The following is a 288,358-nucleotide window of genomic DNA, read 5'->3' as shown; positions in this document are numbered from 1 at the left end:
ATAGTTGCTAAGCTATTTAAATTTTTATGAAGGTTTGTTCCACATCTTTATAGAGAAAATGCCATATCCAGTATTAATGCATGTTACCTAATGGATTATGATTACTATAAATTGAGTCCATTTTTAGAATGTCTGACAGTGATGTCCTGGAGCTGAACGGTGATTACAGTTCAAACTCCATATTTTTACTTTTTTATTTTTGTAATTTATGCACACACGCCTACCTTTTATATGAAGTACTTTTTATACCTCCAGTGTTATTTCGGTAGGTAGTTTCCAGCTAATTTCAGTATATGAAGATGTGCAAAAATCACCATGATTTTTGTAATATTTAGTTTTGCATTACTTAGGCACTTAATATTTTATTGTAGAGCTCAGTTTACTAAAGTACAGTATAAAGTGGAGTCCTGTAGCTTAGTGGTTAGAGCACTCGCCTCGCAAGCTAGAGGATCTGGGTTCGATTCCCGGGAAGGGAGAAACGTTAGGCAAGTTTCCTTACTCCACACGCCCCTGTCTATCTAGTAGTAAGTAGGAACCCAGTTGTTAATCGATTGGCGGATCGCTTTTCCAGGGGTCATGATCCCATCAAAAAAATAATAATAATACTTTGGTCACTCAATCCATGACTGTTTGTAGGACACTACTGTGTGCAATTGGTTGCCACGTTTCGCTCACAAAATATACAGTCAATTCACTTTACAATATATTCTATGAAGCGCTTTGAGATGTCTCGAAGATGTGATAAGGCGCTATATCAAATCCAAGGATTATTATTATTGTTTTCCTTGAAATATATTAGTATTTAAGTTTAGAATGGTATCCATGTAAATTTTATTAAAGGAATATTTTAAAATTCTGAGGAGTGAATTGATTCATTTTTTTTTTTAATTTTCTTAATTGAAAAATTGGATTCTAATTTATATAATCTCTTGTATATCTTCGGTCCATTACAATATGCAGCATGGTGCTTTTACTAGATTGAGGTTACTGCAAAGTATTACATTTTCCCCTCTCTGTTGTATATTCAGAATCATGTTGCTTGCTCTTCTTCCTCTAACAGTTATCATATTTATTAGTATTATTGTTTGTGAAACACCGCTGTGCGTAATTGGCTGCTGCATTTCGCCCACAAAATAAACAGTTAATTCAGTTTACAGTATATTCTGTGAAGAGCTTTGAGAAGTCTCGAAGACATGATAAGGCGCTATATCAAATGCAAAGATTATTTTTGTAATGAAAGTTTTGTCTTCAACAAACTCTTACCAAGTCCAAAGTGGCAACTTTGAAAGAAATATTTTAATAGTACACTACCTCACAACATGGAACCCAACATTGATGATGAGCTGAAACCCCAGTTCAATATTTGGCTGTACACCACACACCAAGGTTAGTGTGTATAATTTGTGGGTTATCCTGGTCGGTTGATAGCACCCTTTTTTACGGGTCAGAAAGTTGTAGGTTCAAGCCCTATGTCAGGACTTTGAACTCAGATGGTTTAGGGTAACGTTCCAGTGCATATGTGCTGATGGGGAGGGACGGGGGCTGTATTATTGGAGGTCTCCCCTGCCTGTTCAGGTGGATGATAAATGCCCCATTGCACTTTTCGAAAAAAGAAGGGAGTTTGTTCCGCTGTGCTGGCCAACAATCTCCCCGATAAAATTGGTCATTCGCTTCATGGCTGTTGTGAGACATTGTATTGTGCAAATGGGCTGCCGCATTTGCTTACAAATGCGTCACTACACTTTACATAGATCCTATGAAGCACTTTGAGACATTTTCCTGACATGATGGGTGTTTTATCCAATATTAAAACTAGAAACATTGTAGCTTTCCAGGCAAGAAATCCTTCATCCTTCCATCCTTCATGGAAGGAACTCTAATCAAACTCTGACTTCATAGAAATAGATATAGCTGCCCGAGTGGAGTTCCAGAGAGTTGACACCAACACATCTGGGATTTGCTAGTTATCTATCTTTTTGCTACTCCACAATTTAAATCCCATTTAAAGGCTACGAACGTGTAAAAAATATACACTGGGAAATTGTTGAACGAAAGCTGTTTGTGGCAGTAAATCTATTAATTGGTGGTATTCAAAAGTGTTTCTGGCCCCTGTGCAGTATACTAAAAATATTGGGAATGTCTCAAAGGAGCTGGAAAGCTAGGATATGAAATTTCCTCCGGGTGGAGTAGGTGGGGGCAGAATCTATCAGCTTTCAGGAGGTAACCGGACAGTTATCTTGAAATGAATAATTTACAGTGGGGGTGAGGGAAGGTAAGTAAATTGGAATTCGGATTGCACTTTCAAAGAAATAGGACAGACACAATGGGTGGTATGGCTATCCTCTTAAGATTTTCATCCCATATACGGCATTGAGCATCCTCGTCTCTGCCCCTTCCTTATGACGTGTTCCAGTATTAATTATCCTGCAAATGGAAGAAATACTTCCTCATAATCTGTGCCCTCTAGTATTGTGCTGACGAGCGAGAGGACCAGTTTGATTCCCGGACGGGGCGAAACTTGGAGTCTCCTTACTCCGTACGCATCTGTTTACATAGCAATTGTTGGCAGATTGCTTTCCAGGGATAATAATCCCTCCAAACAAAAATGGTTACTCAAATGCACAACTGTTTTGCGCACAAGATATATAGGCGATTCAATTTGCAGTATATTCTGTGAAGCACTTTGGGACTGTTCAACAACGTGCTAAGGCGCTATATCAAATGAAAGGATTTCTGGGGACAGTCCCTGGACAAGGTATTGTGTCCCTGGGGCCACTTTTGCCCTGTCCTGAGGTCAGCCACAAACTTGAGGAAGAACAAGAACATCCTAAAACCAATACACTCATCAGGGAATTGCGGCCATTAATCCAACGAGCTTCTCTGTTGCTGCCAATTACAATTTATCTCTGACCTATTAACCCGGGGCGAGATAACCTGCACAGAGGTCCCAGTGTGCACGTGTGTGTGTGTGCGCGCCGCACGTGTGTGTGTGTGTGTGCGCGCGCGCGTGCGGTTCTGGCAGAATACACAGCAACAATGCACTGGAATGCGCTGTCTGAAGCGGATCCCATAACAACTTTCAAAAGAGAATTGGGTATATATTTTGGAAAGAAAAAAAATGACAAGGGCTTTGACGGGGATGGGGGGGTGGTGGTGGGGGGACTAGTGGGATGGCTCCCCCCGGAGAGCCGGCACAGGCACAATGGGGCCGAATGGGCTGCAAGTCCACGGTGACCAACCGCAGTAGTGCCTTTCGGGCCGGGAGGCCGTCCCCGAGGCGCGGAAACCCCAGTGGGGAAACTTGCCCTACGCCCAAAGGAGACTCGTGGCCCAAACTGAGCAAAGTCCCAAAACGCGCCCATTTTGCACGGGGTAAGTCTACCCCCAGGGGCGGGGCCTGTCTGCCCCCCCCCAGGGGGCGGGGCCTGTCTGCCCCCCCAGGGGGCGGGGCCTGTCTGCCCCCGGGGGCGGGGCCTGTCTGCCCCCAGGGGGCGGGGCCTGTCTGCCCCCCCCCCAGGGGGCGGGGCCTGTCTGCCCCCCCCAGGGGGCGGGGCCTGTCTGCCCCCGGGGGCGGGGCCTGTCTGCCCCCAGGGGCGGGGCCTGAGACACACACCGCGCCCCGGGGGGGGGAGGGGGGTGGTCAGGTGCGCGGGTCGCTCTGGGCAGTCGGAGCTGCGCGTTGGATGGCGCGATGACGTCAGCGCGCGGCGGCGTGGCGCGATGACGTCACGGCTGGCTGTCTGGCTGCCGGAGACGCACAAAGTTTTTTTTTTCGCGCGGAGCCGCAGAGACGGGGCTGCGGGAGGGGAGCGGAGCGGAGCGGCCGAGAGCAGCCGCCCGGACACCAGGTGAGTGTCACCCCGGGGCCGAGCAGCGGAGCGGAGGGGAGGGGGAGGGGAGTGCAGCCGACACACAGCTCAGCCGCCCCGGAGTGAGCGGCTGCCGCACGGCGCGGCTCCTCACTGGCCGCTCTGAGGCCTACAGCCCCGGGGAGGGGGAGGGGGGGGAGGGACGCGGTGTCTGTGTCTGTCTGTGACCCCCCCCACACACACACACACATACACACACCGGGGGTGGCGGGGTGGGGGCTCCCGGGAATGCGAACGATCCCGGGGCCGCTGTGCAGCCCGAGGAGGAGGGGGGGAGGCACTGACCTCTGAGGGGGGGAGGCGGGGGGGGGGGGGAGGGAGGGAGCACCGCCCGCTCGGGGCTGCGAGAGCATCAGATACCCCCCCACTCCCCCAGAGGGTGGAATCCCAGCACCTCTCCCCTCTCCCCTCCCTCTCCCCCCCCCTCCCCCTCTCCCCTCTCCCCCTCCCCCCCCTCTGACAGCCCAGGTCCTCGGTTACATCGAGAATGTGCAGAAAAATACTCCCCAAACCAGAGGAGGTTCATTGTTTCATCAACCAAACAAACTCTCATCTCTGACCTATTAACCTGGAGGGGGAGTGGGGAGAGGGGTGGTGGGGAGTGGGGAGAGGGGGGGGGCAGATAACCTGCGCAGATGAACAAAGACATGTTCACAAGGCACCAAATTGTGTCAGATGCCCCACATCATTGTCAGGAAAGCCCCGAGCGAGCGAGATTCTTGCTTCCGAGCCTCCGGTGGGGGCTGCAAAGCCAACTTGCTTGGTCTCGGTTGGCAAGACGTGATCTTGTACTTGACAGCAGTGGTGGGATCCGGCAGTGACACCCCGCTCCCTTTTGTGTAAGGTAATATCGCCAACAAGATGGAGAAAAATATGCTTCTGGTGGGGGGAAAGGGAAAGAAATTGGAGCAATGTACGAGCAATCTGTACATTGTAATAAAAGCACGTCAGCCAACCAGCCACTCCACATGGTCAGTGTAGCGCTGGCTGATTGCTGTGTGGTCAGCGATTCCCACTTTTCGGTTGAGACTTTAAACCAATGGATCCAACTGCCCATTCTTCACATGGACATTAAAGATCCCCATGACGAAAAGGGAGTTTATCTTGATGTCCTGGCCAACAAATCCTCCAGATAAATTGGGCATTTACTTCATGGCTGGATCTAGAGTCTTGTTGGCAAAAAGACTTCGGACTTTGCCAACAAAAACATTCAACGCACTTGACAGTAATTACCTATGAATTTTCTGGATACCTTATAAGGCTGTTCTGGCAAAGGATCGGATGTGGGAGTTGAAATTCAACTCTACAGAATGCAATTAGGGTGGTAATAAAGAAGCTTAGTTCATTTTTGTGCATTTCACTGACAATTTAAGTTTCCTGACTCCACACTCCTCTGTTTGCCTTGCGGTCAGTGGGAACCAGGTTGTTGGTCGATCGGCAAATCGCTTTCCAAGGGTAATAATCCCTCCAAAAAAGAAAAATAAATAATGATAATAATTTGATCACTCAAGCCACGCCTGTTTGTGGGACACTGTTGTGCGCAATTGGCTATGGCGTTTCGCCCATAAAATACACCGTCGCTCCACTTTACAATATATTTTTTGAAGTGCTTTTATATGTCTCAATGACATGATAAGGTGCTATATCAAATGCAAGGATTATTATAATTTTTACAGGGTATACTATAAAGTGGTGACTGTATGTGGTGGGCAAATGTCATCAAGTTAAATGACACATTTTTGTCTGGGGGATTGTTGGCTGGGAGAAATTCCCTTCTCTTTTTAAAAAGTGCTATGGGATTTTTAATGCAGGGTAGGAATGGGGTCGATGCAGCAGGTGGGGGTTTCATATGGGTTATAATAGTGACTCACTCCGCCTCTCTGTCTACATGTCTTTTTGTTTGTCTGTCTGGCTTGCTCTGCCTGTCTGTCTGGCTCGCTCCATCTGTACTCCTATCAGTCTGGTTTGCTCCGCCTGTCTGTCTTTGCCTGTCTTGTCTGATTGACTCGCTCCACCTGTCTTTCTGTCTGGCTGGCTCTCTGCCTGTTTGTATCACGTTCTGATCTTTTTCTTTAACCTTTTCTCATTGGCATTCCTTTAACATTTGCAGATATTAATGTTGCTTATTCCATTATGCAGGGTGTTAGCACTTTAACCCGTTGGTCAATAGATTGTGGATTTGAGCCCCATGTTGCTGGTGATGTATTTCTGATCAGCTATTAAACAAAGGTCCGGTCTGCTTGTAATTAGAGGGCATTGTTTTAGTAAACTTTTGTGCTGATCTGTATCAAGCATTTAGTTTTCTACTTTGTGCACCAATGTAATTATCGGGTTAGGGATAGACTGAACAGATATGGAGAAAAGTTCCTTTTACCTTTGTCCTGACAATGTAATTATTAATAATAATACGAATACACCTTGCATTTGATATAACGCCTTATCACATCTTTGAGACATTTCAAAGCGCTTCACAGAATTTCTGTAATGTGGATTGACTGTATTTTGTGGGCAAAATGTATCAAATGTACCCATTTGGCCCAATTTGGCTGCGCTCTTATGTTTGCCCCATCCAACTTCATCCCCTCTCCTGAACCTCTATTTTCCTCTCCCTCCTGTATGCATCAAGATGTCTCTGTAATAATAAGAATGAATTGTATTTTCAAAGTAAATTGAAATAGTGAATTAGTTCTTGATTTTTGCAGTGAGCCACACTGAACAGCTGGGTTGGAGTCAAGGAGAGAATCCCTGCTCCGTCCATCCCATCTAACCTCAGCCAAATGGAATGGATGGAGAGAGCAGGGATGAGCACTGGTGGAAAGAGAGATTCAGGCTCAGGAGCTTAAACAATCTGAACGAACAAGCAATCAGATCAGTCTCCACATTGCACCGTATGTTCTCAGCTAAACATAGCAATGGGGTGGAAGTGGGAGAACAATGATTGTTGAAAGCATAGTTTGATATTTTTCTGCACATGTGGGTGTCAATGCAGGGCTGAGCCTAGATACAGCAGACAATGAATCAAATATTCCCTTTCCAACCACAGGAACATTTGCCTCTGCAAGATTACAAACCAAACAACATTTGGAGAGTACCGATAATTTATTTGACCAGTTTTTTTAAAGATTTGTTTGGGTTTGAATGACCCGATAAGCCTTATTCTGTGCTGTAAATTTCTGTGGTCAATTTCTATGGGTTTTATTGCGTTTACATCAAAAAATACTGAGGCTTAAATATGGATATAATTTAAATCATTGTTTAGTTACCTGTTTTTCATTTGAGTTTTTCTGTGTAATGAAATTCCACTGTCCTGAATGTAATTACAAATTTACATCTGACATATTTATTAAGACTTCAAGTTGCCCCCATTTTGGAAGAACTGAAAGTTTCAACTTGATTGTAGAACAAACTGTATCTGCGAAGCTCTGCATTAGAACCTCCTTTTAACGTGCAAATATTACCAAAATTGGGATTAACCACCTTATTCGGTTTCTTTTGAATAGTTCTTAAATACTTGGGCCTTAGTGATGACTAAATTGGTATCTAGTTTGATAGTGACTGAAGCTAATTGAAGTAAAGGAGCTAAGTATTTGTCCATGGTTGGCTAGTCATTAACTCATCAAACTGCTAGATTAATTAATAGGTATATTTATTTCCTAGACAGTTCTGTCATTATATATTGATTTAGAGAAGCTGTAACTATTATCAGTGATTACTTCCATAATCCGTTCAGCTGCCTCCGCCCTCCCAACCGCCACTCCCTCCCCATCTCTTCCCCCCCACACTTCCCTCCACATCTTCAAACCTGTCTCCCCCTCCACTCTCATCACCACCATATCCAGCATGAAACACACTCCCTGCTCCCTTGACCCCATCCCCACCCCTCTCAGTACCTCCCAGCTCCACCTCCCCGCCCCTCTACTCCGATACCATCAATCTCTCCCTATCATCTGGCACTATTCCCATCCCCCTAAAAGCAGCTGTAATTACCCCATCCTTAAAAAACCTTCCCTGGACCCATCCCTGTTTCCTAACTACCGGCCCATCTCCAATCTCCTTTATCTTGCCAATGTCCTTGGAAAAAGTCCATTGCTTCCCAGCTTCACTTCTTCCTCTTCTACCACTCCCTTCATGCGTCCCGTGCTGCAAAGTCGCCCGGCTCCGCCACTGTCTCACACCGCAGGCCGCCGAAAACCTCATACACGCATTCATAACATCCAGGCTTGACTATGCAAACTCACTGCTTGTCGGCCTCCCCAACTCCTCCCTCCATAGGCTGCAGGTCATCCAGAACTCTGCAGCCCGTGTCCTTTCCCGCACCAGGCTCCGTGACCCTATCACCCCCATCCTCGCCCGACTCCACTGGCTTCCCATCACATAGAGGATACAGTTCAAGATCCTGGTCATCACCTTCAAAGTCCTCCATGGCTTTGCTCCCCCCTACCTCTGCAACCTCCTAACCCCCTACCAACCTGCCCACTCCCTCCATTCACCGGGCTTCACGTTCCGCTGCCTTGTGATTTAGGTCTTATCTCTCACACCGTCTCCAATTTGTCTCTGCCATCGGTTTCTCTTCCAGCCCCCACACAGTCTCGTGTAGTATTCCTCAGGGTCTGCCCTCGGTCCCCTCCTCTTCAACCCCTATACGCTCCCTCTTGGTGACATCATCCGCAGACATGGGGTCAACTTCCACATGTATGCGGATGACACCCAACTGTACCTCTCTGCCTCCACCCTTGATTCTAGGATGACTAACATCCTGACAGACTGTCTGTCAGACACCAAATCCTGGATAAGAGCCAACTTTCTACAGCTAAATGTCAGCAAGACCGAGGCCCTCCTGATTGGCTCGCCTTCGCCTCCGCACCTCAGACACTGGCAGCATCAGTATCCACGGTTGCACTTTCCACCTCACCAAACCAGTCAGGAACCTGGACGTCTTGTTCGACCCTCAATTGTCATTTCTCCCCCATATCCGTGCCATGACCCACTCTGCCTTTCCCCACCTCCGCAACATTGCCCGATTCTGCCGCTGCCATCACCCTTCAGGCTGCCGAAACCCTCATCCACGCATTCGTCCCCTCAGCTCTCGACTATGGAAACTCCCTTCTTGTCGTCCTCCCCAACGCTTCCCTTCACAAGAACTCTGCAGCTCGAGTCCTCTCCTGCACCAGGCTCCGTGACCCCATCACTCCCCACCCTCGCCCGGCTCCACTGGCTCCCCCATCCATCAGAGGATAGAATTCAAAATCCTCAACAGTCTTGCCCCCTCCTACACCTCTGACCTGCTAAACCCCTATCAAATGTAATTTTGTTGTTGTACTTTGTCTGAATAATCTTGATTTTTAATGCATTACATTGGTTCTCTACCATCTTACGAAGTCCTGGAACGCATTGTTGCAAGTCAACTTCAGTCACACCTACTCACTTCTCGAGCCCCTGCAGCTTGATTTTTGCCCTGTCCACAGCACACTTGTCAAAGTCACAAATGACATTCTCTATATCTGTGACCAGGGATCCCTTTGCCTCCTCGTCCTCCTGGAAATCTCTCTCGTGTTCGCTCTAAGACGCCGTCTGGCATGGAGGGCGCTATATAAATCCAAGTTGTTGTTGTTGACACAGTCGACCACGCAATCCTCCTCCACCGCCTCTCCCCCCTCATCCACCTTAGTGGGACCGCACTCACATGGTTCGAGTTCTACTTAACCAACTGCTTCCATTTCATCTCGGCAAATGGTTTCTCCTCCAGCCCCCGCCTGGTCAACTGCACCCACCTGCTCCATCCTTGGCCTTCTTCTTTTCCTTATCTAAATGCTCACTCTGGGCGACTTCATCCACAGGTACGGTGTAAACTTCCACATGTATTTGGATGACACACAAATCTACTTTGCCTCCTCCAGTACCAACTCCAGGTCTCCTGATGATCTATCAGCTTGTCTGGCAGACATCAGGGCTTGGATACTGCAAACTTCCTGTAGCTGAATGTGGACAAGATGGAAGCCATACTCCTTTGCTCCCGTCAACGTCTTCACTCCTGCAGATCTAAACTCCTCGACCTCACTGGGCTCTCCCTCAGAGTCACGAACTAGCGCGCAATCTAGGCATCCGGTTTGACCCCCCAACTGTCCCTCCTCCCCCACATCCAGTCCCTGACCAGGACCACCTTCTTCCATCTCTGCCACATTGCCCGCCTCCGACCGTACCTCACCCCAAATGCAGCCGAAACCCTCATGCATCCACTTGTGACCTCCTGCCTGGATTACTCCAATGCACTCCTCGACGGTCTCCCCAGCTCCACTATTCAAAAAATCCAGTTCATTCAGTACTCTGCCACCCGCATACTGACCCAGGCCAAACTCTACCCACATCTTACCAGTTCTGGCCAGGCTCCACTGGCTCCCCGTCACCGAACGAATCGACATCAAGATCCTCACACTCATGTGCAAATCCATTCACTCTCTAGGACCTTCCTACCTCTCCGACCTCCTCACTCCCCATCCACCACTCAGCGCCAGTGCTCGACTGGCACCAGCCTCCTGCTTGTCCCTCGCAACCTCCACCCCATCATCGGAGGTCGCACTTTCAGCCACTACGCCCGAAACTCTGGAACTTTCTCAATCCATCCGCCTCGCCCTCTCTCTCCTCTTTTTGAAGTTGTTGTTGTTACATAATCTTATTATATAAGATTTTTTAGAACAGGAAAAGGTTTGCCTGGCTTCCTTTCATACTCCTTGTTTCCTCATTCCTATCTTGTGCCCCTAGTGTTTCAAACCTATTGGATTGCATGGATCACAGCCTTATCACAATCTTCATCTTGAAAATATTGATCTGGTCACAATTGTCTCCTCTTTTACAAAGAGAACACATTCTTTAACCCTTCTTTCATAGTTGAGATTTCTAATAGCTTCTATCATCTTGGTTGCATGCCCCTGTAGCTGCTCAAGGCCAGTAGTATGATTGCTAAGGTGAGTCGGCCAAAACTGCATTCTGTATTCCAGATAGTCTGTCCATCCACATATCCACGTGCTGTACACCTCAGCAAAGGCATGAGTTTGATTAGTACATCTCTAGTTGTCTTTTCACCTGCCATAAATCACTGAACTTAATTTTTGCACTTTACCACAATGTTTGATAAGTGCGTTTTTAAATCACAACTCATTTAATGTTTCATTTAATAGACTTTCTTTTGGTTCCTTTCTCTCAAGCTTAATTATTTTACTTTTGTTTTAAGAGTTTCCAACCTTTTATATTAACTAACATGTCAGAACCAAAAGAAATCTAGGGTACCTGTCCCATCGTGCATTTAAACTGTCACCTCATAGACTAACTTTACCTGTAAAATCCTGACGTCTCTTCATTGCAACCTACATAACATTTTCTTGTTTTGTACCCTGATGGTGACAATTACAAACAATTGTGCCTTTCTATTTTGTAGTTATAAAGTGCATTAATTTGTTTCATTAAAAAAAATCATGGTATTAGTTCCACACAATGACACCCAAATCTATTTCTCTGAAATAGGCAAATGGTAGTGTGTTCTATATGCATTGAATACAAAAATAGGGGCCCATGTAGCCACAGCACAAGAAAATATGAGCACACTATTTATCTTAAAATCAATATCCTGCTGTTTAGCACAGGCGTTGCCCAACTCAACACCAAACACAGGCCATCTACTTGTTTCAGCTCATGAACACCAAACATGGTCCTAATACTCTATAGGCTTAGTCCATAGGAAAGTGTGTTTTGATTATAATAATAATAATAATAATCCTTGCATTTGATATAGCGCTTTTCACGTCGGGAGGACGTCCCAAAGCGCTTCACAGAATATACTGTAAAGTGAGTTGACTGTATATTTGTGGGCGAACGCGGCAGCCAATTGCGCACAGCAATGTCCCACAAACAGCCATAGATTGAAAATGACCAATTTAATTATTGTTTTTGTTTTTTGGAGGGATTATTATTAGGCTCTGTGTGGAGTAAGGAAACTTGCCCAAGGTTTCGCCCTGACCTGCCTGGAATTGAACTCAGGTCTCTCACTTGCAAAGCGAGTGCTCTAACCACTGAGCTACAGGACTCAACATTAATAAAATGATGAGGCATTTTAAACATGTTCAGATCAGTAGACACCTTTAAATCATCATATGCTTTAAGGTTGGACTTTTTTTTAAGAAGGCTGTGATTTCCGGTGGAAATAATTGAGGCTTGACCGTCTTAAATTTAGGTTGGAAAATATTTTAATAGTGCATAGCGATAAGGATGCACAGTATTTCTTGGAGAACATATTAACCAAGATCAGTGAGACAACTGAGCCTAACTGGAAAGTTGCCAGGTTCAAACCCTGGCTATGCTGTCTGGTTGACTGATATCAGCGGAGATGCTGGAATTGATGTCTGTGGCCTGTTTCAGGAAGGGAATAAGAATCAGTAATTCTTAACATGATTCGGTTACGCACGCTAGATGCATGAATGTGGAAGTTGGACAAAAGCATCAAGGAGCTATGGTGCATGTTATTTTTCCTCTGTGATCCGCTACTGTCTCAGCTCACACCTCAATGATAGTCACTTGGGTTAGGAGCCCAGAGGTAAAATCATGGAAGAGAAAAGCCTGCAAATAAAATTGTAATAAAGTATAATTATCCAACACTAGGGGGAGCTGTTGTCTTTCCATAGCTTATTTGAGCTCTGTTTGTGTAATTGAATCATAATAATAATATTTGCATTTGATGCAGTGCCTTATCACGTCTTCGGGATGTCTCAAAGCGCTTCACAGAATATACTGGTAAAATAATTTGACTATATTTTGTGGGTGAAACGCAGCAGCCAATTGCACACAGCAGTGTCCCACAAACAGTCGTGGATTGAAGTGATCAATTTTTTTTTAAGGAATTATTACCTGTGGAAAAGCGATCCACCAATCAACGTAACAACTGGGTTCCTACTTACTGCTAGGTAAACAGAGGCGTGTGGAGTAAGGAAACTTGCCCAACATTTTGCCCTGCCAGGAATCAAACCCACGTCTCTCGCTTGCGAGGTGAGTGCTCTAACCACTGAGCTACAGGACTCCTACCACGTCAAGGTGCTGTATCAGGCATACACTTAACAAAATGCCTGAGGGCTTTGGTATTAAACACATTTTCTCCATTCTGCATGGCAGTTATTTGATGTACATAGTAACTTGTGTGAAAATCAGTGTAAAATTATTTTAATTGTACAGAAGTAATATTGATTTTATTCCCTCCCAGTAAGATATTGACTGATTCAAATGAATTTGAATTTAGATTCCATAGCATTCAAATAGTTTATTTAGTTTGTTTCCCAACCAATGAAGCTTGTGCCAAATCACATTGAAGCTCCGAGGCTTGCGGCAGAAAGATTCCCTGCAGCTAATGTGTGAAACGTAGGTCCACATTTATGTGGTAGATTTGCAGTAAAAAGAGAGGGTTACTAGTTTGGTCTTATGAAGGCTTGTCTCTGCAAACACCTTTGTACATGAAGATAAACAGGCAACTGGAAGCTTATGATTGTCCTGTACAAGTAAGGGCAGGAATTTCTCTGATTGAATTGTAGCAATAGCCCAACGCCAATGACTAAAGGCTTAATTTCTGTCAATCAACATGTATGTTTCCCAAACATAGGGAGGGTATTATGCCTATGGGAGGGATATTGTACAGTTCAGATCTGACAAACACAAATTCCATTTTTATTAATTCTCTGAGTGGGGACTTCAGTGTAGCAAGGGATATCCAGATCCCAGAGTGGCCAAAACAAAACCAAATTGTTGTGCAATCCCTTTAGGAAATGATTGAATGATAAATGTTTGGAATAATTCAGCAAGCAAGGAAATAGAGGGAAATGCATTGAATGTTTAAAGCCAGCCAATGAAATTATATCTAATTGGGATGTCTTCCTAACGTGAAAGGTGCTATATAAATACAGTTTGTTGTTGTGTGGGAGGATAGTTCATGTACTAAGCTTTCAAACTTTTTCTGTTATGCTTTTTTATGCTATGTAAGCATATGATATCATAACCACCTCTTCCTGTTCACTCGTTGGACAGGAGACTTTTTAGTGCTCTCTAATAACATTTAAAACCAGAAGCAGGCTGCACTTATCGCCTCAGTGTCTTTTATACTTACGATTTGTTAGGCTTTACCATTTGTTTGAAATCAACTGCATTGAAAACAGCTTTGACACAGTAATCACATTCTGAAATTGTTTCCTCAAAGTTGTTTTAGAAGTGGGCTCAAAATCAAATTTATACCATCAAAACTAGATTTATCCAACACCTTTAGTGTTCATTCAGTGCAAAAGTCCCATCTAATTAACGCTGGGTACACAGTATATAAAGAACAATGTTTTTTGATTTTGATTTCAAAGCCTCTATTTAGATGGCATTTAGTTATTTTTAAAAAGAACTTATCATGTGCTCAAGCACACTCCTCCCTCCACAGGCTGCAGATAATCCAGAACTCTGCAGCCCGTGCCCTCTCCCGCCCCAAACTCCGTGACCCCATCTCCCCCATTCTCGCCCGACTCCATTGGCTCCTTATCCTTCAGAGGATACAGTTCAAAATCCTGGTCCTCACCTACAAAGCCCACAATGGCCTCACCCCACCCTACCTCTGCGACCTCCTAACCCCCTACCAACCCGCCCGCTCCCTCCGCTCAGCCGGCTCTGGCCTGGTCCACGTCCCCCGACCCACCCGCCCCACCATTGGTGGAAGAGCCTTCAGCCACTCTGCCCCCAACCTCTGGAATTTGAAATTCCATCCCCCAGTCACTCCGCATCACCCCCTCCTTAGCCTCCTTCATCTCCTGCCTCAAGACCTTCCTCTTCGACCATGCCATCGGCCACCCCCCTTCCCCTCCCCTCCCTTCTCCTGCCCTGACCCCAGCTTGGGTCTGAAATGCTGTACACTGTTCAGCGCCTTGGGACATCCTCCCGACGTGAAAGGCGCTATACAAATGTAATTTTGTTGTTGTTGTTGAACAACTTGAATTTATATAGCTCCCCTCACACGGGCTAGCTTCTCGGAATGCTTTTCGCTGGCAGAGCCTGATGCCAAGATTGGGGGAAAGAGGCAATGACCATAATAATAATATCACATCTCCGAGGCGTCTAAAGTGCTTCACAGAATATACTGTAACGTGAATTGACTATTATATATTTTGTGAGCGAAACGCAGCAGACAATTACGCACAACAATGTCTCACAAACAGTCATGGATTGGGTGAACACATTATTATTTGTTAAATTGTTAATTTTTTTTGGAAGGATTTATTACCACCGGAAAAGCAATTCGCCAATTGACTAACAACCCGGGTTCCTACTGAATGCTAGGTAAACAGAGGGTTGGTCTGGTTAGATAACTTTTTAAAACTAGGACTGAGAAAATATCACATAACGAGATGCTGCATTAATTCACATCTCAGAGGAGAGCTATCGAGCACTGGACAGAACACTGTTCAATGTACTACCGTTATATTAATTAACCACCACTGTGCCCATTAAAATTACAAAGATCATCAATCAAAGGAACAAACTCAGAATTCTAATTGCACAGTAAAGCGGTGTTCATTTTTTTTGCAACTTAACATGATGTAGACACATTCAGAATTGCAGTAGCAGAATAGTTTTATGTTTTCGGTTAGTTGTAATAACAGGTTAGTTTCAGTATTGGTCATAGTGTAATTGGCTGCCTGGGTTCAACTTAGCATAGTGTTTAAATTGTGAGCAAGTTGTATAAGTACTGGCCATTTTGATTTCAGGATTATGGTATCTGTTTGGCTTAGTTAGCTTATATAGCCTTTACAGCAAGGTAGCAATGATGTTCTTCAGCATTAAGTCCAAAATGTGAACCGAAGTAAAAAGCCATTAAATCAGGTGACACGTCCTGATGCAGGGAGAGTTTCCTCTGCCAATCTTTGCAGGTCTCTAGAGTCGGCTGTTTTCTTGGTTCATTGACTGAGTACATGGAATAAAAAATGGTCAATTAAGCAGTTTGCTCCTCCCTTTTTCTTCTTTAAAAAACATGAATCACTGCATCTTTAATGAACCTTCGTTTCTATTGGTGACAAATAGAAAGTCTTAATCTAAATAAAATTGTCTTTAACAGAAAATTTGTGGAGAACGCTGTAGTGTTGAGCTCAATGCTCAGTGTGTCTATGGGAATAATATCCATTGCAATCACTAATTCAGCAGAATAGTTGTTAAATTTATAGATCAACAGGGATTGCTGCTCTGTCGGATTTTCGGGTCCCTTGAATATTCCAGGACAGTACACAGAGAAGGGGTTTGCTTTGTGTATTTAAATTAGAAGTGTTATACTCTAAATCATGCTAAACTGCAACTGCTGTAAACAAGTTCCATAGATGTTTACTAACTTGCCTGGAATGCATATAGCAGAGTCTACTGAATAATACAATTCATGATCAATTGCTCTCCAGTGAATGGTCAATGAAGTGTTTACTGCAGGAAGATTTACAGCAATTCTGCATTGTGCCCTACTGTTGTTTTGAAAGTTAAATTAATACTCTCACTTTCCACTACTTTTAAGGTATTAGTGTATTTAATGCTGACGTCCTAGAAAAGTTTCATTTTAAACTTAGAACAGTTACGAAGGAGACTAAAAATACTTATGACTAAAAGGCAAATATACAGACATAATAAATATTTTTTTAAAAAATGTAATCTCTGGAGGAGTAGAATGAGTTGATGTTCAGCGCCTTGGGATGTCCTCCTGACATGAAAGGTGCTATACAAATGTAATCTTGTTGTTGTTGACTTTGAAAGGGTAACGGTGTGGTACAAAAGGTAGATGGAGCTACATCCATCTTATTTCAAATTAATTTTAGGGGATAATTATCATCCAAATCTTTTTTTGACTATGGTAATATGGAGACTGTTCATTTTTTTAAAAAAAACGTACAGATACTTTAATCAAAACAGTTCCAGTGAGCATATTTCAGAAGCCAATGTCCTTGAGCTAATGGTTAGTACAGGTAACTAACTAAGTGCTCCGGGACCCTCCCCTGCGTGAGGGGCGCTATATAAATGCAAATTGTTGTTGTTACGGGTAATGCATGAATATTTTACCCACAATTAGTCACTGCACTTTACAATGTGTCCCATGAAGATGCCTCCCAACATGAAAGGGTCTATACCAAATGTAAGGATGATGATTATGTTTTTATTATGTGTCCTTGTTTTGCAGTAACTGTTTCCTGATGGCCCAAAGCACCATCCTTGTTGTACTACTATTTTTGGTCCCAAAGATTTTCAGATGCGGAGCTGAAGGTATGTTGTGCTTCTCTGAGTGCTCATTGGATTCAGCGTGTTATTGGGTTCATACTCATGTTGTGCTCATGAAGTGACTGATACAATTTGTTAAGCATTGTTGGAATATTTGAAAACTAAGACTCTGGGAGAGGAACAGTTTATCTGACAATGAATATGACGAGGAGCTTGATGACTTTAATGAGAAGTATTTTTAAAATTAAGTCAGTCCTATGAAATTGCTGATTAGCAAGAATCTACAACTAAAATCTGAGCTCATTGTTGTGGGGGGTGGAATTACAGTATCTTTTAATTAGCTGCTCAATGCTTTTTTGTTTTAAATATTATGTGCCAGCATCACTAAGCATAAATATGCTTTTACATTTTTTTCAGTAGAGTCTAGTATCGAGTGTTGTTTTCTTAGAATTGTATATCCTAATTACTTTTCCTATACATTGGAATACATTGTTTGCAATGTTAGTCATCATTCTTTGACTCTTCCTCCTCAACAGATGACGACACCAAAGGCAGTCAAGGCCATTATCAATGTATCTGTGAGGGGAAATCCTGTGGGAGACGGGATCACTGCTTTGGTCAGCAGTGTTTTGCTTCGGTGATACTAAATGGAGATGTACGGGAATTCCAGAAAGGTTGCTTTATTCTCGAGCAGGGGGAAATGACATGCAAAACTCCACCCTCGGCAAGTCATGTGGTGCAGTGCTGCTATGAAAATCTGTGCAACAGGAATATTACAGCTGGCCCGCTTCTTTCACAAGGTAAAAATCCTGATGTATTTGGCCTTTTATAAGTAGAGATTTATGGAGTTCTGATTATCAGCACAAATTGGGATTGGCCCCTTTGTGGATAACCGGACATCATGCAAAATATAAATTGTCTACCACGCAAACAAAATAATTGTTTCATCGGTTTACCAGCATTCTCTTCTACTTTCTCTCCAACCTCTCCTTTTTCTCTCTCTCTCTCTCTGACTGTCTTTTCCTCTATAACTTTCTCTCGCTCTCTGGCTTTTTTAGCTATAAATCTTTCTCTATCCCTAAACTGTATGATACAAGGTTACTTTTTTATGTGTGGCATTATTTTAACTTCTTCAGCGATGTCGCTGTTATTCGATGATGATGATGCACTTCCTACAAAAGTTGGGGTTGATGATGCACAGAATGTACTGTTCTTTGAGACGGTGAATTGCTAAGAAATTCAGTGCTTGCTGGACAAGTTATAGTCAGATTCCAGTTCTCCATTATATGTTATGATAAAGGTCACATGTCACCTTGTATGTTGTGGGAAATAATTATAGTAAGTTTAGGCCCACTTAAGCTACTGCCAGAAGAGATCAGTCCGATTGACAATACTACTACACACAATGTAGTAACAATGAGAAAACATTCCTCATGTCACAAAGTATAGAGACACTTGACTGATGTGCACTCACTGTCAGAATGACTGATATTATAAATCATTCTCAATGTCCTTTTCAGTGCTTTTGGGAACTTTTCGTCCAATGTATCCAATGTCTTTTTTTTCTTCCAGTATTGTGTAGAGGTTCTCTGGAATAAAAAGGAAAGAAAAGCCTGCTTTTAGGTTCTTCATTCTTTGGATGCTGACATATCCTCATGTACCCACCCAGCTGTCCTGTCCATTCAATTTTTTTTTTGAGGGGAAGGAGAGAAATATTTTCCCTTTGTTAAATATTCAAGAAGGTGAATTCAGAGCAAAGCTACTCTTTAAACAGTGGCAGTTGATCTACCACCTATAAAGTCAAAATATCTCAAAGCAGTCGATAGGCATTTTCTGTTAAATGTAGTGACTATCTATTTGTAGTACCACGTACCCCCTGGCTTCGGGGGTTGGGGGGTGACCGTGCAATATAAATGCAAGAAGTTGTTGTTGTGACAGTATGTCCCTTCTCCTGCTCCCTCTTTCTCCATTGACTTGCAAAACCACAGGTCCCAAGTTTTCTTACAGCAGAACATGTTGTCTTAGGCTCTGATGCCAGCAAAAAAGGATTTGTTTTAGTTACGCGGCAAAGTTACCCACAAACTGACCCAACAACACAAGATACATGTTTGTTAAGCAGTTTGTTGCAGGTATTTGGATTCAATGGACATTGGATTCAATATCATTGGATACAGGTCTGAGAGAGAGTAGGGATGGCTCAGTGTGGAACTCTAGTGACAGAACAATCCTCTTGGAAAAAGTTTTTTGCTTAGTCAATTTGTATTTTGCATGAAACCTATGATTCACACTGTTTCCATATCCACAGTGGGGCTGGTCCCAATTTATACCGTTAACAGGTTTTAACAGGTTCTGTTACAGCTGAATTCTTTCTCTCTAATAGATGCAGAGTTTCCCATGATAGAGGCATTATTCTTCCCTTGTCGGTAAATGTAGCACTAACCTTTTATGGTATGGGCTTTAATGGGATTTAACCAATCAGTTCATAATAATAAATAAAAATATTGCATTTGATGTAAAGCCTTATCACTTCTTCGAGACTTCTCAAAGCGCTTCACAGAATATGACTGTATATTTCGTGGGTTAAACTCAGCAGCTAATTGCGCACAGAAGTGTCCCACAAACAGACCAAATTATTATTATTCATTTATTTTTATTTTTTTGAAGGGATTATTACCCCCGGAAAAATGATCCGCTAATAAAACCAATGCTCACTTATCAATAAGTCAGTAAATTTAGTGATAATTAGGCCTCCATATACGTCAACCTAACAAGCACACAGTTCCCAGGGCTACATTTGCATTCTAGTGCTTTCTTTGCCACATAAATAGTAAGCATTAATTTATTAATCCCTTCAAGGTAGCAATTATGAGTAACAAAATTCATGAGCATGCTTTTCTTTAAAAGCTTAATGAGCATGATTAAATTAATTATAAAACCTCAGCCATCTTCCTGTGGATTTTTGGAAATGGCATATAATATGAGGCATTTTCCAATTGAAATCCTTTTAAGGAGTCCAACTAAAGACTCCTTCCTTCCAGTGACTTGGAAGTATGTGGTGCTGAATTGTGACACCGCTCTGAAAGATCTCATCAGTGATCATTTGGATTCCTTATTAACAAGATTATAAATCGCTGTGTAGAAATTAAACTGATTTCTCCCCTTTCTCATATGTCGTCTTCCTTCTTCCCTCGCCCAACTTGTGTCTTTCTTCCCTTCGTAACTCAATTGTGCTTCTCTCCCTTGGGTACTCCTGCCTTTCTACCCCCAAATTAAATCTGTTGCCTTTCCCTCTGGTCCCTTTTTACTCCTGTATCTTAAATCTTCGACTTTTAAGTTAGTGAATATCTTCTGTTTCAGTTATGCGCATTTGTGCCCAGCCTTTTCATTCATTGGCATAAATTGCTCCAAATTATAATCTGAATTTTGGAAGGAGCTAAATTCCTGCATATGGCAGTGGGTCACTCTTGTGAATACACACAGTTCACTGGAGCACAGACTCTTTCAACCTCTGCCACCTTCCTAATTTAAACAAGCTACTCAGCTCAACTAAGCAGTGCCAGTGTTCATACACCACTTGAGACTCTACCTTTCCTTACTCCATCCCATACTCTTCTATTCCCTTCCCCTCAAATAACCTATTCACAGATAATTAAAAATGCTTTAATATAATATGGAGTCCTGTATTTTAGAGGTTAGAGCACTCGACTCGCAATCAAGAGGATTCCCAGCAGTGCGAAACGTTAGGCAAGTTTCCTTACTCCACACACCTCTGTTTACCTAGCAATAAGTAAAATAAAATAAAAATAATTTTAGTCACTCAATCCATGACTGTTTGTGGGACACTGCTGTTCATAATTGGCTGTTTTGCCCACAAAATATACAGTCAACTCACTTTACAGTATATCCTGTGAAGTGCTTTGAAATGTCTCAAAGACGTGATAAGGCGCTATATCAAGTGCAAGGTTTATTATTATTATTATAATGGATATGTACCAGTATGCCGAAGGCCATAGTTATAGAATGATCCGTCAGTAATCCTGCATCAGTTGGAGTTGGTTTAGAAAATAAATATTTGTAAATTCTCCTTTCATCTGAAAATGTTAGATGTGTAATGTTTTGTATTTTTTTTTACAGTGCCAGAAGGAGAACCGATAGATTATAGTGTGGAAACATTGATTATCTTCATAGTTAACCCAGTTGTGGTGCTGATAGTTTTGTCAGTGGTCGCTGTACTGATTTGTCGCAAAATTCATCATAATCGAATGGAAAGATTACAACCTCATGATGCTGAAAATGGAGCAATTGATGGTCTTATAGCTTCCAACGTGGGAGACAGTACACTTGCGGTAATCTATCCTCATTATTGTGATCTTTTAGAAATGCTGTTTCATATAAACAAATGGTTGACTGATGACACGTTTCCTTCAAAAAAATAATAAATTGGTGACTAAATCCACGACTGTTTGTGGGACCCTGCTGTGCGCAAATGGCTGCTGCGTTTTGCCCACAAAATATAGTCAGTTCACTTTACAGTATATTCTGTGAAGTGCTTTGAGACGTCTTGAAGACTTGATAAGGCGTTATATCAAATGCAAGGATTATTAAGTTCATGTAAGTTTGTAATGCCTAGAAATGCCTTTAGTCATCATCAAAATTCTGCAAAATGTGATTAATGTGGCATAAGATCATGAAGCTTCAAATAATGCTGCAAAATGGTAAGATCATTTGTCATGAGATCAAAGGGCGATCTCTTAAGATGCACTGTAATAAATATTTCAGATTTAAATGAAACTACACAACACACTTAGTTCATAATAATACAAGATTTCAATAAATCTAGTTTACCTCAGTTTAACTTGATTTTCTATTTTTACTTAAAATACTCTGTATTTAGACTAAATAGCATCTGTCAGCATTATACTTTCGCTGAATTGAGAATTGCTGCAGTGATAAGACACCTGTGAAAACGATCAGTGCTTTTTTTTTTGTTCTGCAGCACCATGCACCTCTTTGATAAGCCCTCGTCACCATTGGTCATCACCGTTTCAAGGCCTTTTTCAACTTAGATGCTCTGTCACCCTCTGCTGCTTGGACCACCCTACCCGTTAGGGCTTTGGCTTGGCAGGTTAACTGGAGCTGAGTGGGATGACTCCCTCCCCCAGTGACTGGTCTTCCCTTTCAGGTCCTGCTGATGAGCCAGGCTGGCTGTGCTGACATCAGCAATGCCCTGAAATGCTGTGGACCCGACTGGGTCAGGAACCGAACTGTCGAGACCGCCCAGAGGGCTCGACTTAGATAGCACTTCGCCCATTCGCACAGCCATAGCTTTCCCACATTGGTCAAAAGTGTTCAATGATTTTGAGCTCCACTTAATGCCACAGCATATAATGGATCTAAAAATGTCAAAGTGGGTTGATGCAGCTCTTGTACAATCAAGTGTCCCCAGTTTATTATATTAATGTAATGATCTTTCCCTTCATTTCTAGGATTTGCTTGACCACTCTTGTACGTCAGGAAGTGGTTCAGGTTTGCCATTTTTGGTACAGCGAACTGTTGCCAGACAGATCACCTTGATGGAATGTGTAGGTGGGTAAAACCAGAATTGTGCGCCACTTTTACTCTAAATGAGTGTTGGTTTAAACAGGTGGGTATGAAATAATCCTGGATGGATTTTGGTTTATTTAGTAGAATTGAGGTTTACAGAATGGATTGCCAGATCTGAAGCTGTTCGTACCAAACTTTTGAAACATTTGAATAAAAATGTTAAATTCTCTGAATCAAAATGTATAGCTTATTTAGGAAATGGAAGGCGAACATGTATCTACTCTTGGTTAAAACAACAACAACAAGATTACATTTGTATAGCGCCTTTCACATCGGGAGGACGTCCCAAGGGGCTGGAGTACAGCATTTCAGACTCGAGCTGGGGTCGGGGGGGAGGGGAAGGGGGGTGACCGATGGCATGGTCGAAGAGGAGGGTCTTGAGGCGGGACTTGAAGGAGGCTAAGGAGGGGGGGCGAGGCAGAGTGACTGGGGGATGGAATTCCAGAGATTGGGGGCAGAGTGGCTGAAGGCTCTCCCACCAATAGTGGGGCGGGTGGGTCGGGGGGACGTAGAGCAGACCAGAGCCGGCTGAGCGGAAGGAACGGGCGGGTTGGTAGGGGGTTAGGAGGTCGCAGAGGTAGGGTGGGGCGAGTCCATGGAGGGCTTTGTATGTGAGGACCACTGGATCCTCTGAAGGATAGGGAGCCAATGGAGTCAGGCAAGAATGGAGGAGATGGGGTCACGAAGTTTGGTGCAGGAGAGGACACGGGCTGCAGAGTTCTGGATTATCTGCAGTCTGTGGAGGGAGGAGTTGGGAAGGCCAACAAGCAGAGAGTTTGCATAGTCGAGCCTGGAGCTGATGAAGGCATGAACAAGAGTTTCAGCGGCCTGAGGGGTGAGGTAGTGGTGGAGTCGGGCGATGTTACGGAGGTGAGGGAAGGCAGAGTGGGTCATGGCTTGAATGTGGGGAAGAAAAGACAGTTGAGGGTCGAACAAGACACCCAGGTTCCTGACTGGCGGTGAGTTGTAGTGAGTTGTAGTGAGCAACCATGGAGGTTGATGTTGCCTGAGGTGCTGCTGCGAGCCAGCAACACCTCAAATATATAAGCTATATTTATATATATAAATATATTAAATATAAAGAATATATTTTAGGAAGAATATCAATGAGAATTTATTTGTAAGAACTAATTTTAAAAATTGTTTAAGCAGGCTAGGAAAAGCAACAACAAATTGTATTTACACAGTGCTCTTCACTTGGGAGTGATCAACAATGGCGTAGTTCCTGGTGGTCCTACCTTTTGGCTGCTGAGGGCCGGGTGCCCTATTTGAGAAATGTAGGCGGGTCGCATATATTTTTGTATTTCCCTTCCAGAAACATAACAACGCTTAAGGGTTACGGAGGGAGCGGGTGGACCAGAAAGAGGGAGGGGGAGGAGAGTGGATGAAACTGGCCCACGGGCCGGCAGTTGGATCACCCTGCTTTGGTTTGCTGCTGAGCTGGGGAGAAAGGGAGGTGACTATGGGCACAGTCGAAGAGGATAGTCTTCAGGTGCAACCTGAAGACACTTAGAGGGGCAAGGCCGAGGGTTGGGCTGTGGTTGCTGAAAACATAACCATAGTCAAAGAGGAAGGTGACTAGGGGTGATCATAGATCTCAAGCTAGTCTAGTGAAGGGAACGGGTAAAGGATTGGGGTGTATCAGTCAGGACCATAACATTTAATATGACTTACTGGGTTGCAGGCAAACTGTATAAATTGTAGAAAATCCGATTTAATTCAAAATCTATATGCTTATGCATAATTTAATGCAGGTGGTAAGTGCGCATATGGAAGTTTGTCACTGCAGCCAGTAAGTTTGCATGTGGTGACTGGTCAAGACTACATTTCCTGCGATTCAATGCATCTTGAACCATCACTGCATGCTCACTTACTGGCAACCATTGGAATCGCATTGAATCGCGGGAAATGGGAGTTATTCTGTGCATGAATCGAATGATCAAGACTACGTTTCCCACGATTCAACGCAGCCGGTCAGGGTGTGAGTAATGGAGGGTAAGGGAGTGGTGTTATGAGTTAGAAGGTGATTTAATACAACTAGCGCAAATCTAAGTGGTTTTGATAGGAAACTGAACGGGACTTGGGTGAATGTACAGCTTAGACGATTATATGATTTATAAAGATAAGACTTATGCGAGTTATCCTGCATTTGTTTTGGCCATGTCAAAACTTTCCTGAATAGAGGGACTCTTCAGGGAGTTCAGTTCTATAGATATGTACTGAGTTCAAGGGTCCATTCTTCATATATGGGAAAAGAAGGGGTTGAAATGCATGATGAAAAGTGGTACCCGGAAATCAGAGTTATCCGAAAGAGATGAGTAGTTCAGCATGACGGGGTTTTCCATACTAAAAGGTGTTGCACTCACAGTTTTTTTAAAATCTTCTATTATCTTGCATTGACATTCACCTTGGAGTGCTTAGTTCAATCAAGGCTTTTCAACAAAGTAGGGGGGACATTAACTTTTAATGATCCTAAAAATATTCCTCAAATAATTAATAAAATACAATTTAATTATTTTTCCCTCAAACAGGAAAGGGTCGTTATGGAGAAGTTTGGCGAGGTCAGTGGCAAGGGGAAAATGTTGCTGTGAAAATTTTCTCATCCAGAGATGAGAAATCATGGTTTCGAGAGACTGAAATATACAACACTGTTCTCCTCCGGCATGAGAATATATTAGGTAAGTCATTTATTTGCTCTTTAATTTTGATGATGATGATGGTAGTCCACTAAACGCAAGTTGTCAGCCAGACAAATGAGAGCTACCTGTCCCTTTAGGATATCTTTAATTTAGAAACCTGACTTGTTATTTTGAGAATACTGTGCTGGATAGGTACCTGAGCTGGGGGTGGTGGTTCAGGTGGGTGAAGAGGGGAAAGCTGATCAAAAGCACAGGCAAAGCGATAGGACTTGAGACGTACCTTAAAAGAGGTGAGGGAGCGAGTCAGAAGGATTCCGGGATTGAAATCCAGAGAATGGGGCAGAATGAGAGAGAGCCTTTCTGCCGGTGGTGAGGCAGATAGGACCTTTCTTCAAATAGGAAGAAATATTGTACTTGTTCGTGAGTAGGTATAGTGACTGAGTAATTTGCAATTGTTCCAGTCATAATGTCTTTCCTCTTTCTCCTTCAGGTTTTATTGCTTCAGACATGACATCGAGGAATTCCAGCACCCAGCTCTGGCTCATCACTCATTTTCATGAGAACGGTTCACTCTATGACTATCTACAGCGAAATACAGTGGATACTGTAGTTTGTCTGAATTTTGCCTTATCTGTAGCTAATGGTCTTGTACACCTGCACAATGAAATTTTTGGGACTGAAGGAAAACCTGCTATTGCACACAGAGATCTGAAAAGTAAAAATATCTTAGTAAGAAAGAATCTGCATTGTTGCATTGCTGATCTTGGTGAGTACATTACATTTGTGACAAATGTTTGTTTTGTGGAGCAATGCTTTTTGCAGCAACAGTGCAAGTGTTTATCAACATATCTGCTTCTGTAGGGTTGGCAGTGATGCATTCTCAAACCAACAACCAGCTAGATGTTGGAAACAATCCTAAAGTTGGCACTAAGCGATATATGGCACCCGAAGTACTTGACGAATCTATTCAAATTGACTGTTTTGATGCCTACAAGCGTGTAGACATTTGGGCATTTGGACTTGTTTTGTGGGAAATAACTAGAAGAACATTCAGTAATGGTAAGTAAAAGTTATAAACTGTGTCATGTTGGAGATTATTATTTTCTGTTGCAAAAACATATGGTCAAGTTAAATGCAGAAAAAAATATTATTTGAAATTGTGCATTTTCTCTCTTCAAATCAAATAAACTAAATTGGAGTTTTGAGAAGTTGTTCAATACTTTTTTCTCTTTTTCTCTCACCCTCTCTCAACAGCAACTTGCATTTATATTGTGCCCTTCACACAGGGTAGAGTCTCAGCATGCTTGAAGAGAGAAAATGCACCATTTCAAATAATTGTTTATTATTCCCCTTTCAGTGAGATATTTGATTGTTTCAAAATGAGCTATCTTAATTCAGCACAAAATCTTTCAGGTTGTATATATTTGGGACACTTAGTCTTGTGTGATTCACGTGACATGTTTACAAGTTCAGTGTTTTACTTTCACAGGTATTGCAGAGGAATATAAACCTCCATTTTATGATCTGGTGCCAAATGACCCCAGTTTTGAAGATATGCGAAAGGTTGTATGTGTGGAACAGCAAAGACCAAATATTCCCAACAGATGGTTCTCAGACCCTGTGAGTTCAATGTCCTTTAAAGCTACTATGTTTTTTTTCTAATTTCTTTAGTACTGTATTCAATTGCCATTTCACCCTGTTCCCACACAATGTATTAAGCTTTGTTATTTTAGCAAGAAGGCAGCGTTCATTTTTTAAATCTTGGTTCAACAATACAATACAATACAATAGTGTAACGTGCTATCTGGAGCACTGCAAATAAGCACTGTAATCCATAGTACATGTGGTGTTTATTTTTGAAGAGAAGAAACTTTGTTGTGTTATATGAGCTTATTCTCATACCCCACTGTTCATTTGTTCCAGACCCTGTCGGCTCTTGCCAAACTGATGAAGGAATGCTGGTACCAAAATCCCTCTGCAAGGCTCACTGCATTACGCATCAAAAAGACTTTAGGGAAAATAAGCAACTCATTAGAAAAAATAAAACTGGACTGCTGAGAGGAAAATCAGATAACATCAATTTCACTGTTCAATAAATATCTTAAAGCTAAGATCTGCTGGACAAGATTAAAAACGCAGATCTCAAACTGTCCATTATTCTGCTTCTGCAGTTCACATATGGGCAGTGTCAAGAAGTGACAGCAGGGGCCGCATGGATTGCAGTGGCAGATGGATGGTTGTGAAAAGCTTGCCTTTTATCAGACTAATCACTGAACCATGGTTATTCCTCTTGACACAGATTAAACAAGGCAGGCAGATTTAATGTTCACTGGGTGCTCCCTCATATGAATTCTATCTGAAAGGGGAAGAATTGCACTAAATATTTTCTAGGGTTTATTTGCTCATACTGTTCATTGCTGTACAATTTTTAAGTAGACTGCAATAACCCTGATCGTATTTACTTTCAGCCTGTAATATAAGCATGCATTTTTTTTTATTCAGAACAGATGCAACCTATTTGTAGCTTGTAAGTTTTTGTTACTAAAAACCTTAAGTCATCGAATGGTTAATTGAATTTGATGACAGCTGCAGTATACGTGTCTTTCGTGTGAAAGAACGATGTATTCACTGCCTAGCAAAGCTGATGGCTTGGCACCTATGGGATAAATGGTTAACCTGATTAAGAATTTTTAAGACAGATGCAATTTTTATCTTCAGAAACTTAAATGAACGAAGGAGTACTTTCCACATTAGCATGTCTATCTATTTATCACTAAGTGTGGGCTTTGAGTTTGTCGTTGTGCCTAAGGTTTAAAAGCATTTTTACAGTGGTTTATCAAGGTTGAGAGGAACAATCTCATCCACTTGATTTGCTCTTTAGAACTTGATATTTCCAAAAACAAATAACATAGGAAATAAAAAAGACAAAGACTTAATTAAAAAGTTAATCTGTGATTTATAATTGTATTTAACTGCAGTCGACAAAATATACTGTTTGTCTTAATATGTAAGTGCCCAATTACCTTACTTGATGGTCAAAACACTACTTTTCAGTGATTTGAATTGTGTCTTCCTGAAAATTTGTTCTTGGTTTATTATGGGACTAAATATGTGTAGAGGTCAAAACACAGGAATGGACACCAAGAAGGGTATTACACTACAGAAGACGAGCAAAAAAAGTTAAGTGTTTGTTCATTTAAGATGAGAAAATTGGTCACAGGTGTTTAAATGAAAATTTGATCTATATTGATGAGAATATTGGCAAGACATGGTTCCTTCAAATATTGTTGTGGTAGAATACTAAGTGAAATTCTGTAAACCCTGCTGTATTGCCTTGTTTTTGTTGGGTTTTTTCATTTGTGCAATGGGCCTCACAGAAACACTCGATTTATATAGTAAATTCATGGCTTAATGGGTTATTTTAATACGTGAATTCCATTGTGTTGTAGTTAAGGAACGAATCATTTCATATGGGACATCTAAACGTACACTATCTTAAATCACATAGTGGTTAACCGCACCATTTCTTACTCTTTAATTTTCCAAAGCTTCATACACTATTCCAATTATGAACTAGCAATAATTCAATATTTAAAATTTAGTATTGTAACAGGAAAGACATAGTTTTGATCTTTAACTGTAGCAACTCAGAAATTAACTTCATTTTTACAGTTCATTAACTAGGTCACAGTATCTATTATAGCAGTAAACATAATCTTTGAAACAACAAATGTTTACAAATGAGCAATAGTAAAGAACATACACTATATCACACATTTATTTAGCCATGCTGCATTAAAGATGTCAACTAACATTGTTTGAGTCTCATGGTTTGGTAAAACTTTGCTTTAGCCTTAATCGTTAGAGGACTAGTGCAATTTTTTCACTGTTTTAAAAATAAAAGTACACAAATGTCAATGTTTCATTTAATCCAGAAAACACTATTAATAAAAAGATGTCCTGTGTGTTCTCCAATTTAATCTTTGTTTGCATTTGGTCAACAACAAATTGCCTTTATATAGCGCCTTGGGAGGACATCCCAAACACTGGACAGTCAAGTGTTTGCCCCTGAGCTGGAGGTTGGATTTCGGGGCGGGGGGGACAGAATAAGATGACCAAAGGCGCGGCCAAAGAAGAAGGTCTTCAGACAGACCTTGAAGGAGGCATGGAAGGGCCAGGCGAAGGGACTCTGGGATGGTGTTCCAGAGATAGGCTGAAAGCCCAACCACCGATGGTGGGGCACTTCAGTCAGTATTAGAAACAGTATCATTGTTTGCAAAGCAGCAGTTTAATATGTTTTACTTCCAACTACTGTAAAAAGGTTTGATCTTTGTGCTGCTTTTTTTAATAGCTTACTTCCTGAGGCGAGCCCGTCTCTGGTTGCAACTCGTGATGTGAAACGGGATTTTTCCTGGTGCCTAATTGTACTCTTGAGTTTCACTTGCTGTTGCTCCCGGGGAGAGGAAATTCAACTTTGTGAATGAAGAGTCAGACTGGGTTTCCGCAAGTTGTTATACCTTTACTCATCGCCAAATGGCACATTTATTTTCATGATTTCCAGCTGCCTTAACAGAACTAGAAGACTGCGCAAAGTTGTCTGATATTCAGGTGCATCTCCTGACTTCTGCTACACTGTATTTACACGCGTAAAATATCATTCTGTCACAAGTAGCTCAGGAAATCTGGCAACAATGGAAAAAGTGATGGAGACTCTAAATATATTATAATCCTTGCATTTGATATAGCACCTTATGTCATTAATGTCTCAAAAGTGCTTCATAGGATATACTGTAAAGTGATGTGACTATATTTTGTGGGCGAACGCTGCACCCAATTTGCGCACAGCAATGTCCCAACAGCTATGGAGCAGTGACCAATTTTATTTGGAGGATTGTTAACCTGGGCACCTGTTCCAATTCGGCATTGCATTACAATCCCCCCCGCATCATTAACTCCTCTTTAACCCATCATCCCCTGACCTCAACCCCATTTTCTCCTTTGTCTTTCTTGCCCTGTCCCCCCCCACCCTCTGTTTAGCCCTTAAAAGCCTCTCCCTCCCAACCAGCCCCAGTTCTGACGAAGGGTCGTGGACCTGAAACATTGACTCACTTTCCCTTCTCCATAGATGCTGCCCGACCTGCTGAGTGTTCCCAGCGACTTCTGTTTTTGTTTCCGATTTCCAGCATCTGCAGTATTTTGCGTCCTGTTCCCTGGTAAGACCATTTTAAAAGGTGTTTTAAAAGACACAGGGGAGTATGCCTGGTCCCAAAACCAGGCAATTTAGGAAGAAGATCCTGTCATGTACAGATGGAATGTCTAATAAGAGCCTCTTGTCTAATAAGAGCATTACGAGCGTCAAGTGTACAATAAGTACCAGAGCAGGTTGAGTAGCCCCAGCAGCAGGCTGTTCAGTAATTGCATATGCCTAATTGAATTTGAGTTATGCTGAAGCTAATCCTGGGGTGGGGCTTTCCGCAGACTCAATTGGCCAATCCTCGTAAATACTTTTCACGCCATGGCCACATATTTATGCTACAAATACATCAGCATTAAACAGCTCGGATTGATTGTGTGATTTATTTTTGCTGCTTTTACATCATGCGTTTGATTCCTGAAATAGTGTAAATACACTCGTTTTTCTAGCAGGATCAGACTAAAACAGATTTTCCATTACTTCAGCATGCAGGAGATCAAGCCAGATAACATGATGGTAGTTTGTTTCACTTGCTTTTCACCCAAAAAGATTCTCCTTCACTTCCTACTTCCTTTTGTTCATATGTTGTCCTGTCCTCTCCCTCTGCTCAGCAGGCTCCAGCCTGTTCCATGTTCCCTGTACAGCCCACCTCACCATCAGCAGCCAGGCCTTTAGCCTCTCTGCCCCACCCTTTGGAACTCCATCACTTTGCCTTGCTCCCTCTCTTGCCTTCTTCAAGGCCCATCTTATGACCCTCCTTTTCGACCGCAGCTTTGGTCACCCTCCTACCCCTGCCCTCCACCCCTCTTGTTCCCAACTCCCAGCTCGGGTTCTAACCCCTGACACTGGCCAGTGCATTAGGGTGTTCCCCCGAAGTAAAAGGTGACATACAAATGTAATTTGTTCCATATTGAAGCTGTAACAACATGTTCTTGAACATTTTTTCACTTCACTACTATCAGTATTGCATCTGGCGCATATAGCTCTAAGGTCCACCCTAAAATATGCCTTTTGTAATTAAGCTGGAGCTGAAAAAGTACTCCTTGATAAGGGCCATTAAAGTCTTTTTTATCCACAATATAAAAACTGAGAAATTCTTTGGGGACGAGGGAATTTTTTTGCAGGAAGGAGATTAAAAACTTTGTCCCACCTGCAACACAACACAATGAGCTTCAGGGCTGACTTGGACTTTAGTGAGGTTCTGGAATAGATTCAAAGCTGAAAACCAACACATTTAAGGCAGATGAATTATTTATAATAATCCTTACATTTGACCTTTCAACATCCAGTAGATGTCTCAAAGGATAATGTTATAGAGTGGAGTGACTGTTTTTGTGGGCAAACATGATAGCCAATTTGTGCACAGCAATGCCCCACACAGAGTTGTTACGTCTGGAATGCACTGTCTGAAAGGGTGGTGGAAACAGATTTGATAACAACTTTCAAATGGGAATTGGATAGGTACTTGAAAAGGAAAATTTTGCCAGGATATGGGTTAAGAGCCGGGGAGTGGTACTGATTGGATACCTCTTCCAAAGAGCCAGCACAAGCACGATGGGTCAAGTGGCCTTCTGTTCTGTAATCTATGATTCTATGAATGACCAATTTTATTCAGAGGATTGTTGGTCAGGTTATCAGGAATAGGTGGCCGAGAGATAAGATCTGAACAGGCAGACAGGACCTCAGTTTAACTTCTCATCTGAAGGACTTCACCTCTCACAATGCAAGACTCCCCCAGCAATGTACTGGATTGACTGCCTCGACTATATGAGTTCCAAGTTCCAACGATGGGCTTGAACCACAACCTTCTGGTTCAAGGGTGAGAGTGTTAGGAACTGAGCCATGTTGACACACAGAAATGTACCCTTGGGTAAAGAGACAAGGCAGCTGATTTGTGAAGCACTGACAGACATGGTGAAGGGAATCAATTATCACTGGTGAGATTCTGACGGACTAAACAAGCAAATAGGGTTCCTACATTCAGGAAAAGTATGAGAACCATACGTGGTAACTACAGACTCATTAGCCTGACCTCATTAGCCAGGTGCCTGACATGAATGGAAACCCATCACCACACTTAAGAGTATCCAAACCAAGCTGAGATTTCCATGCATCCCACCTACACATGGAAATCCCAGAGATAGTTATTATTATCTATAAATAATAAAGGAAGTATAGAGACAGAGATTGTTGGAATGGAATATGCACTCTCTCCCTGGAGGGACATATCCTGATTACCTAATTCTGGAAAGTATTAGACACAGGTTGGCAAGAGCCAAGGCTTGGGGACCCCAAAGTGTGTGTTGGGGTACTGCTGGATTCTAACCAGCTAAAACCGCATAGCTTGCCATTGGTATCGCTGTCCAGCAAGCTTTCCCACTGCTTGTCCAGCTAGGACTACCCTATCCATTAGGGCTTTGGATTGCAGGGTTAACAGGAGCTGAGTGGGATGACTCCCTGCCCCCAGTGACTGGCTGTGTTGTCATCAGCAGTGGCCTGAAATACTGCATACCCACCTGGCTCAGGAACCGAACTACTGAGACCATCACAGAGGGCTGGCTCAATTCTGACATTCCATTGCCACCTTGGAGCTAGTTTGCTTCCAGGAGGTAGTTGTCAGGGCAACTAGTTTGAAATGAGGTAATATGAGGTGCCTTAGGTCTGTCTTTGGTACTCTCCTGTTCTTTGCATTAATGACTTAAAATGCAGATTCACAGACTTGTATTACATACTCAGACGATACTATGTTAGGTTGGGAACTGAAACCATAAGAGGAAGTCATGAGTTTGACAAAGTATGGACATAGGCTGATGACTGATAAATGAAGTTCACTACAGATAAATGCTTAGTTCTGCATCAAGGAAGTAAAAATAAGAGGCACAGCGTTACAAGGTTGAGATATTAGGAATGATTTGACAATTTAGGTCTTTACAGCCTTGAAAAGAGATGTCTCAAAGAGGACCTTCCAGAGGTATATGAAATACAATACAAAATTACATTTGTGTAGCCCCTTTCACATTGGAAGGACATCCCAAGGCGCTGGACAGTCAGGGATTTGAACCCAAGCTGGGGGTCCGGATTGGGGAGGGTGGAGCACAGGGAAGATAGGAGAGGATGGCTGAAGGCTCGGTCGAAGAGGAGGGTGTTGAGACGTGCCCTGAAGGAAGCAAGGGAGGGAGCGAGGCGAAGGCAATGTGGGATGGAGTTCCAAAGAGTGAGGGCAAAAAGGCTGAAGGCCCATCCACCGATCGTGGGTGGAGGGACCAGACTGATTGATATGGGGTCAGCAGGTCACAGAGGTAGTGAAGGCGGTGGAGAGCCTTGAAGGCGAGGACGAGGATATTGAACTCTATCCTCTGGGGGATGGGGAACCAGTGGAGCCATGCAATGGTGGAGGTGATGGGGGGATGAGGTTACAGAGACTGGTGCGGGAGAGGATACAAGCTACAAAGTTCTGGATGATCTGCAGCTTGTGGTGGGAAGAGTTGGGAAGGCCGACAAGCAGGGAGTGTCATTTGTATACATGTGGAACTTGACCCCATGTCTGCGGATGATGTCACCAAGAGGGGGCATGTGGATATTGAAGAGGAGGGGACCAGAGGAATGTCGCACGAGACAGCACAGGGGCTAGAGGAGAAGCCGTTTGTGGAGAAGAATTGGAGACGGTGTAAGAGGTAAGTATTCAAATGCAAAATGTGATAGAAAACATAAACCCAAAATGATACTTAAATGCACATCAAGGCAGCAGACCAAGAGGGCACAGGTTCAGGGTTGTAAATGGCAATTTTATGACAGACACACGGAAGTGTCCAGTTGGTAGCACTGTCATTTCTGAGTCAGAAGGTTGTATGTTCATATCCCATGTCAGGGGTTGAATTCACATAGTCTAAGCTAACACTCCAACATTCCAATGCAATGCTGGAGGTGTGCCGCATTGTCGGAGGGACCATCCTTCGGATGAGATGTTAAACTGAGGTCCCATCTGCCTAGGTTTACCAACCCTCCCGAATTGTCCTGGAGTCTCCAGGAATTAAAGATTAATCTGCTGTGAGCAACATGGGAGAAAACTCTTAGGGAATTCTCGGGACCTAGCGACATCATAAAGCCAGTGCTGTTTCACTTTATGATGGCAACCATTCCTCATGGATTACATCCAACCTGAGTTGACAGCCCTATGTCTGCCTGTTCAGATGGACGTTAAAGATCCAATGGCACTTTTCAAAAAGAGAAGGGAGTTTCTCCCGGAGTCCTGGTAAACAATCTCCCAAAGTAAAATTGGTTATTCATTTCATGACTGTTTGTGGGACATTGCTGTGTGCAATTGTGCTGCCGCATTTGCCTACAAACCCACAGTCACTTCATCCACAGTAATTCCTGTGAAGCACTTTGAGATGTCCTTCTGACATGATAAGGCACTATACCAAATTCAAGGATTATTATTGTTTATTATAAAGCCAGATTCATGCTTCAAAGGACAGTGGAGTGGGTTCTGGAGTGATAGGATCAGATAGGCCAAAGAGTCTGAAACTACAAAGTTTTAGCAGACGGTTTTGAAACAATGCCACAGTAATACAGATGCCAAGCTTCAAGGTCATGCTTTCAGGCATAATCTGTACTGCTGTACATTCCTACAGATAAGACCTGTAAAATCCCTTTGTTATTTCCAATGTGGGAGAACACTGCCACTTCACAAATCGCAGCATCTAACGCTGCTATCCAAGTTAAGTTTGCTCGGGGTGGGCGGGGTGGGTGTTGAGCAGGTTCTCCTTTGAGCTGAATTGGCTTTGCAATTGAAAGTCAGAATCAAGTCAATCCTTTGTGGTGGTCTTGGTGATCCAGTTCCTGAACAGGCAGGTCTGCAGCCAGACTGGCTCATCAGTAGGTCTTGAATGGGCACATCAATCACGGGATTCTTCTCTGTGAGCTGCTGGTAGCCCTGCAAACAAATGGCCTAACAGCTAGGATGGTCCTCGCTGGACCAGCTAGACCAGACCGTACTTTCAATGGCAAGCTATTCCAGATCTAACACATTCTGGGCTTTTCAAGACTTGACTCTTGCCAAACTGCGCCTAATACGTTTTGGAATTAGGTAACCGGGATGTGTACCTCAAGGGAGAGAGTCTACATTCCATTCCAAATAGGAGTTTCCATGTTTAGGTGTGATGCATAGAAATCTCAGTTTGGTGTGGATACTCTTATTCATAGTGACGGGTTTTCCGCATGTGTCAAACACCCATCTGACCCACATTTTTAAAAAAATGTTCCATCGTGTATTACTAGCTTTTCTACCCAATTCATCTTGCCACCTCCCTTCTTATCTCCTTGAAATTAATCTTTTTAGGTTGAATTCCTTAATCCTTAACTGTTCTCTGGCTACTAGCAGTCATATTCCCCCAAAGATCGCATTTTAGTCATTGCTGAAAAAGACTGTGTGAAAAATTGTGATGTTTCTTAACAGATTCATCGAAAGTCCGAAATTTTTTGGGGGGTCCGCCAGGTGTCTGACACATGTAGAAACTCATCACCATTCTTAATGGCACCACACTACCCATTACAGCTTTGGCTTGCACAGTTAACAGGAGCTGAGGGGGAAAATCTCTGTTCCCAGACTGGCCCTGCAATTCCTGACGCTGAGCCAAGATCAGTAGTTCTCTAGAGCAGCATGTTCAACAGATGGAATCGATCGGCGGTTGATTTTGTTCAGCCGCAAACCATTTCTGACTTCACTGCTTTACTTCCTGGCGTGGAGAGTGACAGGAAGAGGAGCAGAGCTGGTGGTATCTGGCCCTGCCCCTCCCTGGCACGTTTCGTGTTGCTTTGTGCAACCTGGAGAGACACAGCAGCAGCAGGAGTATTTTGTAATTCTGAAACTACAGAACCATGGGTCTCAGTAGGAAACACAAGGTAGATCTGGAAAATAGAGGATTTCAGTATATGTGGGAAGTGGATCACTTGCTATAGGGCTAGAGTGCTGTGGACACACCTGGCTCAGGAACCAGACTATCAAGACCACCACAGAGTGTGGACTCGATTCAGAAATTCTGTTGCCAATCATGTCCATGGAGACGTCATTAACCCTCCCCCCCCCCCCCCCCCCCACACACACACACACGCACACACACACCCAATCTGAGGATTATCCCAAATCCCCTCTATTTAGCTGGTAATACCATCTTGGTCTTAAAATTTAAGATGGCTCAGAATTGTGAAAATGATTACATTTCAGCATTAATTTGAAAGCCCCGGTGATTGAGAAACAAAATCTCAAATTAAGACTAAATGTAAGAATTTTCCATAATTCTGTACAATCTTAAATTTTCATTTCATTTTTAGTAAAATAATTTCTCCTCCTGCCATGAAAGGCGCTACACAAATGTAATTTGTTGGTGGTGTTGTTTCAGACAACATCATCTCACAGGCTGGAAGTAGGGAGGGTGGAGGGTAGGAGTGTGGCTAAAGGCACGCTTGAAGAGGAGGGTCTTGAGGTGTGCATTGAAGGAGACGAGAGAGGGAGTGAGGCAACGGGATTGTGGGATGGAATTCCAGAGGGTGGTGCGCTGGGTGGGGGACATGGAGCAGGTCAGAGCCTGCTGAGCGGAGAGGTTGATAAGGGGTTCACAGGTGGGAGAGGTAGGAGGGGGCAAAGCCATGGAGGGCCTTGAAGGTGAGGATGCGAATTTTGAACTCGATCTCTGAGAGATGTAGAGCTGGCGAGGGTGGTGTGATGGGGTCACGGACCCTGTTGCGGGAGAGGACATGAGCTACAGAGTTCTGGATGACCTGCAACTTGTGAAGAACATCCCTCATTGGCCCTGAGAAAACTTGGTGCCCTGCTGTGTGTGAGGGGAGGAGAGCCATTCTCTCCTTGAGCTATCACTCAGCAGAGACTGTGTCTGTTCTTTCACTGATCCTTCCATTTGCTGCAAATCCAGACACAGATCACCACGAGGTCTCCAGCACTCAATCAACAGAGCCACGAGGAATAATGAGCAGCAGTTCAAACACAATCCTGAGGGGCTTTCTGACCTTTTGACTTGGTCTTTATCCAACCCACAGACCTTCTGTAACAAGCACTGCTTAAAGCATTTTAAAGCATAAAGAGCGAAGATGTATCTCCCATCAACAAGAGTTAAAATAAAATTGGAATTAAAACATATAGGGAGAGCGCATTGTTTATGGTTGCCAGTTTATAATTAGCTTGTAAAACCATATCTTAGAAGTTAAGATTGCACAGAATTCCAAAAAGTTCTTAAGTCCAGTCTTAATTTGGAAACCGATTTTTCGCAATGCTTGAGAAGAACTTGTTTTCAAATTAAGGCTGATTTTAAGAACTTTCCACAATTCAGCACAATGCTAAATTTTAGGCCAAAATGGACTTGTGGGCTAAAACTAGCTGTCTTTTTTTGGACTCCTAAACTGACCCTGCCATAAAAATCAATGGGTTTGAATAGTGCTGTGTCGCAGGTGCCCTAATTATTCCACAACGCAGCTGTGCCCTGTGCAGATTCAGTAAATAGAGCACACGCGAATCTTAGTTATCATTGAGTATACATTACTCTGCCACAACTTTGTTTTGCTATTGTAATATTAATGATAATGCTTGCGTTTGATATAGCGCCTGACGTCTCAAAGCGCTTCACAGAATATACTGTAAAATTCATTGACTGTATATTTAGTGGGCAAAACGCGGCTGCCAATTGCGCACAGCAGTGTCTCACAAACAGTCGTGTGGATTGAGTGACCAAATTATCATAAATTTTTTTGAAGGGATTATTACTCCTGGAAGGCGATCCTCCAATTGACTAACGACTGGGTTCCTATTTACTGCTAGGTAGACAGAGGCATGTGAAACAAGGAAACTTGCCTCAGGTTTTGCCCCACAATATAGTTAGTTTGAACACAAGGTCAAACAGAACCCAAAATCTTAGTGGTTGCAGGCTGAAGGAAACATTAGATAGAACAAAAGAAACAATATATTTGGAGGCCCGACACCCAGGCTGCCAATCAGAGCACACATTTCATTGATCAATGACTGGTCCCAGTGACCCTGCAGATCAGAGGTCACTTTTCACTCTCCACTGAGGGGCCCAGTGCCGAGCTGTAAGTGGTAATCTCGCTGAGGTCGATTCCACACTGGCCGAGCGGGAAGGTGAATGTGCTGAAATGATTGAGCTTGATTCCACACAGAACTGCATGTGGTGAACTGTCTGAAGTCACTTCCAGCAGTACAGAGTAGCATGTACTGAACTGGCCAAGCTTGATTTTAAGATATTTGGCAAAAGAACCAGGGACGGAGATGAGATTTTCTTTTACGCAGCGAGTTGTTAGGATCTGGAATGCACTGCCTGAAAGGATGGTGGAAGCAGATTCAGTAATAACTTTCAAAAGAGAATTGGATAGATACTTGAAAAGCAAAAATTTGCAGGGCTATGGAAAAAGACTGGAGGAGTGGGACAAATTGTTTACCTCTTTCAAAGAGCTGGCACAGGCACCATAGGCGTAATGGCCTCCTTTTGTGCTGTAGGAATCTATGATTCCACACAGGACCTGGTATAGAGCTGCATATGGTGAACTGACTAAGCTCAATCATTACTAAAGCAACTCTATCTTTTTTTGATCATGGAGAGGGTTATTTTCATCACTGTCACCATATACATCTAAAGCAATACCCCCTCTGCTGGACCTCGTAATGAGATGAGGCAATTAATACTGTTTTACATTGTAGTTGTAGAGCCCTGAATTTCGGCATGAAAATGGAGTCAGTGCTTTTACATGACCTCCAGATACCATCTGGAACAATGATGTTGGTGTTATTCTGTAAGTATCGCAATGGCATCAAGATGTTCATGCTGAAGCAAACCACTCTATTTTTGGGGGGCTTATCTTTGCTAATGTTACCAAACATTATTAAGGGGAGTCTTCACTTGAGGGCTTACTATGATTCCGATACCCCTGTTTGGCTCGCGGACACCACCAATAGTTTGTGTGTGTGCAAAAGTCTTGAAAAACGTTACGATGATGTTAAGATGTCCCTGTAGGTACAAACACTTGCAGGTCACTTGCTAACTTGGCCCAAATATTTGATATATGTGGAAACCCATTACTGTGTTTAAGAGTATTCAAACCAATCTAAGAGTTCTATGCATTCCACCTACATGTGAAAATTCTGAGATATTTATTGGAACGGAGTGCCCACTCTCTCCCTGGAGGAATGAATCCCAGGGGATTGATCTTCATCCTCACTTCCTTCCATTGTCTTGTCTGTGACCTTCTTAAACCCTACCACCGGTCCGCTCTCTCTGCTCCCTTGCCCCACTTGCAATCTAAATGCCCTCACTCTTTGGAACTCCATTGTGGAGTCCCTTTGCCAAATGCTTCCTTAACCTCCTTCAAGATCTGTCTCAGGACCTTCTTCTTTGACTGCATCTTTGGTCAGGCTCCACCGCCCACCACCCCCACCACGAGCAAGCGTTAACTGTCCACCACCTTGAGACATCCTCCCAATTTGTTGTTGTTGATTCCTGTAACAGTAGAATGGGGAGACTTTCATACTAGTCTTGATTCAAAACATATCCAGTCACGGAGGTGAAATTGCAATATGCTAACCTACTGCATAATAGATAACAATCCTTGCTCTTGATATATAATGTTTAGAACATCTCAAAGCACTTCATACATTTTCTGTTAGGTGTAGTGAGTGAATTTTGTAAGTTAACACGGAAGCTAATTTGCACACTAAAATGACCCACAAACATGAAGTGGTCGATCAACTTTTCTGGTGGATCCTTGGCCAGGACACCAGGAGAAACTCCTTTTTCATTTTCCCTTTTTGAATAGTGCTCTGGGATCTTTAATTGCTCTCAGAACAGGCAGAGGGTACCTGGGTTTAATATTTCATCCAAAGGGCTGCACCTCCAACAATGTAGGGCTTTCCCGGCACTGTTTTTGTTGTGTCAGCCTAGATTGCGAGTTCAGGGACCTGAGATAGGGGCTTGAACCCAGAACCTTCTGACAAGAGGCGAGTGTGCTGCCAACTAAGACAGGCTGACACCTATGACACTATTTGCTAAAAATAAAATTGGTTGTAAATGTTATTTTAAAAATGTTAGATTATAATTTGTCAGGAACTTTGATAAACCAATCTGGGCTAAGGGCAGGAGCGTTGTGGCCTCACACGTTTCATGCTGAGTTGTGCTGCTCACCAAAAGTCGGGTGTCGAGTAGCTCCTGATACCCTTAGTCTCTTTGGGGCTGAGTTGGCTCCAAGATGACGTACGTGTTTGGAAGTAGAATATCATGAACTGAGTCGATAAAGGCAGCAGAACTCAGGCAGGGATGCCTCGGTACCCCCATTTCAATGGAGGTGCAGAGAACACTCCCGTCACAATGTATTTATTGTATCTTGCATAGATTCTGTTGCGATGTCTTTACGTGTTTTGTTGGTAAACATCTGCGTGGTGCACACTGTGATCAATGTTTATTGTGCCAGCCGTAATCGGCAAGAACTGTTTTGGCGCGCATACTTGTATGCACACTTTAGATAGAGTCGGGAACAGGGGTGTTCCCGACTGTATCTAAGAGGGAGCGTCCCAAAAATGTTTGTACATCACAGCGCCTTAGGACATTTTCTGGATGTGGAAGATGCTATACAAATGTAATTGTTGTTGTGGTTGTATTTTATTAATTTGTGCGCACTCCCTGTAAAGGAGGAGGGTGACAGGGAGGGGGTACAAGATCCACCTTGTAACCGTGGCCTGCAAAGGGTGCCAGAGCCCCAAGGCGGGGAAGCCTTGGTCCCTCCACTACAATACGAAATTACATTTGTGAAGCGCCTTTCAGGAGGACTTCCCAAGGCGCTGAACAGTCAGGGATTAGGACCCTAGCGGGGGGTGGAATCAGGAGGGAGGATGGAGGGCAGAGAGGGAAGGTGGCCGAAGGCACGGTCGAAGAGGAGGGTCTTGAGGCGTGCCTTAAAGGAGGGAACGAGGTGAAGGGAATATGGAGTTCCAGAGGGTGGGGGCAGAGAGGCTGTCTAAAGTGGAGTGTGCAAAGGCAGCCCCCGTCACAACGGCCGGGTCTGTCGAGTCCTGTAACGGATAATAATGCGCTGTTCTCTTTGACCGAGCCTTCAGCTCCCCTCTCGACTCTCTTCCCCCTCCTCGCTCCCTCCCTTCCCTCCCCTCACCCTGACCATTTCCCCCTCCTCGCTCCCTCCCTTCCCTCCCCTCACCATTTCCCCCCTCCTCGCTCCCTCCCTTCCCTCCCCTCACCCTGACCATTTCCCCCCTGCTCGGGTCATGACCCAACTGTGCAGCGCCTTGGGACGTCCTCCTGACGTGAAAGGCGCTTTATAAATGGAATCTTGTTGTTGCTGTTGTTGTTGTTACGGGAATCCTTTCTTTGACTTCGGTGTAAATATCTAATTCAGTCAATCAATAAATATTTTTAAAAATTCGGAATCGAGTCGAGGCCTCTGTGGCGCTTTTGGCGGCGGTCAACGGCTTGAGACGTTCTCCTGAAGGTGAAAGGCACCATACAAATATTTGTTGTTGTTGTTGTTGTTGTTGTACTGCAGCGTCAGAGAGGTCCACAGTTAATGATGGAGGGACCACCCTGACCCCAACAAGAGGGGCGCAGGTCTCATGGGGCGGTGGGGACATCAGCCAATGGGATCAAGTGTCCAAGTGGTGAGGATTCAGCCAATAGGAACTCGCATCTCGTGCGGCGTTGACAGTGATGGGAACGACTTAGCCAATGAAAGCTCGTGTCCCCATGCGGCGTTGACAGTGGGCGGGGCGGGGAGGGAACGATTCAGCCAATGAGAGCTCGCGTCTCGTGTTGCAATGGAGGCGGGGAAGACTTTAGCCAATGGAAGCTCGCCTCTCGCGCGGCGGCAGCGGGGAGACTTCAGCCAATGGGCTGTTGTGTCTCATGCGGTGGCGGTGCGCGGCAGCCCAGGCGCGGACTCGGACGGACTGTGGCAGCTGTGTGGGTGGCGATGGCTGGAGAGCGGAGACCCGCGAGGCTGGTGCTGGCCTCGCTGCTCGTGGTGATCGCGCCGCTTCATGTTCTGGGTGAGTGAGAGGGACCCTGTGAGGGGGAGAAGGAGAGGGGAGACCCGGAGCCTCAGAGCCCACTCCTCGCCGCTTGTTTTGTTGTTTGCCGACAACTGGAGCCGCTTCAAAACATGGCGAGGAGCAGCGGCGAGAGGAGCTCATTGTTCACAGCGAGAGCAGGAGAGCGGGGGCCGCCCGGGGGGGGGGAGCGGGGGCCGCCCGGGGGGGGGGGGGAGCGGGGGGCCGCCCGGGGGGGGGGAGCGGGGGCCGCCCGGGGGGGGGGGAGCGGGGGCCGCCCGGGGGGGGGGGCCCGGGGGGGGGAGCGGGGGCCGCCCGGGGGGGGAGCGGGGGGCCGGGGGGGGGAGCGGGGGCCGCCCGGGGGGGGGGGAGAGCGGGGGCCCGGGGGGGGGGGGCGCCCGGGGGGGGAGCGGGGGCGGCCCGGGGGGGGGAGCGGGGGCGGGGGGGGGGGCCGCCCGGGGGGGAGCGGGGGCCGCCGGGGGGGGGGGGAGCGGGGCCGCCCGGGGGGGGGGGAGCGGGGGCCGCCCGGGGGGGCGGGGGGAGAGCGGGGGCCGCCCGGGGGGGGGGGAGCGGGGCCGCCCGGGGGAGCGGGGGCCGGGGGGGGAGCGGGGCCGCCGGGGGGAGGGGGGGGGGGGGGAGAGGGGGGGCGGGGGGGGGGGAGCGGGGGCCGCCGGGGGGGGGGGGGGCGGGGCCGCCCGGGGGGGAGAGCGGGGGGGGGCAGGAGGGAGAGAGAGAAGGGGGTGCGGGGGGAGAGGAAGACCCGGTGAGAGAGAGGGCACAGGGGGCGGTGGGGGAGAGGCTCGGGTTAAGGGAGGAGTGGAGGGGGGAACGCGGTAAGTGAGGGCGCGGGCGGCGGCCCCACCACTCGCTGCCTGGCGGTGGCCCCCGGACTGTTGCTGCCTCTTGGGAGGCTCTTGAGTCAGGAACCTCCCCCCCCCCCACTCCGGCCCCCACTCTGCCTCTCCTCACACACACACACACACACACACACTCCTCCAGCCCCCGACTGTCTCCTCCCCCTCGGCCATCACTCCCCCCCCTCCCCCTCGGCCATCACTCCCCCCCTCCCCCTCGGCCATCACTCCCCCCTCCCCCCGCCATCACCCCCCCCCCCCCCCCCCCCCTCGGCCATCACTCCCCCCCCTCCTCGGCCATCACTCCCCCCCTCCTCCCATCACCCCCCCTCCCCTCGGCCATCACTCCCCCCCCCTCCCCCTCGGCCATCACTCCCCCCCCCCCCCCCCCCCCCCTCCCCTCGGCCATCACTCCCCCCCCCCCCCCCCCCCCCCTCCCCTCGGCCATCACTCCCCCCCTCCCCCTCGGCCATCACTCCCCCCCCTCGGCCATCACTCCCACTCCCCCCTCCCCCCCATCACTCCCACTCCCCCCCACTCCTCGGCCATCACTCCCACCCCCACTCCCCCTCGGCCATCACTCCCACTCCCCCCACTCCCCCTCGGCCATCACTCCCACTCCCCCCCACTCCCCCTCGGCCATCACTCCCACTCCCCCCCACTCCCCCTCGGCCATCACTCCCACTCCCCCCCACTCCCCCTCGGCCATCACTCCCACTCCCCTTTTGCCGTCTCCCTGACGGGATGACCCCGCGGCCCAGGCCAGGCTGAAGCTTCGCCTGTTGGCCGCTGTTGCTCGGGGGGGGGGGAGCGGGCGATGGGCAGTAACAAAGGGCAGTGCGGGGCCCGGGCTTTTGTCTGAGGAATGTGAGGTTAAACAGCCTCACGAAGTGGAACCTTTTATCCACGGAGCCGCGTTCAGGAGAGAGACTTCGTGAAGCTGCAGCTCTGTGCGGAGGACGTTAAATCCAGTTGCCAGTGTAGTGTAAAAAGAACCAAACTGTTGCTTTTCCTGATGCTAAACAGCTCCCAAGGAAGTAGTTTTGCAAGTTTGCAGTCCACCACTGTTTTTTTAGAAAAAAATATAGTGGTAATAGTCCAAAACCTGGAGGCTTTCTTGCAGTTTTCCTGGTTTATAATCCCTCAATTCAACTTGACCCTCAATTCAAACTGTCTACATTGGTGTTTATGTGATGGTGCAGGCGCAGATTAGCTGCCTCGTTTGTCTACGTAACAGAATTTTATTTTGTAAAATGCTTTTGAGGGGTTTCTCCTATGAAAAGGGTCATATGGAAGTTACTTTAACAGTTACCTACGTAAATTCAATCACTATAAATAAACGTATTTGCAGTTTGGAGGCAAAGTGGAGGCTGGAGCCAGGAGAACAGAGGTCTGACAGAGGCGGATAAGGGAAGGAAGATCAAGTAGGGTGGAATGGTCCACAATGTCAAAAGCAGCAGAGATATCAAAGAGGCATAGGAAGCCCTACGCAGAGAGAGAGAGAGAGAGAGAACATCATTAGTAGCTTTGAGGCTAAGGGCTGTCTCAGTGCTGTGGACAGGATGGAAACCAGGCTGGATGGGTTTGAACGGGGTGAAGGACTTTGGATAGGTAGACAAAATGCAAAATACTATAGATGCTGGAAATCTGAAACAATAACAGAAGTCGCTGGAAACACTCAGCAGGTCGGGCAGCATCTATAGAGAAAGGAAAGTGAGTCACCGGTTCAGGTCCACGACCCTTCGTCAGAACCGGAGCATGTTGGGAGGGAGAGGCTTTTAAGACTAACGGGGAGTGGGGAGGCAGGGCAAGGAAAACGAAGGAGAAAATGGGGTAGAGGGCAGGGGATGATGGGTTAAAGAGGTGTTAATGAAGCAAAACAAGGATGGGGGGGGATTTGCATCAAAACAGAAGGAAACTGTTAATAATGCAAAACAAAGTGGGGGACAATTGCTGCAGACAAGGGGGAGGGGGACGGGGTGAGCTGTTGTGCTCTGAGATTATTGAAATGAGGTAGGGTAAGTTGGAGATGGAGCTTCAGTTAGTGATAGCTGGCAATTGAGTGTAGTGTTTCGAGGGATATTGATATATCTCCATTATAGATAAAAACATTTTTGGTAACCCTGAGTAAATCATTCATGGTGTCAGCCTTTGTTGAAGAACTAGGAGGAGAGAGAGTACTCTTTGATTAGATGCACATCTTTACATTCAGGAAGTGTAGGCCTGGTCGCATGACCCCTTGTGCGGTAGTGCATCTTATGAGACTGAAAGGTTGTTATGGATCAGCACTGGGATTTGACCTAAAGGAGTATGTATTACTTTGAAATGCACAGGACCTTTTCTTTAAATTGAGCAATTAGTGAGAAGCGGTGGTTTAATCCATATCATCAATAAACCGGTAGCAAAGGTGACTAGAATGCTGAAGGCACAATTGCTGAATTGTCATACGCTGCTTTAAGTCCTAGAATAATGCAGCTTACAATTGCTTTGTGCTATTTCAGTTTGTAACCTGTTTTCTCCTGGTATACAAGTAAACATGCCATTGGATAGCAAAGACTTGTAGGATTGATGAGGAAAGCCTTACTGAGCAGTGCCAGAATAGATTACTAGTGACAGTGCAGTTTACGCAAGCTGGATTTAATTCTACATTGTTGGTTGATGTTTAACGTGTTTAGCATTGCTTTTGAATCTGCACTTTCGTAGGGAGACTTTGATGTCAGTATGTACTGAAAGGTCTTGACATCTTATTATAGTGGCTGCTCTTGCAGAATTTTTATTTAAACAAATGATTACTTCCTTCAAAGCACTTTGTAAAATACTAGATATAATTACATCTTTGGCTTGTTGGATGGGGATATTTGAATGTACAATAATGTCTTGAGCGGATGAGTTAGTTTTATCATAAAAGTGTAACTATGAAAGGCTGTTGATTGCTAGTCTTTTTAGCACATGTCTACCCATCCAAAATATGTATTTGAGATGCATAACTGACACATGAGAGATTTGAGCCTGTGTGCAGCATGAATAGTTCAGAGGGGCTTGATTTTTTTTTTACACATGTACCCTGGATTAACCAGTTGTCCTTTGGCAATATACCACACTAACATATGGTTGTGATGAGACTCAATATATCTTGTCAAACTAGAGGAAACAAATGGGTTTGTATTTGGTGAACTGCACAACCCAAGTTTTGTGGGCAGTTGATTCATTTGACTTTTAACAACACACTTCAAAGGTGTCTTTCAATTAAAATAAATATCACAAATGTGCGTTACAGAATGGAATTAATTAGAACTCAAATGACTGTTGTAATGGAGGCAAATCTGAAAGATGATTAGCTGTTGAATGGGGGGATAATTAAATTACTCAAGTATACTTTGTTTGCACATTGTGCCTAGTTGTGTTGTGTCTTATTCTATTTACTATCTGTGCGTGCGAACTCAGCTCTAGTTTAAATGTTGTGCAGGAAAGTCATGGGGAAATTTGTGTAGTTTGTGAGAGGTAAAAGAAGTTGCCAGAATGTAGGAGAAAAGTGTCAAGAAGGATATGGAATAGTCATAATTTGTAAAATGGGTGAAAGGAGTTGAGAAGAGAACTTTTAACCGAGAGGCTGGAATAAAAATATACATATTATATTTATATAAGCGAGAGGGAGTTAAACTACTAGCAGGAAATAAGTAGATTGATATGTGTAGAGAAATAAGTCAGTGTCTGTTTACGTACATCATTTCCTTGGATAGACTTGAGCATCTCCAATGTTTTATCAGAGATGGAAATGAGGCTAATATGGGATATGTTGTTTAAATTTTTTAAGGCAGTTTAGTTTTGAGTGGGTGAGTGGAGAAGGCACGATGATGGTTCTGCTTGTAGAAACAGAGGGTTGGAGAGGGTTTGCATTTGTAGACACTAATGATTGTTTCCAGTTTGCAAATGAACGATTTGATATCAAATTCACTTTTTAAAAATTCTGAATGCCAGCAGAATGTTTTCTGTCTCTAGCCAGTTGTTTGCTTTCTGACTTTGGTTGGGCAACTTCTCCTGCCCATGCTCTTCCCCCCTCTTGACTATTGGTGGGTGAGCCTTCAGCCTGCAACTCTTCCAAAATCCCTTCACCTAGCATCTTCTACCCCTGCCTTTAAATCCCTCTTAAAATGTCTCTCTTTGACCCTGACTTTTTGATACCCTCAAATTTAACCTTTCCCCTCTGCTTGTTAATCTCTGTTGTCCTTGTGGAGTATTTTGAGACATTCATCCTATGTAAATATGCAATATAATTGGTAGTTTTTTAGCTCTTAACTTTAGGTATTGCATCCACTTTGAATATTACATTTTTACAAATATGTGTAGAATGTTGTATGTATTGAATTGCAATGTTTTAAAATTGGTTAGAGTTTAGATTTGTGGTGATGTACACCTCTTTGTCAGGACCTGGGCTTCACTTCAGCAGTTTTTCTATTTGTGTTGTTAAAGACTCTGAATTTAGCATTTGTTGTTCTGAAGGTGCAGTTTCTTTACATTTTATTTTTTATGAGAAATGAGTGATTCCAGCTGTTCTCTCCTCCCTGCATGTATGGGTTAGGTACTGTAACCAGATGTTACTGCATCACGTGCTGGCCAGGGAATTGGATCAGCTGGAGGTGTGTGGATCTGCTGTGGACAGCTGGATCTGCCCGGCTCGTCCAAGTTTGAAATAGTAACTAACTGGATAGCAGGAGCAATATTTATTTTATCTCAATATTAACTGAACTATAGCAAATCAATCAAAACATTCATAATTTTAAGATAAAGGTCCTTTAAAGTTTCTTTTAAACCAAATTTGGCTTTTGTTAAAAAAAATTAAAATTTAATATTTTGGTTGTTGTTAAATGGGTGTTTGTGAAATGGCTCCAGTTTCCAAAAGGTGAAGTGCTGAGGGATTCAGGGAATGTGGGGTTAAAGTGCAAAGGTACATTTTTGGTACTTACTAGTTGGCTAAGCTACTTTCTGCGATTGGAACTACATTGAAATTCAAAGATCTTAGCCGTATTGTACTGTCAAATTCAAGTGGTGAACTCATTAAGCTGCAGTGATGTATCAGTTCCATATACAGATGTAAGTTGGTAATGTTTTACCAATATTGCTTGATAGTTGGCAGACTTCCTTTTTGTTTTTGAATACGTATCCAGATGGTAGCTTTCTCATTGGAACAAATTAAAACAAGCTGACAGTGAAAAGTGTGGCATGGTCTATGTCTACCTAGCCTCTCAATACGGAATTGTTTCAATTACAATTTCTGGAGACATCTACAATAAATATTCTGACATTTAAGTGGAAATGTTGACCAATGTTCTCATTAAGTTAAGAATTTTAACTCGGTTTGTGAGCAGTGTTTAACCTAGTTTAATGCAGCAGTTGGCAATGCTGCTTACAATTGATGGTTCACTCACTGACCCTTTCCATTAATTCAGTGGTTCCCCAAGGCCCTATTGTCTCCCATTTTGTTCCTTCGATGACCCCCTCCACTCTTAATGCAACTCTTGTCAGTTTTGCTGATGATTCTGCTTTTAATCCATCAGCTTCCTTCAGGCTACCTTTCCTCAATGTGTATAGCCTTCATTTCTCTCCCAGTACATTGCTTGAATTTTTAACTCTTCACCTCTGGGATAGTGATTGTTTCTTTTTGGTTTCTCAAAGTTTCTTGATGTCTCTTGAATGTCTAATTAGCATATGCATCACTTCCTGGCTTTGGTGGTTGTGCTCTAAATCAAAGGCTGTACTTTAAATTTTTCTTCACCTATTAACATTCCTGGCTTTGGTAATTCTCAGATCGCCAGTGCTAAAGAACCATCAAAAAGCTTAATTTCTTCAGTACTCAATATTTCTTGCTATAGACTTGAGTACACCTCCTGTTTGGGGAAGATTTTCTTGTGCCCCTCTTGCTCGCCTAGATATGAAACCCCATTCATACGTCCACGGCTTGGCACCTACCTCGATTGGGATGAAAAGAATTAAGAGGTGGGGTGGGTGCGGGGTGGTCTTTGGCGGCTGATCTGGTTCCAAGGTTGTACCACTGGCAATGGAATAGTGCAATTGTTGATTCTATGTGGAGCTCTCATTTCTCAGATACCAGAGCCGGGCAGATTTTCATTAGCCCAGAGCACTGTTGAAGTTGGACCAGTCATTCTAGATCATCAGCAGGACTTTGAAGGGACAAGGGATTTTTCCCACTCTATTAATCATGGAACCAAAACCGCAATGGATGGTTCTAGCTGGACAAGCAGAAGATAACAACAACTTGTATTTATATAGCACTCTTCACCGCAGGACAGCGTCCTGGAGTACTTGACAGTGGTGGAACCTGACGCCAAGCCAGGGAGAGGGGGAAATGATTGTAAGCATGATTAAGAAGGAAATTGGAGCAGATTGGACAGGCAGGGAGTTGCGAGGGCATGAAGGGGTTTGAAAACAAATGAGAAGATCTTGGAATTGTTCCGTTGGGTAACTGGGAGCCAGTGGAGTTTATGGAATTTTGTGTGGGTGAGTATCTGGGCGGCGGAGTTTCGGATTAATTGAATTTTGGGTATGGTAAACTAGGCAGACCAGCGAGGAGGGCATTGCAATAGTCCAGCTGGGAAGTGATGAAGGCATGGACGAGGGTTTCAGCTGCGTTGGTTGTGAGGTTCGGGTGGAGGTGTGCAATGCGACGGAGGTGGAAAAAAGCGGTCATGCTCAGGGAACACAAAAATGGGTATTGAATCTGACGCCTAAATTGTGCACGGTTCGGTGAGTCTGAGGGAGCCCGGGGAGGTTGAGGAGTTCAGACCCGCAGGAGAGAAGATGTTGAAGGGAGCCAAAGAGTATGGCTTCCGTCTTGCCAATATTAAGCTGCAGGAAAATTTGCGCTCATCCAGGCCTTGATGTCTGTCAAACCAGCTGACAGGACATTAGTGGTCTGGGAGTCGCAGCTGAAGGAGGAGAAGTAGATTTGGGTGTCATCTGCATACATGTGGAAGTTGATCCCATGTCTGTGAATGACATCGCCGAGAGGGAGCACGGGGATGAGGAGAAGCGGGCCAAGGATGGAGTCCCAGGTGACTGGGTGGGGGCGGTTGCAAAAAACATTTGTTGAGAACTTGCTTGACAACATTAGCAGTGACAAGTTGTTTAGTTTTAGCTGGTTAAACGCCAGTTGTATTCCAGATGTACATTCTCGGGTCCCAAAGCCTTGGATCTTGAAGACCTGTGTCTGCAACTTTGCAGGATTAAATGGGTGTGCCCTTCTGGGGAAAGATTGAGCACTTCATTCCAGAAGCAGGGAAATTTCTATGAATATGCAAGTAGTTTGATTTGGATACTTTTAAGCATGGTAATGGGGGTCTGTATGATATACGGAAATACTGGTATGGTATAAGGAAATACTCAGTATACTTTCAAGTCTGGATCAAACAACTGTGGGTTCTCGCCCCACGTTAGGGACTTTGAGCTCATGGCTGATACTCTTGTGCAGTACTGAGAGAATGCTGCTTTGTTCAAGGTGCTGTTCATTAGATGAGAAGTCAGGATCTCAGTGCACAGAAAGGTACAGGGCTAAATGCGAGGAGATGCTCTGTGAAGCAAACATCTTTCAATATAGACAGGTTGATGTGACACTGGGCACCTCTTAACTCTAAGCTTCCAATATCGTTTGGTCATTTCCAGTCTGGTCCTCGAAGTTAACTTCCATGGGGATTGTTGTTTTTCGCTTCTATTCTTGTTTGCTTTAGAAAACCTACCATTTGGCAGAGGGCGGGTTATAATCATTGTTAGATTAGACGCCAAATGGAAGTTTCAAATGTTTCGCTTTTTGCAAACTACTGGGGAAGCTACTTTGTCAGTGTGAAAGGCATCAATCTCTGCGTCAATGATTGTTACTTGCCAATGAGCTAACCTCAAGGCAGTGGTGCTTACAGGATGTCTTCAAAAAACATTTTTCACTACCAATTGACCCCACAGTGGTCACACTTATTTGGGTCCAGTGGATTTACCCATGCAGTATAGTGTGGTGATTCACTGTAAGACTGTAAACCATTTAAAAGAATTAATCAGTATGCATTCACTAATGATGTGGATTTTGACAGCTTGTCTCACCTAACTAACCTCATGTCAAACTGAACCATGATTAGCTTTCCTGTTTCACAAGTGCAGTCTTAAAGCGGTTAAAGGAACATCGGCTTGTTTGATGCCTTTCATTCGGTGTGTTTCTGTTGAGGTGTGTAGGGCATATGGGGAAGTTATCGTTGGTCTGTTCCAGTTGTTCTTCTTGTCCTCCTCCTCTTGTTCTCCTCTGTCTTCAACACGGTAACCTCCATGAAATCCACCACCTGCTCCCTCGACCCCATCCCTACCCCTCTCCTTAAATCCCAGCTCCACCTCCCCGCCCCACTACTCACCGACATCATTAACCTCTCCCTGTCATCTGGCACTGTTCCTTTCCCCCCTCAAAACAGCCACTATCACCCCCACCTTGAAGAAACCTTCCCTCGACCTATCAGAGCTATCTAGCTACCAGCCCATCTCAAATCTCCCCTTCCTATCCAAGATCCTTGAGAGAGCCATTGCCTCCCAGCTTCACTCTTTCCTCTCCTCTCCCTCCCTCTATGAACCCCTCCAATCTGTTTTCCGTGCTACCCACAGCTCACAAACGACATCCTGACCATGTGTGACCAGGGCTCCCTCTGCCTCCTTGTCCTCCTTGATCTCTCCGCCGCCTTTGACACCGTGGACCACTTAATCCTCCTCCACCGCCTCTCCTCCCACCTCAACCTTCAAGGTTCTGTCATTGACTGATAGAGGTCCTACCTTTCACATCGCCTCCACTTCATTGCGGCAAACGGCTTCTCCTCCAGCCCCCGCACTGTCTCGTGCGGTGTTTCTCAGGTTCTGTCCTCGGTTCCCTCCTCTTCACCCTCTACATGCTCCCCCTCGGTGACATCACCCGCAGACTTGGGGTAAATTTCCACATGTATGCGGATGACACCAACTCTATCTCTCTGCTTCCACCCTGAACTCCAGGACTATTGGCGTCCTGACTGACTGCCTGTCCTACATCAAGTCGTGGACGAGGACAACGTTCTCCAACTCAACGTTGACAAGACCGAGGTCCTCCTGATTGGCTCGTGCCAGTGCCTCCGCACCTCAGGCACTGGCAGCATCAGCCTCCACAGCTGCACACTCAACCTCACTAAGCCAGTCAGGAATCTGGGTGTCTTGTTTGACCCTGAACTGTCCTTTCTCCCCCACATCCGCGCCATGACCGGCACTGCCTACCACTACCTCCGCAACATTGCCAGACTCCGCCACTGCCTCACCCTTCAGGCTGCCGAAACCCTCACCCACGCATTTGTCACATCAAGACTCGATTACGGGAACTCCGTCCTCATCGGTCTTCCCAGCTCCTCCCTTCACAAGCTGCAGATCATCCAAAACTCTGCAGCTCGTGTACTTTCACGCACCAGGCTCTGTGACCCCATCACTTCCACTGGCTCCCCATCCCCCAGAGGATCAAGTTCAAGATCCTCGTCCTCACCTTTTAAGTCCATCCATGGCCTTGCCCCTCCTACCTCTCTGACCTGCTGACTCCCTACCAACCTGCCCGCTCCCTCCGTTCATCGAGCTCCGGTCTGCTCCATGTCTCCCGCCCGACCTGCCCTACCATCGGTGGCCGAGCTTTCAGCCTCTCTGCCCCCACACTCTGGAACTCCATCCCACGGTCCCTTCGCCTCGCTTCCTCCCTTGCCTCCTTCAAGGCCGATCTCAAGACCCTTCTCTTCGACCGTGCCTTTGGTCTCCCTCCCACCTCTCTGCCTTCCCTCACCCCTACACCACCTCTCCCCCATGCTCGGGCCCCGACACCTGACTGTTCAACGCTTTGGGACATCCTCCCGATGTGAAAGGCGCTCTATAAATGTAATTTTGTTGTTGTCAGTTGGAACTGTTGTGTAGAGTGCTCTTTCATTCATTTACTTAATTAGTTTTGTGAGTACAGTATTTCACAAACCAGCCATGCTAGTTATCCCAGGAATCTTTATCATGGTAATCTGCATAGCGACGGTTTGTCTGCCAGTGGTGCTGTGGTTAGTTGATGGGAAAAATGTTCAATTTAGACCTGAAGTTGTATTTCTGCCAACTTTGCTTCTGCCCTGACAGCTTGATACCTTTCTCTGGACTGGGCTTGTGCCCAGCAGCTCAATTGATACTTAGTTGGTAAGCCTGTGTTTCAATGCTAGCCTTTGCTGATGTTTGAACTTGACTTCTCCCATATGTGGCACAGTATCCAAGCTGCATGTCTGTATGAAACAGTGGGTTTAGAGAGGACAGGTTCTACTTATATCAATGAAGACCTTGCTGAAAATGCTTAGCTTTTGTCACAAACAGAAAAATAACCCCTCAAAATTGTGATTCTACAACTATAGAGTACAAATAACCTGTCATGAAAATGCAATCTTGGCGCAGAGATAATACACCACAGACAGATAAAAGCTTCTAACTCGACTTTAAGCACATCAGTAACCAGCCACATCTGATTACATTATTAACAATCCGATTTATTACAGTCTTGAGAGGCTTAAATGATAGATGCTGATTAATTATTTAAATGGTTCAAATGGTGAACCACAGTAATGTGCTCTGGGTTCAATACATGATGGTGGTTTCATAAAGAATACACTTCTGGTCATGCCAAAGTACAGCTCTCTGAAAGTTCCTGCTGGGTAAATTGTTGCTCCCATACATTTGTCTGTTGTATCCAAGAGCCTGAATCACCCGGAGGTTTGGTTATTTGTGAACTGGTAAATACCGATGATCCACGCTGTTGCACTGCAGAGCTGCTGCTGGCAGCAGGGTAATTAAAAAAATTGAAATGGACGTACAGCCAAGTGATCCACTGCATTGAGATGGCTAACATCTATGCTTCTGAGGTGAGGGAAACGGGAGAGAGTGACAATAAAAACACAATTCACATATTAGAGATAGTCGATTTATCATTTCACTTGACCAAACGTCAATGACCCTGAGGTTTAATGACTGCCTAGATTACCTCTTCCCACCCCCTGTCCCAATTCTATCTGTTAATTTTCACTCCTTGAAATAGTGTTTTTTTTAAAAAGTCATCATAAATAATTCACTGCAAGAGGTACTTATGTTTCAATTGTAGGACTCCTGTGCCCTGTTCTTGGATTATAAATGCTAGTGGTTATATACCATTTTGGAGGTCGGAAAGTTACTACTCTTCTGGCTCTGCATGGATGGATTGTATTGATCCCCATGTGTTTCACCTGCCAATTCCAACATATCAACTGACTTCAGCCTCCTTTGCTTGCCACTAGGTCCTCTCCTATTCCTATCATTGCCTCCATAACGTAACCACCATGTGTTCTTGTTCCTAATGGACCTGATGCATGTTATTTTTCTGATTGTGATCAGCTTTGTCACTGCTCTTTGTCAGTTCTATTTCAAGGGCCTGCGTTAACAGCAGTAATTCATGACCAAATCATTTTCAATGCACTTCCAAAGCACTCTACTGTTCAAGGGCCAGTTTTCACATCTGTAGCAGGCTGATTCTTCTTTTAACTGAAAATTTTTGTTATAGCAAGACTATAAATGGTTAGACTAAAATATTGGTGTAGCTTCTATTTGACGTTGAATCGGTTTGCACACCTATGCAAATGTGACTTTTGTGTTGCAGCTGTGTAACACTTTAGCACTTAACTTAATGCTTCTAACACTCCAGCAAAGCAGTAGCACAGGTTTCAGTCTCTGAGACACTGTCATCTAAAGTTGTTTCTATGTCCTCAGAGACTGGTTTATGTTTTGTGGTAATCTAATATTTGAAACATCCAGCTGGATCCAAAAGAGTCCCCATACAGTAAACTTTCATTTTGAATTTTCCGCTTTAGGAAGGTTTAATTCCATTAGCATCTCCATGGGGTTAAAGCAGTTCCCTTTACAATTTCTTTATGTAAATAGCATAAATCAATATAACCAAATTTTTTTAAAATCCAACTTTGCCTTTTTGTGCCCAGTGCACAGAGGAAAAATTGTATAATAACTATTTCAATCAGTCTAATAAGCCCCAATTAAGATCACTCACTAAGTTTATTGATTTGATTTAAAGATCCTGACTTCATATGGAAATGCGTGTTAAATTCTATGCTTAGCACTTCAAGCTTTTGAAGAAATACCAAGCAGCTAGGATTTTCCCATTTTGTATTTGGTGTAGAAGTGCAGTAGCATTTATTCTGCATTTAACATGGTTGCTAAAAAGTGCTGAGGATAAGCATTCCAATGATTCATTCCATCCCAAAGACCTTAGGCAGCATTAGCTTCTGCTCTGGTGTTATACTTCCAAAAGGCCTAGTGTCACTAGCTAAAGTGGGTTAGTCAAGGAGAAAACTGAACAACTGTAGTACTTTAAATTGATCAAGTGATAATCCAGCCTCAAAAGCTTAGTTTTTTTAAAATGATATTAAATATTGTTCATAAAATTATTGGGAGTTCATTTAATAAATCTACAGTTTAGGAAACCTTTAAGGAGGGGCATTCTTAAAGCTGTTTTAACTTTATAATCACACAAGTGATTCTGAAGTGTTGCCGGAGGCAGGAAATTGTTTTTCAAAAGTACAGGGTTCAAAATTCCTGTTTGGTTTTTCAAAGCTATTTATGTCTACAAATACATACCTTAAAAAGCCTGCCCTGGAGCGAAGTACACTAGAAGTGCTGATTAATTTCAACACAGGCCAAAAGTTGAATCGGAGGAATATATATTAATACATATATTGGAATTACTGTCTGGTCTTACGATGACTCAATTGACTGTTATGTAATGCCAGATACGGAATGGGTACTGCATTTGAACTTCTGAGTTCCTCCCCCTCAGTTCATAGAAATATTGTTTAAGGTTCCCTCTCCTGATCGCTGTTCAGTGGAAAATGCATGTGTTGTCAAATGATAAAGACTTGGGCTCAACTGAAGTAATCTCTATGACTGGCCAGCCTACCAACCAACATGTGCTGCCTAGGCTTGTGTGTGAATAGATGGCACATACTTTATGGGCTTTTTCTTCCACCTCTTCCGTGTGGCTATCTATTCATGTGCCAGTCTCTTTTCTCAGTCCATGCCCCACCATTGGTGGGAGAGCTTTCAAATATTCTGCCCCCACTCTCTGGAACTCCACCCCAGAATCCCTCTACCTCCCCCACTCCCCCGTTTCAAAGCATGCCCCAAGACGTAGCTCTTTAACATTGCTTTCGGTCATCTTAACACCCCCCCCCCAAAAAAAAAGCACAGGTGTCAAGCCAGCAAATTGTGTAAAGTGATTTGTGACATCCTCCTGACATGAAAGGGGCTATGTAAATTTGTATTCATATTCTAGTTAAGAGGCCACTTTACCATATTTATTGGTATTCCCAGTTTGTTGAGGGCTCTGGCTGACCCTTACCTTGTAGCCAAGTAGTGTGCAGAGAGGCGCCAAGGGGAGAGCAGAAGTATGTTTTCGCCCTCCCCAACTTGAAGTTACTAATATTTCAGTTTCACTCTGAAACAAACTAACACGGAGCCTGTGTACAGTTGATCAAGGGATGTCATTTGTTTTTCTCTCTTACAAAGCTGTCAACCACACCAAGGTCAGTCCTGACCCCAAGGCTATCCGATTATTGGGTAACGTCAGAAATGGGGAGTCCTATTGGTCCTCTTCCACGCTTGGAGCTGAATCCTATTTAAAGGGATGGCGACAGCCTTTTTTTTTTTGCATTGATATCAAGAGAGCTCAGAATGGTTTAGCTTACCCTGTCCGAGTGCAATTTTCACTTAAAGGATAAATCTGGACAGGTTGAATAGGTTTGTGAGTGGTGAAGGAAAGGGATGCTAAATTTTGGCTTCATACCCCTCCCTCTATTGTAAATACTTCTGCTGCCTTTGCATGCAAGTAATGAGAATGTAGGTGGGACCTGGTGACATTTGAGTCCATGTGCATCCACAATGGAAAGTGGCACTTTGGTAAGTGAAGTGTGGAGTGGTAAGAGGGTGATCCATTTTCAGTGTCTTCACTTGGTTGGCGTTCTCTTTGCCATTTCTCTCACAGCCCATGAGAATTGGCAACCACAGTTTCCTACAACTGAATCCATGGGAAAAGACCAATTGTAATGTGGGTTACACATTTGCAAAAGTGAATGACTTGAGTCTTTTTTTCAATGCTGTAAAAAAAGTAGTGTGCAGAAAGGCATTGGAGGCTGTGTTCTGTAAAACTCTATTTGAGTATTCAATACTAATATTCTGTAGACTTTATTGCAATCTTTTTTAACCTACAAATAATATGTAGCTGCGTTGTTACTGACAGCTTGTCTCAATTACAATTGTATACCTTGTCAACCCCCACCCCCCCCATCTTAAAATGTCTATGATTGTGTGCATACAGCTGTGCACACAGGGGCACTGCACAAAATGGCTGCTGCTGTTGCAGACCTCAGTGGGTGGTTTACATGTGGGTACATTGCAAAAAATGCTGCAAGTTAGAAACTTTTAGAACAGTGAAATAAATGCTTGTTGGGTCATATCAAAGGGTTGTGTTACACTCCTGTGGGGTTGATTGGATTGTAGGTAATCTAGTAGCTTCAATCAATGTTTCCTGAATTTCTCTGATTCAGACTATTTTACTTGATCGTAGAATGTGCTTTTAAAAATTATTCAAGATATCTTTATATATACATACAATTTTTTGGTGGGCCATAGGTTTCAGCATTGAGTATAATTTTACAAACCATCATTAAAACTAATGAGATGGATGGAGTGGTGGTCTGTTGTTTACTGAGGCTGTGCACTATTTCAGTAACTTGCCCCAGTGGTAATAATGGATAAGAGCATAGGTAGGATGGATAAGTATATTGGAAACAGCAACTCCATTTTTTCAAAAAGAGAGGGACTCCATCATTTTTCAAAAAGAGAGGGGAGTTTCTCCTGGACAACAGCCCCCCTCCCCTCAAAAACAATAATTTTAAGTGAAAGCTCTGCTACTTTGGAACACATAATTGTTTTGCTGATCATTTCTACTATTGTTTTACAGTCTGTAAATTTCCTCTGGGATGTAGAGATTTTATTTATATGGGTTGTTTAATTTGTGGTATTCCCAACCAGATCTATTGCAATAATTGCAACTTCCAGCATGTGAAATTCTTGACCAGGAATCTCAAATTAGCAAATTCTAAAGAACCCACTTCTAAAGAAAAGAGATGCCTGGTTGGTTAAGTGTAAATATTGCTTTGTAAGTATTGTAAATTGAGCTCCCAACTGATCCGACGTTGTCACTGATGCCAAATGAGAAACATCTTTTTCTCTGAGGGGCTGTTTTGAAATTGAGAAACCAGGATTGGGTGAATAATGTACGAGTGGGACATATCAGATGTGCATATCTGCGCACTCCTCATGTTTGAGCTGCCTTTTGTATGCTTAGGGGGAGGGGTGGTCAGCATTCACAGACTTGCATCCACTTAACACTGCCTTGTGCTACTTAGAATTCCACAAATAGAAGTGGGTTGAAGTGCGGCCCAGTATTGCTGATTGACTTGGGTGCTTTGGGGAATGTTAAGTGTAACAAATACTTACCAGATTGGACAACTTAAAATACCTGCTAAATCGGGGCGTTCGACTTGGTCTGTGCGGAAGCTCTCCTCATACAGCTCATTGCTAGGTGGCTCCGTCAAGATTGTAAATTTGCGACTAATGGTTAAACTCAGATTTGAGAAGAGAGAGGAAGAAGAGAATGTGGGGTGGGGGGGGGAGGGGGAAGCAAAGCAAAGTTTTTTTTTGAAAATAATCCATTTGTATTGGACCTGTGTTCTGGTGTATGAATTTAGGAAGACATTTTTAGGAGTAATGGTGTTGCTAGTGTTAATAGTGACTAAAATAATGTTTTAATAAAGTGACTACATTTGTTATGTAAATCCTTACATTTAGTTTAGCACCTTTCATGGCAGGAGGATGTCCCAAAGCGTTTCACAGGATGTACTGCAAAGTATTTTAAAGGCTTTGGTTTTTAGGTGAATGTGACAGCCAAGTTGTGCACAATGTCCCACAAATGGCCGTGAAGGGGGATTGTTGATCAGGACACCAGAAGAAATTCCCTTCTCTTTTCCATAGTGCTGTTAACCTGAATTTACAGGTGGGGCCTTAGATTAACATCTCATCTGAAGGTCGGCACCTCCAACAGTGCAGCACACCCCAGCATTGCGTTGGCCTGTGAGGTTAGACTGTATGAGTTCCAACAACAACTTGCATTTATATAGCGCCCTTATGGTATCTTGGAGTGCTTAACATTGGCAGAGCCCGATGCCGATCCGGGGGAAGTTGACCGTAAGCACGGTTGAAGAGGAAGGTCTTCAAGTGCAACCTGAAAATGGGGAGAGAGGGAGCAAGGCAATGGGATTGAGGGAGTGAGTTCCACAGCTTCGGGGTGTAGTCCTAACGGGGGACTTGAACTCACAACCTTCTCACGTAGAGGGGAGTACTACCAGCTGATCCAGGCTGACACTCAAAATTATTTTGTTTTTTTAAAAAAAAGTGACTTTTTGAGATGTTCCTTGAACATATTCAAGACTGAGATAGATTTCTTATTGCAAAAGGGATTAAGGGATATGTGGATAAGGCAGGGTCAGGTTATTAGCTGGAGTTAGATTGGAAGATCAGCCATGATTGAATGGCGGGGCAGGCTCGAAGGGCCGAATGGCCTACTCCTGCTCCTATATGTTATGTTCAGTATCCTATCATTTTGGTAGTAGTAATAGAAACCTGCAAGAGGAAAGTAATATAATGTTTCACAGGATGTATAAAGAACGTTGGATGCTATAAAACTAGATGGTTAGAGACAGACCATTTGTCCCATCAGGTCTTCAATGGTGTTCTTCTCGATATGAGCCACCTGGTCCAATCCCTTCCTCCATATATGCGTTAACCTTCTTTGCTAATGGAGTTCCAATGAAGATCTAGATTTAACACAAATCCGAACAACGCTTGCACTTGGGAATCTGTGCTAAATGTAGTGGAATGCATGAGGCACGTGGTATTTTCCCTTGGTGGAATCAGTATGGATATAGATCAACCAGCATTAAGGGTGGGAGGGGGGACCAGTGCAAACAAGTGTTTATTTGTTTTTAATGCAACTGACTAATGGATCCATTTTGATTGCACACATCAGAAAAGATGATTCATAGTTACAGTGTACCAGTATGGGAATAATTTAATTGACATTGTCAGCAGATTAGAAGTTTAGTGTTTGTTTTTCTTAATTTCTTCAGGCGTTTTTTTCTTAGTTTATGATTTTTAACTTCTCTTGCACTTTACATCTTTCAGCTTTCAAGTTGCAATGAACATATAAGCAGAATATACATATTTGTTCTTCCGGTTATAGCTCGTTGAGAATTAGGCCAAGTTATGGGACATCTGGCAGTTCACTAGAGACTAGGGAGGTTGATGGATTTGCATCCTATCGATTGTCATTGCGCAAGTGAATGCAGATCCCAAAGCGAATGTTCAATCGGTGAAAACGCAATAGATTTCTTATACAACAGTAGCTGCTCGGATGGAGAAGTGTTGCATAGTTTGTAAGGGATTGAGGGAATTAGTATGCTTCTTATTTCTTCTATCCTAATTAAGTGATATCTCAATGAAACCGATCACTGAACAATATAAAGATTAATGTAAAATGTGACTTTTACCTAATTTATACATTGCTAGTGTTAATGTAACATTAGCAGCAGTAGAACAATTGATGCTTTCTGCTAACACATGGATAGACGCAGCTTTAGCTGCAAATGAATTTAAATTTTGTCCTTTAAATAGGACATTTTAAATTACTGGGTAGATGTTAGCAATGCTAATATAATAATATATTAATTATGATATAATAATAGCAATAATAAGTCATCCTTCATTTTACTTAACAAATGATTTATTGGATAAGCTGCCTTATTCAATCGTGTTCTCTGACGTCAGCGTCTTGTGACAACCTCCTGACTTGAAAGGTGCTATACAAATGAAATTTGTTGTTGTTGTAACTACTAAGTTTTAATGTTGTCCCTGAGAATGCACACAGTATTTTCAGTGTTATTATTGGAGGAGGAAAAGAGATTGAGAAAGAAAGATTACTTTAAGAATGTTTCTTTGAGATTAAGAAACTTGTCACTTGGCTGACCTCTGTATCCCAGTAAATATTCTGTCCAGTGTAGGCTTCCCTGTAGCAGTCTCATTTATCAATGGATTCTTGAAATTTCATTGATGTTTCCAGAAAAATCATATTCTGTGAATATAAACATTTGGATTTTAGCACAGTTCCAAATGTTAACAGCAATCTCATTATTGTAGGAATATAGAAGCCAGAGGAGGCTATTCAGTTCATTGAGTTTAATCTGCCAATTTATTCGATTATGTCAGATTTTTTTATCCCAGTTCCCAACACCCCATTTAATGTTCTTAATTCCTAAGTATCCATCCCCTTTTTAACCTGTACATTGTATGGAGATGTAAAATTCCCTCAATCTATTATCCAGTTTGGATATTTGTGTAGTTTTGCTTTAACTTATTGCAGTATTAGAGGATCAACTGATAGATATGGACATAATAGATATCATAGGCTCAAATTGCTGGTGATTCCCAGTTCACCATTGTACCTACAGTAGGTACTGAGGTCTGGCGGCACCAAACGGATCTCTGTTGTGCTGTTTTTACCGAGTTCCTTTATTTGTAGCTTTATGTTCCGGTCACATAATTGCTCACTTAACCTTGAGATACGAGTCTCGGAATATCTCCCAACTGCTACTGTGAGCCAACTTGGCTCAGCGGTAGCCCTCTTGTCTCTAGTTGGAAGGTTGTGGGTTCAAATCCTACATCAGGACTTGAACTCACATAGTCTAAAACTGACAATCCAATCCAGCACTGTGCGGTGTTGTAGGTGCCGACCTTTGGATGAGATGTTAAATTGAGGTCCCGTCTGCCTGTTCAGGTGGATGATGTATGATTTGAAAAGTGAAGCGAGTTTCTCTTGGTGTCCTGGCCAACAATCCCCCAAATGTGACTATCCTCCTTGGGTGGGAGGTAAGCAGGGTCTCCTTGGATCTGGCAACCGAACGTGGGAGCCAGCCCTCTGTGGCGGTAGTCCGGTTCCTGGTACGGCGGGTTGGCAGTATTCCATGGCACTGCTGATGACCGCACAGCCAACCTGACTCATCGGCATGCTCAAACAGCAGACCAGTCTCTGGGGTCAGGGAATCATCCCACTCAGCTCTTGCTGATCCTGCAAGCCAAAACCTTAATGGGGAGGGTAGTCCTAGCTGGACAAGCAACGGAAAAGTTTGGTGGACAGCAATATCAATGATAAGCAATGCGGTTTTAGCTGGTTAGACTCCAAAGTACCCCAACACACACTCTGGGATCCCCAAGCCTTGGCTCTTGCCAACCTGCACCTAATACTTTCTGGACTTAGCTAATCAGGATGTGTCTCTCCAGGGAGAGAGTTCACATTCCATTCCAACAATCTGTCTCTGGGATTTCCATGTGTAGGTGGGATGCCTGGAAACCTCAGCTTGGTTTGGATACTCTTAAGCATGGTGATGGGTTACCACGTGTGTCAGACACCTGGTTAACCAAAAAACAATTCCCCTGAATAAAATTGGTGACTCAATTCATGACTGTTTGGGGGACATTGCTGTCTGTAATTATGCCTATGAATACACAGTCATCCATTTCACAGTAATTCCTTTAATGTGCTTTGAGACATCCTTCGGATGTGATACGCGCTATATATCAAATGCAAGTATTATTACTGAATGAAGCTGTGAAAGCAAAGTTCATGCTTCTTCACAAGGCACCTTCAGTCTTCCACATCCTGTTATTGAAACTTCCTCACCTTCTGCCTTATGAGAGGTTGCAAAAAAAGTTATCCCAACAGGGCCGATTTCATTGCTGACATGGGACATTTTACCCACCAGCTCATAAACCCTTGTATTCAGCCATAACAAACGTGTGACCTTAAAACTGTCTGTTTGATAAACCGCATTTCATATTACTAGTGATTACGTGCTCAGTGATGATGAAACCAGTCTGTAACAATATAATTTCATGGCTGTTGAGTGTAGGTAAATGACTCCTCCATTACCTTGAAGCTGGAGCTAATCCTGTTTGGTATAGTCTTTTTAAAAAGGCAGAACCCACTCAAGTTTTTGATTTCAAATAATGCTCCTTTCAAAATGTTAACATTCTGTGAATAAAATTCCTGGTGTTTGTGATTTTTGTAGTGATTTTAAATCAGTACCTTTGGCCCATGAAGACTGAAATGAGTATTTGTCATTCATGGGAGAATGATGACATCATTTCATTTACTTGTTAACCATAGTTCTTTTTATGTATTTGATAAAAACCTGTTTAATATTTCACATAATAATATTTCACATGGTTAATTAATGCCCCAGTTATACTAAGTTTGTTTTGACTCGATGTATCAATTCAACAGTATGTGGTTTGACCATTTCACCACATCTTAAATTGGGTAACTCAGCACAGACTGTTATTCACAGAGCTTAGACTTGTTCAGAGCTTACACTGCAACTCGTCTGCCTGAACCCCTTCATTGCATCCGCTCCATGAATCTGTGCTGTCAGTATAACTCATCTAAATTTGTAGAATAAATGCAGTACTTGAGGATGTGCACATTTTAAAATTTCTCATCCCCACTACAAAACATGATAAAGCTGAAGGCTGCTTACCTCATCTACATTTCAGCTTCAAATTAAGTCGGCGGGTAACTGAACAGCTTGGTACATGGACTGACTTTGGACAAGATCTCCACATAAACCTTTGGGGGTAGTTTTCCATATACTATGAGCCATCTTGGATTGTCATTTTGGGGTGGGAGGTAGGGGGAGTGTGAATATTGTACTGTGAGCCAAATGACTACTTGTTTTACTTCTCTCTGATTCCTCCAACAAAAACTAGCTAGAATGCTTCTTACTGGATATGAGAATAACCTAAAGGATGGCTCATTGTTTTATTGATTAAACTCTTCATTTGGTTTCCCCTTTTTTTTTCTCTTGCAGGATTAAAGTGTGTGTGCTCCCAGTGTGTGAATGACAACCTCACATGTGAGACTGATGGACTCTGCTTGGCAACAGTGACCCGAACAGGAGATCGAATAGTGCACAACAAAATTTGCGTTTCAAGTTCTGAGCTGATTCCACCAGATCGGCCTTTCGTATGTGCTCCATCTGCAAGGCAAGCTGTCTCAGCTGTTTGCTGTAATTCAGATATGTGCAACAATCCTGATCTACCTGTACCGACCGAAGGTAAGCCTACCATTCTGGGTGGGAGCATACTTTTTGAGAGTAGAAAAGACAAATTTACATTTCAAAAGTGCCAAGTGTATCTGGAAACTAATTTGTTTGCATAGTAGACCTATTGAAATAGAATCATAGAATGTTAAAGACTCAGAAACAGACCATGCAGTGCATCAAATCTACTTGCTGTTTTTCATATGAGTTACCTAATCCTGTTTTTCTGCTCCTTCCTCTTAACCTTTAATATTCTACTTTTGCTTGGGCCTCAGCTATTTACAATTTACATCAATGATCTAGACGAGGACATTGAATGTAACGTATCTAAATTCGCGGATGACACTAAACTAGGTGGGAGAGTAAGCTCTGAGGCTGATGCAAAAAGATTGCAATGAGATATAGATAGACTAGGGGAGTGGGCGAGAAGGTGGCAGATGGAATTTAATATGGGGAAGTGTGAAGTTATTCACCTAGGTAGCAAAAATAGAAAAACAGATTATTTTCTAGAGGGAGAAAGATTAGATAGTGTTAATGTTCAGCAGGATTTGGGTGTCCTTGTACACCAGTCTCAAAACGTTAGTTTGCAGGTGCAGCAAGCAAGTAAGAAGGCGAACGGCATGTTAGCGTTCATTGCAAAAGGTTTAGAGTACAAGAATAGGGAAGTCTTGCTGCAACTGTATAGGGCCTTGGTGAGACCGTACCTAGAGTATTGTGTGCAGTTTTGGTCTCCTTATTTAAAAAAGGACATACTTGCCCTAGAGGGGGTGCAGCGTAGATTCACTCGGTTAGTTCCTGGGATGAAGGGACTGACCTATGAGGATAGGCTGAATAAACTAGGGCTATATTCTCTAGAGTACAGAAGAATTAGGGAAGATCTTATTGAAACATATAAGATTCTTAAAGGGCTGGATAAAGTAGACACTGAGGGTCTGTTTCCCCTGGTAGGAGAATCTATAACCAGGGGTCACAGTCTTAAAATTAAAGGTCAGCCTTTTAGAACAGAGTTGAGGAAACATTTCTTCACTCAGAGAATGTAGATGCTCAGTCCTTGAACATCTTCAAGGCTGAGACTGATAGATTTTTAAAATATAGAGGGATTAGGGCATATGGGGATAGGGCAGGTAATTATAGTTAGTTCAGAAGATCAGCCATGATCTTATCGAATGGCGGGACAGGCTCGAAGGGCCGAATGGCCTACTCCTGCTCCTAATTCTTATGTTCTTAAATAATTTATACATGTTTAAATAACTGGCCCAAATTGATACATCAACTATGTTAACACTGTTTCAGGCAGTAATTTAGAAATACAAATATGATTAACCAATAAAATCCAGAAGAAATAATTTTCTTGCTTTAAAATGGATTCCAGTCTCCATTCATCACTTAATCATTTGTGGAGTCCTGTAGCTCAGTGGTTATAGAGCATTCGCCTCGCATGCGAGAGACCTGGGTTCTATTCCCGGCAGGATAAAATGTTGGGCAAGTTTCCTTACTCCACGCCCTCTGTTTACCTAGCAGTAAGTAGGAACCCGGTTGTTGGTTGATTGGTAGATCGCTTTTCCGGGGATGATAATCCCTAAATAAAAAAATATTAATTTGGTCACTCAATCCACGACTGTTTATAGGACACTGCTGTGCGCCATGTTTTGCCCACAGATTATACAGTCAATTCACTTTACAGTATATTCTGTGAAGAGCTTTGAGACTTTAGAAGATGTGAAAAGCGCTATATCAAATGCAAGGATTATTATTATTTTATTATTTGTAATTAAAGGATATCACTGTGCTGTACTACACTCATTTTGTCCTGTTCATAGACCCACTATTTCAGTAATCTAGCGTCAGTGTTCTGAAACGCCTTTCTGTTATTTGTACAGGTTGAAGGGAACAGCACACTGCTGTTTATTTCTGTGGGTGTTTGTGAGAGGGCAACTAGATTGTGAATTTGGGTATTCCTATGTCATCTTTTTGTGGTGCTGGCAAATTAAACTTAGTACTACCTTTATTCTTTAACGGTAATGTTCCTGACCCAAAACCTGTCTTTGGCGACTTTGGTTGTTTATCTGCATAAATGAAGAGATCTTAAAATCAATTTTCTTTTAAGTTCTCTCTTAGTTTCTCTCTTCAAATGTCTACATGTGGATTTAATACTATTTGTCTCCATTTCATTGACCTCCCTACCCAGTGTTTGCTAACTGTATCTCTGAGTTTAAATGCAACTTAATCCATATTTCACAGATTTGTGTGAGGGAAGATCACACCAAAGCCAGAGAATGTCGCTTTCTGACTGTATCTTTTAAGCTGAAGATGTCCTAATGATTAACAGAAAAGCAAACAAAAGCATGACTTGCAAAGTAAAAATATAATGAATGAACGATCCACTGACGATTCTCAATACTAATAAAGCACTTTGTGGTCACCTAGATTTCAATTGGCCTGAAGTCACTGCACTGGTTTAAATCATGTTGAATCATCAATTACTGCATACTTGCAAAGATTGATGGCCACTGTAGGATTCATTCTCTGGTAGTGGGGAGTGGGAAGAATGGGGTGCAGGCAGAACGTTTCTTTTTTTAGACTTAACTATTCAGTAATTGATTGTCACCGTAAAACAATAAATACAATTGAAACAGTCATATGAATGAAACCATGGTTGAACTATTAACAACCCCAGAAAAGAATGCTTTGGAAATTCTGTTGGGTAACATAAGGACAAGCAATTGATACTGTTGTCTGTAGATTGAACCCACCTGGACCCACAAAGAAAACAAGTCAAATTACTTGACACACCAGTATAGCTAAATAAGCAGACACATCTGCAAGGGGGCAGGGAGAACGCAGGAATACTTCTGTGTAGCTCTGTATAATCCCCTACTCAGTGTCTCTGTTGAGCTGCCTGTGATGATGATTAAAAAGTAATCCTTGCAAATGAGAAAGCGTCTTTTCACATCATCATGACTCTATGTACTAACGTACATACAGTACTCAAAGTACTGACGTGGGGCTTGGACCCACAGTCTTCTGACCTGAGAGATGAAAAGGCTACCAATTGAGACGGGCTTTAAGACTTTTAGAACTGAGGTCAGCAAAGATTTCTTCAGGGTTGTGAAAATGTGGAGTGCTCTGCTCCACAAAGCTGCAGAGATGGAATCAATAGGAATGTTTAAAAGAGAGGTCTCTGTGGTAGAGTATTGAGGAGTATAGCTAAAGGACAGATATCAGGATTAAAAGAGCTGCGGACACCTTATGCACTGTTGGACCAGGCTCGATAGGTTGAATCGGATTCTTTTGCTCCTTTGTTCCATCTTCTGACAAATAACGTAGAGAAGGGGTGACTCCCATGTAAGCCAATGAAAAAAAAGGTGTGCAATTAAATATTAGCTTGGAATAAAGCACAACTCCCCACCCAAGGGGATATTTGAAGAGTGATGTGGATTAGGTAATGTGACAATATTAGAATGAGATGATCCTTTCAATCACAGGTCCACGTACAACACAGGGCTCCAGGCCTGTAGATAGTCGAAAGCAGTTGTGTACAGAAAAAGCAGTTATGTAGCCTCCAAAGGAAACTGCAACAGAGAGAAAGCACAGCTGACAACAGCTCAGAAGAGACCACTGTGATCACTGAGTGTGGGTGAAAACAAGGGTAAAAATTCAAAGTATTACCTAAAATGTCCCGGTCTCCAAGGCATTTCTAAAGTAGGAATAATCCATACCAATAACTTTTTCTGAAGAAAAAAAACCCAAGCTTAATTTATGCAAATAGAATAATGAACAAAGGTGGTTGCCATAGGACTCACTCCCACAATCTAGTTGTATTTTGACCAATTTGTGCCTCAGATTGTTTGGTTGAGCGACGGTGCGATCATAATTCAGTAGTGGATTGGGTTAGTAGAAGGTATCCTGATGTAGATTGTTACATTAATCCAATGAGAGCTGGAGGCATTCTATATGTCGAGTTATATTGTTCATTATGATCTGCAGGAGCAAAGAATGAGAGGAAACAGGAAATAGTTTCTTAGAAAAATCAGTCGAGGTGGCTGGCTGTGTCTGACTTTGAGGAAGTTTCCTGCAAGACCTTATCTATCATGCATTTTAACATGCAGTCGCTGTTTTCAAAATGCTCAGTCAGGAAGAACCCAGGTTTGTGCTGAGTTAACTAATCTCACTTAGGGAACCAGGTGCCTCAATTTCTGCCCCATGTTAGAAAGGGAAAATCAGTTTGGATTCATTCTGATTTACTTGAGGATCCATGCCTTATCTTGGGGATTGCAGTAGCCCTACTTCAACTTATCCTTGTGGATAACAATAGCCCACCCCCTCCTTCCCACACACCCTGACAGATTCCCACACTCCCTCCAAAAGTCAGTCTCCTGTATTGTTGACATCCAACATCCAAGCAACAAATACACATTACTGCGTAGTTCATATGTTGATTGTTGCATTTTATGTTAATGTCGGAAAATGTCGTCTTAAGATATGGACGTTTGGCATGAAATGCCCTTATTCTCTTTATTTCTAACCCACACTTTCAATGTTGGAAATGTTTTGGTTATCAAGGATATCCCTTAATGCAGCATGAAATTTGCTGAAATTTGTTGTATGTGTCACAAATCCTTCACTGTTGTGTCAGAAATCAACTTGTCTTTATGCTAAAATGTATATTAGAAAGTGATTGCTTTTTGGGCACAAAGGGGAAAAACGGTCATTCACTTTGTGTCTGTTTGTGGGCTGTTGCTGCATGTTAATTGGCTGCCTCTTTGCCTATAAATACAGACAATATACTTCACAGTAATGTCCTGTGAAGCGCTTTGAGACATCTCAACAACACAGGGGACTATATTAAGCATTGGTTTTAAAATTGACCATTTTAACTTGCTAACAGCTGAAGTAAGGAAGCTGTCTGTCTTGGTGTCAGTTGAAAGTCTGAAGTATGTGAAAAACAAACATTAAGGGTTTTAAAGTAAGCCAATATTAGTCATAAGCTCCCAGACAGGTTTGTTACCACACATCCTGCTGTCTCAAAAAGAAACCGATTTGAGGAACTGAATTCAACATGAAATAAACAAGTTGTTTAAGAGCCAGTTTCTTTTGTCTGAAGTGCTTTTATTTCTTTTGTTTGCTACTGAAAAAGTATTAGAATTTTGTTTTTCTCTTGAAAACAGACATGTTTGAAAACAGTTCTCCACTTTGCAATGCCTGTCTTGCTATTAGTCTGGCTGGTGTTCTCATGATGCTTGGAAAGGCTATGAGAGAAAATAAACAAACTTGGAAAAATAATTGCCTGTCATTATTGATGGGGCTGTGTAAGTCTCAGCGATAATGGAAGAAGGTGACAATTAACAACATCTGGTCCATTGCTCTCCATTTTCTATCTGCATTTTATTTTCTCCATTTATTACTTGCATTTTTTTCTATTCTTCAATCCTTTCGTTCTCTTGCTCAGTTTTTGAATTATCTGCTAATTTGAATGTACCAAACTCAACTCCCAATAACATTAACTTGACTTGCTTGGAACTTTGCAGGGGCAGATCCATTTTGTTTCCAAAACATCCACTGTATTTTATAAAACACTTTAGAGATGTCTTTTTCATGAAAGGTGCTATGTAGATGCAAGTTATTAATAATCCTAACTGGCTTTTTGGTAGGTTGATGTAAAATAAATCAGTGTTAGAATTAGTGAATAACAAAGTTTTTGTTTTATGTTTTGATAAACAGTTTTTCTCACTTTATTTTGTTCATGTATAGGGCTGACTCAGTTAGTAGCACACTCACCTCTAATTCAGAGGTCGTAGGCTCAAAGCCCATGTTGGGATTTGTAACTCATTTTCTAAGATGACATTCCAATACAGTGGTGGGGTGGGGTGCATTGCTGGAGGCGCTGTGTTGAACTGAGGACCGTCTGCCTGTTCAAGAGGATATTAAAAGATCTCATGGAACTATTTTAAAAAAGAAAGTTTCCCCGATGTCTTGACCAGCATTACCCCAAATAAACAGTCCCATCACTTCATGGTTTGTGGGGCGTTGCCACATGCAAATTGGTTGCACAGTATATCCCACAAAGTGCTTTGGGATGCCCTTCTGACATGAAAGGCCGTATACCAAATGCAAGGATTATTATTTAACTGCACAGTAACTGTCAGCTAATAATCCAATCTGGATTTGTATGGTCTGTTTATTAATGCAATGTAAAGAAACAGTGCTGAGTAGATATCAAGTTAAAACATTTATTATGATCTATATTTGGTTTATTGTAGTGCTCTACCTAATTCTAGTTGGATCTTTGCGTAGCTGTGACTGAGGATCCCGAAGGGAGCTAGAGAAGAAATAGTGGAGGGTCTTAAGTATATTTGTGCAAATTTTGTGGAATATGATTGCACCTTAAATGGGAGTACAAAAAGCAAAAGGATCTTGGTGTGCAAACTGAGGTCGTTACTAGTTTTGCAAAATAAATTGATTTGACCCAGCCCAGTGTAAATTTACAAAAGCTCTTAGCAGCAGTGACATTTACATTAATAAAGGTAACAAATTATATTCTAGTGCTATAAACTAGATTGCAAAAAAATGCTTTGCCACAGTTGAGATTCTTTTCAAAGTTGCAGAACAGAACCCAAAATGTTATTGTGATTGAGCAGTGTAAACAAGGTAATTAAACATTACCTTGAACTTTTTGCAGGGGTGTTTATGATGCAATGTTTAAACGCAGGTATCTTTTGTATAATGTACAGATTTCAAAAAACAGCTTCAAACTAAGGGCAATGAAAGAATAGAAAATGCAGGGCAGATGGTAGAACAAATAATATAATTCTTGTACAGTATTTGATAATCGCATCTATAATCTCAAAGACCTTAACAGGGATTTTCTGTCAACCTTGGTAACTATTTGTAGGTAAATGAAGTAGCCAATTTTCACACAGTTGGCCCACAAACCACTATAAAGTGAAATCAAAAGAAAGACATGATTTGTGAAAGACTAATCAATTTGTCTGGAGGATTGTTGTTCAGGACATCAGAAGAATCTACCTTCTCTTTTTGAATAGTGTCATGGGATTTTTCATGTTCATCTAGACTGACTGAATCTCATTCTCATACGAATGGCATGCTTTTCCAGTATTGGTCTGGAGTGTTACCTATATGTAGGTCTTGAACCCACAACCATTTACTTCAGAGATAAGAGTACTGCAAACCAAACTGAGCTAAACTCTCAAGGAATTAAAGTATTTGAATTAATAACTAGATGAGTACCTGGAAGAGGATTCTATATTAAAATGAAGAGCTGGAGTGTCAACAGAATCTTTTGGGAAGCTGGATAGGACAATAATCTATTGCCTAAAACTATTGTTATTTACTATGCAAAGTTTATTTTCAACTTATTTGTTTCCCCTGAAGGTTTGGGTTCACAAGAGTGTTCGCTGCCCCATAGTACCACATCAAAAAGTATGAGCTTCAGGTGTGAATGTAGACATTGCATGTGGATAGCAGCACAGGAGATTCAGCCAATCACTCTTGTACAGAGTTCAGGATGGAAAATCATGGCTGATTTGATTTTCTTCCCTCTCACTAGCCCAGTGTTGTTGAGGCTAGTTGTGGTACAAACAGTTGCTCTTTTTAACTCCGATTCTGAACCTTTACAGGCCTGTATGTTTTAGTACTTTGTCACAAGATGCTTTTACCTATAACCATCATTGGAACTACTTGTTAAAGCTGTGTATGTTCAGAAAATGCATTCATGTGTACTTCCGTTCTGACTTATAATAAGATCTTACAGCAACCCATTCAATAGAGGATATTCACATTCTGGTGATTATTTTCAACTCATTTATTTTAACACTGCAAGTCTTTTATTGAACATTGTAGTTGAAGCAATGAATTCAATTAAAATATTTCAAAGTTGTCAGAGTGAATATTAACTTAGTGCTAAGATTCCAGCATTTCAAAATACTGTTTGAAATAGAAGATAATGTTGACTCATTTTACTTCAAACCTCATGGTTGGCAAAAAGATGTGGGAGAAAAGCTAAATCTGGTAGTTCTGTGAAGTGGCAAACCTGGTGCCTTTCTGGCAACTTATTGATTATAAATAAGAGTTGTTGTTGCTTAACTCTGTAATTGTGTTTGTGATTGTTTCTAGAGATCATAGTACATCCTTCACTAAACCTGGGTCCTGTGGAATTAGCAGCTGTCATCGCTGGACCAGTATGTGTGGTTTGCATTTTATTGATGGTGACCCTCTACTTTTTTCATAATCGTAATGTCATTCACCACCGAGTTCCACATGAGGAAGATCCCTCCATAGATCATCCTTTCATTTCTGAGGGCACCACTCTCAAAGATTTAATATATGACATGACCACCTCAGGATCTGGTTCAGGTAAGCTGGTGTTTTTATTTAGTGACTATGCTTCTGTACAAGTTTTAGATATTTATCTTGTATCTTCGATCGGTATTTTTGAAGCTCAAATCTGTTAATTTTAGGAAATGTTTCTGTAGTATATTTGAGATCAGATATAATTGGTGAACGTATTGCATCTTGTCTTAAGCCTTATACCTAGTTACTATTGTTTATGATCAGCTGGGTATCTATATCTGCCATAAATAGAAACCCAGTATCATGCTTAAGAATATCTAAATCAGACTGAAAGTTCTATACATGTATGCCACCTACACCTGTCTGAAATAGAATGTGCGCTCTCTCGTTGAAGGAACCCTGCTTATCTAATTCTGGAGAGTATCAGGGTTAGCACGAACCTAGGCTTGGGGACCCCATGGTGTATGTTGGGGTACTGCTGGAGTCTTAACAAGCTAAAACTTCATAGCTTACAATTGAAAGTGCTGTCTGGTAAGCTTACTGGTGCTTGTCCAGCGAGGGCCACACTGTCCGTTGGGGCTTTGGCTTGCAGGGTTAACACGAGTTGAGTGGGAAGAATCCCTGCTCCCAGTGATTGGTTTGCCCCAGTTAGGATAGGGGACTCTTTCAGAGATTTGATTCTGGCAAAACTGGACCCAACTGACTGACATTTAGATTCTCAGCGAGCCATAAAGAAACGAATGCCAGCTGACTGTTTGACAGGAACAGCTGACCTAATTTTCTCTGCTTAGAGGAAAGTGGTAAGCACTGTCAATTCACAATCAGATTTATGGATTAGAATGCTTGGTAATCATGGGCAAACGCACAGCAGCCAGAGTGAATGTAAAATGAAGGTTCACTCACAACCGCATGTTATCTGATCACCATTTGGATTCAAAGCACATTGGTTGACTGGAACTACTAGCCTCGAGATCCAATAAAAAAAAAGGTGGTTCGCTTAGATGTACTTTTTGCCTTGCGGGGTTTCTTGTCTTCATTAATGATCTGGTAGACGTTATCAAAAGCAGTGATTAGGCAGGCTTTTACCATCTAAATCACTGCAGATCAGTATTGACTATTTTGAACAGTAAGAAGCTAACCAGACTGATATGCAAGCTTAGCACTGATAAGCCATTTCTGCTATTTATTCTGACTCATAACAGCCACTATAGTCCAATTTGAGCCTTGTCCATTTTACATTCGACTCTGGCTTGATCGTGTTTTGTATACAACAATGGTCAACCCACCACTTAAACAGCATATGCAATGGTTTTGATTTTTTAAAATTTGAGCAGCAGATTAAAACTAATAGAATCCCTAACACAAGCTGTTAGCGATGGTTTCCTTTTCCACCTCTTGCTCTGGCTGAAGTTATTATCATTTTCTGGGAAAGTGCAGTATTGTTGTAGATGAGGAGTTAGACCAAGACCTCCATCTACCTGCTCTTCGGATGGACATAAAGAATCCCAGAAGGAAGCTTCTCCTGGTATCTTGGCCAACAATCCTTTAGTTTAATTAGACATTCACCTTATAGCTATTTGCAGGACCTTGCCGGGTGCAAAATCACTGTAATGTTTGCTTACAAAGTAATACTTGATAGAATTTTTGTAAATACAATACAAATTTACATTTATATAGTGCTTTTTACGTCAGGAAGACAAACCAAGGCGTTTAATAATCTGGGCTTGGCACCCAAGCTAGGGTTGGGAGCTGCCGGAGATGGGGAGGGGAAAGATGACCGAAAGTGTGGCCAGAGAGATTGGTCTTTAGATGAACTTTGAAACGGGTGAGGAAGGGAGGGAATCGGGTGGAGTTCCACAGAATGGAGGCAGATAAGCTGAAAGCCTGACAGCTGATGATAGCATGTCTGGGTATTTGAAGCAGGCTTTGTGAAGAGCTTGAGATGTATTGCTGTGATAATAATAATAATAATCATCCTTGCATTTGGTGAAAGTACTATAAACTGGAAGTTTCTCCTCTTCCTTAAATCATCCTATGAAAATATGTTGGGATCCAAACTGGAAACGTAGGAGAGCATTTGAACTTTCAATGAAACATGGCATGGGTTCATTATGGTTGCGCTATTTTCCTATTTTCCTCCTAATATGTATGTGCATGGGGACCTTTTCTCATTTTTTTTTCTCTTTCCTGCTGGCAGATGTTCTGTTAAGCAAACAGGAAATGTTTGTTTTAAACATTCTCATTGGTTTCTTCAGAGTCGTCCTTATCTTTTTGAGACTCTTGCAAAGTCTTTGCGAAAGTTGAAATTAAATTGTCACTTCAGTCAAATTTCAGTATACCGTATTACAGAATTTTTCCAGACTGGTATCCACAGGGAGTATTTGCAATCTTTGCTGATCTTGCATGGTTTCCGGACCTGTGTAGACCTCTCATGAATGCAAACGACTGGAAGGAAGTCTCACATTTGCTTAGTGAAGAAATCTGGTGTTCCATCTTGAAACTTTGGTCTGCATCCAAGTTAAAAAGAATGGAAAATGTATTAAGAATAGTTGGAAACTACTAACTATTACCTGAATATTCCATGTAAATGTAGGAGATGTTAGGGTCTCGTAGATTTTGTCAGCTCAATCTGTACAGATTTGTTTTGCTGTTAGTCTGTCACAGGAGTAAAAGCCACTAAGTTATTGAAAATTGTTCAAGCTTCTGTTGGGATAACATTTGCCAGTGACCAATTTCAACAGTATAATAATGCTGTGTGTAGAGTTTCTTTGGAACAGTTTTACTTTCTCCTCATCCACCTTTTTGTCTTCCCCTGCTCCAAAGTGAGATTTTGCTATGTTTTTGGAATGTAATTGTCCTCTAATATTGGTTTTAATATTTCAGGGTTGCCTTTACTCGTGCAGCGGACAATAGCAAGAACAATTGTACTACAAGAAAGTATTGGCAAAGGACGCTTCGGAGAAGTCTGGCGCGGGAAATGGCGAGGTGAAGAAGTTGCAGTTAAGATTTTCTCTTCTCGTGAAGAACGTTCCTGGTTTCGTGAAGCAGAGATTTACCAAACTGTGATGTTGCGTCACGAAAATATTCTTGGGTTTATTGCAGCCGATAATAAAGGTAAAACACACTCGTTATAACCTTTCTTACTGTTCTTGGGCAAAGTGTGAATGTCACTGGGTCTCCACTCTTGAACTCACCTGGAGGGCATGATTCAGCAACAGTACAACTTACATCCATCAAATCAATGAATGGGAATTGCACTGGGCTGGTTGCCTCATTGTCCATTAACAGATCTCAGATTACATATGTTCATATTTTTATGGATCCCAATGTAATGTAGAGAAATTATTCTAAATCTGACCTGTTTACCATCCCTTTATTGCTGGCAATGGTGGCCTCAGTCCACAAGAGCAATATGAGGTCCAATGGATATGGATTGATGAAAGATACTTCTGGATCCTTTTCAATCTCAGACTAGCTTGTATTGCTGCTTTACCTATTCACAGCAGCTTAGTCATCCTTGCAAAACACATGGGATATGTGGCCTGTGTGGCCAGCACCAGATTGACATCTGTATTCTTTATGGAAGAAAGGATCTGCATTCTAAACCAAATGTTAAGTTGCGGTTGCTCTTTCAGCTGCTTTGCACACAATGATTTAGCTTTAGTTTGCTTGATTTTTGAATTCCTTGTCTTCTTGTTAAGGGTTTGAGGCAGATATATTAAGGTGAACGATTTCTGTTATAGATGCCTTCAATGGATGTCATGAATATTTAGTGCATCAGTTTCTGCTCCATCCTGCCTCCAAATATTTTTAAATTAACCCGACTGTCGTCATGGGTATTCTTTTCAGAGACAGGGCAAGGGTAAGAGGCAGGTTAATGGTATGCTATTATGCAGAGCTACACTATAGTGGAAGTGAAACGGGTCCAATCAAAATATTGATTGTATAATTTAATAGAGAATTTGTTTATATTGTGGATATTGGTGTAATTTCACGTCCTAATCTCTTTTTCTGTTGGTAAATCCTGGCATTAGTAATAGAAGCATCGAAAGGGCTAGCAAGCTGTTTTCTTTCTCTCAACTGGTCCAGTAATAATTTTTCTCCCTATTTCTGTCGCTGCCTTCATGAAAATTGGACGTACAGAATAATTCTTTAGGGTTGGGTGTTTAGGATTTATGGTTTGACCTAAATTAAATGTTCTCCCTTTCTACCCCAATCTCCACAAAAGCAGCTTAAACTATTGAATTTTAGAAATATCAGAGTAAAATCCTAGTGTTGAAGGTATTGCTAAAGTGAAATATTTGATTGATAGGCCAGCATTCTAAATGTTTTTAAACCTTTGCACAAGCTATAGTAAGTACAATGCTTCTTTCTTGCTCCCAGAATAGCTTTGCTTTTGTTTTGCTGGTTGATCTGTTCTTTGTATGAATGTGCACAACGCTGTAGGTTGTTTTAAAATGTCCCTCTATCAGGGCAAATCCCATAAATTATCATTAAAATTTTGACCTGAACAGATTGGACCAAATAGACCTAAACAGCAATTAAAACATGACCTGATCAATTTTGTATCATCTGTGTAGTTTACCAGCTAAGCAGAATCATTTTTTGAACTCGGTTATGACTCCCCTGCCCCACACCCCCCCCCCCCCAGCTGCTATTTGCCCATCATGTATAAATTGCAGGTTAAGTAAATGTTTTGCACGTGACTTGGGTAGTATGCCATGTCGGTCAGTGTTGGGATGTACTAACTATTCTTTCTTTCCTCAGACAATGGGACCTGGACCCAGCTATGGCTGGTATCAGATTATCATGAGCATGGCTCCCTGTTTGATTACTTAAACAGGTACACGGTCACTGTGGAAGGGATGATTAAACTGGCACTTTCCACAGCAAGTGGCCTTGCGCACCTCCATATGGAGATAGTTGGTACCCAAGGTAAGGAAGATATGAATTTGCATTATTTGCATTAAATAATGAGGTTACATTATTTCTACATGGTAGGATGAAGATTTCCAATCTTCAAAAACTCACCATTTTTTGGGGTCAGCTGGGTATCTGACACATGTGCAAACCCATCACCTTGCTTAGGAGTATCCAAACCAAATTGAGAATTCCATGCATCCCACCTACACATGAAAATTCAAGAGATAGATTGTTGGAATGGAATGCACACTCTCTGGGAAGTAATAGGTTGGCAAGAGCCAAGGCTTGGGGACCCCAGAGTGTGCCATGGGGTATTGCTGGAATCTTGACTAGCTAAAAATGCATTAATTTTGCTGCCTGGCAAGCTTTTCTGCTCTTTGTCCAACTAGGACCACCCTACCTGTTTGGGCTTTGGCTTGCAGGGTTAACAGGAGCTGAGGGGCAGGATTCACTGCCCCCAGTGACTGGTCTGCGCTTCCAGGTCCTGCCGATGAGCGAGGCTGGCCTGTGCCCTGGAGTCCTGTGGCCTGCCTGGCTTAGATACCAGACCAACACCACAGAGGTTGATTCCTTTGCCAAGCATGTCACCTTGGAACCAGTTAAACTTAATCCTGCCCCCCCATACTCTGGCATATTGAAATATATAAAGTTGTGGCATATATTCAGAATCTCTAGGTTCCTCGAGAGCAGTAATTGCAGTAGAACAACAAGTTGTATAGTGCTCTTAATGTGGCGTAACTTCTACAAAGATTTACAAAAGCTGCAGCATATAAATGGGCCACAGCCCAACTAGTCTTGTGCTGGTGTTTATACTCCCTTCCATAGCCTTTTATTCCCCTCTCGTGTGTGAAAGTATAGCTTCCTCTTGAATGCAGCTACACTATCTGCTTCATGTCTTGGAAGAGTTTGATCAATTATCCATGCAATAAAATTTTAAATTCACAATGTGTAGATTTTTCTTTGATCACAAGGCATTGCTGTGCAATGCAGCAAGAATCCTCTGGTGGCATAGCAGTATTTGGATAGCCAATCCTAGTAATGATATGTATACATCTAGTCCAATCCCCAGAAGAAGCTTCAAGCTGAATTGTTTAGTTCTGCTCTTGTTTCAACGTGAAAACTAACCAAAAAAAACCCTCTCTTGTCAGGAAAACCTGCCATCGCTCACAGAGATCTGAAATCTAAAAACATTCTGGTAAAGAAGAACGGAACCTGCTGCATTGCAGATTTAGGGTTGGCAGTAAGGCACGATTCCGCCACAGACACAATTGATATTGCTCCAAACCACAGAGTGGGAACAAAAAGGTAACGTATGCACACTCTTTCCTGCACAGTTAGTTTGGGGAACGTATTATTCCCCAGAGATTGTTTGAGAACACCCCATCGGGCATCAATCCTGAATTGATTGTGCAGTAAGGAGGCTGTCGGTAATTTTTTCTGATGTAGTTTCATTTATCTTTTCTCAGCTCTTAACAATCCGTCAAATGGCTCAAAAATTGTTCCTGTTAAATGTCGTCATGGGTTTTTCATTGTTGCTCTGCTGTTTTATTTTACTGACATAAAAATGACTGCTAATTTCAAGATATAAAATAATAAATAAACCTTACATTTGGTGTAGTGTTTCAGGAGAACAAAATACTTCACCGAGTATACTGTAAAGTGTAGTAACTGTATTTATAGGCAAACAGGGCAGTCATTTGGCACACTGCAATGTCCCCAGTCATAAAGTGAATGATCAAATTTATTTGGAATTTGTTGCTTTTCACTATAAAATAATGATTCAATTAACAAAACCCCACTACTGACACAATTGCCTGAAAGGTCTGCTTTTGGGCTGAAATTAATGTTTCTGCACAGAATCATACACTTTTAAATCACAAGATTTAAAAGTCATCACAAATATTTATCCATCCCATCACAGAGGATGTCATCCAACTATCATGTGGGTAATAAGGAAAATCACAGTGTTAAATCATGTACACTGGATGCATTGTTTCATCTCATCAAAAGCCTCCCCAATCTTATTGCATATTCAATAGAGGTAGAGCTATTCACCAGTTTGAAGTTGTGATTTTACTTGAGTTTACAAAAGTAATTTGTATACTTAGAAATATTAAATAGTCTCAGTAGATTCAATAGTAGAGGGATAAAACTATTGAAACGAATGTCAGCCGCTTAGCAATATTGTGCTGTATTTAGCCAAATATACAACATCTTAAATGAAAATGGATGCAACTAACTAAACTCCAAATTCATCACTGAAACTATAATTTTATCAACAACAACAAATTACATTTGTATAGCAACTTTCACATCAGGAGGAAGTCTCAAGGCACTGGACAGTCAGGGATTTGGGCCTGAGCTGGTGGTTGGGATCAATAGGGGTGGAGGCCAGAAGTGTAATTTATAATAAATGAACATGATGTATCTTTTGCATACTTGAGCTATGGTATGCAGAGTAAATCACAAGCATGCTTATCTCTGTATTTTTAGTTTGTGCATTGATTTCCTTTTTATAGATGCCCATTTTAGTTCTTTCCTTCATTGACAGAGCAGTGAGTGAATACTTTTCATTAGTTGCACCATGTCTCTATTTTGACCTGGGCTCTCGTGTTTCTTTTCCTCCAGTTTGATCTTTAGTCACAAACACCAGTTTCCTTTCACAAACCTTTCAATATTTTAATTGCCTGCCCAAAGCCCGTTGTGTACTGTGTGCTCAATGAGCAATTTCTCTGTTTGTATGAATTCTATCACGTTCCAAAATAGTTGCTAGAAAAGGAGAAGAGGCAAAACTTTGAGGTATCCGAGGTAATCTATTTCCCCGACTACATACTTTTTCATTAAAAAATTAAATTATGTCTTCAAAGTAATCTCAGATATTTTGCTCTCATAGCAGACATACTTAATTCTGCATGTTGTCAGTGAATCAAGCATCATAGTAGGCTGACCAAAAATTCTTTCTCTCGGACTATTGTAGCACATCAGGCATTTTCACCTAAAATAATTTAATTTTAAGAGATTAATGTACCTGCATTCTTGCATTCCTTTTAGATAAAATACACCTTTCATAGCAACGATATTGGTGGAGGGCATACTCCATCATAATAATAATTCTTGACTTTCATATTGCACTTACAACATCAAAACATCTGTTTTACTAAGTTTTTCTGTAAACTTGTAGTGTTATTTGTGGATAGATGCAGCAGATGGTGCATCCAGTGAGGCTTAGCATAGATCTATCTGTTAGCTACGCTTCCCTTCTGTTGGACTTGACCTCACAGTCTTGTCTCAAGTGAGGTAGTCTCATGCTTTGTTGGAGGTAAGACTTCAGATAAGACATTACATCTAGGTCTTGCTTGTCTGTTCTTCACATGGATGTGAAGATCTGATTACGCTATTTGAAAAGTAAAAGGAGTTTGTCCCTATGTCCTAGGTAACATTCTTTCAGAAAAATTGGTCATTCTCCTTGTTTTGTGGGATGTTACTATCGTGCCAACAGAGTCCTGCCTGTTCAGGTGGATATTAAACATACCATGACACTATAATAATAATAATAATAATACTTGCATTTGATATAGCGCTTTTCACGTCGGGAGGACGTCCCAAAGCGCTTCACAGAACACACTGTAAAGTGAATTGACTGTATATTTGTGGGCGAATGCGGCAGCCAATTGCGCACAGCAATGTCCCACAAACAGTCGTAGATTGAAAATGACCAATTTATTATTGTTTTTTTTTTTTTGGAGGGATTATTATTAGACGTGTGGAGTAAGGAAACTTGCCCAAGGTTTCGCCCTGCCTGGAATTGAACACAGGTCTCTCGCTTGCAAAGTGAGTGCTCTAACCACTGAGCCACAGGACTCCACGAAAAGGACACTCTTTGAAAAGAGAAGGGAGTTTCTCTCCATGTCCTGGCCAACAATCTCCTCTTTCTCTCCCCCCACACCCCCCCACCCTCCATAAAAAATAGTAGTCATTCATTCAATGGCTGTTCGTGGATGCTGCTGTGTGCAACTGGCTGCCACGTTTCACCCACAAAATAGTCAAATCAACTTTACAGTATATCCTTGAAGTGCTTTGACTCGTCTCAACGGCATGACCAAATGCAAGGATTATTATTGCTTCAGAGTTGAGTTTCTGTAGGTCTGTATGATTTACCTTCAGATTACATACTGAATTGATGCTTATTAAATCTCTATTAGATTTAAGATTGCTAGAAATTGCCAGGTTTCACCTGAAACCTAATCGTCATCTGCTGTGAAGTTCTTGCAATTTGAGACAGCACCACTGGGGATGTTACATTTTTGGGGCGCAGAGAATTTCAGAAATTCAAAGGATATTTAAGGAAACAAAATACTGGAGAAAAATGTAGCAAAGTTCTCAGATAATCAACATGCAGAGAGAGAGAGAGAGTGAGTACATCTAACTCGATTTTGCTTTATAATTGAAGAGTTTAAAGCAAATAGTGCAGTGGGCTGATGCACCAATGCCATTCATTGTGGAGTAATTGGATGCCAATTACAGGTTGTATGTGATGACTAAAGAAATTTAGTCTTTCTGTAAGTGTAATACAGAAAAATAGCCTCACAATTTACAATTACAGCATGTTCTGCTTTTGACTTATAGAGTTAGTGCAAATGAATTCCAAACAAACTGTCAAGGGTCGAAAAAACCTGCTTGATTTTTAAATTTAAACGGAAATACTCTTGAACTGTGTTTAGCCTTAATGTTTCATACTTTCCTGCAGAGAGTCAATTTATTTAATCCTGGTTCTTTCTCTCAGATATATGGCTCCAGAAGTCCTCGATGATTCCATAAACATGAAACATTTCGAATCTTTTAAAAGAGCAGATATCTATGCTATGGGTTTGGTATTCTGGGAAATCGGACGGAGGTGTTCAATAGGTGGTAAGTAGAATTTCTCTCGACACTGCTTGAAAATAACATTTGAAAAGGAAATTTTTCAATGTCCCTCCTTCACAATCTATATACATAATACCCTAGTTTTCTATTTGTGGTTCTCATGTAGTAAATAGCCCCCCAATTGGAGACGGTATGTAGTGATAGAATTGAACAGAATTTCAAAATTGTGCGTGCATTTTTAACAATTCCAATTGTATTTGAATGATTTTTGTAGGTATTCATGAAGATTATCAGCTGCCTTACTATGACTTAGTACCTTCAGATCCTTCGATTGAGGAAATGAGAAAAGTGGTGTGTGAACAGAAGCTGCGGCCAAACATTCCTAATCGGTGGCAGAGTTGTGAGGTCAGTACTTTGTGAAAGGTAGTTGATGGTTTGGTGTGTTCCATTAAAGTATATTAGAATATACAGCACAAAAACAGGCCATTCGACCCAACTGGCCAATGCCCGTGTTTATGCTCCACATGAGCCTCCTCCTGCCCTTCAAGCATAACCTTCTATTCCTTTCTCCCTCATGTACCCTATTTAGCTTCCCCTTAAATACATCTATGCTATTTGCCTCAAGAACTCCTTGTGGTAGAATGTTCCACATTCCCACTACTCTCTGTGGGAAGAAGTTTCTTCTAGCTTCCCTATTTGATTTATTTGTGACTATTTTATATTGATGGCCTCTGGTTTTGGTCTCCCCCACAAGTGGAAACATCTTCCCTAAGTCTACCCTATCAAAACCTTTCATAATTTTAAAGACCTCTCAGGTCATCCCTTACCCTTTTTTCAAGAGAAAAGAGTATGTTCAGCCTTTCCTGATAGGTATAACCTGTCAGTTCTGGGATCATCCTTTTGAATCTCCTTTGCACCCTCTCCAGTGCCTCTATATCCCTTCTATAATGTGGGGACCAGAACTGCACACAGTATTCTAAGTGTGGTCTAACCACGGTTATATAGAAATTTACCATAAGTTCCCTGCTTTTCATTTATATCCCTCTAGAAATGAACCCCAATGCCTGGTTTGCATTTTTTTATGGCCTTATTAACCTGTGTTGCTACTTTTAGTGAATTGTGTATGTGTAACCCTAGGTCCCTTTGTTCCTCTACCCATTTGGATTTTTATTTTCCAGGATGTATGTGACTTCCTTATTCCTTCTACCAAAATGTACCATCTCACACTTTTCTACATTGAAATGCATTTGGCATTTAAATGCCCATTCAGCAAGTTTATTAATGTCTTGCTGTAATTTGTGGCAGGCCTCCTCTGTATTAACTACTCTCCCCAATTTGGTGTCATCTGCAAATTTTGAACTTGTACTGCTGATTCCCGAATCAAAATCATTAATGTATATTGTGAACAATAGTGGTCCCAATACCGATCCTTGTGGAACACCACTGCCCACCCCCTGCCAGTCTTAGCTACCCTTTACCCCTACTCTGTTTTCTGTTTTGTAGCCAGCTTGCTATCCATTCTGCTATTTTTACCCTGACTCCACATGCTCTGACCTTATTCATTAGTCTATTATGTGGTACATTATCGAACGCCTTTTGGAAATCTAAATATATTCCATCTCCTGTGTTGTGTGCTTGGATTCAAAACAGCATTTTTTTAATATAAAAAAAACAAAAAGTTGGAGGGCAGAGAGAGAAAGTAAGGAAATGAGAGGAATCCTCACAAATACAATAAATTAACCTCACTGTGCTGCTATTTTGGTCAGTTAAGTTTTCATTTCCTCTTGCATGAAGATTTTGTTTTGAACTACAATATCATTTCTGTTTTATAATTGAAATAACTATCGCATTGTTGAATCGTTTCACGGTGCTTCACAGAATATTGTAAAAAGTGAAGAAACAATATTTCTAAGCAAATGTGGCATCTAATTTGCACACAACAATATTTTGGGCTTTGGTATTTTCTAACATACTAGAAAGTAGAAATTAGGCTTTCTTCATTGTAAACTGTTAATGTCTATTATTGACTTTGGAAGGCTATCCTGTTGAAAGGAATGTCCAAGCTTCACTTGTCCAAACGCGGAGACACCTAGGGATTCAGTTATTAGGATAAAATCACAGAGCTGCTGGACAGAAATGAAATCATAAATGATACCTCAATGGCATTGAGTAAAGAAAACCAGATGTTGGGATGTATAAAAGATCAATAGCAAGCTGAAATAGTGAGCTAATCCTACCACTGTATAAATCATTGGTGAGACCATACTTAGAGTACTGTGTACAGTTCTGGTCACCACAGGACAAAAAGGATGTGGGAGAAATTGAGAAGTTATAGAGGAGGGCAACCAGAATGATTGATGGAATGGAGGGACTGGATTATGAGGAGTGACTAAGTAAATTGGGCATGTTCACGCTGGAAAAGTGAAGATTGATGATATGATTGCTGTCTTAAGATTCTAAAAGGACTAGACCATGTAGATCATGACAGGCTGTTTCAACTAGTCCAGAATAGTAAAACCAGAGGACATGGCCTGAGATTGAAGGGGAGTAAATTCAGAACAATCTATGGAAGCATTATTTCAGTGAGCGAATAGTGAACCTGTGGAACAGGCTCCCGAGTTGAAGCAGAAAGTGTTCATTCCTTCAAACACAGATTAGATAGTATTCTTTTAGGAAATAACATTCTGGAATTCTGGGATATAGTACATAGGAGGTTCGGGGCGTGTGCATGCGACTGCCGGGAAGATGGAAGGCAAACCAGATGGAGTCCTGTAGTTCAATGGTTAGAACACTAGTCTCACAAGCGAGAGACCTGGGTTCAATTCCCGGTAGGGCGAACCCTTATCAAGTTTCCTTACTCTACACGCCTGATAATAATCCCTCAAGAAAAAACAACAATAAATTGGTCACTTAAATCCATGACTGTATGTGGGACGCTGCTGTGCGTAATTGGCTGCTGCGTATCGCCCACAAATATACAGTCATTTCTCTTTACAGTATATTTTGTGAAGTGCTTTGAGACGTCCCGAAGATGTGAAAAGCGCTATAACAAATGCAAGGATTATTAATCATCTCTTGGCTGTTTCTGAAATATTGTTCTGTAAATTGGGTGCTGCATTCACCAACAAATAGTCATGATTGTAAGTAATAGCACTTGACTTAATAATAGTGCTTTGAGAAGTCTCAACGACATGACAAGGCACTATACCAAATGCAAGGATTATTATTCTTTTTACAAAGTGCTTTGCAAAGCTATGTTAAATGCAAGGATTATTATTATTGCTCACTTTGATAACATTCGCCTCCACAACACACAATTGCTATACTTTACAGTATGTCCTGTGAAGTGCTTTGACATGTCCTCCTGACACGAAAGCTGCTATATTAAATGCAACAATTATTTTTTTTGTAAAATGAGCAATTTGACTTATCCAGCTCACTTATGTCAGTCAGTAGTTGATGGGAATGTTAGGAGTAGCATCTTGTTGGTCTTGCCATGAATTGCAGCGTGAAGCTAGAATGTGTTCTCTTAATATAATCCTGTATGTCTTCTCTGTAGGCTCTACGTGTAATGGCCAAAATCATGCGTGAGTGTTGGTACGCCAATGGAGCAGCCAGATTAACAGCTTTACGGATCAAGAAAACACTGTCTCAACTCAGCCAACAGGAAGGCATAAAAATGTAGAGCCAGATACAGAACTGAGTGAATTGACCAGATGACATTGCACCTGGATTGCAGTTTTATTTGGAAGGGATTCTTGTTCTACCTCATCGAGGGAGCAGAAGATGGATCACACTGGCTGTACTGCCTGATGAAAACTGCACCATATTTTATACACTACATAGGAAATGTTCACTATGCGGGCTCCATAATGGACATAATGCTGAGATGGGCTGTGTGCTCCACTCTGTGCACTGAACACCTCCTTCCCAGGACGTTGGCAAGATATGATGTAGCTTAGTTTTTTTTAACATTTAACTTGATAAAGAGAGTTTTATTATTGGTCTTAACATTAGAAAAGCTGGAACATTTAAGCCTTTACTATCACCAACCCAGTATGTTGGAGATATCGAATGGGTGACATTTTAGTGCAAGGTACAGTATTACACAATTAAAGGGACTGTTTATCCAAAGGGTTGGTACTAGTTTTACTGCTTGGAAATTCAACTTCGTCAGGTTTTAATTTTGATGCCTCTGTTTTCACTTTGTGTGTTATGACCTGGCTTTGAGTCTTAAGCATTTTACTCCAATTGGTCTGAAGAATATCTGCAAATTAGCCATCTTAACTTGTGGCACGGCAACAAAAATAACACTTGTGAGCAAACTCCTGAGGCACAGTTGCATATTGGGGTGTAAATTACAGAGATCGCAGCAGTATTCTTTAAGGAAACCGGATGTACATCACACCAATCCATGGGAGCTCCCTGTGACGGTGTACTTTCAGAGCACCGTTCCCATAGGTCAGTCTGATATACTTCCAATTACCAGACGGAGCTCCCTATTTAGAATTCCTAATTTAAGGAATTGTTTTTAAAATTGCTGCACTTTAGACTCCATTGCTGCTGATTTCTGGTTTTGTTCAAAAGGTAATTCTTGTTGTCGCAGACTAGAACACACGGCTACCAGTAACAGTTTCGCAGACTAGAACACACGGCTACCAGTAAGTGTCAGCACCTCTTTAAGGATACATGAGTGAGCTCTACCTTAGAAATTAGATGAGGGCCAGGGATTTGAGTTGATTGCTAGGTACGACTTCAGTTTTCAGTATTATTCAGATAATGTTTGCACTCACCTTATTTGCAGTTGTCAGGNTTTTTGTACATCAAATCTCACAATTGGGTTATGCTAAGGAACTACAACATTATTTTTGCTTACAAGCCACTGTAAATATTTTCCTCCGCATAATACAACATATAATTTTTGCCAGAATAATGAATGTGATGCTGTTAAGTAGTCCTGATGTCCAGAAATAATATTATATGTTGCACACTGGGAGCAATTTCAACACAAGCCATTTTCTTCTTAGTTTTATGTGTAATGTAATATTAATATCCTGATGCATTAATATGGTTCGTGTATTCTGCTAGATCATCTTTCAGCTAAATCAAAATATTTCAGTTCCTAAGCCCGTTATAAGGCTATGAATTTAGATTTGGAACAGTAGTTACTGAAACACTTGTGTTTTGAGTCATTAGTTAATTCATTTTAATAGCTTTGAAAAAGATGAGCTAAAAGTTGCCTTCAGAAAAATGTTTTATGGGATCAAAATCTCCTAACTATAAATTTCACGTGTCTTGCGACATTTTTAAAATTATTTATCTGGTTCAGATGATTGCTGTTCAATTTTTATTCAGCAAAAGTTTCCATGTTTTTTTTTCATTGGCTCTCAGAACCTTAGTGTTTTGTTGAGTTTTTTTGTGTGTTTGTTTGTGGGTGGGGAGAAGATCACTTCAGATAAAACTTGTCAATATTTTCAAAGTGACTATCTGAGTTGAAGGTTTTTATAGCTAACTTATTCTGAATTTAATGTTGTAGCTCATTATTGAATCCCAATAGCTTTGTACACTGCAATATTGAACGGAGCTCTTGTTTTTTCCCCCCAAATTCTGCAGTATAGACTATTGTCTCGTTTTAATTTGCACAAAAACCTTGTATTGCGAATGCTAATACAAATGTTTTTTTGTGGACCACAAATTTAAAACTGAGGCTTATATGCTGTCCTTCACTTGATGCTAGCTTGAATTCTGCATCTTGATTTGTGACTTGGGAAGCAGATTTTCACTTATATGTAATTAAATTCTGTATTAACGTGTTGTAGCTTTCTTAATTTGTATGTGTGCTTTAAAAGGAAAACCTTGCAGGTGTGCCGATTAACTGGTGTAATTTTTCAAACACGCATAATGCAAATCATGGACGCAGCACCTCTTAAAATAAACCCAACGCAAATGTTTCTAAGGAGGGACTTTAGCAAAACCCAGCATTGTAATTAAATTGTAATTTGACAATTCCTGTTTTCTGTGAATTTTGGCAAGTGGTATTTCTTTGACAACCGATTCAGTTGTGCCAAGTTTATTTTATTACATTAAAATTAAATGTAAAAACAAATTGGATTCACTTTATAACTAGTTCATTACAAAGGATAGTCTTGCTTTGTAGATCAAATAAATTTTGGGTTATTTTTTAAAAAGAAAGTATAGGACAGTTTTTTGTTGCTAGTATGAATTAGGTTGAAGCGTACTACTACAAAGGCATACTTAGTGTAGAAATAATTATGGGCAGATAGCAGTGTAGAAAATGTTGGATTTACCTTTGTACTGGTATAAATCCATGTTTTTTCATGTGCATATAATCCAAATGTGTATAGTTTCCTTGTTGAAAAACAGTATTATAATGCAAGTGGTGAAGGCACTTGAAACAAGTGGCAAAACTAAATCATTAGCATTTTATGCTTTTAAGGTTACTGAGAATTATCATTCCTGAACATATTATAGGTGTAGTATATAACTCAAAGCACATCCTATGGATTAAGTCCCATGTGGCAGGCTAATGCGGAGGTGAATAAATGCATTTCCCCCTAAAATAATCCCTTTGTAATCTGTAAGCTGTTTAAATGTGCATATTGAAAGTTAGTTTACTATTATGATGAATTTGTCCAGGAAGACTGTAGAAATCTGCGTAACACTACTGCATACATTATGTTGATGTTCATATTTTGAAATAAAATTGTTCAAGGTTTTGGGGTTGAGTGCCATGACCTGCTCCTTTTAGGACAGTCCCTCTTATACTGTGTTTTGCCATGCAGTCCTTATGGGAATCTGGGATTAAATTGTTCTGCAATTGAAGCATACAGATGAACTTTTAATGCAATTTGCTTTAAAGATACCTCCTGAATGACCAAGTTCTGTTTACCTCATTATGTATATACTGATAGTTTTCAATAACTCAGCAGGTTTGCAGACGCGTGTTGATTTATATAAAATGTGGATACTGTAATGATTTTTTTTTAAAAACCTGCATCTGTCCATGGTACTGAACAGTGTATTGTGTATGTATTATGTGCCCAGCTTATTGTATGCTAGCTATATTCCTTTTTGCAGTGTGTATAAAATTCCTCCCTGCTCTAGGAACAATGAAAGCCTGCTCTTGTGATTATTTTCGTCTTTGGGCATAGCTGTGTAGTTAAAGTATGTATTTTATTTGGGGTGAGGGGAGGGGGTCAGGAGAGAGAAGAATATACTCAAGCAAGTAAATACAGGGATACTGAATATGAGTTTTCTTCCTAAGATTGCATTATCAAATTATGTATTTTCTCCCCAAGTCTTCTAAAAATCATGTATAGTCTTTTGTACAATATACATAGCAAAGATGGATGATGCTAGGTATTGAAATGAAGCTGACTTGCTGAAAGTCATTATACCCAATTGACGATACACATAACAGAATCAGAAAATAAAGTGGTGTTCATCTTCATATTAATGGGTGAATTCTGAATGCATGAGTTATCCTTTTCTCACTTTCTCCAAAAGCAAAGTGCTTGATTTTACAGTTCCTAATATATACGTTCTAAAAAAATCAGTAAATGTTTCAAACCAAAGTCTTTTGAATAATACACTACCTCCAGCCTAGGAAAATCCAACTTGGAAAATCCTTCACAAAAATCCTTAAAATTATTTTTGAGCACTGTTTCCAAATCTACACACCATTATCATAATTTCATATCCAGTACAGAACACTCTCAGTAAATGAGCCATTTACAATGCGATTTGTAATTGCATCTCCTGAAAGTCCTTGGGCTTTCACTCTTTCAGTGCACCCTCCTCAATCCTTCCCATTTCTTCTTCATTCTCTTTTACTTCTACTAAGACCACCCTAGTGGAATTTAAGGAATTTGTTTCTGATAGATTTCTTATGTATTCAGTCATTTTGCTCAGGTGGTGAGACATTTTACCATCTGCTCTGTCTGCACGTTTAGCTTGGGTCTGTCATTGAATTTTTTTAATGGGACATTTTGACATTCAGGGTTCTTGTGTTATGTACCAGACCATACTACAACAACTTGCCTTCATGTTGCGCCCTTCATGTGGGGTAGCATATCGGAGCTGTCTCATTCTTTCAGGACACGATTAGATAACAACAACTTGCATTTACATAGCACCCTTCACGTGAGGTAGTGGCCCGGAGTGCTTGATAATCAAACGTTGGGACTCGCATGTTAGAGGAACATGTTTAAAGCTGACCAAACTTAACAAAAATCTGAAATAATACAACTATAGCTTTCAAAAATATTTTAGTAATAATTCTTGCATTTGGCATAGAGCCTTAACAGTCAGGATGTTTCAAAGTGCTTCACAGGAATTACTGTGACATGGAGTGACTAATTCTGGAAAGTGCAGTAACACAATTGTGTAGTAACACAATTGCGCACAGCAATGTCCCACAAACTCAAAAACCTCACATTTGTGTTCAAATCCATTTACTCCCTGGCATCTCCCTACCTCTCCAACCTCCTCACTCCCCAGTTCACCACCCTGCTCCTCCGCTCGCTGACACCGGCCTCCAGCTTCTCCCTCGCATCCTCTGCTCCGTTATTGGAGGTTGTGCTTTCAGCCACTATGCCCCGAAACTGGAACACTACCCTCACCGCAGGCCGCCAAAACCCTCCATACGTTCATTACATCGAGATTTGACTGCACACTCATTGCTTGTCGGCCTCCCCAACTCCTCCCTCCACAGGCTGTAGATCATCCAGAACTCTGCAGCCCGTGTCCTCTCCCGCACTTGGCTCCGCGAGCCTATCACCCCCATCCTTGCCCAACTCCACTGGCTTCCCATCATGCAGAGGATACAGTTCAAAATCCTGGTCCTCACCTTCAAAGCCCTCTACGGTCTTGCTCCCCTTTACTACTGCGATCTCCTAACCCCCCTATCATCCTGCTCGTCTATCAAGAGCAGGGAGAATGTTGCAGGATAATTGTGTCACATCTTCCAATACTTTAATGCGAGGAGTTCGCAGAAGTGCTGGTTCCAGCACTTCTGATGATTTCATCCCAGGGTCTGAATCTGGTATTGCAGAAGCCATCCTGATGGCCCAATTATTAGCTTTAGTCAGTTAGTGAATATTTTGGTTTCCTGACTCGGCTCACATCACAATTTTGCTTCCTACTTTGTCTCTTCACATGGCTTCTCTTGCCCCCATACTGTCATGTTTGGCATTCTCTCAAAAATGTCTTGTGGCTTTTTTCGTGCAAGACCCAAGGCAATACAGCCTCCAAATAGTGGAGAACTGAAGGAATCCTTCACTGATAATCAAGAAGGTAAATCACTCATGGATCAGTTATGAAAATTTCATACACTAATTTTTTTTAGTATTTTTTGGTCAGCCTGGTGTCTGATCGTGCTTACAAGCATCCAAACCAGAGACATCTATACCACTGGTACATGGAAATTTCAGTGTGTCTGGAATGAAATCCCTCTCCCTGGAGGGATGTACTCCGCTTCTCTGATTCCAGAGAGTATTACATGGCTGTTGGCAACAGTCAAGGCTGCGGGACCCCAGAGTGTACATTCAGATACACCTGGAATAAAAACAGAAGTCGCTGGGAACACTCAGTAGATCAGGCAGCATCTATGGAGAGAAGGAAGTAAGTTAACGTTTCAGGTTGATGACCTTTCGGCAGATGAGAGGTCATTGACCTGAAACTTTAACTCACTTTCCTCACTCCGTAGATGCTGCCTGATCTGCTGAGTGTTCCCAGCGATTTCTGTTTTTATTTCAGATTTCCAGCATCTGAAGTATTTTGCCTTTTGTTAAATACTTTGGAGTTTAACATGCTAAAACCATGTAGCTTACCATTGAGCACAGTGTCTGACAAGCTACCTGCTGCTTGTCCAGCTGGGACCTCTATTGCTTGTTCTAGCTTGGAGGGTTAACAGGAGCTGAGTGGGAAGAATCCCTTCAGCCATCTTAGAACAAAATTTACATCAACAGGGTTTACTAGGCTGCAGTCTGGATCAATTAAACATTTGCTAAATATTCTATCCTGGATCTTGCCTTATCAAGCACTTCTAGAGTTTCCATTCTTCCTTCTCTGAATTTTAAAGCTTACAACTTATCTAATTTCCTCTGGTGGGTGAAGGATTATTTGCTTACAGAGTCAACTAAGCAGTACCAAGTCACAGAATGGATTGGAGCTGGAACTGCAGGTGCTGAGGCCCTGTGGAACCTACATAAATGGCATAACTGTCAATGATTTAAACTACTTAGCAAACAATCAAAGGGCAGGAGACATTTTTTCACGCAGGGTATTTAGGATATGGAATGTCCTGGCGGGAGCAGTGGTTAAGGCATAATCCATATTAGCTTTCAAAAGGACACTACATAGATATCTAAACAGGAGTAATGTAGGGTGAGGGGAAGGACAGGTAAATACGACTGAAATTATTGTTCTTTTAAAAGCCAGCACGGACCATTTGGGCTGAATGGCCTTCTTCTGTGCTGTACATTTCTATGGTTTTATGGACACTTCTGCTGTTTGAAGCAAGTTGAGCTCCCAGCAATTCAATTAGATACACATATAGAGTGTGTTTCCCTGAGGCTCCGCTATGTACAATAGCCCACAGAGCCAAGTGACTGAAGCCTTGCTCCTGAGTCAGTGACTGGAGGAGTGGAACAGAGCTCACCAAGTGTGGTTCACTGCTCTGACTTAGTTTGTGAGGTTATGGGTCAGCCCCTGGGGTGGCCCCAGTGATGCAGAAATATCTTCAAAGGTTAGTGACCCTCCAGATCAGAATTTACCTAATCTTATGGTGTATGGAGGATGGTAATGTATTTGGAGAAGTCCTTAACTATTTCTACAGTTTAAGTGTATATTGTTATAGTTCTACTTCATACCCTTTAATACATATCTTCAGGTGACTATTGGCTATCCATGGCTGTGAGATATTATTCACCTATGTACTGAAGATCAGCAGATCCCTATCTTTAAAGGCCAAAGTGAGAAAGATGATTGAGAACAAGAACAAACAGAATATTCCAGCTGGAGCATTTACTTCAGCTTTAGGGTAAGTGTGGTCAGGTCAGCTCATTAAATGAAATTTGAGACTAAGATTGCTTGTCAGCTTGGTGCTGCCTTCCACGCAGCTGACAGCAAAGAGTTTCCAGGAGAGTTTGTCCCAGCTGGTGTTGGACCGGAAAAGCTTCAGCTCTGATCAGTTTCTATACAACCAACCAGGTTGTCAATTGCCCTGAGACCCTGTAATAGCTGACTGCAAATACCCAGCCACTTCACTTTACAGCAATTATCTGTGAAGCGATCTATAACAACTACAATAATACTTGCATTTGATATAGCATCTAATCACGTTGTTGAGACATCTCAACATGCTTCACAGAATATACTCTAAGATTAATCGACTTTATGTATATTTTATCGGTGAAACCCGGCAGCGAATTGAGGGGATTATTACTCCCAGAAAGCGATCTTCCAACCAACCTACAACTGGGTTCTTACTTACTGTTAGATAAACAGAGGCGTGTGGAGTAAGGAAACTTGCTTAAGGTTTCCCCCAGCCTGGGAATCAAACCTGGGTCCTCTCATTTGCGAGGCGAGTGGTCTAACAAATATGCTACAGAACTCGAGGATTTGAGATGTTTTGACGATGTAGGTAGGTGCTATACCAAACGCAAGGTTTATTTAAAAAAAACTATTCCAGAAATTGACCAGCAGGAAAAAAATTACGACAGACATTTCCTTTCAAGATGTTTGCTGTATAAGTTCAACCTCAGTCTAAGACTTGCACTCAGGGAGAAACCACATGACACCAGAGAAATGGTGAGTCACAGAAACCTGAAAGAAGCAATATAAAGACTTGCTTGACAAATTGAATAGTGTTCTTTGATGAAATAACTGAGTGTATTGATCAAGGGCATGTTGTGTATATATATATATTGATTGGAGCACAGTTGAGGTATTGTGTCCAGTTCTGGTTGCTCCGCTTCATGAAGGATATTAAGGCCATAGAGAGGAGATTCATTAGGGTGATACTGAGGGTCAGAGTCTTTACCTTTGAGGAGAGTCTAGTGAAACTGGGGCCATTTTTATCAAAGAAGGTTGGGAGGAGACCTTGTAAAGATGCTTGAAATTATAAAAAGGTGATAAGGTGATGAAGGAAAAAATATTTCCATTTGTTGGTGAGTCATTAACTAGGGTGACCATATGTCCCTGATTTCCAGGGACAGTCTCCGGATGAGGTATTGTGTCCGTGGCCAAATTTGCCCCGTCTTGAGTTCATCCACAAACTAAGCAAGAACAATAACATTCTAAAACACTCATCAGAGAAATACAGCCATTAATCCAACAAGCTTCTCCAGTACTGCCAGCATCAGGAATTGTGGTGAGTTCAATTTTTTTTATATGTATCCCTGGATTTAGTTCACGAAATATGACCACCTTACCCAGAGACCAAACATTTAAGATCATTATTAAAGGAACAAAGCGCTTTTATTTTTCATTGAGGATGTACCAAAAACAGTAGTTAATGAAGAATCCACAACTGCACTTAAAAGGGAATGAGATATATTTGAAAAGGAAAAATATGAAAGGAGAGTGAGGCTAACAGCTGGATGGGGCTAACAGATGTGCTGGGCCTCCTAATGTGCTGTAAGACTCTATGATTATGACGAATTCCAAGTTCTTGGGAGCAAGTAACTGTAATTTTACAAGAGACTTATATCTATCACCAGTTATGTGGAGCTCAAATTTATGCATTGGTGGACAGCTTAATGTAATCTAGCTTTTGGTTATAATAATACTAATAATCCTTGAATCTGATATAATGCCTTATCAAGTCTTCGAGACACCTCAAAGCGCTTCGCAGAATATACTGCAAAATGAATTGACGGTATATTTTTGTGGGAGAAACGACTATTTTTAAAGTCTTTTGCATATAAATTCAGTGGTTTCATTTTGTTTATAATATAATAATAATCCTTGCATTTGGTATAGCGCTTTTCATATCTTCTCGACGTCTCAAAGTGCTTCACAGAATAGACTATAAAGTGAATTGACTGTATATTTGTGGGCGAAACGCGGCAGCCAATTGCACACAGTAGTATCCCACAAACAGTCGTGGATTGAAAATGACCAATTTATTATTGTTTTTGGAGGGATTATCTTTGTATTATATTTGTGGGTTTGGCACTGGAGAAAATTAGCTGCTGTATCCGTGACAATTCACTTTACAGTAAATATTCTGTGAAACGCTTTGAGAAATTTTGAAGACGTGATAAGACGCTGTATCAAATGCAAGGATTATTATTAGTATTATCTATTCCAGTGGACGTTTTTTAGTTCTGAATTCTCCTAAGTTTTATGAAGAATGTGGTGTGGTTGACGTATCTCAGTCATCTTGACTTACATCCTCTAGGATAATAGGTTACTATTGTCAAGAGCCAGCTGCAGCTGAGTAATAATAATGCTTGCACTTGATGTAGTGCTTACAACACTGAATGTCTCAAAGTGTTTCTCTGTTAAGTGGAGTTGAGTTTAGTGACTGTGTAATTTGTGGGGAAATGCAGCTGCCAGTTTGCTCACAGCAAACAGCCATGAAGTGATTGAACAATTTATTCAGAGGATTGATTGCCATCGGTTACCCCCCTTCCCCACCCCTCCCTTCTAGAAGACGTGAAAAGCGCTATATCAAATGTAAGGATTATTATTATTATTCTCCCCCCCTGACCCCAGCTCAGGTCTGAAATGCTGTACACTGACCAGTGCTTTGGGACGTCCTTCCGACATGAAAGGCGCTATACAAATGTAAGCTTGTTGTTGTTGTTGTTGTTGTTGCTTACCAGGCCTGAAGTTACCACCTAAAATACAGAGAAAGAAGACAGATGTGAACTGTGTTTCCGTCTGGTCTTTATTTCAGTGGGTATAATAGTGGTTCTGATTAATTACAATCTCATCTCAGTTTTTTAGTTCAGTATAGCCCAAGATGATCAGGTTTGGAACTGGTTGCACGAGTAAAGATAGGTGTTGACGTGTTTTCCTGGCACCCACTATCCAAACCTGCACTTGCCAATGTCAAATGACCAACTAAGAACAACCCTCCTTAGGGAAAGGTAAGAGGGTCCTCCTTGGAGCTGAATTGGCTCCAAAGTGTCTTGCTTGCTAATGTAATGTTGGAATCGAGTCAGTCCTCTATGGTAGTCTCAGGAGTCTCGATCCTGAGCCAGGCAGGTCCATAATATTCCAGGGCACTGTTGATGACAGCCCAGTTCATTGGCAGGATGTGAAGTGGAACTGGGGCAAAGGATCCTTTCCACTCAGCTCCTGGTAACTCTGCCAAATCCACAATGGGTAGGATAGTCTTTGTTAAAAAGTAGTGGGATGCTTGTCAGGCAGTGCTCACGAAGTACCACAACACACCTTCTGGGATGCCTAAGCCTTGGTTGTTGCTAACCTGCTCCCAATACTCTCTGAGATTGGGCAAGTGTGGTGTGTCCCTTTAGGGAGTGACTGCACATTTTATTCAAGATACAGGGAAATTTCAATGGATACTGCATAGGTGGCATAGCTGGAACTCAATCTGGGATTTGGATACTCTTAAGCATGATGATGGGTTTCTCCATGTGTCAAGACACCCAGCTGACCAAAAAAAAGTACATTGCTTATATGTTTACACATGACTTGATTTGAGGGAAAGTCTCCATTCAGATTATTTAATGTCTATAAAAGTCCAGTCAGTTTAGAGCAGTGCAGGGTAGCAAGGAGTCTGAAATAATGGATATTACCAGTTAAACACTGAGATTCTCTGAGCTGTATCAATGCACATCTGTGTGTTATTTGTTGACCTACTGAATCAATCCCACAGTGTTACAAAGTGATAACAGAGGTTCTTTAATGTCCCCTTAGCTGGCCTGCAGGGCTTTTACAGTGGAGTGATTTTCAGGGATCACATTCATCATGTGTGTGTAAACGTGTGTGTAAATTTTCTTTGCTACTAAATTCTATTCTGCTTACCTAGGGCTATCTACAGATTGTCAGAGAATCTTGCCATTGCTCTTTCAATGGTATCAGTTTAAACAAAACTTCTAATAATAATAATCCTTGCATTTGAGATGGCGCCTTGTCACATCGTCGAGACATCTCAAAGCTCTTCACAAGATATATATATGCAAAGTAGATTGAGTGTGCATTTTGTGTGGGAAACCCTGCAGCCAGTTTGTGCACAGCAATGCCCCACAAACAACCAGGGAGTGAGTGACCAATTTTATTTGGGGGATTGTTGGCAAGGACACCGGGAGAAACTCCCTTCTCTTTTTGAATAATGCCATGGGATCTTTAATATCCCCCTGAATAGGCAGACGGAACCTCAGTTTAAAGTCTCAACCAAAGAACAATGCGAACGCCCCCGCCCCTGCCCCCACGCGCCCCCCACCCACACACACACAGCACTGTATTGGGAGTACCAATTATGTAAAGTTCTTTTGAAACACAAATCTGTAATGAATTATTGGTCTAAACGAGTGGGGGATTAAAATCAATAATAGGGCAAATTGAATAACTGGCCAAATTGTTGCCATAGAAGTGGTTACGTATATGCAGTTTGCAGACTCAGTGCTATAAATGGTACTGACCTGCAGGATAGTGGCTGAGTTTGACTACCTGGCTCAAAGGGCATTGTAGCAACCAATTTTGCTTAAATGCTTATTTTACCTACCAAGGTTGCGTAAGCGCTGAAAGGTTTAGTTTGTGCCTTAATGTGTCACATTTGTTTTCATCCTGCATTCAGTAAGTTCATTTTCTGTCAAATCTCAATGCTGCAAGTTGAACAAAGTTGGTTGCTAACTACTGTAGCATGCATCAGTGAATACTTTTGCACTTTGGGGATGCCACTGAACAATGCAAAACTGTACTGGTGCGAGATATCTGCAGGCATTGGCTGAACGATTTTAGTAAAGGCCTAAATGTCTAGCTCGTCCATCACACACTATGGGCAAACAATGAGATTTTATTTAAAATTACAGAGGCTCTCTGGCCATGACAGTACAGTATCTTTTATGTCAGGAGAATATCTCAAACTGCTTCACATGATATACTGTGAAGTGTAGTGACTTTCTATTTTGTAGGCAAATGCAGAAGTCAATTTTGTTCACAGCAATGTGCTGCAAACAGCCGTGAAGTGAGTGACCAATTTTATTTGGGAAATTCTTGACCAGGATACCAGAAGACCCTTCTCTTTTCAGATAGTGCCAAGGGATCATTAACGTCCATCTGAACAGGCAGACAGGATCTTGGTTTTAATGCCTCAACTGAAGGATGGCACCACTACAATGCAACATACCCCCAGCACTGCATTGGAGTGTCATCTTAGACTATGTGAGTTCTTGTCTCGAGGTAGGGTTGGAGCCCACAACCTTATGATTCGGAGGTGAGATTACTATCAACTGAGCCAGGCTGACACATAGCAAAAATATCTGGAGCGGAAGAGACAAAGGCTTCAGTCGTTGGAGAGACAAAAAAAATAAAAGGTGGAATCTAATAAGGTCATCATCATTACTCAGAGGCAAGAGTGCTACAGGTCAATCAGGCTGACACTTTAAAGGCAGCAAATGTTTCTCAGTAGAGCGGGTTGTTTAAGAGTGTGATGTTGCATGTTGAGAAAGATTTAAAGGAACAAGATAATGCTCTTTGTGTCTGTTTTCAAGGCTGAAATGTCCTGGATTATCTAGCTGTTCCTCATAGCACACACTGCAGATCATTCTCATTGCTCTCTGCATTGCCTTTCAAGCCTGGATGGTTTCCTTATGTTACAGTGATCAGAACTGTACACAGTACGTCAAGCGCGGCCTGACAAAAGCACAGCACAGGGTGAATGTGAAATTCAAGGTCAAATCTTTCCGTTTGGCAATAACAATATTCATATAAAACCTCTGACGTTAGTAACATTGAAGTCAATTCGCAAACTCATTTCAACAATTCATTTTCGCCCACAAAGTATACAGTCAATTCACTTTACTGAAAAGGACTTTTCAGCATCTTATGAAAGGCGTATAGAGATGTAATTTGTTCTTTACAGTATATTCTGTGAAGCACTTTAAGATGTCTTGAAGACATGATCAGGTGCTATATCACATGCAAGGATTATTATTATAAGAAGCTCTGACACCATACCAAATGTAATGATTATTATAATTATTGTTAATAATATAAAGTGATCCTATTTAAATGTGAATTGATGAATGCTGAATTTCAAAATGAGACACAGAGAAAAAAAATCTGTAAAAAAAAGTATTATGTTTATTCAGAGTGTGAAACATCCTTCATTTCAAAACAATCTGATTCAGACGTTTGTCTCATATATTAAAAAGGTTGCTGATTTATGCAAAAAATTATTTTTCTAGTGTGATAGTGGAGCCTATGGAATGTACTATAATCTGCGTGGTAAAATGATTATGCTGGAAAAGAAAAATGCCTTTTCTAAAATTTATACTAATCGGATATAAATTCACTGTGAAATAATTTTACTGTTCTATAGTCTACTGCCCCTTTTTTCTTCTACAAAATACTGTAAGGGAAAATGGTTAAGCTTATTGATTTGTAGTAGTATAACTGCATTGTAAAAATAGGTTAAACTCAAGAATACAATACAGAAGTGTAGAAGCAATAAATACAATGTAGGTACTTTTGCTTAATACTGCTTTCAGAAACATTTGAAGATGTTAAAGAAAAGTCCCAGTTAATGTGGAAAACAGCATTGTTAAAAACACCTATATGTGCATTAAAATACTTTATAAGGTACCATTATACAGTTTAGTAGTAAGAATCAATGATTAGTTTTACAATGTACATTAGAACCAATCATAAAGCATTTGCACACTGAACACAGCCCAGTAAATGACAGCACATTTACAACAAACCTACAGCTTGTATTTTTCGCAGTGTTTGCACAAAGTTCCTTCATGATTGAGGCTGGGATGAAAGATGAGTGAGTATTAACACTGAAGTATTTTTGCAGTGCATGTGCATGACTGTATGAGCTCAACTTGGCTTTGTAGAAGTTGAGTAAAACGCTCTGATAAATAGTCATTTTTAACAGCAACCCCATGATTGATTTATTAGCACCGAAGCATCAATGAAGGTGGTTGGGGAAACTGTGCAAAACTGGAGTCTTTATTAGTACAAATCAGGCTTACGTTTGAAATCGGCCAATGCAGAGTTTGAGGTATGTCATCTTTGGCTTCTATTTCCATGTAACTTTCTGTAAACTTACAATCTCATCAGAAAGCAATATTTACATCATCCAGGCATTCACATATTTATAGAAAATAACAGTGTATTATCCATTTTCTGATTTTCTGATGAAATTGTAGACTTGATATAACCCAAATCGTTCACATCTAGCTGTTGACTTATTTTCTCCTCCTCTGGTCATGCATGTAACTGTTTTCAATGCACAGAACAACAAAGTTATTGGCACAGTTGTACAGATGCTGAACCAGTAGTTTCCCACTTGACAGTGGTGAGGCCTTCCCGGTAATCACCATGTCTGCTCTCCGCCAAGCTTGACAGTAGTTCGTTGGGACACCGGCTCCGTTTTCGTTTGACCCATGCCATATTATTTTGTGAGGCCTGGAAAAATTGGTGTTGGATATTTCTTTTAGTTTATAACAATGGAGAGGTTCGAGAAGACAACAACAACATCTTACATTTATATAGCTCCTCTCACACTGGGTAGCATTCCAGAGTGCGTGACCGTGGTGGTGCACGACTCCGAGCCAGGGGGTGAGGGGTGATCGTAGGTACGTTCGAATAGGTGCAACCTGAAAATGGGGAAGGAAGGTGCAAGATGGAGAGATAGAGGAAGAGTGTTCCAGAGTTTCGGGGCGTAGTGGCCACCAATGGTGGAACGAAGGTCACGAGGGACATGCAAAAGGCCTGAGCCAGTCGAGCAGAGGCATAAAGACTTACCAGGATGGATCTTTCATGATATTTCTACCATCGAAGGAATAAATAGGAATGTTTGTGTCGAACGCGGCACGGCTTTTAAATATGGCCTCCCAGTTGGCGAAGAGCACTTCCCCCTTTTGAAAATAATGTGTAAAAGTGAAAAACGGTGGAGATATTTTGGGCTAACGTTCGAGGAGCTAACAGACTGATTGAGGTATAAATGGGCAAAATGCATGTACTTACACTTATACAGTTCTAAACTCACACACACACGAAAGACAAAGTGTGTTGTCACCCACCTCTCCCTCCTCCCACCCCACCAATACACAAACACACAGTTTTTTCATTGGGGTTTAAAATGCATCAATTTCAAATGGATTTCCCCTTTCATGGAATCTGAGTGGGAACTCCTTGGAATTGGAAATCTATCGCACATAGAAACTCCACTGCGAACACATCATCTGTCCTTAATCAGGTATCTCTAATAAAGACCCCATTGTCTCAGGCTCCCAGTTCCTATATCCAAAACAGCTAATGAATATTGATCTGAAATATGGGGGTAAATTTGTGACGTTTCTTTACATAGAAACCAAGCGTCGAGAACTTAGTAATTGATTGTAAAAAGCCTTTGTAATTTCACTTTTTTCATTTTCTAGCCTCTGGATTCAGTGAAAGCTGACGTCCAAAACCCTTTACCTTTAGGTTGACAATTGGCATCTTTACTCTGTCAGCCTTCCTCACAATGGTGTACAGGTCTTGTAGATGAGAGGATAAGAAAGCCCGATAAGTTGCCATTGAGCCCATTGCTCGAGCTTGCTGGAAGCAATGAAAATCAGCTCCACGGATGCCTTGCATGTTACCAGAGAGAGGTGTATTCAATGCAACCAGGTGCAACTACCAGAGAAAACAGAATAAAAGCTTTGTTGTAAAATAAAAATACAAAACGAATCAATCATACAAAAAAATGACCAGCATTCAATCCTTCAAATCAACACCAGAGCCTCAAAATTCTTCACAGGCTTAGCCTTAAGACCATTGTCATTAACATTTAAGATCGTGCAGCATTTTCAATTGCAGTATTCAATTCTCCCTTAATTTGAAAGCTGTTTTACTGCAGCGACATTTAATTCACACTAACTTCATTTCAAACAAAAGTTACTCAAAACTACTTCAGAAAGATGGATGGAGGCAACTTAGTTGAAAGTCCTTCCAGGCTTCACTGGAATTACAAGAGCAAACTGAAGCTGTCAGTCGTGAGAGGCCTATCAATGAGATAGAATGCAAACAGATCCAAGCTGGTCAGATCAGGCTCTACAATGTACTAACTCATTGAATAAATTCAATATTGTATACTTGCAAATTATACTGAAAAGCATCGCCATTTTCTAGACCTTGAATTTGATATTAACCGTGATGTGATAAATAATGCACTTACTGCTGGCTTTTCGTTATTTATCTTGGGGAAGGAATTTGGTGCCTGGAGCAAAAGGGGAAAAAAAGGATAAAGGTTTGAAAATATTCACTTCTTCAAATTTCTGGTTAAAATTATGAGCAGGTTCAAAAATTCTTACATACTGGGAGATAGTTAAGGGCATTAAATGGATCATCAGCAGGGGCAGGAACCAAATCGCCAAGCTGCCAAGAAATAAAAAGGAAATGTTTAGCACATGTGGCAGACATCATAAAGTCCACATTGAACCAAGAAATTGTAAGGTACCTGAAGCTTCCTCCAACCATTGTAAACTCGGATGTAAAGATCACCTCTCTCCGAGACATAGCCTAGAGAACCTTCAGACACAATATAAGTTGTCTTGTGCATAAGATCCACATTCTTGAATATGGTCACCTATTCAGAATGCATGAAACAAAACCAGTTTAGACATAGCCACAGATAGCAAACTCAGAAATTTTGCAACAGAGAATGTCATGGTGACCCTTCACTTTATAATTTCACTAAAAATCCTTGGTGACAATAATGGAGATTCAGATATTTTATGCAGTCTGTGCGTTGTGATAGTATTCACGTCATAACTATGTCAAGCTCAACATATAGGAATTCAGGACAGGAGCAGGTTCTTTGAACTCGCTCCATGTGACTTAATCTGTGAGGAATTCCGAATTAATTCTCATTCAGTTTATATTTGAATCCAAACAAAGATTCTCTGAAGCCTGGGGCCACTGAGTAGGTTATAATAATAATAATCCTTGCATTTAATATAGCGTCTTATCACGTCTTCAAGACATCTCAAAGTGCTTCACAGAATATACTGTAAAGTGAATTGACTGTGTTTTGTGAGTGAAACTCGGCAGCCAATCGCGCACAGCAGAGTCCCACAAGCAGTTATGGATTGAGTGACCAATTTATTATTATTATATTTTAAAATATATTTTTGAAGGGATTATCACCCCCGGAATAGCGATCTGTCAATCGACTAACAACCGGGTTCCTAGTTACTGCTAGGTAAACAGAGATGTGTGGGGTAAGGGAACTTGCCCTGTCTGGAAATCGAACCCAGGTCCTCTCGCTTGCGAGACGAGTGCTCTAATCATTAAGCTAAAAATTTGTAAAAATATCTTACACGATAAAGAATATCTCAAAGAACTTCACAAACTGAGTGCAATTAGAAATGTCATGGATTGGCAGTGGAATGCTCAGTTTGGATACTCTTAAACATGGTGATGGGTTTCCACTTGTGTCTGACATCCAGCTGACAACTCCACCCAAAAAAAATCACTAACTTTTATTGATTTCCCAAGTTGCCACCTCCTGTACAGAGCATGGCACTGAACAGATAATAAGAATCAATGCATACTTCATCCAAGAGTTAACATATTTAGAATCTGTGATCGCATGCAGCAGTTCAGAAATAGCCACGTAAATCATCACTCTGAAGTCAAGGGGATATTTCCCAGGTGCTCGGCTCCAAGCACAATATGTTTGGAGCATATTCATCTCTGAGGATGAGTGCTAGCAGAAATGCATTTGGCTCACAGAAGGAAACCAACCAATGTTACTATTTCACTTCGTCAGTTCTGAAAACTCCTACCTGGGTCCTTCTTTGTTTAAAAAAAAATCACTATTATTATTATTATGACTATTTATGAGACACTGCCGTGCGCAATTGGCTGCAGCTTTTTGCCAACAAAATACAAAGTCAAGTCACTTTATAGTATATTCTGTGAAGCGCTTTGAGATGTCTCGAAGACGCAATAAGGCACTATATCAAAATACAATAATTACATTATAATAACAAGTCAAATATTTGGAATATAAAAGTAAATGGTCCATTTGGACTCACTCTCTGGCTCAGATGGTAGCACTCTAACCTCTAGTCAGAAGGTTGTGGATTCAAAGCCCAATTCAGGACTTGAGTGCTGCTTTGTTAGAGATGTTATTGTTTAGATCAACTGTTTGAGGTCCCAACTTCCTATTCTTTAGGTGGGCAACAACGCCATTTGAGAAAAGAAGGGAGTTTTCTGAGATAAATTGACCTCTTGGCTGTTTGTGGGATGGATCTTGCTATGTGTAAAATGGCTTCCTACAAAAACAGTGATAGCACCTGACAGCAACTACCTGTGAAATGCCTTGGGATGTTTCAATGTGATAAAGTGATATAAAAATGGAAATACAATGGTTGTAAAGATTCTTACGCTTATCTTTCAACTTACTGGGCTTCCTGTGCTTGGTGGTCCTGGTGGTCCCGGTGGTCCTGGGGGGCCTGGAAGCGCAACAGCTGAAAATATAAAGAACGTTTTGAGCTGCTGTACTAATTGTATTACTCTGTAATACTGACAAATCTGCTTAGAATATTTTTTAACCATACAGGTCTACAGCACAGAAGAAGGCCATTTGGCCCATCATCTCAGAATTGGACAATTTTTTTAAAAAAAAGTCCATCTCTGAATTCATGCTGATATCAGGATATGCACCTTTCTATGTTTCTGCACGGAAAGTCAATTTGTAACTGTAAGTTCAAGATCCTCGACCCCACTTTTACTTCCCTCCAGGTTTACCCACTCCACCTCTGTGGCCTTAAACTCTACCAACCCGCTCATTCCTTTCGCTTGGCTACTTCATGCCCCCTGGCCTGCCCACCCCATTATTGGCAGTCAGGCTTTCACTCTTTCTGTCCGCATTCTCTGGAACTTTTTCCCAGAGTCCCTTCGCCTCGATGCTTACCTCGCCTCCTTCAAGGTCTGTCTCAAGACCTTCCTCTTTGACTGCGCCTTTGGTCATCTTCCCCCCCCACCTCTTGGCCCCCACCATTCCCGAACTCAACCCCCAGCTCAGGTCCAAACCCTCGAATGGGACGTCCTCCCAATGTGAAACCACAATGTAAATGCAATTTGTTATTGTTGTAATTCTATCCTGTCCTTTCCCCAGTTACCCCAATGTCTTTGAGTGGAACTAAATGCATAATTCTCTGGAGAGGTTCGGCTTCTCCCTCCTCCACCCCCTCTTATAAATAAAAATAAAGTCAAACTCTGGATCTTGTAAGAAGCATTGGAGCTGGGTCCCTGCTTGAATGCTGATCTTTGTTTCTGCTTCTCTGAAGCTAGATTGTGGCTAAAGGCAGTGGCGGGTCAGAAGTCGATGTCAAAGCACAGTTCTAGCAGTGAGCCAAACTTGAATTTAAATCTAAATTATTTAAATTATTTAAATTTAAACAAATTTTCATGCAAGGGGTAGTGGAAATCTGGAACTCTCTCTACCAAAAGGCTGTGGATGCTGGATCCATTAAAATTTTCAAGACTGAGGTGGATATATTTTTTGTTAGGTAAGGGTATTAAGGGTTATGGGGCAAGGGCAGGTAATTGGAGTGGAGGTACAGCCATCAGCCATGATCTAATAGAATGGCGGACAGACTCGAGTGGCTGAATGGCCTACTCCTGTTCATATGTTCCTATTAATATTCTGCAAGATTGGTTATATAGAAATTTCTGTTGCTGATCACTGCAAACTAAACCCCTGGCCTTGTGTCATGAACTTCCATCGTTCCAAATCCATTGCACTGAAATGTCATTTTGTAGCAATGAAAATGGACATTTGAGACAGGCTTACCTGATCCAAAGACCCCCGCTGCTCCTGGGGATCCCGGGGGTCCCGGTCGTCCTGGTGGTCCTACAATCCCGTAACCTGGGGATCCTGGGACACCAGATCTCCCTGGTGGTCCCATTGGTCCCTCGATAGATTCCCCCTTGGGTCCCTGTGGGGCAAATTAATTTTTTTTACTATTCAGCAAATAACATGCGAGTTGAGAACTTTCTCACAAACTAGATGAATGTTTTATCGTCTCTGAATGATAGTGTCTTAAACCAAATTATTAAGCTCTATAGCGCAAGTCATAAAGGAGTGATTGTTTTGGAGGCAGAGGTAGCTCACTGGGTGAAAACCTCAAGTTACAATGCATGGGGTACTGGCTCTGCCCATCATATCAAACTGTGGTCTAAGTGGTATCAATATGTCAGAAGTATTAGTGACGGAAAAGAGGCAACTTTAAATGAGGAATCAAAACATTGACATCAATGGACAATGGTGAAAAACATTTTTAAAAATCCCAGATTACTCAGATAAATGAAAGAGATGAGCTGTCCTTAATATGAGCTAAAGCAAGTGAACTGAATTTGAACACACTTTTTTTTAATATACAAGTTGTTGCCACTTGTATTGACTATTGAAGGCAGCCAAGCAGATGCGCAGATTGCCCAAGCCATTAACAAAGTGCCAGCAGATGGGTCTATGTAAGCAAGACGTCAATCAGTTACCCTCCCAACGGAGGAATCCCTGAGCTGTTCATTACTAGCTGACAACTTTCAACACACATCACATGTAGGCAGGCTGGTATGTGAGTCACGACAAATGGCCCAATCTAACACTGCCAAGGCATCCTGCAGTTAACATGACATACAACAATAACCTTTAGAGCCTCCTACTGATCGCCCTTCCTCCATATTACAGAGTTCTACAGGTTGGGAAAGCATAGGGCTAGAATCGCATGTCTTTTATAGAACTAAAGTCAACCCAAAGCATGTATTTATTACATACAGCACGCATTACAACAAACATCGGGTCATTTTTAATAAAAGTTAGGTAGAAAGTTGGCCTTTGAGCCCATCAAGCGTCTTCCACCCATTTATTAGATCATAATAGATCTTCTAAACCTATTTTCTCTGCCTTTTCTGCATACCCTTGAAACCCTTAGTTCAGCAGATTATTGCCCCAACTATAAATATACCTTCCTTTTAAACATCCCAATTGATGTTGTCTCTTGGAGAACATTGGGTTATGTCTGTAAGTAGTGTTCTTTGAAGAATATTGAACTCTAAACACAAATAAATACTCCATTATCCAATATGGGATGACTGCTTAGAACATACTGTAGCCACCTCAATAAGGTGGACCTTCTCACATGCATTGAGTACATACATCAGTTTTGACCATGCTAGACAGTAGAAAGACAAAGAAATAAATGGAACATTCAGGCAATGTGGAAGTTTGAATATTCAGAAAATGAACATCAAATTACACCACGTTAGAAGGAAAATCACATTGCAGTAATGGAGGAAGCTTTACACGCCTAGGTTGGAATACAATTAAAGACCACAAAATACCACACCATACTGTAACTCTGAGTGAGCTGGGCGAGACTTGCAGTGAAACATTATTATTATTATAAAAATGACAAGTGGTGAACAAGGCAAGTAAATTGGGATTCAGCCAATGACTTGGTACTTATTTATTTACTTTTTTGGATAGACAGATGAACGGTTGACCAAATCGTTTCTATGATTAAATTTAGAGTATGAGGAAAGAGCAGGGAATTGGGATTGGGATGACGGCTCCTTGGAGATGCAAAAATAACTAATGTGAGCATATTGAAACAGTTATGAAATGTCACATTTTTCACTTTAGGGAATGGTATTGAGTGGGGAGCAAGCAATTGACCACAAAACTGCTTGCACAATTACTCTGATATTTATGTTTCAAAACATGTGACCATAAATCATGGAAATCACTTTGCTAATATTGTAAGAAAATGAGTTCAATAATATATCCCAAGAATTGGCACAATATAAGAAAATAATGTTTCCTATAAAAGATTTTCAAGTGTTGATGTTGAGCAATTTACCATTATTATTAATGACTGCATGTGGTGGAGTTAAATCCATTAGTTGAATGTTTTTGGGACGTCCTCCCGACATGAAAGGCACTCTATAAATGTAATTTTGTTGTTGTTGTTTGGAATCAGAATTCATTGCTTACCACCAACTTTAGCCTGTGTTTCAAAGCCTTGGTGAGACAGAATCCCACATAACGTCACACTGGAATGCATATTTCCAGCAGCAGGACTCAAGACTTCAGACTAGCGGAAAAGAACGTTACTGTGGTGGAATAGACACATGTTTTTTTGATTATATTACATATTGCTGGCGTGCAGAAGCACTGAGCACCTGGGAGCTAAAGCAGCAGCCTGCTACATGAGGTACATCCGGTTTGTGAAGGAAGTTCTTCATTGTGAGCCAAATGAAAAAAGTTAGTTACTGAGAATAAAGATTGCTTCGTTTCTTATAATCCTTGCGTTTGATATAGCTCTACAGCACAATGATATAGCACTATAGCATAATACAATGGAGTCCTGTAGCTCAGTGGTTAGAGCACTCGCCTTGCAAGCGAGACACCTGGGTTCAAATCCAGGCAGGGTGAAACCTTAGGCAAGTTTCTTTACTCCACACGCCTAATAATAATCCCTCCAAAACAAAACAATAATAAATTGGTTATTTTCAATCCACGACTGTTTGTGGGACACTGCTGTGCGCAATTGGCTGCCGCGTTTTGCCCGCAAAATATATACGGTGAATTCACTTTATAGTCTATTCTGTGAAGCGCTTTGAGACGTCGAGAAGACGTGAAAAGCGCTATATCAAATGCAAGGATTATTATATTTATTAATACCGTATTTGGCAGCTAATTTGCATACAGCAATGTCGAACAAATGGCCATGAGGTGAATGACCAATTGGACCAGGAAGATTGTTGGCCAGGACACTGGGGTGGGGGGGGGGTCAAATATTGCTATGGGATCTTTTAATATCCATCTGAGCAGAGCAGACAGGACACTCTGTCTCGTGTCTAACGACGGTACATCTGACAATGCAGGGATTCCTTAGCACTGTATTGGAGCCTCAGTCTAGACTATTTGCTCAAAGTCCAGACGTGCTGCATGAACTAAGTTCTGAAAACACCACATCTGGAAGTGACTCACTGAAAGGGTGGAACTTCTTTTCTCTTGCAAGTCAAGTGAGCAGATTCTATGAATATAGCAATCAATATTTCTGCTCTCTCCAATACACCCGTAGGATTCAAATGTTCTTAACACCATTGTTTAAAAATGTAAAATAACACAAGTTTCCACACGCCTGTAAAAAAAATGTAAAAATATTTGGTCACTCAATCCACGTCTGTTTGTGGGACACGGCTGTGCACAACTGGCTGCAGCTTTTCGTCCACAAAATACACAGTCAATTCACTTTACGGTATATTCTGCAAAGCGCTTTTTTTCTGTAAAATACCAAAGTAAATCTTAATAATAATTTCAGTAACCTGTGAAAAGTAAACACAGCGAGGGAGTAATTTCACCTGGGCCTGAATTTACTTAATTTTATTTATCAAAATGTGGCAAAGTCTTAATTCAGTCTTAATTTTGTAGCTGGTTTTCTGTAGGCTCTTTTAAGAACTGCATAAAACAGTCTGATCTGCCTGTTTAGGTGGACATTAAAGACTGCATGGCAAACACTATTTGAAAAGAAGGTAGTTTCTCCCAGTGTGCTGGCCAACAATACCCCAGATAAAACTGGTCATTCACTTCTTGGCTGTTTGTGGGATATTGCTGTGTGCAAAATGGCTGCCGTGAGTGCCCATTAATTCTGATGGCATTTAAATATCAAGCACTTCAAGAAGTTTTGATGTTAAAGGTGCAATACTGAAGTATAGGAGTATTGATATTATTCCTATGATTTTTTCTGGCTTAATTTCTTGCCCTGCAGTGAGAGTGGCAACTTAGCATTTTGCCATTTCACTGATGAGTTTCAGTCGCTTACGTTTTCCTCTCCCTTTCTTCCTCCAACTTTGTGTGCATTTGGGGAAAAGAATTGGAAAATATTTATTAGGCTTGGCCCATGGATTTATTATTTCACATTTCAAAACATGCACCACAATTGGTCACCCCATCGCAGCTGTTGGTAAAAGTCGTGCCATTTGGTGACAGGTTCAATATTTTTATATATAAACAGTGTTAACAGAACAGTCTATGTTCCCACTTACATAGTGAGACAACGGACAATTAACTCCTAGGGTAAAAACAATGAAGCCACTTTCAAATTCTATCACAGAAACCACAAAACAATGTACTTCTGAACAGTGACACATTGAGCATTGTTAAAGGAATAAGTTTATATTTTTTTTGATCAGCCAGGACTCTGACACACGAGAAATCGAGAGCATCCCGAACAAATTGAGAGTTCCTTCTTTACTCTTTGAAGTTGAGAATAAGGTTTCAGGATGTTTATTCAGTTTGAATGGGTTAATAATCAAAGATTACAGTTATATTTATATAAACAAATGAACAAACTTACCACTGGGCCAGGTCTCCCAGGAGGTCCTGTAGGTCCGCGGGAACCTGGCATGAACAAGCCACCCGAGTCTCCCTTGTCACCTTTCGGCCCCATGGCCCCGCCATCTCCTTTTTCACCCTTTGAAGTCGAGAATAACATTTGAAGATGTTTAACTCTGCTTGAATTGTTTTCGATAATCGAGGATTAAAGTTAAGACTGTCAAAGGACAAGGATGATGGCACAACAGCTGTAAATTTTTCCGATCTTAGTCGCTTCCTCAGCAACAACTGTCACAAGGCAACAACTGTCTCCCCACCCCCCCACCCTCTACACTCGCATCAGGTTTGGTATGATTGAGCACTGAAAGATCAACAAGACAAGCACACCACTCAGTCGACCGGCTTTTGGGTATGAGCCTTTTAATTAAGTTGGGAGGGAGGGGGGAGGTTCTCTATGGTAGGTAGTTGCTGTAGTGGGACACCTCCGGGAGCAGGGTATCTCGCCTTGTCAGAATTATTACAGGATGATGATCTTTCACACACTGCTCATTTTCCACCCCGAGCGCACAAAACACTGAGCCGCACTGGAAAATGACACCACTTTGCAAGGCTAAGCCTTCTGTGATGGGAAGTCGACTCGCTCAGCGCTCACTTATGAACAGGAAGGCTTTTTCTCCCTGTACTTCACAGTCCAGCTCCACATAGCACTACGAACACTACTGAAAGGAAATATTAATCAAAGCCACCACTTCACTTAACATTTCATTAGGAAACCAGACACTGCTTACCTTGTGGCCATTCCCATAACTGCCAAGGAATGAATAAGGACCTAAAAAAAGCAGAAAACACTATTAAATATTTAATGGATTTTGTTGGCCCGTCAGAATCTCCACAAAAATCCCCTCCCAGGTCTTCCCATCTGTCACAGCATGTTAGTTTTACATTCCCCAGTAAAGACATTAGTAAACTGCTGTGCGCAATTGGCTGCCGAGATAGACAACAAAAAACAACTTGCATTTATATCGCACCCTTCATGCAGGTAGTATCTCGGAACGCTTAACAGTGGCAGTGCTTAATGCTGAGCCAAGGATAGAGGGGAAGTGACCGTAAGCACGGTTGAAGAGGAAACCCTTCAGGTGTTGTTTTCAGGTAAAATCCCAGACAACACCTACCTCAGAAGCACAGCAGTGAAATTAAATTGCTGCAGGGTATAATTAAATCTCATAGCTATTAAAATCCCCACTGTGACTTCAGGTACTTGGGAACCTCAAAATGTTTCTCTGATTCCAAGTTAAGTAGCAATGTTTGAAAAATCACAGAGAATAATTGTTATTTAAAAGACAATAGTTTGAAAGCTCTAAAAAGCGCAGTCAGTGTTTAAATTGCAGGGGCTGGAGGGGGCAGGTGAACATTTTCTGGGATTTAATGTAACAAAAGAGTTAGATACCTGGTGGCCCCGGTGAGCCCTGGTCCCCTTTATCACCTTTACTACCACCGTTTCCAGGAAAGCCCACTGAACCTTTCTGTCCCTTTGGACCTTCGGGAGTGAAACAGAGAGAAATTATTATTCAACTCAATTCAAAACATTACAACAATAATAACAACTTGCATTAATATTGTGCCGTTCATACTGGCTAGCGTCTCGGGCAGTTAAATTATCTTAGAACAAATGTTCTACATATGTTGTACTGCAAGAAACGATTCTGAGCCAGAATGGTTTGTGATCCAGTTTGGAAGCCAGTGCGTCAACAATCTTCATGACTTTAACTTTATTTTGCCCTAAAATTTAAGTTTCTGCAGAATTGTGGAAAATTCTTAAATTCAGTCACGTGAGTTAACATTGAAGTCTAACACCTTTGCTGACGTGTGATTATCATGGGGAAATTCCATTTGAGGCACTAAAACGTAACACTGATTGAAAGTGAAGCCCAGTAATTTGGAAGCTTGTTCATTTAAAGAACTGTGTGAAAAAATGTTTTCCAAATTAAGACTGAATTAAGACAATTGCCTTATCTAAAATTGTATCTTATTTAAGATACGGTAGTCAGCAAGGGAGCAAAGTGGGAAGAGTAGGATTTGTTTTACACAAGAAGGTTGTTAGGACGTGGAATGCCCTTCCTGCTGTAGTTGAGACAAGATCCAGGCTAGCTTTCAGGAGTGAACTGGATAGATATCTAAAGAAGGTATTGGGGAAAAGGAAGGTACATAGGATTGAATGGATAGCTCTTTCAAATAGCTGAATGGACACAACATAAAATGGTGTCTGAATGGTTACAGACAAGAATGGCCTTCTTCTGTGTTATAAATTTCTAGAGTCAAAGTTAAATTCATGAGAAAAGTTGGGCCTCAGAGGGTGTGGTTATTATTAGCACCTTTAATATGATGTTGAATATGCGGTAGAATCCATTTGGTTTAGAAACGTGCTAATTACACGTGACAGACAGGATCTCAGTTTAATGTCTCCTCTGAAGGATGGCACCTCCACCAATGTGACACACCCCCAGAACTGTTTTGGAGTAGATTCTGTAAATTCCTAGATTATGTAAATTCTCTACATGAGGCTTGAACCCACAATCGTTTGACTCAGCAGTGAAAATGCTACCAACTGAGCCACGCTGATCCACACATATGGTCCCCTTCCCCTCCTGCTTGGTGATCTTTGTGAAGTGCTCTGAGACATCCCACATGAAAGGTGCCATATAAATGCAAATTGTTATTACAGACTAAGACTAGGTGAAGTTTTCATCCTCAACTGCTCATTTGCTACACGAGAGCAGTTTGGGTTTCTGCTCCCTCTCGTCTCTCGACATGTCATACAAAATACAATAAAAAATTACATCTGTCCAGCACCTTTCATGTCAGGAGGATGTCCCAAGGTGCTGGACAGTCAGGGATTTGGACCCAAGCGGGCATGGGGGGGTGGGATAAGGGAGGTTAGAGGGCAGGGAGGGTAGGAGGGTGGCCGAAGGTACGGTCAACCAGGAGGGTCTTGAGATGTACCTTGAAGGAGGCAAGGGAGGGAGCGAGGTGAAGGGAATGTGGGATGGAGTTCCAGAGGGTGGGGCAGAGAGGCTGAAGGCCCGACCGCTAATGGTGGAGCGGGCCTGAGGTTCAGTCAATCCCAGAGGCTGGATAGTATTATGGATTGTGTGGACACAAGGAGGTGGGGAAATTCTCCATTCACTGGTTAATGAGATGCCTGAGACATGATGATGTAATCATAAAATAGTAGACAATGAGTATGTGACTGTTCCAGGAATCAAATACCCTGTACTCAGTTTTACAGATAAAATCTGTTTATGTGTTTTTCATAAACCAATCTACAAGACTGGTTTATTCCTTTGGGCAATTTAGAAGCACAGATAACCTTGAATGTTTTCTTTGAGTTTTTCCATAATATTGCTTAAAGCTTCTTTTAAAGTCTTGCTTAAAGCTTCTTTTAAAGCCTTGCTTTAAGTTTCTAGTCCAGAGGTGGCCAACCCATGTCTCTTGGGCTGGAAGTGGCCTGTTTGACCATCAAGATGTGGCCCTCCGAACATTCGAACCAGTCTAGTGAATCTGTTTTTATCTTGATTGAGTATTTCTTGCTTTGTGGCATTAATCAAGAAATATTCAATCAAGAACATTTATTTTGTTGGCCAACTAAAAAAGGCTGGCCATCACTGCTCTCGTCTTTTTTTTATGGGGGGGTGGGGTCTAGTGGGTTTTGGAGAATTATAACCCCCCCCAGTCCAACCTCTCTGGCTGGTCGAAACATTCCAGAGATTTACAATTAAAAAAAAATCCCACATCATAGTAAGGAAATGGTTCTTTTTGTTACTGAAAATGCTAAACTACTGGGATCTGATTTGTAATCTTCATGAAAGAGGATGGGAAATGTAAGCCATCAAAGTGAGAAGAAGACTGGGGAGCACTTTTGTTTAACCCAATGCTAAATTGAAGCAATAAGACAAGTCGTGTCCAGGGATTGTTCCCTGTCCCCCTACACATACCCCATCCTCCTTTAGAGATTTGTTGTGCAGCTCTGCCTGCTCAATAACGGGTTTGACCAAATCATTGCCTGGACTTGCGAATGAGTGCCTTGTGCTTTATTCCTGGGGAACAGTAAGACTTTGTGCAATGTTAGTGCCATATCGTGCACACCCTGCAGATCATCAAAGTGGATGGTTCCTTTGGTAACGGAGTGATTTGCTGAGATAAGTGAAACCCAGACACAGCTTTAGGTATTGTAATTTTATAACTCGTGTCAATTTCGCAACCAGATGGTGATTGAAGCCAAAGATACCTTAACTGGAGCAGATTTGGAACTTCAGTCAACCAATCATATGCAAAAAATAAAAATAAGTACAGCATCTATCTTAGCAATGCAGTTTTAGATCCTTTGAAAGAGTGAAACCATGCCAAAGACTATTACATTACGTTCACTTTAAGTTTACCACCAAAAACAAAATTAGACAGTTTCTGTGTGTCTAGAATCCCATCCCACAGAGAATCGAGTACAAAGCCCTTGTTCTCACTTCAGAGCCCTCCATGGTTTTGCTCCACCCTATCTCTATGACCTCCTAACCGCATATCAGCCCGTCTGCTCCCTCCCTCGGCAGACACCGGCCTGCTACAGGTCCCCCGCACTTCCCGCCCCACCATTGGGAGTTGGGCATTCAGCGTCTCTGCCCCCACAGTCTGGAACTCTATCCTGCAATCCCTCCGCTTCACCTCCTTTATTGCTTCCTTCAAGTCCAGTCTAAAGACCCTTCTCTCGACCGTACCTTCGGCCACCCTCCCAGCCCTCTGCCCTCCACCCCTCCGGACCCCATATCCCAGCTCGTGTCCAAAAAACCCTGACTGTCCAGCTCCCTGGGATGTCTTTCTGATGTGAAGGACGCTAAACAAGTGTAATTTGTTGCATAATATCAGTCATATGTTATTCAGATGGATAAAAGTAATGACCAATTGGCCAGCCAAGGCACAAGGCAGTTCTTAAAGGAATACTATCCTTAGGTGTTTCCTGTCCACTGTCCATTCATACATGGAGGTTGAACAATTGAGGAAGAATCTCATGTTCCCTCACTATAACACGGGCCATTTATATTTAATTTGAAGAAAATCCCTTCAATATACTGTAGTGGGTTGGATATATGACAAACACCTTACCCAGGAAATTAATGGCTGTCTGTTGTCCAGGTTCGCCATTTACCTAATAAAAAGGGAGACAACAGATTCTAATGAAGTTAACACTACACCCATTGAACCTCTAATACAAACCCAGATTAATTTGTAGAAAATAAGTCTTTAACGTTAGAATCAAAACACAGATATAGGTCATCCCCTCCAAGAGCTTAAAATAAAATGGAACCTTTCTTTTTTTGCAAAAAAGAAATATTAATAACATTTGATCTGCAGCATTGCAATTAGATTTGCAAATGAATTCATTCATATTTTGTAAGCTGCTCAAACAGCAAAAACACAAGCAGCTTAATAAATATGCAGCAGAATCCTGATAATCACTTTGTTTCTCTCGTGTACAGAAGATTGAGGGGTAATCTGATCGAGGTGTATTAAATTATAAATGGATTGACAGGCTGAAGAGTGATCAACTGTTTCCTCTGGTGAGAGAATTGAAAACTAGAGACCATTGTCTTAAACTTGAGGCTAAACCATTTAAAACTGAAATAAGGAAACAATTTTCACACAGTGGGTGGTGGGACGTGTGGAATTCACTTCCCCAGAGGGCAGTGGAAGCAGAGTCAATTGGAAATTGTCAATGGCATATAAATACTTGATAGACGGAGATATTAAGGGATATGGAGAGAGGGTGGGGAGGAGGACTGAGTTGTGGATTGGCAATGATCTCGGAAAATAGTGGGTCAGTTATGATGAGCCGAATGGCCTACTCTTGTTCCTGTGTTGTTTTGAAGAACAATATAAATAATCCTGGCATTTGATAGAACGCCTATAACCATGAAATGTCTCAAAGCATTTTATAGCAATTACTGTTAAGTGTGGTACTGCAATTGGAGACTTGATCAGGAAATCCGACCTAATAGGAGTTGTTGTGAATGGCAGTGCAATTGTTTTAGATTTAAATCAGGTTTGTGTTTATCTCCACTGTACTGAACAGTTCCATTTCAAACAGAACTGGAGAAACAAGGAAGTTACCAGGAACTGAGCATTGTACGGTCTCTGATAACATCCAAGACAGTGTGTCTCTCAATTCAACACAAAGCACACAATGCAAGTACAAACCTGGAGTCAGTCTGTCTTTGTTAGAATACCATGCCTCATGCTGGCAACATGTTTGATATCATGCTCTTTTCAAAGTCTTTTGACAAGGTTTTCCACATTTCTGATACAAAAATTTTCTATGGTTACTCACTTGCTTTTAATACATGGCCTAAATTGTATCATTAGAAAGACTGTTGCAAACAATTTGAGATAATGAGTTAGGCTTTGGTTACAACAATATCATTATTGGTACAAATGATCTGAAAAGGCTTTGTTCAGTTTTGTAGTGAATGTACTGAAAAGTACTAACGTGACTAATAACATAAGTAACTTTAAAAAAAAGGAGTCGCTATTACGACCCTGAGCTAGCCTTCCAGAGGATGCAGTAGTGAGAACCTTGTTACCAGACCTGAAAGGCTTGTGAGATAAATATTCACACTGAGCTGCCGTGCAATAGTTCCATTTGATTGGCATGTATGGAAAAGTTGCCTTTAAAACAAAAGGTTAACATGCAATACTGGGCTCAAATTTGCAACACTGCACGATAGATTGGATGTGAAATCTGTTCAGAAACTCGGACATTTCCATGTTTTCTAAAGGCTTCCCACCCAGTTCTGACTTCTGTATTTTTTTTTGTTCCTATACACAATCTGAGAATACCTCATTGTCATTTTGGAAACTGGGAAAGCCGGTGGCACCTTGTTTTTGAATCCTGGGGCAGGTGTTTGAGCGCTTGGAACAGAGGAACTCACAGGTGTAATCATTGTGCTGATGGTGTCTGGGGAGGGGGAGAGGGAGATGAAATGGAAAGTGTCCAGTCTTTAGAAATGGATGGAAATATGTGCGACGTTTCGTAACAGATTTGATATGGTTGAAATGTCACAAATCTCACCCCAAAAATGGCAAAGTGTGCAAACCCTGCCAATCGGCACTTAGGAAATGTAGCAGAAGGTCAGTATCCTTTCGTCACCAATATCAGTGTGTTACTATTATGTTAGGTTCTCCCTTTGTTGGGTCCACCAATTATAAGGACCAGTCCATTAGAATGATCTTTATTAGAGTCTGATGTAACTTTTACGAGAGACAATACTGTACTTACTTTTCAAGCATTAAGGTACAAGCCAAAGCGATCAAGGCAGGCAACAAGCAGAGAGACAGGAGCTTTTAGGCAACTCTGTACAAAGGAAAAGATGGCCTCGGGGAGATCCCGTGTGAGGCATTAACCTGCTTTCATTACAGGTTTCCATTTTGCCCGTGTGAAAAATCTGAAGTTAAATATCGTCTGTAGCATCTTTAACTCACAGTCTGTAATCAGATTATTGGTGGTTGAACTTACAGGCATTTTGCAGTGGGGTCTGGGAGGGACCGGGAAAACTGTCTATTCAGATGTGGAGGAAAACGGATTGGTAAATAAAAGACAAGCAAGTAACAAAATATATAAATGATTCAGTTTAAAAAAAAGTAAAAGTTTGCAAAGAAACGTATCAGAACAGATATAAGAATGACGAGCATTGTATAGTATATAAAATGGCCTTACCCCTTTTAAATTGAGAACAGGTCCCGGAGGGCCTGGAAGTCCAGGAGGACCTGGTAACCCTGGATTACCCTGAAATGGAAACACATCCTTTTAGCTCTCAATTATCCCTCCTGCTATGCCAGGTTCCTAACTAAGGCTCTCTTCTCTCTTTGTTTTCGCTTGTCATTACGCTTGTCAGTGCCTATGAGAAACTCTCTTCTATATTCAAATAGCATTGTAGGATCTTGAGCGTTTACCTGGGGAAAAAACAGGCCAACAGGACTTTGGTTTAACATCTCATCCAAACGGTTGTGCCAGTGACAAAGTAACTCTCCCACAGCGCCGCACTTGAGTGTCTGCCGAGACAGTGATCTCCAATGTCTATTATCTTAAACCAATAACTCTCTGACCCACAGCAATGAGTTCTACCTTGCTGACGCTAGATTATAAATAATGGTGTAGAGGCCACGATGGACAGATTATGACCTATGGCAGGAGCAGGCTTGATGGACTAAATGGGCTTTTCTTGTTTCAGGGTTCTTGTGACACAGAAACATGCTAATCCCAAAGATTCGGGCAACTAAGACCATGAGGAATTTTAGGCCTAAGATGTGTCTGAGAGGCAGTGATGGAGAGAAATCAAGACAGCAGCCAATGGAGGGACAAAGCAACCTGGTTTGCTTCAGATTCTCAAAACAAGTCTCCAACAAGTGCTCTGATGTTTGCTTCCTAGAAATATTCTTGTTTAGAAACATTCTTACTTGTGATATTACAGCTTCACCTTTTTGACCCGGAACTCCGTGTTTTCCAGGGCGACCCTGCAAAGACCACATCAAAGCATTAGGTTTTCATTGTTTCCTTTACAAGGATTGAATTTGGCCTCGGTTTGTAATGTATATCACTTACAAGTCGACCCGGCAGGCCAAATTCCCCTTTTGATCCAGGAAATCCTCTTGGACCCTAAAAAACAAACACTGTCGAGTTATAACATTTCTCAACAAGAACTGAACCCTCAAATAGTCTTTTTGTTTCAAATAAACAGGGGAATCTTGTGTTAATATTAGAAAACCCCTAGGTTTTCTTCCTAGGCCATATGTCATTACAACCCAGAACTGCACCCAAGCGCTGTGAGTGTTAACCTGTTAGGGGTTAAATCTGTCACACTGCTGTGCGCAATTAGCTGCTGCATTTTGCCCACAAATATACAGACAATTCACTTGACAGTATATCCTGTGAAGCGTTTTGAGACATCTAGAAGACGTGATAAGGCGCTATATCAAATGCAAGGATTATTATGATTATTATTACTATTATGGGGTGAACAACAACAAATTACCTTTAAATAGCACTTTTCACGTCAGGAGGATGTCCCAAGGTGCTAGATAATGAGGGGTTTGCACCCGAGCTGCGGGTTAGGATCAGAGGAGGGAAGATGACCGAAGGCACAATTGAAAATAAAGATCTTGAGATGGGCCTTAAAGGAGGCAAGGAAGAGGGCAAGGGTTGAGAGGCTCTGGGATGGAATTCCAGATGGTGGGGCAGAAAGCTTGAATGCCTGACCACTGATAGTGGAGAAGGCAGGGGAGGGCACATGGAACAGAGTGAAGTTCTAATAGGTCACAGAGATAGGGAGGAGTAACATCGTGGAGGACTTTAAAGGCGAGGATAAGGATCTTGAACTCGATCCTCTGGGGGACGGGAAGCCAGTGAAGCTGGGCGAGGATGGGGGTGATTGGTTCACGAAGCTTAGTGCGGGCGTTGAGGCTGACTCATTTGCGCGATGAGCAAAGCTGAGTAGCATCTGACTGAAGAGTAGCTTGTGTCTGAACTTGTGAAACCTATCACACTTGGTGTGTGAGTCCAGGGACTGAATTGCTTCTTTCGTTTTCAATGGGACAGCAACTGAACCACCAGATCAAACACTTCATTTAAGACATAAGAGCATCGGATCAGGAAAAAAATATTATTGTCTGTATGGCCAGGACAGTCCCACTTTCTTAGATATTATTGCTGATTTCCATCAATCTTCACTGCGATTGATATCTACCTAATTCCTTCCTGAAATTGTCAACTTTGTCCACCTTCATCTGCTTTCTTGGTAATTTTCTCCACATGGTCACCATCCTCTTGCATAAAACAATTAATTCTGGACTTAATGTTCACTTCCTCCCATTTGAACCAACTGAAGGTCATAAGGTGCTCAGCGAATTTCTAGATCAGCCTGTTCCAACTCCTCGTTCTCAGCACTTTTCATTTGAGTGCTCGGCATTGACTGGTACTCATTTGGCACTTTGGAGCAGCTGTTAAACGCTGCACTTTAGGGTTGAACAAAAAAAATCCACAGCCACATGATCCTTTCCAGAAAACACGAACCAAAACAGATTGCACCGAGAGTCATGAGACTCTTTGCAAGCTCGTGCCAGACCAACAAAAAATAATAGCTAGGATTAAATACCAGTAAGGATCAGTCATTCTGTAATATATTCAAGATTTATAATTAAATTATTCAAATACTAGATGAAGGCGTGCAATAAAATGAGAATTGCAATATAATCCACATCTTACCATAGGTCCTTGGGGTCCCATGAAACCTGGACTACCCTGTAAGAGAAATAAATTGCCGATATCTGGTCAACAGCTGAGGTTTAAAGTAAAACATTTCTGGAATCAGTATATTAGCAAACTTTTATTAGATTTGAAATTAAAAAGTTCTCTCATGCTTCCTCCCTCTCGGTTTTTAACTACCTTTTGGCCCTTTGGTCCTTGCACTCCTGTCAACGCCATCAAAGAGCCATCTGCAGCAATGGATGCCCCAGGCTCACCCTTCTCACCCTGTGGAAAGAGGATGTTGTGTTCAATTTGTGACTTAGTCCCACGGTGATGGGGTTTGCTGTAGCCAGCATATTATAACAATAATAAGTCAATCCAGCTTATCATCCTGTATCATTTACTTAAATTGTCAGTTTGATGTATGTAAAGGTGATCATTTTGTTTACATTCACAAGAGGAACAGTCAACATCAGAATACAATCTGGTGAAGTCCACCTACTGTAAATATGTTAGCATCTGACAGGTGCCAATGTGCATCCTCCAGTTTTTTTTTGTCAGCCGGGTGTCTGACACATGCGGAAACCTATTACCATGCTTAAGAGTATACAAATCAAGCTGAGATTTCTATGTATCCCACCTTCACATGAAAATCCCAGAGATAGATTGTAGGAATGGAATGCGCACTCTCTCCCTAGAGGGACGCATCCTGTTTACCTAATTCCGGAAAGCATTAGGCGCAGCTTGGCAAGAGCCAAGGATTGGGGACCGCAGAATGTGAAACACAGGTTAGTGAATCTTAAAGCTTAATGAAAGCTTACAACAAAAACAATAACTTGCGCCTTTCATGCGGGGTAGCATCCCGGAGCACTTCACAGTAGCGGAGTCTGACAATGAGCCAGAGGGAGAGGGAGGGGGCACTGACCGGAAAGTCTTTAGATGGGATTTGAAGGTTGGGAAGGAGGGGGCAAAGCGGAGGGAGTGAGGGAGAGAGTTCCAGAGTTTTGGGGTGTAGTGGCTGAAGGCACAGCCACTGAAGAAGGAATGGAGGGCATGAAGGACAAAAAGGAGGCTGGAGCCAACCGAGCGGAGGCAGCGGATGTCGGAATGGGAGGTAAGCAGGTAAGGAAATGAACGAGAGGATCTTAAAATTGATCCGTTCGGTGATTGGGAGCCAGTGGAGCCTGGCAAGGACTGGTGTGATGGGGATGAGAGTTTTGTAAGGCTGCGTATCCGAGCAGCGTTGTTTTGAATTAAATGGATTTTGTGTATGGTGGAGCTGGGGAGACCAGCGAGGAGGGCATTGGAATAATCCAGCTGGGAAGTGATGAAGGCATGGACGAGGGTTTTGGCTGCTGTGAGTGTGAAATATGGACAGAGGTGGTGAATGTGGCGGAGGTGGAAAACAATCAGGGAACGGATGTGTGGTAGAAAGGAAAGCTGGGGATGGAAACTGACTCCTAAGTTGCGCGTGGGTTTAGAGAGTCTGAGGGAGAGCCCGGGTAGGTTGAGGAGTTCAGAACCGCATGAGAGAAGACGTTGACGGGAGCCAAAGAATATGGCTTCCATCTTGTCGATATGCAACTGCAGGTAATTTGCGCTCATCCAGGCTTTGTTGTCCGTCAAACAAGCTGACAGGATATCAGCAGATTGTGAATCACAGCTGGAGGATGTGAAGTAGATTTGGGTGTCATCCGCATACATGTTGACCGCATGTCTGTGGGTGACATCTCCAAGGAGGAGCACGTAGATGAGGAAAAGAAGGGGGCCAATGATGGAGCTTTGGGGTACCCTGCAAGTGGACCCTGGGCAGGGGCGAGAAGAAAAACCATTGGGTGAGATAAAATGCTGGCGGTTGGTTAGGTAGGACTCGAACCATGAAAGTGCGGTCCCACTGAGGTGGATGAGGGAGTAGAGGCGGTGGAGGAGGATGGAGTGGTTGACTGTGTCAAGCGAAGTGGAGAGCTCCAGGAGGACAAGAAGGCAGAGGCAGCCCTAGTCATCATTTGTTGCTTTGACGAGTGCTGTCTCTGTGCTGTGGGCAGGGCAGAAACCGGACTGGAGGGGTTCGAGTAGGGAGTGGAGGGAGAGGTGTGAGCGAAGTTGATTTTGCACCACTATGTTCTAGGTCTTTGACCAGGAAGGGCAGGTTTGAAATGGGACGGTAGTGCATCAAAATTAGGTTTTTTAAGGAGGATGGTGATGACAGCTGTTTTGAATGGGAGTGGGACTGATTTATCATGTCTGCCAGCAGTGGGCAGAGGAGGGTGAGTTGAGTGGCCAGCAGCTGAGTGGTTGAGGGGGGGTCGAGGAATAGCTGGTGGGTTTCATTCAGGTGATGGAAGATGAGAGGGAGTCAGGAGGGATGGGGGCTAAAGAGTGCAGGTAGGTGGGGGGTGGCGGGGGGTTGAGGGACATGGGGCAAGAGGAAAAGGCGGTCAGCCAGATGTTTTCTACCTTGAACATAAAGAAATCTAAGACCTCTTTGCGCTTGACATTTGATGTTAGGATTGAGGGTGCTTAATGGGGCGCGTGGAAGAGGTGGTGGATTGCAGTTTTGGCTTGCGACAGAGTGCGGTGGTTGGTGTGAAGGTGCTCGAGCCATAGTTGGAGATGAACCGTGAGGCTGGATTTGTGCCATCTGCGCTCGAGCAACTGGGTTTGGGATTTGAGGGAGTGGAAATGACTACTGTACTAGTGGGAGCTGGTAGGTGTGGATATGGTTCTGGATTTCAGGGGGACAATAATAATAATGATAATCCTTGCATTTGATATAGCGCTTTTCACGTCTTCTAGATGTCCCAAAGCGCTTCACAGAATATACTGTAAAGTGAATTGACTGTATATTTGTGGGCGAACGCGGCAGCCAATTGCGCACAGCAATGTCCCACAAACAATCATGGATTGAAAATGACCAATTTATTATTGTTTTATTTTTTTGGAGGGATTATTATTAGGTGTGTGGAGTAAGGAAACTTGCCCAAGGTTTCGCCCTGACCTGCCGGGAATTGAACTCAAGTCTCTCACTTGCAAAGCGAGTGCTCTAACCACTGAGCTACAGGACTCCATGGGAGAAGGGAATTAGAGGAGTGGCAATTGTTTTGTAGCTTGACGGCTGCATCAAGATCGCTGTGGGCGGAAGGCCAGAGGGAGAGAAGGTCCAAGGATGAGAGGGCATTTGTGAAGCAGTCGGGATGAGAGGAGACAGGAGATATCCTTGAGGAAAGAGCCAAGAGGTTGGGAGTGGGTGGGTCGGGATGGGGGTTGAGGGGGCGGTAGACTAGGAGAATTTTGAGAGAGGGAGGGATGGTACAGGGTGAGGTGTGTAAATGCGTGGAAACAGCCAGAGGAGTAGGGGTACAGACCAAGGGAGGTTTGATTGATGAGGGCCACCCCACAGCCTCGACAGTTGGGAAGTGTAGTCATGGAGGAGTCGAGCAAACTGGGCACAGACTAGGAATGGGAAGCAGCAAGCTCCTGATCCATAAGATGCAGCTCCATCCACTATACCACCTGGGCTGCCCCATATTTCTGAATCTTGTATGAATCCAGATTGAGACCCACTTGTTTTTGACCCTAGTGGTCCAGTAATTGGGTCTCAAAATTGGGTTTTACTGTAACTCAAATTAATCTTGTGACATCTTAACAGTGTAAGACATTTCTTAAATGTCTGTTTAAAAACAAGGTTGTTAAGCTATGTGGACTGATGCCAAACAAACTGATGTAATACAATAAACTTCTAAGTGAACTGTGAACCATTAGTCAATTTAAACAAACCAACATAAATTCTTGGTAGTGCTGTGATTACCAATTTTGCTTTGGTGACGTAACCATACATAAACATAACCTCAGTAATGTAAATGATGGCAAGCTATTAGAATAGAATTTACAGTATTCTTATTATTAATAATGATAATCATTTATTTGACATAGCACCTTTCATGTCAAGAGAACACCTCAACGCACTTGACAAGATTTACTGAAACTGTGGACTTACGTTGAAGTGTTTTGACATAATTGATAATGTTTAGTTTTGATGAGAAATAAAATCTGTCAGGCTATATCATTTATCAGCTATAGAGTGATCCATTTTGTATTATCTTAATATTCTATATTTTGTAAAGAGAAAAAGATTCTGCCAGACAAACAGCTGCAACGTACATGAAGAGAAGCTGCTTCATCACATCCCAAAGGGATAAGAAACTATCTGTTGCCATGACAATGCTAACAAGTGATTATTGGGATATGTCATTGAAATGCTGTGGATAAATCCATAGAAATTGTGTATGAGGCACTTAATCATTCATCTGTGTGCATGTCTGTGAGAATGTATATACGTCTGTTTGAGAGAGTGTGTGTGTATGTTTGAATTTGTGCGTGTGTGTCTGCATGAATGTTTGATGTTGCATGTGTTTGTATGAAGTGTGTCTGTATGTGCATGTGTGAGTGGGTATCAGGTAAGTTTATGTATGTGTGAGCGTGTACGAGGTGAGTCTGTGTGAGTCTCTGTGTGAGTGTGTCTGCCTCTGTGCCTTGGGATGTCCTCCCGACGTGAAAGGCGCTTTACAAATGTAAGTTTGGTGTTGAATGTGTCAGTGTGAGGTCCTGGAATGAGATGTTGCGTCCCAGCTCCGCTCCTTTCTTTCTCGCCATTCCCTCTTTGAACCCCTCCAATCCGGCTTCCACGCTGCCCACAGCACGGAAACAGCCCTGGTCAAAGTCACTAATGACATTCTGAACATCTGTGATCAGGGCTCCCTCTACCTCCTTGTCCTCCTCGACCTCTCTGCCGCCTTCGACACTGTCGACCACTCCATCCTCATACACCGCCTCTCCTCTTTACTTAACCTTCGCGGACTTGCCCTTGCCTGGATCGATTCCTATCTCACCATCTCCACTTTGTTGCCTCTAACGGTTTCTCCTCCAGCCCCTGCACTGTCACATCTGGTGTCCCCCAGGGCTCTGTCCTTGGCCCTCTCCTCTTTAATATCTACATGCTCCCCCTTGGTGCCATCATCCGCAGACATGGAGTCAACTTCCATATGTATGCGGATGACACCCAACTCTATCTTTCTGCCTCCACTTTCAACTCCAGGACCACTGCTGTCCTGACAGACTGCCTGTTGGACATCAAGTCCTGGATGAGGGCAAATTTCCTACAGTTGAATGTGAACAAGACTGAGGCCCTCTGATTGGCTCGCACCAGCGCCTCTGCACCTCAGGCTCTGGCAGTATCAACCTCCATGTTTGCACACTACAACTCACCGCCAGTCAGGAACCTGGGTGTCTTGTTTGACCCTCAAATGTCTTCCCCACATCCAAGCCATGACCCGCTCTGCCTTCCCTCACCTCCGTAACATCGCCCGACTCCGCCACTACCCCACCCCTCAGGCCGCTGAAACTCTTGTTCATGCCTTCATCATCTCCAGGCTCGACTATGCAAATGCCCTGCTTGTCGGCCTTCCCAACTCCTCCCTCCACAGGATGCAGGTAATCCAGAACTCTGCAGCACATGTCCTCTCCCGCACCAAACTCCGCGACCCCAATCTCCCCCATTCTCGCCCGACTCCATTGGCTCCCTATCCTTGAGAGGATCCAGTTCAAGATCCTGGTCCTCACCTACAAAGCCCTCCATGGCCGCTCCCCACCCTATATCCTCCCGACGTGAAAGGCGCTATCTGTACACATGTAATGTTGTTGTTGTTGATGAGGTGTCCAAATTTGTGGAAGGCATTGAGAATTAGGAGGGGTTGTGGTAAATAATGAAGAGGAACGCAAAAGAATACAGGAAGACATACACCAGTTAGCAGAATGGTCAGACAGCTATGGCACATGATGTTTAACATAGGAACATGCAAAGCAATTCATTTTGGCAGAAAAAATAAAGAAGGCTGTCTGTAGATGGTAGGAACTTAAGAAGAGGGACAAACAGATCTGGAGATTCAGATCCTCAAATCTCTGAAAGTTGTTACGTAGGTAGATAAGGCTATAAAAGTACTAATGGAGTCTTGGGTTCTATATCAGAGCATAGAAATGAAAAGTTGATATTGAATTTATCAAACCTTAAGTTAGACCATATTTGAAGTTCTGTATCGAATTCTGGTCACCAAACTACAAGTAGGATATAGCATCGATGGAAAGAGTACAGCATAGGTTTACAAAGATAATACCAGGGCTGGCAGGCTACTGCTGTCAGATAGACTGGATAATTAGGCCTTTCTTTATTAGAGAGGTTTAAGAGGGCTCCTGATAGAGATATTTAAAATTGTAAAAGGATTTGATATGCTTAGCATAGATAGGCTATTCCTACTTAGGGAGTTAGTAACCAGGGAACACAAGTATAAGATACAAGACCTAAAAGAGAATTCAGGAAGAATTTCTAAAGATTCAGATGGTAGTAAGAATGTGGAACTCACTGTCTGAAATGGTGTTGAAGTAGATAGTATAGATTTAAGAGGAAGCTAGATACAGACATGAGGGAGAAGGGAATATAAGGGTATACGAGGGAGTAAGGAGTGAATGGAGACTGATGTGGAGTACAATCAATGGCATTGACTAGTTGGGCTGTATGGCCTGTTTCTGTACTGTACAGTCTGTGTAAATCTATGTAAAAATAGAATTGAAAGACAAGATATAATGGCAATGAAAGGCTGAAAAGCAAAATAGCTTAAGAAGAACCTCAGCTGGCAGGCAGATTAATGTGTGCAAAAGCTATTAGGAAATTCTTTGCAATATAAACAACCAAAGATAATCATCGACTCAAGCATAGGTTTGTGATAAACATTATTGTGAAACCAGAAAATACCAGTAAGTAGCCTGACCTTAGTAAATCATTAATTCGTCACATTTCCCACTGATGTTTTTTTGGGGGAAAAAGGATTTCGACAGGAAGGAAACCCCCTCCTCCTCCCATCCTCCCCGGCAAGAAACATTTTGTGTATTCTCTGGTGTCTCAAACTTTGCCAAAAGATCAGGAAGTGGTCTGAGCTCTGGTTCCTATGTCAACATCGACACCCGACATCATCCATCAACCTGCCAATGATTATGTGATGATCATTACTCTCAATCAGCCTCCAAACTCAAGTGCACAAACTTCGCTTCATCTTAACCACGATGCTGAACTTGCTCTCTGAATTTTTTTTAAATCCCTCGCATTCCAAATTAGCCCAATCATATAAATACCAGTTGCACATTCCTCTGCTGAGGCTACAGCATGTTTCTCATAAGAATAATTCAGCCCACAAACCAACTTTCCTGGTAAAATGCCAGGAGGCAGGGCAGGCACCAGTTTCAAGTCAAGAACGATGCTAAGATCATCTCAACATGTTCACTTGTGCCAGCTCATAAACCAAATACAATTAAAACAATGTTTGCTGCTACTCAATAAGTCGAGAGGAGCTTCCCAATGGGAATAACATTGCACTGAACATACCTTTACTCCTGGTGGACCTGTTAAACCCAGATCACCTTTTGGTCCCCGTGGGCCCTGAATAATTAGATCAAAGCAAACAACAGGATTAGGTCTCACACAGAGTAAGTGAGCTCAGCAACCTCCTGTATCTTACTAAGCAACAACAACAAAGTTTTTAACATGGGATTGTCATTGGTTTAAATAATGACTAATTATACCTACACCACATGTAAAATATGACATCAAACAATGTTGTGGCTGAGACATTTCCTCCAGGATTAGAATCACTGAGTCAGCCCATCATATCTTTGCTGGTGGCATTTCTCCATTGGTGCAGTTCCCATTTCCCAGTTTCTTTAATATTACTTTTCAGTAAGTCTTTATCCAATACCCTTTTTTAATAATAATAATCCTTGCATTTGATATAGTGCCCTATCATGTCATTGAGACATCTCAAAGCTTCACAGAATATATTGTAAAAATGGAGTTCCAGATGGTGGGGGCAGAAAGGCTGAAATCCTGACTGCCAATGGTGGGCAGGGTAGGGGACATGACTTGTTATCAATGCTATAATGGATTTGGCTTCAACAACCATTTAGTGTTGCGGCTCAGTGAGTTCAGGACTCCGCAAGCTCCTTCATTCCTCTGCTCCACAGTTGAAGACTCCTGTGTGAAGCGGAGTCATTTCCAGATGGATCAATTCAATTGGGAAGGGACATTAGCGAATTTTAGATGTTGATCACCTACACGGTCAAATTTTTCTTGAAAAAAAAGTTGCAAATATTTAAAATCATTAATTAATATAATAATAATCACTCTATTTGGTATTATTAATAATAATAATCCTTCCCTCCTGACTTTAAAGTCAGGAGGATATTCTAAAGTGCTTCATAGGAACAGGAGTAGGTTAATCAGCCCTTCGAGCCCATTCCGCCATTTAATTAGATCATGGCTGATCTGTACCTCAACTAATCCTTTCAATTCCAATTTCCCACTTTCTCCGCATATCCCTTAATACCCTGAGCTACCAAAAATCTATCAACCTCACTCTTGAAGGTGTGGATGGATCCAGCATCCACGGCCTTTTGGGGGAGAGAATTCCAAATTACTACCATTCTTTGAGTGAAAAAATACTTCCTGATTTCAAAATCTACTGTGAAGCCGTGCGACTGTGTATTTTTGTGAGCAAATGCAACAGCCAATTTAGTTAAACAGAGTGCACAAGTGATTCATGTGATATTACATCCAAACTTTACTTGTTATATTTACAAGCTAACTTCAACAATAATGAGAAACAAATCTAGCTTAACAAATGTTCAAAGTGAAGGTGGTTCAGATTCGAATGACTGAAAACGAAACATCTAAGTAAGTGAAAATTAAAGAGTCTTACAGGAAATCCAGCATGACCAGGCATGCCCTCTGGCCCCTGATGCAAAGACAAAAGAGAACATGCAAAACAGCTGGCAGACAGGTTGCAATTTCATTCAATACATTTGGACAGGCGTCAATGCTATTGTTCAAATATCAGCTGCATTGATGTGCACTTCACATGCGAGTGAATATTCACTTTACGAGCAGAAAAGATACACTTTTTAATGTGTGTGCAGGCATACTTTTTTAAAGTGTGCTAAAGTATAAACTTTACTTGCAAGCAAATATGCTTCACATGCGAGCGACTATATGATTTTTAGGTGCACGTGAGTATACATTTCTGTGTGGGTGAGCAAGTGTTACACTTTTTCTGTGTGAAAGAGCACATATTTTATGTGGGACTAAATACACACTTTACATGCAAGTATACACTTAACATGCGAGCAAGTATGTGTGACGTGCAAGAACATAAATGTCACACACTACATATACTAAATAGTGTATGTATTTTACCTGTACCACACATCTATACAGAATATGTTTTATCCACATACAGTACATATCTCATCCACTATATGTTACCTATATACCGTATATGGTATATCTATCCTATTTTAAGGTGTATATGCTACCGATATGTATTGTAAATGTACCTATTCCAGTATATCTGCCACTCATACACATAGAAATCTATTCCACTATACAATGTTTGTATGCTTTCAGTATACCATATTTACACTCCAGGTGTGTACACTTTCAATGCAAGGTGACTGACATACACTCTAGGACACAAAGTGTACACTTTCAGTTTAAGTTGATCTACATACACTTCAGTTTACTGTGGGTTAGTGTGGTCACCATTGCTTCATATTGTATACCTTCTACTATATCAGCTGTTGGACAATATAACCTTGTGCTGTGGGAAAATTACTCAGTTATTTTCCTGCTGTTTTGTTTCCGAGTCACTAACAATTTTGTATCCTCACTGGAACAGCTTGGTGTAATTCCCATGTATTTGAAAGCGCAGACTGACTGTGCTTTCAAATCAATACATGGGAACTTGCTATATTCACAACTTTCCTGCAAATCTCTTCCTACACACTCAACCGTCACAAAAAAGCAACGTTTGTGGCACTAACACAGAAGCTGCCAGAGTTGCAGACAATTTGCACTCCGAGAATCTCTGGTTGAGAAAGATAACTTAGTGTTGATGGACAGATACTCTCGACCCCGCACAGCCTCTCAAAAGGAACAAAGAGCTGGGAGAGAAGAAGCCCTTTGTTGAGTGCACTTAAATCCGATTAAGTTACTGAGGTGCCTATTAGTGGTTAAGAGGGAGAGTGTGATTGAAGTTCTGCCAAAGACACAGAATTCCTGAGTATAATGCATGGAATTTAATGTCAAGTCCAGTAATGGTTTAATTTAGAGAATCTACATTACTGAGGCTCAAGTTAAAGTTCATTAGTGGAATGATGAAACTGAAATGCACCTTCCTAACCCTGCTTTGGCACAATGAAATCATTGTGTTTTGACTGACCTCAAACTGAAGGGTGTTGTTATCTATTCCAAATTAACTACACCTACATTATACTCAAATATTATACAAAACCCCTATTTAAAATTAGTTATGCATTGTACTTATTTGAATACAGATTCGATAAATTTAACATTTAAATTTTAGAATTAAAAGCCATTTACTCAAGCTAACTTTGCAAAAAGAGTANTTTTTTCCAGAGTTACAAGCTGTGTCAATCTTCTTATTATGTGTTCAAAGGCGTCGCAAGTCAAACCGATGTAAAGTATTCCAATCTGCCAGTTAGCTTATGGAATAAGTACTCACTGGTGGTCCTGGCAGTGCTTGAACACTGAAGTTGAACAATGCTTTAGTATCGTTCAGCAGTAACTGAAAGAACAAATGGAACAGGAGGATTTGAACTAGTTATCGAAAAACAATTGGGGTGTTGAAAAAGCATTGCTGATGAAAGTTGCAACATGACTCATGTCTTGCTCTGAACGGTGCCATGACAGATATGCTGACTGGTGCCATGCCAAGGGAGAAATTGCTTTGTGTCTTAGTGTGTTTGCTTGAAGGGAATGTCTCGTATGGCGCTCCAAATCGCGAGACTTCTGATCCAAAAAGATAATAGTAATCCTTGCTTTTGGTATAGCACCTTACCGCGTCGTGAGACATCTCGAGGAACATAGCTTCAAGGAATATACTGTAAAATGAATTGACCGTATATTTTGTGGACGAAACTTGGCAGCCAATTGCACACTGCGGTGTCCTTCAAACATTTGTGGATTGAGTGACCACATTTTGTTTGTGAAGGGATTGTTACTCTTGGAAAAGTGACCTGCCAATCAACTAACAACGGAGTTTCTGTTTACTGCTCGGTAAACAGAGGCTTGTGGAGTGAGAAAACTTGCCCAATGCCTCTGTTTATCTAGCAGATGGAGGCAAGGTCTTGTGGGTCGGAGTATGGTATGAGGGGTTCCCCGCAGGAACCTTATATCACAAGGTGCCTCTGTTTGCTGGCAAGGCAAGCAGTAATGTTACTACTTCATCAGCGGAGCTTCTTCAACTTCCCCGCAGCGATGGACGGATTTGTGTGAATTCAGAAAGAAGGACTCAGCGTTTCCTAGAGTGTCACTTCACTTACGTCCTGCAGTGATACGATGGGGCCCGGAGGTCCAGGTTGGCCGGGGAGTCCTGGGTTACCAACACCATCAAGGCCACGCTCACCCTGTGCCGGGAATGACATGGAGTTATTTACTAACAATCCTTACATTTGGTATAGCGCCTTTCATGTTGGGAAGATGTGTCAAGTGCTTCATTGTAAAATACTGAGCCTGTGTATTGTGAATATTACTGTGAATAAGGCAGCACAATTTGGGTACAGCAATGTCCTAGAAACAGCCATAAAATGGGTGACCAATTTTATTTGGGGTGTTGTTGGCAAGGACATCAGGAGAAACTCCCTTCTCTTTTTGAACAGTGTCTTAGGATCTTTTAACATCCATCTGAAAAGGCATAAGAACGTAAGAATTTGCTAGACGAAAGAAGATCAGGGTCCATCTAGTTCGCCTTCCACCATCCTGGCAGTCGCTGGACATGTCGTGTTCTAAGCTATATAAGAAGATAAGAAATGTACCCTTTATTGAAGCCCTGTGTCTCTGCCTGGCAGATTCACTTGATAGTACAATTTACCCAAAGACCTCACTTTGCAGGGAATGTGTCGGATTTCCACCTGGTGACACGAGGTATTAGTGTACCAATGTGTTGTGTCACCCTCTGCCTGTCGATAGTGTGGATAGTTTGGAATGGCGCAAACACGTAAAGTGAAAGGTTGAATTCAGGTTAAGAAGAAACCGACAACGTTCCTAAGATAAATCTCCCCTCAGAGGCAGAACGGTTGAACAAGATAAAACTAGAAAAAAAAACTATAGCTTGAAACCTGTGGCATTTATTAAAAATAGGAATCTAGCCACATGACATCCGACAGATAAAAGTAAAGGGACGTTACAAACTACAGGTTAGATTGAGGTGAGCTGGGCCGATGTCTGAGCAGGTCAAAAGCAAGGTTCAAAAAATGGCAGCCTTGCGAGTCATCAGGTCGCCAACATTAGGGTGCAGGAAGTTACATCAGCAACGACCTGATGACTCTGAAGTTGGCTACGACTTGAGCAGAGGACGCTGACTAGTCAATGCCAGGAGCCATTTCAGCTTAGTGCAGGTCCACTATATCAAAAAGTGCTGGAATGGGGTCCACGTACATCTCTGAACTTTCACAGACACACCAAAGGTCTTACCTTAAGTCCTGCTTCACCTTTCTCACCTCTTGGTCCCTGCAGAAAAGAGATCATTAATTACTATGGCTTACAATGGGAAATAAATATGTTCCTAAGGTCTGCCTGTTTTTATTAAAAACAATTTAAACAAACAAAACTAAAGCACGGAAAGCTAAGAATTTCAAACATACCGAGAAAAATGTACGATAAAACCTTTATTTCCAATACAGCAGTGGCTTTAGTCAAGAGTAGACCATCATTTCCCTAGCCACTCAGTTCCCCTAAAGCTTCCAGCAATATGTTTATTTAAGGAACTGGTTTAGCTCTTTTATCAAATTCTTGGTAATTTTCTAGGTTCCACTTTCTGTGAAAAAAATAGACCTTTTTTTGAATGGCCTCTGTAAATTTTGTGCTTGCTATTCACTTCCATGGTGTGGGGACTGGAACCTATTATTAATATTACCACCATTAATCCGTTAAATTGATCACATTGTCAAGGTGAAGGATGCGTGTGTTCAATTCGGATAATCTGTCTGAAGACCCTTCCCCGCTGACATGATCTTGTACAGAGTACTTCAAACAGACTTCTCTGCCTTAACTGGGTTCAAGCATTGATTTACTGCCTTGGCCACTATTTTGGTGCTGTGTTCAACATCCCTGACACGCAATGTTCATACCACAGCAATTCTGTTTCTCTATTCACTACATTCTACTGGCAACTGGAAAATGATTCCCTCTACCTTTTCAAGTGTATAAAGCAGGGGCTGAACTCTAATTATGTATAAAGTGGGTGATGTGTTTTATATAAAATTAATCGGTTTCTTTTTAGTGCCTGTCCTTGTTTCCCTGGTGCCAGGATCTGGTCTTCCTCTCTCTGGTGCCAGCATCTGGTCTCCCTCTCTCTCTCGTGCCAGCCCCTGGTCTCCCTCTCTCTCTGTTGCCAGTCGCTGGTCTCTCGCTCTCTCTGCTGCCAGTCGCTGGTCTCTCGCTCTCTCTGCTGCCAGTCGCTGGTCTCTCTCTCTCTCTGTGCTGCCAGTCGCTGGTCTCTCTCTCTCTGTGCTGCCAGTCGCTGGTCTCTCTCTCTCTGTGCTGCCAGTCGCTGGTCTCTTGCTCTCTCTGCTGCCAGTCGCTGGTCTCTCACTCTCTCTGCTGCCAGTCGCTGGTCTCTCGCTCTCTCTGCTGCCAGTCGCTGGTCTCTCGCTCTCTCTGCTGCCAGTCGCTGGTCTCTTGCTCTCTCTGCTGCCAGTCGCTGGTCTCTCACTCTCTCTGCTGCCAGTCGCTGGTCTCTCGCTCGCTCTGCTGCCAGTCCCTGGTCTCCCTTGTTCTGGTGCCAGTTCCTGGTCTCCCTTGCTCTGGTGCCAGTCCCTGGTCTCCCTCACTCTGGTGCCAGTCCCTGCTCTCCCTCACTCTGGTGCCAGTCCCTGCTCTCCCTCTCTCTGGTGCCAGTCCCTGCTCTCTCTCTGGTGCCAGCCCCCCGGTATCTCTGTCTGGTGCCAGTCCCTGCTCGCCCTCGCTCTGGTGCCAGTCCCTGCTCTCCCTCTCTCTGGTGCCAGTCCCTGCTCTCCCTCTCTCTGGTGCCAGTCCCTGCTCTCTCTCTGGTGCCAGCCTCCCGGTATCTCTGTCTGGTGCCAGTCCCTGCTCTCCCTCGCTCTGGTGCCAGTCCCTGCTCTCCCTCTCTCTGGTTCCAGTCCCTGCTCTCCCTCTCTCTGGTGCCAGTCCCTGCTCTCTCTCTCTCTCTGGTGCCAGTCCCTGCTCTCTCTCTCTCTGGTGCCAGCCCCCTGGTATCTCTGTCTGGTGCCAGTCTGCAGTACATGAATTGTCTTTTCATCATTCCTACTGAGAGACACTAAACTTAAATCAAAGAGCCTACTGTCTCCACTGCGTTGTACATAATGCTGTTGTAAGCAAAATATTAAAGCAAACTTTCACTGAATCTTCTTTGGCCCCTGGACTATGTTTCAGCTGTTGTTTGAATTAGCTTTATGCTGATCCGGCAATTCTCCTAAGATAACACATTTGACCCATATTGTACGATTTGTTTGACTTTCTAACAATGTGTGATCCACATGTTTTTCAAGTGTCCCAATGTGATTCTGCTTGCTTTGCACACTTAACCCTGTTGTATGTTGTGGCAATCAGATCAGGCCAAGATCAGATAGCAAATAATAGCTGACCAGAGCAAATGTTGGGTAAGTGCTGCAATATCAAAGGGCAATGGGAGGAATGAACCTGTTAAACAAAGTCATTTAACCCATTAAACCACAAAAACCACAGATGAGGATTGATATGATTTCATTTGGCATTTATGGCATTATTTAAATTCTATCTCGGGTCTGTAACACAGCCATTCTAAAGGGGATTTCTTAAGCGAGGAATATGAATGGTGACTTCTTCTGGTAAGCAGATGGACGTCGAGTGACAGTGCGGGAACTCTGCTCTGAAGGTTCACGTGGCTTAATAAAAACTCCACTGCCTGGACATGAGGCTGCCCCCACCTCCGCGCCGGGCTACCCCCCGCGCAGAGTTCCTGCACTGTCACGTACCTCTGGTAACCAGAAGTCACCACTCGCCTTCCTCATTTAAGAAATCTCCTTTAGAATGGTTGTGTTTCAGACCCTAGGTAGAGTCTAATGGTGCCTTCTCCTGCCATTGGCAACACTGCTATCTCCTCACTGCTGTCTCCAGAGACAGGAGGGTGACGCACGTGATTATACATCTGACCAGAGCAGGCAGTGCTATTGCTTCATTAACACTCGTTTAACGTTTCTATCACGAAGGCAGAGCCTCCGATGGAGGCTGTCACTTAACCTCACTGCTCAATCTGTGATCATAATTTGAATACCTAGCACTCTCCATCAGCAGAGTAATATCAAAGCAAAAAAATCTGAAGTACAAACCATTGGTCCTGGTAGCCCAGCTTGTCCTATCTCTCCCTCTTGCCCTGGAAAACCTGAAGCTCCCTTGGAAACAAATGAGACAAACATCTTAGCATTGGTCATAAGACAATGACTTCAGCTCCCAGTCAAGTTGTGTGACACTCTTTGAGAAGCCATTCCATTGTGAAAGGTTCTATAGAAATGTGAATTGCATTGCATGGGTTACTCCTGCAGTCTGAACAGGATGCCAGCATAAGAGCTGAGATAAGAGTTTTGAATGGGTGGGAATAGGGGTGGTTCTCATTCATGTTTTCACACATTGAGAGAAATTGTGGCTTCTAGTTAGCAGCTGTCCATGATTTATGAGATTTGTAAAACAGCCAGGAGCAAATCTGGGTCACCTTACTTGCTTTTTAATCTGACATTCTGGATTTCCAGGTACCCATATCATGAATCTCGCAAGTCAAATGGAGTTGGGCATTCCCTCAAAGTGGAGACTGCAATTAACATAATGAATTGGGTTTGTGAATATTGACAATAATTCTGCACTGCACTCAGCATCACTTCACTTTTAGGAGGTCAATGGCTTCCTGCCTTGTCCTCAGGATTGTCATCGTGCAAACGGTCAGGGTCCTTTCAGGCAGAAAAACACCGACTTACAGATCTTTTTCTTTTTGCCTTTTTACCCTTGTTCGAGTTTTTCTTGCCTCTCTCAGCATCAAATCTCTGACAATGTATTCTCAGTTGAATGGTGGAACTACTATAAATTTGTGACGTGTTGTGCTTGCCAGGAAAAGGAAGTGCTTGTTAAAGGAACTTAACAGGCCCAGTGTTGGTGTGGTCACATTTATCACTGAGAGGTGCACAGTCAACCTCCTCCCACAAAATTCTAACAATGTGCTTCAACTTCGACAGCAGGCACCTACCTGTACTGCACCAGCATAAATAAATGTTCTTCCATTTCACACGCTTACAGCCTCTCTTTAGTGACTACCCATTATGTGCTCCAGGAAAAGGTTGAAACAGCCACAGCAAGAAAGCTGAATGCAAGAGATCCACAGGCACAGTTGCACTGTAGCATCACAACAGACAGGAGATTTAATCCCATAGGTTTTAGATGTGGAGTCCTATAGATCAGTGGTTAGAGCACTCGCTTTGCAAGCGAGAGACCCGAGTTCAATTCCAGGCAGGGCAAAACCTTGGGCAAGTTTCCTTACTCCACACGCCTAATAATAATCCCTCTAAAAAACCAAAAACAATAATAAATTGGTCATTTTCAACCCACGACTATTTGTGGGACATTGCTGTGCGCAATTGGCTGCCGCGTTCGCCCACAAATATACAGTCAATTCACTTTACAGTGTGTTCTGTGAAGCGCTTTGGGACGTCCTCCCGACGTGAAAAGCGATCAAATGCAAGGATTATTATTATTATTCTGACATTAATTACTCCAGGTGGCAGGTTGGTGATTCTGACTAGGCCTCGCATTAAAGAATGATTACAGATTAGCATTGAATCCTCTTGATTCTCTGAGCGCCAGGTGGAGCTGAGGGATTTATAGTGATGAGAAAATAAGCACATAAGGAGAGTTTAGTACCCAAATAACCAGGTGCCTTGGACTTACCTTTTCACCAGAAGGACCTGCATCACCTTTAGCACCCTGAAAGTAAAGAGAAACACGGTTCAAGTGCTGAACGGATACTTGACTTGCCCCACATTTCCAATCTACTCAGGGACATAGCTGATGAAAAACCTTGTGGGGAGGACACTGCTGGATTTAAAATTTTAGTATTTGGAGAATCAAAACAAACTATGCACTGACAGGAACAACCAGTACTGTGCCAACATACAAAATGCTTTGCTACAGACACAGTGATGTATTTATTTATTAGGCTTCTGTAGTTCAGTGTAGATAAGACTTTGTAATTACAAACCTCGTCAAACATTTAAAATAGATTTCAGCCTCGGCTGCCATGGGAGGTTAGGGAGGGGAAAACTAGTTGGTTCCTGCTCCTGGTCCCTCTCCCTTTGTGCTCTGTCTCTCAAGTGGTGGCAGGTCAGGCTTGTTTCGGCTATGTGTGACAGGGGGATAAACCCTATCAGTGCTTTCCATATGTAAAGGAGTGTGTCTTTTTTTGACTTGTTTTAAAAAGGTGCCTTAGTCAAGGTGGCTTACTAGGACTGGACTTCAATCAGGCGTGTTTGAAGTTCCAGCCCTGAGTGCTAATTGGGCACCAGCAACTGGTTAATGAGTCAGCACCAATATATTAGCTGGGTGCTAGAAGGAGGTTGGGGAGTCTGGAGAAGATGGCTGTAAAAAGCTAATCATTTCATTGTTAAAACCCTTGGTGTAAGTTTGTTTACTGGGTGTGATCCATGCCCTCCTATTACTGCCCTCTACAGTTGAGTGGCCTGCTGACACTCTGCCATCACTCACACATGGCCAGTTTGGCTGGGTACCAGAGGACAACCAGTCCCTGTGGAACTGCACCAAAGCAAGAGGAGGCCAGAGCTGCAACAGAGAGGCTTATGCCAGTGGGGAGAAATTAGAAAAATAATTGGACACAAGGAAATTTTAAAGTACTTTATGGGGTCAAAATTGTTGTATTCATAAACAAATTAAAGTTAAAATATCCCACCCCTGAAGTCTGAGTAATTGTATTCTGTAAACCTGCCTTGAAAAGTCCTGGATACTGTCATCTTGGATTGATGGCTAGTAGGGTTATTTTCTAGTATTGAAAAGGATCTAACTCAATCTGAGCCAGATCAGTATCCTGTAAATAAGCCACAGAGAGGGCATTTTCCATGCCTTACTGAAACCTTCAACTCTGCCTTTAAGACCCTTCACACAGTCTGTGGGCGACAATTCAATTCTGGGGTGCAGATTCTACTGATCGACTATGATTATATCATAGAACAACACAGAATTATATTGTCAGGAATAATATCATGGAATATAGTGCATAGTTTAGGATATGACATGTGCATGTGACTGCCAGAATGGTGGAAGGCAAACTGGATGAACCTTGGTATTCTTTTGTCTGGCAATTCTTATGTTCTAATTCTAATGGGATTCCTTACTCAGGAATCCTGTTAAGAAATCCTGTAGATTTATCTCCTTGTGTTTGAACTGCAACAAGTTCTAGGTACTTGGTAAGCAAAAATGCCCGCTGTTTGTTATCTATGAAATGCAAATACTTTTGATGAGAAATCCTTTATTGAACCGAGCAGTGGATTTGGGTGGAAATTGCAGCCGAAACTACCATTGGATCTGCAGGTTGGTTACCAGCTAAACTCTTATTTTTGTTGATGAGGTAAGCCGATATCCTTCTAACTGGAATGCCAATGGCATGATTCAATGGGGCGGGGGGCCTGCGGACAGCTTCAGACCCAACCATTGTCACAGAGTTGGGGTTGGGGGGCGGAGAGGACGCTTATTTCAACACGTAATGGTTACTGAACAAGCTCACTGAAATGGGCTTTGTTTTGTGTTTCTTGATCTGAAACATTTTAGTGTAGAATGGGAAACTCAGACAAGGTAGCAATAATGGCAGATGGTAAGAAAGCAGGAATCGCAACTCACTGTGAATTCTATTTAATGTCCTTACCGGGGGTCCCTGAGGACCTGGGAGTCCAGCCTTGCCCGGGATGCCCGGTAGTCCAAATGCACCAGAACCTTCCATATCCTGTTGGAATATAAAGAAAACTAAAATCCAGTCCTTTAAAAGCAGTTACATCAAGACGTCTGGAACGATGCTGAAAACAATGCAACTGATATATTGTGTGTAAGGCTAATTAGAATCAATTGAGTACGTCAATTTTAACGGTAGTGAATCATGTCTCCTTGCAAGCAACTACTTTCGCTCTGCTGGAAAGAAAGACCTTGAATTTTTATTATCACATTGAAATGTCTTCAAAACTCTTCACAAGTAATTATTCACAAGTGTATGACAGCTTTTGTATGCAAATATGGCTACTCTTCGTGACAGCCTAAGACCAAGTGAAAATTTGGGCCTCAAAACGTTGGAAGTGGGTTAAGGAGCATTTAGCCCCAGAGTTGGGGGCTGACCGCATCTTCTGCCTTTTTGACTATGATCACGTTATGCACTGCATATTTGGAACAGGGTAAAGAGCACAGGGTCATCTGCAATCCTGGATTTCTATCATTAGAGTTGGAATTTCCATGTGCGGAAATTTCCCACTGGTGGAATTTCCATTGTGGGAAGCATGCATCAACCTCTGTCTGGTTCAGTCTGCTACTGTTAAGCATAGCGATGGGTTTCCTCATGTGTCAGACATCCACCTGACCACAGAAACAATTGCAATACCCAATGTTTTCATGGGCTGATATCTACCTGATCTCTGCAAACTCCTTCATCTGTACCAACCCGACTGCACCCTTTGCTCAACTGACACTGGCTTATGCCACATCCCCACTCTATCCATGGGCAGACTGGCCTTCAGACACATGGCACCTTTTCTCTGGAACTCCAAGCCCTGGTCCATTGTAACTTGCTCCTTCCCTCTCTCCCACCCTCCTTCAAAATGTACCACTTTGACCGGGCTTTCAGTCATCTTTTCCCCTCCTCTCCTGCTCAGCTCCCATCCAGAGTTATCAGCACTTTGGGACAATCTCCTGATGTGAGAGGCTCTGTATAAGTGTAAACTGTATTGTATTGTATTGCCCCATCATTATCCTGACAAGTCTGTGGTTTAAATCTTTACCCCAACAATATAATCCCTGTACTTTCAACATTACCTCAAATCCGGAGCTGATCCCGCTCCCTTCTCTTCCTGAAGCTCTCGAGGGTCCTGGAGGTCCCGGAGGTCCTGGTGGTCCCATTGGCCCCTCTTTGCCGGGCTGACCTGGTTTGCCTGCAGGACCTGGCAGTCCATTATCTCCCATGTCACCCTAGAAAGTCACAAGGACACAAAGTTTAGTTGTTTCAAGTATCCATTTGCAAAATTCATATACTGTATTTTGAGATACTTTTACATAGATTTACAAAAAATATGTAGTACTGAAACAGGTCACTCAGCTCAACTAGTCCGAGCCAGTGTTTATACTCCACATGAGTTTTCACCCATTCCTTACTCCCATACTGCCAATGTTTTGTCAGCTTGTCTGGCAGACATCAAGGCTTGGATGATTGCAAACTTCCTGCAGCTGAATGCGGACAAGACGGAAGCCATACTCCTTGGCTCCTGTCAACATCTTCGCTCCTGTGGATCTGAACTCCTCGACCTCCCTGGGTTCTCCCTCAGACTCACTGAACCATTGCACAATCTAGGTGTGTGGTTCGACCCCCCAGCCTTTCTTCCTCCGCCACATCCAGTCGTTGACCAGGACCGCCTTCCTCCACCTCCGCCGCATTGCCCGCCTCCGACCGTAGCTTACCCCAAATGCAGCCTTTGTGCATGCATTTGTCACCTCCCACTTGGATTACTCAAATGTACTCCTCACTGGTCTACCCAGCTCTACTATCGGAAAAAATCCAGCTCTGCTGCCCACATACTTACCTGAACCAAACTCCGTACCCACATCTCACTAGTTCTGGCCAGGCTCTACTGGCTGCCCATCACTGAACGGATTGATTTCAAGATCCTCACACTTGTGTTCAAATCCCTTCACTCCCTGGCACCTCCCTACTCTCTGACCTCCTCACTCCCCAATCCACCATCTGGCGCCTCTGCTTGATTGGCACCGGGCTCTTGCTTATCCCTCGCACCCTCCACTCCACCACTGGAGGTCGCTTTTTCAGCCTCTATGCCCCCAAACTGTGGAACACTCTCCCTCAATTCCTCTGCCTTGCCCCCTCTCCCCTTTTTCAAGTCCCACCTGAAAACCTTCCTCTTCTACCGTGCTTACGGCCACCTCCCCAAGGCTCCGGCACTGTTAAGCGCTCTGAGATGCTACCCTGCATGGAGGGCACTATATAAGTGCAAGTTGTTGTTGTTCTATTCCCCTCTCCCTTTCGTGAAGGTCCAGCCTCCTCTTGAATGCACCGTACTCGATTAAATACTTGATTGTTACCAGAAATGACTCAAGAAAAATCTGAAGACACACCACTGATCCAATACACTCACGTGTAAGTTCAAGCGGAGGGGGTGGGGGGGGCTTCTTGACAGCCCTATGGGCGACTTCCACAGGTTGGTCTCCACTGATCTACACCATCTGATTCAATCATTGTTTCAGGCAGTGAGTTCCACAATCTCACTACCCTTTGCATGATGTAATCCCTCCTAAATTCTCTTTTAGTTCCCCTAGTCACTATTTTATACTTATGTTCCGGGTTATAGACTCCCCAACCAGTGGGAACAGCCTCAATCACAAGTAGGTACCCTTTCAAACACCTCTATTAAATTTCTTGCTCGGAGCAACCTGTCAGCCCTGTTACCATCCAGCAAACATCCTCTGTAGTCTTTCCATCGATGCTATATCCTTTGTAATAAATCCCAACAAAATAAGTAGTAAATCAGGCTACACCTACTCACCCATCCAGACCTATCCTCTCAAACTCACCAACTACCTAAATCACTCACTCATCCACCCAACAATAACGTGCATTTATATAAGTCCTCTCACGTAGGGTAGCATCCCAGAGCACTTGACAGTGGCGGATCGCGATACCAGGGGGAGGTGACCGTAAGAAGAGGAAGATGTTTAGGAGTGACCTGAAGATAGGTAAGGTAAGGCGGAGGGACAGAGGAAGATTGTTCCAGAGTTTAGGGGTGTAGTGGTTGAAAGCACAGCCACCGATGGCGGAATGGAGGGCATGAGGGACAAGCAGAAGGCCGAAGCCAGTCGATCCACTTATCCATCCTCATCCATCCACTGACCCATCCACGGTTTTATCAACTAAGACTAGATAATATTTCAGACCTTATGTAACCTAACACAATGTGACAGTTGTAATGCGCATTGCAATTACCTTTGCTCCCTGGAGGCCAGGCAGACCATGATCACCCTGTGGGTAGAGAAGTTATATTCATTTCAAATTCAAAACAGTGCAAAACACAGTTCATACCAGGTCACAATTTCAGCACAATGCCAGAGGATATCACATTCCCTTCTACACATCCTATGATGTAAACATTGTATTGTGGGCCTTTATCTTTTTCAGTACGAACTTTCCACACAATCATCCTTCCTCTGTTCGGGGGAATAGGCATCAATTAACATTTTACTGAGTTTCATGGAGCTCTACATCTACACCGTACCACACGGGGTAGTGACTCAGATGCTATATGATTACTCAGGGTGTCTCAGGTCAGTGAACAACCCTGTCACTGTTGGACCATATGACAATCTGTGAAAGACCCACCTTGTCTCCTTTTGGTCCGGCTGGACCTGCAACTCCATCCAGCCCTGATGGACCCTTAGGATGATGAAAGCCACAATTATTCACATACAGAAAACATTTACTGTAGCCATACATTTCTGGACTATTAAACCCAAAGCCTTTGAGACATGTGTCTCCAAATGCTACAAAAAATAAACAATAAAAATGTGGCAGTGGATATTGACAGCAACATACTGTGCACATATGGCTATTTCATTTTAATCTCTAATTCACAAGGGAATGCTTACAGCTGTTTCTCAGTCCCGTAAACAACTTGCATTATTATTTGTGTCGGACAGATATTTATTTGGCCTCTACTTTTAAATCACTCCAAAAGGCTAGTGTGAGCATCAGTGCTAAGCACAGTGCCAGTGCTGCTCATTCCATCTTATCATGAGATGGCTTGTATATAACAAGGGACGGGATAATGTAGGGATGATTCAGTCTCAAAAAGAGATCTTTCAAAAGGGTGATTTTAGAAAAGTATTTAAGATGCTTAGGTGGATAGAGAAAATAAACCCAGAATAATACTTTCAGTTATGCCAAGGCAGTAGGACAAGTGGGGACGTATTCAGGGTTGTGAAGCAAGTTTAAAACAGATATCAGAATATTACACAAAGGGAAATGGGAAAATGGTAATGTTGGTTTATTGGAAGGACGAGGTCAAATGGGTGGGAGATCCTACTTCACCTGAATCTCTCTTGTGAAGCTGCCTGGATCATAAGGTTTATGCAAACACAGTGGTGGATTCTAGCCAGATCCCAAGGATGGTTATGTGCAGTGATGCTGATACTGGGTAAGTTCATGTAAACCGCTGATAAATACAACTGGGCCACAAAGTTTAATGAACTTGTATAGATCTTTGAAGAATTGTTCGAAATGTCAAAATAGTAGTTGTTCACAATTTAGTCATAATTATAAACATTTTACGCAGAGAGGTTGATAAAGGGGTGAAATCTGTGTTCCACGTGATATTTACAACATTGAATGGGCCTGTATTGAATCCCCCACCGATCCCCGACACCGTTTTAATTCATAAAAATGTCAGTGTGTCCAATTATTTTTCAGATTTTCTTCCCATTGGCTTATGTTTTTGTTATTGGTTCCCAGCCTCCTCTCGCTGAGATGGGGTTCTATGGGCGCTGGTTGCACAAGTGACCATTCTGTGAGCCTTGACAGTGAGCCTCAATTTTAGAGGGCATCACAGCCAAGCTTGATCTCTACCTCTCCTCTCACCTGGCTGCCACACACCCAGTAGAACATGCTAAGGACAGAACGTACTCTTCCCAACTCTTCCCTCCACAAGCTGCAGATTATTCAGAACTCTGTAGCTCGTGTCCTCTCCCACATCAAGCTTCATGAACCGATCACCCCCATCCTTGCCTGGCTTCACTGGCTCCCTATCCCTCAGAGAATTGAGTTCAAAACCTTTGTTCTCACCTTCAAAAGCCTCTATGGTCTTGCTCCCCCCCTACCTCAGCGACCTCCTAACCCAATATCAGCCTGTCTGCTCCATCTGCTCGGCAGACACTGGCCTGCTACAGGTGCCCCGCACTTCTAGCCTCATCATTGGTGGTCAGGCATTCAGCATCTTTGCCCCCACACTCTGGAACTCTATCCCGCAATCCCTCCACTTAAACCCCTCTCGTGCCTCTTTCAAGTTCCCATCTAAAGACCTTCCTCTTTGACCCTGCCTTCGGCTACCCTCCCAACCCACTGCCCTCTACCCCTCCTGACCCCAACTCCCAGCTCGGGTCCCAAATCCCTGATTGTCCAGCGCCCTGGGACGTCATTCCGAAGTGAAGGACTTTATACAAGTATAATTTGTTGTAATTCTTTCTGGCTTTCCCCTCCCTAGGCCAGTTTAACCTACTCCATGAGGCCTGGCTGAGACCAGCAAACTCTGTGTGGGCTGGGATTACAAACCAGTAAACTCTTGGCCTAAAGATGCCACTCTATCCACTACACCATAAGGGTGTGCCAATCCCCGATCTTGATCTTAATGGTGAAGTCAGAGAAGTCAAGACCTGACATTGGACATGTTAGTAGGATACCAGCCATGAGTTTATTGTTCAATAAAAAGCCACTACTCTAATTGGCAGTCAAAGATCTAAAACCATCAAACTCCAAATCCAACTCCACCTTCATCATTGCGAACAGAATTGGAGGTTCTGCCTCTGCTCATGTGATGCATTAAATACCACACTGACCCTCAGGATTTCACCCAGTGAGTTCTCTGCAATTCACATGCACTTAAAATCACATTGTTTCTTTGCTGTAGAAACCAACCAAGCAGCAAGAAATGGACCATGTGAGAGCTGTAATACAAAGCAGTTAGTATTTGCCAATATCTGAATGTATATAAAAAGGCAGATTTCCTTCAGTCCTGCACAGAGCCATGTTTCACCAATAAAGCTGCTTTTGTTGTCTTGCAAGCCCACAGCAAACGATTATCAAACTCTTGCACAAACATTCAAATTAGTTTTTTCTCCTGTTAAAGATTCTACACAAGTTCCTGCACAGTGCCTGCTTTAAACAGTGGGTAAAGGGAGACATCCAACTGAAGTAGAGCACTAGTTACAGCAAGCTAAAATCACAACTATTGCTGATTTTTACTGTGTGGTATAATGTTGTGGAGTCCGAACCCTCAATTATTCCTCCAGCTCCAACTATGCGTTTAAAATTCCACCTAGTCTCCGTGTGTAAGACCCCTCTATCATAAGATTGAAGATTGCCCCAAATTGTGGAAAATCCCTGTTTTCATTTGGAAGCCAGTTTTCTGTAGTTCTTAAAAGAATTGGCTTCCAAACTAAGAATGGAAGATTTGTCTCAAATTTTGCAAAGTCTTAAATTTTAAGATAAAATGATCTTACAGCTAAGACGAGGAGAGATTTCAGGCCTTAGCAGCAACAACAACAATATTTATGTAGGGCCCTTCACGCAAGTAGCCTCTTGGTGCGCTTAGTAGTGGCGGAGGTTAATGCCAAGCCAGGGAGGGAATGGAGGTGACTATAAAGAGGAAGATTAGGAGGACAAATAAAAAGAAAGAACTTCAGATGCAATCTGAAGATGGGCAAGGAGTGGCAAGATGGAGAGATTGAAGTATTCTGTTCCTTTGGGCCGCAGTGATTGAAAGCACATTCTCCGATCGTGGTTCGGAGTCAGCTGAGCAAAGGATAATAGTGTGAGGTGTGAGCAGATCAAAGAGGTAGGGAGGAGCCAGGGCATGAAATGATTTGGATGTAAGTTATGAAGATCTTGAAATTGATTGGTTCTGCAATAGGGAGCCAGTGGACCCTGGCAAGGACTGGGGTGATGATGGTGTGGAGTTTGAATCCGGTGAGAATACGGACAATACAGTTTTGAATTAGATGGATTTTAGGTGTGGTAGAGCTGGGATGACCAGCAAGGCAGATATCTGAAAAATTGAAGTGGGAGGTGATAAATGTGTGACTAAGGAATTCAGCTGCGTTGTGGGTGAGGTATGGTTGGAGGCGAGCAATGGGGTTGGAGGCGAGGTGGTGGAAAGCGGACTTGGTCAGGAAGTGGATGTGGGGTGGGAAGGACAGATAGGATCGAACTTTACGCTAAGATTGCGCACAAGTTCAGTGAGTCTGAGGGATGAGCTGGGGAGGTTAGAGAGGTTGGAGCTGCGGGTGAGAAGATGTTGATGGGAGCCAAGGAGGATGGCTCTGTCTTGTCAACATTCAGTTGCAGAATGTTGATGCTCATCCAGGTTTACAACAACATCAACAACAAATGTCTGACAAGCAAGAAGACAGAACATTGGTAAACCTGGGTGTCATCTGCAGACTTGTGTAGGTTGACCCCATGTCTGCAGATGACTTCATCGAGAGGGAGCATGTAAATGAAGAAATGAAGGGGGCCAAGGATGGAGCCTTGGGATACAATGCAGGTGCACGGTTGGGGGCGGGAGGAGAAAACATTTGGAGATATAATGATGCCGGTAGATCACATGGAGGAGGTGATATATATAGAACAGGGATTTGGGATTATTTTTGGCCTCCAGGTTATCCTGGGAGTAGAATACTCTTTTTTGCTTGTGTGAGGGAGAGGCAGAAGATTTAAAGATGCTCGAGTCACATCTGATGGTGGCATGGGAGTAACTTGGCGATAAAGTCCACCAAGCTGGTTCTCCAGTACTGTGGGAGTCACCTAAATGTTGTACGTCTTTCTGCTGGCCCAAAGTAAGCTGTAAATTTCCCTTGTTGCAGCTGTGCTGAGAGAGCTCTTTGAACAAGGGAAAATAGGAACAGGAGGAGGCCATTCAGGCCATCAAACCTGTTCTACCAAATTATTAGATTTTAACATAACAAGTAGGAGCAGGAGTAGGCCTTTCAAGCCTGCCCCGCCATTCAATCATGGCTGATCTTCTAATCTAACTCCAGCTAATACCATAACCCTGCCTTGTCCCCATATCCCTTAACCCCTTTTGCAATAAGAAATATATCTATCTCAGTCTTGAATATGTTCAAGGACTGAGTGTCAACAACCCTTTGGGGTAGTGAGTTCCATACATTCACCATCCTTTGAGTGAAGAAGTTCTTCCTCAACTCAGTGCGAAAGGGCTGGCCTCTGATTTTAAGGTTGTGACCCTGGTTTTAGTTTCTCCAACCAGGAGAAACAATCTCCCACTATCTACTCTATCATGCCCTTTGATGATCATAGTCAATAAATTAATCCCAATGCCCCATCGCCAAAGCCATGACAATTTCCCACCACCTAGATACATAGATAAGAATGTGCGAATAAGGCCCAGAAACTCACTCCAGGACCTGCCACCTAATTTGTGACCTCACAAGTAACATTATTGCGGTGATTAATTTCATTTTTTTGTCGCTATGCAGACATCATGGTCTCATATTTATCACCAAAACCAACCAGGGGGAATTAATGTGTGGAACAGGGGAACGCCAATAGAATGCTCCCATTGCCGAGAGCACAGATCTACTGTGTCACCCCTACTGTATGCATTTCCCCACAAATCACTCCGATCACTTGTCACATCCTTGTGGAATGTGTACACAACCATACAGCAGGACATAACAATAATAAATAAGCATATAAATAAATGCAAGCTAGTGTTAAAGAGCTGGAAACATGGTGAATTTCAATGGTCTGAATTAAAATGACTGCCTTTTCAGCCTACTTCTTTAAATCAGTGCACGGGGGAGTTAAATGGATCTGAACGGTCCATCTTAATACCTCACCAGCGCTGCTAAATTCTTCATAAAAGTCCTGCAAAATGTCAAAGTCATAACATGTCAATACACCACCAACCAACATAGGTTTCCAGTCAAAGAAGCAAAGCTAAAACCAGATATGATGTTCAAATCCAGGCGTGAAGAGCTGTTTACTTACTCTCGGACCTGGCTCACCCGATGCGCCATCCTGTCCTGGCTGGCCAGGGGCCCCAGGTGATGCCGAGGAGCCGACTAAGTATGAGTCCATTACCTTCGCTTTATCTGGATGACCAGGAAGACCTGGAATACCAGGGAGACCTGGAGGCCCCGGAAGCCCTGGCAACCCAGGGGATCCCTAGAAAACAGACACATCATAACAACTCTGTGATAAGGTAAGGAACTTGTTAGGGATTCTGCAGAATAATGTTCACAATTCAAAGTAATTCAGAGTATTCAATTCGGGAAAAAAAAATCAAGATTATCACGGTGCTACATAAAGACAACAACAAATAGAGGCAGTGAAAGAGAATATCTTTTAGACGGATATTGAAAGCTGAAATGGAGCTAGCGAGTAATTTAGGTAGAGTTAGGGATTTAAGGAGAGTTAGGAATTTTGGTAGATGGACTTAGGCAGAGTTAGGGATTTAGGGAGTGAGTTAGGGATTTGGGAGAGAGTTAGGGATTAGGTGGAGGGATTTAGGAATGCAATAATTGAATCTAACTTCTAGTATTAATTAACCTGAATTAACTCTTCTTAAAACGTAATTTGTAATTATTTAAATTCTAAACCATTGATTATGCTGCGGAATACATCGGACTGATGGCATTCCACTTCTCCTTACACTTTGCTGGCTTTCAGGAATTGAAAAAATACATTTTTTTAAATTTCAGACCAAACAGGCTTTGATATTCACTAACAAGTTGTAATCAATGCTTCAAAACTGTTTACTGATATCGTAAATTCAACCCCCATGTTCAACCTCCCAGCAGTAACACACATGTATTCGGCTGAGATCCCACATGTACCTCATACTTACTTGAAATTACATATTCTACAGATCCCGCAGACAATCTTCCAGACACAACAATAATAATAATTATAATAATATGCAATACCTGCAATATCCACAGCACATTTACTATTTTCAACCCCACAGTTTGAATGTGCTCCAGGATACATCAAAACCTCTCATTCTTTATGGGGTCAACAAAATTGCTGTACGCAAATTGACTGACATGAATTGGCTGTCACGAACATCTACAAAATACAGTTACTGGACTTTACACTATATCATGTGAAACCTTTTGTGAAATTTCTTATTATTAGAAAATAACTGGATTATATTTATAGATGATTTTTATGGCCTAAAGGAACCTCCTGAAGTCTGGGGATTGAAGAAGTGCCATTCATTGTCCTCTGACGGGAAGAACTGGCAGGAGATATTTAAATCTTTTAAACATAGAATCATAGAATATTCGGCTCATCGTGCCTGTGCCTTCTCTTTGGAAGAGCTACCCAATCAGTCCCACCCCCCCACGCTCTCCTCATATCCTTTTCAATTACCCATGTAATTCCCTTATGAAAGTTGTTATTGAATCTATTTCCACCACCCTTTCAGGCAGCGCATAACAGTTGTAACAACTCTCTGTGTAAAAAAGAATTATCCTCGGGTCCCCTCTGGTTTGGAATTTATTTTGGAATAAATCTCCACAAGATGAAGGGAGGAATCCTTCCTGACAGAAATCGTCAACCAAATGTTGGACAGACTTCTACCTGTGCCCCACCCGCTGGTAACCTAAACCAGTTATACTGACCTTCTATGACTGTTTAGACTGTGACCTGGATTGCTTGTACGTCTTAGTTTGGATTTCTTATGTTCTTAATCTGGAGGATTATTGTGCCAGGACACCAGGAGAAATTCCCTTCTCTTTTTGAATCATAACTTGGCCCATAAATAGATATATTGATTTAGTAAATGTTAAAACAAATACTTTACTTTGGTAGTTATCACACTTTCTTCAAACCCTATCAGTTCCTACTGGAAGTTTGTCAGCACACTGGATAAAAGAGAAAGATAAAAGATCCTTTTCATCTTGAAAACCTTGATACATGTTAGGAAACATAAGCAATGCCAATTGCACATTGCATCTCCTCTCCTACCAGCACATTATTTTTTTCTCTTGTTTGATTAAACCCTACCCCCATTCTGCCACTGCTCAGGTTCAATTGCTTATTAAAATATTTTCTTGGTATTTGTCCTGTAGGCAGTCCTGGATCTTAGTGGTTAGAGGACTCGCCTCGCAAGCGAGAGGACCTGGGTTTGAATCCCGGGCAGAGTGAAATGTTAGGCACAGAGACTGGAATTATCAGCGAGAAAGTGGGTTACATGAAGAATGAAAGATATTATCAATATGGAGGTCAATGGTATAGGAGGTCAGTGGTATAGGAGATGGTATAGGAGGTCAGTGATGTAGTGGAGGCCAGTGTAGAAGAGGAGGACCAGGGTGGGAGAAGGGTGCAGAATCCCTGATGGGAAAAGAATCAAAGGACTGGTGGGGAGTGTGAAGCGCTGATCAGAGTGACTGATCTTTGCGCTGATAGTGGGATTCCCACACAGGCAAAGTCAGTAATTCTGCCTAGTAGCTGCACTTCCCCCTGATCAGCAGTGAGGCACTTACACGAGTTACTTCCATGTCACTGTCCACAAACCCATCAACACCTGAGCCTTCCGACACTCCCAGGACCCCCTGATGTGTTGGGAAAAGAGAAAAGAAAAAGAGCGTTTATTGCAATACACTAAAAGAAAAAGTATTTAAATGCTACTAACAATTACCAATGGCAAAGCTTACAATCTTTGCTTAAGTGCAGTAATGGGTGTGTCTTTTCCTTTCCTCTCTGTTGTTGCTGGTGTTGTTAGCCCTCTGGGATCTTGATGAGTACTTTGATTTACCCAATCTTATGGCCTAAATACCCATTCATCATGGTTGAGGCTTGACTGTGAGTATTGTCAGGCTATATAAATACAATTTGTTGTTGTATTTGATCATGGAGGATATGATATCCAGAACCTGAACTAAACCGTACACTTGGTACAGGCTGGTCCACAGCCACCCACTAAATGATTGATAGTTAACCAGCTTGTCTGGCTCATCTTTGAGACATGGAGATCTTGAGAAGTTCTGAAGGCTGCAAGGCAATGCGTTAGCTGGTATTTTGGTCACAGCTGGGCAACTACTGTGAACCTTACCAGAGCCTTGTGTTGGTAAGCTGCGTGGTTACCATTATATCCATCATCTCTTAAAATGTATAAACTGACATACAGATACACAATGGTATTAAATAACTTGAGTATTGTTCAGTCCAAATGCTGAGCAACAGCCTTTAAAGGTACCAGTAATTTAAGTTATTTTAACCAGAAGAGCATATTATTTTCAGCTTCTATGAGCACCCTTAATATTGAGCTATAAGTATCTACAATGAAATAGTTGTTATTGTTTTCGCCCACAATTATTCATTCACAAAAATGTATACACTCACACCATTTCACAATTAATCTTGCTTTGAGATGTCCTCCCACCATCAAAGGCACTATACCAAATGCAGGAATATTATTTGTTTCCTCAAATATTTACATGTTGGAACTAGTTTCAATAGTAGGACAGTCCATGCTGTAACAACCCTCTGAGGATAAAATAAATATTTTTCTTGTTTTTCTTCTGGTGATGCTTCCCCAACTTAAAGTATTCTTGTTACTGATTCATCAATCAGTGGAAACGATCTCTCCATATTTTACCTTATCAAAGCCCTTTGAACAGAGCAACAACAACAACTTCCATTGATACAACGCAACCTCATGCAAGGTAGCGTCCCAGAGCGCTTGACAATGGCGGAGCACGACTCTGAGCCGTAGGCATGATCAAAGGGGAATGTCTTCAGGTGCAACCTGAAAATGGGGAAAGAGGGGGAAAGCTGGAGGGTTAGAGGAAGAACGTTCCAGTGTTTGGGGGGGTAGTGGTTGAAAACACGGTCACCAATAGTGGAACGGAGGGCACGAGGGACATAATGTAGAGCATCCATAATACCTGTAATTGACTCAAACTAAATAGCTATAGAACAAAGACTGGTTAGAGAGGAAATGGCTGTTTAGGTTAAATCAGCTTTACTCACGAGTTGAGTGGAAGGACCAGGTGGGCCAGGAGGACCGGGAAGACCAGGTAGGCCTGGGTGACCAGAAAATCCAGGATCACCCTAAATGGGAAATTAAGTAACACACCAAACAGTAGGTTAGAAAGTTACACAGAATTGTACAGAGTAGTTACATAGAATAACATAGTTACCAGCACGGAAATTGGCCTTTTGGCCAACTAGACCATGCTGATGTATTTACTCCATACGAGCCTCCACCCCTCCTAACCCCTCTCCCACACCCCTCTATTCCCTTCTCGCTCATGTGGAGTCCTGTAGCTCAGTGGTTAGAGAACACGCTTTGCAAGCGAGAGACCTGAGTTCAATTCCAGGCAGGGCGAAACCTTGGGCAAGTTGCCCAATAATAATCCCTCCAAAACCAAAAACAATAATAAATTGTTCATTTTCAATCCACGACTGTTTGTGGGACATTGCTGTGCGCAATTGGCTGCCGCATTCGCCCACAAATATACAGTCAATTCACTTTACAGTGTGTTCTGTGAAGCGCTTTGGGACATCCTCCCGATGTGAAAAGCGCTATATCAAATGCAAGGATTATTAGTATTATTATTATGATGTATGCATCGAGTTTCCTCTTAAATACATTGATTCTTTGTGCTTCAACCACAGCTTCGGCAATGAGATCCAATTCTTACCACACTCTGCATAAGTTCCATTAGTTACTACAGAACACTTTATAATACATTAGAATATACAGCACAGAAACAGGCCATTCGGCCCAACTGGTCTATGCCGTGTTTATTGAAAGACAATTGTTTGTATGATGATTTATCCACTGGAGGTTGTTATAATGGCTCTTGTTTCAGTAACATTTCATGTATTTCTATATATTTTATAATGCTTCTCTGGCAGTTAGTTTCAGATTCTCACCACCCTCTGAATAAAGAAGTTCTCCCTAAACTCCCTGCATACCAGCATACAGTTCCTTTATTTCCACAAAAAAAATTGTTTATCTTATCTTGTATCATAGGCCATAAATCAAGAAATATTCAATCAAGAAAAACCTGAAAAATCTTGTTAAAAACCTCCTATGTCTTTAGGGAATCTAACCAAAAAGACACTGGTGATATGATAAACATCAAACATGCCACTGATGCTATTAAAGAGGTATCTGCTAGACTGGGCAAGGTGAATATACATACGGGTCATCTCTATCAACACTAAGCAATACAACCACAAAGCCATAAAAATTTACAGCACAGAAGAAGGCCATTCATTTAATCGTGCTGGACTGGCTTTCTGAAAGAGCTTTCCATTTCGTCCCTTCCACCACTTTTCTCCCCGTTTTCTTTCTCCTTTCAGATACTTATCTACTTTACTCTTAAAACAAAGAAAACATTCATATTCAAGATTAGCATCTTCAACACTCCCTCAAAAACAACACTGCTTCCAACATAGACACATGAAAATAGAGGGGACAGGCATCCTTTCTGACACACTGTCAGAATATGTAGTGTTGAATTGCTTGATTTCTCACATTACCCTTCTACTAGAGAAACAGCATTTGCCACACACTGGCCTACAACGTGACAGCGACACACAGCTTGTGCATTATTAATGGAAACCTGAAATATTCCACTTCAGGGAAGAAAGGGCAGGGGAACCTTGATTTGCTGTATGATATTGAACATCAGCGGTCACGGTGAGTGCTGGAGAAAGGGCAGTTTTCCCCTTCCAATGCTTGGAACCAGGCACCAGAATACTGGTAAAACAGACTGAGTTGACACTCCACTGTCATCCTCACACTTACATCTAGAGAGATAAAGGGGCTCTCCTGGTTCTCGGCTTGGATGCAACACGATCCTCCAGCTAACTCATAATAAATGACACCTATACTGTACCTTACTCACCAGCATCCATTCTGTGCTACCCCTGGTTTCTATTCTCTAGTTTGGATTATAATCGCAGTTTGGATTATGAAGCATTTACAATGTGCCCTTAGTGGGTGCGTGGCAAATCTTGTTGAGATGCAACATTGCACAACTGTCATTCATATTCTCAGTTGCTGAGAATTAAAAGGTGAAGCCTTCAGTTTGAGTCACAAGACGACGTAAACTCTATCCTCCTTGAGGGGGAGGAAATCGAGCTTGCCAGACAGTGCTTTGTAGTTTTGTTAGGTTAAACTCCAGGAGGACCCAATGCACAATCTGGGGTCCCCAAGTCAAGGCTCTTGTCAACCTGTATCTAATACTCTCTGGAATTTGGTAGCAGGGTGGATCCCACTTGTATGCATTCAATTCCAGCCATAGGGAAATCTCCATGTGTGGGTATAATACATATTGGATGGGACTGAAAGGAATTCTCTTGAGGGAATCAGCACAGACATGAGGGGCCGTATGGTCTTCTTCTGTGCTGTACATTTCCATGGTTCTACATATGGATCTCTCAGACTGGTGTGAATAGTCTTAAGTCTGGTGATGGCTTTCCGCACATATCAGATACCTGGCTGACAAAATAAATTACATAACTGGAATCCAACATTAGGCACTGAAATCTGGGGTTTATGTAAAAGCTGTCACACTTAAAGGGCAGGAAGCTGACTCCCTGCCCAACACAGGTCTGAATGGTGGGTTCAGAGAGACCGTGCCCAAGACCCTGGATTTCTGTGTCTCGCGCTTCAGCTGTTGGTTTGTGGGACCCCAGCTTTTTACTGAACAAAAAATTCAAAAGTAGCTAGTATCTCACTAAAAGGGTTCAGATGAAGTCCAATGTGTGAGCTGAAAATGTTAGTATGAAATCTGGAGGGAGTATCACATGGACAGGAAATATCAGCCCTGGATGGGCTATAGGGGTGAAATTTACAGTCCAAATATATGTACCTTCTCTCCTTTGGGGCCCAGATCACCTGGAGTTCCTGGAAATCCAGCAGGTCCTTGTTCACCCTGAATTTAAACAACAAAAGAATTAAAAGACTGAAAGAATTAAACATATTTTATTTACCGAGAAGTTTGTCTACAAAGTACACAGTTATTCATTACAATTGCAGTACATCTTGTAAAACGCACTGAGACGTCTTCCTGATGTGAAGGACATAATATCAAATATAAGGATTATTATAAATCTCAATTGAAGCCTGAGAGAATTTAAATTTTGATTACCAAATCCACAAGAGCACTTTGAGCTTGTAGCCTAGACTCAAAGCACTTCACAGGGTTTACTATAAAGTGGAAAGATTATGTAGGTGATTTAGCAGCCAGTTTTGCACATAGCAATGTCCCACAGTCATGAAGTGAATGAATAATTTATCTGGAGGATTGTTGGCCAGGACACCAGGAGAAACTCCCCTCTCTTTTTGAATAGTGCTATGGGATCTTTAGCATTCACCTGAACAAGCAGATGGGACCCCAGTTTAACATCTCATCCCCAGCATCGCACTGGATAGTCAGTCTTCACTATGGGCTAAAATTCCTAATGTGGGTCTTAAACTCACAAGTTTTTGACTCAGTGAGGAGAGTGCTATCAACTGACCATTGATTAACCAGCCTATCATATACTTGATTAACCTTTCCTCTCCAAGGTCCTGGAACGAGTTGTTGCTTCCCAGCTTCGCTCCTTCCTCTCCCGCCACTCCCCTCACGAACCCCTCCCATTGGGTTTCCGTGCAGCCCACAGCACAGAAACAGCCCTGGTCAAAATGACAATGACATTCTGTCCATCTGCGACCAGGGCTCCCTCTGCTTCCTCATCCTTCTTGTCCTCTCTATTGCCTTCGACACCGTAGACCACTCTATCCTCATCCATCGCCTCTCCTCACCTCAACCTCCATGGCTCTGTCCTTGACTGATTCAGATCCTATCTCTCACATTGCCTCCACTTCATCTCCACAATGGTTTCTCCTCTAGCGCCCGGAACGTCTCGTGCGGTGTTCCTCAAGGATCTGTCCTTGGTCCCCTCCTCCTCAACATCTATATGCTCCCTCTTGGTGACATCATCCGCAGACATGGGGTCAACTTCCACATGTATGTGGATAACACCCAACTCTACCTCTCTGCTTCCACCCTTGACTCCAGACTGTCAGACATCAAGTCGGATGAAAGCTAATTTTCCTCAGTTGAACATCAACAAGACTGAGGCTCTCTTGATTGGCTCCCGTCAGCGCCTCCTCACCTCAGGCGCTGACAGCATCACCATCCATGGATGTACACTCCACGTTACTAAGCCAGTCCGGAACCTTGGCATCTTGTTTGACCCTCAACTATCCTTTCTACCCCACATCTGCGCCATGACCTGCTCTGCCTTCCCTCACCTCCGCAACATTGCCCGGCTCCGCTTCTGTCTCACACCACAGGCCGCCGAAACCCTCATACATGCTTTCATTACATCCAGGCTTGACTACGCAAACTCCTTGCTTGTCGACCTCCCCAACTCCTCCCTCCATAGGCTGCAGATTATCCAGAACTCTGCAGCCCATGTCCTTTCCCGCACCAGGCTCCGTGACCCTATCACCTCCCTCCTCGTCCGACTCCACTGACTTCCCATCACACAGAGGATACAGTTCAAGACCTTAGTCCTCACCTTCAGAGTCCTCCATGGTCTTGCTCCCTCATACCTCTGCGACCTCCTAACCCCCTACCATTCTGCTCGCTCCCTCCAGTGGGCTCCAGCCTGCTTCACGAACACCGCCTCGCTTGCCCCACTATTGGCAGGCGGGCCTTCTGCTGTTCTGCCCCCCCACTCTTGAACTCCATCCCGCAGTCCCTTCACCTCGCCCCCTCCAAGACCCAGTCCAAGACCCTCCTCTTCGATTGTGCTTTCAATCACCCTGCTTCCCCCACTGCCATCCACCCTCCCCAATCCCGACCCCTAACTCAGGTCCGAAACCCTGACTGTCCAGTGCCTTGGGACGTCCTCCCGACGTGAAAGGCGCTATACAAATGCAATCCGTTGTTGTTTGGCTTCACAGACCATACCAGAGCTCTGGGACACTCTCCTGTGTGAGGGCTGCTATATAAATGCAAGTTGTAGTTGTAATAGTAGATTATAAATATATAAACGCAGCAGGCAATTGCGTACAGCCATGTTCCACAAACAGTCATGGAGTGAGTGACCAAATGTATGTGTCTTCTCCATGGAAACCAGTTCAACAACAACAACCACAACTTGTAGTAATGTCCTCCAGGTGGCAAACACAATGAACCATGCATCGTATAAGTGCTTGCGAACACACTGTGATAATATAATTTGTGGAAAGCCCAACTGAGTGTGGGCGGCATAGCTCGGCAAGGTTATTCATTGCAACTCATTTACACTTGGGGGTTAAGTGCTGTTCTGCAGTTAAGAATTCATGAACAATTAAATGTTTTATTTCCACTTCATTACCACGCACTTCAGGTTTTTCTCAATTACTCTCTTTCCTCTTATAATTAATGGTGCTTCTGTCTGCATTTGTTGATAGAATTTTAGCTATGAAATTAAATTTCAGTTCTACTCTCCAGCTTAGAATGAGCTCTCCGTCAGTCATAAATCAAATAAATTACTGATATAATAAAGTGTCTCTGCTGTTTCAAACATCTCCGCATGATGATCTATTTTTCTTCCTGTTCAAAGTCAGTTTGGGGATGAACATTGCAGTTTTAAATTCCATGCTGGGACATAAACTCATATTCTGGGACGATGCTCCAATATATTATTAATCAACCCTGTATTGCTGTTCTTTGGATCAGGTGTTAAACCAAGGTCATGTTTGCCTGGTCTTCAGCTTCATAATCATGATCCTTACATTTAGTATGGGATCTTTCACATCAGTATGATGTCTCAAAGAGCTTCACACAATATAGAATAAAGTGGAGTAACTGTATATTTTGTGGGTGAACACAGCAGCCAATTTGTACACACAGCAATGTCCCATAAAACAACCATGAAATTGATAACCAGTTATCAACCAGGAAGACGGTGCCTCGGTTTAATGTCTCATCTGACATGGCACCTCCAGTAAAGCAGCACATCCCAAGCACTGAATTGGGAGTGTCAGCATAGACTACATGAGTACAATGTCCCGACATGGAGCTTGGATCTGTAACCTTCTGGCTTAGAGGCGAGAGTACTACCAGCTGAGCCAGGCTGACACACAGGTTAACGTTAAAGATCCCATTACACTTCTTGAAAAGAGAATTTCTTCCAATTTCCTGGGCAACAATCCTCCATATAAATTGATTGATCACCTTGAAAGTGACATTTAGTAAGAGGCAGTCACTTTTCCCGACTGTAATTACCTGTGAAGTTCTTTGAAATGTGATAACGTGCTATAAAAATTCAAGTTTCCTTCTTTAAAATGAACTTGATAGTTTCCTGTTGAATGGTATCTTTATATCTACAATGGAACAAAATTCTTATGTTGATGTGATTTTTCCGTCACCTAAAATATTTTCCTTTTCTTTTGGGGACAATGATGAGGGTTTTACAAGGATTGTTTGGAAGGACATATAAACCAGGTGTCTGGTTAAGGAGAGCACACATGAGGAACATGTTCCTGTGAATCACTGCACACTGAACAAATGAAACATTTTTTATATAGCGCAAAGGCGCCTTGTCATAATTTAAAGCACTTACATGTTTTCCATCTTTTCCAGGTACACCCTGCAAATGAAAAGGCACATTTAGTGAAAAGTGTTAAAATGAGCCGCTCCTCTCAAAAATAGGCAGGCAGTGACACAGTGGTTAAAGGTTTGTATTGTAGCTTTTTACCAAAGCCCAAATTCCAGCACAAACTGGTTTCAACATGCAGTCATGCGAGAGATGAGACCATCCGATTGCTTAGGCAGCAGTTTGCTGCAGAGTTTCACTGGTATTTGACGTAGTATAACCCTTATCAGTTGGACAACATCCCAGCTGCTGCCAACAAGTCTATGCTGGTTGGTGCTGTGGGGAGAACACAGAGCAGGCGCTGGTCTACCTTAGACAACAATCATCTCAGCATGTAGAACAAAGTCTTAACGTTTAAGGTTGTACAGAATTTTTCAACCTTCACCGAGATACCGGTTTTCTGCAGGTTGTTTTAAGAACTGTGGAAAACCCGCTTCTAAATTAAGACTGAGTAACAAGAATTTTCCAAAATCCTGCCTAACCCTAAATGATCAAGCAATGGGCTTCAAGCTGAGATCATTTGGGACTCCGGTGTCCTCGGTTAGGTTAGACAAAGCTCTGAGAATAAAATATTTTGACCGCATTCAAAATGTACCACAAAGATGAAATGTTACTCACCTTTGGACCATCTTTGCCCGGCAGACCTGGTGGGCCCAGTGGACCCGGTGGGCCAGGTATTGCTGGAACTGTAGGAACAACGACTGGCCCGGGGGACCCAGGAATACCCGGCAATCCCGCCTCACCCTTCTCACCTTTGAGACCAGGAGATCCAACTCCACTTTTCCCCTACAAACAAAAAGGCAAAAGTCACTCGCCAAATTATTCATACCCAAAGCAAGTTTAAGGTGGTGGGAGTTATTCCAAGATTTGCAGCAGCAAATACTCGTTCCGTTGATGGACCTGTGATCTGTTATGTATTGATACCCTTCACTCTTCAATGGTAATCTGGAACTCTCTTCCCCCAACAGGCTGTGGATACTGGATCCATTCAAGTTCAAGACTGAGGTGGATAGATATCTGTTGGGTCAGGGTATCAAGGGATATGGGGCAAAGGCAGAGTTGCAGCACATACTTTCTTGGGGTAATCCTTCAAAAACCTCTTTTCAAATAGTGTTATTGTATAGGGAAGGTGCTTTACAAGTGAAAATTGGTGAGATTAGTGTGAACCATTCTGCCAGTTGCAAGCATGGGTTCGATGATGTCTGTGACTGCTTTCGATACAATCTGAGATGGATTCAACTCCTGACCAGCTCACATTAAACACTCAGAAAACACACTGGAATTCTGTTCAATTTAACATGGAACTCGGAAGTACTGTCCAAAGGAAGAAAATCATTGTTATCCTATTTTAGCAACTTGGGACGTCCTTCTGATGTGAAATTACTGTACAAATGTGATTTGTTGTTGTTATCTCACATCCAACATCAATAGCAATAGCTTGAAGCTTTAAGAGCTTTAAGGATCAGAGGCTCCTTCAGCCAGTTAATCTTATAATAATAATAATTCTTGCATTTGATATAGCGCCTTATCATACCTTTGAGACGTCTCAAAGCGCTTCACAGAATATACTGTGAAGTTGATTAACTGTATGTTTTGTTGCCAAAACACAGCAGCCAATTGCGCACAGCAGTGTCCCACTAACAGTCATAGATTGAGTGACCAAATTATTATTATTATTTTTTTTTAAGTGATTATTACCCCCGGAAAAGCGATCCGCCAAATGATTAACAACCGAATTCCTACTTATTGCTAAGTAAACAGAGGCATTTGGAGTAAGGAAACGTGCCTTACATAAGGTTTTACCCTGTCCGGGAATTGAACCCAGGTCCTCTTGCTTATGAGACGAGTCATCTAACCACTACGCTACAGGACTCCATGAAAATATCAAGCACATGGAAATGCATATAGCCATCCAATGGCATGAAAGCCTTGAAGTTAATAGAATTAGCAGATGCTCTATAGTAATAGAGAATAATTTCCCGTCATATGCGGTAGACGAAGTGATAAATATAACAAAGATAACCACACATGTCCAATATGTCACAAGCTTTTTGGATACTTCCCTTCCTTATACAGTGGTCTTTGCAATTTGTTCAGAGGTTAAGTTCAGGGTTAACCGCAATGCAGCTTTTAAGCCCCTAGAGGGAGAACCTCTTGTGTGATTAGGATTGGACATTGATCCACAGCTCACTGAGAGCCTCTAGCACTGAGACATTGGCAATGCAGCTCGATATTAATTATGGATTCAAAGCAAACTGTGCTGAGTTTCGACCACAAAATATACAGTCAATCACTTTACTGTGAAGCGCTTTGAGACTTCTCGAGAATCTGATAAGGCGCTATATATCTAATGCAAGGATTATTATTATGTTATTCTTAACCTGACTAGTCTTTTTTGATCACATGGTCAGGATCTTAGACCACTATGTCCACTATGTCCACAGAGAAAAAATGTCCACTATGTCCACAGAGAAAAAACTCAAAGCTTTGAACCACAATATCTACAAATACAAATATCTGATAACTACAATAGTTGACATCTAAACCTACAACTCCCTACCTCTCTGAGCTCCTTGTACCCCACTCCTCTACCCAGCTATACAAATGTAATTTTGTATTGTATTGTAATTTTGTTTTGTATTGTATCTGCACCCTCCCTCCGTTCAGCTACCACAGGCCTCTGTGTTCACCGCCTCTTCCGTGCCACCATAGGTGGCCAAGTCTTTGGTCACTATGTCCCACCTCTGGAATTCCCTGCCTGTGTCCCTCCACCTCGCTCTTCTCTTTATTTGTCTTTAAATCCCACCAGAAGACCTACCTCTCTCCCATGCCTATGGTTACCTCCCCCTCCCTTTCTCAGAGTCTGACCTGACCACCTCCAATTCCACTGTGAAGTGCTCCAGATTTTATGCTATGCAAAGGGCTTGATATAATTGCAAAATGTTGCTGTTGTTGTATAACTGAAGCCGAAGGTGAGCAAATATTTAGAATATTGCTTGCAGAGTTGGCTGGGTACACTACGATTTATACCAAGTGCTTCCGAGCAGGAATTCCATGAATTGACTGCTGACTGCTGGTAACTGGCAGGACTCCCCAAGAGTGACATGCAGTTTCTAAGATTGTAAATGTCAGGTATTACATCAGGACTCAAAGTTGCTATAAGCAAATTCTGCTGGTAACTGGCAAGATTTTCATCAGGATTTGTAGTTGTAAATAGTGAATTCTGTTGAAAAACACTTTTCCAACCCCAACAACACTAACTTGGGCAGAACTATTGGCAATGGAGTCCTGTAGCTCAGTGGTTAGAGCACTCGCCTTGCAAGCGAGACACCTGGGTTCAATTCCCGACAGGACGAAACCTTGGGCAAGTTTCCTTACTCCACACGCCTAATAATAATCCCTCCAAAAACAAAATAATAATAAATTGGTCACTCATTCCATGACTGTTTGTGGGACACTACTGTGCACAATTGGCTGCTGCGTTTTGCCCACAAATATACAGTCAATTCACTTTACAGTTTATTCTGTGGAGCGCTTTGAGACGTCGAGAAGACATGAAAAAGCACTATATCAAATGCAAGGATTATTATAATATTATAATGTGACTCTAGTGCAGAACGACTTAAGAGAAACCGTACTGAGGTAGCAGTGGAGAATAAGACACAGATTTCCTCAAACTCCTCACGCACGTGGCAGCCACCCTGGTTCTCACTTCTGAAATAAGTAGCTTGCACTCAGTTTCCGCCCTGCCTCTTGTGAGCCTCCAGCGTGAGGCTGAATGTCACCATTTCTGCATCTTGACCACTTCATTCTCATTTCTCTCTAATCTTCTCCTCTTTCTTCTGAATCACTGACTCACTTTGGGGTACGGTTCCAAGAGCCTAAACTGCAGTTTGGAATCTGCCAGCATGAATCCAGACAGCGAGTGTTGACAAGTTAGGTGTCTTATGGATCCGATATTAAACCAAGGTGCAGACTATCAGTTCTGGCAGACAATGAAGACTCCATGACACAATTTGAATAGAAAGTGGACTTTCTCACAGTGTCCTGGCCAAGAATCCCCAAATAAAATTAGTCATTTTGTGGAACTGGGTGTTTGTGGAACTTTGCTGGCACAACTAACTGCCATGTCTGCCTATATAAACAGTTGCTGTGGAGACATTGAGCCATGGTAAGGTGCTATGAAAATGTAATTAAATTATTTCTCTCTCTCAAATGTGTGGGGACTTTGCATCAAACTCCTTTATAATAATAATAATAATAATCCTTGCATTTGATATAGCGCTTTTCACGTCGGGAGGACGTCCCAAAGCGCTTCACAGAACACACTGTAAAGTGAATTGACTGTATATTTGTGGGCGAACGCGGCAGCCAATTGCACACAGCAATGTCCCACAAACAGTCATATGGATTGAAAATGACCAATTTATTATTGTTTTGTTTTTTTGGAGGGATTATTATTAGGCGTGTGGAGTAAGGAAACTTGCCCAAGGTTTCGCCCTGCCTGGAATTGAACTCAGGTCTCTCACTTGCAAAGCGAGTGCTCTAACCACTGAGCCACAGTCTGACATCCAAAACACACTCATTGGGGACATGAGCTAATGATCGGGAGAAGGAACCCTGGCTTATATTTCCCTTGCTAGCGTACGGGCAATAGAGCCAACTGCTGTGTCCGAAACTGCTACCCTGGGCTGATGTGGTTGTGTATAAATACATACCTTACTTCCTGGGTCACCCTTTTCACCCTGAAGAAGAGAATGTAGAATTGTTAGCCTTATATCATCACCTGCAGGCACTCTATATGTAGCGACAGTAACAACAACAACTTGCATTTAAAAGTGCTCTTCATATAGGATAACATCTCACAAGCATGCTAAAAACAAGAAGTTTAGGTCTCTAAAGGCAAGCACCGGCATGTGTATGAGTGCTGGGGACAAAGTAGATCAAACATAAGGTTCCTGAGTCACCACAGGAATACATTACGAAACTGTTAAGCAGCCAACAGCGGAAGGCTTGCTCTGCAAGGTCCAGCAGTAGGTGCTAAAGGTTTCCTTGCAAATTGTTGCAAACTCTTTCATTCTAGATTTGACCTTATGGAATTCCATGCCACCAGTTTATGGCATCCCATTGTGGGGATGCATCTTCTGTCTGATCAGCACTACATGTCTCTGCATTTCATCGGGTCCACACAAAACAGCTGCCTCTTGGACATGACAGAACAGCCCTCCAGCTGTATTTTTACAGTAAATCTTATTACAATCTTACTGACCTTTGAAGTGTTTTATTGTACACACCGTAGTGAAAAACATTGAAATGTAGTCAGGCATCTCACTAACAACTGGTGTGTTTGAGTGAAATGGTCGCTTGGTGCCATATGAGTATTTCCACTTGTCTCTGTGAACACTCTGTATGTTCAGTGAATGATATTCCTGAATTTACTGAGGTCTCTCTCGTACATTTTTCTACGAGGCTTCATTATTTTTACTATTAGCCTAACCAACTGGTTACTGAGACAGGAATCGGTTGTGGACACAGTGGGTTAGAAGTCTCTCTTTTCTGTCTGGAGTTTGGGTTTGAATCAGCTTCAGACTGATGCCATAAACATTCCTTCTCTATGAGTGGTGTTGATGACTCAGCATAAGGCTAACTCTTCTCTAAGTCGGTATAACATTACACAAACATCCCATAATTTAGCACCAATTGCACAACCTCACTTAACCAAGAACAACAAAATTACATTTGTGTTTCGCCTTTCACGTCGGGAGGATGTCCCAAGGCGCTGGACAATCAGTGTTTTGGACCTGAGCTGGGGGTCGGGATCGGGGAGAATGGAGGGCAGGGGGGGGAAGGAGGGTGATCGAAGGCACGGTCGAAGAGGAGGGTCTTAAGACGGATCTTGAAGGAGGCAATGGAAGGGGCGAGGTGGAAGGACTGCGGGATGGACTTCCAGAGGGTGGGGACAGAGTGGCAGAAGACCTGCCCACGAAGCACAGAGGAAGGCTGGTAAAGAGAAGAAAAATCTTGGTTGTTTGTGGAGAGTGGGGGAAAGGGCTGAGAGATTGCTAAGCTATTGAATGAGAGGAGGTGGGAAGAAGAGCAATGTGTGAGGAGCTTCTGAAAATGACACATCTTTAGGGGGAGGCAAATCTCCATTCACAAGATCACAAGATTGGTTCAATTGAATAAGCTCCTTCAGCCCATTTAATCTCATCCTTCCAGAACACCCACCATACCATCACAGAATCAGGCTGTTTCTCAAATGAGTCCAATGTCCTGACCTCAACCACCCTTCTCTGTGACGCATTGCATCTATTAATTACTCTCTGTGTAAAAAAAAGTACTTCCTTGTGTCTGCCCTGAAATAGCCCTTTACAAACCTGTATCTGGTATCTCTTGTCCTGCTGTTTTGGCATATCTGCAAGAATTGTTCTGGGTTTACTTTAGCAGTTCTTTTTAGGATCTTATACACTTCAATAAGGTTCCCTCTGAGACACCTTCTCAACATTTATTTAATCGTTCCTCATAACTCATCCCTCTAACAGCAGAGATCATTTTTTGTTATTCTCCTCGGGCTCATTTCTAGTCCTCCATTATCACTGCACAGATACAAGTGACTTTGCAGGTGAAATATCACCGAACTACATTTACATTTTTGAAGTCGTAAGAAATTTACAGTAAATACAAACGAGCAGTTCTGCCACTTATTGACACATTTATAAAAAGATAATGAGATATGCGCGAGCTATCACATGGATTCTGAAAATGTTTCAAAAGCATGGCTTGAAATTGAGGGCTCTTTGCCGTCAACTGACTAATAATCTTGACGGACCTTTGTTCCCTGAAGCTTAATTTTATTTTGACTACAGATATAATCTCTGTTCAAAACCAATTTGAAAAGTCAGGAAATTAGGTCTGCTGTGGTTCCCATTCAGGGACCTGGAGAACAGTTCTGTCAGTAACCTGGTTAAGAATTTACCTTTTCTCCTATCTCGGTCTGTAAGTTGCCACTTCCGGATTCGATTTCTCCTTTAGGTCCTGGTGGTCCCAGATCACCAGTCTCACCTTTTTGTCCAGGAGCCCCTACACACAGGTCCAATTCAATACATTAGCATCAAAACTTGAAACACCAAGGACTAATGCTGTTAAGTGGTGTAAATGCTAAAAGATTGGGATAATTAAAACTGGTTTCACCATCCTCTCAAGAGTTTTTCAATTCTCTATTACAGTGTCTCTTTACCATACCAAACCAACATTCACACATGCGCCCTTTGCTAGTGGGGTGAGGGTGGAGGTCAGAGGACAGGAATAAGCATCTGCTTACAGAACAGCATCAGTGGAAGGCTGAGAGAAGGCCTGTCTGCACTCCCTTACCTACAGCTGGTGCATGTTGACCATAGAGAGCTTAGAAACATCAGACAATAATTAAGAGCTTTTTAAAAGTAGTATTGTAAACACCACACGTGCCACAGCTGGAGATGAGGGCTGCAATGGTGAACAATTGACCAGAGGCAGATGGAAGAGGCTACAGACATTGTTTTATAATTGATTCCGTTGCTGGAGCCTGAAAGGCAACATTTTGCTCTCCACAGTCATTAGGGTAATTTTGCTCTGTTTCTGAACAAGATTCATTAACAAATCCAATTGGGGATTTCTTCCAGTATTTGGAAGCACATCAAGCAGGTCACTTCAACTCAAGGGAATCCCACTCCAAAAACAGGCTGATTGGAACAGTCTTCCTGCAAATCAGTGTCATGGAATTCCCTTCATTGAGAAATTGAGTTAAGAAATATTGCCCAAATTTGATCCCGATAGCTATTTATTTTTCCTTTAGCCTAACATGTAATAAAGAATACTAATAATCTTTGCATTGATATGGTGCCTATAATGTTAAAACGTCTCGAAGTGCTTTACAGGCAATTTCTGTCAAATTTAGTTTAATTTTACAAGTTTTTGCAGGCAAATGCAGCAACAACAAATTAATCAATGTCCCAATGATTGCAACAGCCAGTTTGCGCACAGCAAGGTCCCTTGAACGTTCATTTTGTAAATGAACAAACTGGGCGATCGAGAATGATCGAGATGCAAGAAGAAACTCCCTTCCGTTCTGCCATCATGTCAAAATATCTTTAAAGTCCATTTGAACAGGCAGTCAGGACATTGTTTCGATGTCTCATCTGAAGACAACAAAATGTTGTTCTTTTGAACTGTGCTCTTTTGTGGAATCCATTGTCCCAGGCGACACTAGAGGCAGAATCAGATGGGATGCTTGTAATAATAATATTTTTTGCATTTTATATGGTGCCTATAATGCCAGGAACCTTTTAACATGCCTCACAACATTTCTGTAAGTGACTGTGCATTTTGTAAGTGAAAGAGAGTCAGAAAGATACCTGAGAAGAGAGCCATTAAGGAGTATGCAGAAAAGTTGGGCAGATGAAGTTGAAAACTCTGCCATTATCTAATAAGCTGGAGGAGTAGGCTCGATGGTTTCAATGGGCTCCTATAAACTTAGAATGTTTCAACACAGAGGGTGGGATGGCTATTCGGACAATTTTGCCTGTGCCGTTTCACTGAAGAACTACCTGCTGCGTCCCGACCTATTTCCCATTCCCTTTCATCTTTTTTTTATCATTCCCAGATGTTTATCTAAGTCCCTTTTAAAATTGAACATGATTCTACAGTCCTCATCTTCCTAACCTAAACTCAGAGTGAATGACTCAACATCATCCCAAGTTACTTCCACCTGACGGTGGAGGCAGGCTGTCAAGCATATAGGACCAACTACAGTAACCGTCACATAAGTTGTATCAATTGGGACCATGCCTTTAATGTGACTTCTGCAAAGTATGAGTTATGTCAAACTTAGAACATAAACTCTTGAACGGGACTTGGGCAGATGCACGATTTAGGCGATTACAGGATTTATACAGATCGGACTTATGCGAATTTCACTGTATCTTGTGGGACTAATTCCCTGATTGCTTAAAGAGAGAATTAAAATCAAACAGTACCCTAAAGGGATTGGCGAAGGAGTAAAAATGCATTTAAAAGGAACAAACACACATAAAATATACAAAACACTCCTTTAAATTCTGCATAATAAAGAACAACAGTACCTTTTTCTCCTTCCACTCCAAACTCCAGGTGCCCAGAATAAGGGCTCTCTCCTGATGTGCCTGATGGCAGCACCTCCTGCAGCATTGATTCCAGCTGTCCTGAGGGGCCCTCAATCTCCACAGCGAGAGGCTCCACAGTAGGTGGCGCTTTGAACGGTTCACCAATCAGAGTGTCTTCTCTGATCTAAAACACAGGAATAATTATCCTTACATTTGATACGGAGCCTTTCACATCCGGAGGATGTTTATGTTCCACATAAACTCGCCGACCCACAATCGCGGCTATCCCTCACTGTCGTTATCACTCACATCTTCGACCTACCCATCTCGCACAATTTCCTCATCTCCCTCTCCTCCCGCATCCCACTCCCGTCTTCCAAGCGCTCAAACATCTTTTTCCGACCTAAGAAAAAGTTCCCCCCCACCCCCCACTGAGTCCTTCACAAACTCTTCCTCGGATCTCTTCTTCCTCTGGACTTCCACCCACAGTGATCCTGATGCAGCTATCAAGTCTCTCTGCAACCCTCAACTCCCTTGCCCCCTGAAATCCAGGTCTATCTCCAAATCTACCCATTTCCCCGTGGTATAACAGTCACCTCCGCTCCCTCAAAACTAAAATCTGGATGCTCGAGGGCATCAAATCCGACCTCACAATCCACCTCTAGCTGTGGATTGAGGATCTCCGCAACTACCGACTCTCCCTCCCACAGGCCCAAACTGCCTTTTACTCCAAAATAATTTTGGAGGCCAAAAACAACCCAAAGGCACTGTTCTCCACCATCCATCACCTCCTCCATGCAACCCCCCCGCCAAGCTGCCTCCTTTAACGCCAAGTGAGGTCCTGGACTTCTTCATGTCGAAGATCAAAAATATCTGCTCGGCTGCACTGCGTCCCCTTCTGTACCCTCCAGATAGTCTACACCACCTGCTCCTTCCACCACAGCCCCTACCACTCCCCCTCCCTACACTCCTTTGCCCCGATTACTCTCTCCTTCCTCTCAACCACCCAGATGAACCCCACCACCTCCTGCCTCGACTCCTTCCCCACCCAGCTGCTGGTCACCCAACTCCTCTTTCTCTCTCTGCTGCTGGCCGACACAATCAACCAGTCACTCTCCTCTGGTTCTATTCCTCTCCCCTTTAAAACCGCTGTAATCACTCCACTACTCAAGAAACCCACCCTTGACCCCTCCAACTCCACAAATTACTGACCCATTTCCAACCTGCCCTTCCTTGCCAAAGCTCTGGAATGAGTTGTCGATAACCAGCCTTGCTCTCACCTCTCTCTCCACTCCCTCTTCGAGCCCCTCCAGTCAGGTTTCCATCCTGCCCATACCACAGAGACAGCACTTGTCAAAATCACAAATGACATCCACTCTCTGTGACCAGGGTTCCCTCTATCTCCTTGACTTCCTGAACCTCTCCACCATATTCGACATAGTCTACCACGCCATCCTTATCCACTGCGTCTCCTCCCTCATCCACCTCAGTGGCACCGTACTGGTTTGAGTCCTACCTAACAAACCGCCTTCATTTTATCTCCTATACAGTTTCTTCTCCCACCCCCAACTGGTCAACTGTGGTGTACCCCAGGGCTCCATCCCTGTCCCCTCCTCTTCCTCATCTACATGCTCCCTATTGGCAATGTCATCCGCAGACATGGGGTAAACTTCCACATGTATGCAGATAACATACAAATCTACTTCTCTTCCTCCATTTCTCCAGGTCCACTGATGTTCTCTCGGCTTGTCTGGCAGACATTAGGGCCTGGATGAGCAAAAACGTTCTACAACTGAATATTGACAAGGCAGAAACCATACTCATGGGATCCCGTCAACGTCTTCTGTCCTGTGGCTCTGACCTCCTCAACCTCACTAGCTTACCCCTCTGACTTACCAAACCAGTGCACAACCAAGGCATCAGGAACAACCCACAACTGCCCTTCCTTCCCCACATCTGTTCCCTGCCAGAACCGCCTTCCTCCACCACTGCCACATTGCCCGCCTCTAATCGTACCTTACCCCAGACCCAGCCGAAACACTCATCCATGCGTTCGTCACCTCCTGACTTGACTTCTCAAAAGTCCTCTTCGCCAGTCTCCCCAGCTCCACCATGCACAGGATCCAGCTGATCCAAAACCCCGCCCCCCGCATATTCACTGGTACTAAACTCTGTACCCCTATCATACCAATTCTAGTCAGGCTCCACTGGCTCCCTATCGCTGAACAGATCAATTTCAAGATCCTCACACTCGTTTTCAAATCCCTTCATCCCTTGGCACCTTCCTCCCTCTTTGACTGCTTTCCCCCTAACCCACAATCTGCTGCCTCCGCTTGACTGCCTTCTGCATGTTCCTCGTGCCCTCCGTTCCACCATTGATGGCTGCATTTTCAACCACTTCACCCCAAAACTCTGCAACACTTCTTCTATCAGTCCACCTTGTCCCTTCCTTCCCCATCTTCAGATCATGCATGAAGACCTTCCTATTTGACCGTGCCTTTGGTCACCTTCCCTTTCCCCTCCCCCCGGCTTTGCGTCGTTATCTGCCACTGTCAAGCACTTTGGAACGCTACTCTGTGTGAGGGGCGCTATATAAATGCAAGTTGTTGTTGTTGTCTCACAAGATTTAATGCAAAGTTTACTGATTGTGCATCTTGTGGGCGAATGCGGCAGCCAATTTGCACATTGCAGGGTCCCACAGACAGCCATGAAGTGAATTACCAATTTTATTGGGGGCTTAATTCCAGCTATTAACGTAACCTGCACCCTCTTCAATGAGAAGACGAATGCCTCATTGCTTACTGTAATATAATAATTAGAATTATGCACAGTGCACCAAGTGGGGTCAGACCTGTGTTCTGTGCAAGTTTGATCCCTTTCGTGTAAATGACAGCTTCCGAGAAAGAAACGTAAATGGTTAAAAGTCAGAATCTGCATGTTGCTGAGCAGAATGCAATATGTAGATAATCTTGGCATGTTCCCTCCTCTTTGCTCTTTGACTGTTTTTCAGATGTGACATTTGTTTTCCTTTATTTTGCCACAGTGAGAGTCCAACCTCAATTGTGTGCTTCTGCAGGAACGACTAGGTGGTCTCATTCTGCTACACTCAGACTTACAGAACCTACTGGGGTTTCAGCCTAAAGAGGATTTGATAAGATTCAAAACAAAAAGGTTCAGTTACTTTTCTCTCTCCTGTTTTAATCACACATCACACATTTGGACTTCATCCAACAACATAAGTCTCCTGTGAACAGAAGTGATATTGAAACCTATAGAAAACAAGATGGTAGCAACACAACTTTTTCCTTTTTCTAGGTTAGTTACCAATTAGAAACCCTGCAGACACATGACTGTTCCCTGGCCAAGTGGTATAGCGTGATGCACGGGTTGGTTACCTAATCACAAAGAGCCTCACTGTAGCTGCAGCCTTGCTTTACACAGACACAGCTTTGTTTCAGAATTCCAAACACAGACACTAATCTCTATCAGGGTAAAGTGACTTTCGTTTCAGTTAATGAATACAGCTGCTTGGATGGTGCTGAAATCTTTCCGCATCTCTTCAGCTCTTCAAAACTTGACTGCAAAGGAGTTACTTGCTGGAGATATAGTACGCCTTGTTCTCCCAAACAATGACATCCTGCATTTACCAATCTGATCCACAACTTGCAAAGCGCATCGGAGACCAGTTTTACTTACGCCTTTTATGCCTTTTTATTTGTATAGCTATCCACTGGCACTATTGAAGTATCTGATGAAGTACGAAACACCTTCTGATTATGCATTGCATAACACAATCTGCAGCAATGTCAGGATGCCATTATAAGCAAAACTCAATGAAATACTATTATCATTATTATGAAGCCAAACTAATTCATCTACTGAGTGTATTATTTAGAGAATGTTCAGATGGATTGAGACAATTAAAAATAATATAAAATATTTTGCCTACAGGTTGCCACAAGAGGATGCCATTTGCAAATTTCGATTATTTTTCCACAATAGAAGCACATTACTTACTTTAATGAGAGTGTTGGTTCTCATTGTTCACAGATGTAGTTACACTAAGTTAAGGTGCCGGCCACTATGCCGCTTGCAACTGCCTGTTCTGCAGTAAATAACATGCAGAACTAGTGCACACAGACAAGCCCAGAAACATAGAAGGGTGGTACATCTAACATAGCAACTATAATAAGTCTCTGTAACAACAATAACTTGCACTTATATAGAGCCCTCCATGAAGGGTAGCGTCTCAGATTGCTTAACAGTGGCGGAGCCTGACTCCGAGCCGGGTGGGGGGAAGCGGGGGGAGGGGGGGATGGTTGAGGTGACCCTAAGCACGGTCGAAAAGGAAAGTTTTCAGGTGGGACTTGGAGATAAGGAGAGGGGGCAAGGCGGAGGGATTGAGGGAGAGTGTTCCACAGTTTTGGGGCATAGTGGCTGAAAGCACGACCTCCAATGGTGGAGCAGAGGGTGCGAGGGATGGGCAGGAGGCCGGTGCCAGTCAAGCGAAGGCTCCGGGTGGTGGATTGGGGAGTGATGAGGTCAAAGAGGTGGGGAGGTGCCGGGGAGTGAAAGGATTTGGACACGAGTGTGAGGATCCTGAAGTCGATCGGTTCAGTGATGGGGAGCCAGCGGAGACTGACCACAACTGGTGAGGGTTTCGGCATTTGGGATCAGGTACAGTTGGAGGCAGGCAATGTGGCAGTGGTATAGGAAGGCAGTCCTGGTCAGGGACCGGTTGTCGGGGAGGAAGGACAGATAGAGCAGGGGTGGGCAAAATACGGACTGTGGGCCATAACCGGCCCGCTAAATGATTCTATCAGGTCAGTCATTGTGTCGAGCAATAGAAAAAATTATAGGTCATTCAGTCCCAGAAAGTCCCACAAATTTTGCATTTGAACCAGACTGGGAACATTAGCCAATCACACTGTTTAGTTGTGCGCAGGCTCCCTTAAGTGTTGAATCAGGCTGACGTCAGAAATGTACAGATCGGCAAATTTTCAAACACGTGAGCAGCAATCACGGCAATACTTTTCACTGAAGAGGACGTTAATTTAAAATGAGTTTATCAAAGAAGTGGAAAGTGGACGCTGAAGGCCGAATATTCAACAAAGAATGGACTTCTAAATATTTTTTTACCAGTGTGGGTGGAAAAGCTGTGTGCGTAATTTGCAAAGAAAGTGTGGCAGTGCTCAAAGAATACAACTTGAATCGACATTTTGAGAGCAAACATGCTCGCAAATATAAGAACGTTTCTGCCGAAGAAAAAGGAAAGAAAGTTGATGAGATGGTTGTTCAAATGCAAGAAGAGCAAAGCATTTTCACAAAACAATTTGATTCCCAGGATGAGATTCCAAGAGTGAGTTACGTGATTGCACACAAACTCGCCAAGAACAGCAAACCATTCTCTGAAGGAGAATTTATAAAGGAAATTATGGTTGACCCTGCCTCGATTTTATGGTCAGATAAGAAAAAACAGTTTGAGAACATTAGCTTGTCAAGGCGAACTATTGTGAGACGTGTCGAGGATATCTCTGAGAACCTGTATCTGCAGTTACAAAATAAAGTAAGCAATTTTCCATGTTTTTCACTGGCACTTGATGAGAGTTGTGATATCAAAGACACAGCCCAGTTGATAATTTTTATTCGAGGTATCACCAAACATTTTGAGCTCACAGAAGAATTGGCAGCAATGCAGTCAATGAAAGATATGATGACTGGAGAAGGCTTTTTGGAGGCAGTAAATAAGTGTATGTTAAAATTAGGAGTGGAGTGGAAAAAGATTCCAAGATTTCAATTTGATCATAAATGACCTGTCTCTTCACCTTTCTCACTTGATGTTGACAAAGCCCCATTTGACCTCCAACTCAAGCTTATTGACCTGCAATGTGATCCCTTGCTTGCGGAGCAATTCAAATCAGTGCCGTTCCCAGTTTGTATGCCTCTCTTAATGAATATACCTTTCCAAAAATAAAGGCTCATGTCCGGTGGATGCTTGTGCTGTTTGGATCAACATACATATGCGAGGAGATATTTTTTGTGATGAAATTTAATAAATCAAAACATAGATCTGTGATGACCGATGACCACCTTGCAGCAGTTCTCCGCATTGCAACAATGGAGACAATGCCTGACTTCAATTGTCTGGTTAACGCACATCAGCGCTTTCATTGAGTGAGCTTCTCACATTCTCATCAATATGTGAATAAATGAATAAATATCGAATAAATGTCTGCTCAATGAGTTGTTTTTATTTGACCTAATTTTAATGAATGTCAATTGTATAGACTTTATTTTATGCATGTACAAGTGTAAGACTTGATTTTGAACTAATATTAAGCATTTGCATCTATATTAAGTGTGTGGCTGGGAAGCTTACCAAAACTCGTGAAGTGGTCTGCCAGCCAAAATAATTGCCCACCCCTGGGATAGAGGGAGCTAAAGGCGGTGCACGGAGGAGATGATGGACGGTGGAAAACAATGTGTTTGGGATGTTTTGGACCTCCAGGATGATTTTGGAGTAAAAGTCACTTTTAGCCTGTGAAAGGGAGAGGTGATAGGTATGGAGGTGCTCGAGCCACAGATAGCGGTGAATCGTGAGGCCGGATTTCTGCCATCTGCGCTCGTGTGTCTGGGTTTCGGTTTTAAGTGAGCGGAGATGACTGTTCTACCAGAGTTAGTGGCTGTAAAGCTGTATGTAACACAGTGTATATCTGTGGTTCAGATATCTTCAGCAATATTTGCTAATTTTGTTCATCGATGCTGTTTTTTCAGAACAAATGGTGATTTGAAGTGATAATTCATTTTATATTTATGCAAAATGGTCAATGCAAATGTAAAACTGTTAACTGCCTGCAACTTCACTGCTGTCTTGAGGAAGAATCCTTTTCTTTTCCACATTGCAACCTTTCCTGCTAATTGGTCTTCATTATGGTGGTTTTCAGTGCTAATTATAATAATAATCCTTACATTTGGTTTGGTGTTTTTCACGTCAGGAGACATATCAAAGTGCTTCACAGGATATACTGTAAAGTGACTGTGTGCTTTGCAGGCAAATGCAGCAGACAATTTCTGAACATCATCCGTGAAGTGAGTGACTGATTTTATTTGGGATATCGTTGGCCAGGACACCAGGAGAAATTCCATTCTCATTTTGAATAGTGCCAAGGAATCTTTTAATGACGAACACCACAGGCAGATGGATCCTCAGTTTAACTCAAGAGTACCCAAGGACTTAATGCACTACTTTAAATAATGATTTTCTCTGTACATGCAGCAAGGAGGTAGGTAAAGAATATTACTGAACATTCCTGAAGATATCTGAACCACAGGCATTTCACCTACAAGATACATAGTCATTACACTTTACAGTGTATTCTGTGAAGGTCTTTGAAACATCTTCCCCGCATGAAAGGCGCTATCTCAAAAGTATTATTAGGTTACTGTTGTGCAATGCATATATGTCTGCAAGCAATTTATTATAGTTGCTGCAATAGAGGTATCATACTGGGAAGTGATAGGACTGTCCAGCACTGAGGGTTCATTGTGGTTTTGTAAGCTTACATTAATTGCTGCACATCTGTGCTGAACATGGAACGAGGCCGCCCCCCACCACACCCCGGGCACACAAAGGGAACATAGCTCGGAATTCACTCTTCATTTATACGTGACTCACCAGATACCACATACCAGTTGCTTGGAAAGCACAAGAAATAGTTATGTTACTTCCAAGTAATGCTGTGCAGGAGTCCCACAGACAGCTCACATGCGACTCAAAATAAAAAATAACAAACCCTTGCATAAAACCGGATCATTATATGTATACTTAAGGATCAAATTTCACCTCTGCTGGTTCTCTCCATATGAAGTCTAAAGTACACTCCACGCCACATTTTGTGGGAGACACATCTGTTCCATTTGCTTTCATAAATACAACAGTTTTAATCAGCTGGTATGTGGGCAAGAGTCCAAGGCAGGGTGAGAGTGAGGAGGTGTTGGCTGAAAAACATGCTGCAATGAACACTAGTGTATAAGCCTCAGAATGCGTGACTTTTAAAGGATCAATGTGGAAGCACAAGTGGAGCAAGCAACTAAAATGGTTAGCAAACATTTATTGCAACACCAAGCTCATCATGCCATTGATGTGTGTGAAATAAAGCTTACGTTAGGCAGATTTTCAATGTATTTTGACTTTGAAACACTTTCATTCAGCGCTTGCACGTGAGGTATGGCCCAATAAAGCAGACAGCAAAAAAAGACCTCTACCTTTATTTGCACAGGAGAAGCTGAGACAAAGCCTATGGTAACATAGCAACAGTTTATCAAGAGTGGATCATTTTAGTCCATCTAGCCTATAACATTTCCAGGAATTTGTCTTGTTTCTTCTTGAAATCCTTTATGGTCCATCTCAAGACCTATCTCTTTGCCCACGCATTTGGTCTCTTTTTCCTCCTCACCCCTCGGCTCCCACCCCAAGCTCTGGTCCCAAGCCATCATTGTTAAAAGCCTTGGGATGTCCTCCCTAAGTGAAAGGCGCCATACAAATGTAAATTTGTATCGTGTAGTGGTGTACGGGGGCAAAATGTATCACTTTTCATAAATTGTTCCTTATGATAACCAAGTGATTCCGCTTCAAATGAAAAGGCAGAGATTAAGAAAGAACAAAAAATGTACTTTAGGGCTGAGACGGTTCAATCATACAATTTACAATCCAATTTACATTTATATAGCACATTCCAAGTCAGGAAGACCTTTCAAAGAGTTTTTATATTGCATTAAAACAGCCAATAAAATGTAAAAGTACAGGCAGCACTCACTGCTTTTGTTGGGTGGGTGGGGGTGATGGAGCGGGGAAGGTCAGTCTGACGCATATGGAAACCATGACCAGGTTTAAGAGTATCCAAACTAGACCGATACTGTCACATACAAAACATCTACTCATGGAAATGTCCCGTGTCTGAAATGAAATCCGCACTCTCTCCCTGGAGGGACACACCCTGCTTACATAATTCCAGACAGGATTAGGCACAGGTTGGCAAGAACCAAGTCTGGCTCAGGAACTCCAGACTAGCGAGACTGCCACAAGCTTTATTCTGAATTTTTATTGCCAAGGACCTTCCTCAAGGATCTCCCCTCCTCCCAAGGATGATAGTCACTAGTTGGTCATTCGAATTGAACAAGTGTGAGCATTCACTAGATGGACACCAGGTACCAGGAGATCCTTGCAAGCCTCTTGGAGAGCAACACAGCTCACCGAGAAATGCAGGATAGCTTTGCCACCATCTTCCTGCCCGCAGCTCAGACACACATCTCAGTCTATCGTAGTGGTTCCACTTGAACAGTAGCTGCTTTACTCTCTGCAGATACTAAGTCCTAGATATGTATTCATGAACCTGGATTCCAGGTAACGCCATCCAGCAGCTGTTGTCCCAAGCTTCAGTTTCCTCATCAGCTTTTTATCAGACAACTGCCGTCAGTGTGGTGGGAGGACCTTTATAGGACAGCTTGTGACGTGCCTGACATCTTCATATTCTCATGGTCCAAGTCCAACGCTGTGCACCAGCTGATTAACCACGTCCTCATATGAGGGGCTATGGCAAATAGACATGCCTGCTGTGAAGCTGACTTGCCCCCAGGGTGCTCAGTGGAATCCTCTTTCCCTACAGCCGATCCCCTTTTTATCAGAAATCCAATTCACTGTTTAGTCGTGGGCTTCACATAAAGGCCAGAAGAAAACTCTTCTGCTGGAAGCTCAGGAGCTCAAAAACATGAAAGAGAATGCTTGATACACCACAATCTGAAACATCACAATCTTAACCTGCATTTAGACTTCTTACTGTTAGAAGTAGCTCATGAAGATCAATGGACGTGGATCATGGAAATTTCAGCATAGAAGGAGGCCAATTGGCCTATATTTCTGTCTGTGTTGATGCTGGCTCCTCCACTAGAATTATCTGCTGTTCCATTCCCCAATTTTGACCATGGAATTACAATTGGCTCATCACATCTGTACTGTCAAACCACTTTTGCAGAGATACTATGTGAATTAAGGGTTTGATCACTCAGGGGATCAGCAGCTTTGGACTCAGCCTGAAATCGTGCAAAGACTAGCCATGAGCTGGGCCGAAAGAAAAGAGCGGGTGCACTTTTTCCGCGGAATCCGCTACAAACTTTTGGAAGTGGCACGAGCAGGAAATCAGCTTTGTTCGGAGCTCAGCCTAAACTGAGCTCCTGTCACCGATTATAATAATAATAATAATCCTTGCATATGATGTAGCGCCTTATCATGTCTCCGAGACATCTCAAAGCCCTTCACAGAATATACTGTAAAATGAATTGACTGTATATATTTGTGGACGAAAGGCAGCAGGCAATTGCGCACAGCAGTGTCCCATAAATGGTCGTGGATTGAGTGACCAATTTATTATTATTATTGTTTGATAAGTGCTGTACTATTCAAATGAACATATTTAGTATTTTAAACATACTACATGTTCAGGAAGTATATGCCTTTAGGTTTAATCCGGGTTGTTTCATAAAATACGTCTCTCAATAGCACCAATCAACCCGCCTCAATTTTCTGTAAAATTTGTCAAATTTCCCACAATATTTGGCAAATATTTCTGACTTTTCTATTGGCCCAAGCCATAACCTCAAATGAGATACAATCTCCCCATTCTGGTAGTGTCCATCTCAAATGCTTTAGTTCTGAAGCACTTTGAGATATTCATCCTATGTGATAGGGGCTATTTCTGGAATACCGTGGCATAGTGGTTAGTGAGAGGACCAAATGAGAGGACCTGGGTTCAATTCCCGGGCGGGGCGAAACCTTAGGCAAGTTCCTTATTCCACATGGCTCTGTTTATCTAGCAGTAAATCGGAACCTGTTTGTTAATCGATTGGCGGATTCTTTTGGGGGTAATAATCCCTCCCCCCAAAAAATAGTTTGGCCACTCAATCCACGACTGTTTGTGGGTGACTGCTGTGCGCAATTGGCTGCTGCATTTCACCCACAAAATACACAGTTTGTGAAGCGCTGTGAGATGTCTCAACGACATGATAAGGCGCTATATCAAATGCAAGGATTACTATTATTTTTATACATGTACTTGTGATTTTATTGCCTCTAAAGGCTTGTGAGTGGATAACAAAGGAAGATTCTTGGGCCAGAACCCCCATAGCTCAAAGTTTCATTGGAAATATTCCTTTTGGCTGGATAGAGAAGGGCATCAGTCCAGGTCCAGCGTAGCTTTACTGAGCTGAATTTTACGTAGAGTTGGATCGAGTCAAGGAAAAATAGCAGATTTTGTCCAGCGTTCATAATCCTTTTTTTCTAACTTAAACCAAGATTCAGTTGCTTGTAAATACAACAACAAAACAACTGCAGTTATATATAGCCTTTCACATCGGGAGGATGTCCCAAGGCACTGGACAGTTGAGGGCTTTCCACCCCACCACCCTTGGCCTCCATCCCTCCCGCATCAATCCCCCAGCTCTCCCTTAGAGCTGGGGTTTGGATTCGAGAGGGATGGGGGCCAACGTTGTGGTGTGGGGGGGGAGAAGATGACTAACGGCACAATCGCATAGGAAGGTCATGAGATGGAACTTGAAGAAGGCAAGGGAAGGGGAGAGGTGAAAGGGCTGCGGGATGGAGTTCCAAAAGTTGGGAGCAGAAAGGCTCAAGGCCTGATTGTCGACGGTAGGTTGCGCAGGGCGGGGGACATGGTTTGCTGAGTGCAGGGACCACATTTTCCAGTGATTAGCCTATATGCATAACCTTGTTTTGTTTTCTTTGTAAGATCTTGACTGCTTCCTCTAGTTCCATGGCTCCCCTTAATTTAGTTTAATCTGCAAATGTAGCCTGCAAAACCAGATGTACTAGCAGCAGGAGGGGTCCCAGCAAAGGGATTTCCAGAAAATCGGCTTCTAAATTAAGACAGTATTTAAGAATTTTCTAAATTCTGGATGATCTATAATGCTATCAAAATAGGGTGAATCTTAACTCGGATAGAATTTCTCTCCCCTCGATCCTACATGTGTCAGGAAGCAATGCTCTGAAGAATGTGCGTTGCAAAGCTCTATTTCCATGTTTTGGGATTTGTAACACAAATGTAAATGACACTGAACATTTAAACATCAATCCCAGTTACAATGCTGACTTGTAATATAGATAAAGGTGATGGCGCTCTTCATGGTGTTAACGCATATTGACATATCGGGAAGTTACATAATAAACACACACATGTGTTAAATATCACACTGTGTGAAACAGAACATTACCCCATAGTGCGGAACCTCAGAAACAAAATGTTTATTGCCAATTTCCAACAGATTGCGTGACTGCATTGCACAAGGTTTTTTAAAGTGAATTATGCAAGTTGTCACTTACGGTTTGTGGAGTAGCTGTTTGAATTTGGGCTCGAGTTCCTGCTTGCACCTGGTGAGAATCATAACCGCTCCCCTCACCGCTGCCTTCACCAGACCCCTGTGGGAAATAGATGCTTCAGATTAGCATTGTCAAGACAGTATTTTTGGGGTATAAAACTGATACCAGTGGCTGTAAATGTCTCGCACTCAAACGCGCTTACTTACATATGGCTCTTCCTCTTCACACTGTTCCTCACTGGCCCTTGGGTCTGATTTAATCGTTAATTGCTGTATGGATCCCTGAAAAATAGGAGAATTACTTTGTAATTACAACACAAATGTCTTGAGGTTTCACTAAAAATACCAAGCAATGCTCACTAGAATCTCACTGATAGAGAGTGGTGATGTGCACCATCCACGAAACAGACAAATGTCATAGGAAGAATGATGCTGTAAAAATTGGGACCAGTTTTAAAAAGTACCACTATTGTGTGTGTTGCAGGTTAGCTAGAATCACAGAATTTTACAGCAAAGACTCAAGCTATTTGCCACATTAAGTCTGCCCTACTGTTTTTCACCACACAATAATCCTAATCTCATGCTCGCTCCACATATCCTTTCATATTCCTCTTTGTTTTCAAACACCTTATCTAATTCCCTCTTAAAATAATGTAGACTTTGCTTCAACAACAACCTGCGGCAGAGAATTCCACATCTATATCATCTTCTGTTGTACTAATTATGCTCTCAGTATACTGGCTGTTGCTGAGAGTAAATCTCTCAGTGTTTTCCCTTTCTTGCCTCCTGTCTCCCACAATTTACAAAAAGCGGGAAAACAGTAAATCAATTGCTCTCTTGCTTTTGTTAATGTCATACTTAAAGTGGCCACTAGAGGGTGGGCGAGAGCAGCCCAAGGTATCACAACTGGGCTAATGGTTGACTCCTCTTCGCAAAATCACAAGATTTTATTTGGCCCTAAAAATAAAATAATAATAATAATAATCCTTGCATTTGATATAGCGCTTTTCACGTCGGGAGGACGTCCCAAAGCGCTTCACAGAACACACTGTAAAGTGAATTGACTGTATATTTGTGGGCGAACGCGGCAGCCAATTGCGCACAGCAGTGTCCCACAAACAGTCGTAGATTGAAAATGACCAATTTATTATTGTTTTTTGGGTTATTTGGAGGGATTATTATTAGGTGTGTGGAGTAAGGAAACTTGCCCAAGGTTTCGCCCTGCCTGGAATTGAACCCAGGTGTCTTGCTTGCAAAGCAAGTGCTCTAACCACTGAGCTACAGGACTCCACAAAATAAATAAAATACAATTGATCATTGACTTCAGAGATGTTTGTGGGACATTGTTGCTGTGTTTGCCTATGAAACACAAAGTCACTACACTTAGTGCTCTTACATCTTCCCTCTGAGTTAGAAGGTTCTGGGTTCAAATCCTAAGTCGACACTCCAATGCAATATTGGGGTAAGTGTTGCATGGTCGAAGGTGCCGTCCTTCGGATTAGACCTGTCTGCCTGTTCAGGTGGACGTTAAAGATCCTGTGGCACTCTTCGAAGAGAGAAGGGAGTTTCTCCCAGTGTCCTGGCCAATAATCCCAAATAAAATTGATCACTTTCATGGCTGTTTATGGGTCATTGCTGTGCGCAATTGTGCTGTCATATTTGCCTACAAATACGCAGTCATTCCATTTCACAAAAAATCCTGTGAAACACTTGACATCCTTGCAACATCATTATTTATCTTCCTGATGTGAAAGCCAACAAAGGCAAGGATTACTATTATTATTATTATTCACAGTTTACTGCCCTAAATCAAACCAAGTGAGGCTTAAATAAAATTGGAAAGGCCAGTTTCAGCATTCAGAATCAATCCCTATATGTTATCTGCAGACATGGGATTAACTTCCACATTTATGTGAAGACACCTAACTCTATTTACCTGCCTCCACCCTCGATTCCAGGGCCACTACTGTCCTGACTAATTACCTGTAAGACATCAAGTCCTGGATGAGCTCTAACTTTGTCCCCCTAAATGTCAACAAGACAAGAGGCTCTCTTACCTGGCTCCTGCCAGTGACTTCTCCCTGACAGCATCAATCTACATGGAGGCATTCTCCACCTCATGGAGCCAATATGGGACCTGTGTCTTGCCCCCAACTGTCCTTCAATCCCTACATCTATGCTCTGACACACTCAGCTTACTCCCACCTGAAATATTGCCTGCCTCCGCCACAACTTCTCTCTTGGGATACGAAGACCCTAATCCATGGTTTTATCATGTCCAGGCTTAACCATATCAATCCTCTGCATACCAGACTACCTGACTCTTCCCTATACAGGCTGTAGACCATCCAGAACACTGTATCTGGTGTCCTCTGCCACACCAGGCTCCATGAGTCTATCACTCCTATTCTTGTCTGGTTTGATTGGCTCCCTATCCCCCAGAGGATGAAATTCATTATCCTCATCCTCACCTTCAAATCCCTCCACAGTCTTGCCCCATTTTACCTATGTGACCTCCTCAAACCATGCCAACCTGGCTGCTCCCTTCACTCAGTGGACACTGACCTGCTTCAAGACCCCTGCCCTACCATCGGCAGTTGGGCTTTCATCCTACCTGCCTCAATCTCTGTAACTCCATCTTGGTCCCTCTGAATTGCTCCTACCTATCTTTCAAGGTCCATCTCTAGATCTTCCTCTTTTGCTACACCTTCTTCTTTCCCCTCACCACGCCCTTTGGCTCCCACCCTCAGCTTGAGTGCCATGTCTGTCTTGTCTTCCCGATCTGAAAGGTTGCTATATAAAATATATTTTTATTGTTTGTACATGAGTAAGTTAGAATTGAAGATGGCAGCTTTTCAACCAGGTTTAATGCAATTCGTTAAATAAGGAATGGAATATTTTTAGGCACACCACAATTTTGAGACATTTAAAGTTTTTGAAGTGTTACATTAAGGACACACAATTGATTGGCAGCAAAATATTAGAATTAGATTAGAATGCATGCGCCACAGAAAACCAGAGGCTACTTTTGTCTGGATTTGGAAAGATGTTAAGTAAGGAAAGAATTCCATCCATCCCTCAAAGTATTTGTGAGAACTGAAAGGTTCTATAGAAGCTCTGTACTGCAGCTTAAGCTTTAGGCAAGAAATGATCAGATGGACTGCAGCTCTGGGACTCTTTAAGCTTCATCTTGTTGCAAGCTGTCACCTGGCTCATGTTTTTTTTTAACTGAGTCTTAGCACTCCAGCTTTTATTTTGGCATTTGTCATCTTTTGAAAATAATAATTAGCCTTCATCCAAAGAGTATAACTTTGATGAGTGAGCTTTTGGCCATTTGGCCCCTGCTCTTTGGAACTGCATCCCTCAGTCCCTCCGCCTTGCCCCCTCCCTCCCACCTTTAAAGCCCACCTTAAGACATTTCTTGCTGACTGTGCTTTCTGTCACTTTTCCCCTCCCAAATTTCTCAGCTCCCTCCAACCCCAGCTCAGGTTTAATTGGTGATCTATACAAACAGGATTGAATGTGCCGATCGAGACCTCGGTTTTCAAATATGGAAAGTTGTCTCCAATAATTTACATTTAGATAGTGCCTTTCACGTTGGGAGGACATGAAAGGCACTATATAAATTGGTCTTAAGAAATAGGTCTTAAGAAATAGGTCTGAAGGCAGGTTTTAAAGTAGAGAGGGAGAAGACGAGATGGAGGGACTCCTGATGGAGTTCCAGAGAGTGGGGTCAGAGTAGGTGATAGTTAGCTTGTCTAATGGAGTAGCTTGTTGGTTAGAAGTGAGAGGACCTAGGTTCAATTCCCAGTAGGGCAAAACGTTGGGCAAGTTTCCTTACTCCACATGCCTCTGTTTACTTAGTGGTAAGTAGGAGCTGGGTTTTTAGTCAGTCGGTGGATCCAGGGGTAATAATTCCTTTAGAATAAATAAAAATAATTGGTTACTCATTCCACGACTGTTTGTGGGACGCTGCTGCGCGCAATTGATTGCCGCGTTTCAGCCACAAAATATAGTCAATGCACTTTACAGTAGATTCTATGCAGCGCTTTGAATAGTCTCAAAAACGTGATAAGGCACTGTATCAAATGCAAAGATTATTATTATGATTACTATTATTCTACCTTGTTACCTTCAGGTAAGTGGAAATCTTAGTCACACACCAACCGCCTTCCATACCCAAAAACATTGTTAGGTGTTTTTGGGGATCAATTAGTGTGTGGGTGGAACTAGCTTCAGATGGATTTAATATAGGAAAAAGAACGCCTTCCCATCTTATTCCTCTGTGTCTCGAGGTCCTCACTAACAGAGATCACTCAATTTGTCCTAAAAGAATATATGAAATAATAAATGGTAAAATATTCAAACAGAATATTCCTTCGCCAAATCCTCCTTCTACTCCAAGGTTATCTTGGAGGCAAAGGACCACCCAGGCTTCTCTTTTCCACCACAAACCGTCTCCTCCGTCCGCCTTCCCACGCCTTGCCCATCTTCACCTCAAACTCCAACTGTGAGGAGATGCTGGACTTCCTCGAATCCAAAATCGAGGGGATACGTTCAGCCACCTCAGCCCCATCCACAGCCACCCCCACATCACCTCTCCCTCATGATCCAACCCCCATCCATTCCCCCCTTTACTTCTTTGACCCTATTTCTCCCTCCTCCCTCACTGCCATCATTCGCAAACTCAAACCCACACCTGCTCCCTCGATCCCATCCCCACCTCTCTCCTCGTCTCCCAACTCCACCTTCTGGCCCCTTTCCTGTCCGATGTCATCAATCTCTCCTTGTCCACCGGTTCAGTTCCCACCCCCGAAAAATAGCAGTCATCACTCCCATCCTGAAAAAACTTTCCCTGGATCCATCCCTCCTCTCCAGCTACCGCCCCATCTCTAACCTCCCATTCCTCTCCAAGGTTCTAGAACGAGCCACTCCTTTCTTTCTCGCCATTCCCTCTTTGAACCCCTCCAATCCGGCTTCCGCGCTGCCCACAGCAGGGAAACAGCCCTGGTCAAAGTCACTAATGATCAGGGCTCCCTCTGCCTCCTTGTCCTCCTCGACCTCTCTGCCGCCTTCGACACTGTCGACCACTCCATCCTCATACACCGCCTCTCCTCCTTACTTAATCTTCGCGGACCTGCCCTTGCCTGGATCGATTCCTATCTCTCTTACCGTTTCCACTTTGTTGCCTCTACGGTTTCTCCTCCAGCCCCCGCACTGTCACGTCTGGCGTCCCCCAGGGCCCTCTCCTCTTTAATATCTATATGCTTCCCCTTGGTGACATCATCCGCCTCCACCCTCAACTCCAGGACCACTGCTGTCCTGACAGACTGCCTGTTGGACATCAAGTCCTGGATGAGGGCAAATTTCCTACAGTTGAATGTGAACAAGACTGAGGCCCTCTGATTGGTTCGCGCCAGCGCCTCTTCAGATTCTGACAGCATCAACCTCCATGGTTGCACACTTCAACTCACCAAACCAGTCAGGAACCTGGGTGTCTTGTTCGACCCTCAACTGTCTTCTCTTCCCCACATCGAAGCCATGACCCGCTCTGCCTTCCCTCACCTCCGTAGCATCACCCGATTCCGCCACTACCTCACCCCTCAGGCCGCTGAAACTCTTGTTCATGCCTTCATCACATCCAGGCTCGACTATGCAAACGCTCTGCTTGTCGGCCTTCCCAACTCTTCCCTCCACAGGCTGCAGATAATCCAGAACTCTGCAGCCCATGTCCTCTCCCGCACCAAACTCCGTGACCCCAGCTCCTCCATTCTCGCCCGACTCCATTGGCTCCCTATCCTTCAGAGGATGCAGTTCAAGATCCTGGTCCTCACATACAAAGCCCTCCATGGCCTCGCCCCACCCTACCTCTGCGACCTTCTAACCCCCTACCAATCCGCCAGCTCCCTCCACTCAGCCGGCTCTGGCCTGGTCCACGTCCCCCAACCCACCCGCCCCATCATTGGTGGGAGAGCCTTCAGCCACTCTGCCCCCAACCTCTGGAATTCCATCCCCAATTACTCCGCCTCGCCCCCTCCTTAGCCTCCTTCAAGTCCCGCCTAAAAACGCTCCCCTTCGACCATGCCATCAGCCACCCCCCTTCCCCTCCCCTCCCTTCCCCCTCCCTGACCACAGCTCGGGTCTGAAATGCTGTACACTGTCCAGCGCCTTGGGACGTCTACCCGACGTGAAAGGCGCTATACAAATGTAATCTTGTTGTTGTTGTAAAACTTCACATGATTGTTGTCTTTAAGATTCTAAAGAGACAAGACAATATAGATAATGACAGGCTGTTTCAACTTGTCCAGAATACTAAAACCAGAGGACACGATTAAATTCAGAATGAATCTACGCAAACACTATTTCAGTGAGCGAATAGTAAACCTGTGGAACAGGCTCCCTAGGGATACGGTTGAAGTAGGAAATGTTGGTTCTTTTAAACACAGTTACATAGGTTTCTTTTAGGAAATAACATTATGGGATATAGTACATAGGCAGTTTGGGACATACAATGCCAGGAAGATGGAAGGCAAACTAGATGGACCTTGCTTTTTTTTGTCTAGCATTTCGTATGTTCCCTTCTGCTTTCCCCCCAATTCCCACCAACCAATTCAGTAAATATTTTCTACACCAGATTTTAATTGGGGAACCTGCTAAGTTTACGTTTCCTATTTATTTTGGACCCATTGATAATGCTTAATCACTCCGCCTCTTCTGTGATTTCAGTGACAGTCAAGTATGTGAGCCTCCTCACTACTCCTATTACACTGTCTCTCTGGCTGTGTTCTGACTCTTTGGTCACTTGAAATGATGATTAGAAGCTGCATCTGTGTGTTTGAAGGAAGCTACATTAGTATTTAGAGACATTCTGATGATGTTTACTCTTGGCCTGGCCTGTGGAGGATCAGAGGCACCCACCTCCAACCTGCAGATGAACAAGCCAGATGTAAGACTGAATCAACATAGGGTTGGCCAGGCTGTCCAAACAGTCCCTTGTCAACTCTGGCTCATGGATGGAAAAAGCAGCAGCTGGGACCTTCCTTCAAAGGTTTCTTTTGTGTTTCACTCCTATCCTCAAAGAATTCCAACATGAAAACCTTAGTAATAAATAGTCTAAAATTGCCACATTTTAGACCTTATTTCATGTGAAAAAGGATGTTTAAAAAAAAGGAAACTCTTATTTTATTAGTGCCAATGTATGATGCTGTCTCAACCTACCATGAGGGAATATGTGGAATCATGTAGCTCAGTGGCTAGAGCACTCTCCTCACAAGTGAGAGGACCTGGGTTCGATTCCCGGAGAGGGCGAAACCTTAGACAAGTTTCCATAATTCATATGCCTCTGTTTACCTAGCAGTAAGTATGAACCCGGTTGTTAGTCGATTGGCAGATTGCTTTCCAGGGTTAATAATCTCTCCCCCAAAAAAAATTGTGTTCACTCAATTCATGACTGTAAGACACTGCTGTGCACAATTGGCTGCCGCGTTTCGCCCACAAAATACACAGACAATCCACTTTACAATATATTCTGTGAAGTGCTTTGAGGTGCCTCAATGACATAATAAGGCACTATATCAAATGCAAGAATTATTATTATTAATATTACTAAATACAGTTTGAAATTGCCACCTTTTAGACCTCATTTTATGTGAAAAAGGACGGAGAAAGAGAAAAGTAAAACATTATTAATGCATGATACTGTCTTGGGAGTAACACCAAAGTTATCACAAGGGACTATAGTGGAAAGAGATGTAAAGCAGATTGTGGTAAATGCGAGTTATTTTTGGACACTCTAAAATTATTAAAATCTATTCCTTTAGCACCAGTTTCCAAACTTTTCCATGTCACCCCTAACTGTTCTGTTGCTATTTCTTCTCTCTCACACAGAGAGTAAGAAATCACAGCAATACTCACAGTTGCTGACAGATGAACTGTTGAAACCAACGATTTCATCTACTATACATTTATCACACTCCTCTTCACATCAATCACACAAGAAGCTTGGGTTTGGACCCAGACACATGGTAGCCTAATACATGCATGTGCAGAAATACCAAAACAGTCTGTCGAGCGGTCCTACTAAGAGCTATAAACAACAGCAGTGCAGCTCTGTTATCCCTGTCATGTTCCCAACAAACAATGTGTTTTAGTTTAGGTATCCAGTTGCACAATCCAACAGTCGCACCAAATACTCTCTACTCAGTTCTCCCTGCTTTCTCTCCATCCTGAACTCCTTCCATTGGTCCTAGTCAATTGGTCCTTATTTATTAATTAGTATCCAACAATTCCCATATGGCCTTTTGCCAGTGGGCCATCTTAAGCCATACCGACTGGAAGGTTACAGCTGCAAATTTGTTGCTTATTTTGTTGACCTCAGTGGGGGCAGCAGTTGGAGCTGCAACTAGTTGCTAATGTTTATAGGGATGCAAGGAATCATGCAATAAGAAAAGATCACTCAGCTTATGAAGCCCATAGCTTCCACATTCTGCCACCTAGCCACCAACCTACTGACTCTTGGTGATCTGCAGGTTTGTATATTGTGCAGCAGCCCCTGAATCTCTTCTGTTCCCAAGGGGTTAAGGTACAGTTCTGAGGCTCCAGGGCCAAGTGCCGTGAGGGCTGTCTGAGCCACAGGTGAGAGAATTTAGAGGAGAGCACTGGGGGGTGTGCCAGCCACACTATATATATAAAATATAATAATAATCCTTGCATTTGATATAAAGCCTAATCATGTCATTGAGACATCTCAACACACCTTACAGGATATATTGTAAAGTGAATTGACTGTATATTTTGTGGGTGAAACTGGCAGCCAATTGCTCACAGCAGTGTCGATCCCCATTGTTTCAGTGTGAGTTTCTTCCCTCTTTGTTTCTTTCTGCTTCCAACTCCACCTGCTGTATCTCTTTCGTGTAATAGCACTGGCTCTCTTCTGTGATCTACACCAATTTGTTCCTGACAAGCGCCTTGGGATTTGCCCCCATTGTGAAAGGCGCTTTAAAAATGTAACTTTGTTATTGTTCAACTCCATATTCCATATTTCAGGCTCTTCCGGCTCTCTCAGACAACAGCTGTAATGTACAACTTAGTCTCCCTGAATCTCTGTAACTCTGCTCAGGAATTCATCTCAGTTTCAATTTTAACTTCCAGGAAGTCTGATTGTGACCAAAGGAGGCTCCTGAGCTCCCAGCAGGAGCTTGTTGTCTATCAGGAGTTCCAGCGTGTGAGGCTGAGGCCACCGGGCTATCAGCAGAATTTGCTATTTACAAATCCTTTTGTAAATCTAGTAAGTTAGACCCCATAGTCAGAGATATCATTCAGAGCGCAAAGAATGACGGACCCAGAAAGCTAGAGTCTTAATAATCATACAGGTGAAAAATTTCAGCCGTATCAGAGTGTTAGATTCTAGCAGATATAAAACTCCAGACAAAATCACCATTTGTTGGGTTTTTTGTTTCGCCCACAAAATACACAGTCAATCTACTTTACAATATATTCTGTGAAATACTTTGAGACGTCTCAATGACGAGATAAGGAGCTAAATCAAATGCAAAGTTTATTACTATTTTTATTGGTGGGTGATCAAAGCTCATGAGAAACACGAAGGTATTTTTCTCCAAAAAGTCTTAAGTCACTGACTAATAGAACCTGGCCATACAATTCTGTGATGTGCTGCCCAAGGGCTGCTGCATGGAAATTATTGTAGATTCTGGCCAACTTTACACACCTGAAGCCAAGTCCACTTGTATCTCCAATAAAATTTGTGCAAACACACACAGATCGGCCACAGAGCAGGGTCTCTTGTTAACGTTTTACAGAACAATCAGCAGCAAATCACACAGAACTGTGACAGACAACCTATTGCAGTTCTTAAAACTCTCTACTAAGTTACTGTAGTAAATAAAGCATCAACAAATTGCAGAAAATAGGAGGAAGCCACAGGAGCCAGAACACGTTTCCTCAAGACAAAGTGATAGAGTTTACAGAGCTCTGCAACTAATGTAAACAGTTTTATGCAGGTTCATGTTACAGAGCTGTCAAATTCCACTCCTAGTCATTCATAGAAATGTTTGTTGTTTTTATTATTGATGAACCTTTTCCTGCGTGTCCTCAGATGGTTCAGGTTATTTTGACATTTTAGGTTGTGAGTTATGCTTTTTTTTCCAGTTTCTCTGTTTTTCGTTAGTGCAGCATAGAGAGCAGACTACCATTCAGTATCCAGCTAAGCAAACTTCATGCAGAACAGATTTTTGAGGTCCCGAGTAAGAGAACCAGGAACTGCCAGACATGCAATCAACTAGATCCAGATAAATTTACAAAAACAAATCCAAGAAGTCGATAAACATTTCACCCAACATTTACAGTGACAGAACTAGAGGAGAGGATTGGGTCTCTGTTAGGAAAGGAGCCGGAAGTCGTAGTTGGATAAATTGCATCTGAGGATCCTTAAGGAACTAAGGGAGGAAGTCGCAGAAACGCTGGCACAAATCTTTCAAAAATCACTGAATACTGGAGAGGTGCCGGGGGACTGGAGAAAGGCAGATGTTACTACTCATTTTAAGAAAGGAACAAAAGTGACCCAGGAAACTACAGGCCAGTAAGTTTGACGTACAATGTGGGTAAAATGATGGAGACTCTTACTAAGGATGAAATCATGGAGCATCTGGACAGAAATAAAATCATACATGGTAACATATGGGTTCATGAAGGGAAGGTCTTGCCAATTTAATTTACTGGTTTTCTTTTACAGTGTGACAAGGGAACTTGATAAGGGTAAGGCTGTGGATGTTGTATATCTGGATTTCAGTAAGGCCTTTGATACAGTTCTTCTTGAGAGGTTGGTACTGAAAGTAAAAAAAAGCGGGAATCAGTGGAGGTGTATTACAATGGATATGCAATGGGTTGACCAGAAGAACCCAGAAGGTGTTGGTACAGGCAATGTCATCAGACTGGGTAAATGTTACCAGTGGAGTTTCACAAGGGTCTGTTTTGCGACCTCTTTTGTTTAATATTTTTATAAATGATCTGGAACTAGGAGTCGCAAGCACAGTGGCTAAGTTTGCAGATGACTGCACGCTAATGAAAGTGGTAGATTACAAAGCTGAACAAGATGGGTTACAGGAGGATTTGAACATACTTGTGAATTGGGGAGATCGGGGGCAGATGAAATTCAATGTGGAGAAATGTAAAATACTTCACATGGGGACAAAAATCTTGAAAGGGACTATTATTTGATTGGACGGAAAATAATATGTATGGAAAACGAAAAAGACCAATTGACAATAAATTGAAGCTCTCCCAACAATGCTCTCTGTCAGTGAGTAAAGCAAACCAGATGTTAGGATATATCAAAAGATCAATTGCAAGCCGAAATAGTGGGGTAATCCTCCCACTGTATAAATCATTAGTGAGACCATACTTGGAATACTGTGTACAGTTCTGGTCACCGCAGTATAGCAATGATATTGGAAAAGAAGATACAGAGGAGGGCAACCAAAATGAATGAGGGAATGGAAGGACTGGACTATGAAGCGCGACTAAGTCAATTGGGCATGTTCACGCTGGAAAAGAGAAGATTGAGAGAAGACATAATTGCTGTCTTTAAGATTCTAAAGTGGCGAGACAATATAGATCATGACAGGCTGTTTGAATTTGTTCAGAATAGCAGAACCAGAGGACACAGCCTGCGATTGAAGGGGGGTAAGTTGACAACAAAACTACGCAAACATTATTTCAGTGAGTGAATAGTAAACCTGTGGAACAGGCTCCCTGGGGAGCAGGAAATGTTGATTCTTTCAAACGCAGATTAGATAGTTTTCTTTTAGAAAATAACATTATGGGATATAGTAGATACGCAGTTTGGGACATATGTACTTGCGACCGCCAGGAAGGTGGAAAGCGAACTAGATGAACCTTGTTTTTTTTTGTGTAGCATTTCTTATGATCTTATGTTCTTATCAATCTTCATCTGAAGAGCACATATATTATAGGAACATTTTTCCATGGCTTGAGCAGCAACAGATCAAGAGTTATGAATCTACTGGAATTATATAAGAAATTAACTACATGAAAAGATGAGGGCTGTTCAGCAGACTGTAATTTAATTTGGATTTTTCAGGCATCATTTGATAAAGTTCCACACGTGAGACTTTTAAACAAAAAGTGCCTGAAGACCTTCCTCTTTGATCGTGCCTTTGGTCACCTGGCCCCTCCCCTTCGACGGCATTATGCTCTGCCACTGGCAAGTGCTCTGGGATACTACCCTGAGTGAATGATGCTATATAAATGCAAGTTGTTGTTGTGAGTTGGTCCTGGAATGAAAACTCTTGCCAATATTTCTTTTGGTCGCACATGTGCGGAAACCCATCAACGTGCTTTAAGAGTACCGAGCCAAATCAAGAGCTCTGTGCGTCCCAATTACAAAGAGGAAACAGTGGATATAAAGTGATGATCAATCGAAAAAGCTTTGCCTGTGAGGGATTATTTACGAAATGCAAAAGCAAGGCTGTGTTCTGGGCCTCTGCAATTTTAATGTTGCGGAGGCCCAGAACACAGCATGTTCAAATCCATTCACTCCCGGCACTTCCCTATCTCTCTGACTTCCTCACTCCCCAAACCACCACCCGGCGCCTCTACTCGACTGGCACCGGCCTCCTGCTCATCCCTCACACCCTCCATCCCACCATCGGAGGTCGTGTTTTCTGCCGCTACTCTGGAAAACTCTGGAACGCTCTCCCTCAATCCCTCCCCTTGCCCCCTTTCTCCCCTCTTTCAAGTCCCGCCTGAAGACTTTCCTGTTCGACCGTGCTTACGCCATCTCCCGACGGCTTGGAGTCAGGCTCCGCTGCTGTTAAGCGCTCTGAAACTCTACCCTCCGTGGAGGGCCTATATACGTGCAAGTTGTTGGTGTTGTTGTTAATAAATGACTCAGAGGAGATCACTTCATGTAGTATTAAATTTACCGATGACACCTGTAGGGTTGTCCTATTAAGGGATAAGATTTCATGGCCTATGTGTGAATAAAAGTGAAACAGTGCGTACGAGGAGCCAGTGAAGGGTGTCTGAAACATGTGGACAATGTAAAATAAAGCAGTGTTCTTGTGGGTAACTCTAGTCTGAGTCTATCCTAAAAGAATAATGTGGCAGTGAGGACATGTCTTTGTTTAAACAAAGAATCATTCATTTTCAGATGGAGTTTTGCAGAGGCAGGGCATTTCTGGAAAGGAAAATGCTTCCCAGTTGGTAAACTGTGAAACCATTGAGAAATAAATGAATTATTTTCATATTAGCCACCAGATGGATTTACTCTCAGTATCCCTGGAACAAGATGGATAAAGCTCATCTGAATGATTTCAAAATACTTTGGGCTTGGATTCAATAATTTGAACTAAATGAATTGAGATTAATTGGCTCAATAGCTGAACAAACCAAAAATGGTTTTATTCAGCCTCAACACTGTAGGATAGATTGAAAGGCATTTTCTTATGTGTGAAAACCCAATTTATGTAAGGGCTAAATTCAAGCAAAGGAAATGTGCAGAATGTTTTTTTTAGCTACTGGTGCCCATTTTCTGGAACTCCATTCCCAGGTCCCTCTGACAATTCACTTTCCAGTACATTCTGTGCAGTGCTTTGACACGTCTCGAAATCGTGATAAGGCGCTATGATAAATGCACATATTATTTTGAAATATTATCTTGCATGACTTCATAGTTGCAACATTCAACGACATAATCAAAACGTAGTGTATTTATCAAATTGTGCTCAATAGACACGATTGCGAGTGCATTCAATCTATCCGGGATCATTGTAGATCTGAGTGAGGTTAGATGAGAATCATCTTTGAGAATGAGGTTCACTTCAGATTGTTACTGGTACTGATAAGAACGAACAAAGTACAACATTTGGAATTGTTGATTCCACCAAGTGATTCTGTTTCATATACTTTATCATTTCTCGCACACTTAAGTTTTGGTTTTTGCACACTTAATATGTGATATGAGATCCAGAAAGTGCCTAAATTCATCAACACTTTCTGCATCAAAATCTTTTTTCAGCGTTACTAAGCTCTATTTGCTGCTAGACATGGCTCCTGCTCTCCAGCTACCTCTGACCTTGTCTAATCTCCTGGAGATATGACTCATACTTCCAGCTCCGCCTCTCCTCCTGACGCTCACTGCTCTGCCTCATATCGGATAGCGATGGGAAGAGAGGTGCAGCTGGGAGGTAATGGCATAACTCGTAATAAATAATCCTTGCATTTGATATAGCACTTTATCACATCTTCAAGATGTCTCAAAGCGCTTCACAACTGTACTGTGAAGTGAATTGACTGTATATTTTGTGGGCGAAACATGGCAGCCAATTGAATAGTCGTGGATTGAATTGACCAATTATTATTATTAGTTTTCTTGAAGGAATTATTACCCCCGGGAAAGCGATCCGCCAATTGACTACCAACCAGAGTTCCTACTTAGTGCTAAGTAAACAAAGCGGTATGGAGTAAGGAAACTTGCTCAAAGTTTCACCCTGCCGGGAATCAAACCCAGATCTCTCACTTGCAAGGCGAGTGCTCTAACCACTGGGCTACAGGACTCCACAATCATAGCCAGGACCCCTCAGACCTCGTGGGGCCATAAGGCATAGTTTATTTGCTGTGTTGGCTGATCACATTCTGGTACAACCCCCAAAGAGGCCAATCATCAAGAATGAAGGGTTGAGTGGATTTGATTTGAACCTTGACGTGAAAAACCTTCTGGTTTCACCTGAGCTGGGAGGGAGAAGGACTATAACCGTCCCATGGTTCCCCTGTTAAATGTTATTAGGTAACACAATGTAGGTCGTCAAAAAGACAACTGGACATTAATTTGATTAGCAATGTGAAATTTGACCAACTTGGTTATCTCAATGCTACTTATCACCGTGCTTGCCATACAAACGTAGACCTGAGCTGGATGTGAACTGTCCGCACGGGTGATACATGATCAACCCACAAGAATTCCCAGTAGACTGGGCTCCCAGTATAAACATTATTAGGCTCTTTGTGCTCAGGAAGGACTTCCTGCTCAGCCCAAGTGGCCAGTTTTTATGCTGTAGCATTCTATGTAATATGTAATACAAGAAAATATAAGTTTAAAATGAAACAACCTGACCATCCTGCAGATGAGACGTTAAAAATCTTATGGTATTTTCAAAAAGAGAATTCAATATTTGGTTCTGGTGGTTGGTTAAACGAGTTTCGTAAATATTAGCCTTGAGAAAAATGACTGTCAACATGAACTCACTCACTACAATACAGCGCTACCATAGATGCCTGGTCCTTCAGCACTTAACGTAGCACAGGAGCAGACTTTGCTAGCAAAAGGGAGGAAAAGATCACTTTACGATTTTCATATTTTAAGCCAAAAAAAGGTAACGGGTAAAGGAGTTCCACGATACTTACTACAAAGTTGTTTAAACCTGATGCTCCTGCATTTCCAATGAAAATCCCCGAGCTGGAATCAAAGACTAAGGGTTGAGATGATCGCTTCATGTAACTTCGCTGATCTTCCTCACAGTCTAAGTACAGGGTGACAAGATTGTCTTGAATAGACAAAGCAAAGCGTGTCCACTTGTTTGTCATGGCCGGCACCTCAAAGGAAGCCACCTCGTGGGAAGCTTGATAGCTCCTCTCCGTGTAAAATAACACAATCCGCTGACTACCATTCCACACTGAAGTTAGCTTCAGCCCCAAGTAAATGATGCTTTGAAAGGCATTCGTGATTGCAAACAGCACTCCACCATTTTCACTCTCTGGCCTAATGGTCACGAGAATTGCAAAGTCCCTGTAGAAACGCGAAGGTATCATCGTCCTAGTCAACCGACCAATGTTTACTCCTAGTCCGAAACTGTATGCAGGGAAGCCTTCATATCCCGTGATGAAGGAGACATTTGCTGGGAGAGGTACCCCAATCAGTCCAGTGAGATCAAGGTGTCCAATGGAGCCTCTTTCTGTAAAAAGAGAAAGTGCACAAAGGTACTGGATTACTTTTACTGTTGTTATAATAATACTCCTTGCATCTGATACAGTAACTTATTGTGTCATCCAGGCATCTCAAAGTGCTTTACAAAGTGCTTCACAAGTGTTTCATTGTGATCATGGAATACAGGACACAAAATTGCAGCATTTCTGAACACATAGAGGCAATTCACTAAACCTACCTTTAGTAGCAGAATAGAACTTAAGCTCGATCAATAAATGACACATGACAAATGATCCAAACTGACACATACCTTAAACGAGTCGTTGAGATTACATATCAAGAATGATACAGGATGGGTGTACAGTTTTGACAGCAGGATAAAAGGAATTACTATAGAAAAGTAATGTACAGTCTCCCAAAGGAGACTGTAGCATGTTGCCACTTCCCACATACAGTGAATTGCAACTGACTCTTCCCCGCCCAGTACAACAGTGTAAAGATGCCTCTTTTCTGCTCCATCGGTAGGGTCTATACCGTTCCATGCAGCACATTTATTGATCAAACTTAAGTTCTATTCTGCTACTAAAGGTAGGTTTAGTGAATTGTCTCTATGTGCTTAGAAATACTGCTATTTTGTGTCCTATATTCCATGATCACAATGAATATTAATGGATTAATGTTAAGCAGAGAACAGCTTCAAAGCTATTAATGTTGATGCTGACATTTTAAACTTCCAAATCATTCTTTATTCTTAGTATTCTATCTAATTTTGGAATAAAAATGTATCCAGCTTTTAAATAAAACCAGATACCCGAGAGCCAAAGTGATATACACCAGAGAAGAAATGCCCACAGTCCAACAATCGGCAACTCTTTGAACACGTTTATCAACAAAATGTAAGAGTACAGTAGCTATTATTTAAATGTGGAGGTGAAGATTCTTCCAGAGATAAAATGAGACAGAATCCGCTGAGATTCAAGGTGGGGTCGTGTAGTTGTAATTGAAACACTAGCCCTTCCGACGATGGATGAGTCAGATTGTCTGAGGTCATTTTTTGCTGTGATAATAATAATAATAATAATAATAATCCTTGCATTTGATATAGCGCTTTTCACGTCGGGAGGACGTCCCAAAGTGCTTCACAGAATAGACTGTAAAGTGAATTGACTGTATATTTGTGGGCGAACGCGGCAGCCAATTGCGCACAGCAATGTCCCACAAACAGTCGTAGATTGAAAATGACCAATTTATTATTGCTTTGTTTTGGAGGGATTATTATTAGGCTCTGTGTGGAGTAAGGAAACTTGCCCAAGGTTTCGCCCTGCCTGGAATTGAACTCAGGTCTCTCACTTGCAAAGCGAGTGCTCTAACCACTGAGCTACAGGACTCCACAAGTGAGGTTACTGTATGTACTGTATGGTTTCAGCTGTTAGAAACTGTGTACTCAACAGTATAGCAAGAAACCCGAGCATCAGGGAAAAGCTTTCAGTCATCACCTCCCTCGTCTCTAGAACTCCAACCTAAAATCTCGTTCCTCCCGCTCTGCTTTCAAAACCTTTCCAAAGATATACTTCCCCATTTTACACTCTGCAGTGGTTTCCACCCCTTTCTCTGTGGAGCAATGTAAGACACTATCCCATGTGAAAGACCATATCCTAGAACAAGTTATTGTTAATCAATAATAAATAATCCTTACGTTTGGTATAGCACCTTTCATGTCAGGAGGATGCCACAAAGCACTTCAGAGGATATACTCTAAAGGTGTGACTGTTTTTTCTGAAGCAAATGAAAGCCAGCCGTTAGTTCCCTTTAAGATGTGCAGTACATCCATGCGAAAGAAAATAAGTGCGGAGGAGTTTAAGATACAATTGCTGGTGAATCATGCACTACAGACAACTTGCTGAAAACTGATAAACTTCAGGGAGTGAATCAGCACATGACAGACTGTACTGTTTCTGCACATCAATTAATCTGCCACTTGATCAAAGGAGAGTATTATGTATTTATACCAAGAGGTCATCTTACGGTTTAGGCTGACTTTGATATTAAGTTGAGCCTAGATAATGTTGTGCTACCGTAATTCTGCAGATGTTTTTTCATTCTTATATTTATGATAATTATGCTGTGGTATTCTGCATGCTGAGATACAGTTAAATCAGGAATTTGAAAGACTGCTTGCCAGCTCAGAATAAATGGTGCTTTAATGCCAGAAAGGGCATGACAGCAACAAGAGAGCCCTTATACAGTGTCATTCAAGTTGGAGAATGATTCAAGGCATTTTACAGATTTGGAATTGATACCAGAGCTGGATGGGAGATGGGTGAGTTAAGCAGAAGGTGGCCAAAGCTCATTGAATGAAAAGATCTTAAAAGCAGAGAGGGAGTGAAGAAGGCAGAGGCTTTTAGGGAGAGAGTTCTAGAGAGTATGGTGCAAAATGGTTGTAATCACTTCAGGTTGTAAAGTGCATCTCCTGCAGAGAACCAGCTCTAAGGTGGATTCAGATCAAAATCGAAGTCTTATGGTTTGGAGTCATGTAGTTAATGTTCCCTGACGCAGACCCATTTAATTCCCAACTCACTTTCTCCGGGTCGAGGGATCATTTCTGCTGCTGTTTTTACCAGCAGATGCCTTTTCAACCTCAAAGTGGTAGACAATACTTAAATTGTTGACTCAAGTCCTTGAGGTGTTCCAATTGAGGGAAGAGTTCCTATTAACTGCTGTTGGCTGCAACAGTTTATTTAATTTGCTTATGATGTTGAGATGACTCGTAGCCAGTTTAGAAATCTTATTTAAACTAGACACAGATGCAAATCTCAGTGAACTTCACGAGTAGCTGAAATCAAACCAATCTCACACATTCACAGAAGCAAAGAAGCTTATAGCACAGAAGAATGCCATTTGGTTCCTCATTTCAGTGTTGGCTCCTTGAAAGAGCAATCCACTCAGTTCCATTTACCTGCATTTTCCCCACACCCCTTCAAATGTCTCCTTTTTACATATTTATCTTGTTCCCTCTTGAAAGCTAATATGCATCATGTCTTGACCACCGCATTGGCAGGACATTCCACATCCTAGCAACTCTCTTGTAAAAATAATTACTCTTAATTTGGTAACTATCTAATCACTGTTTCAATAATCGCTAGAAATAATTTCTCCTCCACTCTATCAAAACCTTCATAATTTTAAAGACCTCTTTTACGATCCCCCCTCAGTCTTTCTGTTTCATCCCTGTTTTATTCAAACCAGATGTCCAAACTACTTTACAATAAATTCCAGTGGCTATAAATACTATTACCAGACAATATTGTGTACCTCAAACTTCACTTACATCTCTCTGCATCGGTCTGCGATTACGAAATTCTGCAACAAACTAGTTACTAACTTGACAAAAAAAGTCAAGAGCTCCAGGACGCTACCCCGTGTGAAGGGCGCTACATAAATGCAAGTTGTTGTTGTTGTTAAGGATCTTTTATTGAGAACCTAAGTGAAGGGCCATGGTGTGGCACATCAACAATATTATAAAGAGTTGCAGTGAACTCGAGATAGGGCAGGAAGTGATGAGGAAATACCAAGCTAAGGTTCTGAAGAGCTTTTATATTGTACGAGGCATAGATCACAATAATAAATAAACCTTACAACTGATATAACTTCTTTCATGGCGGGAGAATGTCTCAGATGCATCACAGGATATACTGTAAATTGCAGTGAAGGTGTATTTGTAGGCAAATGCGACAGTCAATTTGCAAACAGTGATGGTCCACAAACACCCATCAAGTGAATGACCAATTTTTCTCCGGGGGAATTGCTGACCTGGGCATCAGCAGACACACCCTCCTCTTTTTCAATAGTACCATAGGATCTTTAACATTCACTTAAACAGGCAGACAAGACTGCAGTTTAATGTCTCATTCCAAAGGTCAGCAACTCCAAAATGCAGTGCTCCCCCAGCATTAGACTGTCAACCGAGATTGTGAGCTCAAATCATAGAATGTAACAACATAGGAACAGCTACCAATCTAATAAATTGGTCACTCAATCCACGGCTGTTTGTGGGACACTGCTGTGCGCAATTGGCTGCCGCGCTTCGCCCACAAAATATACAGTCAATTCACTTTACACTATATTCTGTGAAGCGCTTTGAGACGTCTCAAAAACACAATAATGCGCTATATCAAATGCAAGGATTATAATAATTATTAAGTCTGTGCTGGCGCTTTTTGCCACATGAGCTCACTCACCTGCTCGCTCCCCATACACTTGAATAACCTTTCAGTAAACAATTAAGAATAAGGAGGTTCCAGAGTCTGGTGGTTCTGCAATTCTAAGTTATTTCAACACAGGGAGGGTGTAATAATATAATAAACCTTGCATTTGATATAGAGCTTTAGCACGTTATTGAGATGGCTCAGAGCATTTCAGAGGATATATTGTAAAGTGTTGTGCCTTGTGTGTATTTGTAGGTGCACTCGGCAGCCAATTTGCACACAGCAATGTCCCACAAAACAGCCATGGAGTGAGTGATCAATTTTATTTTGGAGGATTGTTAACTGGGGCACCTCTTTTTCAATAGTGCCACAGATCTTTAATGCCCACCTGAACAAGCAGATGGGGCCTTGATTTAACGTCTCATCCGAAGGACTGGAAGAATGTAATAATAATAATAATAATCCTTGCATTTGATATAGCGCTTTTCACGTCTTCTAAGACGTCTCAAAACGCTTCACAGAATAGACTGTAAAGTGAATTGACTGTATATTTGTGGGTGAAATGTAGAGCGGTGGAGGCATATAGAATGATGTACTTGGAACTAGTAACAAGACAGAAAAAAATTGCAAAGCAGCGATTGTAGTTTTATCAATAAGACAGATAAGGAAATCTCAGACTGAGCAAAAGAATATGGAGGCCAGAAATTTGAGCTTTGGTTCGCTGATTGTGGCATTTGATAACTGGTCCAGTATTTTGGGACGTCTTCCTGATGTGAAAGGCTCTTTACAAATGTAATTTGTTGTTAAAGTTTCCATTATTATCAAATTGCAAAATTCAGTGCAGGTTGTTGTAAATTTACTGCAGATGTTAAATATCACCATTGGCATTAATTAACATACCACAACATGATAATTTTCACTTGGAAGCTTTGTACAGGTGCTTCAAAGAAAATGTGAGCAATTTATCTGAGATTGGAGAAGATAGTGAGGCCTAGGAATTTGAAGAAAGGATTAAGAAAGAATTACCCTTCAATCAGATCACAGTCTGGCAATTTTCTATTTTCAACTCGCTGTCTTGATATGTTCTTGCAGAATTGAGCAGTCAGTGGTGCAGAATGAAGTTGTCGTGCTTTCTCAGATCCTTTTATTTTAACCCAAATGTAAATTAGTCTATGTACAAAGAAGTTTGACAACAGACTCAGTTCGTGAAAAACACAGCACCAGGATGCTGAGCCTCGGCAACTTTCCATTTGGGCTAACAAGTTACGTGCCCAGCATCAATTTGTGGTTTCTTTTTCAGTGAATAAACATTCCCCCTTTTATGTGGCTCCCCTGTGTTCAGGAACATCTGGTTTTGTGACAACTAATCCTATCATCTGGTTCAATGCCTAGTACAGTGTTGCATAACTTTTGAGCCTAGCATTTCACTAAAGAATAATTGTAATCACATTGAAAATTTTAGTTGTCCTTGCAGACAATCGTGGAATGTTTGATAGCAGAATAGTCACTGGTAACTAATGAATGGGAAGGGCTCTTTCATCCAAGTATTCCGGGTCTGATTTGAACCTCACAGTATAATTTAGGGTATTAGTTTGCCTGTCCAAGATGTTAAAGATCTCTTGGTACTATTTTGAAAAGAGAATTGGGTTTGGTCTTCGTTAACAATTACAATTCCCGGAATAAAATTGGTTACTCACTCCATTACTGTTGTGGGACATTGGTGTGTGTAAGTTGGCTGCCATGTTCGTCCACAAAGTACACACCACTTTGCAGTATATCCTGTCAAGAGCTTTGAGATGTCTGGACGACATGATAAAGCGTCACATCAAATTCAAAGATAATTATTATATCATTTTTATCTCTGGATCAGAGAGCTGTGTGTTTGACCTCATGGCCAGATTTTAAACTTATAGCCTTGAGGCTACCACTCCTATGTAGTACAAATGGGGGGAGGGCACTTCATTGTTGGAGGTGCCGTTAAGGAGTAAACTACAGGGGTACGGAGAAAGGACAAGTAAATAGGATTGAAAGGATTGCTCTTAAAAGTGCAAGCACCATCACAATGGTTCGAATAGCCTTTTTCTGTGCTGTAAATTTCTAGGGTTTCCTTGATTTTTCTATTGGTCTTTCTGATGAGTCATTAAACTATGGTCCCATCTGCCAGTTCAGGATGTGGATGTTAAAGATCCTGTAAAATGGAATATTCCTCCCTGTGCCCTGACCAAATGGCTTTTTATGGGACCTTGCTGGGGTAAATGGCCATGATATCTGCCTACAATAACAGTCACCACACTTCAGAAGTCACTTGTCAAGTGTTTTGACACATTTAAGTGCCCATCAGGTGCTATAAAAATACAAATTCTTTATTTGATTTGATAGGAATTATCTGATAGTGAAATGAAGAGGGTAGAGTATTATTAACCTGTTATCGGGGTTGAACAAAGTGCCCCAGTATTCATAAATCAACTCATCTACAAGGCACAGGAGGTAGCAGTGTTATTGAAAGAGCATTTTACATTAATACTCTACTCGCCAGGAGGGTAGGGAAAAAAAAGACTCTCAAAGCAAATGACTTATTCTCACATAAATAGTACGATAATCAAACATCTGAAAGTATGCACTCTCGACAATTGCTGCACAGGCCAGCTCTGTTTAGGTCAGATCCTCTGGTTTAGCCACAGCTGTTACGTTATGCTTGACAACTTTCTGTTTTTACGATATATATATATATACTGTAGATATATAGTTTACACATGCAAAAGCAAATGAGTTGACCTTGTCAGCTCCTCTGTAACCAAGCGCCTGCCAAGGACTGAAAGCTGAACGCGATTGCTGCAAACAGATCTATTGCAAACAACAGGGATGGACAGGATGAAGCATCTGCAGCACTTTACCTTTTGGAGTCCTCCCGGGAAGCCCGATCTCACCCCTGGGCTCAGGCAGGTCACCTGCTGTCCAGGTGGTGGCACTTGTTACGAGCTGCTGAGGCAAACGCTCGAGCAGCGCAGCCTGAGTTGACCTGGGCAGGAGATGTGGGCTGAGATGCTGAGACGTGGGTCCAGGCTGGGTGGCCGGAACAGGGCTTGTCCCTGGGGCTAAAGTGCTTTGAGAGCCCCAGAACTTCCACCACCACTGTGCAGACACAGCGTTACCCAGCAGCAAACAGACAGCCAGGGGCAGCATGCGGATAGTCATCCTGGATAGCTATTGAGAGCAGCACATCACACACACACACAACACACTTCAGAGGCGGCTACTCTTCAAACAGGTCTTCAAACCAGTCCACATTGTGACTAACATTGGGAATTAAGTGGCCCTGTATTACCGCTGCTCGCAACTGGCCTCGAAGCTGGCAGAGATTTATATGGAGGTTTCAAAGCCGAATCGTGCAAAAAAAAATCTCACACTAGGAGCAGAGAAGACGGTGTAGCCTCTGGCTCCAGGCCACACTCCTCCAACCAAACGATTTCCATGTGTTAATGTTTGGCTCCCGAGTTCTTTATGATGGAAATTAAAGGACGTGCCAGAGGGAAGGACTTTCTCTTGCTCTCCTTCAGTCAGTCAGTCAGTCAGTCAAGTCAGTCAGACGGACAAGGTAACAGGAGGAAATACAACACAGCACGGCCACTCCAGCCCCTTTGCGTCTTACATTTATATTGCTTAATCTAGTGCACCAAAGAGCAGCTTTGTTAAGATCCCAGAAATACAGTACAGTATAACATTGTTTCGTTGCAATGTATCAGACCTCCCAGGATTGCTGCACTTTATCATTGTCAGGGTCCGTAACCCCTTCCCTCCCTTTCCTGCACTTTACAATGTCTCCCACACTTGCTCTCTGTGAGCAGAACTGCATTTCTTAGTAAAATAATCTTGCAGAGCAAACTGTAACATATTGTCAATTTTGCGCAGTTTTATCCCCCAAATCAAGAATTTCAGACCCTTTTCAAGGGATTCACTTGGTGGGGATTTGACCCTTAATGTCCTGTCAGACCCAGGTTTCTAATTGAGGAATGTGACTTTAAAAAGTCCACGAAACATAAATCTGCAAAATAAAATAAATCTTCAGTCACATGCGAGATAATAAGTGGAGGATTTTTAGGCTAAAAGCTGCCTTCAGCACAAATCCCAGTCGAATAAAATGCTGCTCAGCAACACAATGAACCACAGTAACCCCACTCTGAGTAAGCAGGGTTTTTTTCCAACACGGCCTCTCCACCCCGCCCCACCCACCCACACAAATTTAGAGCCAGATTATATCCTGCTGAGATCACGAGAATTCTACAAATTACTAAATTGTCAGGGGCCAGGGCAAGGGAGGACGGGCTATTCGGGAAACTTCCCGTGTCCTCCCCACCTCCCCTCACCCCCCCCCCGGGAATGTTTTCCGAGCGCCTTCTGAAAATGGGTCCCGCTTTTCAACGAATACGTAGGTAGGTGGTGGGGGCTAGGGCTCGAGGGGGGCTTAGCCCTTGCAAATTCAGCTGCAGACAAAGTTGTAGGGGACCGAAAGCTGACGCTAGCATCAACCACCCCATCGTCGGGTCCCCAGGAATCAACTGACATATGCTAACCCTTCACGTAGCTACACATTGGCTGTAAATATAAAAACAATATTAATTATTCTTACATTTGATATAACGTCTAATCACGTGGTCGAGACGTCTCAAAGCGCTTCACAGGATATACTATAAAGTGGAATGACTGTATATATTGTGGGCGAAACTCGGCAGCCAATTGCATACAGCAGTGTTCCACAAACAGTCTTGGATTGAGTGACCAAATTATTTTTGAAGGGATTATTATCTCCAGAAAAGTGATCCGCCAATCAACTAATAACCGGGATCCTACTCACTGCCAGGTAAACAATTGTGTGCGGTAAGGAAACTTGCCCAATGTTTTGCCCTGCCTGGAATTGAACCCAGTTACTTTTGTTTGCGAGGCGACTGCTCTAACCAATACGCTACATGACTCCATAAACGCTGCAGGATTCCATAGAAACCAGATATTCAGGATAACCATAATAATAATAACCATATATATGTGTGTGTATATAGAGATATAATACGAGTTCCAAGAGCTGATGTTCTGACTTAAGGCAAAAATGCTACCAACTGAACCAGCATGACACCCACATTCAAGGTGTTGAGGAGTCACTCAATTGCAGGGGCCAGAAATGTGGCTCAGGGCTGATGTCTCCTGCCACAAGAAAACAGTATGATCTTTCATGTTGTCAGCCTTGACAACCAGCACAATTTGAGATCACTACCACTTCTCAGAAAAACAAATCCGCCAACATCTGGCAGGGAGGCCACTTGCCAAATGCAAAGTTACAGCTTTGAAAATTCACAGGACCTCTGCTGGCCTTAACTTCCCTCTGCTTGCTGGTAATAGAACAACAAAAATACTGTAGTCTGTGTTGCAGAAGGGAATGCGAGCCTCGTTCTCACGTTTAAGACTGCGGTCTTACTCCTCCCTATCTCTGCGATCTGCGTGCTCCACATCCCCCACCCTGCTTGCAAAAGGCACCCTTCAGCCTTTCTGCCCCCACCCCCTGGAACTCCATCCCACAGCCTTCCACCTTGTTCCCTCCCTTATCTCCTTCAAAACCCATCTCAAGTCTTTTCTCTTCAACCATGCCTTTGGTCACCCTCCTACCTCCACTCCCTTCCACCCGGTACTCCCCTCTACCCTCCACCTTCTTGATTCCAATCCCCAGCTCAGGTGCAAACCCTTCAACGTCCAGTGCCTTGGGACGTTGTCCTGACATGTAAGGCACAATATAAATGCAAATAGTTTGTTTTGTTTATTTGTATCTTGTTTATAGTGAAACAAGGATTGGAATGACCCTAACTACATTGAAAATATTGGAAGATTCAGTGGTCCTAACAACCAGGTATTCCTCTGTCACAGATTATCTCGTTCTTAATGTGCTTGACAGCTCTTTCCATTGTCATTCCTCTCCATGCCCCTTGGCTCCCACTCCCAGCTCGCGATGTTAATCAATGTTAAGTTCTCTGAAATGTCTTTGTGACATGAAAGGTGCTGCCTAAATGTAATTTGCATTGTATTGTATTGCTCTGAGGCTATAAAATGAGCAGCCACACTTCCATATCTTAGAGCACTTAATGGCAGTGTGGCTTGACACACCTGCACAGCTTATATTTGTATTGAACTTTGTTTGCCAGTGAACAGGCAAGGTACCTACAGCAACAACCTGCATTTATATAGCGCCCCTCATCCGTCCAAGAGCACTATCACTATCAAGCTCTCAAATTAATAATACTGTTAAACGTTATTAGCATTCAGTTTATCTTTAGGATCTTGAATATATCATTAAGATCTCTCTTGAGCCTTCTCTTCCCCACACATGTGCTAGTACATTCCAAGGCACTGAATGACTCAGATTTTCAAGGTAATTACTTTTGCAAATGACATTGAACTAGAGAATATTGCAGAATCAGAGGAGGCAGCCCAGATCCTATGAAGAAAGAACTGGATACAATAATGGAAGAGAGTAGGGTGAGTATTCCAGCAAGATCAGATCAAATGGGTCAAAGGGTTCTCTTCATCTGTATCCTTGTTGTGGATGTATGATTAAAAGGCTGGAATATCCATCATTGAAGGTGATACTGAACTTGTGAAAGCAAACCAAGCCTGCCACACATGGATTATTGTGTGTAATTCTAGTTATGGTATAATACTAAGGACATCTGGACATTGGAGAGGGTACATCCTAGGACACTGGATTGATTGCTGAAATTAAGCACTCGAATTACCAGGAGAGGCTACAGAAATTGAAAATGTTCACACTGGGGAAGAGAAGGCTCAAGAGAGATCTTAATGATATATTTATATGGAAGTATTGTCCTGGGTTTAAATTTTCAAACCTAGATCTCTTTCAGTTTCCTCTTCTATCCTATTCTCGTAGTACTTGTGTTTGCTACTTTTTCTTGCTAAATGCAATATCTTGAATATATTTGTATTTGTCTAACCTCTTTGTACGTCAAACTAATAATGCGTTACACTAATTTTTTTTCTCAACGGTTTAATATCTGAATGAATATGTAACATCAAGGATCTTATCACAAAAAAATTGTGGTTGTCATCTCGGAGTCCCATAGCACATGCGAGAGGACACAAATTCGATTCCCGGGCAGGGTGAAACCTTAGGTAAGTTTATTTACTCCACACACCTCTGTTTACCTAGCAGTAAGTAGGAACTTGGTTGCTAGTTGATTAGCGGATCGCTTTCCAGAGGTAATAATCCCTCCTACCCAAAAATAAAATAAATTTGGTCACTCAATCCACTACTATTTGTAGAACACCGCTGTGCACAATTGGCTTTTGCGTTCGCCCACAAAATACACCTTCAATCCACTTTACAATATATTACATGAAGTGCTTTGAGACGTCTTAACGACGTGACATATCAAATGCAAGGATTGTTACATTAATATCTCATCACATATCCCACTCATGCATCTAGATATCCAGAACAATACCCCGCATAAAGAATTGGTCATTCACTTCATTCCAATGATTGTGGAACATTGTTGTGTGCAATTTGGCTGCCATGTGAAGCGGCTTGAGACGTCCTGCCGACATCAAAACCGTTATATAAATGGAAATTGCTGTGGTTGCTGCGTTCACTGACTTCACAGACAACCCTGTACTTTCAGAAGTTTTGAGATGTTAAAGCGTTATATCAAATAGCACAAGGATAAGGCTACATAAGGCACCAATTATGTTTGACATTCAGATGATTGAAATAAAACCTGCACTGAGGGTTGCTGGGTTTAATGGAAAATCTGCCCCTGAAATTGCTACAATGGCCATTGCTTTTTGAGCAGCTGCTTTGTTTATTGCTTATTGTTTGCTGCCTTCTGCTGATGAAAGTGTGTAAATGCAAGTCTGGAAACAGACTGCAGATACAACTCAAGCTCGTGAGTTATATCCGCACTTCACCAAAAATGTACTTCACCAAAAATGTCTAAACCTCTTGTAAAGTGATTGTGTACTTATTTCTCTTGGTTGTTGTTTAGGGTTCTACAATCAGATACATTTGCCAGCATTCTGTAATCTATTCAACAGATGTTAACTCGTCTCTGGGTCAGAAGCTTGTAGGTTCAAGTCCAACCTCGGAACATAAACTTACAGTCTAGGCTGGTGCTTCAATCTAGCTGTTCACCTGATCGTAAACTGATGGTTGGTGTTTGCATTCAGTTGTTACACTTTACAAAATCCTGTGAAGAACTTTGAGATGTCCTTTCGACGTGAAAGGAGCTGTATAAAATGCAAGAATTATTATTTATTTTTTAGTCACTACACTTACTACTGGTGAAGTGTTTTTACGTGATAACCACAAGTATAATTACATTTTAATTTTGTGAAGATATTGACTGAAAACTGTTACAATAATGAGCATATAAAAGGCATGAGTTTGCAAAGGAGGTAGTTCTAGTGAGGATTATTATTTCTATCACTAACCCAAATGTGTAGCAAAGATTCCTCACCAGATGGAGCTCTTTCTCTTGCCATTTGTCCCAAAGTCCTCCAGAGCAATGGACAGAGAAGCTCTCTGTTAACGTCAATACATTGGATATGTAACTAGAAGCTGGGATTGGGTTTGGCAAGACATGGATGAGTGGAATCCCTGATAACTTACAATAAAAACTTGCATTTGTATTAGTCCCAGAGCCTTGGGATGTCCTCTCGACGTGAAAGGCACTGTACAAATGCAATTTTCTGTAGTTGTTGTATAATTCCTTTCATGACTTACATAAAAGCAGATCAAACCTTTCATGTGTGCTAAATGACAGCTGCGTGTATCTATAAATACAGTCACTACACTTCATGATAATCAATGTAGAGCATGTTGAGACATTTTAGCATGATAAGGTACGATAAATAATACAGGTTCTTCCAACTGAGACCTCTCAAGCTAAAGCTGACACAGTTGTTCACTGCATCCTTCTCCACTGTCCCTCCCACCTCAAACACCTCGCTGGCTCTGTCCTTTTCCTGGTTTCCCTCTGACCTGACCAAGTGTCTTCACAGACACCGGTAGTGATCCTCGGTCTCCTCTTTTTCATCATATTCATGCTCTCTCCCTTGGTGACATCACCAGCAGGCTAAGGGACCACTTCCATATCAAGATGACACCTAACTCTATGTTTCTGCCTCTACCCTTGGCTTCAGGACCACTGTTATTCCGACAGACTGAATGCCAGACATCAAATCCTGGATGAGGCTTAGTCATTTTTGGTCTGACGCATGCAAATACGCATCACCATGCTAAACAGTATCCAAACCAAATGAGAGTTCCATGCATCCTACCTTTACATTGGAAATTCCCGAGATATTTATTGGAATGGATTGCGAACTCTGCTCCTGGAGGGATGCATCCTGCTTACCTAATTCAGGAAAGTATTAGGCACAAGTTGCCAAGGGCCAAGGTTTGGGGACCCCTTTGGGTACTGCTGGAGACTCACCAGCAAAAACTGCAAGCTTTCCTGCTGCTTGCCCAGCTAGTACCAACCTACCAGTTGGGGTTTTGGCTTCCAGGACAGGTCAGTGCGGTGCTTACCATTTGTCCTGAAGCTCCTCCTGTGCAATGGACAGCTTAGTGTTAACTCCAAAACATTGGATAGTGCAGTGTGGACTTGCCTGGCTCAGGAACCGGACTACAGAGAACGCTGCACTTTCCTACCTCACATATAACCAGCTCAGCTTTAATTTTAAGATTGTCTTGTTTTGATTCTTGACCAGGCATAACGGTCATTCTCTAGCTAGCTTGCCAATTTCTTGCATTACTTTAAACATATCAATCAGTTCACCCTTAACCTTCTCAGCTCTAGGGACTATCATTCGAGTTTATCTGGGCTCTGATCATAGCAAAGCCGCACATTAACCTGGTGAATCATCCATCGATGGACACTTTCCAGAGTTGAGGAATAAAAATACCACAGGAAAAGTGGTTCAACCATGGCTAACTATAGAGACCTATAACACAGCCAAAAAAAGCAGTAAACCCGAGGATTGGGAGGGTTTCAGAGACCAATAAAGAAAAACTAAGAAACTGATTAGGAGGGAGAAAATGGATTATGAGGGCAAACTAGCTAAAGAGACTACAAGAGTTTTTACAAATACATAAAGAGGAATAGACTATCCAAAGTGAATGTGGACCCATTACAGGCAGAGACAGGAGGAATTATAATGGGGGATAAAGATATGGCAGAATCATTAAACAAATACTTTGCTTCTGTCTTCACGTTAGAAGACACTGAAAACTTACCAAAAATAGATGGGAACCAAGAAGTTAATGTTAGTGAGCAAATTAGGGAAATTAACATCAGTAAAGAATTAGTACTAGGGAAATTGTTGGGATTGAAAAATGACACATCCCCTGGACCGATGGCCTGCATCCTAGGGTTTTAAAAGAGGTGGCTGCTGAGAAAGTGGATGCCTTGTTTTTGTTCTTCCAAAATTTCCTGTATTCTGGAACGGTTCCCATTGATTGGAAGATTGCAAATGTAACACCACTATTTAAGAAGGATGGGATCGAGAAGATGGGGAACTATAGACCAGTCAGTCTGACATCGGTGGTAGGGAAATTTCTGGAATCCTTAATTAGGGATGTCGTAGTGGGATACTTAGAGGACCATAACATTATTAGACAGAGTCAACATGAATTTACAAAAGGAAAGTCATGCTTAACAAATCTTTTAGGGTTTTTTGAGGATGTAACCAGCAGGTTAGATAGGGAGGAACCAGTAGATGTAGTGTATTTAGATTTTCAGAAGGCATTCGACAAGGTGCCAAATAAAAGGCTGCTATACAAGATTAGGGCCTATGGAGTTAAAGGCAATATATTAGCATGGATCGAAGAGTGGCTAATGGGAAGAAAACAGAGAGTAGGGATAAACGGGTCCTTCTCAGATTGGTAAGATGTGACTAGTGGAATGCCACAAGGATCGTGCTTGGGCCACAACTATTTACAATCTATATCAATGATCTGGACAAGGACATAGAACTTAAAATATCTAAATTCGCAGATGATACTAAGCTAGGTGGGAGAGTAAGCTCTGAGGATGACACAAAAAGATTGCAAAAGGATATAGATAGGTGGGTGGGCAAGAAGGTGGCAGATGGAATATAATGTGGTGAAGTGTGAAGTTATTCACCTAGGTAGTAAAAACAGAAAAGCAGATTATTTTCTAGAGGGGGAGAGACTAGGTAGTGTAAGTGTTCAGAGGGATGTAGGTGTCCTTGTACAGCAGTCACAAAAAGTTAGTATGCAGGTATAACAACTAGGAAGGCTAACGGCATGTTGGTGTTTATTGCAAAAGGGTTATAATAATAATAATCCTTGCATTTGATATAGCGCTTTTCACGTCGGGAGGACGTCCCAAAGCGCTTCACAGAACACACTGTAAAGTGAATTGACTATATTTGTGGGCAAACGCGGCAGCCAATTGCGCACAGCAATGTCCCAAAAACAGTCGTAGATTGAAAATGACCAATTTATTATTGTTTTGTTTTGGAGGGATTATTATTAGGCTCTGTGTGGAGTAAGGAAACTTGCCCAAGGTTTCGCCCTCTACCTGGAATTGAACTCAGGTCTCTCGCTTGCAAAGCGAGTGCTCTAACCACTGAGCTACAGGACAGCAATTAGAGGATATGGAAAAGAGCAAGGAATAAGAATGGTTGGCTTCTTGAAGGAGCAAACTCTGACATGGAAACATGGGCAGTATAGTCTCCTGAAAGGAAATACACATACACATGAGAATTAAAAGAATACAAGAGTAGGGAAGTCTTGCTGCAACTGTATAGGGCCTTGGTGACAGAGTAGACAGTGTGAGACTGTTTCCCCTGGTAGGAGAATCTATAACTAGGGGTCACACTCTTAAGATTAAGGGGCAGCCTTTTCGAACAGAGTTGAGGAAACACTTCTTCACTCAGAGGGTAGTGAATTTATGGAATTCTCTACCCCAGAAGGCTGTAGATGCTCAGTCCTTGAACATATTCAAGACTGAGATTGATAGATTTCTAACGAATAGAGGGATTAAGGGATATGGACAGATGGAGTTAGGTTAGAAGATCAGCCACGATCTTATTGAATGGCGGGGCAGGTTCGAGGGGCTGAATGGCCTACTCCTGCTCCTAATTCCTATGTTCCTATTTTGACTAAAGTGGGGTTCCCAACCATATGCTGCGATATATGAAAAGCAAAATATAAATTGTGACTAAACCAAAACAACAAATCAAGTGACACTGGAGCCTGGCTATTGAACACAATAGTATCATGGAGATAGATAGTTAAGAAATCCATAATATTTGGGTTCAATCTAGCAAACTGAATTCCTGTTCACTGCTCACATTCTAGTTATATACAGTGGAGCCTGTTTGTTGGTGACAACCTGGAAATGGGCCTTTTTATTAAGTTGCCCATTTATTGGGAAGCTAAAATTGACGACTTCCAGGTCATCAGGTCATCACCAAGGTATTTCTTGCTAAGAGTGTGCACAACAATGGTGACCTAATACAACAACAACAACAAAATTTCATTTATAGAACGCCTTTCAGGTCGGGAGGACGTCCCAAGGTGCTGGACAGTTGGGTCAGGACCCAAGCAGGGGGGAAATGGTCAGGGTGAGGGGAGGGAAGGGAGGGAGCGAGGAGGGGGGAAATGGTCAGGGTGAGGGGAGGGAAGGGAGGGAGTGAGGAGGGGGTAGAGAGTCGAGAGGGGAGCTGAAGGCACGGTCAAAGAGAAAGTTCTTGAGACCGACCTTGAAGGAGGAAAGGGAGGAGGCGGCGAAGGCACTGGGGGATGGAGTTCCAGAGCCGAGGGGCTGAGAGGCTGAAGGCCCGACCACCGATGGTAGGGCGGTTGGGGCGGGGGATGTGGAGCAGACCGGAGCCAGAGGAATGGAGGGTACGGGCAGGTAAGTAGGGGGATAGTAGGTCGGAGAGGTAATGACCTAGACGTTGGCCGTTTTAATACGAAAAGCCGGCCAGTGCGCGGGCAGGTCAGTTGGGTGCCTGAATGGGGTCCATCCTGCAATTATAACCAGATTTGCGCTATAGTGAAGCACGTTATAACCGGTTAACCGCACTGTATAAGAAACTCACAAAACACTCATTCATGTACAACAGAAAATCTGACCCAATACATGAGTTGGTGAGGTTAAACGTGCACATCAACACTCTAAGGAGTATAGGACAGGAAAAGAGTCCCGGGGTCTATCAGGCCCATACCAAACTTAAAATCAATGTCTCATGCCATCAAGTTCATTCTTCACCAAATGGTTATCTAATCCCCTCTTGAATTCGCTGATACAATCTGCTTCTCCCGGATAGTCCATTCCACATGTTCACCACTTGCCGTGTGAAGCAAAGTGTGCCGTTATCTGCTCCCACTTTTCTGATTGTGGGACACAAATCAGAGACTGACGGAATAACTTACCAAATCTGGGGACATTCCAACAAGATATCCTATTTATAGCCACACGAAGACAGAATCAGTCTCTATGGCACCCTTAAAACTCTACTGAGAGTGTTATCTTCCTAGTGTAAGGGACCATTGCACACCCATCTCCACTGAGAAATGGTAAATATTTTAAGGGTGGGGGGAGGAGCTGCATGCCAAATAGTTGCCCCAATTGGCTTGTTTCCATTTTAAAGAGTTCATCTTTTTGTCAGATGCCTTTGTTGTCAGAGAGTAAAAACAACTGCATGGAATTTTTAAGGGCAATTATAATAGGTAACTGGACAACATAGTTCTTGTCCCTTGAGATGTCTTGGTGACATGATAAGGCGCTATATCAAATGTAAGGATAAACACTGTCTTGCTCCCCCCTACCTCTCCGACCTCCTACCCCCTATCACCCTGTTCGCTCCCTCCGCGCAGCGGGCTCCGGCCTGCTTCACGACCCCCACCTCCCTCGCCCCACTATTGGTGGGCAGGCCTTCCCCTACTCTGCACCCACCCTCTGGAACTCCATCCCGCAGTCCCTCCGTCTCACCCCCTCCCTCGCCAAGACCTACCTCAAGACCCTCCTCTTTGACCGTGCTTTCGATCTCCCTGCTTCCCCCCCTGCCCTCCACTCTCCTCCACCCCAACCCCCTGCTCGGGTCCCGACCCAACTGTCCAGCGCCTTGGATGTCCTCCCAACGTGAAAGGCGCTCTACAAATGTAACTTTGTTGTTGTTATATCAAATGTAAGGATTATGCGATGGTCAGTGGTATTAGTGACCAGAACCTGGACACAAACCTGAACACAGAGACACAATGGGGGGGGGGGGGGGGATAACAAGAGGAACTTTAAAGTAACTAATGAAGTAAAAACTGGAATAGAGTTCTGGACCGGCCTGGCTCACTTTGCCCCAGTGACCTCTCATTGGTTTTCGGACTCGAAACATGATCTCAGTTTCACCATTAAATTCTGCAAATGTTTACAAAGCCACAAGATGTGCTTTTGGTTCAAAATAATTACAGTACTTCCACAAGTAAAGCCAAAGTCAGCCCAGGCTTGTAGCATTTCACAGCAATGTTTAATTCAGTACGATCTTTGTGTTTACCCTGGCTCTGTCAACACCAACACTGGTAATGCGAAGAGAGAGAAACATGCGGACCCCCACACAGACACAGGATGTGCAATGCTGGCATCGCTCGAAGGTATTTATCTGTTGCGTCAACTGCAACCAGATAAGTACACCAAATGTCTAACTGAAAAGACATGTTTCTTAAATTCACTCCCAAACATAAACAGTAAACTCCAAACAATAATAATCCTTGCATTTGATAAACACTGATTTAGAAAATTAAAGTATGTTGTAAGAGAATGGTGATTAACAAAACACACATTACAAGCAGATACAAGCAGATATAAGCATCTTGGGTTATCGTCATGACAATGAGAGGTGTGATTCACAGTAAATGTAAATTTGTATGGTTTGCTGAGCCCAGGCTCACTCTTGCCTCCCACCAATGGCTGCTGACTCATCACAAGATCACAAGAGAGATTCAGGTGAAGAAAGCACCTTTGAGTCATATGATCTCTTCCTTTCAGGATACTACCGTTACAGACTCAAACATTTTTTTAAATGAGCCTCACTACTCCTGTCAAATCCTTCTTTAAGAACCCATCCCATTCTGGAATTTCCAACCATTAAACGGGATATGGTTCCTCTTGCCACACAAGCACAGAGGCGCATGGAAAGCGTTAAGTAATTAGGAATTAAGTGCTCTTTGCCAGTGGATACGTCAGATCTCATGCTCGATTAATAAAAGCATTTTTTTGGCACTAGCGGCTTGTAAACTCCTTTTAAAAGACATCTTTTTATGTGCACAGTCATTTTCTATTTAGATGATTATCAATAATCTAAGTGCTCCAATGCTGGTGGATTGGAGTGCTTAGCACTCCGAGATGCTACCCTGCATGAAGGGTGCTATATAAATGCAAGTTATTGTTGTTGCTTGGTGAACACATTCGCTGCTGTACTTTGGCTTATTGTAGAACTGCAAAGGTCTTAGTTTTGTTTCAAATTTCATGCCACACTGATAGTATCCTAAATGTCAGTCTTCCAGCATGCTGAACCTCTTCAGGGTGCTGAATCTCTGCCACACAGGGTGCTGAATCTCTGTCACACAGGGTGCTGAATCGAAGTCAAACACTGTGATAATCACTGGTATATAGTGTACAGAATCAGATCCTTACATTAATTGTGAACCTGCACTGTGACTGAAAGGTTAGCACTGTCTGGACTCCTGCACTGTGGTTGGTAGGTTAACACTGACCAAACCCCCGCACTGTTTCTAACAGGTTGTCCCATTTCAAACCTGCCCTTCCTGGCCAATGCCCTGGAACGAGTTGTTGCAAAGCAACTACGTTCAACAATAACAACAACTTGGATTTATATAGCGCCCTCCATGCCGGATGGCGTCGCAGAACGCTTCACAGTAACAAATCCCGGGGCCGAGCCAGGGGGAGGGGGAGGAAGATGACCAAGGGGGCTGTCGAAAAGAAAGATCTTCAGCCGAGACCTGAAAATAGGAAGAGAGGGGACGAGGCGAAGGGTGTGAGGAAGGGAGTTCCAGAGCCTCGGGGCATAGTGGCTGAAGGCACGGCCGCCGAGGGTGGAACAGAGGACTCGGGGGACAAGGAGGAGGCCAGACCCGGTGGAACGAAGGCAACAGGCACTGTTGGGAGGAGAGAGGAGGTCAGAGAGGTAGGGGGCAGAGCAGTGGAGGGATTTGAAGACAAGGGTGAGGATCTTGAAGTTGACAGCTCGCCCTCCACTCCCTACTTGAACCCCTCCAGTCTGGTTTCCGCTGACCTCACAGCACGAATACAGAGCTCGTTAAAGTCACAGATGATGCCCTCTCTATCTGTGACCGGGGCTCCCTCTGCCTCCTCGAAAATAATAATAATAAATTGGTCACTTCAATCCACGACTGTTTGTGGGACACTGCTGTGCGCAATTAGCTGCTGCGTTTCGCCCACAAATATATAGTCAATTCACTTTACAATATATTCTGTGAAGCGCTTTGAGACATCTAGAAGATGTGAAAAGCACTATATCAAATGCAAGGATTATTATTATTATCATTATTATTAGACTTTACAGTAAAAATCCTGTGAAGCGCTTCGAACAACATGGGCTGCACTTGCAAGGTTCGAGTCCTACTTAACCAACCGCCAGCACTTCATCTAGGCAAATGAATTTTTCCTCTCGACCCCGCCCAGTCACCTGCAGTGTACCCCAAAGCTCCATCCTTGGCCCCCTTCTATTCCTCATCTACATGCTCCCTCTTGGCGATGTCATCTGCAAATATGGGGTCAACTTCCACATGTATGCGCATGACACCCAAATCTACTTCTTCTCCTCCAGCTGTGTCTGCTAACGGCCTGTCAGCTTGTTTGACGGACATCAAGGCCAGAATGAGTGCAAATTTCCTGCAGCTGAATGTCGGCAAGATGGAAGCCATATTCTTTGGCTCCTGTTAATGTTCTTCTCTCTTGCGAGTCTGAACTCCTTAATCCCCCCCCGGGCTCTCCCTCAGACTCTCTGAACCTGTGTGCAACTTTGGCATCAGGTTCGATCCCCAGCTTTCCTTTCTATCACAGATCTGTTCGCTGACCAGGAGCGCTTTATTCCACCTCCGCCACTTTGCGCGTCTCCATCCATACCTCACAACTGACGCAGCTGAAAACCTCATCCACATCTTAGTCACTTACCGGCTGGACTATTCCAATGCCCTCCTCACTGGACTCCCCAACTCCACAATAAACCAAATACAACTAATTCAAAACTCACGAAACGCCGTATCCCCATCATACCAGTCCTTGCCAGACTCCAATGGCTCCCAATCATCGAATGGATCGATTTCAAGATCCTCTCACTCTTTCTCAAATCACTTCATTACCTCGTACCTATCCAACCTGCTTACCCCCTACTCCACCACCTGCTGCTTTTGCTTGGCTGGTTCTGGCCTCCTATTTGTCTCTCGTGCCCTCCGTTCCACCATCGGCTGTGTCTTCAGCCACTGCACCCCAACTCTCTCCCTGAATCCCTCCGGCTTGCTCCCTCCCTCTGTGAAAGGCGCTATACAATGTAATTTTGTTGTTGCTGTTGGCTTGTTATCGGACTCCCCCACTGTGAAGTGCTCCGGGATGCTGCCCCATGTGAAGGGCCCCGCCTATAAATGCCAGATGTTGTTGTTGTACGTTAGGACTGTAATTGACAGATTAACACTCACTATACTCCCCAGACTGTGACTGACAGTTTAACAGTGACTGTACTTTAGCACTGTGATTGACAGATTAACAGTGACTTTACCTCAGCACTGCGTCTGACAGGCTAACACTGATTTATCTGAAGAGATTACCTGATGAAAAGCACCAACATCAACCCCTTGTTCCAGTACTCGTTCAGACTGACAGGCACAAATTTTCACACAAGCAAAAACCTTTCTTTCATTTTAGGAACTAAAGTCAATACTGTTCTCTGTTAGCAGTGTTGTGCCACTGATGTTTGGAATCATTACTGTTATTTCTTGTATGATATAAATATTCCTAAACCATGTCTTAAAATGAAGACCGCTTTATTATATATTGAGTTTTGCATTCGCATAACTCCACACAAAAATGCATGTCTGCATTTTCCGATCATGTGGGACTTGATCTTGGCTTGTAGCTTTGGCCCCTTTCCTTCTGGCAGACGTGACTGTACTGGCTCTACTCATCCACTGGCTCTTAGTGTCTGTAAAGCGTCATTGTTCGGGCAAACAAGAGGGTTTCAGTAAATGCCAATGCTTAAAAAATCTGGCCTTTCACCTTCCACCTCTTTCAGTCTTCAGAGAGCAGTCATGTGTGACATTTCCAAATGGAAATTGGGAATGTTTCAGCTTTTCTAAGCACTCCTCCAACCCATGTCTTTGCACTGAGATTACAGTCCCATTAGCAGCGTTCTGAAGCAAGTCAAAGCTCCATGTCAGTGCAGTCATCTGTGGCCAATTCTCTCGGGTAGGATACTGTTACACAGTGAAAACAGGACCAGCAGATTACTGCTAACGCCCTTCTTTGCAATTCCTATACTCAGGGTTTGGCCTAGAAATGCAACATTTCAAATAAAGACTCGGATTCACACAGTGAACTTAGTCTCAACGTATCACTGTTGAACCCTTTCACATCACAATCTTTGGTTGGTAATTTTATCCAGGAATTTTCTTCTACTTGACTCAATGGATCTACTGTTGACATGCAAGTTTTAGCCTCACTCTCTGCCCACTTTACATCAGAAGAAAGAAGAAAAATGCATTTCATTAGTCATAGAAATGTCTCAAAGTACTTCACTTAATTACTGTCACATTTAGTGACTCTGTTTTTTGTAGGCAAGCCCAGCAGCCAGTAATGAGGTGAATGGCCAATCAATTTGGATGAGAGTAACTCCCTTCTCTAGTAGTATCATGGTAACTTTAGTGATAATAATAATCCTTGTGTTTAATACAGTATCTTGTCACAGCATTGAGATGTCTCAAAGTGCTTCACATAATGTGCTGTAAAGTGGATTGACTGATTATTTTGTGGGTAAAACGCGGCAGCCAATTGCACACAGCAGTGTCCCACAAACAGTCATAGATTGGGAGAACACATTTTTTATTTTTTTATTTTTTTTATTTTTAAGGGATTATTACTCCTGGAGAGCGATCTGCCAATCGATTGATAACTTACTGCTACTTATTCTAAGTAAACAGAGCCATGTGGAGTAAGGAAACTTGCTCAAGGTTTCGCCCTACCCGGGAATCGAACCCGGGTCCCCTCGCTTGTGCTCTAACCAATATGCTACTGGACTCCTTTACTTTACTGCCTTTACTCCCACATACCGGCACTCCAGGGCCAATTCTGTAAGCCAGAAAGTCCAATGGCAACTGTAGGCAGTGTCCAACTAGTATAATAATCCTCGTGTTTGATATAGCACCTTGAACATCTCAAAGTGATTTACACTAATTATTTAATTAGTGCAGTGACTGTGTATTTGCTGGCAAATACAGTCCATTTGTTTTTATTATTATTGAGTACACCCCTTGTGCTTAAAGTTTGCTAAATGTACTTACGAAATTTACCCTCATTAATTCCTACAATATCTCCATTCCAATCTCCATTCCAAATTAATGCATTTTGAGTTGTTTGACTGAGTCGACATCAACAACAACAGCAAATTACACTTGTATAGCGTCCTTCACGTCAGAAAGACGTCCCAGGTTGATGGATAATTTTGGAACTGAGCTGGGAGTTGGGGTCAGGAGGGGTGAAGGGCAGGGGTGGTTGGGAGTAGGAGGGTGACCGAAGGCACGGTCAAAGAGGGAGGTCTTTAGATGGGACTTGAAGGTGGCAGGAGAGAGGGTGAGGTGGAGTGATTGCGGGATAGAATCCAGAGTGTGGGAGCAGAGATGCTGAAAGCCCAACCGGCAATGGTGGGGCGGGAAGTGCGGGGGACCTGGAGCAGGCCGGTGTCTGCTGAGCAGAGGGAGTGGACAGACTGATATGGGGTTGGGAGATCACAGAGGTGGGGGGGGGGAGCAAGACCATGGAGGACTTTGAAGATGACAACGAGGGTTTTTAACTCGATTCTCTGTGGGATGGGGGACAGTGAAGCTGGGCAAGGATGGCGGTGATCGGTTTGCGGAGGTTAATGTCGATTTCAGACATTAACAGCTATTGACAGCTTCCCAAAGAACATGGGAGCGAAATTTGCTTTGTTTCATAATGCATTGCTTGTAATAAATATTAAATGTGACAAATTTCACCTCTTATCCCGTGCACTATGGGCATGTCCCAGATTACACGCAATTTGGAGCACAGGGATTTTTGCAGTTTATCAAGTGTCGCTGTCCTTTTTACTGTGAAACTGGAGTAAAGAGAATAAGATACAAATCAGACTCTGTCTGTTCCTGACAGCATAGAAAGTTTGAGAAAAATGGAACTGGAATGTGTATAGACATCAGAGGGTGCCAGAAAACGATAGTACTCCCATCTGTGGGCAGGCGTCTTTAGGTCATGTGCCGTCCCTTATGTATGTGTTGACTTTCGGAATTGATACAGATTTCCGAAGGACAGCTGCAGAAGCTCTTGTGTTCCTGACATAAAAATGAAGGATGGCCTAAAGTGCAAGTAACTCTCGTGTTACTGCTCTAGTCATAGCGCTTTTCGAGGGCTGAACGCCCACCCACGTCTCTCCAGAGAGGGCCCATCAACTCCACTGGGGAGGGAGGGAAATCACCACCAAAATTAACATTATCACTTTCAGTGGCATTCCCCAGGTTATTGAAGATAACGGAGAAGTTCATACAACAGCATTTTCCAGATGTGACTTGCACCCACATCAGTCTGAGAATGACATGTCAAGCTTCTCTTCAGATCTTTTGAAACTGGGTCTAGGTCATTGTAACAACTTATAATGACTGCTGGGAAAATCACTTTGATGCCTTTGGAAAATTATACTTCAGATGAATTACACTTGGTAAACAGCAGCTGCAGCTCAGAGGTTAGAGCACTCGCCTCGCAAGCGAGAGACCTGGGTTCGATTCCCGGGCAGGGCGAAATGTTGGGCAAGTTTTCTTACTCCACACGCCTCTGCTTATCGAGCAGTAAGTCGGGCCCAGTTCGTCGATTGGTGGGTCGCTTTTCCGGGATTAATAAACCTTTCAAAAAAAAATAATAATTTGATCACTCAATCCACGACTGTTTGTGGGACACTGCTTTGTGCAATTGGCTGCCGCGTGAATAATCTTACCCCACCCCAAGAGACCATTTGGCGCATCAAGCCTATTCCACCAGTTTACTAGATGTTGGCAGATTTTTTAGTCCCAGTGCCCCATCCTTTTGCCATACCTCTTAATACCTCTGCTACCCAGTGTCCATCATGCTCTTTTGTAAACATCCTTTCTGTGAAGCGTTTTGAGGCGTCTCAATGACGTGATAAGGTGCTATATCAAATGCAAGGATTATTATGATTATCATTAATATTATTATTGATTCTGCCTCTGCAGCTTTCACATCTTCACAACCTTTTATGTCACAAAATACTTCCCGACCTCAGTTATAACTGAGGAGATTATTCATTCAATCGAGCCTGTTACCCAATCTTAAAATAGATGAACATTATTACATTCATGTAAACTAAAGGAAAGTACGTGGGCAAGAGCTGCCAGGCCCTTAGTGTTGCTGCGAAATACAGTAAACACTAACAAAATTGGTTGTGCAATTAATAAAAAAAACTATATCTGGAAATTAAATTTAGGTACTGATATAAAAAGATAGCTTTCTGAGATGAAAGAAAATCTTCAGTTCACAGCTACTTTGGACCACAGCCAAGGAGTATAGGACTGGAAGAGTTATTAATTCAATCCATCACATGGAGTCCTTCGTGTTAACAGTTGGAGACTGCAGCTTAATTTATCTATCATTCTGCTTACATTGAACTGCAGTTCATGGAAAGCAGAGTGTACGCTCGATAAACATAGCAATTTGTTACAGGGCAAAACTCGCACTGCATCAGAGTGCATGAACAGAACACTGCAACAGGAGCTCAGTCCCTGAAAGACATTCTCTGGGAGAAGTATTGACAGAATAAATCACACATTCCAATAATGCCCACAAGACCCTGGTATCTGCTTCTGTATCTATAGCAACAAACCAAAATTTCTGTAGATGATTGAGATAGAAGATTGATGTGCAATTATCTGAACAAATAAGACAGTGCGCAAATACTTTATTTGTTCAGATAATTTCACATCAATCTTTTCTGTTTATCTCAAAAAGCTGGAAATACTGTACTCTGAATGAAAGTGATATGAGGGAAGAATGGGATCTTTCAGAACTCAGAGGATAATTCCTGAAGCTAAGAGACTTGTTTGGAGAGAAATTCCACCTGGATCTAGATTTACACTATTTATTATTTTAAGAGTGGCCAGAATTTGGCAAAATTTTTACATTTTCGATGCTCTACAATTCTCCAGATCTAGACCCAGGTGGAATTTCTGCTTAATGGTTCTATAATGCAAGGCTTCACATGAAAGACACAAAAAGAAAATAGTTCTGTTTTTTTCAATTTGAGCAGGAGGTGTCAAAAAAGGGATAACTGGCTTGTGGCAGCTGAGTTTTCATAGCGACGTCGCCATACGATCCTTTGAGTTTGGCTCTTCCTGTCATTGTGAAGCAGAATGCACCAAGTGTTGGATTGCTCACCACTAATGGGTTTAGACGTCATGAGACAGGTTAATATTGCCCTAATGATGTGTTGTTGCAATAGTAATTCTGCCCAGTTATAAAATCATATGAGAAAATGATGAGTATACTGGAACTTGAAAATAAATATCCTTTGATTTTCTGGGAAGACGGACAGATCACGAAGAGTTTAAGTTTCTTCAAATGTATTTTTGTCAACCAGCTGATTGTTGTATATGCTTAAAATTTGGATTTTGGAACATCAATAAAATGTTTTTTGCCCCCCCCTCACTTACTGGGGAATGGGGACCTGAATGGGGAGGACGCCAAAGTGGTCAGTATGGTGAGAGTTTTGTGTGTCATGTCATTACTTCAAAGTGCAAACAAATGTAAAGGCCTTTGAAACAAATGTGACTGAATTGCAGGGCTGCCAGTTTTATAGAGAACAAGCTTTTTTTTAATTTCAGTCCTATTTAGTGCAATATGAAGTTATTATTACATTGTTAATATTAATGTAAATAATAAATATTAATTGTAAATGATTGACTGTATATGCAAAGCATGAGCAGGTAGATGTGAGTATTACTCGATATTCAGGATCAATTTGGAAGCCAGCTTTCTAAACTTCTTAATGAAAAATGTTTTCCAAATTAAGACTGGAAGAATCTTGCAAAATTCTGCACAAACTTAAATTTTAACACAACAGTCTTAAGGTTAAGAGCATGTAGAATTTCAGGCCTCCACTGTCTATTAGTCAAAAGAAAAGCAGCTATTGCACTGAAATACATGGTAGATACTGGCATTAACACTGTGCCACTGGTGACACGATTCAATACAATTTATATAAGAAAGGAAATTAAACTTGTTGTCCAGATGCAGATGCAGTGGCACTTGCTAAATACCTCAGGAAACATCCAAGAGCTGAATGTGAACATAAAAGAAGATGCATGATGAAATTTTGCCTGGGTCTAGATTTACTCTATTTATGTAACATTTTAGAGCATGCAGAATTTGGCAAATTATTAAACACAGCCTTAATTTTGAAGTTGTTTTTTTCTGAAATACTTTTAAGAAATACAGAAGACTGACTTCAAAGTTGATTTAATTCAGCTATTTGACACATTCTGTACATTCTACATAATTTGAGTAAATCTTGACCTCGGTGGAGTTTCTCTTCTTTTTTTGAAAATGTATATTTATTTATCAATAAAATATTTAGTACAACAGAAATCCAAAACAAACACAACATCTTCTGTTACAATTTTTTCCTTTTCTCCCGATACTACCTGTTGCTCAGACCACTCGGTGATTGGGCGGGGGTCTGGGATGGTGTTCTTCAGGAATTTCTCTACATAGGATAGGTGTTTTGGCACGCTCCAACTGTGAGGAACGTTTCAAGGCAGTTCTGCCAGACCCACCCTTCTCAGCACTGGGTACAGGTAGGAAACCCAGCATATGGCATTTGTTGCTGGCGTCGCGGGGCTCCAACACAGCCTCAGGCAGCTACACACAAAGGTTGCCACGAGGATCATGGCTACATTAGGGACGTCTTTCCCCACCTTTTCCAGGGTTTTGTGCATCGTATCTCTGGGGACACGATCCACCTTGGACCCCCAGATCAATTGGAATACCTCTCTGATGACTGCAGTGGCGTTGTTTCTGGTCAAAGGCCAGACCTGGGCTATGTACAGTAACACCGAGAGGGCCTCACAATTTATCATCAGATTTTTCCCGGTGATGGACAACGAGTGCTGGCGCCACATCGCCAGTTTCTTCCTCACTATACCTAGATGCTCCTCCCAGCTTTTTTGTCACCCCCCCACCCCCCACCGGCAGCCCCGAACCAGATGCCGAAGACTTTGATGTAGTCTGACTTCACCACAAATGGTATGTGATTGCATTCTTTCCCAGTCTCCAAAATACATCACCTCTCGCCCATTAATTTTAATGATACACAATCCTATTTGATTCTGTAATGAGTGGAGGCAAGTAAAGGTGGGTCTTATTTTACATATGCCCCTCACATTGTGGGTGAATCCTAAGTTAACAACCTTAACATTGAATGGCAGACACCTTTTAAGTGCTCCGTTATTAACACTCTTGCCTCAGAGTCATGTTAGTTGTGCACTCAAGCCCCATATCGGGACTTTGAAGTCATAGTCTAGGCTGATTGCTGGCAGACCACTGCATTGTTTGGAGATGTTAAACCAAGGTTCTGCCTGTTCAGCTAGATGTTAAGGATCCCATGGTATTATTCAAAAAGACAAGGGAGTTTCTCCAGGTGTCCTGACCAATAATCCTCAGGTAAAATTTATTATTTACTTTGTGTCTGTTTGTGGGACTTCACTGTGTGCAAATTGGCTGCTATGTTTTCTTACAAATACACAGTCACTGCACTTCACTGGAAAATCTTGTGAAGTGCTTTGAAATATTTTGAGAACGTGATAATGTGAAATATCAAAAGTAAGGATTATTATCCAAAGTGAAGCTCTAACGAGAGGGTACATACAGAGTTAAATAACAACACGACCCTTTATATACATTTCATTGGACCGCTGGACGTCATCAGATTACACAGGTTTTGATATTAATGTGTGAAACAATTTGTGAAGGAAATCAGATAAGATCAAATGAGATATCTACAAGACTAGAGAACTGAACTTTCAAGGAACGGTTTGTTTTGATAGCGATTCATTTACACAATTATTACATTCAGAGGAGCGAGCTATCAGGCAGGATTTCTACACATGGATTCAATAATAATAATAAATAATTCTTGCATTTGATCCTTGCGTCTTATTATGTCTTTGAGACGTCTCAAAATGTTTCACAGTATTCCCTGTAAAGTGTTTTTTTTTAACTGTTCATTTTGTAGGCGAATCGTGGTAGCCAATTGCACACAGAAATGTCCCACAAACAGCCATACAGTGACAAATTGTATTTGGAGGATTGTTGGCCTGGACACCGGGACAAACTCCTTTATCTGTTCATATAGTGTCATGGGGCTTTAACATCCACTTGTCTCATCCAAAGGACTGCATCTCCGTCAATGCAATACTCCCCCAGCACTGCATTGTCAGCTTAGACTATGTAATTCCCGATTTGGGACTTGAACCCACAAACTTCTGACTCAGAGGTGAGAGTGCTACCAACTGGGCGATGATGTTCAAGCTAATAACGTGTAAATCAACTGAATGGAATGGCAGGAATTAATGTTAAAGATCCTCCACTCAAGACATTTGGCTCTACACAAGGCCAATCTGTAAATGACCATTAGGAAGAGCAGAAGAGCAGTCTGACTTCACTTGCTGCCTTTTCTCTACTATTAGCCAGTTCCCACTTGATTACAACCTCACTGTATAATGAATTGTTGATGTCAAGCTGGGTTGTAACACTTCATAAAACAGCACAGGGTAGACCAACACGGGAATCTGAGTACCTAAACTCTTCACTTTCTTGTATGTAGTGCATACTTTGGAATGACAAGACACACAAAAACAGAAAAACATGAGACTTCTGATGAACCACATTGGAGTTTTACAAGAGGTAAAAACACGGAGATAGTTTTAACATTGAGAGTTTTTAAATTTATTTTGGGCACCCAAGGCCTAAAAGTTCTGATAATCTTAGCCCTAATCTTAAAATGATGTGTTCCTGGCTGTATGGCTGCTTGGCTGGAATTTGAGTTAATATAGAAAGCCCACACTATTGTTAGACAAAAAGCCAAATTGTTCAATTGATCGCCACACTACTGCTGGTTAAGGTCAAAGAAATTAGAAGCCCAATATACTCTCATTGTTTAATCCTTAAAACCAATGTCTTAAAAATGTAATCTTAATTTGGAATCATTTTCTGCAGTTCTTAAAAGGATCTGCGATAAAAGCAGTTTCCCAAATTAAAACTGAAATTAAGAATTTTCCAAAATTCTGACTTAATCTTTCAAATTTTGAAGCTGTGAATTTCAGACCCCATGTGTTAACTCCAGACATTTCACACTGACCTGGAGGATACCATTGTGATCACTGCACAGCGTGTAAACGGATTGAAAACCCCTCTAATGATGCATGCTGACAGACTGCTGCTCTCTGCAGTGTGACTGCAATCAATCACTCTCAGTGCTTGGCGAACCAGCCCACGAGTGGAAATTACCGCTGTCAAGAGAATTTCTTTGCATATTTTGAAAGGTGGATGAAGCCATCAGTTAGTCACCCCCGATCAGAGGTTGAATTTATAATAATCCTTGCATTTGCGCCTGATCACGTCGTTGAAACATCTCAATGCACTTCACAGAATATACGGTAAAGTGAATTGACAATATATTTTGGGGGTGAAATGTGGAAGCCAATTGCGCACAGCAGTGTCCCACAAACAGAGGTGGGTGGAGTAAAGAAGCTTGCCAAAGGTTTCGCCCCTCCCAGGAATCAAACCTAGGTCTTCTTTCTTGTGAGGCAAGCGCGCTAACCACTATGCTACAGGACTCAACTACATACAACTTCCTCATGAATTTCTTTACGGAGAAAAATAACTAATTCATGAGGTCACAGGAGAGGTCCGGATGAAGAAGGCTCTTCAGCTCATCCAATCTCATCCTTCCATAATACCCACTCCACCATCTTCCTATCACAGCTTCATCCTTTGTTCACCCCGCAACCTGGATAGTTTCCTATCAAGTAATCTCCTGATTCACTGATCCACAACCACTCTCACAATTTCATCAAAGTGAAGCTTCTTATAAATGCAAAAGGAATTGCATGCTGGTGAAATAGTGTTGGTGCTGTTGTCGTGGAATCTGTCTCATTGAATAAATGAGATCAAGATCGCTTTTACTGAGGCTCCAGCAATACAGAACTGCTACTTTTTAAGTGTTTCTAACATTTGGGGGTCTACCTTACTTTGACCACTAAAAGTATAACTAATGATTTTTTCACCATATGTTAAGTTAAATAGATTCCTATTGTTAGTTACCAGGAGGTTACACAGGAGCAAAGAGTCTCCCACTTACCCTGAGTAAATGCTCCTGATGTCTTTCTCAGTAGGTTGGTGTATCATGTCTAAAGAGAGACTGACCTCTACAGGTGGGACTGAATCCTATGAGGAAGCAATCTGTAGCTGCTCTTTAGACAAAACTGCATGCTCTCAAAAACACTGAATGTTTGATTAGCTGCTTTGTGTCTCATAAAAACAGTGAGTGCATGGTGTGTACTTTGACTTGTTTTCACACAGTATTTAGGCTCAGAAAACGCAGGAGATCATTGTGCTTATCTGAGTCCTCTTTGGTAAAGACATGGAACGTGAATTTTGTTATTAACAATATTGAACCGACAATGAGTTTCTTATTACAGATTCAAATGCCATCCAACTTGCTATCCACATTTACCTACAAATTTAACAAACCATGTACACACAGGGCCTATACCAATACAACACAAGTTTACATTTACATAACGGCTTTCATGTCAGGAGGACTTCCCAAGGTGCATGACAATAGCAGCTCGTCACCCAAATTGGGGGTGGGAGCCGAGGGGGGTGGGAGAGGGGAAAGATGATCAAAAGCACAGTCAACGAGATAGGTCTTGAGAATTCCCTTGACCTAGGTGAGAGAGAGAAAGAGTCGGAGACTCCAGTATGGAGACTGGGAACAGATAGGCTGAAAGCCTGACCATTGATGGTCGGGGTGGGGGAGAAGGCGGGCGACATGAAGCCGGCCATTACCTACTGAGTGAAGAGAGCGGCTGGGTCAGTTGGGTCTTGCAGAGGTAATATATAGGAACATAAGAGCAGGAGGAAGCCATTAAACCCATTGAACCTGTTTCGCCAGTTTATTAGATCATGGCATCCCAATTAATAATAATCCTCGCATTTGATATAGAGCCTCATCACGTCTCAAAGCGCTTCACAGAATATACTGTAAAGTGAATTGACTGTATAATTTGTGGGTGAAACGCGGCAGCCAATTGCGCACAGCAGTGTCCCACAAACAGTCGTGGATTGAAGTGACCAATTTTTTTTGTAGGAATTATTACCCCCGGAAAAACGATCCACCAATCACCCTACAATTGATTCTTCCTGTACACCATTCATGGCCATGTACATTTTCACAGCTCTCTGTAAGAAAATATTTTCTGACACATAAGTACTCATTCACACATTTATAAAATATGCATACATATTATACACATGTAAACATGTATAAGTATGCAGATTTTATAAATAATAATAATCATAACCCCTGCAATGAAAAAATATTGTTTATGTCAGGAGAATGCTACAAAGAGCTTCACTGTAAAGTGCAGTGTACTGGGAAATGGGGCAGGCAATTCTGACTCAGAAGTGTGAGTGGTACAATTGAGCCTGACTGACTCCTACATACTTTATATACATGTACAGTATATGCTGAACGCAAACAAAATTCATTAACCAATTCTGACACTCAATACACAATACTGATACTGATTCTTCAACCAAGGGATAACACCAGCATCAGGTTTTCCAGAGGTTTTTGCCCTGGATGAAAGGATCGTTTGCTATTTTAATTTCTTCCAATCTCTTGCCACATGTTTCGCACACATATCTTGCGGTAAGCTTAGAGCTCGAGCCAGACAGGAGAAGTTGAAGCCAGTCTAAATGAGCTCAAGTTTCAAGGAATTTTTTTAAAAAAGATTTCTAAATAACTCTATTTCCAGAAACCGCTTCATATTAAATTGAATGCCAGTCATTCCACTAAGACGAATGATAAAAAAACCCGAAAGTGGCAAGTTATAAGAAGTTAAGGAAGGAAGAGAACTTGCGATAGAGGTCAATATTAAAGATTCTTGCATCCATTTCTTAACAGATTCCTTATGAGCATAGGAACAGGAATTGACCATTGAGCCCCTTAAGCCTGTTCTTCCATTCTATTAGATCATGGCTGATCTGTGCCTCAACTCCAATTACCCGCCTTTCCCCATAACCCTTGATACACTGCTAAAATATGCATATGTATTTCTCAATAACAAACGTGCAAATTTGTCAAATTTCCACCCCGATTACTTCAGGATCCCTAACTGAGACCTCAGTGCTGTATGAAGCTTTTGACCTCAGGAGGCTTCAAAAACGTATACAGCACCAAAAGCTGAGATGTTTTGAGCTGAGTACATCATGGAGCTAAAGCACACTGATGTGGATATGACACACATACTACACATTGTAGTATATCATGTAAACTGCACTTACTGTAAATGTTGAATTGCTGGCCCCAAGAATTCAGTATTCTCTATTACATCGCTGAAGAGTCACTTGCAATTTCATTTTGGAATCCTGTTGTCTATTGGTTAGAGCCCTCTCCTCGCAAGCGAAACATCTGGGTTCGATTCCCGGGCAGGGTGAAATGTTGGGCAAGTTTCCTTATTCCACATGCCTATGTTTACTTAGCAGTAAGTAGGAACCCGGTTGTTAGTCGATTGGTGGATTGCTTTTCCTGGGGATAATAATCCCTTCAAAATAAATAAATACTAATAATTTGGTCATTCTATCTATTGCTGATTGTGGGACACGATATCTCAACAATGTGCTTTATTAAATGCAAGGATTATTATTTATTCTAAATGCATGCTGAGATATTATTTTTACTTTTATATTCAGTATCTGTTTATATAAAATCCAATATTCCATTTTCCCATTTTAAGGTGACTTTTTCCAGTTGAAATACCTGGAGTTTAGGATTGTATTCCGGGGAGCAGGAGACAGTGGCTGGAAGCTTTTGATCAGGTTTAGGTGTCAGGCTTAGTCAATATCGCTCTCACCTCTGAATCAGAAGGTTGTTGGTTCAATCCCAGTGGTTGGGAATTTGAACTTATGGCTAAGTGCAGTGCAGTCAATGCTGTGGTTGCTGCATTGTTGCAGTCTTTTGAATGAGACATTAAACTGAGGATCTGTCTGTCTGATCAGGTGGACTTCAAGATCCCATGGCACTATTTGAAAAGCGAGCAGGATGTTTCTCTCTGTGTCCTGGTCAACAATTTCCCAGATAGAATTGGTCACTGACTTCATGGTTGTTTGTGGAACATTGCCCCGTGCAAATTGAATGCAGTGTTTGCCTACAAAATAAACAGTCACTACACTTTACAGTATATCCTATGAAGAGTTTTGCGATATCTTCCCGATGTAAAAGGCCCTATTATCAAATGCAAGAATTTTTTTAAAGATCCCTAGGTCTAAACGTTAAGGTTCCAATGTTCTTTTCTCTGAGTAGTTTACAACAACAACTTGCATTTATATAGCGCCCTTCAAATGGGGCAGCTTCTTGGAGCGCTTGACAATACCAGCGCCTGCTGCCGAGGAGTGGGGAGGAAGAAGGTGACTGTTAGCCCAGAAGGTCTTTAGTCATGATCTAAAAGAGGGGAGGAGGGGGCAAGACAGAGGAATTTAGGGTAATTGAGTTTATGCCAGTTCTTTTCCCCAAAATATACTACTACATGTTTATCTATGTCAAATTTTATTTATTTATTGAATTTATTAGAATAAACATTTCAGGATTATGGCAGAGTATAAATTACACATTTTGTCACAGTGTAACATCATGTCCATGTCTGCAAGCCTCAAAGTGGCAGCCAAAGATCTGCCTGAAAAATTCTCTCAGTGTGTGGTGAAAAACATCTGCTTGATAACCGGATTTTAAAATACTTGTTAAAGAGGCAGTATTGTAGCTGCACACATTTGCCAGTGCTTTCACAGTCTCTTCTCAATAGTAACATCCAAAGTGAATCTTAGAATAATGGAAATGCTTCTCAAAGCATTTTACAGTAATTATTCTCAATTTATGTGTAGGAAAATACCATATTTGCACATTGCCTGCAATCATCTGGGAGATGAACAACAACAAATTGCATATATATATTTATATATAGTGCCTTTCATGCAGAGTAGCAGCTCGGAGCACCTCACAGTGGCGGAGTTGGACACAGATTACCAGCCAATTAACCTGGAGGATTGTTGAACATGACCAGTATCACAAAACCTTTAGCATTCACCTGAAGAATCAGGAGACAGGACATCAGCTTAATTTTCATCTTCAAAGTTTTCAAAATTATGAGGGGATTCGATAGGGTGAACAAGGAGAAACTATTTCCACTGGCGGGTGGGTTGGTAACCCGAGGGCACTGATTTAATAGTTGTTAAAAGAAACAGAGAGGAGGTGAGGAGAATTTTTTTCACACATCAAGTTGTTCGGATCTGGAATGCATTGCCTGAAAGGGTGGTGGAGGCCGATTCGATAACAACTTTTAAGAGAGAAGTAGATAAGTCTTTGGGGAGGACAAGTTTGCAGGGATGTGGGGAGAAAGCGGGGGAATGGGATTGATTTGCGTAGCTCTTTTCAAAGACACGTCACAGACACGAGGGGCCGAATAGCCTCCTTCTGTGCTGTATAATTGTATGATTCATCTGAAGGACAGCACTTCCAATCGTTCAGCCACTATGTCTATCCAACCCAAGTGCTGCTGTGGAGAGCCCGTGTAGACTGTGACAGTCGAGGGGTTTGACTCTGTAAACTTCTGACCCAGAAGCTAGAATGTGACCAAGTGAGCTGAGCTGACACCTGTCTGTGTCAATGCCTACTGTTACACAGGTCACTTTGGATGCCGAGCCTATCTTGAGCCGTCGGACTGGGATTCTTAGAAAGCCCGGGATACATTTAGAGTTCAGTCTGTACAAACATATGACACAGGATGTCAAGACAGCAGGAACACCAACATTCTGAATGCCTCAATTAAATGACAAGAACACACACATCCTTCTCACATCCCAAAAAAGGATTATTTTCATCCTGAGATGCCAATTTCAATCCGCTCTTCTTTTGTACTCAGCACCGTCCGCTACCTGCCTCGGTCACGCTCCTCCCCGCTTTGAGTTCAGACTGAACCAGATTTTTCCCAGTCACAGTGAATCTATAACAGCATATCATGTGAAGTCATTCAAACCAAACTTGTTTGAAATATGACCTTCAGTACTGATACACAGCAGGTGGGGGAATGTGTGACAAGACACATATTGGGTTTAACTAATCTTCAAGTTAAGCCATTTAACCTGGCTGCATATTTTATAATTGGTCTTAATGTAAACCACTTATGTATGGGCATTCAATAGAGGAGCATACTATAAAACCATAATGAATAGCATAATGTAAAACAGTATAATAGAGTAATGTACAACCAACCAGAATAGAGGAGCATACTGTATAGAACACCCACACTTTAATTGGGCAGAAAACCACATCCATCTCTCACCAAACACTTATTACGTCTTGGTCAATTTACCACAAAGGATCACACGCAGTCCAAAAAAAAAGGTCGTTCAATCCATGACTGTTTTGTGGGACACTGCTGTGCGCAATTGGCTGCTGCGTTTTGCCCACAGAATACACTGTATAGAATTAGTGACTTTATGCTGACTTTATGTATTTCTCAGAACACACGTAGACTCTCTCTGATTTTGCATGTCATTTTTGATGCTTTTATATTACATTTGGAAACATATCAAAACATATTTTTTTTTAAAATGAGGATGATGATTGAAAACCCAGTTAAGCTTCTTACCCAGATTTACATAGAATGTACAGTATGGAAACAGGCCATTCGATCCAACTAATCCATACCATTGATTGTACTCCACGAGTCTCCACTCATGCCTTATTCCCTCCTTTATCCTTCTATTCCCTTCTCACTCAATGGTACATATAGCTTCCTCTTAATTACATCTATACTATCTGCTTCAACCATCGCTTCAGGTATTGAGTTCCACAATCTCACTACCCTCTGCAGGAAGTAGTTCCTCCGAAATTATCTTTTAGATTCCCCCAAGCATTGCCTTATACAAATAGTGACTCCAGGGAGTTGACATTCAATGCTGGTTGTACAAATGTGAAGTTCCGTAGTGTAGTGGTTAGTGTGCTCAACTCGATGCAAGAGGACCCAGGTTCGATTCCAGGGTGGGTCACTCAATCCACAACTGTTTGTGGGACATTGCTGTGCGCAATTGGCTGCTGTACTTCAACCACAAAATACATAGTCAATTCACTTCACAGTATATTCTGTGAAGAGCTTTGAGACTCAACAACATGATAAGGCCCAACTGCTGAAAGCTCCTCTTGTAAAGCTCAGGCAATTTAATATCTTAACAATGATAATAATCCTTACATTTGATACAAAGCCTTTCATGTTCAAAGGACATCTCAAAGTGCTTCACAGCACTTACTGTTGAGTGCAGTAACTGTGTTTTGTGGTTGATCGCAGCAGCCAATTTGCACACAGCAATGTCCCTCAAAAAGCCATGAAGTGATTGACCAATTTTATTTGGGGGATTGTTGGCCAAGGCTCTGGGAGAAAGAAGTACCCACTGTTATATTGGATTAGCAAATGACTGATTTTTTTTGTAGCTTTAATGTATAATTTCCAAAAAATGTCAGCCGTGAGCCAGAACAGTTATAATAGTTATTAAAAACATGTATACCATGTGAAACAGCACAATACCCTGGCAGTGGTACAACTCTCAATTAACAAAATATATTTTATCCGGAAGATTGGATTAGTTTGGGAACGTTGTGAATGTTTGCCAAGTTTATAGCCTGTTAGCGTCTGCATGGTATAAAACAAATTGCTTACATATTGAGCCTCTAACGTGGGTCAATAGACTTTACTGCAGTAAAAAACTAACTTGGAACTCATAATCCTCAGAGGGACAAAATAATTCTGCTTCTCCTCAGTCCAGCAGTTCCTATACTATTATAGGGGCTCGGAGAGATGATCTGAACACAATGCCTTTGCCAGTTCTTTGAAATAGCTTAAGGTCCCCCATGATTATCCCTCCATTGCGGTACCTGCCATGTTCTCCTGAAGTGAGAGAGAGCCCGGTTTTCATAAATCAACCCCAGTGCAATTTAAGAATGAACTGACCAGTTTTCCCATAGCTTCCTTTGCTGTGCCTCATGTTGGATTGAAGTTGCTGTTGCCCTGAGCACAAAGTGAGTCACTCAGTGAGGAATTGCTCTTTTAATAATGTGATGTTATGATTGAGAAACCATGAACAAAATGCTCCTGTTCTCAACAGCAAGCTGCTCTGGAAACAAATGCCTTGGGGTTCAGTGAACACTCCAGGTGTCTCTCAGGTTTAGTTCAAACTGCAGGGTCTACAGTCTCTCAGGTTCAATGTACACACCAGATATTTCACAGGTTCAGATACATTCCAGATTGGGACATTCTCCTGATGTGAAAGGTGCTTTGTAATTTGTTGTTGATACCTCTGGGGCTCAGTGCACACTCCCTGTATCTTTCAGGTTCAGTTCATACTGCAGGGATCTGTTAGGTTCAGGGTTCACTCCAGATATCTTTGGGATTCAATGTATATTCCAGGTACTTCTCAGATTCACTGGATATTCCAAATAGCTCTCAATCTAATGAACACTCCAGACTAATTCAGCTATCATTTTGCTGCTATTTGCTGTATTGTCTCCAATGTCAGGCTATTTGTACTGTAATACAGGGGTTCCAGTGGAGCTCTCATTGATAAATTCCTTGCTAAAGCTCTGGCATGCGTTGTTGCCAACCAACTTCGCGCACACCTCTCACTCCACACCCTACTCGAACCCCTCCAGGCTGGTTTCCGCCCTGACCACAGTACAGAGACAGTGCTTGTGAAAGTCACAAACAATGTCCTTGCTATCTGTGGCCAGAGCTCTCTCTGCCTCCTCGACCTCTCCGCCGGATTTGACACAGTCGATCACTCCTCCACTGCCTGTTCTCCATCATCCACCTCGATGGAACCGCACTCGCTTGGTTGGAGTCCTACCTTACAAACCGCCAGCACTACATTTCTGCAAATGGCTCTTCTTCTCGTTTCCAACCGGTCACCTGCGGGGTACCCCAAGGATCCATCCTTGGCACCCTTCTCTTCCTCATCTATATGCTCCCTCTCAATGATGTCATCCGTAGACACGGAGTTAACTTCCACATGTATGGAGATGACACTCAACTCTACTTCTCTTCCTCCAGCTGCAACCACCAGTCCCCTGATGCTCTGTCAGCTCGTCTGTCAGATATCAGGAGCTGGATGAGCACAAATTTCCAGCAGTTAGACATCAACAAGTTGGAAGCCATACTCTTTGTGTCCCATGGTTCCGACTCCTCAACCTACCCGACCTGTCCTTAAGACTCTCCGAACCCGGGCGCAACTTAGGTGTCAGGTTTGATCCCCAGTTATCCATCCTCCCCCACATCTGGTCCCTAACCAGCACCCCTTTCTTCCACCTCTGCCACATTGCCTGTCTCGACAATACCTCACACCAAAAGCTGACAAAACCCTTGTCCATGCCTTTGTCACCTCTCGGCTGGACTACTCTAACACCCTCCTCGCCAGTCTCCCCTCCTCCATATTCACAAAATTCAACTCATTCAAAACTCCGCTGCCCACATTCTCACCCGCACCAAACTTTGTACCCCGATTACTCCAGTCCTTGCCAAACTCCACTGGCTCCCTGTCACAGAGCAGATCGACTTCAAGATCCTCACTCTAATGTTTAAATCCATTCATTCCTTGGCACCCCCTCATCTCTCTAACCTCCTCACTCCCCACAGCAGTACCCGCTGCCTCTGCTCTACTGGGTCCGGCCTCCTCCGTGTCCCCCGAATCCTCTGCTCCACCATCGGCGGCGGTGCCTTCAACCACTATGCCCCAAAACATTTGAACTCCCTCCCTCAACCCCTTCACCTCGTCCCCTCCTTCCCCATCTTTAGGTTGCGCCTAAAGACCTTCCTCTTGGACTGTGCCTACGGTCACCATCTCCCTCCCCCTGGCTCAGCCTCGGGCTCCGCCATTGTTAAGAGTTCTGAGACACCGCCCGGCGTGGAGGACACTGTATGAATGCAAGTTGTTGTTGTTGACAATATTTAATAGATCAGTTGTAGTAAAATGCTCAAGCAGTGATGTTTAACATAGAATCCTGTCAGAGATTAGTGTTTGGCAGTCAGCTAACCATAAATCAATAAGACTGGAAAAGTACATAAAGATGTAACTCTGTTTTATATTATTAACTACACCAAGTTCCCCACCATGGTTATATGCCATCCACTTCCTTTTCTGTCTGGGGGGCCATTAGATTCATATTACATTTTATTTCCATCCAATTGATTCAAGGTGTTCCCAGCTTGAACAAAGTAATGGAGATCCAACAGGGAATTTAGGAGGAACTATTTTTATAGAGAATATGCAACTTAGTGCCGCAAGCTGCGGCTGAAGAACATAGCATCAANTTTTTTTGGAGGAAATCTGATGCATACTAACAATAATTCTTACATTCTACATCCTATACATGAGGGAGAAGAGAATAGAGGTATGGGAGAAGTGACTAGGAATGGATGGGACTCTTGTGGAGTATAAACACTGGCACAGACCAATTGGGCCGAATTATCTGTTGCACGTTTTAATGTTCCAAGTAATTCCATGAAAACATTTACCCTCGAAAACAGAGCATGGAGTCGGAAGGGAGAGAGTAAAGAGCACACTGGGGAGCAAGGCTTACATCATGTAAGTGGAGTCCTGTAGCTTAGTGGTTAGAGCACTCGCCTCACAAGCAAGAGGACCTGTGTTCGATTCCCGGCAGGGCGAGAAGTTTCCTTACTCCACACGCCTCTGTTTACATAGCAGTAAGTAGTTAGTCGATTGGCGGATCGCTTTTCCTGTGGTAATGATCCGTCCCCCCCAAAAAAAATAATAATTTTGTCACTCAATCCACAACTGTTTGTGAGATATTGGCTGGCACGTTTTGCCCACAAGTATACAGTCAATTTACTTTACAGTATATTCCGTGAAGCATTTCGAGACATCTCAAAGAAGTGATAAGGCAGTATATTAAATGCAAGGATCATTATTATTGTTATCATTTGCCCATCACTGAGTAGCTTGTAACACATTCTACAATGTTGCTCTGATCTTATGTCACTTTTACACTGCAGCTCCAGCGACACGCACCACAGGCACCGAACAGGAGGTGCTGTCAGCTCACACCACGTCCCATCCAGAGAGGCCTGGTTGCCCCAGTGTCCTTACCAACAATCCTTTGGATAAAATTGGTGATCGGCCTTTGAGGTTGTTAGTGGAAACTTGATGTGCACAAAACGTCAGCCTTGGTTTGTCTAGTACAAACAATCACCAAAGAAATTACTCCGCCAGTAATCTCTGTGATATAAAAATGCAAATTCTTCCTTTGTAACTGTCATTTCATTAGTTACCTTGTTGGCAAACGTGAAGCATTAAGTCGGGGTAGCAGGTGCAGACCTCAGCCTGAGCCGTCCCATTGTAACCGTACTGTGGCGTAGCTCAAATGACTATCACACAGGATAAAGGATCTGTGTAAACAAAGATTTCTGAGCCACGGTTGCAGGATCTTTGGACAGTGATATGTAAATTTTGTGTGCACAACATATTAAATACTGTAATAAATAGTCATGTTTAATAGATATTCTTGTCATAACCAAGCCCCATTACCAGTGCTGAAAGACAGGAACATTTGGCTTATTGGAGTCCTGTAGCTCAGTGATTAGAGCATCCGTCTCGTAAGCGAGAGACCTGGGTCTTTTCCCAGCAGAGTGAAACACTGGGCAAGTTTCCTTACTCCACACGCCTCTGTTTACCTACCAGAAGTAGGAACCCGGTTGTTAGTTGATTGGCGGATCACTTTTCTGGGGGTAATAACACCTTAAAAAAATAATAAGTTGTTCACTCAATCCACGACTCTTTGTGGGACACTGCTGCGCACAATTGGCTGCTGCATTTCGCCAAAAAAAATATAGTCAATTCACTTTACAGTGTATTCCTTGAAGCGCTTTGAGATATCTCGAAGATGTGTTAAGGCGCTATATTAAATGCAAGGATTATTATTATTTCCATGGGTTTCTCATTGTTCTTATTCACTGGGCTTTTTAACTGGTTTCTAGTGATAGGGTTCAAAGCACCTCACTGCCATAAAAGCAGCTTGTGTTGTAAACTGCATCTCTTGTAGAGAAATATACAAAAATAGGAACAGGTGGAGGATCTCCCATCGAACCTGTTCCACCAGTCTATTTGATCTCGACAGATCTTTTAATCCAATGACCCCCACTTTCGCCACACCCCATTACACCTCTACTACCTGAGTATCTGTCTTCTCCCTTCTAAAAACAATCTGTCTTCTCTCTTGTAAACATCCCCTTTAATTGCCATTTATGTCATGGTGACTCACGAGGCCTCGACTCTCAGGTGGTTGTAGTTAAGGTCTTGCAGGTCGTTGTGACAGCAGAAAACACACCACGTTCTGAAGTATTTTTTTCCAGTGGCAACGTGAAGCCATGAGGTGAGTGAACAATTTATCTGGAGGATTGTTGGTTAAACCCCCTTTTCTTTTCAAATTGTGCCGTGGGAATTAAAAAAACACAGGTAAGATCTTGATTTTCACTCTGATAATACAGAACTTCCCCATTGCTGGCATGCTAGCTCACACACAAGAACATAAAAATTGCTAGACGAGAAAAGACCAAGGTGCATCTAATTCACCTTCCACCTCCCTGGCGGTCGCATGCACATATGTCCCAAACTACCTATAATAATAATCCTTGCATTTGATATAGCGCCTTATCACGTCTTCGAGACGTCTCAAAGCGCTTCACAGAATATACTGTAAAGTGAATTGACTGTATATTTTGTGGGTGAAACGGTGTAATATCCCATAATGTTATTTTGTAAAAAAACTATCTAATCTGTGTTTGAAGGAATCAACACTTCCTAGGGAGCCTGATCCACAGGTTTACTATTCGTTCGCTGAAAATAGTGTTTTTTTAGATTCGTTCTGAATTTACGCCCTTTCAATCGCAGGCCGTGTCCTTTGTTTTTACTATTCTGGACTAGTTGAAACAGCCTGTCATGATTTACACTGTCTAGTCCCTTTAGAATCTTAAATCATATCCTCTCTCAATCTTCTCTTTTCCAGCGTGAACATGCCCAATTGACTTAGTCGCTTCTCATAATCCAGTCCCTCCATCATTCCGGTTGCCCTCCTTGGTATCCTCTTGATTTCTCCCATATCATTTTACTGTGGCGATGATAGCTGTACTCTGAAGTACGGTCTAACCAATGATTTATACAGTGGCAGGATTACCCCACTATTTCAGTTTGCTATTGATCTTTTGATACATTCGAACATCTGGTTTGCTTTACTCACTGCCACAGATTATTGTCAATCAGGAACCCCAGGTCCTTTTCATTTTCATTTTCCATACATATTATTTTCTTTCCGTTCAAATAATAGTCCCTTTCTGGATATTTTGTCCCCATGTGAAGTACTTTACATTTCTCCACATTGAATTTCATACATCATCAGTCTGCCCAATTCCCAAGTATGTTCAAATCCTCTTGTAACCTATCTTGTTCAGCTTTGCAATCTACCACCTTCATTTGCTTGGTGTCATCTGCAAATTTAACCACTGTGCTTGCGACTTCTAGTCCAGATTATTTATAAAAATATTAAATAAGAGAGGTCCCAAAACAGACCCTTGTGGGATTCCACTGGTAAAATGTTTCCAGTCTGATAACATTCCCTATACCACTATCCTCTGGGTTCTTCCGGTCAACCCTTTATGTATCCATTTTAATATACTTCCACTGATTCCAGTTTTCTTTACTTTCAGTACCAGCCTCTTCTGGCTGTGATTGTCACTATACTGTAATATTATACATCGTCAGGTTTGAAATTCCAAACAGGTTAGAATCATAGAATTATACAGCACAGAAGGAGGCCATTCGACCCGTTGTGTCTGTACCGGCTCTTTTAAAAGAGCTCTCCAAATCAATCCCACTCCCCCTGTGGATTAAAAGTCTGAGAAACAGCCTCCCATTGGGGTTTGAGCCTCATATTAGCAACAATTGAACCAAACTAGCACTTAAAGCATTGAAGTTTCCACTAAGGAAGTACTAATGTTTTTAAAGCTGACTAAAACATAATGTCTAACAACAAGCCTTATATTTGGTATTGAGCCTTTCATTCGGTAAGATGGTTCAAAGCACTTCACAGTATGTACTGTAAAGTGGAGTGACTGTGTCTGTGGGCAAATGTTGAATGCAGTTTACATATTTTTTTGAGTGGGGTGGGGGCGGAAACCGGGCTTGGCAGCGCTGATCAAATCTAACTGGAACGTGAGTAGAAGCTGATCATTCAAATATCTGAGGCCCAAGCTTTACTCAAACAATATGAGTACTGTACACCTGTCATGTGCCCAAACAGCCAGGTACACTGTTAATCTGAGTGCTCTGAATCTCATGTGTAGCTCTTTTACAAACTAGAATTACATCCTCCTTCAGTCATGTTAGGTCTTAAATCATTTCCAGTGATAATGAATGGAGAAGGAGAGCTGGTTGGGGAATGGGGACTGAAAGGTGATGGCTAACAGGGAGTCTCGGTGAGTAAAGCAACAGTTGCTTTCCTCTGAATAGTTTTGCAATCCTGGGTTGCTGTCTTTTTCTCAAACAAATACCTTGCTGTTACCAATTGCTTCACCTTGGCAATACTGCCTTCTTTCATGTAAATAAAATACGGCAACACATTCTGAAAACGTGCTTCGAAAGAATAATTGTTGAGCTATCACATTAATATTTCAACCCTGAGCATACATAGGAGTGGAGTCCTGTAGCTCAGTGGTTAGAGCACTCGCTTTGCAAGTGAGAGACCTGAGTTCAATTCCTGGCAGAGGACGAAACCTTGGGCAAGTTTTCTTACTCCACACAGAGCCTAATAATAATCCCTCCAAAAAAAAACTAAACAATAATAAATTGGTCATTTTCAATCTACGATTGTTTGTGGGACATTGCTGTGCGCATTTGGCTGCCGCGTTCGCCCACAAATATACAGTCAATTCACTTTACAGTGTGTTCTGTGAAGCGCTTTGGGACGTCCTCCCGACGTGAAAAGCACTATATCAAATGCAAGGATTATTATTATTATTATCACTACAGTACTTCAGTTACTTACAGCCAGAAATCAAACAGGTTAAAAGTCTACATAATGAGAAACAGACCCAAATAACTGAGAAAAACACACAGCATATATAGGACTGTGACACTGACATGGCTGATTATTTTGTTCATATTACAATAGCATAGAGGAGGGATACATTAAGATCTCTCAATCCAAAATCAAAAACAACTTGCACTTATATAGGGCCTATAACATAAGATATGTATATTTTGTAGGCAAACACAACAGATAATGTACACAAAGCAATGTCCTACAAATAGTCACTAAGTGATTGTTTAATTTCATCTGGGGGATTGTTGGCCAGGACACTGGGAGAAACTTCCTTCTCTTTTCGAACAGTACAATAGTTTGTGTCAATCTGTTTCTCAGGTACTGGATGCAGGAACACACAAATTGTTTTGTGGCTCATCAAAAATGCAGCCCTTATAAATTTCTGTACTCAGATCCACTGGATATGAACAGAGTAACAAAACATGTTGTAATATCTCGGGTGAGGGGTGGTATTTTCTCTCATTCTCGGGCCAGGTGTTCATGTTGGGTACCACTCTGTAGCACCTTACAATGAGAGAGTAATTCCACTCTGGGAGTCAAAGAAAGATGTTAAACTGAAATGCAACACAAATGTAACAACAACAACAGCAAATTACATTTGCATAGCACCTTTCATGTCAGGAGGATGTCTCACGGCACTGGACAGTCAAGGTAACGCCCTGACTTGATCCAACAATGTGACTTCTGAAAACATCTGTCTTGGCACTGCTGAATGAAGTGAACGTTCCAACAGCTATATGAGCTGAGCTGATTATCTTGTCACATGTTGGGGTAAATGCTGAAGTGGATGGAAATATCGTGGCCCAGCAGTAATCTCTATTTTTTTTAATAAATCTAATTTTTTAAATGTTTTATTTTTCCTTTGAATTTCCCTCAAGCTTTTTTTTCCCATTTCTTTTCAAAAAATCCTAGAATGCTAGAATTTTACAGAGGAGGTAGTTTGTTGCCAATACCAGATCTTCGAAAGAGATATCTACCTAGCACTGTACCTTCAGAACCTTAAACCATAGAAGCTTATGGCACAGAAAAGGGCCATTTGGTCCATACATAATAGCTACTGAAACCAACTCTCCTGAACCAGAAAAGAATGTAGCACAGTCAGCGTCTTTGCTCCAGAGAGAAATGCTGGCAGGTCGGTGGAGGACAATGGCAAAGCCCACTGCTCAGGTAAACCTTCAATACGCAAACTTGCCTATTTATTGGTCGACCATTTGTGCAACTAATCTTCCTAACACCAGCTGGCAGCCGTGCAAGCTCCCGGAGAGATGCCCCTGCTCTAACTGTGGAAACACAGGGAAGAATCCCAAATGAGTGAGAATTATGGCCTTTGACACCTTGGCAGTGCACAAGGAAGACAATAGTTTATTACTATCTCCCTTCAGCAGGTGGTGCAGCTTGTCATTCGACTCATGGCTCAGCAGAGAGCTTGTCACACATACCAGTCCTTTGCTGGTACTGATATCTTTGTCTCATCACTAGCAGCTATCACACTGGGTACAGCTGAGGTCCACAGGGCACAGCCTGACTCCGTGGTCAAAGATACTGCCCGCGTAAAGCACTCAATTAAATGCAAGTTGTTGTTGTATCTACATTTCTGATTAGCACATTAGTGCTCACGCAAACATGACTGAAGACAGTTAAGACTGAATTGAAGACTCTGCCACAGGACAGGACAACAGCCCACAGAATCAACAACCATGTCAGAGCGTTCCCTGTACCAGATGCAAACTGTCTACAGTACGTTTTGAAAGCTGTAATGGACTAAAAAGTGTAATTACTCTCAAAGTCACTAAATCTTATGCTGAACACATCAAATTGCTGAACAAAAAAGATCTAGTTACAAACGTTCAAAACACTCTCAGATTTCTACTGCTCCGTTAAATCTCCTGTTTGAAGTCAGAGCTTTTATTTAGTAATTTCCCCCATTTCTTTTCACTTTTCTCACTGAAGTAGAGTTTCAGCTCCTCAGTATCTTGGCCAAATGGCTGCTCCTCATTTCTGAGCCTATCCAGTGAGCGAAGGCACGATTGGCGACGAAAGGAATCAGCCCAGCGAAGTCTGCATTAGTAAACCTAGCAGATGTCACCTGACTGATTTGCCCCTCCTGAACTCTGGTCCAGAAGCCAATACTGGCACCTCTGTTGTAATGCGATGCTCTGGGTCCCTCTGGGTTTCACCCTCCCAAAAAAATTAAGCACAGAAAAATGTCTGACTTCTGGGTCATCAGGTCGCTGTTCCTGTGTGTTGCACATGTGTGACAAGTTTAGCTGACATCACTTCTATGGACTGAACATTACAACAATAAATTACATTGGGAGACTGGACAGTCCCAAGGCATTGGACAGTCAGGGATCTGGACTTGAACTGAGGGTTGGGATCAGGAGGGGTGGAAGGCAGGGAGGGTGAGGGTAGGAGGGTGACCGAAGACGCAGTCAAAGAGGAGGATCTCTAAGCACAAGAATGCTTCCCGATGTGAAAGGCGCTATACAAATGTAATTTGCTGTTGGTGGTGATGTTATTTATTTTGTAGAGTAACATCAGTGGTGCTACCTGCACACAGTGCTCAACACACAGAGTCACTTCAACAGTCACCTAACGACCCACCTTTGCCTACACTTGCAAAAGTCACTACATTTGACAGAATTATTTTGAGATATTTCACTATAAAAAAACAATTATTTTCTTCTGGGTCACTCACTGAGGCTAGGATTGCATTGTGTGTGTGTCTGTGTGTGTCCGTGCTTGTGTGTTTGTGTGGCTACCACGTTCAGGATTGGAGTGATCATGGAGGTGAGGTGGAGAATGAAGGACACTAAAACTCATGATGATGTACTCTGTCTGTAAAGGCTTCATATAAACCAAGAACTGTGGCAGCAATGATGACACATAATTAGTTTAGTTATCAAACAATAGTGATCAGAGAGAGATAACGATAGAGAGTGCGTTACAGAAATAAAATAAGTAGTAACTGATTGAAATATGGTTGTCTCTCTCTTGGGTAGAAATTCAATGGTGTGTTATACATAGCACCTTTGACTGTGCATTTACAAGTGGAAATTCCATTAGGCAATGACATCTAACTGCATTAGAGAATGATGTGTGTAATGCTTTAAGGAATTTTTTACCCTTGAATACAACCACATGGAATTCCTGCTGGTAACAACAGGCTCATGGGATTGATGGTTTTCTCTGAAATGCTGACCAGTTTCCTGCGAGTCAGCTGGGAATGTACTGTTGATTGCTGGCAGTATTCTCTGCTATTGTCTCTAAGTCTCTGTCAGCAAATCTTGTTCGTAACTGCTAATTCCTCACCCTAATACAGTTGAAAAAAGAAACATTGCATTCCTGAACACTAATTTGATTAGAGCCTCATGGCAGAAGGATAAGAAAGGACATTAACTTATTTGACACAACAAGTTAAATGAATTAACTTGTCATGTTTGTTCCCTTTTTCAATTTTGGAATGGAAATAGATAAATGCATGAAACAAAGGGAATAGGGACAGGGAACAGGGAGTGAGTAGGAGAGTGGGATTAGACTTGTATACGGTATAGTGTAGATTTGATGGGCCAAATGGCCTGCTTCTATGAAGTAGCATTCTATGATTTACAAATTCTGATTATCTTTTATTTAGTGCACATATTGAGGAGAAATTCTACCTGGTCTAGATGTTATTTATGTAACATTTCAGAGCATCCAGAATTTGGGAAATTTTAAAACCTTAATTTTGAGGCCAGTTTTCTGTAAGTTTATTTGAAGATCTGTAGGAAACTGACATACAAGTAACAACTGCATTCAACAATTTGTTAAATTCTGGATGTTCTGAAATGCTACATTAATGTGGTAAATCTAGAGCCAGGTAGAATTTCCCCCCCAACCTCATTTTGTGCCTTGCGACAGCACCAACTGCTAAGTGTCCTTTATGTCCCTGAAAGCGTTCATTAACTTACTTATTAAACCATTTATGGCAATCTGCAAATGTTACTCCCATAGTCCCTTTCAGACGCACTGTTGCTGGAATATCTTGCTGTGGAATATGCGAGGTTCAAACTGGCTTTGAAAACAATTACTGCGATTTTACATTTATAGCCACTTTCAACCACATTTTATGACTATTTTTTTTGGTCCAAGGAAGTTTTTAAATGTATTAGCTCTGGCAGTAGAATTGGGAGAGTTACAGCCCAGTGAACCATAAATCCCAATGCCACATACCTTGCGCAAGTTACACCAGTTGGCAAGGCTGCTTGAGCAAGCTTGGACAATAGCAACGTGCTCCGTGTGGAGCAGGGCGAGTCACAGCGAGGAGACCTCTGGGCACCCGATCAGGAGATAACACGATAGAGCTGGACTGCACAGCATCCCAGTGCGGGGAAGCTGAAGTTGAGGATGAATACTACATCTTGATGAAAATTACAAATAAAGTGCAAACAGAAAAGACTTGGATTCCTGTAGAATAGTAGTTATTAGAGCACTCACCTCTCAAGCGAGAGCACTCGGGTTCGATTTCTGGGCAGGCTCAAACCTTAGGCAAGTTTCCTTACTCCACACACCTTTGTTTACCAAGCAGTGAAGTAGGAACCCGGTTGTTAGTTGATGGCGGATCACTTGATGGGGGATAATATTCCCTCCAAAAAAATGAAAACAATTGTCACTCAATCCACGACTGTTTGTGGGACAAGCTGTGCACAATTGGCTGCTGCGTTTCACCCACAAATATATAGTCAATTCACTTTACAGTACATTCTGCAAAGCGCTTTGAGATGTCTCAACGATGTCATAAAGTGCTATATTAAATGCAAGGATTATATTATTATAATTATTTTGCACTTGTTGGTAGTTTGGCTACAAACTGCAGTCACTACTCTCTACAATAAATCCTGTGAAGCGCTTTGTGATGTCTCAAAGACGTGACAAAGACAACTAGAACAGAAACAGTTAAGTGGTGATCCAACAAATGGCTTCAACATTCTGAAAGTTTTCAAAAGGATAAATTATGAAAGGTTATTCCTATTGGATAGTGATTTGGTCACATCATATTTCCAGGGGCATAATACAGTAAAATACAAATTACATAGCTCCTTTCACATCAAGAGGATGTCCCAAAGCCCATTCACAGTGTTGGATGGGCACTCGATCTGGAGGTGGGAGCCGAGGGAAGCGAGGCAGGGAAAGATGACCGAAAGCACGGTCAAAAGAGGCACATTTTGAAATGAGATCAGGATTGGCATTGGAAGAATTAAGGCAGTGATTAGCAGGAATGTTTGCTTCCGGACAGCTAATGAGCTGCTTTGTCACAGTTGACTATTGAGGCTGGTTATACAACAGCCGTTTTCACAGTTCTTAAGAACTTCAGGTCTCAGATTGTATTCTAAATTTTCAACATTGTTTTAAATTTAGTGTATCCAATTTTGTTCCAATACTCTCCTGATTGGCATATGGCTCTCTGCTCCTGCTCCCCAGTTTCTTCTTGTTGGGGTGCAGTTTCAGGGGAAACTGCATTGGCAGTGGAATCAGTAGGCTACTTGAGCGTAGAGGGTGTCACAGGTCATGCCTGACCTCTCCACACCCAGCTGCCACACAATGCACACAACCGCTAGAGGATTGAAAAGAGATGAGAAGCAGGAACACTGTCTACGATTTGATCTTCCCTCAAACAGTTCTGACCAACACAAGCAAACTCAGCTGCAGCTTGACCCACTACATCACTGAATACTTTTATGTGTTAGTCCAGCTCCGAGTGGAAGGTCCAACCCAATCTTTGCAGGTGAACACGGCAGCCAATACATTAAGTCCCAGAAACAGCCATGAAGCAAGTGAGCAATTTTGTTGGGAGATTGTTGGTCAGGACACTGGGAAAACTCTCTTCTCTTTTTGAATAGTGCCTGGGATCTTTGACATCCACTCAAACAGATTGATGGCACCTTGGTTTAATGTTCGGTCAATGCTTTTGTGCAATGACTAGTGGAAAAGGGAGGATTTTGTACAGTACTTTGCCTCATGATTTCAAGATGTTTCAATTGTAGCTGGCTTGGATCTGTTGTAATACGCTCTTTAATTAATCACATAGCTTAAATTGTAGATGTTGCCGAAGGACAGCAAACTTTACATTAAGCTACAGCTGTGCTTGTTATTTGAGAGCTGGTCAGTAGGTTTCCCTCAAAGGCAGCTGACAGATGCATACGTGGACTTCTTTGAGATTTCATAACGTAGTTTAACAGTAAACGATTCAAGTCCAGCAAACATTGGGGCATTTCATTACCAGCTGGGCAACAGAGGTTGATCTCTAGCACACACGACAATAATGAAGCTCTCAATAAAAACTTCACAAAGTGGTTCTGTTTCGTGCTTTGCAGAACTGTAAGAAATTCCGTTTGAATATCTCAGGCATTTTATTTTCCAGCCCTCAGTGAAGGATATGTGTCGTTTGCACTTTACAGCTGCTCTAAAATGACATTCACCAGCCACATGACACAAAGAGACTATTTTGTTCCGTTCATTAAAAGCACGCCTTTTTCCAAGCGCTGGTAACAAATTTGCATGCGCCCCCAAAGTTCAAATTCATTAACCTGAAGTGCAGCACAGAAACCAACAAGGGGGCATTTTGAATGAAGTGCATTTCACACAGCTCAATCACCTGAAAGTTACAACTCTGGCTTTTTCAAAATGAGAAGACCCTTATTTCAGCTGCGAATGATGGGATGGAAATGACATTGGTAAAGATCGGTAAAAGCAGATTCATTGATGAGGCACTGGAAGTGTTGTTAGAAATGGTGATCGCAATGAATGTGAACAGAGCAGCAATGTAGCCACCTTGCCCCACATTGTACTTCACGTCCCCTGCCCTGGCAGCCCCACCATTGGCGGACAGGCTGTCAGCATATCCGCCCCCACTCTGTCGAACTTCATCCCATTGGATCTTTAACGTCCATCTGAACACACAGCTGGGACCTCAGTTTAACGTTAGGAGGATCACTCCTTCCCTCAGGTCCTTCAACGACCATCTCAAGACCTTCCTCTTTGACCATACTTTCAGCCATCTTTGCCCCGTCTCACCCTACTCCCAGCCTGGCTGCAAATTTTAGACTGTTCAATTCCTTGGAACTATATTAATGTAAATTAGTTTTGTATGTATGTTGAGGTCACCAATGGCAAGATAGTCAATGCCGTCTTAGCAGTCAGACAGCTCTAGTAAGAGCACGAGGGTGAAGAGAAACACTGATGTACAGTGGAAGCACAGAATGTGTAGTAGAGCTCCATTAAACATCATTTTGGGGTCCACAAAATCTCAACCAACAGAAAGTGGGGCTTGATCACCTGTCACAATGTTTCTTAACAGGTTTCTTTAATAAGGAATCTAGTTAGCGTTCCTTTGAAACACAGGCAATCTGAAGTAAATCACGTCGGAACAGAATTCCTGCTGGTAGACATGACCTACTTCCAGCTATCACAAGGAGCCTCTATTTGTGTGACTTGGAATCCATGTTAAGGAATGCAGTTCAGAAAATATTGTAAATTAGACCCAAATGTGAAATGCTCACCAATGGTAGCATTGGCTGTTTAAAAAAAATTGCTGAATGCCTATTCAGTAAACAGATGGCTGATCAATTAATGGGCAAGCTCTTGTGTTTCTGTTCATTTTCCCATTTGAACTTGGCAACAGAGACAAAAGAGAGACCCACTAGCCAGCAGCAGTGCCTAGTGCAAGGCACCTACAACAAATACTACAGAGATTCAAAACTCTTTTCCTGTTATTTTCCTGTAAGTACTGATTTACTGTCCTTAGTAAAATACAGATACATTGAGATGCTGCGGGTGATCCATCTGTAATTGTGGTTACGTGTATGACATCTGAAAACAGAGCAAATGAAACTTACTAATTTACTTTTTTCCTAAACTTTCAGAAAAAGGGTAGTCTCTATGACATATTGGCTCTTACATAATTTTTAAAATTAGCGACTATTCACGACTGTCTTCGTAGGATTCCAGTTAGAGAACTGAGTCACTCTCCCTATTTCGGAATTTGCCTTGGGTGTTTTCAGATTGTATTTGGAAATTGAAAAATCAGATTTTTTAAAATAAAAGCCTGAAAATTTTATAAAATAAAAACAAGAACACAACTTGCATTTATATAGTGCCCTTCACGCAGGGCAGCGGGAAGCTTTCTAGGTGTGATCTGAAAAAGGGGAAGGAGAGGGCAATCGTAGGGATCAAGGGACAGAGTTCCAAAGTTTTGGGGCATAGTGGCAGCCGAAAGCAAGGACGTCAATGGTGGAGCGAAGGATAAAGGAGGAGGCCTGTGCCAGCTAAGTGGAGGTGGCGGATGGCGGAGTGAGGAGTAAGCAAGGTGGAGAGGTAGTGAGGTGTCAGGGCATGAAGGGATTTGTAGATGAATGTGAGAATCTTGAAGTTGATCTGTTCTTTGATAGGGAGCCAGTGGAGCCTGGTGAGGACTGGTGCGAGAAAGTACAGAGTTTAGTGCGGGTGAGTATATGGCCAGAGGAGTTCTGAATTAGTTGGATCTTGTGGATAGTGGAGCTGTGTAGATTGGCGAGGAGGGCATTGAAATAATCGAGGTGGGAGGTGGTGATAGAGGGTTTCGGCTGAATTTAGTATAATAAATAAACCGCATGCTGCCTAGACAGTAATTCTGATCACAACATTTTTTCGGTTAAGCTAACATGTGCCAGGTCTGACCTGCAGTGAACAGTTCAGCTTTTGCAACATCTTCCCTCCTGTGTAAAGTTTCCCATGTTTCTTCATGCTAGATTTCAACATGGCTACAACAAGCTATCTCATCAGTCTGGCTCAATTGGTAGCATTCTTGCGTCTGAGTCAGAATGTTGTGGATGCAAATCCCATGTCAGGACTTTGAGCTCACTAGGCTGAACTCCAATACAGTGCTGGAGAAATGCTTCATTATCTGATGTGCCGTCCTTCAGATGATACATTAAATGCAGGTCCCAACTGCCTGTTCAGCTGGAAATTAAAAATCCCATGACACTATTTGACAAGAGAATGACAAGAGTTTCTGCCGGCGTCCTGGCCAACAATCTCCCACTTAAAACTGGTCATTCACTTCATGGCTATTGGTCAGACAATTTGTTTCGTCTGTGCACAATTTGGCTGCTGCGTTCACCTAAAATACACAGTTACTATTCTAGGAGTTCAAGGAGTCCTGTAGCTCAGTGGTTTAGAGCACTTGCCTCGCAAGCAAGAGACCTGAGTTCAATTCCCGGCAGGGCGAAACCTTGGGCAAGTTTCCTTACTCCACATGCCTAATAATAATCCCTCAAGAATAACAATAACAAATTGGTCACTTCAATCCACGACTGTTTGTGGGACACTGCAAAAATATGTAGTCAATTCACTTTACAGTATATTCTGTGAAGTGTTTTGAGACGGCTAGAAGACATGAAAAATGCCAAATCAAATGCAAGGATTATTATTATACTTTACAGTAAAAATCCTGTGAAGCGCTTCGAACAACATGAATAAGACATTATATCAAATGCAAGGATTATTTTCTTATTATAATTGTGCTTTTTCATAAAATATTCTGATCCAAGTGACTTTACTCTGACACTCACGCACAATACAACGCCTTTCAGGGCTGTCTGCCCACTCAGTTGTGGAATGTTACATGGAGAGGGGATAAACTTGAGAGTCAGTATTTAACTATTGTTAACGGATGTGGGGGGGGGGGGCGGGAAGGGAAGGGGAGGATCGCTTTAACTAGTAACTTATAAAAACTTCTAACATCCAATCCTAAATACAATTCCAATAAGCTTATTCACACAGTGATTTAAATAACCCCACTGACATGGAACAAAATTGTACAGGACTGAATAACTCAGCTGCTGACTAGGCTGCTAAACTCCACAACAAGATTACAATCTGGTCTAATTCTTTAAAATTCACCATTGGTGGCAAGCTTTGGAACAATCGATAACATTTTCAGTGAGCAAGTGCCAAAAGTGGATCAATTCACAATGCGATTTTTTAAAAAAACACATTATTAATAATTAACTGGAAATTTGCAATTTAAGAATCTGCTCTGTAGATCAAAAGCTGTGGGAGTCGTGAGTTCAGATCAGCACCTCTGAGGTCAACATTAGACCTAAGATTCTGCCCTAGGGGGCAACAGCAAACAGTGTTTGCTCACTAGTAAAGACTAGGTAAACGGCTCAAACATGTGGTGTTTTGCAAAAGAGCTGAAGTAACAGAATCAAAGGCTGATTCCTAGCAAGGTGTGATCTAGTGACAGCACTCGCTGTGTTGATGCAATCTACTTTCATTTTTTGTTGAGGGAGAGTAACAATTCCGCTGTTTAAAGTTCTTTTCTTCTCTTTCTCTAATTGAGTCTTCCAGTTTTATAAACTATTATGCCAGTGTCTGGCAGGTCTGCTCTCACGCCTCGCTCAGCCTGCCACTGGGAGTTGTACAAGAGCACATTGAACTTAGTAACATTGGGATCTAATATACTAGAATTACTAAAGCATTTGTAGTTGGTGAATCCTGAGGTGGTGTCTCTTCGATGTGTCTCAGGCCCACTTTCTGGAGCATCAGTCAATGCCAATTCCTTGAGGATGGCAGAACCACCTTTGGTGACAAACTGGCTTCAGGAAGTCGAAATTGAGATTGACATCTGAATGGAATTGGGGAAGGGAGATGGGTAAGGTCTAGCCTGAGACCCTTTTTACTAACCCTTTTGCATTCCAATATTCCAAATTAGACCCAATAACAGTTTCAGACTGAAGTAGACCAATGCTCCATCTCGCCTATTCAGCCGAGCTGACTTCATCGTTCCACTCAGACAATGCGAAGCATCCAATAACAAGTTGTATTCATCTGTGCCCTTCATGTGGGATAGTGTCCTGGGAGTGCTTGACAGTAGCGGAGTTTGACACAGAGCTGGGGCAAGTGTGTGTGTGACTGTAAGCACGATTGAAAAGGAAGGTATTTAGGCGAGATTTGAAAGTGGAGAGGGAGGGGGTAAGGCAGAGGGATTGAGGGAGAGAGTTCCAAAGTTTCAGGGCGTAGTGGCTGAAGGCACAGTGTAGCGGAGCCAGCTGAGCGGAGGCAGCGAGTGGGGGAGTGGGGGGGGGAAGCAGATCAGATAGATTGGGAGGTGTGAGGGCATGAAAGGATTTGAAAACAAGTAAGAGGATCTTGAAATTCTGTAATTTGGAGCCAGTGGAGCCTGGTAAGGGCTGGTCTTATGGGGGTACAGAGTTTTGTGTGGGTGAGTATCCAGGCGGTGGAGATTTAAAATTTTTATGTATGGTGGAGCTGGGGAGACCAGCGAGGAGGGCATTGGAATAGTCCAGCCGGGAAGTGACAAAGGTGTGAATGAGGGTTTTGGTTACATTTGTTGTGAGGTATGGATGGAGGCGGGCAATGTAACAGAGGTGGAAAAAAAGAGTTACTGGTCAGCAAACAGATGTGGGGTAGAAAGGAAAACTGGGGATCGAACCTGACACCTGAGTTGTGCATGGGTTTGGTGAGTCTGAGGGACAGCCTGGGGAGGTTGAGCATTTCAGACAAAGGAGAGAAGACACTGATGGGAGCCAAAGAACATGGCTTCCGTCTTGCCGATATTCAGCTGCAGGAAATTTGCACTTATTCTTGAAGAGCTTTCGTGTCCATCAAACAATCTGACAGGACATCAGTGGACTGGGAGTCACAGCTGGAATAGGAGAAGCACATGTTGCTTCCTCGCTCTAATGTGGGAGATCAGCAGTGTGTGCGTGGGGAGATGCAATCACCGACCTGTACGGTCAGAACACTGCAGCACCACAGCAATATGTCACCTTCACTGACATTTTTATTGTATAGTATCAGTAAAAAAAAATCACATCGAGAATCTCACTTATCTGACAGGAAGCATTAAGAGATATTCTGCAGTGTATCCAGTAATCCACATGTTAAGATGCAATTCTATAATTCAGTTATTCCCTTTAAAGTGCAGTGATTATGTTCAAACACCTAACAATCGTATAGGAACACTCCTTAATCCATTTGAAAAGATTCATTTCCCATTGTTCAAATGCAGTAAGAAAGTAATATTGTAGCTACATATTTATAAGACTGATAATGTTCTATCTCCCATCCCATTACTAATGGTATCCTTGGTTAAGAATTCTGTGTTCCTATTATCTTGGGATATAGTATGTAGTTAGGGACATGATATATGTTTGAGACTTCCAGGATGCTGGAAGGCAAACTGGATGGACCTTGGTCTTCTTTCGGCTAGCAATTCTTAAGTTCATGGAAAGCTTAATATACTAAGGACACCAGCATCTGGAATAAGACCAAACTCAGCATATGAAATGATAGATTTTATAGTGTTTCCTAAGTAATGCGACCATAATATTGTGGGGTTGCAAAGGCACAAAGATGATTCTGAAATCTGAGCTCCTGAGGGGGATAGCAATGAGTGCAGGTAGCAAACACTGATGTAAGCAAGCAAACGTTTATCAAGTAAATAATTAGTCAAAGGCAAAGCTATTTCTACAATGAGGTAAGAGTACTGGCAGAATGAAAAAGGTCACTTGGTCCATTGATCCCACTCCTTTTAAAGGCCACATACATTCTGCACTACCAGGGACTCCATCCACCCACTTATCTCTTGGGAGAAGCGTTATGCAGAAATATTACCTAATTCTCAAACATAAATAATGTGAAACTGCAAAAATATTTATTCAGCTCCATATTTCAACTATTCACTACTTGCCTGCCAACTTCCAAAGAACATCGTCCAGCATACACCATCATGTAGCATGAAGGACTTGATTATTTCAATCTATCCAATCCTTATAACGTCTACTTCCATTCCCAGCCAAATATTTCTCCAGTTCTTCTCTGAAGTAGGCAATGAACCAAGCACCAACTGTATTTGTTTGGAATGCGTTCTCTATATCCACTCCTCCCAACGTGAAGTGCGCTATACAAATGTAATCTTGTTTTTGTTGTACTCTGGGAAGAATAAAACTTCAAGTCTTCCTTATGGCCTGTTAATTTTAATCATGTGTTCAACAGTTCTGCACAAACATAGTGTATGGTCTGTTCATATCTGTTCACCTATATCTATTCATCATATCTGCTGTTTGAATGCTTGCTTTATGTCTTTCCATTTCCCTCCCATCTTCTTTTCATAGAATCTTACTGCACAGAAGGAGACCATTCAGCCCATCGTGCCTGTGCTGATTCTTTGGAAGAGCTATTAAACTAGTTCCATTGCCCAGCTCTTACCCCAGAGCCAAGCAATTGCTTTCCTTTTCAAGTATCTATCCAATTCCCTTTTGAAAGCTACTATCAATTCTGCTTTTCAGCAATGAAAGGATTTTTAGCTCTGCTAGCCACTCATAAACTGAGATCAACCAATACATAGTGTTTTTCTTGTTGCTCTTCTCTAACTGATCAATACCATTTAGGGGACAGAGAGCTCACACTTACACATGATATTCTATATGTGGCCTCATCGATAACCTAAATAATTCCAGATTAGAATGGTGCTCTCCCAGTATCCTGACCAATATTCCTCCCTAATCCAAGTTTGCCAAAACAATGAATTCATCTCCCTGCTATTTGTGGTACATTGCTTACTGTTTAGCTACAACAGCAGTAAACTGTTAGCATTACTGGGGGCTTGTGAAATAAACTGCATCTCCAACACAGCCCATGCATATCTTGCCGACTTGCAAGACTTCAGCTCTGATATGAGATGTCTTAAAGTTGATATTTCACAGGTCAATGTGATGTACAAGGAGTTTCCTGCTGGAGACGTAGTTTCCACTGTGAGGGGATTTTTCCAACATCAAGGCATTTCCTGAGGAGTACTTTTTCAACAACCACCACCCAGAAAGCTCCTCTGAATGGATTTTTCCATGTCTGCAGTGCGAACATGGAAGTGGTTCACATTAACAGTAGAAAATGTTAGTCCTCTGATCACACCATTGCCCTGAAATATTGTTTTGTCATAGGTTCTTTAATCCTGCCAGTTCTGAATCGATTTGATGTGAAAACCATAGATTTACTCCATCCATAGCTGAGTCATGCTGGAATCAGTGCCAGGCCACTGACCCCAAGGGGAATGTCTCGCCCAATTAGCTTTACATCAGACGCATGGCAGCGGAAACTGTGACAGTGAATTTTTTAAACATGAAAATCAACGATGACAAAGTTCACATGGGTCCATTGGACTAAAGGTGCAGTTCTTAATAGTATTACAACAACAAGATTGCATTTATAGAGCGCCTTTCACATCGGGAGGACGTCCCAAGGCACTATTAAAGAACCAACTGGAGTTTCTCCCGGTGACCTAAATGAGGAACCACACCAACCAATGTTGCTTTAGGCTCTATAGTCTGAGAAACTTGTCATCACACTTTGAGACATCCTCCCAATGTGGAACCCGCTATATCAATGTTATATGTTCGAATCCAGGTCTATGCTCCTTTACTTAATCTCAGTTGGACTAGTAGTAAGGCTGCGCCAATTGACCTCACTCTTAGCTTCTCCACTGAACAGAAGTGAATATGAATGATTTGCAACTTTACAGTAAATAGGCTGATAATTATAAATTGTTTTTTTTCTTCCAGATGTCAAACACACCAGTTGGTCAGGCCAGAGGCAGGTGATGGATTTTACTTTTATGATCACTGTCACAGCACTGAGCAAAACCACACACAAGCTTAACACAGGGTTCTGTCATTGGGTATCTATTCACAGGCTCTTGTTGGAAGGCGTGGTTGTTTAGGAGTCAAGTGAGGACAGGATCGTGCTCAGTTATGACGTCTCCCACATTGGAATACAACAAAACCTTGCACTTATATACAGTGCCTATTTCATGGAATGACCATCTCAAAGCAAACATTAGCTCTGTGTTGAGGCTCACACATGAATAATGGCTGCTTGGGCAAGATACCAGAGAGCAACTTACTCTATGAACAGTAATAAGGAGTTAAAATGATTTCAGAAGAGGGTGAGCGGAGAGAATATTAGATCAGAAAACCGGCTCAAAAAAAAATATCAATGAGACGCAGCAACGCCAAAGCTCGATGTATGCTTTTAAGCAGCAAATTTAACAGCACTGGGTCTAAATCCCTAGACCTTCGTAAATCAATAAAGTATGTTCCAAGATTGTTGCTGAGCCAAACCACTACTCAGTCTTGAACAATGTCACAAGCAGGAAGAGATTTACAGCTCATCAAACTGAGGAGCCAAATGTATTGTTCTTTAATGCGCCCTCACCTTTTGTAATCATGTTGTGAGTACAATAAACACAAGTTCAGCAATAAAGAGAAGGAAGAACATTTAATTTCTCCATCACTCAAAGTTTCATGAGTCAACACAAGCTAGAAACTTAATTCCTGTGCATATGCACAGCATGTAAAGCACAAACTGTTGCACTGAATCTTAGATCGCAGAATGGACAAAGGAATCTCAATGTTGATTGTCAATTTTTTTCTCTTTTCTGCACTTCACCTCTTCGGAAGATGTTGACTCTAACTTGGATGTTGTTTTACATGCGGTAGAAACCCTCTGGTCATTTGCCCATTCTTCATGTGTAAGCCTAGAAAGCGAATGAGTGTTGGTAGCTATTGGACTGTGACCAGTATCACATAGTCAAACTAACTGATTCTGAGTCTATATCACCTATCCACTGACAACTGATATTGATCAGGAGCAGTCTCCTGGCTAATTTTCCCCTCCCTTGCCCAAAGCCATGAAGATCAATGCTGCTTTTCGTTACACAAGNTTTTTTCTGGTCCTGGCAACCAGCAATGATAAGAATGAGATAAATGCAGTGTGAGTTTACCTGGATCCTTTCTGACTTCAGATCTCACAGTGAGTGGCTGTCATCTAACACCATGCTCCTGCCTGCCCATTAATGCAATGGTATTCGGTGCATGTATAAGCAATGGCATCATCCACTTCACACAGAAGTATTTTTTACCTCCGATCAATGTTACCTAAATAATGTTAACACAACCAAGGAGAAAGGCTATGCACATCTCCCAGACTCACAATATCATGGTTTTGATACTGGACAATTGGGAAAAGCTGCTTTAAAGGTCTTGTGTGTGCTTAACGTCAAACTGCAAAACCAGGCTTTTGGAACGTAAACACTGCAGCTCCACTGAAGAGCAACTCTTCAATGTCAGGACCAACATTTAATACAGGTGTTCAAAATTATGAGGGGTTTTGACAGAGTAGATAAGGAGAAACTGTTTCCTCTGGCAGGTGGGTCAGTAACCAGAGAACACAGATTTAACATAATTGGCACAAGAACCAGAGGGGAGACGAGGAGATTTCCCCCCCCCACCCCGAGAGAGTTGTCTCTCAGTCTGGAATGCACTACCTGAAAGAGCAGATTTGATAATAGCTTTCAAAAGGGAATTGGATAGTTATTTAAAAAGCAAAAATTTGCAGGGCTGTGGGGTCAGAGCGGGTGAGTTGGATTAGTTGACAGCTCTTTCAAAGAGCTGGCATAGGCATAATAGGCCAAATGGCCTCTCTTTGTGCTGTAAGATTCTATGATTTCAGCATTGCTCTGATGTTTAATGCCAAAAAGCAGCATAAAATGTAGCACTGCAACCCGACTCTCTTCAGCTAACTCCACAGAGCCCAGGAGTCAAGCCCTACGCCCTTTGCTCTGCGTAGCTTAGTGTTACACCACGCGCTTTTAACCATTGGGTCTTGGAGGAACCGCTCACTTCTTGTTTAAACAAAAACAAATTGATTTTAACATGTTTCTTTCAAGTAAGAATTTTCAGACAAAAATTCAAAAAAAAAGATTTCCACTGACAAAGCACCACCAGAGCTATTTTCATTCTGCTCCAAGCATAAAGAGGTGGTCAATCAATTGGCTGACCAGAATCCCCTACTATTGTACAGGTAAAGTATGAGACACCCTTCAAGGTTAAAATAAAGCAGACCTGACTGAAGCTTTGCAGATTCCTTGTAGTAATGAATGAAGATTTCCTGGCACCAGTGTTGAAATGTCTACTATCTGGTTTCAAACATGATCCACACTGGAATTTTGCTCTAAGCTTTGGCTTGAGGCATTATTGGTCACTTTCTGAACCTTGAGTCTATCACTTTTGTGAGGTTGTTTCTCTATTAAGTGCTTATATGCAGTACCATATTCACCGAATGCAAGTACTGTAAATTCATTTTTTGGAAAGTTCACATTTTCTAACAAAAATATTGACTTGATTTGTGCCTAACCAGTCTTAGCAAATATTTCCACAATTTGAAATAAACAGGAATTCCTGAAGGATCAACATCAGTTGTAAAGATCTGTTTATCTAGAAGTATTCATAGTATGATTCAAAGGGAGATCATGCCAGAAGTGGAGCTTATTTCATAGATATCCCAGAAGAGGTCCAGACAGCTTAGTAATTTTCTAATCTTAGCTGCAGGTAAAGTGTTACTGGCTCTGACTGGATATAGCCAATATCCTTTGACTGTCCACTCTTGGATTACAACAGAGGGATGAGGAGGACATCAACAACAACTTGCATTTATATAGTGCCTCTCACGCAGTTTAGTGTCCCAGAGTGCTAAGGAATAGCAACTGAACTGCACTCTCAAACTAGCCAGAGTAGCCTCCGTGCCCCTCACCCAGGTCTATCCTGGGCCACTGTCAACAAGACATCGTGATTCTGAGGTATGTCACACCATTATCTTAGTACATACAACTGTGCCAATAGACACTGTGGACATTGCTGCAAATGTTCTGGAAAACAACATGTACAGCCCTACCAGTCTGTGAACTGTCATAACATTTTAAAATAAACTAAGGATTAATTGTCCCTTTTTGAAATAAGCAGTAATTCAAAGAACTTTCTCCAAACATTCTGAAGCACTGCAACCTGAAAAGGCTCACTTCTTTATACCTCTTTCTGATAGACAAGTTGCCTGCCCGCCTCCCCCCACCAGCAATGGTAAAGACATGTTATCTGGAGATTTGCTCTACATCCTTTACAATGTCTGGAGTTGAGCTTATAGTCCAGGCTGATGCTTCAGTGGAGGTCCTGGGGGAGAGTTGTATTATCATAGGTACCATCCTTTGGATGAGATGTTAAAACAAGATTCCATCTATCTGTTTTTAGGTGGATGTTAAAGACAAAATGACACAAGTCAAAGAGAAAATGCATTTCTCCCAGTGTTCTGGATAATGAACCTCCAGATAAATTAGTCTTTCACTTCATCGCTGTTTGTCAATATTGCTGAGCTCAAAATGGCTGCTGTGCTTCTTAACAAATACAGCTACTAAACCTGACAGCCATTTTGTGAAACACTATGATGTGTCAATTTTATAGACACTATAATTAAATTTGAGATCCACATGATCACAATAGATCATGTGAAACATAGAAACAGGAGAAGGCAATTCAGCCGCTCAAGCCTGTTTTGCTATTCTATAGGATCATGGCTGATCTGTACCTTGAGTCCAATTATCCACCTAGGCCTGTATCCCTCAATACCCTGACCTAACAAATATCGATCCACCTCAGTCTTGAAAATGTGAATGGATCCAGCATTCACAGCCTTTTGGGAGAGGGAGTTCTAGATTTCCAATAATCTGTGAAAAACTGCCTCCTGATTTCACTCCTGGATATTTCCATTCAGCCCATTTGATCTCATCCTTCCAGAATACCCACCCTACCATCACAGTGCCAGCCTTTATTTAAATAAATCCAATGTCCTGGCCTCAACTACACTTCCTGCTAATCTGTTCCATGCTTAGTTACTCTCCGGATAAGAAAATACTTCCTGGTGACTGTCCTGAAATTGCCCTTTGAAACCCTAAACCTGTGTCCTCTTGTTTTGCTGCCTCTATGCATCAAACAGTATTGTCTGGATTTACTTTCTCAATCCCATTTAAAATCTTTATATAAAGCCTTCTCAAAGACAAGTCCTTTCGAGACAGAACTTCCTTGCTTGTCTAATCACTGCTGATAGCTCATTCCTCTAACACTATGTTCATCATCTTTGTTGCTCTCTTCAACATTGCTTCTAGAATGAGAAGCTGCCTCTTACGTTGAGAAAGGATTAGTTGTAAGGTGAAAGGTCATGGTACAGAATCGTGGGCATTCACAATGCTGTGTTTGTGACTGTGAATATCAGCAGAAATACTGCTGCAAGTTAAGGGCATAAAAGTCAGCAAAGGGCTCAAAAGACAGCAGAGGGATTGATCAACCATAGCTCATGTGTGCACTAAGTCTCAGAAAGCTTCTAGAAGACTAACTGAGGCCTGCAGAACTCAATCTGTAACTGACGGGACTGAGTAATCCTGTCACTCTTCCAAACAAGCAAATGCCCACAGTTAGAAAGCACCACAACCACAAAGAGTTTTTTTTTAAAAAAATCTGTAACTTTTACAGTTACCTTTTATAACTGTAAAAGTTAGTTTTAAAAAACACATAACTTTTGCTATGGTTACAGCAGTTTTAAAACCGCTGCAACTATAACAAAAGCAATAACATTCACAATGCTTAGGAGAGGTGGATCAGAGTGAATACTGCAGTGACTGACAGTCTTATAGTGCACTATATACACATATAGATATATATATTTATTCCATTGTTTGTATTTTGGAATCCAACTGCTTGATCGACATGTGCTGTACAATTATCACGTTTGCTCCATAAGAAGGAAATGTCACAAGAATAATGGTGGGCTTGAATGGGAGTCATGCTCCTCCACTTTCAAGCGCTCTGGGAAGCAACTCTGCATGAGGGGTGCTATGTAAATGCAAGTGGTTGCTGTTGAGTGTGTGTGTGTTTGGTGGGGGGAGGCGGAGTGGGTCAAATTGTGCCACCTTTCACCAAACCAGATGAAGAAGATGTATGTGTGCAGGGCGGCGGGGCTGGTTATGAAATAGAAACGCCTTACAATATCCAGAAATGATGTCACTCTGACCCAGGAGTTGTCTGCTCGATGTGATCTACTTTGGGAACAGGCTTCCTGTGGGTGGGCAGGAATGCTAACGGGTTAGGAATGCCTTTAAGAAACACCGCAAATCAGCCCCCGAATGAAGCATTTCCACATTCCAGGTGGAAACACAATAATTAGGAGAAAAAAAAGCATTGAGTAAATAAACTGATTTCATTCACAGTAAAGATTCAGTGCAATATTTCAGAGCGCAGGTCTATTTTTGCCACATACATTTCCATCACACCTCTGATGGTCCAGGTCAGGAAAGAGACTGAAGTCCTAAAAACTTTTGTATGTGTGTGTAACGGAAGAATCACGAATAGGCACCTCTGTGTTTTAGAGTGAGTTCTAAGGACTTTCACTTAAAACTGATCCCCATCAGTAAATATATTCCTTCCTCCCAACGTTTTAACCCCGAAATTTCCGCCTTCTGCTGTAAAGACGAGTTGGGTGGCGATGAAGCTCTGGGTGTATTTTTTTTTTGGTGTATTTGAGCAGCAAAACTCAGTGCATTCCTGTCCCTTTGCACACAGAGCCACGCTCCACTGCCCACAGCAGAGATGCCTCGGTGCAAGTGTGTAACCTGAGGTCTCTGGAAGGACACTTGTAAAGGGTTCAGTGAAAAGCTATGAACTAAGGGTGACATTCCTCTGGGCCGTTACAGCTTATTGACTGACGAGATGCACTTACAATTGGGAAATCCCATTACAATGCAAAGCCCCACAGTTGCGGACTCACGCGATCTGTTCAAACCAGTTGAGTGCATTGAACTGCAGTGAGAAACTCCTCCCTCGGTAAGTAAGTAAGTAACTGTCCTGAGGAAACCAGACATCAATCTCTCTCTCTCTCCCTCTCCCTCTCTCCAATCGGAGCTTTTTAATGGGGAATGATTTCCTTCTGGTCGCTATGCCTGCACACAGTAAATAGACAAAAACAGTCCACCTCTGACTGTAAATGTTTCCATTTTCTCATCCCACCACAATCACTTCCATACTCATGGGTTGGCTCTCTCTCTCTCCTCTCTCTCTCTCTCTCCTTCTCTCTCTCTCTCTCTCTCCTTCCTCCTTCCTCCCTCCCTCTCTCCCTCTCTCGTCTTTCCACTCCACTCTGGACTAAAACAGGTGACTTGGACGCATTAAAGCCCCATCGAGACTTTCCCCAACAAACGCAACTGACTTGCTTTCTCCTCTGCAAAAGCAATGGCAGGAACAGACACACACACACACACACAAAAAAAAACTGATGCAAATCCCCCTCCCTCCCCCCCCCCCCCAAAAAAAAAATAAGTAAGTAAACCAAATTAATATCCTTTTAACACTTGATTTGCATTGGGATGGAGGTGGGTGGGTGGTGGGGGGGGGGGGGGGGTGCAGGAGACTTGTGGCTGTGGGTTAGCAGTGTGTTTGCTGACTGGGGCAGAGGGGAGAGGGGGGGAGAGGGGGAGAGGGGGGGAGAGGAGACCTCGGGAGCTTGTCCCTACCTTCCATGAGCCGAGCGCTGGATGTGGGTCGGCAGCAACTCCAGGTCCACAGCAGCAACAGCAGCAGCATCCGAGCGATCGGCCGACAGCAGCATCCGCGCCTGTTACACACACACACACACACACAACACACACACACACACACACACACACAACACACACAGAGAGAACATGTTACACAGAGCAACACGGCCAGAGGGGAGACCAGACAAGACAGTGACCAATATACTGCACATCACCCACCAAATGCACACAAGGAATCGCAACGGGTGTGTGTCGGTGCCCTCTCACCTGTGATCCATGTCCAGCGCTGAGAAGGCAGAGAGAGCGGAGTCAGTGCGGGTACATCGGTGGGGGAGTCCGGGACAGGACCGCTATCGCCGCCACTCACTCACTCACTCACTCACACACACAGAGAGAGAGAGAGAGAGAGAGAAAGAGAGTGAAGTCCTGACAAAGGCTCAGGTTTCTGACGCTACGTGTTACTGTGTAATCTGAGCCCAGGCTCTGGCCAAGAGGACCCAGACAGACAGACACACAGACAGACAGACAGACCCAGACAGACAGACAGACCCAGACAGACAGAGAGAGAGAGAGAGAGAGTGGAGATCGCCGATGAACGGGAGGAGCACAGACATGGACACAAGGCAGAGCTCTCTGACTGCCAGAACCCTGTCCGCACCTCCTGCCCAAACCCCTCCTCCTCCCCCCACTCGGCATCACCAGGACCACCGCCCGCGTCCCCGCACCGAGTCCGGCATTCAGTACCCGGGCATCAGCACCACAGCAACTGCAGTGGGTCCTTCCTCCAAACAGCCATCGGCAGTCAGTGAGACCAAACCGAGGAACAAACCACCAAAGAACCAGGGACCAGCAAACCAGACCTACACCACCACCCCCCACACACCCACACACACACACACACACACACACAACCCACACACACACACACACACCCACACACACACACACACACCCACACACACACAACCCACACACACACACACACCCACACACACACCCACACACACACACACACACAACCCACACACACACACACACCCACACCACACCACAACCCCACACACACACCCCACACACACACACACACACACACACACACACACAACCCACACACACACAACCCCCACACACACAACCCACACACACACACACACACACCCACACACACACACACACAACCCACACACACACACACACACACACACACAACCACACACACACAACCCACACACACAACCACACACAACACACACACACAACCACACACACACACACACAACCCACACACACACCACACACACACACACACCCACACACACACACACACACACAACCCACACACCCACACACACAAACACACACACCCACACACACACACAACCACACACACACCCCCCCCACACACACACACACACAAACCCACACACACACCCACACACACACACACACACAACCCACACACACACACACCCACACACACACACACACAACCCACACACACACACACACACACAACCCACACACACACACAACCCACACACACACACACACACAACCCACCCACCACCCACACACACACAACCACACACACACACCCACCCACACACACACAACCCACACACCACACACAACCCACACACACACACACACACACACACACAACCCACACACACACACACAACCACACACACACACACCACACACACACACAACCCACACACACACACACACAACCCACACACACACACACAACCCACACACACACACACACAACCCCCCCCACCCCCCACACACACAACCACACACACACACACACACAACCCACAGATACACACACACAACCCACACACACAACCCCACACACACACACCCCACACACACACACAACCCACACACACACACACAACCCACACACACACAACCCAGGCGTTCAGCCCAATGTGTCATCTTAGCTGAGTTGACACAGCAGTAGAGCAACAACAACAACAACAACAAGATTGCATTTATAGAGCGCCTTTCACGTCGGGAGGACGTCCCAAGGCGCTGGACAGTTGGGTCGGGACCCGAGCATTGGGGGGACATGGTCAGGGTGAGGGGAGGGAGGGAGCGAGGAAATGGTCGGGAGGGGAGGGAGGGAGCGAGGAGGGGGGAAATGGTCAGGAGGGGAGGGAGGGAGCGACGAGGGGGGAAATGGTCAGGGTGAGGGGGGGGAAAGGGATGGAGCGAGGAGGGGGTAGAGAGTCAAGAGGGGAGCTGAAGGCACAGTCGAAGAGAAAGGTCTCGAGACCGGCCTTGAAGGAGGAAAGGGAGGAGGCGGCGAAGGCACTGGGGGATAGAGTGGAGTTCCAGAGCCGAGGTGCTGAGAGGCTGAAAGCCCGGCCACCGATGGGAGGGCGGTTGGGGCGGGGGATGTGGAGCAGACCGGAGCCAGAGGAACGGAGGGTACGGGCAGGTAGGTAGGGGGATAGTAGGTCGGAGAGCACTCTCTTTTCTCAACCAGAAAGTTGTGGGTACAAGCCCATCATTAATCCCCCAAATAAAATTGATCACTCAGTCCAAGGCTGTTTTTCGAACATGTTGCTGTGCACACCCGGCTTCCGCATTTCACCCACGAGATACACGGTTAATCCACTTTATAGTAAATAGCCTATGAAGCGCTTCGAGATGGCTTAATGACGCGATAAGGCGCTATATCAAGTGCAAGGATTATTGTTACAGTAAAACTCACATTAATTGTATCAGTCGGGTTCATAACATTTACTATGATTTACACAAAGTCTGAGTTGCAGGCAAACTGTATAAATCGTAGAAAATTCAATTTAATCAATAATCTACGCTGTGCGTGTGTACTTTTACGCAGCCGGTAAGTGCGCAAGTGGTGACTGGTCAAGATTACATTTCCTGCAATTCAATGTGTCTTGACCCGTCACTGCATGAGCACGTACTGGCAAGCGTTAGAATCACATTGAATTGCGGGAAATGAAGTTCTTCTGCGCACGGTTCGAAGGATTAAAACTAAGTTTCCCGCAATTCAATATCCCTCGTCCACACCTTTGTCACTTCCCGACTGGACTATTCCAACGCCTGCCTTGCTGGTTTCTCCAGCTTCACAATACACAAAATACAACTAATTCAGAACTCCGCCGACCAGATTCCCACCTGCACAAAACTCCGTACCCCCATCACACCAGTCCTTGCCAGACTCCACTGGCTCTCAATTACTGAACGGATCGATTTCAAGATCCTCTCATTCATTTTCAAATCCCCTCAGACCTTTGCATATCCCTATCTATCCAATTTGCTTACCCCTCCACTTCCCCTCCTCTTGGCTAGCTCCAGCCTCCTGTTCATCTCTCTTCCACTCCACTCTACCATCGGTGGGTGTGACTTCAACCACTATGCCCCAAAACTCTGGAACTCTCTTCCTCAATCCCTCCATCTTGCCCCACAGCTCCCCATTTTCAAATTCTGCATAAAGACCTTCCTTTTGATAGTGCTTATGGTCACCTCCCCCCTCCCTATGAGTTAAAAAGTGATTAACACAAATAGTGCAAAGAAATCTTTAAGAGTTTTGATAGGAAACTGAATGGGACTTGGGTGAATGCACAACCTAGGCGATTATACGATTTATTGAGATAAGAGTTATACGAGTTTTACGTATTATTACTGTTATTAATTCTTGCATTTGATATAGTGCTTAATCAAGTCACCAAAATATTTCAAACAGGACAGCTAGTTGTGTACAACAATTTCCCACAAACAGTTAGGACGTGAATGGCCTATTTTATTTAGTGGATTGTTGGTCAGTGCACCGGGAGAAACTCCCTTCTCTTTTGGAACAGTGCCATGGGACTGAACAGGCACCTACAGCACCTCAATTTAAACATCTCATCCAGAGGATGCAAGTTGGCTACTAATGGGATTTCCCAATATAATGATGCATTGGCATGGTACGGTGCATAATGCTCAACAGAAGTTCCCTGGAAATAAAAAAAAGATTCAGGGTTATTAGATAAAGAGTATATTTCGCCCACAAATATACAGGCAATTCACTTTACAGTATACTCTGCAAAGCACTTTGAGACATTGCGAAGACGTGAAAAGCGCTACATCAAATGCAAGGATTATTATTATTAGGTTCACCTCGTGATGGCTTAAACCTGTGCTTGTTGGATATCGAAAGACCAACTAGTGACTATCCTCCTGGGAGAGGTGGGGAGGAGAGGTAAGCAGGGTCTCCTTGGAGCTGAACTGGCTCCAAGGTGGCAACGAAATGTCAGAGTCAAACCAACCCCCTATGGCGGTCTTGGTAGTCAGGTTTCTGAGCCAGGCAGATCCGTATTATTCCAGTGCACTGCTGACAACAGCACAGTCAACCTGGCTCATCAGCAGGACCGGGAAAGGCAGACCAGTCACTGGGGGTCAGGAATCACCCCACTCAGTTCCTAACATCTAACAGCTCACAACTGGTATCATCTAATATCTAACAGCTCACAACTGGTATCAACAAGCGAATGAATAGCAACCAGAACAAAAACAACCAGCAAACAGCTGGTAACCAGAAAATGCTAAAATACCAGCTGCATCATACAGCAAAATGCATCAATTAACATTAAAACTAAACTATTAAAACAACCACTAAATAAATAGCAACAAAGGCAGCCGCAACATACTTCAGTAATAGCAAACGGATCCAGTAACAAGATTTGCCATCTCAAGACTCATGTATTGCCAGCACTGAAACAACCAATTAAACTCCCAGTGGACTAAATAGCAATTCCTGCTGCTTATCGAAATTAGTCATGTAAAAGCAATTTAATTCAACCAAGAATGTTCGATAGAGGCAGCCTCGGTGGTGTTGGAGGTGCAGATCAGGATCAGCAGGATTTTTGGCTGGAATCTCAGTCCATGCTTTGGAGTTCACTGGTCTGTGTTGAAACCCCATAGGGAATTTACGTTAGTCCCAGCCTTCCCAGAGGTAGGGAGTGGAAAATAGCTAGGCTTCCGGCTCCTGGTCCTGCTCTAGTACCGTCAACTGGCAGCTGGGTAAGGAGAGGTCTTTGGCTGTGACACCCTCAACAGTCGAGTAGCCTACTGACATCGTCAAGGGTCACGTGCAATGTCTACTTGGGAAGGGTATCAGAGGGCAACTAGCACCCACGAAACCTCACATGCAGAACGAGTGTGGGAACCACAAATGGAGGGCTATGCCAATGGGGAGCAATTTAGCAAATAATTGAACAAGTTATATTTTTAAAAATGCTCAATGTAAAACATTTCTTTGCTCAGCTGACTATAATAATAATACATGCGTTTCATATAGCACCTTGTCATGTCGTTGAGATGTCTCAAAGCACTTCATAGGATATACTGTAAAGTTGACTGACTATATTTTATGGGCGAAATGCAGCAGCCAGATTATATGACACATGCAGAAACTCATCACCGTGCTTTACGTGTATCAAACCACACCGAGAGTTCTACATATGTACGCAATCTTCGCAAGGAGATTTCACTGTGTCTGAAATGGAATGTACACCTTCGCCCTGGAGGGATGCACGGTGCTTACCTAATTCTGAAGAATATTACAATAAAATACAAAGATACATTTATATATTGCCTTTTACCTCAAGGAGGTTACCAAGGCTCTAAACAATACTGCTCAGGACCCAAGCTGTGGGTGGGAGCCCGAGGGTGTAGGGAGGGATTATTAGGGCAGGTTGAGGAGAGCTAGGGCTTTGGGATACTGTGAGGGCTTTGGGATACTGTGAGGGATTAATTGGTTAAAACCACACAGATTGCAATTGAGAGCTATATCGAGCAAGCTTCCTGCTACTTGTCCAGCCAGGACTACCCTAACTGTTAGCGGCTTGGTTTGCAGGGGTAACAACGGAGTTGTTGACTCTTGAGTAAGCAAGATCCTGGAATAAATCGTTGCTTCCCAGCTTTGCTCCTTCCTTTCCCACCACTCCCTTCACAAACCCCTCCAATCGGGTTTCCGTGCCACCCACCAGCACAGAAACAGTCCCAGTCAAAGTGACAAATGACATTCTGTCCATCTGTGACCAGGGCTCCCTCTGCCTTCTCGTCCTCCTTGATCTCTCTGCTGCCTTCAACACCGTTGACCACTCTATCCTCATCCACCGCTTCCCCTCTCACCTCAACCTTCAAGATTCTGTCCTTGAATGGTTCAGATTGTACCTCTCACACCGCCTCCACTTCATCTCCAAAAGTGGTTTCTCCTCTAGCCCCCGCACCGTCTTGTACAGCATTCCTCAGGGCTCTGTCCTTGGTCCCCTCCTCTTCAACATCTATACGCTCCCACTTGGTGACATCATCCGCAGACATGGGTTCAACTTCCACATGTATGCGGATGACACCCAACTCTACCTCTCCGCCTTCACCCTTGACTCCAGGACCACTGCTGTCCTGACAATGTCTGTCAGACATCAAGTCCTGGATGAGAGCTAACTTTCTTCAGTTGAACGTCAACAAGACCGAGGCCTTCCTGATTGGCTCCCGTCAGTGCCTCCACACCTCAGGCGCTGACAGCATTACCACCCATGGATGCACAACAACAACAAAATTATATTTGTATAGTGACTTTCACGTCGCGAGGACGTCCCAAGGCGCTGGACAGTCAGTGTTTTGGACCCGAGCTGGGGGTCATGATTGGGGAGGGTGGAGGGCAAAGGGTGAAAGCACGGTCCAAGAGGAGGGTCTTGAGATGGGTCTTGAAGGAGGCAAGGGAGGAGACAAGGTGGACCAGAGGATGGAGTTCCAGAGGGTCGGGGGTAGAGTGGCCGAAGGCCCGCCCACCAATGGTGGGGCAGGGGACGTGAATCAAGCCGTAGCCCGCTGTGCGGAGGGAGCGAGCATGATGGTAGGGGGTTAGGAGGTCGCAAAGGTAGGAGGGCTTTGAAGGTGAGGACCAGGATCTTGAACTGTATCCTCTGTGTGATGGGAAGCCAGTGGAGTTGGGCGAGGATGGGGGTGATAGGGTCATGGATCTTGGTGTGGGAGAGGACATGGGCTACAGAGTTCTGGGTTCACTGAAACCTGGTCTCCCCCAATTACCCCGTCCCCCTAGTGGAAACCTCCCCTCAAGGCTACACCTTCCACCCCCACCCCCCCACGCACCCCTACCCGTCCAAACCAACGTGGTGGCGGTGTAGCCTTCATTTCCAAAGCCTCCCTTGGTCTTACCCCATACTCCTCTGGCTGCTTCCCCTCCTTCGAGCACCTCACTCTCTTCCACCCCTCTCTCCCATTGAAAATCCTCCTTGTTTACTGCCCCAATAAGCCCTCTGGCTCCTTCCACACAGACATCCTCTTCTCTGTCCCTCTGCTCCGAGCGTCTGCTCATAATGGACGATTTCAACCTCCACCTAAACTCTCCCTGCACTACTTCTGCCAACTTCACTGCCCTCCTCTCCTCCCTAAACCTCACCCTTCATATAAGTTCACCCACCCACAACCGTGGTCATGCTCTTGACCTCGTTATTACCCACAGCCTTGACATTTCCGACCTCAGCAGAGTGGACAAGGCCATCTCGGATCACTCCCTCATCTCCTTCTCCTCTCACATCCCTCTCTCCTCCACCAAGCCCTCAACATCCTCTACCACCCTTGGAAAAGGCTACCCCCTGAGACCCTCACAAAGGCTCTTGCATCATCAAACATCCTATCCCTCTGGCCTTCCACCCGGACAACCTGAAGCAGCCGTCCAACTGCTCTATGATCGCCTCTCCTCCACCTTCAACTCCCTCGTCCCTCTGAAATCCAGGACCATCTCCAAACCCACCCGATCCCCCTGGTACAACAACCACCTCCACCGCCTAAAAACCCAAACCCGTCTGCTCGAGTACAGATGGCGGAAGACTGGCCTGACAGTCCACCGCCAACTGTGGCTCGAGCATCTCCACAGCTTCCGCCGTTCTTTGACACGCACAAAAACGGCCTTCTATTCCAACATCATCTTGGAGGCTAAACACAACCCTGAAATCCTTTTTTCCAACCACACACAACCTCCTCCGTGCCCCCCCTCAGGCCTCCTTAATCTTCATATCAAATGACAAGTGCGAGGAGGTCATGGACTTCTTTTCATCTTCGGGTCTGGTCTTCTCCCCATCCCTCGAGTCCTCCGCTCCACCCTCGGCGGCCATGCCTTCAGCCACTATGCCCCGAGGCTCTGGAATTCCCTTCCTCACTCCCTTCACCTCGCCCCCTCTCTTCCTATTTTCAGCAAGGAGTTTGCAAAATCAAGTCTCGAGGTTATGAATGCATGTATGAGGGTTTCGGCAGCCTGCGGTGTGAGACAGTAGTGGAGCTGGGTGACGGTGCAGCAGTGGGGAAAGGCAGACTGGGTCATGGCATGGATGTGGGGTAGAAAGGATAGTTAAGGGTCAAAAAAGACACCCTGGTTCTGGACTTGACAAACCAAAACAGGTTCTTTTGAAAAATTGAAATCAATGAGACACCTCATTAATTCTTGATCTTACAAGGGTCCACCCTTCTTGTGGAGAGATGCCACAATTGAACTCTGGAACCATGATATTGTGTATCTCCTTATTGACCAGCCTTAGAAAGCTAGGTCTGGGATGAGTTGATGGTTTCTGATATTGATCTGTAAGACCTTCACTATTCTCCGTGTTGAGAGTAGGTTTCAGGAACTCAGCATTAATATTGTAGCAATGCGACGTGATGCAGAGTTCACTTCCTCCCAATGGACTGGATCATTAAGACTTTCAATCTGCTCAATACCTTCTGGCAGCTCTTTCACCCTTCTTGCAGTTGGATCTCTGCTACAGCCATGACTGAATTCAAAATTACTTTGAAATTTAACGTGATTTTTATTTGCCAGGCTTGCAGGAAATAAGTACTCAAAGACTAATATAATAATTAGATAGTTTCAAACATTTTCAAACAACTTTTTTTAATCAGAAGGCAGGAATAATATAATTGAATGATCTGGGAGAAATTGCAAACACATAATTTTATGCAATTGAGAGAGAACTTTCAGGATTATAATCTAAACCGATTTCAACATCATGAGATAAGTGCCTAAAGGCAATACAGAGGAAAGCAACGAGGCTGTTCTAGTGTAGAGGGTAAGCCTCTTCAGCCTTGAAAATAAACATCTAAGTGGGATCCTTACACAGGTACATAACATTTTTTAAAAATCCTTGCATTTGATACAGCATTTTACTACATCGTCAAAATGTCCCAAAGTGCTTCACAGGATTTTAGTGTAAAATATAGTGACTGTATTTGTACTAACTTGGAGAGGTAAAGGGAAGAGGCATTCTTTCAGATACATGGTATTTGAAAAATGGGGTATGAGGGTAATTTTAGGGCAGACACTAGGAAATAGTTTTCTACACAGGCAGTAATTAACAGATGGAAAGGATACCAGGTAGGGTGCTCGAGGCAAGGATCCTGGAATCCTTTTAAAAAATATCTTGATGCTATAATGGGAAAATGGTAGGGTTGACTCCAGCTTGACGACACCAACTGCCTGCTTCCTGATCTTACCAACTCTTCCCTCCACAAGCTGCAGATTGTTCAGAACTCTGCAGCTCGTATCTTCTCCCGCACATGCTACGTGAACCAATCACTCCTGGTCTTGCCTGGCTTCACCGGATCCCTCAGAGAATCTAGTACGAAACCCTTGTTCTTATTGTCAAAGCCCTCCACAGTCTTGCTGCCCCCCACTTCTCTGACCTCCTAACCCCATATCAGACTGTCTGCTCCCTCTGCTTCAGATCTCCTGCAAGAGATACCAGAGAGAACTATTTCATTCAGCAGAAGAGTGGGAAATCTATCTTGAGGTAGAAGCAACCTTATATATAAGCAGGCAAACAAATGAATTAGCAGTTAATCATAGGCCAGGTGTTGGAGATGAAAATATCTGCTGACCAGTCAATACTTGGTCACTGAGTCCTATATAAAGGAGAAAATGTGGCAGTGCCTTGCTTGAGCAGAAAGCTCAACAGTGAGGAGGGAACTCAAGTGAGAGACCTGAGTTCAATTCCAGGCAGGGCGAAACCTTGGGCAAGTTTCCTTACTCCACACGCCTAATAATAATCCCTCCAAAAAACCNAAAACAATAATTAAATTGGTCATTTTCAATCCACGACTGTTTGTGGGACATTGCTGTGCGCAATTGGCTGCCGCGTTCGCCCACAAATATACAGTCAATTCACTTTACAGTGTGTTCTGTGAAGCACTTTGGGATGTCCTCCTGATGTGAAAAGCGCTATATCAAATGCAAGGATTATTATTATTATTATTAACTGAGTGAGGTGAAACAGAGTGAGAATTTTGTTAAGGAATTTGGTGCAGTGGGCCAAAGAGGTGCAGAAATATAAAATTTATATTAAAATAATATAAAACATGTCTGGGAATATGGCAGGGCAGCTGAGACTGGTTGTGTTTGCAACAACAACAACTTAGATTTATACAGTGCTCTCCACACTGGACGGTGTCTCAGAGCGCTTTAAAATTTGTGCCATGTGCAATGTGTGCCATGTGGGAACTCCAGAGTGCTGTGGACAGACACATGTGTAGGAAGTTCCCCCAGCTGCTTGAGCTCTGAGTTTCTCAGAGCTTGAGGAGAGGCTGGTGTTACCACGTAGCATATGGGAGGCTGAAGAGTTAATGAATTGAATGTTTCAGGATGTGGTCACCTCCACAGCCACAGAGAGCTCAAAAGGAGAGTGAGTGGGTGACCACCTGGCATGGTAGGAAGAGGTGATGGGCAGTGCAGAAGTCCCCTGAGAGCATGGCACTCACAAACTGGTTCTCTGTACTGAATACCAGTCATGGTGATGACACCTCTGGGGAGGGGAGTCAAAAGCAAATGGATGCACAGGGGTACACAGGAAAAGTGTCAATGCAATTGTCATTGGGGACACAAGGGTGAAAGGAGTAGACAGGTATTTCTGCAACCAAAGACATGATTCTCGCATGGTATGTTGCCTCACTGGTGCCAGGGTTGAAGACATCATGGAATGGGTGCAAAATGTTCTACAGGGGGAAGGGGAACATCTAGAAGTCATAGTCCATGTTGGGATCCATGACCTAGAGGAAAAAAAGGACTGAGATCCTACAGGGAGAGTGTCAGAAGCTAGGGAAAAAGCTAAAGAGTAGAACTGCACAGCTGGTGATCTCTGGATTACTCCCAGTGCCTACTTGCAAGTGAGTATCAAAACAGTAGGATCAAACACATGAATGCATGGTTGGAGAAATGGTGCAGAAAGGAGGGCTTCAGGTTCCTGCATTATTGGGACCAGTTCTGGGGCAGGTGGGAGCTGTCGAAGGTGGATGGGTTACACTTGAACAGGGCTGGGAACTAATGTCCTCGCAGGGAGGTTAACTAGTGCTGTGGGGAAGGGTTGATTTAAACTAATTTTGAAGGGGGAAGGGAATCAGGTTGTAGCATTAGAGAGGACAAACAAGTTACATTGAGGGCTGGGAGATATGGATAGCAATGTAATCAGGAGTAATCCAGAAAAAGGAGGGATTAGACGGGGGAGAAATGCAGAACCAGACTAAATTGGTCTTGGAGTGCATGTGCATAAATGCACAGAGTATGACAGATAAGGTTGGTGAGCTGCAGTATCAAGTTGCTACATGGGGTTATGATGTGGTGGCAATAACGGAGACCTGGCTCAAACAAGGGCAGGAATGGGAGCTGAATATACCTGGCTACAATATATTCAGGAGGGATAGGGAAGGAAAAAAAAGAGTGGGAGGTGGTGGCAATATTGATTAAAGACACCGCTATGGCCCTGGAAAGGGATGATGTACCAGAGGGTCCAAAAACAGAATCTATTTGGTTGGAGTTAAGGAGCAGAAAAGGAGCAGTTACTCTGTTAGGTGTATACTATACACCACCGAATGTGGGAAAGAGATAGACAAGCAAATCTGCAAGCAGATTTTCAGAAAGATGCAAAACCAACAGAGTAGTGATAATGGGGGCTTCAATTATCCTAACCTAGGCTGGCAAAAAAACAGTGTAAAGAGCAATGAGGGGGAAGGATTCCTGAAATGTGTGCAGGATAACTTTCTGGATCAGTATGTTTCCAGTCCACGAGGAAGGAAGCAGTGCTAGATCCAGTTCTGGGGAATGAAGTGGGGCAAGTGCAGTAGTTTTCAGTAGGAGAGCATCTGGACAACAGTGATCACAGCATTATTAGGTTTAGAGTACTTATGGAAGAGACAAGAAGTAATCAAAGGTGAAGATACTCAACTGAAAGAGGACTAATTTCAATGAGTTAAAAAGGGACCTATCCAAGGTGGACTGGAAAGAAAGACTGGCAGGTAAAACAGCTTTCGAGCAATGGGAACCCTTCAAGGAGGAGATAGTTTGGGGACAGAACAAATACATTCCCACAAATGGGAAAGGTAAGGCATCCAAACCTCCTTGGATGCATAAGGAAATTAGGATTAAAATAAAACAGCAAAAGATCCAAAATACAGAAAATAATCAAATAGAATATAGAAAGTACAGATGAGAACTGAAAAAGGAAAAAAGAGGGGCAAAGAGATTGTATGAGAAAAAATTAATGGGTAACATAAAAAGGAACCCTAATATACTTTATTAAGCATATAGAGAATAAAAGGTTAGTTAAAGGTATGGTGGGACCAAAGAGGAAATCTTCTTGTGGAGGCTGACGTATTGAATAAGTATTTTGCATTTGTCTTCCCAAAAGAAGATGCAACCAAAGCCACAGCATCGGAGGAAAGGGTAGAGAAATTGGATAAGATAAGAATAAACTGAGAGGAGGTATTAAAAAGGTTGTCGGTGCTCAAGGTAGATAAGTCACCCGGTCTGGATGGGATGCATCCTAGGATACTGACGGAAGTAAGGGTGGAAATAATAGAGGCTCTGGCCACAATCTTTCAATCCTCCTTGAAAACTAGGGTGGTGCCAGAGGACTGGAGAGTTGGAAATGTTACTCCCCTGTACAAAAAGGAGCAGAAAGATAAACCCAGGAACTACAGGCCAGTCAGCCTAACGTTAGTAGCGGGAAAACTTCTAGAGACTATAATCAGGAACAAAATTGATTTTCACTTAGAAAAATATGGATGAACAAAGGACAGCCAACATGGGTTTGTTAAAGGCAAATCGTGTCTAAAAACCCAGTAGAGTTTTTGATGAAGTAACAGAGAGGATGGATGAAGGTAGTGCAGTTGATGCAGTTTATATGGATTTTCAAATGGAGTTTGATAAAGTGCAACATAAGAGACTTGTAAGGAAAATAGAAGCCCATGGTATTAAAGGGACAGTGGCAGCATCGATACAGAATTGCTGGGAGACAGAAAGCAGAGAGTAGTTGTTTTTCTGACTGGATGGAAGTGTGCAGTGGTATCCCCCAGGGATCAGTATTGGGACCAATGCTGTCTTTGATCCATATAAGTGACCTGGACTTGGGTATAGCGAGTATAATTTCCAAGTTTGCAGATGATACTAAGCTAAGAAAAGTAGTAAACAGTGAGAAGGATAGTAGCAGACTGCAAGAGAACAAAGACAGACTGGTAAAATGGGCAGATATGTGGCAGATGAAGTTTAATGTGGAGAAATGCAAAGTGATGCATTTTGGAGGAAGAATGAGGAGAGGCAATATAAGCTGATGGTACAATCTTAAAGGGGGTGAAGGAACAGAGAGACCTGGGGGTGCATATAAGCAAATCTTTGAAAGTGGCAGGACAGGTAAATAAAGCTGTTAAAAAAGCACATGGGATACTAGGCTTTATAAACAGGGGCATAGAATACAAAAGTCAGGAAGTTATGATGAATCTTGATAAAACACTGGTTAGGCTTCAGCTCGAGTACTGTGTTCAGTTCTGGGCACCACACTTTAGGAGGATGTCAAGGCATTGGAGAGGGTGCAAAGGAGGTTTACCAGGAATATACTGGGAATGAGGGACTTCAGTTATGAGGAGAGGCTAGAGAAGCTAGGATTATTCTCCTTTGAGCAGAGAAGGTTAAGAGGAGAGTTGATAGAAGTTTTCAAAATTGTGAGGGGCTTCAATAAAGTGAACAAGGAGAAACTATTTCCACTGGCGGGTGGGTTGGTAACCCGAGGACACTGATTTAAAGTATTGCTAAAAGAAACAGAAGGGCGATGAGGAGAAATTTTTTCACACACTGAATTGTTCGGATCTGGAATGTGTTGCCTGAAAGGGTGGTGGAAACCAATTCGATAATAGCTTTTAAGAGAGATGTAGATAATATTTTGGGGAGCACAAGTTTGCAGGGCTATGGGGAGAGAGTGGGTGAGTGTGATTGAATTGAATAGCTCTTTTCAAAGAGCCAGCACAGACACGATGGGCTGAATGGCCTCCTTCTGCGCTGTATGATTCTATGAGTTCCCACTCCACCATTGGCGATTGGGCATTCAGCATCTCTGCCCAAACACTCTGGAACTCTATCCCGCAATCCCTCCGTCTCTCACTCCCTCTCTTGCCTCTTTCAAGTCCCTGCCTGCACCCTTCCTGACCCCAACTCCCAGCTCGGGTCCAAAATCCCTGACTGTCCAGCACCCTGGGATGTCTTTTTGTCTTTTCGAAGTGAAGAGTGCTATACAAGTGTAAGTTGTTGTTGTTGATATTCTGGAAGCATGGGATCAAATGATCCGAAGGGCTTCTTGATCTAAACCTCTCGTGATATTCTAATAAGAATTGCACGATTGATATATTGGGCAAATATAATATGCTTACCAAAAATTGTTTTCACTGATATTCTTGTATCTTCAATGAGGATCACACTTGATGTTACTTTAATTCATCCGATTTATTCTGTTGAACCTGTTGAGAAAAGCGTAGCAAACTGACATCAGTAAGTTCATTTGAACAGATTATACCATTTGCTTTTGTCTACTGGTTCAACAGTTTCTGTTTATAAGAAAACAACCAGAATTATTGTGCAAATTTGGAAGTACCAAAGCAACATATCTGTCATTATAACTATGCAAGTTGTCTGTGGAGACTGTGATTAAAATCAATGTAATTGGTTCCATTGAACTGTGGATTCAGGCTGGACACTCTAAGTCACTCTAATTGAGAAGCGGATAGAAGTAACTAACATTATTTTTGAATGGCCAGGTTAGACCTTTGTTATTTGTGATTATCCAGGATATTGGTCCATAAATAATGTCAAATATTTTTACCACTGCAACTAATAGAAAATTTCCATGCATTGGTGACATGCATACATGGAACTCTCAAGCTGGTTTGAATAATCTTAAACATAGTGGTGTGTTTCCACGCTTGTCGGACATCAAGCTAACTGAACCAATTACACAATGAACTGGAATTTCTCATTTATCCAGTCACTGAGGCAAATTCTGCTCATAATTTGCTGTGCAAGACAGCTGTTTTCAGTACAGAATAGTCAACAGAAAACATCAGATCAAAACTGTTTCTGTGAAACAAACATCTAAAGGGTTCAGCTTCAACCAGGACTGTTGTGAATAACTTAACAGAGCAGTTGAATTTTTTTTACTATAACTTGCTTTCATATGTTTTTGGAATAGCATACAGCTGTATCTGTCAAAACCATATTGATTGACAGCAGAGGGTAATAGAATAAACCATGACGGTAAAAAATGAGGATATTCTTAACCCATTCTTTATGTTAATTTTGTGTGAGGTTTGGGCGTTAAAACAAATCACTAATGTTGTCCTTTATTGGTGAGGGTTCCTTCACTGACACCCACCTTCTGTAAACAGTGGGCTGCTCCTCCCCTATGTTCCCATGCAGCCTGATCAAAATACAGAAAACCCACATGAGTCGAGTCGGTTTACTGGTGTAGACCATTGAAAAGTTCAGCTATAACTCCAAATAAGAAGCTCCAACTTGGGATTTCCTTGGACTCTACAATTGTGCCACTCCCAACTTATGCTCCCAGGCAGTTCTGTGAAGCACTTTGAGATGCACTCCGGACATGAAAGGTGCCATAAAAATTTAAAATTGTTGTTATGCTAGTATTTTTGCATCTCATAAAGATATGTTCAAACATTAATTGGCAAAGACTTGTGAACGGATGATACTACAGTGTAATTGTACCACATTATTTATACTGCAGTAAGATGGATTGAATTTCACCCAACATTAACATCACTTAGTTTAGCCAAATAGGCACATGGGAGAGGATACATCTGAATTTATGGAGAAGTTAGAAATGTTAACAGTTAGAAAGATTGAAACATTTAAAGCTCCTTATTTCTCTAGGCCAGCTGAAATATAATGAAGACCATTAAAAGAAATGAGGGTAGGAGGAAAGCTATGTAATGCTAGAAATTTAGATGCCACTTACACATGGAAGTCTGCAATGCTAGAAATTTAATTTGATGCAGGGCTGCAACAGAGTGCAGGAAAATAAAAGTTTACTGGCCTGAAATTCCATCTAAACATTTGTACAGATAATAATGGAATTCAGAGAGTTAATGTGTGCTAAAATCCAAGCAAGATTCCACAGATTTTTTTCAAAGAATTTATGCGATTAGCCAAAAAACCTTAAGTGGCCCTCGTTACCAGGTGAATTGCAGACCAGCGTTAGTTTATTCTGTGAATTCCTTCATTTTAGACTGCTTTAAGACACCATTAATTTATGTCTGTTGGTGCAAGTGAGCTACAGGCTAATGCTGAAGGTATTGACAGTTTAGAAAGGAGGCATAATTGGGAACATAAACCTTTAACTAAAACATGCTTTCATTTCAGCTGTTTTCTGCTTTGAGCCATAAATGTCTCTGTCTCAGACAAGAGTTATTTCTGTATGCAGATGTTGCACCATCTCTTATCAGATCTTCCTCTGTTCAGATATCTTTTTCTACAAAGAGAAACATCCAACATTTTCTTTTCCGGCCTTGACAAGGGATTGGTCTGGAGAACGTGAACCCAACAGGCTTGGCTACTGTTGAAAGAAATTCTACTCTATTGCACTTTAGGACACTAGTTCACATTTTCTGGACCTTGACAATCTAGGGGTATGTTTCAAACTCTGTCTTCAAACTCATGGCTAAGAGAAGCCGTTTATCCAAAACAAGCTTATCTGTTTAGACATTTTTTGTTTGATCGGCCATTTATCTGAAACATGTGGAAACGCATCACCTTGCTTAAGAATATTCAAACCAGACTGAGAGTTCCACACATCTATGCCACATACACATGGAAGTTTCCCTGTGAAGTGCTTTAAGAAGTCCTCTCCTCTTAAAAGAGCAACATCAAATGTGAGTATTATTATTATTTTAAATTCATAGTGCTTGGAACTGCTGATTCCCCCTCAACTACTCTTGTGTCATCACCTAGTACTGAAAACGACAGCACTTTTCTTAACATCTAGGGGCAGGTAGCTGTTTTCAACAACGGCATTCACAAAGGACAATCTTCTGTCAAAGTCACAGGAGTGCAAATAGCTCCAGGCACCATCAAACTCTGGTGTATATTCTGAACAGTAATGAAGCTACAACCTAAAGATGGCCAAGAATATAAACTACCTCAGATGACATCCCCTCCTTCCTCTCCTCCTGCACACAGCTACATTTTCTTGAGTTACATCCACCTTCACAATTCAACAGCAGCAACTTGCATTTATAAAACAGTCTTCATTTAGGATAATGTTTTTGAGTGGTTCACAGGCACAATGTCGGTGGATATAGAGAGGTGTTAGGGTGCAAAAGATTAATAGGTGAGGAACTTCAGAAAGACTTGGACATTGCTCAATGACTCAAGTGGGAACAGGAGCTGTAAATTAAGTTGCAATGAGCGCAACACATCCGCATGATGATTTGCAGAGCTTTTGTAAGAAAAATACCAGTGTTTTTATGAAGAATGTAGTTTGAAACCATTAGTGAGAGTGAAGGTAATATGGTTTGCAAGTAGACTAATACATTTGTTGGAATTTGTATTGCAGCAGGTGGATATGGCTAACTAGTGGACGGTATATATCTCAGATCTTAGAAAACATCATAAAAGATCCCTCATGGGAGTTTAATGTCTGAAGTGAAAAATAATGGAGTTGCATGAGAATGAATGAGAATAAGTTTAGAAGGTGAGTCTGAAATGTGAGTATAGTACCATCTGCATGTCATAGGATTTATGAAAAAGTAAAATGTTGTATCTGTTATTGAAACAGAATAGCAGACACCACATCTGGGTTGGATAACCACACTAGTAAGTGAAGAACAGTGGACATAAGATTAACATAGATATCTGAGCGCGGAGATGCAAAGCTGCATTCCTTACATTAAATTGGTGAATTCAGGCATTAAGAATGTACAAATTACAGGGATATCATTTTCAGACAATGGATATGAACGTATTATAAAAGAGAATGATCAGTATTCACACAGTGATTGGCAATATTTTCACATAAGGCACAGTAATTCCCTGATATTTAAAAAAAACACCGGTGATGATTAATCCATCTATGATAACACGTTGTACCACATGATATATTGCTTTGTTTTAGACAAACCCATTCAAGTTTTCAAATTCTATATCTATGTGGATGTTATGTCCACTGTTCGTCAGTTACTGGTTTACAATCTGCAGTTCAAGCATGCAGATTTACCATGCCTATCCACTTTCCATTCAAAGCACTAAATGTTGGACTGGGCGGTATATTTCTATGTTGCTGTAAGATTTAATATGATATTATAATACTGCAGATTATAAATCACTTCCCTGAGGATCTCCTGCACTGATGTCCTGGGCCTTAGTGATTATCCTCCCACAACCACAACTATCCTCCTATGTAAAACATGTAAAACATAAGCTCTTATCCATAGAAGGAAATGCGAGGTTCATGTGGAGTACAATCAATAGCCATGAACTAGTTGGGATGTTCTTGTACAGTCTACCTAAATCTTTGTAAGAGGCTTAACTGGGTTATAAATCATTTTCCTAATTTTATTTTTTAAAAATTCTGTACTGCTATGTTTCCAAATACAATATAAAAGCATCCAAAATGACACACAAAATCAAGGAGAGGCTACGTGTATTCTGAGAAACACATATAGTCAGCAGATAATACAGTAGTCACTAATTATATACGAAATATGAGGCAGCTCTTATACACAGACTATCGGAGGGCGATCGTCTTAGCCCCAGGATATCATTGCAGGAGATTGTCAGGTCAGGGTCCTTGAGTCAGCCATCTTCAGCTGCTGCATCAATGATCTTTGTAACATAAGGTCAGGATTGGGACTAGTCACGTGGTGCGATTGTTATCTGTCACTTGTCAGCCCAAAGGTGGAGGTATCTAGGTCATACTAAAGGCAGGTATGGGCTGCTTCATTATCAGTGTTGTCAGGAATGGAGCAGAAAGCCGTGCAAACATTAATGAAGCAAAAGGACCGAGTTTCGATTCCTGGGCAGATCGAAACCTTAAGCAAGTTTCTTTACTCCATACACCTCTGTTGACCTAGCAGTTTGTAAGAACTCGGTTGTTAGTCGTTTCATTTTACAGTATATTCTGTGAAGTGCTTTGAGATGTCTCAAAGATGTAATAACGTGCGATATCAAATGCAAGGATTATTATTAAGATCCTACCCAACAACATCCAAGAGAAATAAATGTGCTCGATTGGCATCTCACCTTCTATGCTCAACATTTAACAACATACCCAAATCCAACAAGAGAGAATCCAGCCCTGCCCACCCTATCCTTCAATTCTTCATTGCTGAGTCTGCCAACATCAGGCGGAAAGTGGTTGAGAAGCGTAACTGGAGCAGTCACATTAACACCGTGGCTACAGGAGCAGGACAGAGGCCAGCCACTCTGGAGAATGGCTTACCTCCTTTCAAATTCAAGATCCTTATCCTCACCTACAAGGCCATTCACGGCCTTGCTCCCTCCTACCTCTCTGACCTACTATCCCCCTACTTACTTGCTCATACCCTCCGTTCCTCTGGCTCCGGTCTGCTCCACATCCCCCGCCCCATCGGTGGCCGGGCCTTCAGCTTCTCAGCCCCCAGGCTCTATCCCCCGGTGCCTTCGCCTTGCCTCCTCCCTTTCCTCCTTCAAGGCCGGTCTCAAGACCTTTCTCTTTGACCGTGCCTTCAGCTCCCCTCTCGACTCTCTACCCCCTCCTTGCTCCCTCCCTTCCCTCACCCTGACCATTTCCTCCCTGCTCGGGTCCTGACCCAACTGTACAGCGCCTTGGGACATCCTCCCGACGTGAAAGGCGCTCTATAAATGGAATCTTGTTGTTGTTGTTGCTGTTCATCACCAACAAGGCTGGTTAGGAGAATGATAGAATAGTCACCATCACGGGAGAGAGGTTTGCAGGATTGGCACCTCAGCCTCTGTGCTCCAGAGCTGCTCTCTCCCCTATTGAGCACTGTGGCTGCAGTGTGTACTATCTGCAGAGAAGCACCAACCTTGCCTCTACAGCACCGCCCAGCACCACCGTCAAGTGCATTGAGAGGTCTCAATGATGTGATAAGGCGTTATATCCAATGCAAGGATTATTATTATCATCATCATCCAGGAGAACAAGAGAAGAGTTATCATGGGAACTCCACAAACTACACGTTTCCCCCAAGTTACTCACCATCCTGAGTCATACACATATCGCCCTTCTTTAAAGTATGCTTGATTCTCCTACTGAAATGGTGGAAACACCATTGTGGAACCACCCCACAAGGATTGTGGTGGTTTAAATCATAGAATCATAGAATTAAACAGCACAGAAGGAGGCCATTCAGCCCCTCATGTCTGTGCTGGCTCTTTGAAAAGAGGTATCCAACTCAATCCCACTCCCTCGTTCTCTCCCCAAGGTCCTGCAAATTTATCCTCCCCAAAGAATTATCTACATCTCTCTTAAAAGTTTTTGTCGAATGGGCTTCCACCACTCTTTCAGGCAATGCATTCCAGATCCAAACAACTCGCTGTGTGAAAAATTTCTCCTTACCTTGCCTCTGTTTCTTTTAACAACGATTTTAAATCAGTGCTCTCGGGTTACCAACCCACCCGCCAGCGGAAATAGTTTCTCCTTGTTCACCCTATTGAATCCCCTCATAATTTTGAAAACTTCTATTAAGTCTCTTCTTAACCTTTTCTGCTCCAAGGAGAATAATCCCAGCTTCTCTAGCCTCTCCTCATAACTGAAGTCCCTCATTCCCAGTATAATCCTGATAAACCTCCTTTGCACCCTCTCCAATGCCTTGACATCCTCCTAAAGTGTGGTGCCCAGAACTGAACACAGTACTCGAGCTGAGGCCTAACCAGTGTTTTATAAAGATTCATCATAACTTCCTGACTTTTGTATTCTATGCCCCTGTTTATAAAGCCTAGTATCCCATGTGCTTTTTTAACGGCTTTATCTACCTGTCCTGCCATCTTCAAAGATTTACTTATATGACCCCCAGGTCTCTCTGTTCCTTCACCCCTTTTAAGATTGTACCATCAGCTTATATTGCCTCTCCTCATTCTTCCCCCCAAAATGCATAACTTTACATTTCTCCACATTAAACTTCATCTGCCACCTGTCTGCCCATTTTACCAGTCTGTCTATGTTCTCTTGCAGTCTGCTACCATCCTCCTCAACGTTTATTACTTTTCCTAGCTTAGTATCATCTGCAAACTTGGAAATTGTACTCCCTATACCCAAGTCCAGGTCATTTATGTGGATCAAAAAAGCAGTGGTCCCAATACCGACCCCTGGGGGACACCACTGCACACTTCCCTCCAGTCAGAAAAACAACCGTTCACCACCACCATCACCAACAATAAAATTACATTTATAGAGTTCCTTTCACATCAGGAGGACCACTCTCTGCTTTCTGTCTCCCAGCCAGTTCGGTATCCATGCTGCCACTGTCCCTTTAATACTGTGGGCTTCTATTTTCCTTACAAGTCTCTTATGTGGCACTTTATCAAACGCCTTTTGAAAATCCATATAAACAACATCAACTGCACTACCTTCATCCACCCTCTCCGTTACTTCATCAAAAAACTCTACCAGGTTTGTTAGACACGATTTCCCTTTTACAAACCCATGTTGGCTGTCCTTTGTTCATCCATATTTTTCTAAGTGAAAATCAATTTTATCCCTGATTATAGTCTCTACAAGTTTCCCCACTACTGACGTTAGGCTGACTGGCCTGTAGTTCCTGGGTTTATCGTTCTGCTCCTTTTTGTACAAGGGAGTAACATTTGCAATTCTCTAGTCCTCTGGCACCACTCTGGTGTCCAAGGAGGATTGAAAGATTGTGGCCAGAGGCCTCCATTATTTCCACCTTTACTTCCCTCAATAACCTAGGATGCTTCCTGGATCGGGTGACATATAAGTGACTTGAGCACCGACAACCTTTTTAATACCTTCTCTCAGTTTATTATCTTATCCAATTTCTCTATCCTTTCCTCCGATACTGTGGCATTGGCTACATCTTACCTGGGTACGTGGAGCAAGCTGCTTAGCGGAGGGAATGGACAGATCGATAGGGAGGCCCATCAACTGAGGGCAACCAGGGACAGCCAATCAGTGATGGCCTTGCCTGCATTACCCACAACGGAGACGGAGCTAAAAACTAAACCGGCAATAACATGTATATGCTTAAATACCTGAATGAAGAAGAGAGATGCATTTGCCTACAAATTTATAGTCACTATACATCCTCCCGAAATGAAAGGTGCTTTATTAAAACGAGCATTACTTTTAAATCCAGGGATCATGAAAAAAACCTAATTGCCAAGGTAACTTTTATAACAATGCTCAAAATATTATAAGATATCTCACAGAAGTAAACTTAGATTCTCTTCAAAGTCTGGATTAGTGGAATCATTCAAAAGGGGACTTATAAACACATAGGTAGTAAAATCATTTGGGGATATGGAGAAAGAGCTGGAAAGTGGGATGAATAAAATATGAGGGTAATTTAAA

At 42.7% G+C, this 288,358-nt stretch overlaps 3 protein-coding genes across 6 annotated transcripts; 2 read left to right on the top strand and 1 right to left on the bottom strand.

Moving 5' to 3' along the window:
* Window positions 1-3,706: 3,706 nt before the first annotated feature.
* On the top strand, window positions 3,707-29,333 carry LOC103181553 (activin receptor type-1). Its single transcript, XM_042332333.1, has 10 exons — window positions 3,707-3,848; window positions 17,086-17,168; window positions 17,660-17,923; window positions 21,258-21,469; window positions 22,610-22,709; window positions 25,259-25,405; window positions 25,857-26,132; window positions 26,228-26,425; window positions 26,856-26,986; window positions 27,290-29,333. The coding sequence occupies exons 1-10, from the start codon at window positions 3,721-3,723 to the stop codon at window positions 27,422-27,424; spliced, it is 1,674 nt and encodes a 557-aa protein (XP_042188267.1). The 5' UTR covers window positions 3,707-3,720; the 3' UTR covers window positions 27,425-29,333.
* Window positions 29,334-42,495: 13,162 nt separating this feature from the next.
* Window positions 42,496-90,379, top strand: tgfbr1b (transforming growth factor, beta receptor 1 b). The gene is made up of 9 exons (XM_007898124.2): window positions 42,496-42,633; window positions 64,580-64,825; window positions 72,944-73,183; window positions 76,004-76,234; window positions 77,888-78,055; window positions 79,192-79,348; window positions 82,827-82,951; window positions 83,181-83,311; window positions 86,466-90,379. Exons 1-9 carry the CDS (start codon window positions 42,558-42,560, stop codon window positions 86,589-86,591), a joined length of 1,500 nt encoding a protein of 499 aa, XP_007896315.2. The 5' UTR covers window positions 42,496-42,557; the 3' UTR covers window positions 86,592-90,379.
* A 9,808-nt stretch (window positions 90,380-100,187) lies between these two features.
* Window positions 100,188-266,338, bottom strand: LOC103181551 (collagen alpha-1(XV) chain). Of its 4 annotated transcripts, none has more exons than XM_042332513.1 (43): window positions 266,208-266,338; window positions 265,440-265,540; window positions 197,477-198,024; window positions 182,243-182,317; window positions 182,040-182,135; window positions 169,652-169,835; window positions 167,512-167,615; window positions 165,254-165,280; window positions 161,154-161,321; window positions 160,503-160,529; window positions 156,773-156,835; window positions 153,915-153,995; window positions 152,426-152,494; window positions 149,925-150,101; window positions 144,525-144,578; window positions 144,132-144,167; window positions 141,959-142,111; window positions 140,808-140,885; window positions 138,824-138,859; window positions 137,221-137,283; window positions 134,345-134,380; window positions 133,195-133,278; window positions 132,375-132,437; window positions 130,554-130,589; window positions 129,185-129,238; window positions 121,951-122,037; window positions 121,771-121,806; window positions 120,112-120,165; window positions 119,967-120,023; window positions 119,227-119,295; window positions 119,026-119,067; window positions 116,619-116,661; window positions 112,915-113,004; window positions 112,256-112,296; window positions 111,490-111,606; window positions 106,920-107,064; window positions 105,527-105,591; window positions 103,575-103,703; window positions 103,433-103,492; window positions 103,293-103,334; window positions 102,554-102,751; window positions 101,879-101,991; window positions 100,188-101,539 (listed from the first exon to the last, which is right to left on the bottom strand). In XM_042332513.1, exons 1-43 carry the CDS (start codon window positions 266,213-266,215, stop codon window positions 101,320-101,322), a joined length of 4,029 nt encoding a protein of 1,342 aa, XP_042188447.1. In that variant the 5' UTR covers window positions 266,216-266,338; the 3' UTR covers window positions 100,188-101,319. The 4 variants fall into 4 exon arrangements, with proteins under 4 accessions (XP_042188447.1, XP_007896311.2, XP_007896313.2 ...); XM_007898120.2 differs by lacking the exon at window positions 266,208-266,338 and adding an exon at window positions 265,731-266,004; XM_007898122.2 differs by lacking the exons at window positions 119,026-119,067; window positions 266,208-266,338 and adding an exon at window positions 265,731-266,004.
* Between the last annotated feature and the right edge of the window lie 22,020 nt (window positions 266,339-288,358).

This window comes from Callorhinchus milii, unplaced genomic scaffold (assembly GCF_018977255.1).
Source record: "Callorhinchus milii isolate IMCB2004 unplaced genomic scaffold, IMCB_Cmil_1.0 Scaffold2, whole genome shotgun sequence".
Lineage (NCBI taxonomy): Eukaryota > Metazoa > Chordata > Chondrichthyes > Chimaeriformes > Callorhinchidae > Callorhinchus > Callorhinchus milii.
The sequence above is the reverse complement of the archived record's forward strand: the minus strand, read 5'-3'. Positions and strand labels throughout refer to the sequence as shown.

Bases quoted from the DNA above. Each gene is read 5' to 3' on its own strand.
- LOC103181553 (XM_042332333.1), top strand. From the start codon at position 3,721: ATGACGTCACGGCTGGCTGTCTGGCTGCCGGAGACGCACAAAGTTTTT. The intron at 21,470-22,609 runs GTAATCTATCCT...CTTCATTTCTAG, and splicing joins TGGGAGACAGTACACTTGCG to GATTTGCTTGACCACTCTTG. The intron at 25,406-25,856 runs GTAAGTCATTTA...TTTCTCCTTCAG, and splicing joins CCGGCATGAGAATATATTAG to GTTTTATTGCTTCAGACATG.
- tgfbr1b (XM_007898124.2), top strand. From the start codon at position 42,558: ATGGCTGGAGAGCGGAGACCCGCGAGGCTGGTGCTGGCCTCGCTGCTC. The intron at 73,184-76,003 runs GTAAGCTGGTGT...TTAATATTTCAG, and splicing joins CACCTCAGGATCTGGTTCAG to GGTTGCCTTTACTCGTGCAG. The intron at 83,312-86,465 runs GTCAGTACTTTG...TCTTCTCTGTAG, and splicing joins ATCGGTGGCAGAGTTGTGAG to GCTCTACGTGTAATGGCCAA.
- LOC103181551 (XM_007898120.2), bottom strand. The intron at 182,136-182,242 runs GTAAGTAAGCGC...TATTTCCCACAG, and splicing joins GTGAAGAGGAAGAGCCATAT to GGGTCTGGTGAAGGCAGCGG. The intron at 160,530-161,153 runs GTGAGTAACATT...TTTCATTTGCAG, and splicing joins CGGGCAAAGATGGTCCAAAG to GGTGTACCTGGAAAAGATGG.